Source organism: Meriones unguiculatus, chromosome X (genome assembly GCF_030254825.1).
Source record: "Meriones unguiculatus strain TT.TT164.6M chromosome X, Bangor_MerUng_6.1, whole genome shotgun sequence".
NCBI classification, from domain to species: Eukaryota; Metazoa; Chordata; class Mammalia; order Rodentia; family Muridae; genus Meriones; species Meriones unguiculatus.
This window is the reverse complement of record NC_083369.1, coordinates 9,414,515-9,702,872: the sequence shown is the minus strand read 5'-3', so window position 1 is coordinate 9,702,872 and position 288,358 is coordinate 9,414,515. Positions and strand designations below refer to the sequence as shown.

The 288,358-nt window shown below is 36.4% G+C and overlaps 1 protein-coding gene and 1 non-coding gene across 4 annotated transcripts; both read right to left on the bottom strand.

Moving 5' to 3' along the window:
• Window positions 1-74,571: 74,571 nt before the first annotated feature.
• Rps6ka6 (ribosomal protein S6 kinase A6) lies at window positions 74,572-247,687 on the bottom strand. 3 transcript variants are annotated; one of them, XM_060374329.1, is made up of 25 exons: window positions 247,615-247,687; window positions 196,427-196,578; window positions 153,131-153,382; window positions 140,996-141,055; window positions 137,552-137,611; window positions 128,586-128,690; window positions 121,558-121,639; window positions 120,564-120,644; window positions 118,824-118,903; window positions 112,006-112,112; window positions 111,623-111,660; window positions 109,752-109,894; window positions 108,760-108,830; window positions 108,460-108,548; window positions 107,629-107,687; window positions 102,711-102,813; window positions 101,993-102,123; window positions 101,455-101,577; window positions 100,769-100,858; window positions 99,584-99,742; window positions 97,267-97,428; window positions 92,626-92,702; window positions 89,849-89,966; window positions 77,067-77,198; window positions 74,572-76,344 (listed from the first exon to the last, which is right to left on the bottom strand). In XM_060374329.1, the coding sequence occupies exons 2-25, from the start codon at window positions 196,535-196,537 to the stop codon at window positions 76,219-76,221; spliced, it is 2,559 nt and encodes an 852-aa protein (XP_060230312.1). In that variant the 5' UTR covers window positions 196,538-196,578; window positions 247,615-247,687; the 3' UTR covers window positions 74,572-76,218. The 3 variants fall into 3 exon arrangements, with proteins under 3 accessions (XP_060230312.1, XP_060230313.1, XP_060230314.1); XM_060374330.1 differs by having other exon boundaries at window positions 92,626-92,687; XM_060374331.1 differs by lacking the exons at window positions 196,427-196,578; window positions 247,615-247,687 and adding an exon at window positions 153,585-153,737.
• On the bottom strand, window positions 245,970-246,076 carry LOC132650302 (U6 spliceosomal RNA). The gene has a single exon (XR_009588669.1). It is a non-coding gene; the product is annotated as a U6 spliceosomal RNA (small nuclear RNA).
• Window positions 247,688-288,358: the final 40,671 nt, after the last annotated feature.

Sequence of the window (288,358 nt, the reverse complement as noted above, 5' to 3'; positions counted from 1 at the left end):
ACCTGAAAGATCTCCTATTCTACAATTTTCCCCTGTGGACCCAAATCAGAGAGAAGAGAACAGGAAGAAACTCTGTGCTTTCCAATTAGGCCTTCGAGCAAGTGAGTGAGACTTAGAGCACCAGATCCAGTATCCCTCTACTCTAGCAGCCAGACATTGGATCCCTCCCACCCACACCCACACTGTGGGCCACATAGGGATCCTTCGGACAGCTTTATCAACATTGACATCCCTGTTCTGTGGGTCTGCCAGTGGAATCCAGGCAAACAATTCCTGGAGCCCAGAGAGATCTAAATAACAGGAGAAGAGTACGATAGGCCTGTAGGAACCTGAGGTATTCAGGACCCCTGCTCATGCAAAGAAATACAGGCAAATACAGCCATACAAACAGAGGCACAAGTAGAGACACATAGAGAGGAAACAAACAAAAAAAATGGAAGCTATCATGGAAAAACAGATGAAGGAAATGGTGCAAGAAATGAAAACAGAATTAGAATCTATAAAGAAAACACAAACAGAGAAAACTTAGAGAAAAGATCAGGAACCACAAAGGTAACCACCACCAACAGAATACAAGAGATGGAAGAAAGAATCCCAGGTGCTGAAGATACAATTGTAGAAATTGATATATATTTCAAAGAAAAAGTAAAATCAGAAAAGTTCCGAACACAAAGCATCCAAGAAATCAAAGAAGCCATGTAAAGACGAAAGAATAATAGGAATAGATGAAAAAGAAGATTCCAGGCTCCAAGATTCAGAAAATATTTTCAAAAAAATCATGGAAGAAAATTGTCCAACTTTAAAGAAAGAGATGTACATAAACACACAAGAGGCCTACAGAACATCAAATAGACTAGACCAGAAAAGAAACTCCTCATGTCACATAATAGTCAAAACACTAAATCTACAGAACAAAGAAAAAATATTTAAAGCAGCAAGGAAAAAGGGTCAAGTAACATATAAAGGTAGACCTATTAGGATCACACCAGACTTTTCAACAGAAACTATGAAAGCCAGAAGGGATTGGACAGATGTCATGCACACTCTAGGAAAACACAGATGCCAACCCAGACTACTATAGCCAGCAAAGTTTTCAATCAATGTAGATGGAGAAAACAAAATATTCCATGACAAAACCAAATTTAAACAATATCTACACAGCAACCCAGCCCTATACAAGATGTTAGAAGGAAAACTTCAATCCAACTAATCAACTACACCCAAGAAAACACAGTATATAGATAACTTCACAACAACAACAACAAAGAGAAAACAAGTATAGAAACACAGTAACGCCACAAACTTGACAATGAAAGGAACGAACAATCACTGGTCACTACTATCTATTAACATCAATGGAATCAGCTCTCCAATAAAAAGACACAGACTAACAGATCCTGTTTATGAAACAGGAGCCTATATTCTGCTGCATCCAAGAAACATACTTCTGCAACAAAGATAAATACTACCTCAGAGTAAAGAAAATGTTTCTCAAGCTAAAAGACCCCAAAAATAAGCAGGGGTAGCTATCTTAATATCTAATAAAACAGGCTTTCAAACAAAGAGAGGCACTTCATTCTCCTCAAAAGGAAAATCCACCAGGAGGACATCACAATCCTGAACATCTATGCCCAAAATACAAGATCACCTGCATTTGTAAATAAGACATTATTAAAGATTAAATCACACATAGATCCCAACACTTAATAGTGGGAGACGTCAACACTCCACTTTCACCAAGGGAAAGATCATCTAGATAGAAGGTAAACAGGGAATAATGGCACTTACAGAGGTCCTAAATCAAATAGACCTAGCAGATGTCTACAGAACCTATCACCCAAACTCAAACGAGTAAATCTTCTTCTCAGCACCTCCTTCTGGTGTTGGTCACCTTGGTTTGCCTGTGGTATATATGCAAGATTAGAGTCTCACAACAGCGTAATGCAGCCATGATCATTCAGGCCTTTACAGCCATTGAAGCAGGACAGTCTCCCCAAGCATGGTTGGCTACCATAAAAAACCAAAATGTTATGCTCAGGATGCGAGGCTAAGCACTGCACTCAAGGTCAGCTGCTTTGGACCCAGAGAAGAGCATGTCTGATTGCATGCGGGTTGATGCCCCAGGTCCCGCCTCTGAGAAAAAGGTATCGGACGGGTCTGATGCTCTTTGGGTGGATGACACCTAAATGAACATCAGTACAAAGTCCCAATTTATTTCTAATATCAGAGATCAGACCTCTACTCTTGCCTGATGCGTCTAAAACGAAAAGGGGGAACTGTAGAGAGCTGTGTAATGCCACTCCTGAAAGATGGAGCTGGTTTCCACCTTCCACCTTCCCGATGGTGAGTGCTCTCTGTCACGAACAACTTCACATTTGGCTAAGGCCGAGGATCTGGCTTGCTTCCATGTATGTGGACCTATCCGCATTGCCCACGTGCCATGCTGAGGTTGGCTACCCAGAGGCTATTTAAAGTGGGCTGGCTTTACCCAGGGTCAGATGATTGTTCAAGGTTCCTGAATAAACTGCACTGAAAAAAAAAATTGACAATAGAGTCTGGCACAAAGCAAGCCTCCACAGATAAAAGAAGATTGAAATATTCTGTCGGACAACCATGGCCTAAAACTACACCTCAACAACAACAAAAATTACAAAAAGCCTACATACACATGGAAAATAAACAACTCTCTACTCAATGACAGCTTGGACATGAAAAAAAAATTAGAAACTTCCAAAAATTTAATGAAAATGAAGGCACAATGTACCCAAACTTACGGGACACATTGAAAGCAATGCTAAGAGGAAAGTTCATTGCACTAAGTGCCTTCAAGAAAGAAGTTTGAAACATCTCATACAAGCAACTTAACAACACACCTAAAAGCCCTCGGGGAAAAATAAAAGAAGCAGACACACAAAAGAGGAGTAGACGATTGGAAACTGAAACTCAAAGCTGAAATCAATGGATTAGAAACAAAGAAAAAAATTCAAAGAATCAATGGGACCAAGAGCTGGTTCTTTGAGAAAATCAACAAGTTAGACAAACCCTTAGCCAAACTAAATAAAAGTTATAGAGAAACTCCAAATAAGCAAAATCAGAAATGAAAAGGGGGACATAACTACAGACACTGACAAGATCCAATCATTAGGTCTTACTTCAAAAGCCTATAAGTCACAAAATTTGAAAATCTAAAAGAAATGGAAAATTTTCTTGATAGATTCCATTTACCAAAATTAAATCAAGATCAGGTAAATAGACTGTAGGGCAGAGGCTTAAAAAAGATAAGATAATTTAAGAACCTTAAATGAGTTTCAAAAGTGGAGGAAAACATGGAGTTAGTCAATTTACATGGAGCACGTCTCGCCCCTGGGGGCAATGGTCTCCTGAACCTACTCAGACCTCGGACACCACCACTGCTAGTTCTAGAACTGATGCAGGATGTTCCAACGAGGGAGTTAAGGCTTCTCATAATATTTCCTATAAGTCCACACCTGTTTGTTTATAACCCCCATTTTTATTCATTGTTAGCCAGATAGGGCCAAGTAATTGTGGTAATGATACTTGCTTTTTTTGCCCAATGCCGGAATGCTAGTGAATTTAGGTATGCCCTGGTTACTCGCATGCCTCACTGGGTGCCTTTGCCCGTTGATGCCCCTCATGCTATGACTCTCTTCAGACAGAAAAGGGATCTTGGAATTACAGCCGCCATTGTTACTGCCATCTCATTGGCGGCTGTTGGAGCTACCACCGGGGCATTAGCCATGAGTCATACTATGCAGACTGCTCAGACCCTAAATAATCTTTTAGCCAATGTAGCTCATGCCTTAGATGTACAAAAAGGAATTAATGCTCAACTAAAAGGAGACTTGATGGTGTTCAATCAGAGGATTGACCTCATGCAGGAGCAAATTGATACCCTATGGCAAATCGCTCAACTTGGCTGTCAATGGAAGTATGCTGGACTTTGTGTCACTAGCATACAACATGAGAATTTTTCCCGTGCTGCAAATCTGTCTAAACAATTGTCTAGCTATATTTTAGGTAATTGGACTGAAGAATTCAATACTATGATAGAGCAGCTGAGAGTGGCCATTATCACAGTAAATTCTACCAGAGTGGACGCAGGACTAGCCACGGGATTATCACCATGGATTGCTGAAGCCATGAATCATCTGAAGGAATGGGCGGGCATGGGAGTGTTAGCAGGCCTTCTGGTGTTGGTCTCCTTGGTTTGCCTGTGGTGTATATGCAAGATTAGAGTCTCACAACAGCGTAATGCAGCCATGACCATTCAGGCCTTTACAGCCATTGAAGCAGGACATTCTCCCCAAGCATGGTTGGCTACCATAAAAAGCTAAACTGTTACGCTCAGGATGCGGGGCTAAGCACTGCACTCAGGGTCAGCTGCTTTCGACCCAGAGAAGAGCATGTCTGATTGCATGCGGGTTGATGCCCCAAGTCCCGCCTCTGAGAAAAAGGTATCGGACGGGTCTGATGCTCTTTGGGTGGATGACACCTAAATGAACATCGGTACAAAGTCCCAATTTATTTCTAATATCAGAGATCAGACCTCTACTCTTGCCTGATGTGTCTAAAACGAAAAGGGGGAACTGTAGAGAGCTGTGTAATGCCACTCCTGAAAGATGGAGCTGGTTTCCACCTTCCACCTTCCCGATGGTGAGTGCTCTCTGTCACGAACAACTTCACATTTGGCTAAGGCCGAGGATCTGGCTTGCTTCCATGTATGTGGACCTATCTGCATTGCCCACGTGCCATGCTGAGGTTGGCTACCCAGAGGCTATTTAAAGTGGGCTGGCTTTCCCCAGGGTCAGATGATTGTTCAAGGTTCCTGAATAAACTGCACTGAAAAAAAAAATTGACAATAGAGTCTGGCACAAAGCAAGCCTCCACAGATAAAAGAAGATTGAAATATTCTGTCGGACAACCATGGCCTAAAACTACACCTCAACAACAACAAAAATTACAAAAAGCCTACATACACATGGAAAATAAACAACTCTCTACTCAATGACAGCTTGGACATGAAAAAAAAATTAGAAACTTCCAAAAATTTAATGAAAATGAAGGCACAATGTACCCAAACTTACGGGACACATTGAAAGCAATGCTAAGAGGAAAGTTCATTGCACTAAGTGCCTTCAAGAAAGAAGTTTGAAACATCTCATACAAGCAACTTAACAACACACCTAAAAGCCCTCGGGGAAAAATAAAAGAAGCAGACACACAAAAGAGGAGTAGACGATTGGAAACTGAAACTCAAAGCTGAAATCAATGGATTAGAAACAAAGAAAAAAATTCAAAGAATCAATGGGACCAAGAGCTGGTTCTTTGAGAAAATCAACAAGTTAGACAAACCCTTAGCCAAACTAAATAAAAGTTATAGAGAAACTCCAAATAAGCAAAATCAGAAATGAAAAGGGGGACATAACTACAGACACTGACAAGATCCAATCATTAGGTCTTACTTCAAAAGCCTATAAGTCACAAAATTTGAAAATCTAAAAGAAATGGAAAATTTTCTTGATAGATTCCATTTACCAAAATTAAATCAAGATCAGGTAAATAGACTGTAGGGCAGAGGCTTAAAAAAGATAAGATAATTTAAGAACCTTAAATGAGTTTCAAAAGTGGAGGAAAACATGGAGTTAGTCAATTTACATGGAGCACGTCTCGCCCCTGGGGGCAATGGTCTCCTGAACCTACTCAGACCTCGGACACCACCACTGCTAGTTCTAGAACTGATGCAGGATGTTCCAACGAGGGAGTTAAGGCTTCTCATAATATTTCCTATAAGTCCACACCTGTTTGTTTATAACCCCCATTTTTATTCATTGTTAGCCAGATAGGGCCAAGTAATTGTGGTAATGATACTTGCTTTTTTTGCCCAATGCCGGAATGCTAGTGAATTTAGGTATGCCATGGTTACTCGCATGCCTCACTGGGTGCCTTTGCCCGTTGATGCCCCTCATGCTATGACTCTCTTCAGACAGAAAAGGGATCTTGGAATTACAGCCGCCATTGTTACTGCCATCTCATTGGCGGCTGTTGGAGCTACCACCGGGGCATTAGCCATGAGTCATACTATGCAGACTGCTCAGACCCTAAATAATCTTTTAGCCAATGTAGCTCATGCCTTAGATGTACAAAAAGGAATTAATGCTCAACTAAAAGGAGACTTGATGGTGTTCAATCAGAGGATTGACCTCATGCAGGAGCAAATTGATACCCTATGGCAAATCGCTCAACTTGGCTGTCAATGGAAGTATGCTGGACTTTGTGTCACTAGCATACAACATGAGAATTTTTCCCGTGCTGCAAATCTGTCTAAACAATTGTCTAGCTATATTTTAGGTAATTGGACTGAAGAATTCAATACTATGATAGAGCAGCTGAGAGTGGCCATTATCACAGTAAATTCTACCAGAGTGGACGCAGGACTAGCCACGGGATTATCACCATGGATTGCTGAAGCCATGAATCATCTGAAGGAATGGGCGGGCATGGGAGTGTTAGCAGGCCTTCTGGTGTTGGTCTCCTTGGTTTGCCTGTGGTGTATATGCAAGATTAGAGTCTCACAACAGCGTAATGCAGCCATGACCATTCAGGCCTTTACAGCCATTGAAGCAGGACATTCTCCCCAAGCATGGTTGGCTACCATAAAAAGCTAAACTGTTACGCTCAGGATGCGGGGCTAAGCACTGCACTCAGGGTCAGCTGCTTTCGACCCAGAGAAGAGCATGTCTGATTGCATGCGGGTTGATGCCCCAAGTCCCGCCTCTGAGAAAAAGGTATCGGACGGGTCTGATGCTCTTTGGGTGGATGACACCTAAATGAACATCGGTACAAAGTCCCAATTTATTTCTAATATCAGAGATCAGACCTCTACTCTTGCCTGATGTGTCTAAAACGAAAAGGGGGAACTGTAGAGAGCTGTGTAATGCCGCACCTTAAAGATGGAGATGGTTTCCGCCTTCCACCTTCCCGATGGTGAGTGCTCTCTGTCACAAACAACTCCACATTTGGCTAAGGCTGAGGATCTGGCTTGCTTCCGTGTATGTGGACCTATCTGCATTGCCCACGTGGCACGCTGGAGTTGGCTACCCAGAGGCTATTTAAGCTGTGGGCTGGCTTTCCACAGGGTCAGAAGATTGTTCAAGGTTCCTGAATAAACTGCATTGAGAAGAACAAAAAAAAAATCAGGTAAATAGATTTGAATAGTCCTATATCCCCCAAGGAAATAGAAGCAGTCGTCAAAAGTCTCCCTTCCAAAAAAATCCCAGGGAAAAATGGTTTCAGTGCAGAATTCTGCCAGACTTTCAAAGAAGAGATAACTCCAATTCTCTTCAAACTATTTTGAAATGCTTTCAAAATAGAAAGAGAAGGAACATTACCAGTCTCATTCTATGAAGCCACATTCACCTTGATACCTAAACCACACAAAGACCCAACACACACAAAAAAGAGCTTCAGACCCGTCTCTCTTATGAACATTGATGCAAAAATACTCAATAAAATACTGCCAAACCGAATCCAAGAACACATAAAAGATATCATCCACCATGTAGGCTTCATCCCAGGCATGCAGCAGTGGTTCAATATATGGAAATCCATCAATGTGATCCACCATAAAAATAAACTGAAGGAGAAAAACCACATGATCATCTCTTTAGATGCCAAAAAAGCACCTGTCAAAATCCAACACTAATTCATGTTTAAAGTCTCAGAGAGATCAGGGATTCAAGGCATATACCTAAACATAGTAAAGACAATATACAGCAAGCCGATAGCCAACATGAAACTAAATGGAGAGACACTCAAATCAATCCCACTGAAATCAGAGACAAGGCAAGGCTGACCACTCTCTCCATTTCTCTTCAACATAGTACTTGAAGTTCTAGCTAGAGAAATAAGACAACTAAAGGAGATCAAGAGGATACAAATCAGAGAGGAAGAGGTCAAAATATGACTATTTGCAGATGATATGATAGTATACATGACTGCCACCAAAGCTGATAAACACCTTCAGCAAAGTGTCTGGATACAAAATTACCTCACAAAATTCAGGAGCTCAAATATTTGGTTCTGTTGCTATCCTTGTGGAGCCCCTGTCCTCTCCAGGTCTTACTATCTCCCCCCTTCTTTCAAAAGATTCCCTGAACTCTGCCCAAAGTTTGGCTATGAGTCTCAGTATCTGCTTTGATAAAATAGTGGGGAGTCATTCAGAGGCCATCTGTGGTATGCTCCTGTGTCCTGTTCCCTGTTTTCTGATGTCCATCCATTTGCCTTTCTGAATGAGATTGATCATCTTACCCAGGTTCCTCCTTCTTGCTTAGCTTCTTTAGGTGTACAGATTTTAGTATGTTTATCTTATGATTATGTCTAATACGCACTTATAAGTGAGTATATGCCATGTGGGATACCTCACTCAGGATGATCTTTTTTGCCTGCAAATTTCATGATTTCCTTGTTTCTAATTGCTGAGTAGTATTCTATTGTGTAAATTGACCACAATTTCTGTATCCATTCCTCTGTTGAGGGACATCTGGGTTGTTTCCAGGTTCTGGTTATTACTAATGAAGCTACTATGAAAAAGTATCATTCATGAATATAACCTAGAACTCCTGCTCAGATGTAGCACATAGCAGTTCAGTATCCCAGTGGTTTCCCTAATAAAGGGAACAGGGACTGTCTCTGACATGAACTCAGTGGATAGCTCTTTGACCACCTCCCTCTGGATTGGTGGGGAGGCAACCTTGCCTGGCCACAGAGGAGGTCAATGCACCCAGGTCTGATGAGACCGGATAAGTGAGGGTGAGATGGAAGGGAGATAGGACCTTCCCTATCCATGGACTTGGAGAGGAGCATGGGAGGAGATGAGGGAGACAGGGTAGAATTGGGAGGGAAGGAGAGAGGGGGCTACAGCTGGGATACAAAGTGAATAAACTGTGATTAACATAAAAATGATAATTTAATTAAAAAATCAGTAGCCCTCCTGTATATGAAAGACAAAAGGACTGAGAAAGAAATTAGGGAAAATACACCCTTCACAATAGCCACTAATAACATAAAGTAACTTGGTGTGACTCTGCCTAAGCAAGTAAAAGATCTGTTTGAAAAATAATTCAAGTCTCTGAAGAAAAAAATTGAACAAGCTATCAGTAGTAGATGTAAAGATCTCCCATGCTCATGGATCAGTAGGATGAACAGTGAAAATGGCCATCCTGCCAAAAGCAATCTACAGATTCAATCCATTTCCCATCAAAATACCAACATAATTCTTTATAGACCTTGAAAGAAAATTCTCAACTTCGTGTAGAAAAACAAGAAACCCAGAATTGCTAAAACAATCTTGTACAATAACACATCAACTAGAAGTATCTACATTCCTGATCTCAAGCTGTACTACAGACCAATAATAATAAAAATTGCATTGTCCTGGCATAGGAACAGAATGCTGGATCAGTAGAATTGAATAAAAGTAACAGAAATAAAATCACACACCTATGATTTTTGACAAAAAATCTAAAACCATACAATGGAAAAAAGACAAATGATGCTGATCTAACTGGATGTCTACATGTAGAAAAGTGCAAATAGATCCACATTTATCACCCTGCACAGAACTAAAGTCCAAGTAGATCAAAGATCCCAACATAGAACCATACTTCATTAAACCTGTTAGAAGAAAAATTGGGTAAGATCCTTGAACTCATTGGCACAGAAGCCAACTTACTGAACAAAACACCAATAGCACAGTCTCTAAGATCAACAAACAAGAAATGGGACCTCATGAAACTGAAAACCTTCTATAAAGCAAAGGACACCATAGTTAGAAAAAAAAACGACAGCCTACAGACAGAAAAAGGATCTTCACCAACCCAATATCTGTCAGAAGGCTAATATCCACAATATATAAAGAATTCAAGAAGTTAAACAGCAACAAATTAAGTAATCCAATTAAAAATTGTGGTATAGGGCTAAAAAGAGAATTTTCAAAAGAAGAATATCTTAATGACAGAAAAACACGTGAAGAAATGTTCAACTACCTTAGTCATCACTGAAACACAAATCAAAACGACACTTACACACATCAGAATGGCTAAGATCAAAATGCAAGAGACAATACATGCTGGATGGGATGTGGATAAAGAGGAACCCTTTTGTGGGAATATAAACTTATACAACCACTTTGGAAATCAATCTGGTGCTCTCAGACCATTTGGAATAGTGCTTCCTCAAGATACAGCTATACCACTCCTAGTCATATATCCAAAAGATGCTCAAGTACACAGCAAGGACATTTGCTCAACCATGTTCCTAGCAGCTTTATTTGTAATATCAGAATCAGGAAACAACCCAGTTGTTCCTCAACTGAAGAATGGATACAGAAATTATGGTATATTTACACCATGGAATATTTTGCAGCAATTAAAACAAGGAAATCATGAAATTTGCAGTCAAATGTTGGGAAATAAAAAAGATCATCCTGAGTGAGGTATCCCGGAAGCAGAAAGATACACATGTTATACACTCAATTACAAATGGGTATTAGATATATAATATAGGATAAACATACTAAAATCTGTACTCCTAAAGAAGCTAAGCATTAAGGAGGACTCTGGGTAAGATACTCAACCCACATTCAGACAGGCAATCATAACAGACATCAGAAGAGGGAATAAATGGGGAGTAGGACACAAGCCTATCACAGAGAGCATCTGAAATAACCTACCCAGCAGGGTATCATAGCAAATGCTGAGACTCATAGCCAAACTTTGGGCAGACAACAAGGAATCTTATGAAAGAAGGGGGAGATAGACACGGAGGGGACAGGAGTTCCACAAGGAGGGCAACAGAACCAAAAATCTGGGCCCAGGTGTTTTTCCTGGACTGATACTCCAATGACTGTGCATGGAGATAACCTACACCACTGCACTGATGTGGCTCATGACAGTTCAGACTACAAGTAAGAAGCAAGTTCAGTCCCTAGTAAGAAGAACCGGGGTGGGGAGGGACAAGATGGCGGCGCCAGGAGAACACTGCTTCTGAGGAGCAGGACAATATTTTCCATACACTGACCAAGAGACTGAACTCTGAGCCCTAAAACAACAGCGATCCTGTTTCCCAGGTGAGAGGAAACCCCCACAGCATGAGAATCAGTCAGGTCCACGCTCAGGTCCCCCAGCCAGAATCCGGAAGAGATCCCGGGTTTTACAGGAACTAGGTCGCCAGACCAGAGCCACACGCCTGCGTGTCCTGATCACCTTCCCAGGCTGAACAAAAACACCAGAGACTGGGAGTCCCAGTCGCAAGAAAATCCCACAGGGATGGAAGGAAACGGGACTGGCCATGGGTCACCCAGTCTTTCCCTGGAAAGGTATCCTAGAATGGTGGGTGCGCACTGCCAACACTGAACTGGGCTCCAGTTGCGAGCACAGAGACTTGCTGCACACCCAGCTCTCCATCACAGACAGAGCTGTGCACCCTAGGGCAACAGAGACTGGGAGTCCCTGTGAGAGAAAACCCCACAGGGAAGGAAGCAAACAGGGACCCAATTAGGTCATCCAGTACATCCCTGCAAAAGGTCCCACAAACTGGCGGACACGCACGCTGCTAGCCCAGAGACCTGCTGTGCACCAACTATTCCTAACAGACAGAGCTGTGCACCCCAGGGCAATAGAGACTGGGAGTCTCTGTCGGGAGAAATCCTCACAGGGAACGAAACAAACGGGGATGGACTTAGGCCACCCAGTATATCCCTGGAAAAGGGCCCTCAGACCTGCCCAACCCAGGGACCTGCTGTGCACCAGCTAGCCTGCTGCTACCAGGACAGCAGTACTCACCTGCCACAGATTACCACGTGGGTACTGGAGCACAGAGCCCCAACCTCAGACTTACAGAAGCCTGGGATCCCTGAGATCAACCCCCAGATACTGCTCCAAGGAGCAACCAGTTATCCCTAACAAAACTGACCAAACCACGGGACACCCAGGTTACAGCAGCAGCTCACTAAATTTACAGCAAGAATCCCACAAGCAGGGCAGCTGTCTCCAGGACTTCTCTAGGTGAGAGGAGAGCCCTCTTGACTAACAAGGACCACAGTTACCAGTCAGGTCTCTATGCCTGATGTGAGCTGTGGCAACTCCTGAAAAACACTGGCCATACAGTGACCATACCCAAAAAACTGAGGAGACTTCCGTCAGGAAAAACCATTTTCCTGCCAAGAGGATTCTCTCCACCAGATGATTCCAGGAACCACCAGAAAGTAACACCCAAGACCTAAGATAGCCCAATGGGTAGAGGTCAGCGTAAAAGCTCAACCAACAAAAGATAGAGCAATATGGCATCTCCAGAACCCAGTTATCCAGGGGCAAGTATCCCTGGACACCACAGCATAACTGAAATGCAAAAAGATGACCTAATATCTATACTCATGAAGAGGATAACAGAGGAAACAAATAAAATGCTTAAAGACCTAGAGGAAGATAAACTCAAACAGATTATGGCCATCCATAAAGAAATAAAAGAAGATAAAGAAAAACATATATGGCTATCCGTAAAGAAATACAGGAAGTTGCAGCCAAACAGTTTGTGGACTTTAGAGAGGAAATACTTAAATCACTGAAAGAAATAAAAGAAACAGAAGATTGTTCAAACAAACAGCTGAAAGAATTGAAGGAAAATACAGTCAGACAGGTGAATGAAATTAGCAAAACAGCTCAAGACCTGAAGACAGAATTGGAAAAATTAAAGAAAACACAAATGGAGGAAATTGTGGAGAGAAAGAACTTATGGAAGAAAACAGGAACTACAGAGGTAAGGATAACCAATAGACTAAAAGAGATGGAAGAAATATTCTCAGGTGTAGAAGATACAATGGAAGAAATCGATGTATCTATCAAAGAAATTGTTAAACCTAAAAAATTCCTGACACAGATCATTCAAGAAATTCAAGACAACATAAAAAGACAAAACCTAAGAATAATAGGAATAGAGGGAAAAGAAGATTCCCTGCTCCTAAGCCCAGAAAATATTTTCAACAAAATCTTAGAAGAAAATTTCCCCAACTTATAGGAGAGGCCAATAAGAATACAAGAGGCCTACATAACACCCAATACATTAGACCAGAAAAGAAAATCCTCCTGCCACATAATAATCAAAACAGTAAGTATACAGAACAAAGAAAAAATACTAAAAGCTGCAAGGGAAAAAGGCCAAGTAACATATAATGGCAAACACAACAGACTCACACCTGACTTATCAACAGAGACTATGAAAGCCAGAAGGGCTTGGACAGATATCATGCAGGCCCTAAGAGAACACAGATGTCAGCCCAGGCTACTCTACCCAGCAAAACTCTCAGTCCTCATAGACAGAGAAAACAAGATATTCAATGACAAAAACACATTTCAGCAATACCTATACACAAATCCAGTGTTACAGAAGACACTAGAAGGAAAAATATGACCCATGAAAACTAGCTACTTTCAAGAAATCACAGGAAATAATTAACCTCACTACAGTAAAAAAAAAAAAAAAGAAAGAAAGAAAGGCAACCAAGCACACTAACTTATGACCACAGCCAACATCAAAATTCAAGGATCTAACAGCCACTGGTCGTTAATCTCTCTCAACATCAATGGACTCAATTCTCCAATCAATTCTCCAATAAAAAGACAAAGACTAACAGAATGGATGCATAAATAAGACCCAGCAATCTTTTGCATACAAGAAGCACACCAAAGTCACAAAGATAGACATTACCTGAAGGTAAAGGGTTGGAAGACGGTTTCCAAGCAAATAGACCCAAGAAGCAAGCAGGAGTAGCCATTGTAATATCTGATAAAATAGACTTTCCACCAAAATTAATCAAAAGAGATAGGGAAGGACACTTCATACTCATAAGGAAAAATTGTACCAGGAAGACATGACAATCCTGAACATCTATGCCCCAAATACAAGGGGACCCACATTTGTAAAAGAAATATTGCTAAAATTTAAACCACACATAGATCTCCACACATTAATAGTGGGAGACTTCAACACCCCACTCTCAACAAAGGACAGGTCAACAAAACAGAAATTAAACAAAGAAACAATGTCTCTAACAGAGGTCATGAATCAAATGGACCTAACAGACACTTACAGAACCTTATACCCAAACACAAAAGAATTTACCTTCTTCTCAAAACCTTATGGAACCTTCTCCAAAGTAGACCATATAGTTGGTCACAAAGCAAGCCTCAACAGATACAAGAAGATTGAAATAATCCCTTGTATCCTATCTGATCACCATGAAATAAAGCTGGACCTCAACAACAAAAGAAATAGCAAAAAGCCTACAAACACATGGAAACTGAACAACTTGTTACTAAATGACAGCTGGGTCTGGGAAGAAATAAAGAAAGAAATTAAAGTCTTCCTAGAATTCAATGAAAATGAAGGTACAACATACCAAAACTTGTTGGACAAAATGAAAGCAACGATAAGAGGAAAGTTCATAGCACTAAGTGCCTTCAAGAAGAAAATTGAGACAGTTTATTCAAGCAACTTAATGACTCACCTAAAAACCCTAGAAAAAGAAGAAACAGACACACCAAAAAGGAGTAGATGGCTGGAAATAATCGAAATCAGAGCTGAAATCAATCAATTAGAAACAAATAAAACAATTCAAAGAATCAATGAAACCAAGAGCTGGTTCTTTGAGAAAATCAACAAGAGAGACAAACCCTTAGCCAAACTAACTAAAAGGCAGAGAGTCACCATCCAAATCAACAAAATCAGAAATGAAAAGGGGGACATAATGACAGACACTGAAGAAATCCAAACAATCATTAGGACTTACTTCAAAAGTCTATATGCTACAAAATTTGAAAATCTAAATGAAATGGACAATTTTCTTGATTGATTCCAGTTACCAAAGCTGAATCAAGATCAGGTAAATCAATTAAATAGTCCTATATCCCATAAGGAAATAGAAGCACTCATTGAAAATCTCTCATCCAAAGACAGCCCAGTACCAGATGGTTTCAGCGCAGAATTCTATCACCCCTTCAAAGAAGAGCTAACTCCAATTCTCTTCAAACTATTCCACAAAATCGAAGCAGAAAGAACACTACCAAACTCATTCTATGAAGCCACAGTCACCTTGGTACCTAAACATCACAAAGACCCAACAAAGAAAGAGAATTTCAGGCCATTCTCCCATATGAACATTGATGCAAAAATACTCAGCAAAATACTTGCAAACCAAATATAAGAACACATCAAAGATATCATCCACTATGACCAAGCAGGCTTCATCCCAGGTATGCAGGGGTGGTTCAGTATATGGAAATCCATCAATGTGATCCACCATGTTAAAAAACTGAAAGAAAAAAAAAAAACACATGATAATCTCCTTAGATGCTGAAAAGCATTTGAAAAAAATCCAACATCCATTCATGTTTAAAATATTGGAGAGATCAGGGATGCAAGGCATATATCTAAACATAGTAAAGGCAATATACAACAAGACTATAGCCAACCTCAAACTAAACTGAGAGAAACTTAAAGCAATCCCACTGAAATCAGGGACAAGGCAAAGCTGCCCACTTTCTCCATATCTCTTCAACATAGTTCTGGAAGTCCTTGCTAGAGCAATAATACAGATGAGGGAGATCAAGAGGATACAAATTGGAAAGGAGGAAATAAAATTATCCCTCTTTGCAGATGATGTGATAATATACCTGAGTGACCCCAAAAATTCTACCAGGGAACCCTACAGCTGATAAACACCTTCAGCAAATTTTCTGGATATAATATTAACTAAAAAAAAAAAATCAGTAGCCCTCCTGTATACAAAAGACAAAAGGGCTGAGAAAAAATCGAGGAAACAACACCCTTCACAATAGCCACAAAAGACATAAAGTACCTTGGTGTAACCCTAACCAAGCAAGTCAAAGAATTCTTTTTTAAAAAAAATTTAAGTCTCTGAAGAAAGAATTAGAAGAAGATATCAGAGGATGGAAAGATCTACCACGCTAATGGCTTGTCAGGATTAACATAGTAAAAATGGCCATCTTACCAAAAGCAATCTACATGTTCAATGCAATTCCTATCAAATTACCAACACAGTTCTTTACAGACCTTGAAAGAAAAATTCTCAACTTCATATGGAATAACAAGAAACCCAGAATTGCTAAAACAATCCTCTACAATAAAAGATCTTCTGGAGGTATCTCTATCCCTGATCTCAAGCTGGACTACAGAGCAACAGTAATAAAAACTGCATGGTACTGGCATAGAAACAGACTGGTGGATCAATGGAATTGAATAGAAGTTCCAGAAATAAACCCACACACTTATGAACACCTGATCTTTTACAAAGATGCCAAAACCATACAATGGAAAATAGATACCATCTTCAACAAATGGTGCTGGTCTAACTGAATGTCTACATGTAGAAAAATACAAATAGATCCATACTTATCACCCTGCACAAAACTAAAGTCCAAGTGGATCAAAGACCTCAACATAAAACCAGACACATTAAATCGGTTAGAAGAAGAGGTGGGGAAGACCCTAGAACACATTGGTACAGGAGACAACTTCCTGAACAGAACACTAACAGCTCAGGCTTTAAGAGCAACAATCAATAAATGGGACCTCATGAAACTGAAAAGCTTCTGTAAAGCAAAGGACACCGTCATAAAAACAAAACGACTGCTTACAGTTTGGGAAAGAATCTTCACCAACCCTTTATCTGACAGAGGGCTATATCCAGTATATATAAAGAACTAAAGTTGAAAAGCAACAAATCAAGTAATCCACTTAAAAATGGGGAACAGAGCTAAACAGAGAATTCTCTGCAAAGAAACACTTAAAAAAATGCTCAAAGTATCAGCCATCAGGGAAATACAAATCAAAACGACCCTGAAATTTCACCTTACACCCATCAGAATGGCCAAGATCAAAACCTCAAGTGACAATACATGCTGGAGAGGTTGTGGAGAAAGGGGAACCCTCCTCCACTGCTGGTGGGAATGTAAACTTGTACAACCACTCTGGAAAGCAATCTGGTGCTTTCTCAGACAACAAGGAATAGCGCTTCCTCAAGATCCAGCTATACCACTCCTAGGCATATACCCCAAAGAGGCTCAAGTACACAGTAAGGACATTTGTTCAACCATGTTTGTAGCAGCTTTATTTGTAATAGCCAGAATCTGGAAACAACCCAGATGCCCCTCAACTGAAGAATGGACACAGACATTGTGGTACATCTACACAATGGAATACTACTCAGCAATTAAAAACAAGGAAATCATGAAATTTGCAGGTAAATGGTGGAATCTGGAAAGGATCATCCTGAGTGAGTTGTCCCAGAAGCAGAAACACATAGTATATACTCACTCATATAGACATATAATATAGGATAAACATACTAAAATCTGTACACCTAAAGAAACTAATCAAGAGGGAGTACTCTGGCTAAAATGCTCAATCCCTACTCTGAAAGGCAAAGAGCATGGACACCAGAAGAAGAAGAATACAGAAACAAGTTAAGAGCCTCCCACAGAGGGCCTCTGAAAGGCTCTGCCCTGCAGACTATCAAAGCAGATGTTGAGACTTATGGCCAAACTTTGGGCAGAATGCAGGGAGTCTTATGAAAGAAGTGGGAAATAATAGTAAGAGCTGGAGAGGACAGGAGGTCCACAAGGAGAACAACAGAACCAAAAAATTTGAGCACAGGGGTCTTTCCTGAGACTCATACTCCAACCAAGTACCATGCATGGAGATAACCTTGATCCTCTGCACAGATGTAGCCCATGGCAGTTCAGTGTCCAAGTGGGTTCCATAGTAATGGGAAGAGGGATTGTCTCTGACATGAACTGATTGGCCTGCTCTTTGATCACCTCCCCTGAGGGAGGAGCAGCCTTACCAGGCCACAGAGGAAGACAATGCAGCCACTTCTGATGAGACCTAACAGACTAGGATCAGAAGGAAGAAAAATAAGCCTCCCCTACTAGTGGAGTTGGGGAGGAGAGTGTGTGGACAAGGGGAAAGAAGGGAGGGGTTGGGAGGGGAGGAGGGAAGGAACTAGAGGGGGGATACAAAGTAAATAATGTATAATTTTAAAAAGAATAAAAGAATTGGAAAGAAAAAATATAAACTTTATATGTGAATTTTATCTCAGTCAAAAATTCAGAGGGCAATAACAAAATATGGCATGGTGAAATATTCACAAAGATGAATGTGGAAATATGTAATATATTGGTACTGAACTATTTCACAATATATTGTGAAATAAAAATATTAAGGTACAGATGACTCATGAAAAAGAAATTGCAATTGCAGAATATGTCTATAGATATGTGAATTATATTTGTGCATTCATATGCATAATGCTAGATTCCTGTGACAAAAGGACAACCTCCACAGAAGGATATTTTTGTTCCTTTGGAAACCTAAGCAATGTTAACAACTAATATTAAAATATGGATTTTACTATTTTTATAGAAGGTTCAAAGGCCTAATACACAGTGGAAAAACATTTTTAGAAAATCATATAAACCAGTGGTAATAACATTAAGAACCTTCTGAAAATATTTATAAAGCTTACAGGTAATTTCTAGAAGAAAATGCTAATAACATAAATATATTTTTAAAAAAAACCTCTTCTATATATTAATCACTTTTCCCCCAGTGTTCTGACAAAATGCTTCACAAAAACAACTTAAGGTTTGTTGTTTATAATTTCTTTTTATTTTTATTAATTACAATTTATTCATTTTGTATCCCAGCTATAGCCCCCTCCCTCCTCGCCTCTCAATCTCACCCTCCCTCTTTCTTTTCTTTACTTGTCCCTCCCCCAGTCTACTGATAGGGGAGGTCATCCTCCCCTTCCCTCTTACCCTAGCCTGTCAGGTCTCATCAGGATAGGCTGCATTATCTTCCTCTGTGGCCTAGCAAGCCTGCTTTCACCTCAGGGGGGAGGTGATAAAAGAGCCAGCCACTGAGTTCATGTCAGAGACAGTCCCTGTTCCCATTACTAGGGAATCCACTTGGAGACTGACCTGACATGGGCTACATCTGTGCAGGGGTTCATCTCCATCCATGGTCTTTGGTTCAAGTATCAGTCTCAGAAAATACCCCTGGGCCCAGATTTTTTGGTTCTGTGGCTCTCCTTGGGGAGCTCCTGCCCCTTCCAGGTCTTCCTATATCCCCCTTCTTTTATAAGTGTCAATGCACTCTGCCCAAAGTTCGGCTATGAGTCTCTTAACGTTTGTTTTGTCTCACAGTTTTATGACAGTATTTACTAATTTAAGTTGCCAACTTGACTAGATTTAGAATCACCTAGAAAATCAATTCTGGGCCTGTGTCTGTGAGTCTGTTTCCAGATAATTTTAAGAGGGACACTAATGATTTAAATAAATCTACTAGTAATTCAAATACATGCATAGATTTTTTTCTGTTTTTTATCAAAATAAAATTACATCATCTCCCCCTCCTTTTTCTCCTTTCAGTCTATCCCGTGTCTTCTCCTTTGGTCCCCATCAAATTCATGGCCTCTTTTTCTTTGTTATTGTTACACACATATATAAAACCTGTCCAGTCTACTTAGATTGACTTGTATGCATATGATTTCACAGGTAACCATTTGGGGGACTCTTCCCTGGGGAAGACAATTTCTCCTGTCTCAGCCTTTCTTTGACACCATTAGTTCTTCATCTAGGCCTGTGGCTCCATGAGATTTCTTCTTCCCGGGACAACATGTTTATTAGTGTTGTTATTGTTCAGGTTGTGTTTGGTGTTGGTTAGGTATCGGGGGTGAGGCTTTTTTATCATTTCTGGGAGACATAATCTCACACTGACTCTAGCTCTTACAGTCTTTCTACTCCCTCTTCTTTGATACTCTCTGAACCTTAGGTACAGAAGTTGTTCTGTAAATGTATTAATTACAGCTGAGAACCCCATGATCAACTGTTCTCTACACTATGATAATTTATGGTTTTACATGATGGTCTCCATCTGTTACAACAAGAAGTTTCTTTGAACAGGAATAATAACTATATTTATCTGAGGATAGAGGATAAGTATATAGAATACAGTTAGAAAGTAATGCATAGATTTTTTTAATGATATCAGTGCTCATGGATGAATAAGACATCTCATATACTCTTGGAGTATGAATCAGTAGAGTTTTCTATAAATGTATGCATACAAAAATTTTCAAAATATTGCTATATAGTCAGGCTTACTGGCTCATGCTTGTGAGTCCAGTGCTTCAAAAGCTGAGGCAAAAGGGTTTTCCATAAGGTTGAAGCCACCTGGGATACATAGTGTGTGTACATCCTAGGCTACAGAGTGAGATCCTTTCACCAAAAGCCAAAAATAGCTATGTTTTTGCAGCTCTTATGAGGGTCCAGACCACATTACTACAGCAATGAGGCTCAAAACAAGAGGTTAGGGGTGTGGAGAAAGATGACTTAGTGAGTACTAAGCAACAGTTTCACAGGAACAAGAAGTTCTGGTGTGTTGTTGCAGAGTAAACTGATTATAAATAATAATAAAAAATATACATTTCAGAAAAAAACTAGTATAAAAATATTACATGTTTTCACCAGAAAAAAAATAATGGATGTTTGAGGAAAGAAATATTCTTTGCAGAGACTGAAGCATCAACCAAAGAGCATTCATGGACTGGACATAGGCTCCTGACATAGAAGTAGCTGATGGGCAGCCTGGTATTCATTAGTGTCCTCTAACTATAGCAGCATGAGCTGCCTCTAATATGGACTCTGCTACCAGCTTTTGGATCACTTTCCCCTAGCTGGGCTGCCTTGCCTGGCCACAGTGAGAGAGGATGCACTTAGTCCTGATGCGACTTGGTATGCTAAGGTGGGTTAGTATGAGAGAGACAGAGCTTCCTTTTCTGAGAAAAGGAAGGGTGAAAGGGTTAAGAGAGCAGGAGGGAGGGCCTGGGAGAAGAGGAGGGAGGGGGCTGTGATCCTGATGTAAAGTGAAAACTAAAAATATTAATTAAAAGAAAAGAAATGTTCTTTTTTTTTTGTAGTGTCACTTCTTTTTTTTTTTAATTTTATTTTTTCTTATCAGTTACATTTTATTAACTCTGTATCCCAGCCATGTCCCGATCCCTCATTCCCTCTCAATCCCACACTCCCTCCCTGGTCTCCTCCCTGCCCCTTTCCAAGTCCACTGATGGGGGGGACCTCTTCCCCATTCATCTGATCCTGTCTTATCAGGTATCTTCAGGACTGGCTGCAAAACCCTCCTCTGTGGCCTAACAGGACTGCTCTATGACTGGCTCTTTGGCTTTTCCACCCCCCAAAAGAAATGTTCTTATTCTGAGTTGAATATTATACAAAATAAATGTAGAGTTAAGGGTAACTCACTAATGTATAATTTATATTTGTCAATTTAATGAATTATAAAATAGGCCTTAAATATCTATTTAAATGACTTTTATAATGACAGATCCTAAATTACTTAAAACTATGCTATTTCCAAAAATAGAAATTTTCTTTTGCTGAAAAAAAAAATTGATTTGTTCATGATCAAAAGCTATTTTCAATGCCAGTGGTGTTGGGCCAAGCACCACTGAGGGGATGTGCCTTTCAAACATTCCATTTCTTTAGAGAAAGTGAGAATCTGTGTTAGATGCATAATTCCACAGGATTTCAGAAAACCCTTTAATGTAACACACTGATTTCTAGAAATTAATTCCAATGAAATAAACTAATTAAATATCATAATAAGAAATAATGAAGTTTAATTTCTGAATTATAATTGTTCAACTTATGACTCTCTATAATAATGTAAGCTTTTTAATAATGTAAAAGCCATACACATTCAATGAAAACTATGCCTTAAATTCTGCATTTCAATATTTTTTGGCCACTGATTTGTGAACTACGGCTTTTGTGATATTAAGCAGAGGCAAACAGCCCCATTTACACAACCAAAAAAATAAATATTTTTGTTACACTGTATTTTGTTGCTAAAGAATGATTTTTAATAGGTGTTTTAAATGCATTTTTAATGTACAATATTTTAAACTCACACTGGGGTTATATTTTCACTTTATAATGAGGAATGTGATGCTACAATAAGTAAAAAAGCATTCATATCAACTTACAATCATAAACAAGGTAAATATCTCACAATATAGAAATCTATAAGGAACCTTACAGATCTAATAAAATATTGTTTATGAAGGAATATAGATAAGTTTTCATAGTAAATGTCTATGTGTAACCACTGATTTCTAAGAAAATATTCAAGCAGATATCATCAAAAATAATGTAATAATATGTAAATGTGGGCCTTTGTCACCATGTCAACCAAAATAAAAGGGTTTTGAATTTTACTAAAATTATTAGTAACTTTTTGTGGATAAGCAAGGCCTTAGTTAGTGAACCAGACTGAGATTCCAAGTCTGTCTCAGGTTGATGTGCAAATTTACCTGACCCAATCTAATGCTGCATTATTTATTTCAACCTTTCCCTATACTGAACAAATGTCATTGGTAGAGCTCTTTTGAAAAAAAGTGTTCCCCCATCTCTCTTAAGCAGGTCCTACAGCTGCTATCATTCCCTTTTATCAGTTAGTTGCCAAACCACTTATGGCCTCCTGTGGAAGCCTTGTTAGCTTGTGACATAGTTTTAGAGAGCATTAATTGATGTCCTCATTTTCCACATTTGCACGTTTTCAAATTGGTAGCCCAATACAGTACAGTGTCTCTGGCATTTCAGTTTCTCATGCTACCACTGGCACCCCTCCAAACAGGTGAGGTTTTATAATAATTCTAAGCATCCCAAACATTGTGTAGTGATCAAATTTAAAGCAAACAGCATCGTTATGCCAAGGGCCTAAACCAGCATTTTTCAAGAGAAATAGCTGTCAAGCAAGTCAAAAATCTGAATTGCAGAAATGCATAGTAGAAGTTCCATATGTGGCCACTAGATGACAACATTGCAAAGACATAGCAGACAAGTTGGATCCGGGTGGTTCGTGGAAAGACTGAGATGAGCAGAACTAAAACGCTATATATTGAAGACCACAGCATCGGCTCCTGAGACTGAGGCTAAGGTTAATATCAGAAAAAACAGTTTACATGAAACAAAGAGACAGGGCTTTCAGACAGGCAATACCCAAGAGATATGTGAATGACACATACAATATAGTCCCAAAAACAATCATAAAAATTACACACAGAGAGACAAAGAAATAAACTGGAACGAACAGGGACTGGGTTTTAAGGCTCTGGGATCAAAGTTCTTGGCTTTACCCTTACCATTTGTCAAAAGGATCCGTGGTAGGAATTGAAGAATGTTAGTACATAAAGAATTATTGTTTAATGGAATCAGAACTAACGTTTATGGTGATGAAAAAGATCTGAAATGAAATAGTGGTAATGGCTGCACATTGTGTATATACTTTATGCCACTGCATTGTATGTTCAAGAACTAAAAATAGAGTAAGTTTTAGCCAGGTGTAATGTCACAGGCTGTTAGCATAATTATTATGGAAGCAGAGGCAGAAGGGCATGAGCATTTTATATTACATATAGTTTATAATATACCTATTATTATGTATAGTTTCTTTGTTTATATATTAATTTGTTTGTTACAATTTATTTACTTTGTATCCTAGCTGTGGCTCCCTCTCTTATCTCCTCCCAATCTTGGCCACCCTCCCTCTTCACCCACTATGCCTCTCTACTAGTCCACTGATAGAGGAGAACCTCTCCCCCCTTCTATCTGACCCTGGCCTATCAGGTCTCATCAGGACTATCTGGATCCTCTTTCTCTGTGGCCTGGCAAGGCTGCACCCCCCCCCCCCCCCCAGAGGAAGGTGATCAAATAGATGCCCACTGAGTTCATGTCAGAAAAAGCCCCTGATCCCCTTATTAGGGAACCTACTTGGAAACTGAGCCACCTATGGGCTTCCTCTGAGCAGGGGGTCTAGGTCTTCTCCATGCACAGTCCTTGGTTGGAGTATCAGTCCCTGCAGGCCCTCTCCTCCCCCTAGGCCCAGGGTTTTGTTGTTGTTGTTGTTATTTTGGTTTTTGTTTTGTTTTGTTTTTGGCTCTGCTGGTCTCCTTGTGGAGTTCCTGTCCCCTCTAGGTCTTTCTATCTCCTTCTTATAGTTTTTTTTTTTTTATATGAGAAAAAATGGCCCAATACAAATCAGCTATTGAACACCTTGATACCTCTCCTGGCTTTTGCAGAATCCCAGCTTAGAGTGAATGCTTCTTAATTCTGTATGCCATCAGCATAAGGTTCCATCTCATTTTGTCTCCCTGTAAATTGATTAGCCAATAGTTTTGTTTAGTCTGTTGAATTACTACGTTAGATCAGTTAATAACTCATCAAAATATTTTGTCTTAATCTATATTTTCTCTTAATCTAACATTTTTATTTTATTATATAGATCTTCATTTTTACCTATATATTTTTCTGCTTCAATGGACTTGTCTTGGAGCTTCTTACAAACATACAATGACAAGTAATTCCCTCAACTTTTGTTTGTCTGAAAAAAAATTTTTCTTTTTTATTTCTGAATAATAGTTTCACTGGATCTCGAATTGTAGGTTGTCAGGGTTTTGTTTTGTTTTGTTTTTCAACACTTTAAACATTTCACTGCACTATTCTTAGATGGTTTCTGAAATGCAATATATTGTAACTCTCATCTTTGTTCCTTTGTAAATAAGGTAGCTTATTTTGAGATTTCTACTTTGCCTTGATTTCGATATGCATGCTATTGTTTTGGTATCTATTCTCCTTGATATTCTCAAAGCTTCCTCTGTTTGTAGACTGCCATTAATCTTGAAGTATATTTAGTCACTAGTGTTTCACATATTCTTTTCTGTATCTCTTTTTCTCTGTACAGTTTCCTTACTTGTAGTTTACATTGTTTATGTGATCTCATAATTGGACATATTGTAGGTATGTGCCTTTATCTTTACCTTTCTATTCAGTGAAAGTGAAACTTCAGAGAAGTTCCTATTGATGTGTCTTAATCATTCCACGTGAGTTCATCAAAGTTGTTTTTTATTTTGGATAAGGTGATTTTTGTGGTGGTGGTTGAAACAGAAGATATCTGTAGGCAAAAAGGTAGCCTCTAACACCTGGACTCCAAGATCATATTGTCTGGCTAGTTAGCAATATTTTTATTCCTGGAGTCTCCTCTTTGTGTGTGTTTTAGAACATTCTGGGCCACACAGGAAAAAAAAAAAAGATAATGAAGTACAGTTTCAGATTTGTTCTTCTCCCAAGTTTCATATCCTCCCCGACAAACAACTCTTTATCAGTCAGAATCTGCAGTGCACTCGAGAGCTCACTCTTGCTGTTATAGCTTTATACATTTTGACAAATATATAAATAACATAAAACAGCCATAGATTCACTGGCCTAAAATCTCCACATTTTAAGCCTTCATTTTTTCACTCTTTCTAATCCCTGAAAACCAATGATCTTTCTCTAGCTTTCTCTGGAATGTTACATAGTCAAATCTCATAATGCCTAATGTTTTCAGCTTGCCTCCTTAGTTATATACATATAATACAGATAAGAATATTCTTTATCTAGCATGCATGGAGATAACCCAGAACCCCTGCACAGATGTAGCCCAGGACATTTCAGTCTCCTAGTGGGTTCTATAGTAATGGGAACAGGGACTATTTCTGACATGAACTGATTGGCCTGCTCTTTGATCACCTCTCCCTGAGGGGGGAGCAGCCTTACCAGGACACAGAAGAAGACAATGCAGCCACTCCTGAAGAGACCTAATAGACTAGGATCAGAAGGAAGGAAAAGAAGACCTCCCCTACCAGTGGACTTGGGGAGGGGCATGCGTGGAGAAGGAAAAGAAAGGGAGGGATTGGGAGGGGAGGAGGGAGGAAATTTCAGGGGGGATACAAAGTAAATTAAGTGTAATTAATAAAAAAAATTAAAAAAGAATGTTCATTATTTTTTGAGAATTAATTTCTTTCAGTGCTGCTTTTTTAACTTTTGGGAAGTCTACAGTCTTCTCACCTACTGAAGAATATCCTACTAAATTACAAGTTTAGACAATTATGAGTAAATTGTTATAAATATATAATATAGGATTTTGTGTGGATATACGTTTTCAACTTTAGGTAGATACTAGAGAGAATAATCTCTAAACAATAATAGTGTGTTTTGTTTTCTTGGAAACTATCAAACTGACTCCCAGAATATCTGTACGATTTTGTGTTCTCCAGAGTAAAATATGCATATTCATACAAGTTTTTGATATTGTCAGTGTTTTGAATTTATTTCTCACTGATAGGCATGTAGTCAGTCTCTCAGTAGATGTTTTTTGTTTTTCTTGCATCTCTCTTGGTAAGGGTTTTGTATAAATATTTTGCCATTATAAAACTGTTAGGTACAGTTTCTTACTGTTCACTTTTAAAAATTATATTTATATATTTTGTCCTTTACCAGATAGTTTTTTGAAAATATTTTTAATTCTGACTTGTAAAAATCATCTTGCAAATCCTTCATCATGTCTTTGTCTCTCTGCATGATACCTATGTGCTATTGCATATTGTTCACTTTTTCTATTTAAGGTCTAAGTATAGTAATCATAGTTATTAGAAATTCCCAGTCTGATTACTTCAATATCTCTTTTGTCTCTGAATCTAATTAAGATGGGGGCTTATCCCTTCAAGTACTTTTTGCCCCTTCTCTAAGAGTGCAGTGGCTTTAGCCGAAGAAGTGAAGCTGAAAGTTCCTCTAGTGTTTTTGTTTGTGACTCCCCATTTGTCTGTGGATTTCCCTGGGGACCTCTTCTCTAATAGCATGTAACCCTTGTAGTTCTTGTGTTTGCCATGCCTTGGAAGCATAGTAGAAACCATACTCATGTGGTGGTAAGGAAAAAGAGGGAAAAAGTTACATATAATGTATGTTAAGTCTCTGTCTGTGAAACTACTTATTTCACAAATGTTTCTTGACTCCCTCTCTTGTGTACCACAGGAAGCCTCTGTAGTCTAGAGCTAGTGATTCCTCTTCACCCTAATTGACTGGGTTTGGGGAAAATATATTTTCCCAAGATTTTGAAATTAGGTTTTGAAAATATAATTTGTTAGTGCAGGGTCCTTTCAGAACAGAATGCTCTGAGCTTTTATCAAAATACCTGGAATTCCTCGGCCTGACAAGACTGCAGAGGGTTATTTTTTTTGCTTTTCATTCTGAACATCAGATAAGGTTTCTGGAGATAAACCTTCTGAAAGTCCCTGAAGAATGGTTCCCTGGGAATTTTTATCTTTGAAGATAATCAGTCCCCAGTTTCCTATCAATTCTCTGATAAAGAATGTGTGGCTTTCAGTCTTGTCAGATTTCTGAAGACAGGAATGGCAACTTCTAAACTCTGCATACCAGAACTTTTCTTTTTCCATTTTGTTTTATTTATCTACTTTAAAACTCACTGCTCTTCTTAAAATATTTGGGTAAGCATTTGGAGAGAAAAGATCCAAATGTACACCATATAATAAATATGAACTTTTCTGTGTGTTCTAAAAAGTTTTCAGAGATTTATTTTTAAGTACAAAACAAATGTGCTTATTGAAAAACTTGAAATGCTGTAGAACACACAGAAAGTTCAAGTCTCTTTCAGTAGTCTCTTATTTCTGACCTGATTGTTCTGAGTATGTTATCTTGCTATCCTTTAGTTGATAGGATAAACACAGACAAGCACATTTGCTGTATTTTTTTCAAAAATGGATCAGACTGCCTTTATTCTTTCTTTTTGTTATATCAGAGATTATATCACACTCAGTTTTATGTCCTGTGTTTTAACTTTTGGATGCTTCCCTTCATATTTCATAAACATTTACTTTTATTTTTCAGTTAGGCTTTTTTTATGTTGTGGGTGAACCCAAGCCATTGAACTTGCTGGATCCATGCTGTTACACAGATTTAAGTACTCAACACTTTCCTCTGTACTTAAATTCTAATAGTTATCTTCATTATATAAACATGGTGCAATATACTTAGTTAAGCCCACCTGTTAAGCATTGAGTGTTATGTTTTTCATTTATTCACTGAAAAATATTTGTAACTATTTTGTCAGAGCAAGTATAAAAATTGTCTCTCTACTTGTATACACACATGAGTATGTTCGAGCTTCACAATGCTAAAATTCATGCTGTTATACATAATGCTGAAGAATACATCAGTATGTGACTTATGTTTTATTCCTTTTCAATAGATTGCTGAAGGTAGAATTGCCAAGTTAGAGAATATAAATATTTTGAAATCCTTCATAAAAATTGCTAAATGCATCACTAGAGAGACTATCATTTTACTAGCTTGTAAAAATTGTGCAGGCCTGATATAATCTCAGATATAACAAACAAAAAGAAAGATAGGCTACAGATGGGATACAAAGTGAAGAAATTGTAATAAGTAAATAAACAAAAGACAAAATTGTACAAGCAATATTCATGCCTACCTTATTTACGGTATCACTATACTATCACCACATGAAACAGTGCTTAGCACATATCAGATGTTTGCTGCATGTTTAATAATTAATGCCTAAAATATGACCATGCTGCACTTTGATATAAGGTTGTTTTAATGGTTAATAATGGTAATCCATTAATAAATATATATGAGTGTATATATGCATCGTATATATTCTCCAGTTTTTATCTTGTACATAATCTTATATTTTCATTTTCTGTTGAAAAACTGTCTTAAGGCTTCTCTTCATGATTTATACAAAGTGGCTTTTTAAGTAAAAATAAGCAAACAAACTGTGAGCTGTGAAGTCAGACACATTTGACTTTGAATTTAGATTCTCCCATTACCTTTGTCATTTAAATAGACATTTTGTATCTCTAGTATGTCATGAAGGCTATCTAATACCTTTTTGTTAAGAGTAAACAACTTATTATCAAACTACAGTTTGAAAGTTAAAAATAGGTAATAATGGCTCCACTAGTGCTAGATTTATACCTCTCACCAAAACAATTGCAACTGGACTTTTGTTTGTAAATCTAGGATAAAGTCTGTTCCCCATGCTGGGCTCTGCTGTCTTGTGAGGGTAGTGGCCACTTTCCCACTTCCACATGTTTCTCTGATTTCTCTTTTTATTTCTTTCACTTCATTTCTCCCTACCAAAGTCATGCAATTTTGTTCAAATACTATTTGTTTCAAATAATGTTTCTTGAATCCCCAAATGAACTGGTATGGTATGGTAGTGCCTCCCCTGAAGCCACACTCTACCATTTTGCATACTTGTGCTATATTTAATGGGACAATTAGTCACTTAAAGAAGGGAGCTTGTTTCCGATACTCTCCAGTATGAAACACTAAATATATTATCTTAATCAAGTTGTTAAACTGAGGCCCCGGTGTTTGTAGGCTTATTTCTCAGAGTTCCCGTGTTGATTGGGTGAAGTAAGGAAGTAGGTGATGTCTAATAGGAAGAAAGGGGGAGATAAGTTACAGAGAGTATTTTTTAAATGGAATTTCTCCGGTTAAAGTATTGGTAGAAAACTCACTGCATGAGGTGCTTATATCATAGCACAGTGCTTGGTTCTAGATATTTAAAACATCTCACACCGATTTCTTTCTACTCACTTGACAGGCAAAAGGGGAAAGGAAAGAGAGCAAGTAAGCAGACTAGAATGGGTTAAGAAATTGCCACACACTTTACAAAGATGCGATAGAGTTAGAGAGAGTAAAACAAACAGAAAACAAAAACTTGATTGAGATACCCAAATACAGAGAAAACCACAAAATTCCCCCTTCTTCCCACCCTGGTAAACTTACCTGAATCACTCATTTATAATTCCTTCATTCACTTATTCTGTTCAACAAACCTTTACTGAGTCACTATTATAGAAGGAACTGTATTGGAGACAGAGAGCTCACAGTCTGGGTGGGAATGGAGGTGGCTATATAAATAACAATCACACAAGGAAGACAGCATAAAATATGTATCCTGGAATGTAAAGAGAAACCAGGGCCGAAGACTAGAGTTAAGTCACAGAGCCAAGCAAACAATAAGCTTCTTTCTGCTGCTTATAGCTAAGGTTAGTAGCTCAAAACTCATTAAGAAGAGGTCTCTGCTCAGATGTAGCCCTTGGTAGCTCAGTATCCAAGTGGGTACTCTAATAAGGGGAACAGGGACTGTTTCTGACATGAACTCAATGGCTGGCTCTTTGACCTCCTCCCCACCCTCCACCCCCCACCCCCAAGGGAGGAACAGCCCTGCTAGGCCACAGAGGAGGACTTTGCAGCCAGTCCTGAAGATACCTGATAAAACAGGGTCAGATGGAAGGGGAGGAGGTTCTCTGCAATCAGAGGGCTTGGAAAGGGGCAGGGAGGAGATGAGGGAGGGAGGGTGGGATTGGGAGGGAAAGAAGGAGTGGGATACAGCAGGGATACAAAGTTAACAAACTGTAACTAATATCAAAAATTATATATAAAAAAGAGAAGATGCCTACCTGGCACTTAGGTATTTTGCAAAGTTTTTGACCACTGGCTTTTTTATAACTTCACCCCTACAACGGTGGAGAAAGTCAGGGATAGTGTTTACTTCTTTACTTAAGTTTTTTTTCCCCCAGTCCTAGACACCAAACTGCGGGACTTGTACCTGCTAAGTAAACATTATACCACTAAGCATTATCTCCAGCTTCATCACTTTATATCATTTTGGCTATTTTCATTATTTTCTACTTTAAACTCGAATTGACCTTATTTGCTGTTCATGTTTTCCCTCCTCTGATTATGATTTCCCTAATATCAAAACAGAAATCTGTAAGAAAAATATAGATACATGCCTCTTTTCTTTTTGTCAGTGTTTGTGGTATCATCCACAGATTTTTTTTATTATGAAAACCAAATTGACCAGTTCTCTCATTCATCTGATCACCTAATTCATTGAAAAAAGCGGTATTAAAGTAATTTTTGTACAAATGTGTCTTTGCTAAAGTAATGGAGTGAGGATTGTGATAGGGATCTTATTATTTGTGATTCTGTCAATAGCATTTATGAGACAGCTGCAGGATGACTAAGGACATATCAGGCAATTTGAGGAAGTTCTGAATACTGTATGCTCTATGCCTCCCGGTGCAGAAATAGCACAAAACCCTAGCAATTATAACCAGCCACAGTCAACAAAAGATAAAGCTAGCTAGGCCAAGCTAATTGGGCTACAAGGCAGACCAATGTTTGTTGGGCACTGGTGTCTTCTCACAAAGGCAAATGATCACACAAATTATAGCAATCTGCTACCTTACAAATAAGTGGGACACAAGATCCTCTAAGCCCTCTGATGTAAGAAGCCAGCATAATTCAAAGATCTCTTTTTGCTTTGAATCAGGATAATTATGACTAGAATTCTGATTCTACCACTTATTAGATGTGTATCCTTGTGTCACTTATTTTCCTTCTCTCAAATGTCAAGGCAGTAATTGTGCCTATTTCATTGCATGGCTTTGAAAGTTCGGTTACATTATACATACAAAAACCACATGGGAGAGGAGTTCATAACAAACACAATTACGTTGTTTGAATTTGAAAGATATCATTCTTTTAGGACTTTTGTTGGGTCTTCCAGGCTCTTCAGGCCTCAGTTTTCTCATCTTATAAAATTTTTGGAAAAGTTCTGTAGCAAAATGAATGAGAAAAACATAATTCACAGTGAAAATATTGTTCCTGTGTGTATGTACCAGTGTGTGTGTGTGTGTTTGTGTGTGTGTGTGTGTGTGTGTGTGTGTGTGTACAAGTGCACCTGTATGTAGAGGGCTGAATTTCATGTTTCCCTGAAATACACTCCACTTTTATTTTGAAAATTTATTGTTGTACATTTGTGTATATGATACAGGTACATCAGTGTAGTCTCACAAATCCCACAGCACATGTGCCACAGCTCATGTGCAGAGGTCAGAGGAGAATTTGCTAGATTCTGTTTTCCCCTTCCACCATGAGGTCTGGGAATGGCCCGCAAAGCATCAGGCTAGGCAATCACTTTTATCTGCTGTCCTATCTGTCCTAGCTGGCTATTCCAGCTTATTTTTTTAAAGGAGGGTCTATCCTTAACCCTGGAGCCTATCAGTTTGGCTAGGTTGACCAACAAAGAGCTCCAGAGATCTGTCTATCTCTGTCCCAATTCCTTGGCACTGGGGTTACAAATATGCCAGCCCCCAGGCCTGATTTTCACATAGATTCTGGGATTCCAAACTCAGTTCCTTATGCCTGCATTGCAAGTACTTTACTAACATCTCCTCAGCTCTATTTGATATTCTTATTTGTATGTTTACCAGCACTTCAGGAGTGATGAAGAAGGTGTCTGTTCATTACCATAATGAAACAGAGTTCATTCTGCCTTTCCCTTCCTAAATTTATTTCTTAATAGAATGAATCAAACCTGCTGGGGCTACTGCTGCAGCTGCTGCTAATTAAAATGCTCTTATAGCTGAATGAACATACCAGCTACCTTGTGTGGAAAAAAAGTGCTAGAAGGTGTATGTTGGTGCCTGGAAGGTCAATCCACTGTTTTAAGTAGTTTATTTCTTGGAATAGTTTGCATTTCAGGCCATTTTTATTTCTTTTTTTAATTTATTTTTATTAATTACAGTTTATTCACTTTGTATCCCAGTTGTAACTCCCTCCCTCGTCCCTTCCCAATCCCACCCTCCCTCTTCCCACCTGTGCCCCTCCTCCAGTCTACTGATAAGGGAGGTCCTCCTTCCCTTCCTTCTGATCCTAGTCTATCAGGTCTCATCAGGAGTGGCTGCATTGTCATATTCTGTGGCCTGGTAAGGCTGCTCCCTCCTCAGGGGGAGATGGTCAAAGAATAGGCCAATCAGTTCCTGTCAGATATAGTCCCTGTCCTCATTACTATGGAACCCACTTGGACAGTGAACTGCCATGGGCTACCTTTGCGCAGGGGTTCCAGGACATCTCCATGAGTGGTCATTGGTTGGAGTATCAGTTTCAGAAAAGACCCCTGTGCCCAGATGTTTTGGATTTGTTGTTCTCCTTGTGGAGCTCATGTACACTCCAGGTCTTACGATCTCCCACTTCTTTCATAAGATTCTCTGCACTCTGCCCAAAGTTTGGCTATGATTCTCAGCATCTGTCTCCATACCCTGCAGGGTAGAGCCTTTCAGAGGTTCTCTGTGGTAAGCTCCTGTCCTGTCCCCTGTTTTCTCCCTCCTCCAATGTCCATTCTCTTTGTCTTTCTGAATGGGGATTGAGCATCTTAGCCAGAGTCCTTATTCTTGATTAGCTTCCTTAAGTGTACAGATTTTAGTATGTTTATCTTATATTATATGTCTAATATCCACTTATGAGTGAGTATATACCCTGTGTCTTTCTGCTTCTGGGATATCTCACTCAGGATGATCTTTTCCAGTTCCCACCATTTACCTGCAAATTTCCTGCTTTCCTTGTTTTTTTATTGCTGAGTACTATTCCATTCTGTAGATGTAACACAATTTCTGTATCCATTCCTCAACTGAGGGACATCTGGGTTGTTTCCAGCTTCTGGCTATTACAAATAAAGCTGCTACAAACATGGTTGAGCAAATGTCCTTGTATACTTGAGCATCATTTGAATATATGCCTAGGAGTGGTATAGCTGGAACTTCTTTTTTTTTAATTAATTACACTTTATTAATTTTGTATCCCCCCATAAGCCTCTCCCTCCTCCCCTCCCGATCCTACCCTCCCTCCCATTTCTGCATGCATGCCCCTCCCCAAGTTCACTGATAGGGGAGGTTCTCCTCTCCTTTCTGATCTTAGTCTATCAGTTCTCATCAAAAGTGGCTGCATTGTCCTCTTCTGTGGCCGGGTAGGGCCGCTCCCCCCTCAGGGGGAGGTGATCAAAGAGCAGGCCAATCAGATTATGTCAGAGGCAGTCCCTCTTCACATTACTAGGTAACCCACTTGGACACTGACCTGTCATGGGCTATATCTGTGCAGGGGTTCTAGGTTATCTCCATGAATAGTCCTTGGTTGGAGTATGAGTCTCTGGGAAGTTCCCTGTGTTCAAATTTTCTTGTTCTGTTGCTCTCCTTGTGGAGACCCTGTCCTCTCCAGCTCTTACTATTTTCCACTTCTTACATAAAATTCCATTCACGCTGCCCAACAGTTGCCCATCAGGCTCAGCATCTGCTTTGGTAGTCTGCAGGGCAGAGGCTTTCAGAGGCCCTCTGTGGTATGTTCCTAGTTTGTTTCCTGATTTCTTCTTCTGGCTTTCAGAGGCCCTCTGTAGCAGGTTTCTAGGCTGTTTCCTATTTTCTTCTTCTTCTGATGTCCATCCTCTTTGCCTTTCAGGTGGGGATTGAACATTTTAGTTAGGGTCCTCTCTCTTGCTTGGTTTCTTTAGATGCATAGATTTTTGTGGGTTTGTCCTACGTTGTATGTCTATATGAGTGAGTATATACCGTGTGTGTCTTTTTGCTTCTGGGACAACTCACTCAGGATGATCCTTTCCAGGTCCCACCATTTACCCACAAATTTCATGATTTCCTTGTTTTTCATTGCTGAGTAGTATTCCATTGTATAGATGTACCACAATTTCTGCATCCATTCTTCAGTTGAGGGGCATCTGGATTGTTTCCAGCTTCTGGCTATTACAAATAAAGCTGATACAAACATGGTTGAGCAAATGCCCTTTTTGTGTTCTTGAGCCTCTTTTGGATATATGCCTAGGAGTGGTATGGCTGGATCTTGGGGAAGCGCAATTCCTATTTGTCTGATAAAGCGCCAGATTGCTTTCCAGAGTGGTTGTACAAGTTTACATTCCCACCAGCAGTGGAGAAGGGTTCCCCTTTTTCCACAACCTCTCCAACATGTGTTTTCACTTGAGTTTTTGATCTTGGCCATTCTCATGGGTGTAAGGTGAAATCTCAGTGTTGTTTTGATTTCCATTTCCCTAATGGCTAATGAGGTTGAGCATTTCTTTAAGTGCTTCTCTGCCATTCGATATTGCTCTGTTGAGAATTCTAACTTCTTTTTAATTTTTATTTTCTTATATTAATTACAATTTATTTACTTTTTATCCAAGCTGTTGCCTCCTCCCTCTCAGATCTCCTCTCTGCCCCTCTTTAAGTCCATTGATAGGGGAGGTCCTCCTCATCTTCCATCAGACCCGAGTTGATCAGTTCTCATCAGGACTGGCCAAAATGTCCTCCTCTGTGACCTAGCAAAACTGATCCTCCCTCGGGGGGAGGGAGGAAGAGGCAAAGACCTGAAGAATGAGTTCATGTCAGAAACAGCTCCTGTTCCCCTTATTAGGGAAACCCCCTTGGATGCTAAGCTGCCATGGGCTACATCTGAGCAGGGGTTATAGGTTATATACATGCATGGTCCTTGGTTGGAGAATCCATCTCAGAAAAGTCCCCTGTGCCCAGATATATTTGGTCCTTTTGGCCCTCCTGTCCTCTCCATGTCTTACTAACTCCTTCTTCTTTCATACGGTTGCCTGCACTCTGCCCAAGGTTTGGTTATTAGTCTCAGTATCTGGTTTGATACATTGATAGGTAGTCTTTCAGAGGCCCTCTAAGGTAGGCTCCTGACCTGTTTCTTGTTTTCTCCTACTTGCTATGTCCATCCCATTTGTCTTTCAAAGTGAGGGTTGATCGTCTTACCCCAGGACCTCCTTCTTGTTTAGCTTCCTTAGTTACAGATTTTAATACAGATTTTAGTGAGCTTATCCTATCTTATAGGTCTAGTATGCACTTATAAGTGAGTATATACTGTATGTGTCTTTCTGCTTCTGGGATACCTCACTCAGGATGATCTTTGCTAGACCCCACCATTTGCCTGCAAATTTCATGATTTCCTTATTTTTAATTGCTGAGTCGTATTCCATTGTGTAAATGTACCACAGTTTCTGTGTCCATTCCTCAATCTGGGTTGTTTCTGGGTTCTGGCTATTAGGAATAAAGCTGCTACGAATATGGTTGAACAAATGTCCTGGTTGTGTACTTGAGCATCTTTTGAATATATGCCTAGGAGTGGTATAGCTGGATCTTGAGGAAGCACTATTCCTAATTCTCTGAGAGAGAACCAGATTGATTTCCAAAGTGGTTGTACAACTTTACACTCCCACCAGCAGTGAAGGAGGGTTACCCTTTCTCCACAACCTCTCCAGCATGTGTTGTCACTTGAGTTTTTTGTCTTAGCCATTCTGATGGGTGTAAAGTGAAATCTCAGGGTTGTTTTGATTTGCATTTCCCTAATGGCTAATGAGGTTGATCATCTCTTTAAGTGTTTCTCTGCCATTTGATATTCCTCTATAGAGAATTCTCTGTTTAGCTCCGCACACCATTTTTAATTGGATTACTTGATTTCTTTCTTTTTAACTTCTTTAGTTCTTTATATATTCTGGATATTAGCCGTCTTTCAGATATTGGGTTTCTAAAGATCCTTTCCCAATCTATAAGCTGTCGTTTTGTTCTGATGACAGTGTCCTTTGCTTTACAAAAGCTTTTTAGTTTCATGAAGTCCCATTTATTGATTGTTGCTCTTAGAGCCTGTGCTGTTGATGTTGTGTACAAGAAGTTGTCTCCTGTTTTAATGAGTTCTAGGCTCTTCCCCACTTTTCCTCCTAACCAATTTAGTGTATCTGGTTATGTTGAGGTCTTTCATCCATTCAGTCTTTAGTTTTGTGCAGGGTGATAAATATGGATCAATTTTCGTTTTTCTACATGTATACATCCAGTTAAGTCAGCACCATTTGTTGAAGATGCTGTCTTTTTTCCATTGAATGGTTTTGGCTTCTTGGTCAAAAATAAAGTATCCATAGGTGTGTGGTTTTATTTCTGGGTCTTCTATTCAATTCCATTGATCCTCCTTTCTGTTTCTATGCCAGTACCATGCAGTTTTTATTACTAATACTCTGTAGTGCAGCTTGAGATCAGGAATGGAGATACCTCCAGGTGATCTGTTTTTGTGCAGGATCAGTTTGGAAAATCTGAGTTTTTTTATGTTTTCTTGTATTCAGTTTGCATGTATTTTGTTGAGTATTTTTGCATCAATGTTCATAAGAGAGATAGGACTGAAGTTCTCTTTTTTTGTTTGGTCTTTGTGTGGTCTAGGTATTAAGGTGACTGTGGCTTCACAGAATGTGTTTGGTAATATTCCTTCTGTTTCTATTTTGTGTAATAGTTTGAAGAGAATTGGAATTAGCTCTTCTCTGAAGGTCTGGTAGAATTCTGCGCTGAAACCATCTGGTACTGTGCTTTTTTTGGACGGAAGATTTTGACTGCTTCTATTTCCTTAGGGGATATAGGACTATTTAATTGATCTACCTGTTCTTGATTCAGCATTGGCAAGTGGAATCAATCAAGAAAATTGTCCATTTCATTTAGATTTTCAAATTTTATGGAAAAATAGGCTTTTGAAGTAAGACAAGACCTAATGCTTGTTTGAATTTCTTCAGTGTTTATTGTTATGTTCCCCTTTTCATTTCTGATTTTGTTAATTTGGATAGTGTCTCTCTGTCTTTTAGTTAGTTTGGCAAAGGGTTTGTCTATATTGTTGATTTTCTCAAAGAACCAGCTCTTGGTTTCATTGATTCTTTGAACTGTTTTATTTGTTTCTAATTGATTAATTTCAACCCTGTGTTTGATATTTCCAGCCTTCTACTCTTCTTTGGCGTGTCTGCTTCTTTTTTCTCTAAGGCTTTTAGGTGAGCCATTAAGTTGCTTGAATGAGATGTTTCAAATTTCTTCTTGAAGGCACTTAGTGCTACAAACTTTCCTCTTAGCAATGCTTTCATCTTTTTGCATAAGTTTGGGTATGTTGTGCCTTCGTTTTCAGTGAATTCTAGGATGTCTTTGATTTCTTTATTTTTTTCTTGCCCCAGCTATCATTGAGTTGCAAGTTGTTCAGTTTCCATGAGTGTGTAGGCTTTTTCCTATTTCTGTCATTTTTGAGGTCCAGCTTTATTCCATGGTGATAGGATAGACTACAAGGGATTATTTCAATCTTCTTGTATCTGTTGAGGCTCGCTTTGTGACCAACTATATGGTCCATTTTGGAGAAGGTTCATTGAGGTGCTGAGAAGAAGATAAATTCTTTTTTGTTTTGGTGAAAGGTTCTGTAGATGCCAGGTCCATTTTATTAATGATTCTGTTAGAGTTAATGTTTCTTTGTTTAATTTCTGTTTTGTTGACTTTGTCCTTTGTTGAGAGGCTGGTATTGAAGTGTCCCACTCCAATTAGTGTGTGGTTTAAGTTTTGTTAATGTTTCTTTCACAAATGTGGGTGCCCTACTATTTGGGGCATAGTGGTTCAGGATTATGATGTCTTCCTGGTAGAATTTTCCCTTGATGAGTATGAAGTGTCCTTCCCCATTCCTTTTTATTAATTTTGGTAGAAAGTATATTTTATTAGATATTAGAATGGCTGCTCCTGCTTGCTTCCTGGGTCCATTTGCTTGGAAAACCATCTTCCAACCCTTTATTCTCAGGTAATGTCTATTTTTGTTGCTTAGGTGTGTTTCTTGTGTGCAACAGATTGCTGGGTCTTATTTATGTATCCATTCTGTTAGTCTGTGTCTTTTTATTGGAGAATTGAGTCCACTGATGTTGAGAGAGATTAATGACAAGTGGCTGTTAGATCCTTTGATATTAATGTTGGCTGTGGTACTGTGTTTGTGTGCTTGGTTGCTTTTTGTTTTGCTATAGTGAAGTTAATAATTTCCTGTGTTTTCTTGAAAGTAGTTAGTTTTCTTGGGTTGTATTTTTCCTCCTAGTATCTTCTGTAATGCTGGATTTGTGTGTAGGTACTGTTGAAATTTGTTTTTGTTGTTGAAAATCTTGTTTTCTCTGTCTATGAGGACTGGAAGTTTTGCTGTGTAGAGTAGCCTGGGCTGACATCTGTGTTCTCTTAGGGTCTGCATGATATCTGTCCAGGCCCTTCTGGCTTTCATAGTCTCTGTTGAGAAGTCAGGTGTGATTCTGATGGGTTTGCCATTATATGTTACTTAGCCTTTTCCCCATGCAGCTTTCAGTATTTTTTCTTTGTTCTGTATACTTACTGTTTTGATTATTATGTGGGGGGAGGATTTTCTTTTCTGGTCTAACGTATTGGGTGTTCTGTAGGCCTCTTGAATTCTTCTAGGCTTCTCCTTTAAATTGTGGAAATTTTCTTCAATGATTTTGTTGAAAATATTTTCTGGACATTGAAGGAGGGAATCTTCTTTTCCTCTATTCCTATTATTCATAAATTTTGTCTTTTCATGTCATCTTGAATTTCTTGGATGGTCTGTGTCAGGAATTTTTTTAATTTATTTTTTTCTTTGATAGATACATCAATTTCTTCCATTGTATCTTTCACACCTGAGATTCTTTCTTCCATCTCTCATAGTCTGTTGCTTATGCTTGCTCCTGTAGTTCCTGTTTTCTTCCCTAAGTTCTCCCTCTCCATGATTTCTTCCGTTTGTGTTTTCTCTAATTTTTCCATTTCTATCTTCAGATCTTGAACTGTTTTGTTGATTTCCTTCACCTGTCTGACTGTATTTTCCTTCAAGTCCTTCACCTGTTTGCTTGAACATTCCTCTGTTTCTTTTATTTCTTTTTTTTATTTTTTTTATAAATTTATTTTTTCTTATCAGTTATATTTTATTAACTCTGTATCCCAGCTGTATCCCGCTCCCTCATTCTCTCCCAATCCCACCCTCCCTCCCTCATCTCCACCCTGACCCTTTCCAAGTCCACTGATAGGGGGGGACCTCCTCCCCATTCATCGGATCCTGTTTTATCTGGTATCTTCAGTACTGGCTGCAAAGTCCTCCTCTGTGGTCTAACAGGACTGCTCCTCCTTTGCGGGGTGGGGAGGTCAAAGAGCCAGCCATTGAGTTCCTGTTAGAAATAGTCCTTGTTCCCCTTACTATGGGAAACCAATTGGTTACTAAGCTACCATTGGCTACATCGGAGCAGGGGTTCTAGGTTATATCCATACATGGTCCTTGGTTGAATGTCAGTCTCAGAAAAGACCCTGTGTCCAGATATATTTGGTCCTTTTGGAGCTCCTATCCTTTCCCGATCATACTAACTCCCCTTCTTTCATATGATTCCCTGTACTCTGCCAAAGGTTTGGTTATGAGTCTTTGTATCTGCTTTGAAAACGCTGCTAGTTAGAGTCTTTCAGATGCCTTCAGTAGACTCCTGTCATTCTTTTATTTCTTTCAGTGATTTAATCATTTCTTCTCAGAAAGCCTCAAACTATTTGGCTTCATCTTCTTGTATTTCTTTACGGATGGCTATAATTTGTTTGATTTTATCTTCCTCTAATCCTTTATGCATTTTATTTGTTTCCTCCATTAACCTCTTCAAAAGCATACATGTAAGGTCATCTTCTTGAATTTCATTTATGTTAGGGTGTCCAGGGCTACTTGCCCCTGGATACCTGTGTTCTGGGATGCCATCCTGCTTTGCCTTTTGTTGGTTGTATTTTTACGCTGGTCTCTACCCATCTGTCTGTCTCAGGTGTTGTATGTTATTTTCTGGTGCCTGCTGGAGTCCTGGGGTGGGAGAATGCCCTTGGCAAAATTCTGAAGGAGATCTCCTCAGCTTTTTGAGTATGGTCAACTGAATGGTGGTGTTTCTCAGGAATTTTCACAGTTCACTTCAGGCACATGGACCTGTATGGTTACTGTGGTATTCAGGAAGGCTCACTTCTTATCAGGAGAAGTCTGGAGATGGCTGCCCTGCTGCTTGGTTTCCTGCTCTGAATTTAGTGAGCTGCTGCTGCTACTGTTAAGCTGTATTTGTTGGGCTCAGCCCTCTTGAAGAACTACGGTGTCCCATGGTTTTTTCAGTTTAGCTAGAGATAACTGGTTGCACCTTGAAGCAGTATCTGAGGACTGCTCCAATGGCTCTCAGGCTTTTGCAGGTCTGTGGTTGGTGCGGTTTACCCCAGTACCCTAGGTGTAATCAGTAGCAAGTGAACACAGCACCCGTGTGTGCAGTAGAAGGCCAGAGCTTAGAGCCTGTGAGAACCCAGAAACATTTCTGGAGCTGGGTGTCCTGAAAGTTGAAACCAATGTTTTCCCTGAGTCTGTGGTGTTTTGAGGCTCTGCAGGTCCATCTGGGATGGCAAGTAGAGCAAGCCAGCATAGGCACATGGCTCTGCCTTGCTGGCAACTGGGTTACTGGGTGCCTGGGCGCTGTTAAGAACCTGAAGACTTTTCCCGAGAACATTTTTGGGGGTCAGGGGAGGTATCGGCTGAGTGCTCTGAGGTCAGACCTGCTCCTCCCCTCATTGTGGGCTGCCACTCGACAGAGAAACTCAGTCTCTGGTGCCCTAGGTTTCTCAGTTCTGTCTAGGATGATGAGTTGGGTGCTCAGGCAGTACTCTGTGCTGGATCCTGGGAGCCCACTGAGCCAGGTCTTTTCCCAGGGATTGTCTGGGTGAACTAAGGTCTGTCCCAATTGCTTCCTGCACTGTGGTGTTTTCTCTCAACTTGAAATCCAGGCTCTGGTGTTGTGGGGACTACAGTTCAGTCTGGGACAGTGATCAGAGCACTCTGGGGCGTGTGGCTCTGGGCTGGCAACTGAGCGCCTGGCAAGACCCCAAAACTGTTCCAACGTTTAGCTGGGTGACTCGAAGCTGATTGAATCCCAAACTATGGGGTTTCATATCACCTGGGAAACACAATCACTGGTGTTTTTGGGCCCAGAGTTCTGTCTGCTGGTCACTGTGTAGATCCTGCTCTGCAGCTGGTCAGAAAGAGTGTCCTCCTGGTGCCACCATCTTGGATCCCACCTCCATTTTTACTTTCTTTAAGGGTCAGGGAAAATTAATTAGATATTTGTTCCTCAGTGTACTGTGCACGCATATGTGTGTTTCTTTTTCTTAATAATGTATTCTTTTGCAGAAAGGATAGTTTGGCATTATGAAAATTAAATAAAAGAAAAATGATCCACTGTATTGATATACAAATTGCTAACTTTTTGGAACTCCCGAAGCTATACCTAGTACTTTTCCCCTTTGTGAAAGTAGAAAGAAAATTCAAAAAATATAAAAAGTACAGTTCAATAAAGATCAGATTTCCCTAAAAATGAGTTATTCAGAAGTGTCTTGTGATTTTTCTCCCTGCTCTTAGGGGAAAGCACTCTGTAAAACTGTGAGTACCAAGTTTGTTATTTGTTTTGTTTTGTTTTTTAGTGTACTCTAATATCCAATTGCATGAAAACAACCACAACCATGCACATTTATTTATTTTTGTTTTGTGACACACCAAGTTGAAGCAAAATTGTATGTGTGACCATGGATTTGGAAAAGTCCATTAACACTTGCTCGGCTAACCAGTGGCTATTCAACTGATGACAATGATGCCAGTTCTCTGAATTAATCAATAACCAATAATTCAGCACTGAGGAATAGTACTCTCTGAACCCCTAACCCATTACTTGCATGCCTAACTGCTAATAGATTCGTTCTTGTACAGTCCCAGCAGCAACAAACACAGCTGTTTTGAGTTCATGAATGTGTATTCATCACATCTTCTCTTACCCAGAGATGATATTTTCCAGCTGTCTATGTGTCTTCCATCTTTTACATTCTTTCAGTTCAGTTTTTTCACAAAGTTTCCTAAGCCATAGAGGGTATTGCATAAATGTCTTGTTTAGAGGTGAACACTCATTATTTGACATTTACTCTCAGAACCTCTAGCAGCCATGCGTATCTGTATTCACTGGAGGGGCTTCTCTGATTAAGTGTGACAATAGCATACATCTGAGTATAAATGTACATATTTAGAAGGTAATTTGATGATATTCCAATTTAGCTCAACAACCATATTAATTCCCACCCTCTGGGAAGCATAAAATTTCCACAGCCATGGGTTTTGATCTAATTTACAAGATACTGACTGTGAATTGATTCCCTCCTGTGGAGTGACCCTTGAATCCAATAATTGTTGTAAACACAAGTGAAGATGTGTATACATCTTACATGTCAGGTTGGTATTGCAGTTAGTAGAATTTCACAGTTGTGGTATATTGTTGATGCCTTTTGTCTCCCTAAAGTCTGAAGAGCACCTTCTGGCACTGTGAAAGACAGCCATCAGGGAAAAAGCTGCCGGTATTATTTGGGAGGCTTTGGTGGTAACCAACAGCTCTCTCACTGAACACAGGGCTTAGCCAGAAAGTAGGAAATCATGCTAGGCACTGAAAACCTAGCCAGCCACCAGGTAATAATGAATAATGGATCTTGGAAGAAGACCTACAATAAGCACATAAAGAGGTATCCCACAGCTGGCACTGGGATTTTTTTTTATAACCCACAGATTCCAAGGGCATCATTATCCACCTTTATAGGGTATCTCCCTATAAATATGTTAAGTTAAACATTTTATAATTAATTCAATTATAAAATAGTAGATTATAATTGTGTTCAACATCATTCAACATCCGAGTGACACAGGTAAAAACTACTTTGAGATTCCATCTTTCCCCAGTCAGTATAGCAATTATACATGAATCAAATTACAACAAATACTGGTGAGGATGTGGGGAAAGAGGAACCTGTGCTCATTGTTGGTATGAGTGTAAAAATGGTTCATTCAATTATTATTTTTTCAGGAGTTACTATTTGGTATTGAATAACCAGTTGGTCACCTTCCCAGAGGACTTCATTCAGTTAAGTGACCTGACAGTTGCAAAATGAAATAATCCTTTTTTTTTTTCCCTCAAGTGGCTTTTGGTCATGGTGTTTTATCACAGCAATAGAAATCCTGATTAAGACAATATCCATGATTTAATTTGAGTTAATAGTTTATTTTATATAATGTATTGCTGGTATAATGTTCTTTTAGAATGTATACACTTTACCCTTGTTCATTCAAATGCTGATTTCTCTCCCCCACTCTCTGGTTTCAATCCAGACATTGCATTGTGATACTTTTTCTGAGCATCACCTATCTCAACTTTGTGTAAACATGACAAAATAAAACAACCAGCCACAATGTTGAGCAACAGAGAGGAAAGAGTAGGCAGGAGAGGGGAGGATCCAGAGGACAGGAAAAGAGTGGGAGGAGAAGGGCAGGGGGAACTGGGAGAACTGAGGCTGGAGGAGAGATCTTGGAATGACGTGAAGAGATGGACTGGACCTAATATATCACTAAAAGCAAGTATAATGTGGGAAATCTAAATGTTAGGAAACAATGAGGGCTTGGAGGTTTAGGATGGAACAACTATTGCCCAGCATTGTGTTCTAGGTTAACTAAATAAATCACAGTGTCTGTGTGGTGATTTGGGTATACAGCTGTTTAGGATTAACAGTAGCATTAATAAAAGATAAACCAATAGTAAATATTAATAGTCATGTACAACAATGTATGAAGATGTTAAGAAGGCTTTCTCTATCTTCCTGCCTCTCTCTAACAACACACACAGCACACATACACACACCTTTTTCATTTTTCTTGAGTTTGGATCTTTGGCAAAAGTAAATGTGGCATATTTGTGTCTCAGCTTCTGGATTCTCTTTCTTCGTTTCCATTCCTCTGTGGTTGTGCAGCTTAACCAATACATTTCAGTCCTGACTACAAACAATCTAGTAAGTCTTGAATGGAATTTTTCCCTTTGCAATATTCCTATTCAAGTGTTTTAGCTCTTCCAGTTACTTTACTTAAAAATGCTGGTGAGGATGTTGAAAAAGAGAAAAACCTACTATGAAGACATCATTGGAAATTTGTAGTGGCATTATTAAATATTTAGATAAATTTGTAGAGAATAGATATTTTTACTGTGTTGATGCTACCAGTTTTCATTAATTAACACACTATTTCTGTCCAGTTATTTAAATATTTTTAATTTTTCATTCTATTTGTTTTCAACATAAATATGTAAACATATTGTAAGCTTTCACTGATGTCATTTCATTTTGTGAAACTAAATTGTATAGTTTTAATTTTACATAATTATCAGTGGATTTCTGTATTTTGATTGAATAAACTGACACAGTGCTAAGCTCACTTAGTTTTAGAAGACTTTTGGGTAATTGTGGGGATTTCAGTGCAGATAATCCTGTCACTTCAAATAGTGACCATCTTATTCCTTGTTCTACTGTCTAGACCTTATATCACTATGTTGAGTAACAGTGAGAGTGGGTATGTTGACATTTCAGTCTGAGAAGGAGAACAACGTCATATTTCAGCATGTGAAGCATGTTTAATTATGTTAAAGGACTTGTAGTGTATTTTCCCCAGGATGAGAAATCTCCCTTATATTCTTTTTTGCCTGAGTTTTAGAACCCTGCCAGATTTTCATATATCTTTTTGTTGAATATGTTGATGTGTTTTTCTTCTTCATTAGTTTTTTAGTATGTGGGCTTACATTTATTTTTTTATATTAAACCAGCCTTCTATTTCTTATTTTATTTTCTTTTACAAAATTTATATTAGTGTTTTTACATCCACAGAGTGCCTTCCCCCTCACTTTCCCTCCTTCCTCTTTTGTCTCTCTCTTCCCCATCAAAAAAAAGGGAGCCCCTTCTTCTGTATTAACTTTCCCCAGCACATCAAGTGACATCAGGACTGCTCTTCTCTTCATTCCCTGAGTCCAGGCAAGGCAGCCCTGACAGGGGGAAGTGTTCCAAAACCAGGAATAGAATCCATGTTAGAAACAGCACCTCTCTGCCCCCTCACTAGGAACTCCATATGAAGACCAAGCCAACCATAGGCTACATGTGTGTAGGGAGCCAAGGTCCAGATCATTCATGCTCTTTAGTTGATATGTCCCTCTCTTAAAGCCCTCATGGGACTGGGTTACTTGTCTCTGTTGGTCTTCTTGTGAGGTTCCTGTTTCCTCCAGGTCATTCCATCTTTCCTCCAATATTTCCCAAGTTCTGCCACATACTTGGCTTCAAGTCCCAGTATCTGTCTCCATCTGCTGTTGGCTGGAGCCTCCCAGACTACGGTAAAGTTAACTTCCTGTCTGAAAACATAGCAGAGTATCATTATTAGTGTCATGGGCCGGCTCTCTACTGTGGTGTGGGTCACAGGTTGGGCTAATTATTGTTTATACACAGGATATATACTCACTTATAAGTAGATACTATACCTATAAGATAGGATAAACACACTAAAACCTGTACACCTAAAGAAGATAAACAAGAAAGAGGACCATGGGTAAGATGATCAATCCTCATTCAGAAAGGCAAACGGGATAGACATCAGAAGAGGGAGAAAACAGGGAACAAGACAGAAACCTACCACAGAGGGCCTCTGAAAGACTCTGTCCAACAGGGTATCAAAGCAGATGTTGAGACTCATAGCTAAACTTTAGGCAGAGGGCATGGAATCTTATGAAAGAAGGGGCAGATAGAAAGACCTGGAGGTGGCAGGAACTCCAAGCAGAGCAACAGAACTAATATCAATAAAGTAGCAGAAGCCAGAGGCCTAGAAACAGACCAGTAGCTCATTGCAATGTATTCACTTATAAGGGACTATTAGACATAAAATATACAATAACCATGTTCTAATCCATAGACCCAAAGAAGCTAAGTAACAAGGAAGGCTCAAGGGAGGATGCTTGAATCTCACTCAGAAGGGGAAATTAAATAGACATCTGAAGTAGATGGAGGGAACTGGGTGGGAGAGAGGTTGGGGAAGGTATCGGGGAAGGTAAATCAGCAGTGGGCAAGAAGAAAAGCTGAGAGAAATGGAAATCAGTGCATGACATGTCTGGGACAGGAGAAGCTCCCAAGAGCCTATTGGGTGACCTTAGCTGATACTCCTAGAAGCAGGAGATATGGAGCGTGAGGTCACCACCTCTTATAGCTAGTTGGGATTTCCAGTGGAGAGAAGAGGACACCAACCCATCCATAAAACCTCTGCCCCAAAATTTGTCCTGCCTCCAAGAAGTGTAGGGATAAAGATTGAGCACAGATTGAGGAAATGACAAAACAATGAAAGGCCCAACTTGAGACCCATCCCATGGGAGAAAGCCAACCTCTAACACTGTTAATCAGACTCTGCTATTATTAAAGACAGGAGCTTAGCATAACTCTCCTCCGAGAGGCTTCATCCAGCAGCTGATGGAAATAGATGAAGAGGCCCACAGCCAAAACAATAGGCTGAGGTGGGGAGTTTTGTGGAAGAAAGGGTGGAAGGATTATGGGATTCAGAGGGGCCACGGACAACACAAGAAGACCTACACAGTAATCTAACCTGTGCCCATAGGGATTCACAGAAACTGAACCAGCAATCAAAGATCATGCATGGGCTCGACTTAGGCCCCCTACACATACGTAACAGATGTGCAGATTTGTCATCATGTGGGACCCCCTAACAGTTGGAGTAGGGGATGTCTCTGACTTTGTTGCTTGCCTTTGAGTCCCATTCTCCTAGCTGGCCTGTCTTGTCTGGCCTCAGTAGAAAAGGTTGTGTTTAGTCGTGCTGTGCCTTGCTATGCCATGTTGGGTTAGTACGCATGGTGGGGGTCTTCCATTCTCTGAGGAGAATGGGAGGGGGAAGGGAAAAGGAAAGGGAACAGAGAGACATGAAGGTGGGATTGGGAGGAGAGGAGGGGCCAGTGATCAGGCTGTAAAGGAATTAAATAAAAAATAATAATTAATTCAATGATTATTTCCAAGTAAAGATGTGTAGACAAAAGAGTGTACTCTGTGACACACTGACATACCAGACTCCAGGACAAGACTTAAAAAAAAATAACACTATCTCATTTTAGAAAGTTGCAAGGGTGGAGGGCAGATACAGAGGGACAGAAAATGAGTGGAACTGGAGTCATAATGTGAAATTCACAAAGAATCAATTAAGAAATAATTATCCCACATGTGCTGTTGTTTACAAGCGTTTCTCCAAACCGTCTTGTTATATTTTCCTTAATAATCTCTACCTTTGTTTTGGTTGACAGTTAACATATTTTCAATTGTTTTAATGGTTTTAAATGTTTTGAGATGTGTTTTATGGATGGGACAAATATCTAATTTGGACATGTGCTCTGGGGATGCTTGCTAAAAATGTGTATTCTTCAATTTGGGGATGGAGTTCTTGTTATAGAAATGTAGAGTAGATCTTGTTGACTGATGATATTGTTGAGTTTGTACCTTTGGCAATTTTATCTTTACTTGTCCTTTTAAATGCTGTGAGGTATGCTGAGATTTCCAAATACAATTGGAGGTTTTCTATAATTCCTTTGTTTCATTGTTTTTTATTTCCTATGGTTTTATTTTTATTATTTGATGTACACATATTGAAGATTTGTATTTCTCCATGCATAAATTGCCTTTTTAGTATACCATATTTAATGTCTAATATATATATTTTCCAATCTTTTATTCTCAACTTACATCAATATATACCATCATATCTGAAGTATAGACAATGTATATTGTTGAGTGATGTTTTGAAATGAATATGGATAATCTGGTATTTGCTACATTTAATTTAACTTTAAGGTTCTTAAATTGTTAAACACTATTAGAATTTAAGATTATTTTATTTTTTGTATTTGTCTTCTTCCTACATTCTTGTATTGTATTTATTTTTCATAATTCCACTTTATAGTGTTACTGAGTGCGATTCTTTGTATTTTAGTGTAGCTCTGTGTATTATATTTATATAATTTAATATTAAGCTGTCATTTTAGCAGACATCATAAAGTATAGAAAATTAATATTATTTTATACCAGTTTGTGCTCTTCATAATTTCCTTTTTTTTTTTTTTTTACATTTTATAATCACATCTAACAGCATCATATTGTGTTTCAACCATAAAATATATTTTGGAAAGTTTAAGCCAATTATACTCATGCCTGTCTTTTGTGCATGTGTGTTATTCTTTCTTCCTAAGAATATTTCAAGGTTTCTTTAATTGTGTTTATCACTGCTTTGTGTATCATTTTTATTCTAGTCATGGCTGTTTAGATCTGTCAGGTCACATAACATTGTTCTCTTGATGTTACCATCTACTAATGGTCTTTTCTCATGCACTTTGTGGTCATTTTATTTTTTTATTATGAGTAATTTTTATTGAAACCTGAATGTTTTTTTTTATTGTGCTGTGAGACTCCGGATTTGATTTAAATCATTTGTTTCAGCTGGATTTCTGACACTATTTCAACAGAAGGTTCAACCACTTCAGTGCCAGGTGAAGGCAAAAATCCTGGTTTCCCCTTAGCCTCTAATGAGATCCAAGAAAAGGCTAATTCTCAACAGTGCTTGTTAGGAGTGAGAATTATAGATCTTGAGCTGGTGAAATGTCCAAAAACAAAAAGGTACTTGCCACCAAACTTTACAACCTCAGTTCAATCCCTGGAATCCACATGGAGAGAGAACCCACTCCCACAAACATGATGTGGCATGTGTACACTCGTACATGTACACACACAAAGGCATATGGAGTAAAGTTTTAAATTAAAAAAAATTCACAGATCTTCTTCCAATGCTTTATACATATCTACCACAGTACTAGAGAAACAGTGGGTTATGAATAGTCCACCTGTAACATTCACTAACACCAAAAGGGGAGGTTGGATTGCCTCATTGCTGCTGTCAATGGTGGAAAAAGACCATTAGGTCTTCTCTAACATTTCCCATCCTCTGGGTGGGAAGTTGCCTCATTGATGCAAGATTTGAATGGTAATATAGAATTCCATCTCCTTTTGTAGTCTAAGTGGACAGTGAATTGTCATTATACATTAGCAGGAAATTAAAGTCTTCATTCCACCTCTAATGATCCTGATAGGGCTTTTGTAGTGTTGCACAGCACAGAAAAGGAGAAAATGTAGACTTTCTACATGACTCTTGATGGTAGGCAGGATGGATTGTCAGTTGTCTCTGACGATCAGCTGTAGTACAGATCTTACTGTTAAAGGTTTTCTTTCTTTTTTTTTAGTTATTCACCTTACATCTCAACTGTAGCCCCTTCCTCCTCTCTTCCCCGTCCCTCCCCTCTGTCCCTCCCTCATCCCCCTAGCCCCTCCCCTGTCCCTCAGAAAAGGGGAGACCCCAGGCTCCTCAAGCCTGTCCCATCATATTCAGTCTAACTATTACTTGTGTACTTCTTTCTTCACACTGTCCTCGGAAGGCAGCCACGGTAGGGTGAAGTGATCAAAAAGCATGCAACAAAGACCATGTCAGAAACAGGCCCCGTCCTCTTTCTGGGGGACCCACATGGAGGCTAAGCTGCCTATTGGGTATGTATGCATAGAGGGCCTAGGTATAGTTCATGCATGGTTCTTGGTTGGTGCTTCAGTCTCTGCAAACCCCTCTGGGACCAAGTTAGTTGAGACTGTTGGTCTTCTTGTAGAGCTCCTGTCTCCTTTGGATTGTTCTATCTTTTCCCTGACTCTTTAACACCCAATGTTTGGTTTTCTATTTTACTAACTTCCCTTTTCTTGATACTTTGGCAATACTGAGTAGGCTTTTGTTGAGACTTATAGAGTCTACCTACCTGACTTTATCTCCAATGTATTTAAAATGTCTTGACTTAGGATTTTCTTTGTTTTATTAGTATAAAAAGTCCCAATTTATTCCTAATATCAGAGATCAGACCTCTACTCTTGCCTGATGCGTCTAAAACAAAAAGGGGGAACTGTAGAGAGCTGCGTAATGCCGCGCCTTAAAGATGGAGCTGGTTTCTGCCTTCCACCTTCCCGATGGTGAGTGCTCTCTGTCACAAACAACTCCACATTTGGCTAAGGCTGAGGATCTGGCTTGCTTCCATGTATGTGGACCTATCTGCATTGCTCACGTGGCACGCTGGGGTTGGCTACCCAGAGGCTATTTAAGTTGTGGGCTGGCTTTCCCCAGGGTCCGATGATTGTTCAAGGTTCCTGAATAAACTGCATTGAAAAAAAAAAACAAAAAAAAAACCCAAAAAACTTCCACCAAACCACCTTGGAATAGTCTGTGTTCCCAGGCCATGCTAACTCATATTTGGCTCCCCAAAATTATCATTTAATATGAGACTTATTTTTTCATGGATACTTGACTGTCTTTTTTTCATATTAATTTTGACAGAAGACTCAGATGCTTTATTTAAATCAAGTATCACCATGCTCCCTTTACAAAGCTGAAGGAGAAGAAATACTCTTAGTTTTCTGATTTCTATTTTGTATTTTAAGAAAAACTACTTCTTCTCTGGTACCACTGACTATTTAATCCACAATCAACCCATTTTTAATGAAAAGTTAACTACCAGCTAAGAGTTTTTCATCTAAATACTATATTTGCTATATCTGTTAGGATATGTATTCTAATTTTTATGACTTTTTTCTCTTAGTTTACTTTGAAGAACTCAGCAAACAAATTGAACATCTTAGGGAGGGATTATTAGAGTATTGTCTTTTAGGCTTTCTTCCAGTTAAAGAGGTTAACATTGCAACATAAAGACTTCACACAATATCAACTGATGTTTTAGTTAGGGTTCCTATTGCTTTGATAAAACATGACCAAGAACATCTTGGAGAAAAGGGGGTTTATTTAATCTTGTAGCTAGTCATCCTTTATCCAGGGAACTCACAGAAGGAACTCAGGGCAGGAACCTGCATCCAGGAATTGGAGTAAGACTAGATCTCTCTTGCTAGTGTTTCTTTAGCAGTTATGAACATGAGAATAAGCAACTTGGGAGAAAAGGGGTTCATTTATACCTTCACATCACAGTCCATCATTGAAGGAAATCAGGGTAGGAACTGAAGGCAGGAACTGATAAAAAGTTCATGGAGGATCAGTGCTTATTGGCTTGATCCTTGCGGCTTTCTCAGCCTACTTTCTCATGCCACCTGGAACCACGTGTCCAGAGGTGGCAATGCCCACAGTATTCTGGGCCCTCCCACAACGTCAATCAAGAAAATGTATCACAGACTTGCCCACAGGTCAGCCTGGTGGGGGCATTATATTAACTGAGTTTTTTTGTTTTGTTTTGTTTTGTTTGTTTGTTTTTGTTTTTTTTTTTCTAAAAAGACTCTAACCAGTGTTAACATAAAACTAGCCAGCACAACTGGATTTACTGAAAGTTATGCAAATCTACAGCAACATAGATGAAACTATGTGTTATTGTATATTATAGATGGAATGAGATCATTACTTAATCAAGGGGGAAAAGGCAGTATCAGGTCAAGATCCCTTTAAACTAATCTTGGAACAATAATATGGAAAAACATGAAAAAATTAAAAGGTAAGATACTGCAAGTAAATTCTGTCATTTAAGGAAAATGCTGTTAGTTTTAGAACAATATTTAAAGATGTTTTAAAAATTACTTAATTTATATAAGTTAAAAATTTTAATGTACTTTTGTAACACTGAGATTTACATTTATGAAACAGAAGACCCTATATAGAACCAAAAGTTAATATCCTATTGAAATCCAATCTAATTAAATGTGATAGAAATACATTTGTGCTCAGCCTCAAATGGCTTTGAAATACTCTTAACCATCATTCTAAATCACTATTCTATATGATACTCTCTATAAAAGTAAAAACTGGTAATCAAGTTTCCTTTGAATATCAATAGTAACAGAAAACTCATGAGAGTTCCTTCTCTATGCCTTGGTAAGTGTACATACCTATATAATAGTGAAAAGCTGGTGCAATCGTGATTAAATACCTGGATGATAAAGCTAATTCCTAAAGAATGTTACAAAAATATACTACAGAATAGGGGACCTAAATAATTTGTGTTGGCTTCCTAAGATTACACAGAGATACAAAGGAGTAGTGTAATCTTGACAGAGAATGTCACCTCTTATGAAGATGTCAAATGTGAAGTCTCGTTTCATTAAAAACTGTACTCCTAAAAACTCATTATGTGCTCAGGTGAAAATTTCACCTTTCAGAAGACAAAAACACAGGAAATCTGACACTCTAAATTAAATTTTGATCACCAGGGGAAAACTAGTCAGTCATGTGAGAGTGGTGTGGACGTTGAAAAATAGGTTTTATATCATGTTGAAGTTTGTGATATTGAATGAAAGAAATACTGGGAGATAGGCATGCACATATCTGAGTCATCTTCGAAAAATTCACAGACAACTGTCAAAATATATAAAGTATGGAAGAAAAAAATCAATGAATCCTACAAAGGAGAATCATCTAAAATAATCCATTTAAAAATGATTGAGAGATTTTGATGAATTCATGTATGTAAACAAAATGTTATGCTCAAAAATTAAAGATAACATTTTTACCTATAGACCAGTGTTTGACTTTCATACTTACAACAAATTCATTTTTTTACTCCCCTATTTCTTTCTTTCATTTTTCTCACAATATTGCTGAAATGTGACATATAGATTTTGTTTAGCCAGGGTAAATTCTAAATAACTTTTAAATTTTAAAATGCTTTCAATCAAAGGAGCTAGAATATGAGGACTGCTGTGAAAGCTGGTCTCTGGACTTCATGTGGATGTTATGCACACGAACTCACAGCAGCTGTAGCTACTCACACAAGACCCCCACAACATCAAGAGTTAAATATTCCAACATGGAAGAGAAGGGGTCTCCTAAGCCCCACCCCCTTCTTAAAGAGTTACTCACAGTTGATGGCTTCTGAGGGAGAGTCATTTTTCTTTGGAAGATATGGCTACTGGACAGTTTCTCATGCCTCAATGGATGACCCCATATATATGTACGTGTGAGAAATACTAATTAGTCTTGTTGGGAAATTTTTTAAAAGTCCTGAAGTTTGGAGGGAGATAATACACTGGGGTGATGGTGGAGGGGAACTGGGGAAAATGATAAATATGACCAAGATAAAATGCATACATGTATTAAATTTTACAAAATTCTTACAACAAACTTGCTGCTATTGTGTGTGCATGTGTGTGTTTTAGCACTTTAAAAATTACGTAAGGACTACTAGACAAATTGCTTATGGAGAATCATACAATTTAAGAAATCATAGTGGGATTTCTTGGGTAACATCTTGCTTGTATTTTGTCTACAAAAATGACCAGCTTTATATTGGAAAGATGAAGGTAACAATAATTGACACATTAAAAATAAAATAAAATGTAACAAGAAATTCCCATGACTATATTTTATGATCAAGTATGGTTTAGTAAAATCATGAATTTGAAAATTGAGCATACACTGAACTCAGTTGAAGAATTACCCTATTAAATCACAGGTTGCTGGATCCCAGCCCCAGATTTACACTTCTAATAAATTCCCAGATGAAATTACTGCTGCTGACAATCACCAGTCTAAAAGCAGGTGCTTTTTGACATTTCTGAGAAGCATGCAAAATAACCTAATGTTAGTGGAAGATATTTGGCAATATCTTACAATTATTTGTGATGGTTAATCTCAATTGTCAATTTTATGAGATCTATCTGGGACACTCAAGCCTCCTAGAATGCCTTGGGATACTATGTTTAGTAGGTTAACTGAGGTTGGGAGATCCACTGTGGGTAGCACCATTTCCTGGACTGGAATTCTGTACTACAAAAAAAAGGAGACACTAAGCAGAGAGAAAACACGTTCATTGCTCTCTGCTTGATTGTGGATGCACATAACAAGCTCTCTCCTGTCTGTGTTGCCTTTGACTTTACCATGATGAGCCAACACATGTCCTTTCTCTCTTAAGTTGCTTTTATTATTATATTTTATCACAGTAACAGGAAAAGCAATCAAAGCAGAACTTATTAAATCAAGAAATCCTAGTTCTAGATTTTTATATTAGAATAAGCGATATATAAGCAGGGATGCATCAACAATATGTATGTATTCATAAAATTTAGTGTAGCATTACTTATGGTTGCAAAACATTGGGAACTATCTGTCAAAGCATGGGAATTTAAATAAAGTATAACACACACAATGAAGAAACATAAAACCGAAAATAAGAATATGAGGATACCTATAAGCTAATAATTTAAAAATACATTACGTGTAAAAGCAAAGTTCAGGAGAGTACATATGAGACCTTTGCTTATGAAGAAAGGAAACTGTGTGTTTATATAAAGAAGATGAATCAGAAAACAATGATGATAATTACCATTATGGTTTGAATCTGAAATGTTTCCCACAGGTTCATGTTTCCCATAGGCTCATGTTTCAGTGCTTTATTTCTAGCTTCTGGCCCTTCTTAAGGCCTTGGAGTCTTTGAGAGTCAGGGCCTGGCAGGGAGGTGTAGGAGAGGCTTCTGGATGGTCTATCAGGCCCTGGTTCCTAGTCCACCAGGATGTGAGGTGCTTTGACACATATTCTCCTTGGCACAGATTGAGCTACTAAGTAATACATTGAAATAACTCTGAATCTGTGAATCTTTCCTTCTTTCAGTTTTTCCTATGAGAGTTTTTAGTTGCAGTGATGTAAAAATACAGGGTGTGTGTAAGAATACAATATAGATGATACTCGCAGCAGTCATGTTTAGTATAGTTATCTTTGCAGTGGTAACCTTCAGAACTGTCATTTTACATATTCAAATAAACAATTAGAATGAATAAGAAAAGGAAGTTAGTGTAGAAACATCAGAAACAAGGGTTAACTACAAATTCAAAACTATAAACACATAAAAGACACAATCAGTAAAGTTAACTAAGGGAACTGCATACCACCTAGAGTTCTTGGTCCTGAAGTTATTATGGAAATAAATGACACTTTAGGTATTCTCTAGGGAAGACTGGAATACTATTTTCATTTTATGAAGGTATATACATATAAAATGGAAAGGCATATGTTTGTTATTTAATTTTTATATTGTTATAATGAAATAGCATGACTCAAAACAACTTATGGAAGATTATGACTTACAGTTCCAGAGGGATGAAACTGTCATGGTGGAGAAACAGGGAAGCAAGTAGCAGGACATAATTCCTTACAGCAAGGTTGTACCTGCCTAAAACCTCCTCAAACAGTGCTACCAACCTGGGGAACAAGTCTTCAAATGCCTGAGCTATGGAGAACCTTTCTCACCCAACCTTCTATGATACAGGTAAGATGCTGGGTAGCTGAAGGAAAAATAGCTGCTATCCACCCTGTCTGCCCTTATTTAGTGCAGCACATTTCATCAGATGAGCCCTATATCTTCCAAATTTCAGTTCAAGTATTACTTAGGCAGTAAACTCTACCCCAAGGAGCTAAGCATGGGAGGAAGTGAGGTTTAGACCAGTCATTTCAATCATAGAATCATGTAAAGTCAGAAAATGGGTTAATTTTGAAAGTATGTTTAAAAGATGAAGAAAAATGTTACATTCCCACTAGCAATGGAGAAGGGTTCCTCTTTCTCCACAACCTCTTCAGCATGCATCATCCCTTGAGTGTTTGATCTTAGCCATTTTGATGGGTGTGAGGTGAAATCTTGGGGTCACTTTGATTTGCATTTCCTGAATGACTAAAAATGCTGAGCATTTCTTTAAGTGTTTCTCTGCCATTCGATAATCTTCTATTGAGAATTTTCTGCTTAGCTTTGTACCCCATTTTTAATTGGATGTTTTGATTTGTTGGTGTCTAGTTTCTTGAGTTCTTTATATATTCTGGATATTAGCCCTCTATCAGATATAGGGTTGGTAAAGAACTTTTCCCAGTCTGTAGGCTGTCGTTTTATTCTGATGACAGTGTCCTTTGCTTTACAGAAGCTTTTCCGTTCCATGAGGTCCCATTTATTAATTGTTGATCTTAAAACCTGTGCTGTTGGTGTTCTGTTCAGGAAGTTTTCTCCTATGCCAATGAGGTCAAGGAAGAGGGAAATCGGAAGGGACAGATACTCTACAAGGAAAACAACAGAGCCAACAAACCTAGGCACAACCCAACCCACCACAAACCAAGGACCTTGCATTCTGGAAGAGACCTAGATCCCCTGCACAGATGTAGCCCATGGCAGCTCAGTGTCCAAGTGGGTTCCCTAGTAAGGGGTACAGGGCATGAGTCTGACATGAACTCAGTGGCCACCTCTTTGATCACCTCCCCTTGGGGAGGGGTTTGCCCTTGCCAGGCCACAAAGAGGATCCAGACGGTCCTGATGAGGCCTGACAGGCTAGGACAGAAAGAAAGGGCAAAGATTCTCCAGTATCAGAGGACTAGGGAAAGGGCATAAGGGGAGAAGAGGGAGGGTGGGTGAAACTGGGAGGAGACGAGGGAGGGGGCTGCAGTGGGGATACAAAGTGAATAAAGTGTAATAAGTAAATAAATACATAAAAATTTTTAAGCAAATTAAAAAATTACATTTCCAGACCTCTAAGATGGCAGCGACGAGTGTGCACCATTTCTGAAGGGCAGAAGATACGAAACTCCAAAACTGGTAGGTGCATGGGCAGCTGAAGCCAGAGCATTGACTTTGAGGCTTCCCGGTCTAGAGGGGACAACCATTAAAGCTGGGACAGATTGGATCCAGCCCCCACCCCCACCCCCGTGGAAATTTCTGGGGTATGAGTGACAAAAATATTGACCCCCTGTACTTTCAGCTTTACACTTCACCCTTCCAGACAGGCACACCTCCACACACACTCCTGTGCTTGTGCACCTGCAATCTTACTCCCTTAGTGGGTGCATCTGAAACATCAACATCCACTCTCAAACCAGTGGACATCTATCATCTTCCAGAAGAATCCGCCAGACTCCAGAGACAGACAACCCAGTCTGCAGTACAGACTCCAGGAACAAACAGCAGACTCCAGGAACTTCAGATGTCTAGATGCATGCTTAAGAACATATCCCAACTTGCTGAACAGAACACCAACAGCACAGGCTCTAAGAGCAACAATCAATAAATGGGACCTCATGAAACTGAAAAGCTTCTGTAAAGCAAAGGATACCGTCATCAAAACAAAACGACCGCCTACAGATTGGGAAAGAATCTTCACTAACCCTTTATCTGACATATCTGACAGAGGACTCATATCCAGTATATACAAAGAACTAAAGAAGCTGAAAAGCAGGAAACCAAGTAATCCAATTAAAAAATGGGGAACAGAGCTAAACAGAGAATTCTCTATAGAGGAATATCGAATGGCAGAAAAACACTTAAAGAAATGCTCATCCTCATTAGCCATCAGGGAAATGCAAATCAAAACGACCCTGAGATATCACCTTACACCCATCAGAATGGCCAAGATGAAAAACTCAAGCGATAACACATGCTGGAGAGGTTGTGGAGAAAGGGGAACCCTCCTCCATTGCTGGTGGGAATGTAAACTGGTACAACCACTCTGGAAAGCTATCTGGCGCTTTCTAAGACAAATAGGAATAGTGCTTCCTCCAGACCCAGCTATACCACTGCTAGGTATATACCCAAAGTTTGTTCAAGTACACAAAAAGGACACTTGCTCAACCACGTTTATAGCAGCTCTATTTGTAATAGCCAGAACCTGGAAACAACCCAGATGTCCATCAACGGTGGAATGGGTACAGAAATTGTGGTATTTTTATACAATGGAATACTACTCAGCAATCAAAATGGAGGAAATCATGAAATTTGCAGGCAAATGGTGGGATCTAGAAAAGATCATTCTGAGTGAAATATCCCAGAAGGAGAAAGACAAACATGGGATATACTCACTTATATAGACCTATAAGATATGATAAACATAATGAAATCTATACACCTAAAAAAGATAATCAATTGAGCGGACATGGGGTAAGATGATCAATCCTCATTTAGAAAAACAGATGGGATGTGCATTGAACGTATGACAGGAGTCTACTGAGCGCATCTGAAAGACTCTAACTAGCAGTGTTTTCAAAGCAAAGACTCATGACTAAACCTTTGGCAGAGTACAGGGAATCATAAGAAAGAAGGGGAGTTAGTCTGATGGGGAAAGGATAGGAGCTCCACAAGGACCAAATATATCTGGGCACAGGGTCTTCTCTGAGACTGACATTCAACCAAGGACCATGTATGGATATAACCTAGAACCTCCACTCAGATGTAGCCTGTGGTAGCTCAGTAACCAATTGGTTTCCCAAAGTGAGGGGAACAGGGACTATTTCTAACAGGAACTCAATGACTGGCTCTTTGGTCTCCCCACCCCCGAAGGGAGGAGCAGTCCTGTTAGGCCACAGAGGAGGGCTTTGCAGCCAGTCCTGAAGATACCTGATAAAACAGGATCAGATGAATGGGGAGGAGGTCCCCCCTATCAGTGGACTTGGAAAGGGGCACGGTGGAGATGAGGGAGGGAGGGAGGGACTGGGAGGGAATGAGGGATCGGGACACAGCTGGGGTACAGAGTTAATAAAATGTAACTGATAAAAAAAAAAAATAAAATAAAATAAGATAAAAAAAGAACATATCCAAGAAAAATCAGGACATCATGGCTTCACCAGCAATCCCCAAAAAATCAATGGATGTTTTAATTCATAGGAAAGAGAGGAAATTTTTTTATATTTATTTTTTATATAAATTACAGTTTATTCACTTTGTATCCCAGCAGTAGCACCCTCCCGCTTCCCTTCCCAATGCCACCGTCCCTCCCTCATCTCCTCCCATATCCCTCTTCAAGACCACTGATAGGGGAGGTCCTCTCCCCTTCCCTCTCACCCTAGCCTATCAGGTCTCATCAGGACTGGCTGCATTGTCTTTCTCTCTGGCCTGGTAGGGCTGTTGCCCCATCAGGGGGAGGTGATCAAAGAGCCAACTACTGACTTCATGTCACAGAATTCCATGTTCCCATTATTAGGAAACACACGTGGACACTGAGTTGCCATGGGCCACATCTGAGCAGGGTTATCTCCATGCATGGTCCTTGGTTGGAGTATCAGTCTCAGAAAAGACCCCTATGCCTAGATATTTTGGTTCTGTCACTCTCCTTGTGGAGCTTCTGTCCCCTCCAGGTCTTTCTATCACACGTCCTTTCATAAGATTCCCTGCACTCTGCCCAAAGTTTGGCTATGAGTCCCAGCTATGATACCCTTCAGGGTAGAGTTTTTCAGAGTCCCTCTGTGGTAGGTTCCTGTCCTGTTCCCTGTTTTCTCCCTCTTCTGAAGTCTGTCCTGTTTCCCTTTCTGAGTGAAGATTGATCATCTTATCCAGGGTCCTCCTTCTTTCTTAGCTTCATTGGGTGTACAGATTTTACTATGTTTATCCTATATTCTAAGTCTAGTATCCACTTATCAGTGAGTATATACCATGTGTGTCTTGCTGCTTCTGGGTTACCACACTCAGGATTTTTTCTAATTCCACCCATTTGCCTGCAAATTTCATGATTTCCTTGTTTTTAATTACTGAGTAGTATCAAAAGTCAAGTGACAACACATGCTGGAGAGGATGTGGAGAAAGGGGAACCCATCTCCATTGCTGGTGGGATATAAACTTGTACAGCTACTTTGGAAATCAATCTGGCGCTTTCTCAAATAATTAGGAATCATGCTACTTCAAGTTCCAGCTACACAACAAGGACATTTACACAACCGTTTTCATATCAGTTTTATTCATAATAGCCAGAATCTGGAAACCAGCCAGATGTCCCTTAACTGAGTAATGGATACAGAAATTGTGGTATACATACACAAATGAATACTACTTAGCCATTGAAGTATTTTGTTAATAATTTTTATTTAATTTTATTTTATGTGCATTAGTATGAAGGTGTCAGATCCCTTGGAACTGGAGTTAGACAGTTGTGAACCTGTATGGGAATGCTATGTGGCTGCTGGGAATTGAACCTGGGTCCTTTGGAAGCGCAGACAGTGATCTTAACCATTGAGCCATCTCTCCAGCCCTCGCCATTGAACTCTTGATCCTTTTTTCCAAATATTAGGATTATAAGTTTCCCAACTATTCCTGGTTCCTTCTGTATTTGCAACTGAACTTAAATGGATATTTTAATTCATCAGAAACACAGGAAAATGATTTTAAAGCGATGCTGATCGAGTTATTAAAGGCACACAAAGATGAATTGACCACAACTCTCAAAGAAATACAGGCAAATATAGCCACACAAATAGTGGCATATAAAGAGGAAATAAATAAAAAAAAATAGATTACATCATGGAAAGACAGGAATCCACATTCAAACATATGAAGGAAATGATGCCAGACATGGAAACAGAATTAGAATCAATAAAGACAAGGACCATGTATGGATATAACCTAGAACCTCCACTCAGATGTAGCCTGTGGTAGCTCAGTAACCAATTGGTTTCCCAAAGTGAGGGGAACAAGGACTATTTCTAACAGGAACTCAATGACTGGCTCTTTGGCCTCCCCACCCCCCAAGGGAGGAGCAGTCCTGTTAGGTCACAGAGCAGGGCTTTGCAGCCAGTCCTGAAGATACCTGATAAAACAGGATCCAATGAATGGGGAAGAGGTCCCCCCTATCAGTGGACTTGGAAAGGGGCACGGTGGAGATGAGGGAGGGAGGGAGGGACTGGGAGGGACTGAGGAATCGGGACACGGCTGGGATACAGAGTTAATAAAATGTAACTGATAAAAAAATTAAAAAAAAAAAAAGAAAGAAAACACGAAACCCCTGGAGCTGGAGAAATTAGAGAACAGATCATGAACCACATAGGTAAACATCACCAACAGAATACAAGAGATGGAAGACAGAATATCAGGTGTTGAAAATACAATTGCAGAAACTGATACAACTCTCAAAGGAAAAATAAAAATAAAATCAGAAAAGTAAAGCATCCAAGAAATCAAGGAAGCCATGGAAAGATGAAATCTAAGAATAATAGGAATAGACAAAAAAGAAGATTCCAGTCTCCCAGGTCCAGAAAATATTTTCAAGAAAATCACAGAAAAAAATTTCCCAACTTAAAGAAAGCAATGTCCTTAAACATACAAAAGGCTTACCAAATAGACTAGATAAGGAAAGAAACTCCTCACATTACATAATATTAAAAACACTAAATCTATAGAACAAAGAAAATATATTAAAAGCAGCAAGGGAAAAAGGTCAAGTAATATAAAAAAGAAGACCTATCACAATTACCCCAGACTACTCAACAGAAACCATGACAGCCAGAAGGGCCTGGGCAGATGTTAGATAAACTCTAAGAGAACACAGATGTCCATCCAGACTACTATACCCAACAAAACTTTCAATCAACATTGATGGAGAAAACAAATTATTCCATGACAAAACCAAACTTAAACAATATCCACACAGCAACCCAGCCATACAGAAGATACTACAAGGAAAACTCCAGTGTAATGAAATCAACTACACCCATAATTCACAGGACATAGATAACCTCACAACAAAAAATCAAAAGAAAACATGTACACAAACACACTATTATGACAACCTCTACAATAAAAGGAACTATCATTCATTGGTCACTATTATCTATCAACATTAAAGGATTCAACTCTCCAATAAAAAGACACAGACTAACAGAATGGTTGCGGAAACAGGATCCAACATTCTGCTGCATCCAATAAATGCACCTCTGCAACAAAGATAAACATTACCTCAGAGTAAAGTGTTGGAAAATGTTTTTCATGCAAGTGGACCCAGAAAAGAAGCTGGAGTAGCTATCCTAATGTCTAATAAAATGGACTTTTAAACAAAAGTGATCGAAAAGATAAAGGGGGGCACTTCATTCTCATAAAAGGAAAAATCCACTCTGAACACACAATCCTGAACATCTATGTCCCAAATACAAGAGTAACTGAATTTGTAAATGAAACATCATTAAAGCTCAAATAACACATAGATCTCCACACTTTAATAGTGGGAGACTTCAACACTCTACTCTCACCAAGAAACAGATCATCAAGACAGAAGCTAAATAGGGAAGTAATGACCCTTACAGAGGTCCTAAAATGGACCTAATTTATGTCTGCACAACCTTTAATTCAAACTCAAAAGAGTATACCTCCTTCTCAGTACTCCATGGAACCTCCTCGAAAATTGACCATATAGTCAGACACAAAGCAAGCATGAACAGACACAGAAGATAGAAATAATAGACCACCACGGCTTAAAACTAGACCTCAACAACAACAGAAATAACAAAAAACCTACACATGCATGGAAACTAAACTATTCTCTACTCAGTGACAGGTGAGTCAGGGAAGAAATAAAAATAAATAAATTAGAGACTTCTTATAATTCAAAGAAAATAAAGGCACAACTTACCCAAATTTATGGAACACAATGAAAGGACTGCTAAGAGAAAAGTTCATAGCACAAAGTGCCTTCAGGAAGAAGTTGGAGACATCTCATACAAACAACTTAATGCCTCACCTGAAAGCCCTAGAAAAAAAGGAACAGACACACCAAATAGTAGATATTCGGGAAAAAAAAAAATCAAACACAGGGCTGAAATCAATAAATTAGAAAGAAATAAAACAATTCAAAGAATCAATGAGACCAAGAGCTGGTTTTAAGAGAAAATCAACAAGATACACACACCCTTAGCCAAACTAACTAAAAGGCAGAGAGACACCACTCTAATCAGGAAAAATCAGAAATGAAAAGGGGGACATAATGACAGTCACTGAGGAAATTCAACGAATCATTAGGTCTTACTTTAAAAGCCTATACGCCACAAAATTTGAAAATCTAAATGAAATGGACAATTTTCTTGGTAGACTCCATTTACCAAAAGTAAAAAAAAGATCAGGCAAATAGATTAAACAGTCCAATATCACCCAAGGAAATAGAAGCAGTCATCAAAAGAATTACTGCCATAAAAAAAAAAAAAAAAAAAAAAACAGGGCCTGATGGTTTCAGTGCAGAATTCCACCATACTTTCAAAGAGCTGATTCCAATTCTCTTCAAACTATTCCACAAACTAGAAAGAGAAGGAAAATTACCAAACCCATTCTATGAGGCCACAGTAACCTTGATACCTAAACTACACAAAGATCCAACAAAAAAGGGGAATTTCAGCCTTATCTCTTTTATGAACATTGAAGTAAAAACAATCAACAAAATACGCACAAACCAAATCCAAGAACACATAAAAGATATCATCCACCATAACCAAGTAGCTTCATCCAAGGCATGCAGGGGTGGTTCAATATATGGAAACCCATCCATGTAATTCCCCACATAAACAAACAGAAGGAAAAAAAAAACAACACATGATCATCTCCTTAGACCCCCCCCCCCAAAAAAAAACAAACCCACAGAATCCAACATCCATTCATGGTTAAAGTTGTGGAGAGATCAGCAATACAAGGCACATACCTAAACACAGTAAAGGCAATATACAGCAAGCCTATAGCCAATATCAAACTAAACAGAGAGAAACTTAAATCAATCCCACTTAAATCAGGGACAAGACAAGGCTGCCGACTATCTCTGTATCTCTTCAACATAGTAACTGAAGTCCTAGACAGAGTAATAAGACAACTAAAGGAGAACAAGGGGATTCAAATTGAAAAGGAAGAAGTCAAAGTTTCCCTATTTGCAGATAATATGATAATATACATGAGTGACCGCAAAAATTCTACCAGAGAACTCCTTCAGCTGATAAACGTCTTCAGCAAAGTGTCTGGATACAAAATTAACTCATAAAAAACAAACAAACAAAAAATAGTTGCCCTCCTATATACAAAAGACAAAAGGACCGAGAAAGAAATTAGGGAAACACCACCTGTGCAATAGCCACTAATAACATAAAGTACTTTGGTGGGATTCTAACCAAGCAAGTGAAAGACCTGTTTGAAAAACAAAAACAAAAACTTTAAGTCTCTGAAGAAAGAAATTAAAGAAGATATCAGAAGATGGAAAGATCTCCCGTGCTCATGGATCAGTAGGATTAACAGAAAAATGGCCATCCTATCAAAAGCAATCTACAGATTCAATGCAATTCCCATCAAAATACCAACACAATTCTTTACAGACCTTGAAAGAACAATTCTCAACTTCATATGGAAAAAAAAAAAAACACCTCATAATTGCTAAAACAATCTTGTACAATAACAGATCTATTGGAGGTATCTCTACCCCTGATCTCAAGCTGTACTATAGAGGAACAATAATGAAACCTGCATGGTCCTGGCATAGAAACGGAAAGGTGGATCAATGGAACCGAATAAAAAACCCAGAAATAAACCCACATATCTATGGATACTTGATTTTTTACAAAGAAGCCAAAACAATTCAATGGAAAATAGCTTGCATATTCAACAAATGGTGCTGACTTAAGTGGATGTATACATGTAGAAAAATGAAAATAGATCCATATTTATTACCCTGCACAAAACTAAAGTTCAAGTGGATCAAAGACCTCAACATAAAACCAGGCATTGCAAGCCTGTTAGAAGAAAAAGTGGGAAAGAGCCTTGAACTCATTAGCTCAGGAGACAACTTCCTGAACAGGACACCAACAGCACAGGCTCTAAGATTAACAATCAATAAATGGGACCATATGAAACTGAAAAGCTTCTCTAAAGCAAAGGATACTGTCATCTGAACAAAACTTCAGCCTATAGACTGGGAAAAGATTTTCACCAACCCTACATCTGACAGTGGGCAAATATCCAGAATATATAAAGAACTCAATAAACTACACACCAACAAACCAAATAATCCAATAAAAAATGGAGTACAGAGCTAATTAGAGAATTATCAATAGAGGAATATGGAAAGGCAGCTAAACCCTTTAAGAAATGTTCAACGACCTTAGCCATCAGGAAGATGCAAATCAAAACAACCCTGCGATTTCATCTTACAACCATCATAATGGCTAAAATAAAAAAAAAAAAAAACTCAAAGGATAAAAACCTGGGGTGGATGTGGAGAAAAAGGGAACCCTCCTCCATTGTTGGTGGGAATGTAAACTTGTATAACTTCTTTGGAAATCAATCTGGAATTTTTTCAGAATATTAGAAATAGTGCTATCTCAAGATCCAGCTATAATACTCTTAGGCATATATCCAAAGTATGCTCAACTATACAATAAGGGTATTTCCTAAACCATGTTCGTAACAGCTCTATTCGTAATAGCCAAAAGCTGGAAACAACGTAGATGTTTCTCAATTGAGGAATGGATACAGAAATTTTGGTACATTTATACAATGGAATACTACTCAGCTATTAAAAAAAAAACAAATCTGCAGGCAAATGGTGGGAACTAGAAAAGATCATCTTCAGGGAGGTATCCCAGAAGCAGAAAAACACACATGGTATATGCTCACTCATAAGTGGATATAAGCCATGTAATATAGGATAAACATACTAAAATCTATACCCCGAAAGAAGCTAAACAACAAGGAAGACCCTCGGTAAGATGCTCAGTCTTCTTTTAGAAAGGCAAATGGGATAGACATTGGAAGCAGGACAAAATAGGGAGAAGGACAGGAGCCTACCACAGAAGGTCTGTGAAAGACTCTACTAATGGAGGTATTGAAGCAGAGACTGAGACTCAGTGAAACTTTAGGCAGAGGGCATGGAATTTTATGAAAGGAGGCGATAGAAAAACCTGCAGGGGACAGGAACTCCAAAAGGAGACTATCAGAGCCAAAAACACTGAGCCCTGGGGGCCCTGCAGAGATTAATATCCCAACCAAGGGCAATGTATGGAGAGGAACTAAAACCCAGATGTAAACCATAGATTCAGTATCCAAGTTGAGTCCCTATCAGAGGAGCAGGGCCTTTCTCTGACATGAACTCAGTGACAGGCTTTTTGTTCACCTCCCACTGTGTGGTTTGGTTCAGCCTTGCCAGGCCACAGAGGAAGACAATGCAACCAGTCTTGATGAGACCTGATAGACTAGAGTCAAGTAGAAGGGGAGGAAGACCAATTAGTGGATTAAGGGAGAGGCATAAGGGGAGAAGGAGGGAGGGTGGAATTGGTAAGAGATGAGGCAGTGGTCTACAGCTGGGATAAAAATTGAATAAAATGTAATAAATGATAATAAAAAATAAAAAGGTGTTCCAAGACAGTGATCAAGGCATGAACCCAAACAGTAAATTCTCATTGTATGTTCAACACACAAGGAGTTCAGTATAAGCATTTGTAACAAAAATGTTTTCATATACTTGCTGTAACATGATGGTTTAAGTCATTATTCTCTTCAGTGCTCTGTAAGTTCGCTACTACATTCCATTTTTATATTCAATTTTTATTTATTAATTTTAATTTTTACTATTTTTTCCACAATTTATTTATTATATATCCTGACTGAAACTCCCTCCCTCAAGTCTCCCCAGTCCCACCCTCCATCCCTCTTTCCCCCTATTCCCTTACCCTAGTACACTGAAAGGGAGAGTTCTCCACCATTGCTACCTGCCCATAGCTTGTTAAGTGTCATTAGGACTGCCTGGATCCTCTTCCTCTTTGATTTGTCAAGGCTGCATCACCAGGGGAGAGTGATCAAAGAGCAGGAAACTGAGTTCATAATAGAGGCAGCCTCTTCTCCCCTCACTTGGAGATCCACATGGAGACTGACCTGCCAATTGGCCACATCTGAGCAGGTGGTCTAGGTCTTCGCCATGCATGTTCCTCAGTTGGTGCATCAGTCTCTGCAGGATGCCCTGGGCTCAGCTCTTTTAGCTGTGTTGGTCTTCTTGTGAGATTCCTGTCCCCTCCACGTTCCTCTATCCCCACCCCTCTTGTCTTCCATAAGATTACCTGCACTCTGCCCAAAGTTTCACCCTGAGTCTCAGCATCTGCCTAGATCCCCTGTTGGTGGGCCCTCTAAAGTAGGCTCCCATCCTGTTTCCTCTCTTCCACCACTTCAGGTGTCTATCTTGGTTGCCATTCTGAAGGGGATTTATCATCATCCCTAGGGTCCTCCTTAGTGTTTAGCTTCTTTTGTTATGTAGTTGGCTATCCTATATTATACAGCTAATGTCTGCTTATAAGTGAGTGTATACCAAGCCCATCTTTATGTTTCTGGGCTACCTCACTGAGGATGACCTTTTCTAGTTTCATCCATTTGCCTGCAAATTTCATGATTTCCTTGTTTTTAATAGCTACGTAGTATTACATAGTGTAGATGTACCACAATTTCTGTATCCAATCCCCCCTTGAGGACAACAAGGTTGTTTCCAGATTTTGGCTATTACAAATAAAGCTGCTATGAACATAGTTGAACAAATGTCCTTAGTGAATGGTGGTGCATCTTTTGGGTATATGCCAGGAGTGGTATAGCTGGATCTAGAGGTAGTGTTATTCACAATTTTCCGAAAAAATAATACCAGAATGATTTACCAAGTGGTTGTACAAATTTGCACTCCCACCAGCAATGGAGAAGGGTTTCCCTCCCTCCACATCCTCTCTAGCATGTGTTGTCACTTGAGCCTTTTATCTTATCCTTTCTGATAGGTGTAAGATGGAATCTCAGCGTTGTTTTGATATGTATTTCCCTGATGACTAAGCATGTTGAGCATTTCATTGCCATTCGATATTCCTCTGTTGAGCATTCTGCTTTGTTCTGTACCCCACTTTTTAGATTGGATATTTGATTTGTTGGTGTCTAATTCTCCAGTTTATATATTCTAGATATTAGTCCTCTATTGGATGTAGAGTTGGCGAAGATCTTTTCTGCCTGTAGGCTGTTGTTTTGTTCTGTTTATGGTGCACTTTACTTTACAGAAGCTTTTCAGCTTCACAAGGTCCCACTTATTAATTGTAGATCTTAGATCTTTAGCTGATGGTGTTCTGTTCAGGAAATTGTCTGCTGTGCCAATGAGTTCAAGGCCCTTCTCCACTTTTTCTTCCAACAGATATAGTGTCTGGTTTTATGTTGGGACCTTTGATCCACTTGGACTTTAATTTTGTGCAGAGTGATAGATAAGGGTCTATTTGCATTTTCTACATGTGGACTTCCAGTTAGACCATCACCATTTGTTGAAGATGATCTCTTTTTCCGTTATATAGTTTGGGCATCTTTCTGTAAAATCAGAATTCAATAGGTGTGTGTGTTTATTTCTTGATCTTCAATTCGATTACTTCTCCATACATTAATAGTAGAAGACTTCAACTGCCCACTCTCAACAAAGGACAGGTCAACAAAATAGAAACTAAACAAAGAAACAATGACACTAATAGATTCCATGAATCAAATGGACCTAACAGACATCTACAGAACCTTTCACTCAAACACAAAAGAATTGACCTTTTTCTCAGTACCTCAATGAACCTTCTCCAAAATTGACCATATAGTTGGTCACAAAGGAAACCTCAACAGACACAAGATTGAAATAACACTTTCTATTCTATCAGACCACCATGGACTAAATTTAGCTGGATCTCAACAACAGCAATAGCAAAAAGCCTACACACACAAGGAAACTGAACAACTCTCTACTCAATGACAGCTGGGTCAGAAAAGAAATTACAAAAATAAATAAATTAAAGCTTCCTAGAATTCAATGAAAACGAAGGCTCAACACAACCAAACTTATGGGACACAATGAAAGCAGTGCTAACAGGAAAGTTCATAGGACTACGTGACATCATAAAGAAATTTGAAACATCTCATTCAAGCAACTTAATGGCCCACCTAAAAGCCCTAGAAAAGAAAGAAGCAGACACACCCTAGAGGAGTAGAGAGCTGGAAATGATCAAACTCTGGGCTGAAATCAATAAACTAGAAACAAAGGGAACAATTCAAAGAATCAATGAAACCAAGAGCTGATTCTTTGAGAAAATCAACAAGAGAGAGAAACCCTTAGCCAAATTAACTAAAAAGCAGAGATATACTATCCAAGTCAACTAAATTCTTTAAAAAAAGAAGCAACCAAAAATATTTCTTGAAATTAGTATGCTTGTTACATAATTAATCTTTTGTTCTTTTCTTTCCTTTCCTGTCAGAAGCTCAAAAATGTAATGCTCTAAATAAATATGACAGTTATAGATATTGTCATAGTTATTTTCATAGTTTTGTTTTAGAGTTTCAACTTTAACAGCCTAATTTGTCATAAAAAAACCTTTAATCTTTCTTTAAAATAAATCTGCAAGAGTATCTGGCACAAACAAACAGGTTGCATTTGTTGAGTAAAAGATGCATATATTAAAAAGAACTCATTTTGTTCAGAAACTGAATAGTCTTTGTGAAGCATTGTGGCTAGTACCTAATCTAATCTGTTCTAAGCAAGAAGATCTGGCAGCTAGATGAAGAAAGGAAAGCCTTCATAGTGGAAGGCTGCTTTGTGCTTGGGAATAGCAGGTTCTAGTAGCCACAAAAATCCTATGAAGAATATAAAGTGGACCTTGAAAAACAGGCCTGCAGCATTTTCAGTCATTCTCTTATTTGAGTAAGGACAATACTAAGTGAATCAAAGAAACAACAAACTATAGTCTGCTGCTTTTGTCCTTTTCACATAGATTAAAACACACTTAGACTTGCCAGGCCTAAAGTTTTCCCAGGACCTAACTGACTGAAAATGCACTCTCATATTTTATACAAGAGAAACAAAAGCAGAGGCCATTTTTTAAAGGTAGACAGTGGGAAAGCAACCTGTAGACTTCTCAAAATTGACCTAGTATGCCATGCTTACCTCTAAGAGGCTAAGAAAGTAAAAGGAACATGAAGATTCTGATTGCCATATATAAATTTATGTTTAATGTGTGTACTATACTATAACATGCCATGGATTTTTTTCAGTTAAATTTTTATGTTTATTCTAAGCATAAAAGAATTGGTCAGTTCTTGGAGACAAATATATTAATGTTCCTACTGCAGAAAATTCTGTCACTTTAACTCGTAAATAAACTCATCCTCCTGAAATGGGCCTAAAGTATTATTTATTTGCTTGCCCATTTTCTTGAATTATTTCATTTTATAAAGATGCTAGAAGAACAATCTTAAAGGAAAAATATTATAGTTCTGGAAATACCAAAGAATATGCATAACCAAGCAGTATTTTTAAGCACTTGCAATACTTGGCTCCCGAACCTTATGTATAAACACACATTCATATTCTGTCTCCCTCTCTATCTCCCTGTCCCCAGTCAATGAATTTTATTATGTAGCTAAGTATTTAATAAAAGCAGACAGTTTTACATCCATAAATGATCAAACAAGGCCAAGTATAAAATGTTAGACAGTTACAGCCTTTTTATTTAGTACCCAGAGAATGCCAGTAATTTAACATAATCTCTTGATAATTGTTGCTCACAGTTTTAACAACAAAAATAAATATAACTTTATGTCATCTTTGGCATGGTGTAAATTCAAAAGGTTAGCCATTTCTGTAGCAGCACGGTGAAGTAAAAGAACACTGTAGAATGCATTACTAAATCTGATCTAACAAGATGAAAAATGTAGTACAATGAATGATAATGTCATGTCAAAAGGAACAGCAGTTTAAAGAAAATATTTACAAAATAAATGATGGTATAAACTTTATAATAGTTAGGAAAAATTACAGTTTATAGCAACCTGGGGACCTTTTTTGTTCAATTTCAGCTTTTAGATTTTTAAGTACCTGTGAAGTAAATCTATATACAGTTACTATTTAACACCATGTAGTGACTATAAACAACTACATTGGAACAAGAGGTACAGGAATTCCTAAGTATTTAGAAAATGTCAAAAAGATGAATTTTGAAAGATATGGCAGTAGCAAACTAAGCTCTCTTTGAATAAGTCATGGCCAACACACAACTTCTGTCTTAAAACATATTTTTTTCTATTTATATTATGGAATATAATGTAAGACAAATTCCCATTCAAAAAACAAACTGGGACTTGGATATTTAATTAAAAGTTTATGTATAACTCAGTTTCTCCAGTTACTTTCCTGGTAGTAAAAATAATATTACTGTACTAAGAAAAGCTTACAGTTTTGCTATAGGTAGTATCAGTTTTAGAGACAAAAAATTTTAAATAAGAAATAAAATGTAATCTTAGCAATATTAGTTGATAAAAAGAAAAAGGCAATAAATTGTTCAAGTAATGTCAATTATTAATAAATGAAGTACATATTAATATAGTCTCTAGAACTGTTCCACATAAAACTGGATGTTTAAAACTATTTTTCAAGAATAACTAATAGTTATAACTAGATAAAGTAAAAGCAAAACATTTTCAGGAGGTGTTGTCCATGGTTTAGAAACAGGAATACAGAACAAAACTTTTCTTGGTATATGTACATAGACATATACTTCTAAACACTTAACTCATTTTTTGTAATCAATAACTGAAATGTATATATTTTCTAGTGTAATATAAACAATTGTGAATTTCTTTGTTCTACAGGTTCTTTTCTTTTGTAATTTTCTTCACATTTCAAAGAAACATATACTTGTAATCTAGGATTTACTGAGTATCCAAGTAGAGATCTTCTACATATTATCAATCAAATTGAATTTCAGATGATCAAGCAATATTATTTTGCACAAATTACAGAACAGACTCCATTAGATAGTAAGACTAAAAGCAGGAACAATGACTCTACGAACATAATAAATGTGAATAAACATTACTGATGGGATTACATTCCTGCAGATAACACAGTACTTAATCATTCAAATCATCTCAGTAATCACTGATCTCAAGAGAAACATTAAAAATTCCTTAATAAGCATCAAAAGGAAAAAAAATTAAATAAATTTAATCATAATTGGTCAATCTGGATTTACTCTGGCTTGCATTATTGTTGCAAAATAATATAATAAAGTGAAAATCTGGGACCTAAAATATAGACAGAGTCTAGAAATGGGATCCAGGTATAGTTTTCATTTGAATTTTTGTGCTTTTTTTTCCTCCATGAATACAAGAGTGAGTTGAATGAAAGTGCTTATGTAATTAACTGCATATTGTGAAAAATGAAAATACATTCAAATGTTTAACAACATGTAAAGAAATGAACACCAATACCTTTCTACCCCCATACAACTTAGTTATAAAGAAGTTCATTATATGAAAAGCTGTGATTTTTTTTTTAAAGACAAAATATAGAATGCATGGAAAGAAAGGAACTCCATAATTGGGAAACATTTTATTGAATGGCTTGACTCTGGGAACTTCTGAGTATGTTCCTTAACCCACAAACTTCAACAATTACTGAATTTAAAATCATTCTCATTTAATGATTAGATTGCTTCCAACTCCTGCAAAGAGAAACACATTTGCTTACTAACGTTCTTCATTGGGAAATGCTAATTCTCTACTAGCCACTAATAGGAAAACGTGCATTAATTTACTCCTATAGCTTTCTTGTCATTTTGTTAGCTGAACTCTGCTGTTCTGAAAATGAAAGTCTTTATTTGGAAAACAAAAAAACAAAAAGAAGGAGTGAGGTCCTTTGGGAGCACCTAATCCTTCTGAGGATTTGGTAAATTTTAAGGGTGAAGAACTGTTGTGAGATGATCAAGTAGGATAGCATAAGGGGTTTAAACAACCAGATGAAGAGTGACAAACTGCCTAATGTAGAGTTAGTATGCCTTACGGTGTTTGTTTGTTTTTTTCTTTTTTTTTCTTCTTCTTCTTCTTCTTCTTTTTAATATATGAAGGGTGTCTTCTAGTTAGGAAACTATTACTCAAGTGATATGAGTTTCTATAGGCAGTATTATTTTAACATGTTTCAGTGGGGAAACAATCATCTGTCGTTAACTTTGTGGGTTGCAAAACAAAAGCAATCCCTCCATACTACACAGAGATGCTATTTAAAAGGTCCTGCTGTGTTTAATCACCAATACCAAGAAGTCAGAAAACAAAAACGAATATTAATAAAAAATAATACTTAGGCATTCCTATCAAAATAAGTTAAAAGTATGATACCAGAAAATCAGCTACCAGCACTGCATTCTAATATTCTTGCAAATGGTTTCCTAAATATTCATTTATGTTAGCATACAATTTCAGAAAATGAATTTAGTCTACCTTAGCAAACCTTATGTTTTCTCTTTGAGAAAAATAAGATCTATATCTCTCCTTTCCAGAACAGTCAATCACCTCAAAGTTTTACTTCACAATGTGCTGCTGTTAAATACTACCAAAGAATACAAACTAACTGACCATGACTCCATTAGGAACTATAGTATGCTAAACTCTTACAGAAAGGTTGTTTTAACTGGTCATTCATCCAGGGAAGCCTAATTTTTTTTGAGAAGTTTTTGAACTTTAACTCCTTCCAATCAGATTTATTCTAGCCAAAAAGGACATGCTTACATATCTCATTTCTACAAAGCAAGGGCATAGTCATTACTTTCTTTTATGTAATACTGTTTATCCACTACTTTTGTTAGGCTAGCACATTTAACATTTTCAGCAGTAACTTTCTCACAATTAGGCAAATGTACTAGCATACCTGTGTGCTAGTCAATACTTACTGGGGGGATGTGATAGTGTTTATTAAGCATTCATTGCTTAACCTCAGTGTTCCTTTCATATCAGGCTGCACTACACGATCCTTTGAGCAAGCTAACTGAAAATTATGATAACCTATTAACCCATTGTTTATACAAAGGCTGAAAGGTATTTAATGATCATTTTTCATTTTCCAGGTTCGTTTTTTCTAATTTTATTAGCTGGAAAGCACATATGGAAACAGTTATGTGTCCTAAAAATTCATCAGCAAAACTACATCTTTGAGTTTGACAAATCAACAGATAAAAGTATATAACAACAAAAAGAAGATAATGACAGGAACACAGTAACTCAAAATATTTGGACACAAGATTTTTAAATGCAAGGACTTACTGCAATAAAGAAAAAGAAAAGGGAAAAAAATGAAGCAAACTGGAACACAAAAGTCACAAAACATGACACCAAGACTAAGCAATGCTATATTGTGGCATCAGATCAGGTGTTATTTAAAACAATTGTTCAATTGTTTTTAAAAAAAGACACCTCAAAGTAAGAATACATACTTTTATATATCACGTGTAGGAATCAGGTATTTGTGCATGGATAAAGACCACTTACATTTTAAAGAGAATACATATGGTTTGTTTTATTAGGTACCAATATTACATGTCTTCAACCCTAAATCATATACTCAGTAATCAGTTCTCTCTGAACTAAGCAAAGTAAAATGCACAGCAAACAGTACACCTAGCACACATAAGTAATACATTTCTATTCACTAAACACAACTGATATCCTCCAGTTTACATTCATGAATTATTTCTGTCAGTAGTAGTAGTTAATAGTATTTTCTTCAACAACATAAAATGTTTTTTTTTTTTTAATTTCAGCATTTAAAGAAAAAATACACATTACACACTAGTTCTAAATCATAAATTTAATAAAACCAATTTGGGCAGTTTATTGTAAATATACTTTTTATGAGCTCAAATTTCTGTGTCAACATTGCTTCTTATTTAAAATATGAGATTATCTTCTTGAAGGACAACTATTATGTAGAATTATGTAGAATTGTCTAATGCTTACTGAAATACATTATACAGTATCATATGTGCTTAGTGTACAAGTCCACTATAATAAAACTTCAACTAGATCACCATAGGGTTCAAAGTAGATTGATATGCTACACTGTAGCTCAAATCACACAGAAATCAGAAATAAGATAGTGTAGCTCCACTTATAAAGGGGAAAACTGATGATTAAATTCAATTGGTTAACTTCAAAGTCACCTTATGTAACACCAAGATCACATCAACACCATGTACTTCATATTCAAAGCCTTAACTATGACATAATTAGGAGATTACAATACCAATATGAATCCTTTGGATAAAAACATCTTCACTTTTACTACAATTCCACTAGCTGTAAAATATTAGAAGCCTTATGGAAACTTTCTCTAGACGAAGCCACTTATGGATAATATACAAATCTGTGTGCACATATTATTAGTGATTTAATTACTCAATCAAAACTTTGGCACCATTCATATCAGGAATTCATGTATTAGCACAAATGGATTTTGCTCTGGCACCAAACTATTCTCACTATATTTAGTATTTAAACAGACTCAAATGAGTGGAGTGGTTTGGCTACGCACAAGCTACTAGAATACTTATGTTTTTCTTTTAAGAACAAGTTATTCTTCAGGGAATTATGTTAAAAATACCGATATTGTTTATCATTATAGCATATGAAAATTATCTTGATTAATAATAGTGAATCCCTAAATGATTTTTGTGTAAAATAATAAAAAAATAATAGGTTAACTTTGTTCAAAAGGAATTTGAGAAGTTAATGTGCAAAGAAGTTGCTAAGACCTGGTGGACATCAATTATAGAGTTATACAGTCGGACACTACTGCAAAATGACATAGTATGAATTTTATGGACCTATGTATGTTCATTTAAAATTCCACCCTCCCAAAAAGAGAGGCTTAAACAGAATATTCAAGTAATGTGGCAGGAAAAAATACCTTTAATAGAAGATTAGGCAAACAAAACAAATCCAGCCCATAACACACATTTAATTGTATTTCACTCAGTTAGCTGAGGAATACTATGAACCTTACAAGCCAGTTGATGTTCGCTTTTTCATGCTACGCCTCTGAGCTAATCTTGAAGCAGCAACAGGCTCTAAGACCGGTTGGAAAGTCCTCTGAGTCAAGGCAGAATATGTTGCAACCACTGCTCCCTAAAATAATCAGAAAACATTATAAGTTCAGTAACAATCACTACAGCTATTAATTGTTTCATAATATACCATAAGACCTCCACCTATGAAATGTGCCCTTTTATAAAAGCTCTCATAGTAAGAACCCAAGTTATAGAAGCAGTTATGTTACCTAGATAGATAGACAGACAGACAAATAGAGATATGGTTATAGAAACAGTTTAGAATATTTACACAGTAGAATTCTTATTTTGTCATAAAAAAGGCAAAATTATGTCAGTCACAAGAAAATGGATAGAGCTGAAAATAATCATGTTAAACAAAATAACCTAGAATTAAAAAAAAATATTACATACTTTCTCTCATATATGGCATATCTATGTTTGAAAAAGACAAAGATATTATAAAAGACAAAGATATTATAAAAGACAAAGATACTATAACTAATGTAGAGCAAGATAAAGGAGATGGGAATAGGAGATATCAAAATACATAATATGCATGTAAGAAAATGTCACCATAAAAGCCATTATTTTGAGAAATTCATATAAGCTTAATGATAATTTTATCTTATCAGAAAAGACATAGTAAAAAAACATTATGAGTTTATGAATGTTAAAAAAAACATTTTTAAAACTGTCTTTAAGAAGTAAAGCTATTTTGTATATTTATTTATTCATCAACAGTGGGTAATATGAGAGATTCCCTATATATTAAGTGTGTGTGTGTTTTACTATAACAACCTGGGATGCATCATCTGTCTTTGGCTCATCACGTGGCAGTTGGTCTCTTTGGGCTATCCAAGGGTGTTTTAACACTTGTTCAGCAGTATAACGCTGATGTGGATCCATATGAAGCATATGAGACAGCAAATCCTAAACAGATACAGAAATTTATATGAACATATATAATTCACATTTCCTCAAAATATGAATGCATCAATAGTTTTATAACATTTTGCTTTACTAACACACACGAAAAACAGTATCTGTACTCTGTACAGTTAACTGTGTGTGTATTTTGTTTATATACATATAAACAAAATCTTTTTAAAGTCACATATTTGAGAGGCAGATGATAAAAGGAAAAAAGGGAAGAGCAAGAGTAGTATATATGCACTGCTCATGTATGAAATTTTCCAAAAAAATCTAAAAAATATAATTGTGAAACATATTTTTCATTATATACCAGACTTTTTATTTCTGTAAATGTATATGTACCAAATTTCTAGAACTAGGATTTGGTTACAAATGAAAGAGGGAAAAAACACTCAACATATCAGGGGTCTCCCCAGAGTGTTTTAAATGGGCAAGAAAAGAAAAGTGCTACAGAACTTTGCTCAAAGCTAGATCCCAAGAAAGAAGTAATGATTTTTACATACAGATAAAACACAAAGGGGCCTGGTAAGGCTATACCCCCTCAGGAGGAAGTGATCAAAGAGCCAGCCACTGAGTTCATGTCAGAGACAGCCCCTGTTCCCCTTACTAGGGTACCCACTTAAATACTGAGCTGCCATGGGCTACATCTGAGCAAGGGTTCTAGGTTTTCTCCACACATGGTCTTTTGTTGGAGTATCAGTCTCAGAAAATTCTGTGCCCAGATTTTTTGGTTCTGTTGTTCTTCTTGTGGAACTCCTGCCCCATCCAGGTCTTTCTATCTCCCCCTTCTTTCATAAGATTCCCTACCCTCTCCCCAAAGTTTGGCTATGAGCCTCAGCATCTGCTTTGATAAACTGTTTGGTAGAGTATTTCAGAGGTCCTAGGTGGTAGGCTCCTGTCCTTCCCTGTTTTCTCCTTCTTCCGATGTCCATCCTGTTTGGCTTTCTGAATGAGGATTGATCATCTTACCCAGAGTCCTTCTTCCTTAGCTTCTTTAGGTGTATAGATTCTAGTACCAGGCCACAGAAGAAGACAATATAGCCAGTCCTGATGAGACCTGATAGGCTAGGGTCAGATGGAAAGGGAGGAGAACCTCCTCTATTAGTGGACTTGGAGAGGGACATGGGAGATGAGGGGATTGAGTGTGGGTTTGGAAGGGAAGGAGGGAGGGAGGGGGCTACTGCTGGGATACAAAGTGAATAAACTGTAATTAATATAAAAAATAACAATACAAAATAAAAGCAAAAATAAACACAAAGGAGAGGTTGTTGTGTATTTAGTTGATGTACTCAGTAAGTAGGGGCTTTCTGATTTACATACTGAGGATAGCAAAATATAAATTCAATGTCAGCAACTTCTGCTATGTTAATGGTCCAGGCATTATTCTATTAACTATGAATAGTTGATATTATTATAATTAAAACTGTGAGAGAACAAAACTTCATAGTAACATATTTCAAATTTAAATATAGCAAATCCTGTAGGTGATATTTGAGTAAACTATCCTTACTACTTTTATTTGAACAAGTAAACTACTGTCAACAACAATTTCTAATATACAGTGAAATCATTTGTGCAATCTATCATTACTAAAAAAAAAACCTCTTAAGCTAAGGATGATAAGTAATAACAACAGATAAAAAAATAATGTCCATGTATTCTCACAACATAGTACCCTGAGCCAGAAGGAGGACTGCAACAGGTTAGAGGTCAGCCTTGGCTATATCATAAGTTTGAGACCAGCACTAAGTTTGGCCCTATTTTTAAAATTAAAAGAAAAAGAGAAAATATAATCTGTTAAAAATACTTGAGGGCTCCCATCCAAGCACATCTGTCAGCTTGGCTAAAATAAAAAACTCAAGTGACAACACATGCTGGTGAGAATGTAGAGAAAGTGGAACACTCTTCCATTGTTGGTGTGAGTCCAAACTTACACAACTACTATGGAAATCAATCTGGCACTTTCTTAGGAAACTGGAATTGGAATTAGTGCCACCTTAAGACCCAGTTAGATTCATGTTGAGGTCTTTGATCCAGTAGGACTTTAGTTTTGTACAGGGTGATAATTATGGATCTATTTGCATTTTTCTACATGTAGACATCTAGCTAGATTAGCACCATTTGTTGAACATGCTGTCTTTTTTTCCATTGTATGGTTTTGGCATCTTTATAAAAAACCAGGTGTCCATAAATGTGTGGGTTTATTTTAGGGTCTTCTATTCACTTTCAATGATCCATCAGTCGGTTTCTATGTCATTACCATGCAGTTTTTAGTATTGTTGCTCTATAATACAGTTTGAGATCAGGGATGGAGATACCTCCAGAAGATCTTTTATTGTAAAGGATTGTTTTAGCAATTCTGGGTTTCTTGTTATTCCATACAAAGTTGAAAAATTTTCTTTCAAGGTCTGTAAAGAATTGTGTTGGTAATTTGATGGGAATTGCATTGAATCTGTAGACTGCTTTTGGTAAGATGGCCATTTATACTATGTTAATCCTGCCAAGCCATAAGCATAGGAGATTTTTCCATCTTCTGATATCTTGAGTTTTGATTAAGATACAAAAGAGGAAAATTTTAAAGAAATAGTGTTGAACTAATTAGAGTACTGTAGGAAGAAAACACAACTTGGCATAAATTATGCAAAGTTTCCACTGTATGTTTCTGGTTTCTTTGTCAAAAATCAGGTGTCCATAAGTATGTGGGTATATTTCTGGATATTCGATTTGATTCCATTGATCCATTAATTTGTTTCTCTCCCAGTACAATGTGGTTTTTATTAATGTTGCTCTATAATACAGCAGGAAATGAGGGATGGAGTTACCTCCAGAAGATCTTACATTGTACAGGACTGTTTTAGATATTCGGGGTCTTTTGTTTTTTCCATATGAAACTGAGAATTGTTTTTTCCAGGTCTGTAAAGAATTGTGTTGCTATTTTGATGGGAATTGAATTGAATCTGCTGATGATTTTTGTTAGGATTGCCATTTTTACTATGTTAACCATACCAAACCATGAGCATCCAAACCATGTGAGATCTTTCTATCCTTTGATACCTTCTTCAATTTCTTTCTTCAGAGACCAGAAGGTTTTTTTCACATATGTCTTTCACTTGCTTGGTTAGTTACACCAAGAAACTTTACATTATTTGTGGCTATTGTGAAAGGTGTAATTTCCCTGATTTCTTTCTCAGCCTATTTGTCTTTTGTGTACAAGAGGGCTTCAGATTTTACTGAGTTACTTTTATATCCAGACACTTTGCTGAAGGTGTTTATCAGCTTGAAAGAGTTCTGTGGTGGACTATTGCCGATCATCTATGAATACTATCGTATATCTGCGAATAGTGATACTTTGATTTCTTCCTTTCTGACTTGTACCCCTTGAACTTCTTTACCTGTCTTAGATAGGACTTCAAGTATGATGTTGAATAGATTAGAGAGAGTGGGCAGAATTTTCTTGTCCCTGATAACAGTGGGATTGATTTAAGTTTCTCTCCATTTAGTTTCATGTTGGCTATCTAGGCTTGTGTACATTACTTTTACTATGTTTAGGTATGCCTATATCCCTGAGCTCTCCAAAAGTTCAAACATGTTGGACTTTGTTGAATGCTATTTGGGTATCTAAGTAGATGATCACGTGGTCTTTACCATTCAGTTTGTTTATATGGTGGGTTGCATTAATGGATTTCCTTATGCTTAACCACCACAGCAAGCCAGGGAGAAAGCCTCAATATAAATCAGACACACTAAATTTGTTAGAGTAAAAAGTGGGGAAAAGTATGCCACTCATTGGCACAGGAGGCAACATTTTGAAAATAATACCAACAGCACAGGCTCTAAGATCAACAATCAATAAATGGGACCTCATGAAACTGAGAAGTTTCTCTAAAGCAAAAGACATTGTCATCAGAACAAAACCTACAGACTAGGAAAAGATCTTTACCAACCTTACATCTGACAGAGGGCTAATATCCAGAATATGTAAAGAACTCAAGAAGTTAAACACCAACAAAACAAAACAAATAATCCAATTAAAAAATAAGGTACAGGGCTAAACAGAAAATTTTCAACAAATAGATATCGAATGGCAGAGAAACACTTAAAGAAATGTTCAACGTCCTTAGTCATCAGGGAAACGCAAATAAAAACAAAAACCTGAGATTCCACCTCACATCCATCACAATGTCTACAATCAAAAACTCAAGTGAGAACACGTGCTGGAGAGGTTGTGGAGAAAGGGGAACCCTCCTCCATTGCTGGTGGGAATGTAAACTTGTACAACTACTTTGGAAATCAATCTGGCACTTTTTCAGACAATTATGAATAGCATTACTTTAAGATCTAGCTATACTACTCAAAGGCATATATAGAAAATATGTTCAAGTATACAACAAGGATATTTGCTCAACCATGCTCATAGCAGTTTTATTCCTAATAACCAGAGTCTGGAAACAACCCAGAAGTCCCTCAAGGGAGGAATGAATATAGAAATTTTGTTATATTTACACAATGGAATACTACTCAGCATTTAAAAACAAGGAAATCATGAAATTCGCAGGCAAATGGTGGAAACTAGAAAAGATCATCATGAGTGAGCTATCCGAGAAGCAAAAAGACACATATGGTACATACTGAATTATAAGTGGATATTAGACATAAAATAAATATAGGATAATCATACTAAAATCTGTATACCAAAAGAAGCTAAGCAAGAAGGAGGACCCTGGATACGATGAACACTGCTCATTTAGAAAGGCAAATGAGGTGGACATTAGAAGTGGGAGAAAATAGGGAACAGGACAGGAGCCTAACACAGAGAACCTATGAACGACTCTACCCAGGAGGGTACTAAAGTAGATGTGAGACTCATACCCAAACTTTGGGCAGAGTTCAGGGAATCTTATTAAAGAAGGGGGAGATAGAAAGACTTGGAAGGGACAGGTGTTCCACCAGGAGAGCAACAGAACCCCAAAATATGGCCACATGTATACTTTCTGAGAAAAGAAACCATTGGACCTCTCTCATCTTCCTAAAGAATTCTCCAGACACCAGAGAAAGGCGATACCAGTCTTAACTGCAGAATCCAGGAACAAACAGTAAAGGTTACAGATAAGGAAATGCCAGAGGTCGGTGAAAGAACACATTCAACAAAAATCAGGAAATCATGGCTTCACCAGAAACCCCCCAAAACACAAGAACAAGACTTTAAAGATATGCTTAACCAGTTATTAGGAACACATAAAGAGGAAACAAACAAATCACTCAAAGAAATTGCCACACAGATGGAAGCAAATAAAGAGGAAAAGAACAAAGCTCTCAAAGAAACACAGGCAAATATAACCAAACAAATAGACACAAGTAGAGGCACAATTAGTGGCATATAGAGAAGAAACGAACAAAAAATTAAGAGGCCATCATGAAAAGACAGGAATTCACATTCAAACAGATGAAGGAAATGGTGAAAGGCATAAAAATAGAATTAGAATCAATAAAGAAAACACAAACAGAGAAAAGCCTGGAGTTGGAAAACTTAGAGAAAAGATCAGGAACCACAAAGGTAAGAATCACCAACAGAATATAAGATATGGAAGAGAGGAGGACATTGCAGCCAGTGTCCTGAAAATACCTGATAAACTAGGATCAGATGGAAGGGGAGGAGGACCTCCCCTAATACTGGACTTGGAAAGGTGCAAGGAGAAGATGAGGGAGGGAGGGTGGCATTGGGAAGTAATGAAGGAGGGGGCTACAGCTGGGATACAAAGTAAATAACCTGTGATTAATATAAAAAATAAAAAATATATAAAAAAGAAAATGTTAGAAATGAAGATGCAGAACTATCTCTGCTTCTCTGAATTTAACTGATGCTTAGACCAAAAGTCAATATATTTATAAATAATAGAAAAGTACCCAATACTACCAATGTAAAATCCACTAATTTTGCCATCTTCTCTAAAACTAGTAACCATAAAAGAAAAGTAGGAAAGTACAATGGATAATAAATTAAAACTGTCTCAGATCCAGAATATATAAACAATTCAAGAAATTAAATACCAGCAAATGAAATAATCCAGTTAAAAATGGGTTACAGAGCTAAACAGAGAATTCTCAACAGAGGACTATCCAATGGCATAGAAACACTTAAAGAAATGTTCAAAGTCCTTAAAAATCAAAAGGACTTTGACATTTCACCTCACAACCATCAGAATGTCTAAGATCAAAAACTCAAGGGACAACACATGCTAGAGAGGTTGTGGAGAAAGGGGAATCCTTCTCCTTTGCTGGTGGGAATGTAAACTTGTACAAGAACTTTGGAAATCAATCTGGCGTTTTCTTAGAAAACTGGAAGATGATTGCTAAAGACCCAGCTATACCACTCCTGGACATATATGTGAAAGATTTTCAACCAATACAACAAGGACATTTGCTCAACTATGTTCACAGCAGTTTTATTCGTAATAGCCAGTATCTGCAAACAACCTAGATGTTCCTCAGCTGAATAATAGATACAGAAATTGTGGTACATTTATACAATGGAATACTACCCAGCTATTAAAAACAAACAAATCATGAAATATGCAGGCAAATGGATATAACTAGGAAAGATCATCCTGAGTAAGGTATCCTAGAAGCAGAGAGACATGCATTGTTTTTTTTTTAATTGTTTGCATTATTATTATTATTACTATTGCTATTCTTTTTAATTTAGAAATTAAACTTTATTAATGATAGTTATAATACAGCATAATATACATATAGGATTCAGTGTTATCCAATATATCCAGTATTTCAAGCATCCACTTAGAGCCTGGAAATATATCACTTATAGATAAGGAAAGACTATTGTAGTCATAATTTTTATCAAATCTAAATACAAAGAAAACATTGCAGGATACTTTAAATTATATTATTACTACTATTATTATTATTTATTACAATTTATTCACGTTGTATTACCCTCTCTTATCTCCTCTGGGACCCACCCTCTTTCCCTCTTCCTCCCCTGTCCTTCTTCCCTAGTTCACTGATATGGGGTTTCCTCCTTCCCCCCGTACTATCTGATCCTAACCTATCAGCTTTCATCACTACTGACTGGAACCTCTTTCTTCGTGCCCTAGTTAGCCCACCTCACAAGGGAGAGGTGATCAAAGAGCAGGGCACTGAGTCCATGTCAGAGACAGCCCCTGCTCCTCTTACTAGAGAACCCACTTGGAGACTGAGCTTTTTTTTTTTTTAATCCCTAGAATCAGGCATGCCCAAACTGTATCCATGAACCACATGCATTTCAAAATAGCTATGAATTTGGCACAATTCATTTTCAGATCAAAATGAGACATTCATTGCAAATAGTCACTTATAAGTGGATATTTGCCATATAATATAGAATAAATATACTAAAATCTATAGACCTAATGAAGCTAAATAACAAGAAAGGACCCTAGGGAGGATGCTTAATTCTCATTCAGAAGGGAAAACAAGATAGGCACCTAAAGAGGTAGAATAGAGGGAACAGGACTGGAGCCTACCACAGATGTCCTCTAAAAGACTCCAACCAGCAGGGGATCTAAGCTGATGCAGAGTTTCACAGCCAAACTTTTGACAGAGCACAGGGAGTCTAATAGATGATGAGGGATATAAAAGGACCTGGAGGGTACAAGACCCATACAAGGAGATCAACAAAGCCAAAAAACAAACAAACAAACAAACAAAACAAAACAAAACAAAAAAACAGGGTCCAGGGAGGACTACAGAGACTGATACATCAAACAAAGACCATACATAGAGAGGAGCTAGACCTCCTGCCAGATGTCTCATAGATAGCTCAGTCTCCATGTGGGTCCCCTCATAAGGGGAAAAGAGACAGTCTCTGACATGAACTCGGTTGCCTGCTCCTTGATCACCTCTCCCTGGTAGGGCAACCTAGTCAGCCCACAGGGGAAGAGGACCCTGGCAGTTTTAAAGGGACCTGATAGGCTAGGTTCAGAAAGTAGGGGAGGAAGACTTCCCCTATCAGTGGACTGGGGAAGATGCATAGGGAAGTAAGAGGGAGTCAGAGTGTAACTTAAAGGAAATGAAACCTGATAGGCTAGGTTCAGAAAGTAGGGGAGGAGGACTTCCCCTATCAGTGGACTAGGGAAGATGCATAGGGAAGAAAGAGGGAGTGAGAGTGGGACTTGGAGGAAATGAAAGAGGGGGCTACAAGTGGGATACAAAATGAATAAATAGTAAATAATAATAACAATACTGTCTCAAAACTGACATGTTAAAATTTACAGAAAAAATTTTTTCAAAGATCTGTAACTGTGCTCCAAATATTCAAAAGTTGAGACATAAAGATACAAAAAAAAAAAAAACCTCATATCAAATGTCTAGAACTGAATACTGAAAAATGAGGTTAAAATGAATTGAATATAGCAGCTAAATAGCAGCAAAGGTGATTGATAAAGACAGTAATAGATATTAACTTAAACAATACAGATTCTTAAGGAAAAAACAAAACAAAACACAGGCTCTAAGAGCAACAATCAATAAACGGGACCTCATGAAACTGAAAAGCTTCTGTAAAGCAAAAGACACTGTCGTCAGAACAAAACGAATGCCTACAGACTGGGAAAGGATCTTCACCAACCATATATCTGACAGAGGACTGATATCCAGCATATATAAAGAACTAAAGAACTTAGAAAGCAATAAATCAAGCAATTTAATTAAAAATGGGGTACAGAGCTAAACAGAGAATTCTCTGTAGAGGAGTACAGAATGGCAGAGAAACACTTAAAGAGATGATCAACATCCTTAGCCATCAGGGAGATGCAAATCAAAATGACCCTAAGATTTCACCTTAAAGCCATCAGAATGGCCAAGATGAATTACTCAAGTGGGAACACATGCTGGAGAGGTTGTGGTGAAAGGAGAACCCTCCTCCATTGCTGGTGGGAATCTAAATTGGTACAACCACTTTGGAAGTCAATCTGGTGCTTTCTCAGGAAATTAGGAATAGTGCTTCCTCAAGATACAGCTATACCACTCCTAGGCATATACCCAAAATTTGCTCAAGTACACAGCAAGGACATTTGCCCAACCATGTTCCTAGCAGCTTTATTCATAATAGCCAGAACCTGGAAACAATCCAGATGTCCCTCAATGGAGGAATGGATACAGAAATTGTGGTGCATTTACACAATCGAATACTACTCAGCAATTAAAAACAAGCAAATCATGAAATTTGCAGGCAAATGGTGGGATCTAGAAAAGATCATTCTGAGCGTGGAATCCCAGAAGCAGAAAGACATACAGAGTATATACTCACTTGTAATTGGATACTTGACCTATAATACAGGATAAACATACTGAAATCTATATATGTAAAGAAGATAAACAAGATAGAGGACCTAGGGTGAGATGATAAATCTTAGAAAGACAAACGGGATGGGCATTGGATGTAGGAGAAAACAATAACATGACAGGAGCCTACTGCAGAGGGCCTCTGAAAGACTCTACCTAGTAGTATATCAAAGCAGATACTAAGGCTCATAACCAAACCTTCAGCAGAGTGCAGGGAATCATATGAAAGGAGGGGGAGTTAGTATGATATGGAGAGGATAGGAGCTCCACAAGGACCAAGTATATCTGAGTACTGGGGTCTTTTCTGAGACTGACACTCCACCAAGGACCATGTATGGATATAACCCAGAACCTCTGCTTGGATGAAGCCCGTAGTAGCTCAATAACCAATATGTTTCCCATAGTAAGAGGAACAGGGACTATTTCTGACAGGAAGTCAATGGCAGGCTCTTTGACCTCCCCACCCCACAAGGCAAAAGCAGTCCTGCTAGGCCACAGAGGCGGACTTTTCAGCCAGTCCTGAAGATACCTGATAAAACAAGGTCAGATGAAAGGGCTCCCCAATCAGTGGACTTGGAAAGGGGCAGGGAGGGGAGGAGGGAGGGAGGGTTTGGGAGGGAATGAGGGAGTGGGATACAGAGTTAATAAAATGTAACTAATAATAAAAAATAAAAATAAATCAAGCAAAAATAATCAAAACAAACAACAATAACAAAAAAACCCAGAGCACCAGAGAGCTACAGAACTATTCAAGTGCCCTAACATACATATTCAATTGGAATTCCAGAGGAGAAAGAAAAACTAAAGAAAAATGTTTCCTCAATTTCCAAATTTAATGAAAGACACAAACATGCTACATATAGTTAAATAAACAGTGAGAGAGAGATAAGAGTAATATCATTTTCATTTCAGAAAACATTTCAAATGAGAATAATGTAAAATAAGATGTTTAATATACTGAAAGGGGAAAAAATACTAACCTCATATTTTATATTCTATAGCTACATCCTTTAAAACCAAACAGGAAGATGGTAAAAGAAAGACACCTGGATTTTTCTGCATCTCCTCCAACGTACAACAGAACATTAATTGTAGTGGCTATAGGGAAAGGTTGATGACATGAAAAGGTAAGGGAGTATACTAGCAAACATTAGAAAGCTGGTAGAATCCAGGAATGTTGAACTTTAGATTTGCAAAAGAATCTAACACAAACACAGCAAGAGAGGGGGAACATCTTCAACAGAGCTTTAACCCAAAGTGGTAAAAGAAAGTCTTTGAGTTTCACAGTATGGAACTGTGAAATTAAGTAAGTAAGTAAAAAAAATAAGAGATCTGCAACCAGCAGCTTATCAAGCAGATATTGAAGTACAGGCCTAATCACTGATGCTGAGTAGAGCAATCATTTTGAGGTTTTAGAGGTCAAAACACTTTGAACAGAGAGAGCAGAAAACCATAGATTTTTATCTTCAAACCCCAAAGTTTCCCCTTCTCCAATAACTGGGCAAGTAAATATCCTAAAACCCAGTGTGGGCACAGGAAACTGGTGGTAATTTAGATGTTAATTCACAAACACATTTTTGCTTAGGTGGAAAATATGAGTATGACTACAGAAGAAAATCCAGGTTGACTAAATCTGGAGGTCTTCAACTGGACCACTGGGAAGAGAGCAGCTGTGGGAGAATATTAGCAGAGACCAGTATTTCTAGATCATGCAGGATCAGTGTTCCATGCCTGACACCCTAAGTACATATTGTGTTAGTCAGCAGATTAATATAATCTCAGAGCACTAAAAATACTTAGTGGAAACACAACCTGACTCAGGCATTTTTCATGCTCATATATAGACTGTCAGGGCATGCATGGTGTGAAGGGGGATTCAACTGTTAGGAGATTCTTGGGTTCATCTCATTGAGGGCAGGTCCTATACTCTTGTATTGCCTGGCCTGGATGAGGAAAACACTTCCCAAATTACAGCCAAGGTCAAAATATTTTATTGCCTCATGGGAAAGGCATGGTTGGTATCAATCTGCTACCAGTTTGTTTTGGCCAACCAGAGAGAAAACAATTAAATGCCCAAATTTCTGCTATACCAAGTAAATTGAAACAAAAGAATGAGATCTCCATATTATATATCTTCAGGAAGTGAGAAATATGAGCCTTTTATTGTTTCTTCTTGTATTTTGTTTTATATCACTATTATTTCTTACATGCTTCTTTCCTGTCTTTCTTCTTTGCTCTTCTACCCTTTGCTCATCCGCTTTCTTTTCACTACTTAATTAGTCACACTTTTTTTGGTCTTTTTTTCAAGACAGGGTTTCTGGGTGTAGCCTTGGCTGTCCTAGACTCACTTTGTAGACAAGGCAGCCTTGAACTCACAGAGATCCACCTGCCTTTGCCTCCTGAGTGCTTGGATTAGTGGTGTGCACCACTGCAGCCCGGTTATTCAAACTTTTAATATCAGTAAATTTTCAATTCCTATTTTTTTCTTTAAGAATTCTAGCTATCTTAGCTTTTTTCTTATCTATCTAACATATTATATTATAGTTGTTATTTGTAATTGCCTTTTCCTACATTTAAACATTTGGTTTGCTTTTGAATTGTCATCTGTCTTCTCTCCTCTGAGCGGTGATGGGAATTGAATTTTGCCTTTAATTCCAGCGCATAGAAGAGAAGCAGAAGGATCTCTATGAATATAAGGTCAGGTAGGGTTACATTAACAACTTATAAGCTTTCAGTTTTGATGAAATATTTCTACTTATGTTCATTTGGTATATGTGATGTATAACATAAGCTACACCCATAAAATCTCACCAACATGGATCTCTAAATATGTGCTGAATGAGAACACTACCAACAGACACTTCTATAACATAGGAAGGGGAAAAGCTCACAAGAACTTTACCCTTTGTACCTAGAATTACAGGTAACAAGAGAATAGTTAGAGCAAGAGAAATATTCTCCCCCACAGAAGAATACACCTATTCCCTATCCAATACCAGATGGCCAGCTCTGAAAATATATACATACAGGTAACACTATACACAAAGCTAACACTAAACAGACTAAGTGGGTTGACACAGGTGCAAACACACAAACACACACACACACACAAACCCCCCAACAACTAAAACCACCCATTAAATAAAGAGGCCATGAATTTGAAAGAGAGAAAAGTGGGTTACATGGGAGAGGTTGGACAAATGATAAGGGAAATAGAAGTAATTATACAACACACATTGGGATATAACTTCTGGATTTTAATAATTTAATATGAACAAAATAAAACCAAACATATTTATGATTTTTACCTTTGCTTCATCTGAAATATTGTCCCAGTTTCCACCACTCAAAGAGAACTTCCCATTGCCAATGCGCAGGAGTATTTCCTCAGGAGTATCATTGGGTCCATTGGAAAATGGAGTGTAGCTGTTAATAAAAAAAATTTTGGTAAACAAGAGAAGGAAAGTACACTTTATAAGTGATGACTGTAAGTCTAAATACAAATATAAAAAACAGCCAAGAACATTATCTAATATTCCCCTTTACTATTAATATGAAAGTACATATCCCATGGAATGAATTGAATCCCAATACATTAGTCAATGTAATAACGAACCCTACTAATTACTTCTTCACTTTTTTGGTCAGTTAATAAATGCAAACTTAGGGTTGATTTTTATATAAATATACAGTGTTGTAGTGAGAGCATGCTAAAACACATATATTCTATTTTGCTAGGCATAAGTTAGCAAGGAAATACATCTACTATGAAGTTTTAATTGCTATGTTATTTATAATATATTGGCTGTACTACAGCTTATTCACTAACATTTTATTTTTATGAATGTGACTACTGAAAACAAGTCACAATTTTCAGTTAATATCTATGAAAGACAAATATATTCAATATTTATTTTAATGCAATAAAAACTTCAGCTACCGAAATATGAACATATAATTATTCAGGTTTTGAAAATAAATTCAAAATTTAAAATGAATTTTAAAAATTAATGGACAAAAAGTGATCACTTTTGTTCCACTTCTTTAGATGTAACTGAAATTCCTTCATACGTGGGAATTGGTAGGCCAATTTATGGCTAAAAGTATGAGAAGATAGCTCTATGCAGTAATGTTAAATCCCTTCATCTAACAATTAGGTTTACATAACATCAAACATATACTTACATGTAAAAATTTCTTGTTTAGGCATAAAACAAATATTTGAAAGTAGAAAGTAAGAAATTACACCCCATGTTCTGAAACCTATTATACTGATTATATCTGCTAGGATTACCATTTTATAAGGGCTTGTAATATTTAAAATACTGACCTATACAATTAAATAGAATAAATTAACAGTTTAACATCACTTTATTCTATTAATATTTAATTTTTCATATAGCAGTTGTATTAAATACTTAAAATGCCATACCTAATTATCTAATAGCTACTAGTTAATTGTTCAACTTTTCTCCATTTCTTTTTTTATTTTTTATTTTTATTTATTTATTCATTTTATATCCTAGCTGTAGCCCCCTCTCTTTTCTCCTCCCAGTCCCACCCTCTCTCCTTCTCCTCCTATGCCCCTTCCCTAGTCCACTGATAGGGAAGGTCCTCCTCCCTTTCTATCTGACCCTAGCCTATCAGGTCTCATCAAGACTAGTGGGTCAGATGGAAGGGGGAGAAGACCTCCCCTATCAGTGGGATTGGAGAGGGGCATAGGAGGAGATGAGGGAGGATGGGGTTGGGAGGGAATGAGAGATAGGGCTACAGTGGAATACAAAGCATATAAAATATAACTAATGTAAAAATTAAAATTAAAAAAAAGAAGACTGGTTGCACTGTCTTCCTCTGTGGCCTGGGAAAGCTCCTACCCTCCCCCCCCCAGGGGGAGCTGGTCAAAGAGCCAGCCACTGAGTTCATGACAGAGACAGTCCCTCTTCCCCTTACTAGGGAATCCATTTGGAGATTGAGCTGCCATGGCTACAACTGAGCAGAGGTTCTAAGTTATCCTCATGCACGGTCTTGACTGGAGTATCAGTCTTAGAGAAGACCCTTATGCCCAGATTCTTTGGTTCTGTTTGTCTCCTTGTGGAACTCCTGTCCCCTCCAGGTCTTTCTACCTCCTTCTTCCATAAGATTCCCTGCAGTCTTCCTAAAGTTTGGCTATGAATCTCAACATCTGCTTCGATACCCTGCTGGGTAGTCTTTCAGAGGCCCTCTGTGGTAGGCTCCTTGAACAGCTAAAATAAAAACTCAAGCGACAACACATGCTGGAAAGGATATGGAGAAAGGGGAACTCTCCTCCATTTCTGGTGGGAATGGAAACTTGTACAACCACTTTGGAAATCAATCTGGCGCTTTGTCAGAAAATTAGGAATAGTGCTAGCTCAAGATCCAGATATACCACTGCTAGGCATGTATCCAAAAGATGCTCAAGTATACAACAAGGACATTTGCTCAGCCATGTTCATAGCAGCTTTATTCATATTAGCCAGAAACTTTTTCATTTTATTTTGATCGTAATAATTTATACAGTCATACATATTCACTTTAAAAAGTGTTACTCACTATTAAGAGCAAACTATCATTTTCATTAATCATAAATTACAAACATTAATATAGTCTAATTGTTATCACATCTGTTTGAGCTTATTCTCATCCTATTAACGGTGGACACATATATGCATGGTTCTCTACTTTAATATTGTTTAGTATTATGTTTATATTTGTTATCAATCATATTACTGCATCTCTTCCCAAGAACCAGAATTAAATTCTTTAAAAAAAATAACATTAACTTAATATTAACAGAATTCAGTGGACAAGTTCCTATTAAAATATACAACACTACTATAGTTTAGCGATGCCATTAAAAAGTAAAGCACTTAAGGTAAAACTATTTTTTTTTATTTTTAAATGCTTATTCTACATAAAAGCGTTTCTATTTTTTGTATTTTCTCATTTTACAAATACAAACTATGAGTTTTAAAACATTAATGGATTGTTTTAAACATTATTTTTCTTCTGTATTCCTTCTAGATGGACATAAAGTTCAAATATCAAGAGTTTGTAAATATCTTACCCAGCCAACATAGTGTAAAAAAGGACTCCTAGGCTCCAAATATCACAAGCGGCATCATATCCCTGTTGAGTGAGAACCTATGAAAAAAATACTCGTGGTATGAAATATTACTTACTTTATAACCTAAGATTTTTTTATATACCGGATCACTGATTTAATTTTAATAATTTCATTAAAAATATAATGTACACTGAAGGGCAAAGGTAAAATATCTTTCAATGTGCAAATACTGCATACACTGGGGTTACTTTAAACTGAGCAATGTTTTCTTCTATAGCCCAGCATGCCCAAGGACTCATTATAGTCAATGTTGGCCTTAAACTTGTTGAAATCATCTTCCTTCTACCTCTCGAGGACTGGGAATTCATCAGATCTGAGATAACTCTTTGCTAGTGTTGTGTGTGTATATGCATATTTTCTAAAAGGACTACATGTTATTTACAACTATTACTCCAGTTAGGATTTATTTCTATGTAATGTGGGCATAAATTTGTAATAAAAATGGTAAAACAAGATAACAGAAAAATTTGTTTGAGAAACAAGTCTGCTAGCTTTAAAAAGGCAATATATTTATACAATAATTGTGTAACTACTTTTGTTTGGGGGCTAATATTAAAAAAATCAAACAGTATTTTTACTATAAATTAATGTGAGATTTCTCTCATAAATTTCTCAACGGCATTTACTAGAAAAATAAAGGAATGAGGGTACAGTTAGATAGCTCAATAGGCCAAGGTGCTTGCTGCCAGGTCTTATGACCTGAGTTTGATCCTGAGTCCTCTGACCGCCACATGTATGCCTTGGCATGCACATTCCCCTCATGCACATAAACATATAAAATAAACAAATTAATGTAATTTTTTAAAATTAAAGAAAAGATAAAATTTAAAGTACACTGTTAAAACCTATAGGCATAGAAACAAAAATATTAATTCATTATCGCTGGAGACTGCATAAATATTAATGTGGACTTTTCATCTAAAAGGTTAAAAATATTAGTCCTGGCTTTCAAATTATCAGACATAAACAATAATTAACTTGCTTAAAATATATTTCTAATTCCTATAAAATATATTTATACTCAAATGTATTTATAGAAATACACATGTGTTTACGCATGGTGGTGCATATTTGTAATCCTGGCAATCAGGTACAGACAAAAAGATCAGAAGTACAAGGGCAGTCTTAGCTATGTAAATATCAAATCCAAAGCCAGCTTTGACTATATGAGACGTTGTCTTAGAACAACAAAGAACACATATGTAAAATTGATAGGCTATGTAAGACTGGACTACAAAACCCTAATAAGGTGCAACCTAAAGCTATATAGCACTGTTTTTATTCTTATTTGTCCTCATTTCTCATCACCTCTCACAGTTCTAGGCATCCCTTGTTTACCCAGTTTGTCCTGTTTATATTTGTACTCTCACAGCCTTACCAGAAGTGGTGGTTTGTCAGAGCATGGTCCAGGAATGAAGCTGCATGAGGAGAATTCTGAGAACTTGTGCAATAACTCCAAAGAACAAGGCAAAAGTCTTGTAACCTGTTTTTCTCTGTAACATGTGTTATTCTTGAAATGTGCTTTTGGGTTTATTTAAGATTATCAATCATCTTACCATACATTATTATACTGAATAATGTTTCCAAGCACAGGTTGTCCTTGTGGTTGTATAAAGCCTAAAATCATGTGACCTTCCCTCATTTGACCTAGCTTAACCCTCTGAATATAGATTGTCTGATGGTCTGAATGAAGTTGGCTATTGTTTGAGACTTTAGCCATCCTCATTTTTTAGGCTCTGCTCTCCAGTATCATGCCACCAACTAGAGTAGCAACAGTAGTTTGTATCTGTTGCCCTACATACTTGGGAAGCCACCCCCCCAAAAAAAAAAAGAAAAAGAAAGAAAAGAAAGGAAAAAGGAAAGGAAAGGAAAAAGGAAAGGAAAGAAAAGAAAGCAAAAAGGAAAGGAAAGGAAAAAGGAAAGAAGGAAAGGAAAAGGAAAAAGGAGGGAGGAGGGAGAAGGGAAAAGGGAAGGGGGAAGGAAGGGGAAGGGAGAAGAAGGGGAAAGGAAGGGGTGAGAGGGAAGAGGGAAGAAGAGGGAAGGGGTGAGAGGGAAGAGGGAAGAGAGGGAAGAGGGAAGAAAAGGAAGAGGGAAGAAGAAGAGAAGGAAGAAGAGAAGGAAGAAGAGGGAGGAAGAGAAAGGAAGAGAGAAGAGGGAAGAAGAGGGAAGAAGAGGGAAAAGGGAAGAGGGAAGAGGGAAGAAGGAAGAGGGAAGGGAAGGGAAAAGGAAAGGGAAGGGAATGGAAGAGAAAAAGGGAAAGGGAAAGGGAAAAAGAGAAAGGGAAAGAGAAAGAAGGGAAAGGAAAAGGAAAAGGAAAAAGGAAAGAAAAGGAAGGAAGAAATTAACAACAAATGCTTCATTATCTCCATAACTTCTCTAAGTTACAAGAACAGCATAGCTGTGCAGTAAATGTCATAATGTTATGGATGATCATATAACTTTTTTCTAATTTCTTATACATATAAACACATTCTGTGTGAGTAAAAGAGATGACAATAAAAGAATAATTTTTGTTCTATAATTGGAATTTAACGTCCTACAATAATTACAATATGAAACCAAAATTAAACAAGGCATGATGGAAGAATTAATGAATTAGGATCTATTCAGCCCCCATTTTATATCTCTTCATTTGGATCAAGATCATTTTAGAAAAATAAAAGTCACAATTAAAGTTAACTCGACAACCTTCTTTTTCAATTGGCTTTGCAAGTCTTCAAAAAGTAATAAACATATAGAATTTCTCATCCCCTTTACACTGAAGTGTAATTTAAATTTTTGACATAAAACATGATAGCACAGGGCCAGAGGAAAGCAAGGTAATTTCAAAATTACCTTATCAGAGGCTGTGAATATATCATTCTTCAGGTTTATTATAACTGCCATTAATTCAAGAACATTCTAAGGCTTCATTAGACATTTACTATCAATCAGTAATATAATATTCATGGTTTTATGTATATAGTAACTGAGGATATATTTTAATTTTTGTTAAATAAGTATAAAGAAATAAATATCTATAAAGTAAAACATGAGGTTGACTGAAGTGATTGATACCCAAAAGCTGAGTGAACATTCTTTATTGTTATGATAAAATTGTAATAACCAGCAATTTTTCTTAGAAAAACAGGGTTCTTTATGTACTGTGATGAAATAATGAAAGTACAGCGCTATAAATTCTATTATTTAACGCACTTGCACAGCTTCTTCAGTCTTTATGATTCCTTTTTAAAATAGAATATCTTGTATATAGTTCCATACTATATTTGGAGAGATCTGATTTTTTTAAAGAAAAATATATTTCATTTATAACAATTTAGAAATATTTACGAACTTTTGGCAGGGTTTTCGGCACTCGATAAACTATTTCAAAGCACTGAAAATACACAAGTGCAAGCCAAAGGTAGTTCAAGTGCCAGTTATGGAGAAACAGCCTCCACATACCCACCTGAAAATATTCACTCTGGCAATAAACACAATTTCTTACTGCAATGGGAGCGGGATTAAATAGCAGCAGTGTACTGTGTTGTAGTTGTAAAACACCCCTTTGGAGTGACTGCCTAACTATTAATCGTAAATGTTTACCTAACCATTAATCTAAACAGACACACACTGTGCTTATTCATTTTAACTGCTTCTTTTTTTTTTTTTTTTTAGTGTGATTTTGGGACACATTCATTTTCATTATAGGAAAATAATTTTGCAAACAGCTAATTTAAAATACAGATTTATAGATAGTACATATATATAATATCTGCTTAAATGATCAATTATTTGATAGAAAATATAAAATACATATGTGAGATAAGAATTTACTTCCATATGATTTTATTACACTTCTTTGGGTTTGGCAAATTCAATTTCTAAAAATGAGAGTTGTAGATATTTTGATTAATATGCAATAACTGCCATGGGTTATCAAAATCTATAACATGTTAAGAAAAAATCCTGACTTACAAACAAATATTTTAAAGAACTTTAGGTAGCCAATGCAATCCTGATTGATTTTTCACCAACATTGTCTTCCCTGCCTCAGGAGGTACTGGTAAGAGCTTCCCAAAATGTAATCTGTATTCCTAAACTTTTCTAGCCTCATCTTTTCTGACTATTCTTCCCCAAGGAACAGTGAATGATTATTCAGGAAAAAAGTTTCTAAGCAAAAACACCTTCTAAGGCAATCTAAAGCTATATCTCAGTCCTAAAATGTATGAGTCTCAGAAAAGCATGGTGACACATGTCTGTAACCGCAGCCATCAGGAGAGAAATAAAGACTTAGTGTGTATTCCAACTATAGTAACAGTCAGAGTTATACAGTGAAACCCTGTTTTGAAATCATATGATTTCTATATTAGTATGCAGTCTAATAGAACAGATTACTCTGATTATAAAATGTTTGTTTTAGGTGCTAGTAATGATCCGACTCTTTATAACACCAATTATTATAATTCAAAATTATAAAAGAGCTTTATAGTTGTGAAGGAAGACAACTCTGCTTTTACCTGTCTTCACTAATATAGTTGACATCATTTAGACTTAATTGAAGGAAAACAATGAAAGGTAAATTGGAAACTTAAAGAATACCTCAGGTGCTACAAAGTTTGCAGTGTAGCACGGAGTTAACAGAAGTCCATTTTCACCTCGAAGCTGCTTTGCAAACCCAAAATCACAGATCTTAATTGAATCTGCATTGGCTGACTCATCCATGTACAAGATATTACTGGGCTTAAGATCACGATGAACGACCTTGAACATAAAAGAAAACAGTATCATTTTCACAAAACTAAAAGACTGTTAAAAACTTCATAAATTTATAGGAAAATCTCATTTTTTTTCCTGGCTCTACGTTTAGAAATAATGGTCTTACCCAGAGCCCCACACCCATTCCAACAATTTACACAAAATAAAAAAGTTAAGAGAATGTATGTCCAAGAGAATTTAGAAAAGCAGACAGAAACTAATGAGGAACACACATTGGCTTGAAGGAAAAAACAAAGTTATGGGTAGATTCCCATCTACATCTGTGGTTTTTACCCAAGAATTAAGAGCAGTTTCTATTATGCACAAGGATAGTGGATTTTCATTTGAAAAAAAAGTCGTTTTTCTGTCTGAGAAGAGCAGAGATAGTGGAAAAGCACATAAACAAAGCATTGAATATTATAAAGCAAAGAACAAGACCTGGCACATAAAACAAAAGTGTTTGGAAACAGTTTGAACTTTATATGAAAATAGAGTATGAAGCCATCAGAGGTAGTACAACAGGGAATTTTCAGTTCAGGCCCACTTAAAAGAAAGTAATAACCACTGAAGAACAGCAACACAATATAATTTTCTTCATAACTCTTTATCATCAGAGGATACAATATTAAACTATCTGATTTACACAAACAAGACAAGTAAAATACAGCCAGAAGAAAAAAAAAAATCAAGTTTTGATTTGCAGATGAACCAAGTTAGAATTTCTACAGTTTTAAGTGGTTATAATAAATATTCTCAAAGAAATAAAACATGTTTATAATGCATGGACTCTCAAGAAAAAAAATGTAAACTCATTAGAAAAATAGAAAGAATGAAGAAGGACCAAATAAATGGATAAAATTGTTAAAATTCATGTGATTATTTTTCTGCTTCTACTGATTCAATCTAATTTTAGCATACATAGAGATTGTATCCTATGGTGATATAAAATTATGAATATATTTATATTCTCTTACTATTCTCCAGTGGTTATTATTTGATTACAGGGTAATACTGGCTGAATTTGAACTGAAGATTCCTAGTTTGCTGTACCAGCTCTGATGTCTCTATATTTTCTATTTATCAATGAACAACAATGTATGTTCTTTATGGATAAGGGCAAAACTCTTACTCAGTATTTGAATCTGTAATGCCTTTTACTTACAAAGCCTGTCATGTACAAATATTCAAAATGTCTGTTATTTAAGTTGCCTAAAAACAAGACTTATGAAGAAATAAATCGAACAATAGATGTTTATCATATTGTACTACAATAATTCTGGTTTATTATGTCTTACAAAAAAAATTCTGGTTATCTTTTCCAATGCTTTCAAAGAGTTTGACGAATTAAATTATAGTAGAATAACTGTATTCCTTTAGTATTATGCAATTTATTTCCAATCACTAAAGCCTTATGCTAAAGTTACATACACCATTATTACTTTATTACTTACAAGTGGGACTTAACATAATTTCTATTGATTAATTCTGAATTGTAATTTTCAGTATTTATATTTCATAGGTATTGTTCAATTGCAAATGATATACTCTAAAACTTTTAAGTTACTGCCTAATTTTTAAAATACACATATATAAATATGTACATAAAGTATACATATATATCTATAGGTTGATTTTTTATTTAATTTCATCTTCCTTATGTATGAACTGACAAACGTAAACAAGTGTTCTCCACAAAATTTAACATATTGACATTTCAAATGTTTAGAAAAAAATTTACTGTTGTATTTAGGAACAGTTGGTGAGAGCCAATATATAATCTTTTTGGTATTAGAATATAGTACTTACAATATTTGATATTTTTGTGAATATTTTCATTTGCTTTTTGAAAAAAAAAAATGGCTTGCCTGGTACTCACTATGTAGATTAGGCTGGCCTCAAATTTTAGTAAACTTTTTGCCTTGGTCATCCATGTGCTGAAATTTCATGTGCAAGCCACCATGCCCTGCTTCATTTTTTTTTTTTTTATGTTTTAGTTTAACATTTGATTAGGCTTGATAATTTCAAGAAAAAAGTTTAGGTAGATACATAGTTCAAACTGCTTCCTATAAACTTCACAAGGCCACTGAGTTTTATAAGGCTATCCTCTAAAGAAATACAAGCTAGGCCCCATAACTGAAGGAAGAATTCAACTGTATCTTACTCCTTGACAATGAAGATACTCAACGGTCTTCGTTATTACATACAGTACAGCACTAGCTTCCTGTTCTGAGAAACATTTTTGTTTGAGAATACGATCCAACAATTCTCCTCCTTTCATCAAATCCGTAACAAGGTACACATATTTCCCATCATCAAAGACCTAAAAAGGAATGTGTTTTATAATTTTATTACTTACAATCATTATCCTAACTTAAGTTATATTTGCTTTGTCAGAGAAACTCTAGACTCAAAGCACATTCATCATTTCTTTCTTGTTAATGTAGTACAGGCTGTAATGCAGGATGAAATGGATAATCTCCTATGAAGTTCTATAAGCTCACATCAAACACAGAGATTGATAATATGGAGTTTTAGAAGTTGGAGGTTAGAGTTCATCAGACCACATAAATAAAAGAGTAGAACTCTGTACCTTTCAAATAACATGTATAAATTATTTTCATTATATTACAAGTATTTCTTCAACAGTAACCATCTTTGTGATAGTATACATAGCATTTATCACTCATTATTAGTATGCTATCATAAACACATGTTAAATTCAAATAGTATATTAAAAGAAATAGATAAGAAAAACATTTGTACTAAGTATGTGATACATTTATATCTACATATATACATACGTAGCTATATATACATACACATGCACACACTGCTGTTTAAATATAACAAATCAAATATATATTATCTGAAACAAATTGATCACGATGGTTAATATTTTGCATATTCATAAAAATGAACTTATTTTTTAATAAAAATTCATTATTCAGTGATATACATCAATGTATGTGTTAACATGTTTCTTTTATACATCTGGAGACTAATACTATTTCATTCAAGGAATGAGCCATAATTCTATAGCCTATTCTCTGTAATCAAGAAAGTATATTTTCCAGAATCAATTTCATTTATATTTATAGGAGTGAAAAATATTTCTAGTTGCAACATCACTGAGTTAATTATCATGATATATTCAGATTGTTAGGATACTCTTTTATCAACAATCATCATTCTTTACTGAAATCTTTAACACAACATATATAGAATTACTGGAGAGTCAACAGAGCAAATTGAGATTCGGGGGCACAGCACTAAAAATACCACAGCTATAAAGAACTAGTCCATAACATAACTAACTTAATTAACACTTAGATTTTAGAATACTTACATCCTTTAAAGTAATAATGTTGGGATGTTGTCCATAACGCATCAGAATTTCAATTTCTTCTGAGGGGTCTCGCTTATTTTTATCAATGATCTAAGATATAAATGGAGAAAATTCTCAAAAACAGTCAAATGATTTTCCTTTTGTAAGTAGAAAGAAATAGCTTCCATGTATACCTATCTCTATATCAAGCATTTTGCTGTTACTGATTTAAAATGGATTGTGATGTGTGGCCCAAGGTGTGCTACAACTCATCATATAGCCCAGTCTGGCTTCAAACATATGACAATCCCTGTACTTTTAAGTGCTGGGATTACATGCATGTGTTACCATACCAACACTCAATAAGATTATATTATTAATAATTCAAGAATATCATTCCCCAATTGCTTTAACATTTAAAAATTTCTTACAATGGAAATTTAACAGAAAAGCTTTAACTGAGACTATACTAAATAATAATATGCAAATTTTATATTTGCTTAATCTTAATATACTATCTTAAAGATTAGTCAAAAAGAAAAAACCCAAAAAGTAACAAAATAATGCTATTTCTGCAAAATTACAAATGAAAACATTAAATCACAACCTTTTCTCTCACCATCTTATTTATTGTTCTAGTAAAACTGCATATAAGCTAATCTGTAATACAAATACATACATTAATTAATAAGGCTCAGAAACAATACCTTGACTGCAAATTCCATGTTGGAAACTGAGTGTATGCATCGCTTGCACACAGAATATGAACCAACACCAATATCCTCTTTCAAGTCATAGACTTCGCTAAATTGAGCAGCATTTCCATTTATCTGTTTATTAAAAAATTAAATACTAATGAAAATGAAGTAATTCTATATTTTCTTCATTATTTAGTACTAAATAACCATATACCTAAAAGGTTAAATTGTTTTAAATTCTAGAAGTTTTACCCATATTTAAAAATTGTGTAAATAAATTTTGAAACAACTCTCTGTATTGCAGGTTTTCTAAAACCCCAAAACAATGTGATAAGCTGACTAATTTATAAATCACTCCAAAAATTCCTTGCTAAAGCAGGAATTGTTAAAGCTAAAATAAATGAAATTAATTGACACCTGCACTCTCCCAAACCAAAAACACCTTTAACTTAATTGTACAGAGAAGTAAATGAAGTCATTAATAATTACCTTTTTCTAGCTATTAAACATTCACTATTAATAAACATTGTGATGATGAAGAATTTACCTGGACAATAGGTAGGACATTTGAACTTGTAACAGGAGTGATTTTATAGTCTTCTGCAATAGAAGCCGCAACAAAGCTGAATCCTTTGAAGAGTTGATGAGCATTTGCACTGGCCGGCAAACCAGGAGAATCTAATATGTGAAAGTGATATTTTACTAGAATTACACAGACGTTTCTAATTACAGTATCAGCATTTTTAAAATATGTTCAAAAACCATTATATGTCACAGTTTGACACACTATAAATGTAACTCATAATTAAGATTCTCTTCACTTTGTAGGCATGTGTTATGTGCTCAACAGTGCTCAATAGTTTTTGTTTAATAACTGCTGCATCCTCGTACTAAACACATAGTAGAAATTCAATATTTCTTGAAGGAATATATGAAACTGATGTAAAAAAAAAAAGTAAATTAGCTCAAATTCTAAACTGAGCCAGTGCATATCTCATACCTAACCTTGTACCACTATCCAGAAAATTATTAGACTGTCAAGGAATTTACAAAACAGAAAAAACTTCCATCTTTTACCCTTCTCCACACTACTGTGACCAGTATTTCCTAATTACAGATTGTAACAATACTAGTTATAGGATCTACATTTTTAAAAAGACCAAACTAATTTTGTACAAGCACATTTTAAAGTTTTTTTTACTGAAAAAGTTTAATTTATTTAGTAATTACTAGAAAAGCTTTAATTAGAAACAAATATGTATTACCTTTAGGTGTTTTGGCAGTAAATTCAGGATCAAAACAAAATGTATCATCCGGTTTTCCAGAAGCAGGTCTAAAAGGAGGCTGAACTTCTCTTTTATATAATTTCTAAAGGCAATGAGTAATGAAAAATCATTTGACATTTTAAAATATTATTAATATATGTTAGGAAGTCCTAGTACAACATCTAAAATTCAAATGCTCTAACATCTAAAATATTTTGAATGTTAACATGACAACCTAAGTGGACAAGCTGAAGCCAAAACACAGGCACATTAAAAATAATTTATAAAATTATCTTCAAGGTATATGAATAAGGTATATATTAAACACAAAAGAATTTCATATTACTTGAGATCTATCTTCAAATTCATTCACTTCCCCCCATGTATATGCATGTATACACATGCATACATGCACACAAAAAAACAACAGCTAGAAAAATCTTAAATTTTTGAGATATGCAACTTGTACTTGGTAAGAGATATTGTCAGATGATACTGACAATCTATCAGAACATTAGAAATATTTAAACAGGCTTCAGATAACCAGTAGCCAAATTCTATAATTGAGACAACATAATACCCAAAATCTAATGGAGTCTGAGAACATATATAAAATTACAGTGATGTCACAGCTTGTACTGTAAAGAAATAAAGATGTTCACTTCTGGATATCAAAATAAATTCTCCCTAGAGCTATGACCATACAGAGCATATCACAATGTAACCATTTTGAAATAACTAACATAATCAACAATCAGACTGTTTTTACAAATATTTCATATAAAATGATCTATTTCCATATAAGATACTTTAAATATAATCTTTGTATTTAATAATCTAAGTTCCTACACTGTGTATGGGTAAGCAAGACTGTCGCAAAATAAGATATTCTGACAATTTCTCTCAATAAACACTCCAAGTGGAAAAACCATTCACATACCAAACTAGTTTCAACAATGATAAAATAAAAATCAATCTAGTGATTTTAGAGCCTGTTGGCCTAATTGAATATCTACAAGTAGAAAAATGCAAATAAATCCATATTTATCGCCCTGCACAAAACTAAAGTCCAAGTGGATCAAAGACCTCAACATAAAATCATACACACTAAACCTGTTAGAAGAAAAATTGGGGGAGAGCCTCGAACTCATTGGCACAGGAGACAATTTCCTGAACAGAACACCAACAGCACAGGCTCTAAGATCAACAATCAATAAATGGGAACACATGAAACTGAAAAGTTCTGCAAAGCAAGGAACACTGTAAACAGAAAAAAATGATAGCCTACTGACTGAGAAAGGATCTTCACCAAGTGCCGTACATCTGACAGGAGGGCTAATATCCATAATATATAAAGAACTCAAGAAGTTAAACAGCAACAAGCCATGTAATCCAATTAAAAATGGGGTACAGAGCTAAACAGAGAATTCTCTGCAGAGGAGTACAGAATGGCAGAGAAACAAAGAAATGCTCAGTGTCCTTAAGTCATCAAGGAAATGCAAATATAAACCCTGAGATTTCACCTTACACACATCAGAATGGCTAAGATCAAAAATTCAGTGACAACACATGCTGGAGAGGATGTGGAAAAAGGGGAACCTTCGTCCATTGCTGGTGGGAATGTAAACTGGTACAACCACTTTGGAAATCAATCTGGTGCTTTCTCAGAAAATAAGGAATAGTGCTACCTCAAGACCCATCTATGCCATTCCTGGGCATATATCTGAAAAAATGTTCAACCATACAACAAGGACATTTGTTCAACTATGTTCATAGCACCATTATTCATAATAGCTGGAATCTGCAAACAACCTAATATTACAAAACAAAGACTCATTCAGGGAAAAAGGCAGGAAGACAAACTCCATGCTGTTTACAACAGATCCATTTCACTGTTAACAACATGTATACAGTGAAAGTGAAGCCACTGAGTTAAATAACTCATACCAATTCTTAATTTAAAACAAAGTGTGAGTGACCATGCAGCAGATAAAATAAAGTTGAAGTCATAAGCATTGATAAGTTAGGGTCAGATGGAAGGGGAGGAGGTCCTCTCCTATCAGTGGACTTGGAGAGGGCATGGGAGGAGATGAGGGAGGGAGGGTGGGATTGGAAGGGGATGAGAGAGGGGGCTACAGCTGGGATACAAAGTAAATAAACTTTAATAATAATAATAATAACAATAATAAAACTTTTAATAAAAGAAAAAGAAGACTTTCAATGCAGATGCTGAGCCTGATGGGCAACTGTTGGGCAGAGTGAAGGGAATTTTATGTAAGAACTGGGAAATAGTAAGAGCTGGAGAGGTCAGGGTCTCCACAAGGAGAGTAACAGAACCAGAAAATTTGAACACAGGGAACTTCCCAGAGACTCATTCTCCAACCAAGGACTATTCATAGAGATAACCCAAAACCCCTGCACAGATGTAGCCCAGGGCAGTTCAGAGTCCAATTGGGTTACATAGTAATGTGAAGAGGGACTGCCTCTGACATAATCTGATTGGCCTGCTCTTTGATCACCTCCCCCTGGGGGGGAGCAGCCTTACCAGGCCATAGTAGAGGACAATGCAGCCACTTTTGATGTGAACTGATAGACTAAGATCAGAAAGGAGAGGAGAACCTCCCCTATCAGTGGACTTGGGGAGTGGCATGCATGCAGAGGGAGGAGGAATCTCAGCGGGATTGGGAGGGGAGGAGGGAGGGGCTTATGGGAGGATGGAGAATGAATAAAGTGTAATTGATGAAAAATAAAAAATAAAAAAAAAGAAAAAGTAGAATCTGTTACAAAACAATTCTCAATGGATTTGGAAGCACTTAAAATTAAAATCACATCAAGTATCCTTTTCCTTATGGTACAATAAAACTGGAAACCAGTAACAAGATGAATTTTGGAAACTACACATATAAGATAATCAAATATTTTACATTTGAACAACTAATGGATTGAAGAGAGAAAAATATCAAACAAGAATTTGGAAAATTTGAAACTAATAGTAGAAACAACTAACAAAAATAATACCAATAACGCCTCTATTTAAAAATTATAGAAATGCTCAACCTCATTAACCATTAGGAAAATGCAAATCAAAACGACCCTGAGATTTCACCTTACACCCATCAGAATGGCCAAGATGAAAAACTCAAGTGATAACACATGCGGGAGAGGTTTTGGAGAAAGGGGAACCCTCCTCCATTGCTGGTGGGAATGTAAACTGGTACAACCACTTTGGAAGTCAATCTGGCGCTTTCTCAGACAACTAGGAGTAGTGCTACCTCAAGACCCAGCTATACCACTCCTAGGTATATACCCAAAATTTGTTCAAGTACACAACAAGGACATTTGTTCAACCATGTTTGTAGCAGCTTTATTTGTAATAGCCAGAACTTGGAAACAACCCAGATGTCCATCAACGGAGGAATGGATACAGAAAATGTGGTAGTTTTACACAATGGAATACTACTCAGCAACCAAAAAGGAGGAAATCATGAAATTTGCAGGCAAGTGGTGGGATCTAGAAAAGATCATTCTGAGTGAAGTATCCCAGAAGGAGAAAGACAAACATGGTATATACTCGCTTATATAGACCTACAAGATATGATAAACATAATGAAATCTACACACCTAAAGAAGATAATCAAGAAAGTGGACACAGGCGAAGATGATCAATCCTCATTTAGAAAGACAAATGGGATGTGCATTGAACGTATGACAGGAGTCAACCACAAAAGTCATCTGAAAGACTACCTAGCAGTGTTTCAAAGCAGACACTAAGACTCATAACCAAACCCTCGGCAGAGTGCAGGGAATCATATGAAAGAAGGGGAGTTAATATGATATGGAAAGGATAGGGAATCATATGAAAGAAGGGGAGTTAATATGATATGGAAAGGATAGGAGCTCTACAAGGACCAAATATATCCGGGCACAGGGTCTTTTCTGAGACTGACACTCAACCAAGGACCATGTATGGATATGACCCAGAACTTCTGCTCGGATGTGGTCCGTGGTAGCTCAGTAACCAAGTAGTTTTCCAAAGTAAGGGGAACAAGGACTATTTCTAACAGGATCTCAAGGGCAGGCTCTTTGACCCCCCCCCCAGGGGAGGAGCAGTCCTGTTAGGCCACAGTGAAGGACTTTGTAGCCAGCCCTGAAGATACCTGATAAAACAGGGTCAAATGAAAGGGGAGGAGGTCCTCCCCTATCAGTGGACTTGGAAAGGGGCAGGGAGGAGACCAGGGAGGGAGTGTGGGGTTGGGGAGGGAATGAGGGAGCGGGATACAGCTGGGACACAGAGTTAACAAAATGTAACTAAAAAGAAAAATAAAATTAAAAAAAATTATAGAATTTTCAAATTAATAATATTACTATATTTTAAGGAACTAGAAAAGTGAGTTCAAAGATGAGCTTATCAATCTGGGGTATATAAATTAAAATCTTTATGAATAATTTGGCCTGATTTCTCAATGTTTTTATTTTTTTATCATCTCCAAATTTAAAGAAGTATCCGTAGTAAGATATTTTATCTTAAATTGAATTTTTCCTAAAATGTAACAATGAACAATCTGAAATTAAATAATACCTGGGTTTACTACTGTTATTACTACCTGTAAGAATCTGTTACAGCCTTACCCATATTCCCTTTCTCATCCTCTCCTCATCTAGAATGGAAGTATAACATTAATCATATTTAACAGTTACAACAAATGACAAACAAAAATTACTAAGTATTTCCACACATCTTTTACCTAAAGGAACTGCCATGTATGTAATACTTATAAGCATAAATAACAGACTTAATAAAAATTGATTATGCTAATCAGCAAAGCCTCTAAATACCATTGATTCTAATGAATTTTGCAAGTTATATTTTCTGGAAATAAATTTAACTTATTTACTGACAAAGTTATATTCAACTTACATTCCAGTCAACAGATTCAAAAAAAGCATGTCTTTTCACTTCTTCAACTCCTGCTGATCCTATAATATAGAAATGATTTTAATGGCATAAACTTTTTTCTTGCTATTTAGCTTTATGCTATTAGATACAAATATGACTGCAGATTTCCCTTAGTTCCTTGTTGTAAGCAAGGAACTAAGGGAAAAAACTATGGTTTTTTTTTTTTTGGTCTGGTGTCATATTAACTTGTTTTCCTTTATCTATAATTAAAAAAAAAAAACTGATATATATATATACTGAACTGTATAAGGCCACATAAGACACTAAAAACTAAAATGCTTCACAAATACAATTTCTATTTAGTATAATATTAAGTAATTTTTTTCACAATTCTACTCATACCTCATATTCATATACTAGGTTACAATGGGAAAAATAGCTTTTAAACTTAACCCAGACATAGATAAAAGGATCATATCGGGATCTAGAAAAAGGCTTCTGAAAATTGGTCTGAAAACATAACTTTGAAGTATATTAGGATAGACAAAATAATCATTCTCAGACACCTAAAAGGATTATCAATAAAAGATAAACTGCATTTTTCAAAAGAAAACCCTATATTGTACATAATACTACACGTTGAACAAAATTTTCACTAAGTATTCTGTTTTAATCAAAAGAAAAAAAATTATATAGAATACTAAAAATTCACTATTCAAAGAATACATACATAGCAACCTTAAATAAACTTAAACTAGAAGATATAAACTTAAAATAGAAGATATAAGGACATAGTTACTTAGCTAGTTTATGTAGTACATTATTATAAAGGTTAAAGAAGATGAGAAATACCCAATCTATTGACTGGATTCCTTTTGAATAACATCCTTAAAAGACTCTGTGCTTCAGCACTAAGAAATTGTGGCATTCCAAGTTTTGCTCTGAAAAACATTGTAGAAAATTACACTTAAATCTAGACACAATAAGTCAATAAATCACAAACTTAATTTAAAAGTTTTAGTAAGTCCCCTATATATTAGAAGAGAAAAAGATAGTAAAAATGGTTTAAGTCTTTATTGACAGCCATATAAAGATTTTAATACTAGAGGCAAGAATTTTTTTCCCTAAATAAAACAATAGTTTTCTACTTACTTCAGTATCATATTCATGGTCTCATTTCTGTCTTTACCTTGAAATGGTAAAGTGCCAGTAAGCATTTCAAACTAGAAAAAAAAATAAATAAGCACAATTTATTACAACCTAGATTATATAATTAGTTTTTTTTTAAAAAAAAGAGATTTATGGTTATTAAATCAAGCAGGATTCAGTTGACAGTAGCTCAAAAGACAATCAGAAATTGGTCACTTAAAGAATATCATTGCTATGTCTATCTCAATGTAGAGTTTGACAGAGTTGAACTGCAGCAGATGAAACCAACTAGTTTTATTTTATTTCTAATATGTCTAATGTCTCAATCTAAATGCTCCCCAATAATCTGGCGCGGTGGTGCACCCTTTAATCCCAGCACTTGGGGAGGCAGAGACAGGCAGATTCTTGTGAGTTGTAGGACAGCCTGGTCTAAAGAGTGAGTTCCAGGACAGCCAAGGCTAACAGAGAAACACTGTCTCGAAAAAAACAAAACAAAACAAACAATAAATGCTCCCTGAAAATAAGCGGTTTTATAAATATGGTTGTTTAAAGTAAACAATAATTGGAAAGCATCTGGGATTTATTCATGCCAAGACAACCTTTAAAGTTACCATTCTAAATACCTTCTAACCCCAATACCAAAATTAAGAAAAGAATTAAGAAATAGAAATAAAAAATTAGAGATAAGCCCAGGGGTCCTGGTGCATTCCTGTCTAGGTCTAAGTGTGAGAATTTTGAGCACTTGTCTAGTTTGAACAAGATCCTAAATTAAATCCTTAGTGCAGAAACAAAACCAATAAAGGAAGAAAGGAAGAAAAGGGAAAAAAAGGGATGGAGTAGAAAAGAAAAGAAAGTGGGAGAGAGGAGGAAAGGAAATAAAGGAAGAAGGAAGAGTGGTAGGGAGGAAGGGAGGGAGAGAGGGAGAGAGAAAAAGAAGTAGCTAGGGAAGAAGGAAGTTCTAAACTAAAGATCTTACTTGCTCATTTACAACTTACCATGAGTACACCATATGACCACCAATCAGCACTCTGAGAATGGCCTCGTCTATTTACTACTTCAGGAGCCATATATTCCACAGTACCACAAAATGAGTAGGCCTTCTTTTCTTGATCCACTGACTCTTTGCTAAGCCCAAAATCTGTAAATGGTACCAAAAAAAGTAGCTAAAAATCTCCAGAAATAGGAATACCAAAAAAATAAAAAATAAAAAAAATAAAATAAAATAAATGTTGACATCTAATAACCAGTTTTACATTCATAGCAGTTTTATTATCCTGGAAATCCTGTTCTCCAGCTATTCATCCTTATGTATTCCCCCCTCCCTCATTTTCTGGAAAACACAGCTCCTTTCTACTTCCCCAAAAGCTCTGCTTCCACAGTGTGCCATCTTGGAATCATGGTGTATGACCTTTTTACAGTGGCTTCTCTCAATTTAGCAACAAATGTTTAAGGTTACTCTACGCATTGTAATCACTTCATATTGAATTTATTTTCAAAATTTCATTTCATTTATAATTGACATATACTATTTATTGACAGGTATAGTATTAAATGAATGTATATTAAGCAATGATTAAGTTACAGTAATTAGCATTTTCATTTTTTAAACATTTTTATGTGTTAGGAATCTTCAAATTCTTTTGTAGCTATTTTGAAATATATACTTAATTGAATGTTATATGACATTAAAATTACTTCCTTCACTCTATAAAAGTGGAAAATAGAATCAGCCTGTCACCATCAGGATAAAAATAATAAGTTTTACAGTATGTAAATTATTCCTGTCTTCTTTTTTAAGTAATTTTTATTATTAGTTACATTTTTTATTTTTTATATTAATCACAGGTTATTTACTTTGTATCCCAGCCGTAGCCCCGTCCCTCATGCCCTCCCATCCTGTTTTTTAAAAATTAAAAAAAATATAAACCCAAAATTATGCTGTTCGATTAATTAATCCAGGCTCTTTCAAGTTTGTGTTGTGTCTTTAGGAATAATTTCAATCTTCATATACTATATCCATTCTCTTAAAACATTTAAAATATATTAAAAATAAATTATAATAAGACATAGTCTTGAAAATTAGGTCAGTTGAATGAATGGTATACAGAAGAAGAAAAAGAAATAAAACACAGGCATGCCTATAATTACAGCACTTGGAAGGCAAAGGCAGAAATACTATAAGTTCTTTTCTCAACCTATCTATAAAAGAGATAGAATAAGATATGTTTGAAGTATTTGAAGGTATGTACTCTCGTCCTGATACAATTACTTCAGTTTACACTTATCAGCTTGATCCTTTATTTTTACAAGGATATATCAATACTCCTTAATTTAGGGTGACTTTTCTTTAAACTATACCAGTTCAAACTTCTCAGTACAAAACACCTCTTCATTAGCTTGGTTATAGCATTCCAAAACTTAAAAATAGAATTTACTCTGTACTGAAAATATTTGGAACTTTTTGAGTTAATATAACCCACTCAATATTATGTCCTTGTCAGCTACTTAAATTATTGAGAAATCAATGGTTCTATCCTTTGATTGCTCAGTATCCCAGCACATGGAAATTACATATAGCTTGTTAATACTCATTAACCTTTTAAAGACATCAAGGTTACTTCCAGTCTATACTAAAACTAAAATCTACTATTTTTAACTAAAATATTTTTTAATTAGTATAGTGCCTCTATTGTAGAATTTTTAAATGTACTCAGAATACACTGAAACTATGTAACCATTAAATAACTTTTGGTCCACAAAATACACAAAATGCAACTCAATGAAGACCAAAAAAGACTTAGAAAAATATGAACTAGAACAATAAAAAATAAATGGGCTTATTAGTATAATAAGAAAATTTACATACCTGTTAACTTGATATGTCCTATTTCATCAAGCAAGATGCTGCAAATCAAAATTCATATTAAATATTGTGGAATTAACTATATAAAAGTCATAAATATAAAATTAGTCACTATTTGACACACTAGAAATTTTTTAATTATTAATTTAAAACAAGGGTATTATAAAGATTATTTTGTACAAATAAATTTCATGTAACTGTATCATTCATTCAGGATTTCAAATACTTGAAAAAAGCTTAATGATATATGCTTAAATATAGTTAAGTTAAATAAATTATAAATATATGTATATATCACACATACAAACACACACAGTAAGTCAATATAATAAAATCTTCAAAATCAATATAGATAGCTTAGAAAAATATGGAGGATATAACTTTACTTCTCTGGCTTCAGGTCTCGATACACAATTCCTAAACGATGAAGATGATCCAAAGCCAAGGCCAATTCTGCAAGGTAGAATTTCACATCTTCTTCTGTAAAAAGAACCTAAAATAAAATAATTCATCATTTGATCTTTATTCTGTATTACATACTTTCAAATTTCTTTCTTAAAAAAAAAAAACAGTAGACAGACAAGTATGGGAAAATAATAACAAAATAGACATAGTTAAATCTTAATTGCTTGACACAAATATTAGCATATCAGAAAACTTTTCTAGATAAATGATATTAGTGTCTTAGGACAGGAGCTCCACAAGGAGAGTAATCGAACCAAAATACCTGAGCACAGGAGTCTTTTCTGAGACTGATACTCCAACCTAGAACCCCTGCTCAGATGTAAACCATGGCATCTCAGTATCCAAATGGGTTCCTTATTAAGGGGTACAGGGACTGTCTCTGACATGAACACAGTGGCTAGCTTTTTGACCACCTGCCCTGAGGGAAGAGCAGTCTTGCCAGGCCACAAAGGAAGACATCGCAGCCAGTCCTGATGAGAACTGATAAGCTAAGGTCAGATGGAAGGAGAGGAGGACCTCCCCTATCAGTGGACTTGGAGAGGGTCATGGGAGGAGATGAGGGAGGGAAGGTAGGATTGGGAGAAAATGAGGGAGGGGGCTACAGCTGAGATATAAAGCAAATAAAATGTAATAAATGTAAAAAATAAAAATTTATTTAAAAATATTTTTTGCTTGATTTATTATTTTTTATTATTAGTTACATTTCATTAACTCTGTATCTCGTTCCCTCATTCCCTCCCATTTCCTCCCTCCCTCATCTCCTCCCTGCCCCTTTCCAAATACTTCTTAAAAATATTAGAAATTTAAATATAATTCTTCCTGAAATGTAGGCTGTTTGTATATCATCACACATTAACTGCACTTCACAGAACTTGGATTTTTAATGACTTTCATAATATCAATAGTAATTCTGGTACACAGCATCTGGGAAATTGAAATATTAGGGATATTTAGTTTTAACACCCATACTTTCATTATTTCTATTATTCTTTGTTTTACCACCTCCTATCACTTCTCAGTAATTTCATTTTTTAGTTCCCCTAATACAAAGCTTCTAAGCTACCACAAGTTATTAAATTAATAACCCTTACATCAGAATTTTAAGCTCACATCTGACCTAAAAGGGACCGGCCTTTTCTCACCTGTAAGTAAAGTTTATGAATATAATAGTACTGGATTTCTCAATCATTGTGTGTTGGAGAATAAAGATGTTAAGACAAAGTGAAAAGCAAATGAAAATTAAAATCAGAATTCGAGGTTCAACATCAGACATGTCATTTAATCCTCTGTATGTGAGTTTTTGACCCTTTAAAATAAGACTAATTACCTGTTATATTTACCTAAGAACACTGTTCTAAGAGTCGCAGTCATTTCAATGGACATAAGTGTGCAACTATACGGAGGTATTAGCACAGGCTTCTATCTATTCATTGACAGCTGAGTGTGTACTCTATGTGCACATTTGCAGCTACTCAACCACTGCACATAAATCTTAGAGTTATCAGGGGTTTTCAGATTGAACAAAAAACCATTTCTAGAAATCTTATGTTTTCATTAAAGAAATTTGGCTTAGTCCTGCTGAGACCTGATAAGCTAGGGTCAGACAGAAAGGGAGGAGGACCTCCCCTAGCAGTGGACTTCCCATGCCCCTTGCACAGTCTACTGATGTGAGAGGACCTCCTCTCCTTACATTTGTGCCTAGCCAATCAGGTCTCATCAGGACTGTCTTATACATAGTCTTCCTCTGTGGCCTGCTAAGGCTGCTCCCGCCTCAGAGGGAGGTGATCAAAGAGCCAGTATTGAGTTCATGTCAGAGACAGCCTCTGTTTCCCTTACTAGGGAGCCCAATTGGAGACTGAGCTGCCATGGGCTATCTCTGTGTAGGGGACTGAAATGAATTTTACAAGTCTATTTCTAAGAAACAAGTAACAGTTCGGTATGGATTACTGAAATTTTTATTAACAAGTGAAGGATAACCAACAAGTCAACTAGTTACAATAAGCTGCCTATAGAATTAATCACTGAATCAGTCTTTTAATGTCTATTCAGTGAATAAACTGATTATCTTTTGTGAAATGCACTTAAAATGCTTAGTCTTACCTAATATTTCAGACCTAGAAATCAAAACTTACAGCATCTTTGTGCGAGTATTACTTTAGATAACCTCACATCGAGAATGGAGGTCTAAAGAGTTTAAAAGAAAATTAGAAATAACTGCAATCAGGAATTTTTCAAAAACATTTGTGTCACTCTATAATCTAACATAAGAAATACTGAATGCTGGAGACTTGATATACCATTGTTCATCTACAAGTTTCTTTAAAGATTTTTCTTGGATGAGGATAAACACAGACCCTATCACATACTAAATTCTATTCTATAGTACAAAATATATGTTCATGCATGCCAAGTTCTACACTGGAGGGAGACAGATATAAGCCAGAGACCTGACAATCATCCTGTAAACAAGTTGTTACCTTATAACAAGTTCCAGAGCTATCAACGGTAGCTATCCTACACTAAACATCATAAACTCTGGAAGTAAGATGTTGAACTACAACCATTCAATTAAAACTCTGCTACCAGATGACCATTTCAAGATAAAATATAAAAAGGACAAGGACAGAAGCTATTTTGCTGAGGGGAAATATCCAAAGGACAGGAAAAAAATACATGAAATGATATTTCTCAAGATATTGAACATCTAGTAACAAAAGATAGCAAAATACTGAGATATGAGTAACATATGTAATATATCCTTTGACTGTCCTAGCTTACTACCTGGAAAGTTTCCAAGTGGTACTTAGTGCAGAGAGGTCTAATGCAAGTGAAGCTCAGAGATTTTTTGAAGGGATGACTTAGGAGACAAGAGTCTAAGAGAAGAAGAGAATTAACAGAGTACTAAAGCAAAGGAAATTTCAGAACAACCTCTCCAGATATGTAAGACGTTCCAAGGATACAGCGAGGGTGCATAGTACATATTAATGAGGACACAATGCTGAGTCAGGAAAAGAACCAAGGGTTAAAGAAGACAATCCATGAAACTCACACTGGGAAAGGAATAGTTCCTGTTGTCTTCAGCTAGAATAGAAACATAACACACATAGAATCAAAATAACCAAAAGGACTTTGCTTTAGTAGTAGATCAAAAGTAATCCTGATTAAATGATGTTAAAGTCCACTCTAGCAAATTTTAAAGGAAGACATCAGGTGAAAGAGTTCTCTACTTGAATTTTTGGAGTCGTTAATGTATACTACATATCATCTGCAAATAATAGTGCTTTGACTTCTTCCTTTCTGACTTTTATCCCCTTGATCTCCTTTAGTTGTCTTATTACTCTAGTTAGGACTACAAGTACTTTGTTGAAGAGATAGAGAGACAGTGGGCAGCGTTGCCTTGTCCCTGAGTTCACTGAGATTGATTGCAATGAAATAGAAGACTGAGAAATAAATCCACATACCTACAGATAATGGATTTTTGACAAAGAAGACAAGACCATACAATGGAAAAAAGACAGCATCTTCAACAAATGGTGCTGGTCTCACTGGATGACTACATGTATAAAAATGAAAATAAATCCATATTTACCACCCTGCACAAAACTAAAGTCCAACTGGATCAAAGATGTCAACACAAAACCAGAAACACTAAACCTCTTAGAAGAAAACCTGGGTAAGAGCCGAGAACTCAGTGGCACAGAAGACAACTTCCTGATTAGAACACCAACAACACAGGCTCTAAGATCAACATTCAATAAATGGTCCCAATAGCTTCTGTAAAGCAAAGGACACTGTTGTCAAAACAAATGACAGCCTACAGATTGGGAATGGCTATTCACCAACCCAGTATCTGGAAGAAAGCTATTATCCAGAAGATATGAAGAACTCAAGGAATTAAAGGGAAAAAAAAAAGTAATCCAATTAAAAATGGGGTAGGGAGCTAAACAGAGAATTTGAGAATTCTCAATAGGGAAATATCGAATGGCAAAGAAACACTTAAAGAAATGCTCAATATACTTAGTAGAGAAATGCAAATCAAAACGACCCTGAGATTTCAACTTACACCCATCAGAATGGCTAAGATAAAAAACTCAACTGACAATACATGCTGGAGAGGATGTGGAGAAAGGGGAACCCTCCTCCATTGCTGGTGGGAATGCAAACTTGTACAACCACTTTGAAAATCAACCAAGTGCTTTCTCAAACAATTCATAATAGCGCTTCCTAAGGATCCAGCTTTAGCACTCTTAGGCATATAATGAAAACATGCTGAACTATACAAAGGCATCTGCTCAACCAGGTTTATTTGTAGTAGCCAGAAGGTGGAAACAATCCAGATGTCCCTCAACTGAGTAATGGATACAGAAATTGTGGTACATTTACACAATGGAATACTACTCAGCAATTAAAAACAAGGAAATCATGAAATTTGCAAGCATATGGTGGGATCTAGAAAAGATTATCCTGAGTGAGGTATCCCAGAAGCAGAAAGACACACACAATATATAATCACTTATAAGTGGATATTAGACATGTAATGGATAAACACACTAAAATATGTATATCTAAAGAAGCTAAGCAAGGAGGAAGGCCACATACAAATACAATGCAGCCAGTCTTGATGAGACCTAATAGACGAGGATCAGAAGGAAGGGAAAGAGGACCTCCCCTAACGGTGGACTGGGGGAGGGGCATGGGTAGAGAAGGGAGAGGGAGGGTGAAACTGGGAGGGGATGAGAGAGGGGGCTACAACTGAGATACAAAGTGAATAAAGTATAATTAAAAAGAACATTTCTACCTATATTATTAACAAAGAAAGTACTAAAAGATAACTCTGACAAAAGTTGTGTAAGACCTATATGCTGAAATAATCATTGCTAAAATTAGGCAATTCCTAATGGAGTGGAAAGAAAAACCATGTGTATAGAAAAGTCACTAGTTTTCAAATGTCCATTTGTGAAAAGTGACATCCTAGCTGAATGAAATTCCAAACAAAATCTAAGTAGGCATTTTTATAATATTAAAAGTTTACTTTAAAATTAGTGAACAAATGCAAATGACCTATAAGACCCTAAACAATTTTCACAAGAAAAGCAAAGCTCATGGATTTTAATTACTGACTTGAAGATATAAAGAAAGAGAAATTAAGGCAGAGACAAATGTATCAGTGAACGGAACAGAGTGCCCAGTGATAGGCCTTCACCTATATGATAATCTGATTTTCAGTGAAATTACAAGGTAATTCATTGAAGAAAAGATAATCTTTCTCAACTATGATGCCAGAAATGAATTTTAAAAATCTATGAATTTTAAAAAGATTTCAGTACATGCCTATAAAACCACATATTAATGTAACCCCAAATGAATTAAGAATATAAATATAAACTATAAACTCTAGAATACATATGAAATTCTTTGCTTAGGATTAGGTAAACATTTCTTAAATGAAATATTAAAACCAATTAATTTAATGGGAAAATAATAAACCGGACTGCAGCAAATTAAGATATTCTTTCAAAAGATTAGATGACAAGGCAAACTACAAACCAAAAGAAAATAATTGGATACAACACATATGATTAAAGGCGTACATCTAAACTACATGAGGAACTCTGAAACCTCAATGAAAAAACAATCATTTCAAATTGGCAAGTGTTTATACATTTTTCTAAAGCATATAGATAGTAAATAAGTACAGAAAAAGATGCCCAACATCATTAATCTTCAATATGATGAAATTCAGAGCCACGATTAAATAATACTATCTATTTATCAGGTGTTCAATACTTTAAAAAAAGACTGGTCATACCAAGTGTTGACAAGCATGTAAAGCAATTGAAATTCTTACATGATGCTGTTCGGAGTGTAAAATCTATATGTAATCACTTTGTAAAATAGTTCAGCAGTGTCTTTAAAGTTAAAACATACCATGTGATGCAGCCATTATATTTCTAGATATTTATTTATGAGAAATGAATACATATGCAGTACAACCATTTGTACATGAATGTTTCTAACAGCTTAATTGGTAATATCCAAAAACTGTAGTAACTCAAACATTCATCAACAAGTAATTAATCAGAACATGGTGCATCCATACAAGGGTACTACTCACCAATAAAAGTGAATGAATTGATATACAAACAACATGGATAAATCAAAATAACTATAATTATTTAAATCAGACATAAAGAATATATATATTTAAAACAGACCATATATATATCTATATATATACATATTGATTTTGTTTCTATAATCTCTTAGAAAATACAATCCAAACTGTAACAGATAGCAAAACCAGTGGGATTAGGATGGGAAGAACACATTACAAACTTTTAGCAATAATATATTTTATCTTAACAATGATTTCAGTTATATTAATAGGAAAATGTATCAAATTATGTAATTTATTATATCATTTATTGTATGTCAATTATACCATAATATATCCACTTTAAATGAATAAATTAAACACTACACCAAGAGGCATTTACTAGCCAAAATTCTAGGCTTATTCCTATGTGCTTCACTCAGTTATTCATACTGTTCTTTCATCTCAGAGAAAAGTAAACACTGAGATGATACAAAAGACACACATAGAAAGCTTCATCTGACATATAAAGTACTCTATACAATGATAAAAAGCTTAAGTGTTCAAAATTCTACAGGAAAATAATATGACTGGTTAAGTTAGTTTGAATAAAACATACTAACAAATTTATAAGGAAATTCTCACCTCTTTGGATAACCTTGTGAAGACATCTCCTCCCCTGAGGAAATCCAATATTAAATACAGCTTTCCTTCAGTCTGAAAGGCTAATTAAAAATCATAATGTTGTAGCAGAGTAACACTTACCTACTTTTATATTAACATGTTTACAATTTTATTATCAAACATTATAAAACAATTACATATTAACATAGTCAATTATAAGGTAATATATCAGAAATTAAATTGACTATGGAATTCAATATTTAAATAGCTACCTATTCCTTTCCAGAACATAGTCAATGTTGCATGTGGCTTTACAAAATATTCTACCACTAATATTTTCCTGATAATGAAGTATCTTGTTGTAGTGCAGCTGCTTAAAAACTGTCTGTCAGTCATATGTATTGTACAAAGCTCAAAAATGTCACCTCCCCTATTGAGCCTCTCAACTTTTCCCACTTCACTACAGCATCTTTAATCTCCACTCCATCAAAATTTACTACTACTTTTCAGGTTTAATAATACTTCATGCTTCTTTTGTGACATTTATTTCACTTTCATTTGCACATCCATTTAAACAATTTCATTTTCTGTATATTACTAGAAATCAGTTTGTTTCACTTCTACAACCCACTTCATTTAATACAGAATTTTGCCACAATAGGGATTTAATATTAATCTCATGACATGTGACTCAAAGAGGTTCTAAAGTATGTTATTTTTATTCTATTACATTAAGAAAAAATTTAAATAAAATAAGGGGCCAGAATTCTTATAGAATTTAAATAAATTGGATAATTTTTGTAAAAATTACACTAAAAATAAAATCAATATGTGCTGCTTCTTAAATGCAGAGAATGAAACAGTGTAGTAAACTGCATTAAGGCTTTATTTTGATAAATAAATAAATATATTTATTTCCCAGTAAAATCGTATCTACAATCTCTTTCATATATTAACAACGGAGACATGATTCAAATTCACAAATGCCTGACTCCAAGAATCCTTCCCCATTATTTCTGCTGCTTCTTACTGATATCTTCTCTTCTATAAGTCTTATAGAACAGTTCTACCTTACTACTATACCACATAACCCTCTTGATTAGAACCAGAAAATAGAAAATATTGTCCTTGTAAATGAACATCTGAATGTTTTACACAACATATATTATAGAAGCCTACGATCACTGGAGGTGTTGCTTCATCTCATCTAGAAACACTACTGGTCAAACGAGTTGAAGACATTTTCATTTTTTGTTTGTGAACTTCATATATGCATATAATGTGTTTTGAACAAATTTACCCCATTTCCTTCCCTTCAATTTCTCCCACAGCCTCTCATCACTACTGCCTCCAAAGTTCATATACTCATTTTTTGAATTGCAAATCCACATAGAGTTACCAGTATATGCATGAGTGTAGGGCCCCATCTACTGAAGCATGGGTAGCTTCTTAGAGGCATTGCTGAAGAAAACTGACTCAACCAATGCCCATTAGTTACCAATAGTTCATAAGCTAAGGGCAAGACTTCATGACCCCTCCCTGAGACTTGATGGGATTTTGGAAGACATTATCATGTTACCTTAACTAAGTTAAGAAACTTAAGATAATGAAATTCAACTAACAGCTAGATGTTGATACACATTTCAGGTATATTTTATATTGTTGAATATATTAAATAACTTTTAAGTATTTATTTCTTGTTATAGTACTATCTGAAAAAAGTTGCAGTTCTCTAATTCCATAAATAAAAGGGTTGCATACCATAATGTAGTTTGACGATAAATGGATGATTTACTTCCACCAGAATATCCCTCTCCATCTTGGTGCGAACACGGTCTCGAACTAAAATTCACATAGACTCAAAGGTTATACTCATTCATAATTTCAGTAAAGACCTGTCATTTACCAATCAAAATATAAATATATAAATAATTTTGAAGGTATCTAATAAAATTAAGTCTGTATATTCCTAGCTAATAATAACCACTTTCAGAAAACAACAAATTTAGTCTAGATCTAGCAATAAGCTAATATGGCAAATTTGGCTTATAAGTACTTCTTTAAGTTTTCATGTGAAGTAAAACTGAACTTAACAGTATCCCTTGTGATATCTGTCCTCTTCTTTCTCCACCTAACCACCTTTTCTTCTCTCTATCTCTATTACTCACTGGGTTTTATGAAGTCCATGCTAGTCTTTACTATGGTATACAAGGCAGGACAATCTTGAACTCCACCTCTCTCTCTCTCTTTTATTCCTATTGGCTTTTATTAAAAGATTTTTTAAAATTTATTACAGTTTATTCACTTTGCATGTCAGCTGTAGCTCCCTCCCTCATCCACTCCCAATGCTGCCCTCTGCAGGGTTATAGTATGTAATGACTTAACAGAGTCAGTATTAATTGCATAAATCTAAAGGACTGTGCATATAAATGTATGGAATAGTTGTGCTTTCTAAATGTTCAACACCCAGACAAACAGGAAAAAAAATGTTGAAAGGCCGAAGATTTTTTGAAAACTGCTTAACTTCAGATTGAACTGAATGATATATGCCATATTTCTTAATATTAAACTTTTATTCAGGTACACATTCAGGAAATTAAGCTATATAACAATAGAGGACCCAGAAGTAGTAACTGGTAACTAGAAATACATAACTGTTAAGTATAATTAACAATGCTAAAAAGCAACTCTAACTATTCCCCTTATCAGCAATACACAGCATAATTCTATTCTAATAAACTCTCTACTTTCATACCTTTCAAAGAAGCTTTTTTTAACACCTTCATTGCATAGAGCTGTCCAGCATCAGGACCAGTCTTCTTCCTAACAAGAAAAACCTAACAGAGGAAATATTTTTAAGTGAATTTCACAGTTCAAGCCACTTCATCACTTTAAATATATTTTCTTATTTATGCCTGTAAATTTCATACAATATATTCTGATTATATCCTCAATTTGTCCTACACCCATCATATCCCTCCTAATGTCAAATTCTCTTTAATCCAATTAGTGTTTCTGGTATGTGTTTGAATTTAGGACCAACTATAACAGCATGAGCAAATTATTAAGGAAAACTGACCCTCTCAACTCCATCCCTGTGGAATTTTGACTGGCTTGATCCCGTAACCATAGTTTTGTAACTCATTTTTTTTTGTAATAATAGTGATCCACAATGCGACAGTTGTACATATGAACTCACAGAAATTATGACAGAATGCAAAAGACCTATATAAGCTCAAGCCATTTAAAATCCTAGCATGAAAAATGAGAAGTTAACATGAAGTTTTACCACTAATTAAGGAGCCTTTCAGCCTTTGATTACTAGGAGCTAGATAATCACTTTTCTTTAATTGTGTGATTCTCTAGTAGACAGACTACATTCTAGGGCAGGCCGCGGTCTCAAGACTAATTGAACCCAGAAGCAGAAAGACATGCATGGTACATACTAACTTAAAAGTGGCTATTAGCCATATAATATAGGATAAACTAAAATCTACAGACCTAAACTGGCTAAACAACAAGAAGGACCCTAGAGAGCATGCTTAATTTTTATTCAGAAGGGAAAACAGGATAGAAACAGGAAGAAGTAGAAGAGAGGGAACAGGACAGGAGCCACTGGAGGGGGGGGGAGGTTCTGAAAGACTGTCCAGCAAGGTATCAAAGCAGAGACTCATAGCCAAACTTTGGACAGAGTGCAGGGAGTCTTATCGAAGAAAGAAGAGATAGAAGGACTAGGAGGGGACAGGAGCTCCACAAGGAGAACAAAAAGCCAAACAAGCAGCACTCAGGGTTACAGCAGAGACTGAGGCATCAACCAAAGACCCCCTGCACAGATGTAGCCCATGCGCAGCTCAGTCTCCATGTGGGCTCCCTAGTAAGGGGAGCAGGGTCACTCTGACATGGACCCTGTTGCTCATTCTTTGATCACTTCCTCCTGGTGGGGTAGCCTTACCAGGCCACAGAAGAAGAGGATCCAGACTGTCTGGATGAGACCTGATAGGCTAGGGTCAGATAGTAGGGACTTCCCCTATCAGTGGACTAGGGGACAGGGATAGCAGGGGAAGAAGGAGGGAAGGTGGGACTGGGAGGAAATGAAGGAGGGGGCTACAGCCAGGATACAAAGTGAATAATTTGTAAACAACAACAACAACAATAATAACGAGTAACTACACAACACAAATTGAATTCCATGAGTTAAGAAAAAAAAAGGCAAGAAAAACTCAGATGTTCAGTAGGTAGAAAATTGAGAGTGGAGGAGTTGGGAGAGGGAAGTGATTATGAACTAAATGAATTGTATAAAATTCTTAAAGAATATAGATAATACAAAATAGTGATCCAAGAAAAATGACTAGTTGACATCATAATTAAAAATTTTACACTGTACTCTGCTTTGAAAAGCCTTGCTTTTTGAGCTTCAACTAAAATATTTTATTGCACTTTTTTAATGGTTGAAATGTAATAAAAATATCTGATTGTATTTCATCAAGGACATTTTTCAACTAAGTGTGAGGCAGTAAAGAACCCAATGACAAATGTGCTGTTTAGAGTTTCTACCTTTATTGTGCCAGAATTCAGCAGTTCTAAAATTATTGGGATCATTATGAAACACCTTTGACCTAAGGACTCCTTGAAATGGTTTGGTAATGCTGAGAGAAAAACAGTCCACTCCTCTGAGAACTACCATTATAGAACACAGTCATCAATGATATTAGAAAAAAAGAAAGTATAAAGGAAGAGGCAATTAAGGAAAGATAAAAGAACCCATGCTGCAAGATAGAAAATGTTGTACAAAGTAGTCATTTTTCACAGTTTTTCAAGTATTCTCTATTATTTCTAAATGTCACCTAATAGATAGCATCATTCATAATCTGAAAAACTGACTGCTAATTACATGATACGGTGTTTTTAGCAAGAAAAAAAATCTCACAATCAACTACAAATAATGGGATAGATTCAAGCTACTGTACATATCATGATGTTTTTAATTACATTAAACTATGGGAAACAGTCCAGAGAGGAAATGAGTGAGTTACCTCAAAGTATTTTTCTCTCAATCACATGGACTTTTTATATTGTCCATGAAGATGTACTCAATAAACTTAATAAATGAATTAGAAGTCCATATATCCTTAAATATTAATTGCAAAGAAAAAAAAACAACTGTATTTGTTGATATTTCAGAACACAACCATGTATTTTTAAATCTATCATTTGATAATAGATAAATTATATAACAATAAAAAGTTAAATGTCTTCAAAATTTATTTTAAGTCCTATTTTTAAAGGCTTGCCACATAAGGAAGATATTATTTAATAATCCATGAATATCCACTTTATAAGTGATTTGTCTTATGTTACACAATCTAGTCTGACAATGCCAGATCTTTATGTTTTATTTTTGTTTTAAAATAATGTAATATTGAGGTATATATTTCACTCCATTCATTAGTGGTCATTAATATTATTATATTTTGTATGATCACTATATAATTTTCCATACATTTTTCAGGGGAATACTGCTCTTTCTATAATTTTAGTCAAAATATAAGCATGTTTCATTATAACATAGTCATATACACATAGCATGATGTCTTATTCATGTCCATTCCGAATTTTCCCAGTCCTATTGCCTGTTGCTACACTTGAGTCTACACACAAGCAGTTCTCCTAAATTGTTTCATGTCACATATCTTTTATTCCTAACTCTTTTTCAATATTCCCCACTCTCTTTAGACTTCTTCCTTCCCCTTTACCCTCTTATTCCACTCTGTATATATGCACATGAACACACATATTCTGCATATGAGAGAAAACATAAGGACATTTGGTATTGGACTATTTTTTAGTTAAGTTGGCAATTACTATTTCTAGCTCATTCTTGATTTATGTGTATGTGTATTTGTGTTGTTTGTGTCATCTTGGTTTAATTCTGGTAAGTCATATGTAAATCAATTTATCTATTTCTCCTGGACTTTTTAATTTCTGAGAGTACAAATTTTTAAAGGACTACCTAATGACATTGTGAATTTCTAGTAGTTAGTTATCCCCCTTTCATTTCTACTTTTATCAATTTGGACCTCCTCTATCTTTCTGTCAGTTAATCTGGCTAAGGATTTTCCATTTTGATTATCTTTTCAATAAATCAATTTTGCTTTATATGAGTTTTTATTTGAATTGTTCTTTTAATCTTCATTTCATTAAACCTTATTTTATTAATGTGAAGTTTTATATAACTTTGGCATTAGTAGGATTTTGTTCCCATTAAATAGACTAAAACATTTAATGTCATAAAACTTTGCATGATCTAAAACTACTATTGCTTAACAGGGGAACCTTTGCTGAAAAACTTAAGTGAGACTTAGAGCTCAAAGTTTCTTGGAATTGGGCCTTCACTTACCTGATTCACAGCCTTGGCTAAATTCCTGAATATGTTCAGCATATAACAAGTCACACCCACATAATACCTACATAAATGATGCAATACTGACAAGCAAGTATGTTCACATCCTAAGAAGCAAAACAAAAGCTACCTTCTTTTTTTTCCATGTTGATTTATTTTATTTTATTAATTACACTTTATTCACTTTGTATCCCCCCATAAGCTCCTCCCTCCTCCCCTCCCGGTCCCACCCTCCCTCCCCCTGCTTCACACATGCCCCTCCCCAAGTCCACTGATGGGGAAGGACCCCTCTCCTTCCTTTTGATCTTAGTCTATATCAGATCTCATCAGGAGTGGCTGCAATGTCATCTTCTGTGGCTTCATAAGGCTGCTCTCCCCTTAGGGGGAGGTGATCAAAGAGCAGGCAGCTACCTTTTTATTATCTTTGGTTGATGAGCTACAGAAACCTCACTATTCTGTATCTTAGTACTATGAATTTAAAGGGGCTTCAATAATGTATTTCTTAAACCAAAATTCCTATACATAGTGTTCCCTGAATTTAAGGACTAAACTGACATGTTAGAATCTTGTTATATTTAACACGAAGATGTAATAGAAAAAAATCATTTTGTTATACATTATTTTTGTTATGAAGATCAATGATAAAAGTTTATCTGGTCCGTTTAATAGGTTTCTATCTTAAAGATATTTAATACTAATGTATTTGAATACGTCATTTTCTGGTTGCCAATCTCATTTCTAGCCTACTTATAAAAGACTTTCAGGCCCTATGTTATACATTTGTAAATAACAATGTGTATTCCAAACTTTTGCAACCCTCCCTGATCTAGTATTTCTGTTTCCATCTACATTGCCACCTGCTTCTATTTTTTTATCCCCCCCTTTGATTTTTAGATTTATTTAAGAATAAGTTTTATTGTGTACCCAAGTATTGCTAAAACCACTCTGTAGCCCCCAGGATGGCCTCAACCTCAGAAGCATTCTTCTTCAGCAGCCTGAGTGCTAGGGTTATAGGCAAATAACCCCATGTCCAACAATACTTTTTGATTTTAATTTTTACTATTACTTTTCTGGAATTCTTAACTATATATAAGACAAAGCAAGAAATAAAGGCACAGATGAAGATATATGTACAACAAAACTCTTAATAACTTGAAATGTTTCTGTGGTATTATTTTGGTCGACTATTTAAGTATTAATTTGAGATATAAAAACTTCATCTCTGTTCTTCTAAATTAATATATTCTCTTAGAAATATTAAAAAGAAAACTGTATAGAATATATATCTAATTTACAAGTTACTTTGATAATACCTCATCTACAAATGCCAGCAACCTATTAATAGACACTGTTAATTTTTGTTTCCACTGTACTTATGTCTTATCCCTGTCTGACTTTGTTCTCTGCTGCTATGACAGACACCATGACAAAACAAACAACTTGAGGGTTAAAGGATTTATTTGGGCTTACACATTACAGTCCATCATGAAGAGAAGCCAGGGCAGAAGCTCATGGCAAGAACTAAAGCACAGACCACATAGGAATGCTGCTCACTGGCATGCTTCCTCTGGCTTGCTCAGCCACCTTCTTTATACAGACCAGACTCACCTAACGAGGTACAGTACCACCCACAGTGTGTTGCTCCTTCCTATACCAACCATCAATTAAGATAACACCTAACATCTGCTTTGATATCCTGCTGAGTTGAGTCAGTCAAGGGCCTCTGTGGTAGGCTCCTGTACTGTTCCATGTCTTCTGCTACTTCAGATGTCTATCCTGTTTGCCCTTCTGAATGAGGATTAAGGATCTTCTCTTACTGCTTAGACTCTACCCAGCAGAGTATCAAAGCAGATGCTGAGACTCAGCCAAACTTTGGGCAGAATGCAAGGAATCTTATGGAAGAAGGAGAGTTAAAAAGACCTGGGGGAGACAGGAGCTCCAAAAGAAGACCAACAGAGAAAAAATATTTGGGACCTGCAGAGACCAGTACTCCAACCAAGGACCATGCATGGAGAGGACCTAGACCCCCTGCTCAGAGCAAGCCCACAGGCAGCTCAGTCTCCAAGTGGGTTCCCTAGTAAGCAGAGCAGAGACTATCTCTGACATGAATTTTATGGCTGGGTCTTTGATCAGCTCCCCCTGAGGGGGTTTGCAGCCTTGCCAGGCCACAGAGGAAAAATGCAGGCAGTCCTGATGAGACTTGATAAGCTAGGGTCAGATAGAAGGGGAGGAGGATCTCCCCTATCAGTGGACTAGGGGAGGGGCATAGGGGGAGAAGAGGGAGGGTAGGTGGGACTGGGAGAAGATGAAGGGGCTTCAGCCAAGATACAAACTGAACAAATTGTAATAAATTTTTAAAAATAAAATAAAAATGAAAAAAGATAATACCTAACAAACATGGCCATGGACCAAACTGATGGATGCAGTCCTTCAACTGAAGTTCACTCTTTCCAGGTGTGTCAAGTTGACACCTTATGTCATTCATTTACAAACCATAAGCCATTTCAGTTTGACTTTTGTGTCCTCAAAATATTTATGATATATGCTATACCATATAGGTAGCAGACTACATTCAAATAATTAATGTCTAGTTTATATTCACCAATATATTTAATTAAACTATTGTTCACCCACTGAGTACTCAGTAAATATCTTTTAATCGTAATCACTGCCCAATTGCCCCATGTTTCCTCTTTGTAACTAAATCTAAGCTACTGTGCTATTTTGTCTCTCCCATCTTTCTCTCCCACAAATAGTGATTACTGCTGTCTTCCTAAGAGCTATTACTTACTGTATGCTTTCAATAATTTTCATGTCTTAGATGGTAGGTATACAAGCTTCAGAAATCCATATTCATATACTCCCTTTCCAAAAAAAACATTATCAAATACTTCAAATAAATTAATAAGTATATGAATTAATTTTTCTCAAAGATGCTTCAAAGCAAGACTCTCACATCATTTCCAAATCACTTCTGCTAGTTCTACTTTGCTGTAAGAGATGATGGGTTAGCTCATGAATCCATACATGAACTATGGCATAAATTCTAAAATTCTCATACAGAGCTAAGAAACAGAGACAAAAATCACCAGGAAAAATCACAAAAAGGACATAAAATATCTTTACAAATATCAAGTATGTGATTTAGACAAAAACAAAGAACATGCCATGTATTTTATGTAGAGTAATATAAGCTCTGGGTATTAGAAAACCTTCATTTCTACAGAGGATTATAAAGAAATCTGAGTAAAACCAGACATGAAACATATAAAACTAAAAAGTCACCTTTTGTTTATCCTGAGAACCACATAAATGATGTCTACACACGTACACACATTACTGTTAAATATCAAGAAGAAAAACAAATGTAGAAAAAGTATTACCTTTCCAAAGGATCCCTGACCAAGAACCTTAAGCAAGTCAAACTGTGCAGGATCTGCTTTCTCATATCCTTCTTTAACATGATTTGTAATAGGGATTTCTTTAACCTGTTTAAAGAAATAGTGTTTACAAACAATACTGTTTTTTAAGAAAGTCTAAATAATATATGTGCAATTTCAACATCTTGTGATTAGTTCCATTTCAAAACAACAAAACAAAATTAAAAAAAAATCACATCATGAGCCATGTAATAATAAACCCTATCAATCCAGCATTTTGCTTTATGGACTATAGATATTCCTATCTCCTGATATAACACTGAGATACAATTTTATTTCTTATGGCATTTTTTTTATTCCTTTGAGTCAGAGTCTTGCTATGTATACCTAGTTAGATTGGAACTGGCTACGTAGATCAGATAGGCCTCCAATTTTTGCCAGTTCTCTTCTGTACACCGAGACTATATTCATGTGTCATAAACCCCAGCTGTTCCTACATAATTTCAGTTTATGAAACCGTGTATAATAAATTCATACAACAGCTATATAGCTAAGTGATAATGATACAATACCATTAAGAATAAGACTGATTTTTTAATTTTTATCTGTGTTTTGGATAAGAGGACTGTATTTATACAATTCCCTCATCCTCTCTTCAACTCCAGCTATGCACCCCCTTCCCTTCTCCCTTTTAGATTCAGCTTCTGTTTAGTTATATTACACATATATACACATCAATATATGAAGAAACCTGCTGAGTACAGCTAGTGTTGCTCATATGCATGTGTTTTTAGGGATGGCGACTTAACACTGGATAATCAATTAGGGAACTCATGTGAGAGGGAGACTCATTCTCCTTTCTCAGCAGTCATTAACTGCCTATATCCCTTCATCCAGGGGTTGGGCCTTGTGAGATCTCTCTCATCCGAAATGGTATATCAACTAGTGTTACCATTGTTTAGGTTTTGTTTAGGCGGCAACCTTATTGTTGAGATTTCATGGGTGTAGCTTCCCAGCCCTATATAGAAAACACTATCTTGCACCAAACATCCAGGTCCCCTGTCTCTTAAAGATCTTATAAACCACTTTTCAATGATGTTTCCTGAGCCTTGAGTGTAGTGGTTGTATTGTAAATGTACCAATTGGGGTTGGACACATCACAGTCAGTTGAAGAGCTAAGATGCTTAAGCTCCTCACTGAAGTGTAGTTTAAGAGACAAAGATAGAGAAACTAATGATAAAGCTTTGCCAATTGAGACAGCAAAACAAAACTCTCAAGCCACTTCAAATAGTATTTTATTATACTCTTGAGTATTTTAATATCCAAGTAGTCAGATCAGTGAAAAGCAAACTCACAAAAATATAACTTAAGAACTCAAAATGTTCCTAGGCCACGAACCATTATTAATTTGAATATAAATGATATGCAAGTTTCCTACCAACTATGTTAGAAAGAAAGAAACCCTCTGAGAGGGTAATTCTGAGAGTCCTCAGGTGTTAAGAGTTGTACTCAAGTGAGCTGTAATTCTAGTCCTACCGAAAGCCCAGTAACTGAATTTTTATTTTTTTTAAATCCACATGAAGTCCTTATCACAAAATAGCAAAGTTGAGAGGACAGTCTCTGATCCAACATTTTCAACTATCTAGAAAACAAAATCGATACACTCATAGCTTCAGTTTTATAGTGTCTAATGTCAAATGTTCTTTATCTAAAGTGCCTTTTAATTCTCTGATTAATCAATGGTGGCTGTATTAAAGTGGACCAGAGAATGGTCCCAACAAGCAAGGCTTCTTGACAGCAAAAGTAACATCAATGACAGAAAGTCAGACATTATTTTCACGAGAAGTATATCAGTAAGGAAATTCTACTTTTAGGTATTTTTGAGATTTCTCTACAAATCAATTAGAAATGATTAATAATTCTGAAAGTATATCAATGGATGTCTCATACATTAAAATGAACAGATCCTTTTATGTAGTAAATGACTTAAAGCATGCTTTAAAAAACAAAATTAACTTATGAAAGTTTCTCAATTTTTTTAAATAAAATCAGGAATACTGAAATGCAAATATGCTTATTTTATGACTGAGATACATATAAATAACTAGTGATATATATAAGTAAAAATGGGGCTTGAACCTAAGGTGTCATGCATACGAGACAAGCCCTCTACTAACTGAGATACAGCCACAGCCCTCAAACTGATGTATTTTAATTCTACCAAAGGATAATATGTGCATATATCTGTTATACATGTATTCAGAAAAGATACATTTTATACTGATTTGTGCCATTATTAATGGAATGTAGTACCAAATCATCAAATTCTTAGCAGTTTTTTCCAGTAGAAAGAGAGGGTCAGAGGGTTTTCTTTTAGCTCTGCCATGCAATGATCTAAGCCGAACTGGTTAATCCACTCTATTTGAATTCTCTGAGGCCCCCTCTACATTAGAATCTATACTGAACATAGTATATTATTTTTATGTATAGGAAGTTACTTCTTATACATAACATGCTTACAATTAACACTGTAAGTAAGCATGTATTACAATAACTTCAATTTTGGGTTTGTTTGATTTGTTTTATTCTTAAGGTGGGGTTTCATGTATCCCAGGATATCTTCAAACTTGCTGTGTAGCTCAAGCTGTCCTTAAATTCCTGACTCTCCTGCTTCTGTCTCCAAGTTCTAGGATTACAAGTATTCACTATCATGCCCAGTATATTCAGTGTTGGAGAATCTAACTCTAGGAACTTGAGCATATGAGACAAGTATTCTACCAACTGAGCTACATCCTCATCACGACTTTAGGTTTTGTGAGTGTTCATAAACCTAAGCAAATATTCCATTTGAGAATGGTGGACAAATGTTATATCCCCCTTTTATTAAAATCCCCAACAGTGATATTTTTAAAAGCCCATGCAATCAAACGCACGCACGCGCGCACACACACACACACACACACACACACACACATGCACGCACACACACACGCGCACACACACACACAGAGTGAGGGCAGGCAATGTGAAACCATCTACAAATTCAGGAGAAAGGCTTTAGAAAAATCAGTCTTGCCAACACCTTGATGTCAGATTTAATAGAGTCCAAAACTGTGAGAAAAATCAATTTTTACTGCTTAGGATACTAAGTTTGTGGTCCTTTGTTAGTGCATTCCTAGAAAACATATGAGTTCATCAGTGAAAATGAAATTGTTATTGTAAAGTAAAAAAATAATAACTTCCAAACAGAGGTCACTACACTTTTCACATTAAATGACAAATCTATGACATAAGTAACTACAGTGTTAGGTGTTTTTTCTAAATCTCTAAAGTATATTTAATGATAAGAAAAAAATTTAAAGGCTAAACCATGCATCCATACATTCTATATTCTGATAAATTTTGTTTTAAATATAGCAAACCAAGATTGCTCTGACACCTAAAAAAAAAAAAAAAAGCATTGATAAGCATGAAACAATTAGTTAAGTACACTACTGCTTCATTCATTTGACAACAAATCATTTATGGGGAAGAAATCAGCTGTTAGGATAAAAAAGAGATAGTGACAATCTAGTAGTAATCTGCTACATGTCAAATACAGCAGTTTCACAAGATTCTAGGACTAGTCTATGTAACAAAAGGCTAAACAACAAAAAAAGGATATTTAAAGCCTAAGTATATTGAGGTTTATGTAATAATGCAACATTGTTCAAGCATTTGTTTTATTTCAAGGCAGAAAGGTTATTTTGGTTAAAAAAATTAAAATTTAAAGAAACCATTTTGCTGAAATATATGTGGAAAATATGTAGAGAAAACTATATGGTACTGTAAGCCATGCCGAATGTCAACATTTTTTTAGCAAAGGCTAACAGTAATAATAATGCAAATAACAAAGTTCCACTAGCTTGAATTAAACACATCAAAATAATGAATACAATGGAAAATACTGTAAAATACTACTATTGCAAAATTTTCTACTGATGACTGGAAACTAAAGGATAGCAGTAAACTAACTCTTACTTAGGCTGGTTTATGCTAATTATATCTATAATTAATAGATTATAGATTCTTATCTTGGTTCCCTTATCTATAAAATAGAAATAAAACCTCTATCCATTTCAGATCTAAGTCACACAGGGATCTGTAAAAAAAGATAAAATGTCTAAAAAATGAACTTACTGGACTTAAATGTATCATCTTTGAATACTTTATTATGAAGCATAAACTCCATTTAATAGCAATTGTCCAAGAGTATTGAGTAGTGACTGTTCATTAAAGAGTTTTGCACATTTTTAGTACATAGCTTTGAATATTTCTAAAGAGGGAAGTTGAATAAGAAGAAAACTGAATACCAGTACTGCAAGAGAACAATATACTGAAGTTGAAGCACAGCAAGGCTTAATATCCATCAAAATAGGCCTGTAATCTCATCTACACAGTAGGCTAAACCAAGATGACCACAAAGCCAGTCTGAGCTATAAAGTATAAGGCCAACCCTAGTAATTTAGTGAGCTCCTATCTGATAATAAAAAGTACAAGTTGAGCTGGGTCTACAGTTATATGGTAGAACACTAACACATACCCAGAAGGAATGAGGCCCTAGATTCAATCTTCTATGTCCGGCAAAAGGAATAGATATAAAAACAGGCAAGCAAAATCTACTACAAATGAAGCACACATTACAAGCTTGAAATATGAAATACGCTGTATCAAATGTTTTATGTACATTTAAGTAAAACATGCTTTAAAAAGACTTTTTGAAGGATTTTGTATGATATTTCAAGCATAGTTTGGAAATTTTGAAATTTAGAGCTAAAATACAGAGAAATTAATTGGTTGTTTTGAGTATATCTTTGGTTAAATATGACACATTTCTGATTAATAAAAAATAAACTTGGAAACTAAATATGTGACCTTGCAGGAGTCAAATTAACAATGTAACTAACTCTTAAGTAAACCACGGCAGAGTGCAAGGAATCTTATTGAAGAAGGGTGGATAGAAGGATCCACTGTTCAGATGTAACCAATGGGCAGCTCAGTCTCCAAGTGTGTAAGAGGAGCAGGGGCAGCCTCTGGCATGAATTCAGTTGCCTCCTCTTTGATGACCTCCCCCTGGTAAGGTGGCCTAACTAGACTACAGAGAAAGAATCCAGACAGTCCTGAGATGAGACTTGATAGGCTAGGGTCAGATAGTAGGGGAGAAGGACCTACCCTATCAGTGGACTAGGGAGGAGAGATAGGAGAGAAAGAGGGAGAGAAGGAGGGATCTGGAGGAGACAAGAAAGGGGATACAACTGGGATACAAAGTGAATAAATTGTAATCATCATGCCTAGGGCATTGTTAGCATTAAGAAATATTTTATGAAGCTTTAAAAAGTAAACATAAGCTACATAAATCAGACTGGGGAGATGGCTCATTAACAGTACTTGTTTTAGCAGAGGACCTGGGTTCAACTTCTAGCTTCTACATGGTGGCAAACAGCCATCTGTAACTCTAGCTCCAAGGAGCTGACACGCTCTTCTGGCTTCCATGGACACATATATATTTCACACACATACAAGCAGGCAAAACAATCATGCCATAAAATAAATATAAAATATCATATTTTTAAAAAAATAAACACAAATGAATCACAAACTACAAAATACATGTAGCTATGCTTAATTTCACAGCATGTATGAAGTTTATTCATGTCAGTCATTTACAAATGGAGAAAAATGCTGATCTGTTTTTACCAACTTTGATGTCAGAAGCAGAAGATGGGGTGGTAAAATTATGTACCAGATATCCTTTATATACATACACTAGAAACTTAGAGTCTCAGGAGCATTTTATTACATTTTTCTTGTTTAAACTGAACAAAAGACATAAAGTGAATTATAAAAGTCTAAGGTAATAATGAAGTAGAGTAAATTAGATATCTAAATGACTCAAACACAAAACAGGTTTAGGTCACATAAGCAATAACAGCTATTTCAATATTGTGAGTTTCTGCATACCTGCATTCATGCATGCATGTGAGTGTGTGTGATGCTGGGAATGAAACACAATGATAGTATATATTTTACCAATGAGTTATATTTTCAGCCCCTTGGGTTCATATTTAAAGAACAACCTTTAAGGACCTAAAAGATGTCTACTGAACTTTTCACCGAAACACAAAAGAGTGTAACATCTCAGCACTTCATGGAACCTTCTCCAATATTGATCATACAGTCAAACACAAAGCAACCTCAACAGATACAAAAAGATTGAAATAATCCCTTGTATCATATCAGACAATCATGGTCTAAACCTAGACCTCAACAATAGAAATAACAAAAAGCTTACACACACGGAAACTCAACAACTCTCTACTCAATGATAGCTGTGTCAGAGAGGAAATAAAGAAAGAAATTAAAGACTTCCTAAAGCTCAATGAAAATGAAGGTACAACTTACCCAAATTTATGGGACACACTGAAAGCAGTGCTAAGAGAAAAGTTTATAGCACTAAGTGCCTTCACAAACAAAACCAAGACATATCATACAAGCAACTTAATGGCACACCTAAAAGAACTTCTCAGGTCTGAAATCAATAAATTAGAAACAAAGAGAACAATTCAAAGAATCAATGAAACCAAGAGCTGGTTCTTTGAAAAAGTCAACAAGATAGATAAACCCTTAGCCAGAGGGACAATATTTAAATCAACAAAATCAGAAATGAAAAGGGGGACATAACAGACACTGAGGAAATCCAAAGAATCAAAAGCCTATATCGAACAAAATTTGAAAATGTAGCCCATTGACTCAGTCTCCAAGTGAGTTCCCTAGTAAGGAGAGTAGGGGTTGTCTCTGACATGAACTCAGTGGCAGGCTCTCTGATCACCTCCCCCTTAGGGTTGCAGCCTTGCCAGGCCACATAGAAAGACAATACAGCCACTCCTGATGATACCTGATAGGTTAAGGTCAGATAGAAGAGGAGGACCTCCCCTATCAGAAGACTAGGAGAAAGGTATAGGGGGAGAAAACGGAGGAGGGTGGGATTGGGAGGAGATGAGGGAAGAGTCCACAGCTGGAATACAAAGTGAAAAAATTATAATAAATAAGAAGAAGAAGAAAAAAAGTAAAAAAATAAAAGTACAATCTTTAAATAATAAAAAAAATTGATCAGCAGCCTCTACAACCTCACAGTATTTTTAAAAAGTTGACAAAAAGTCAACAACAAAAAATAAGCTGAAATATGCAATCATGGCTCTACATTAAAAACAATCTAAACAGTGATAAAATTTATATGGTATCCTTATTATCTATGTAGTGTTATTGATACAAGCTGAGTGCTTTATCAATCAAACACTGAAGAACAGGGCCTTCAGTTTGGTCCACAAAGTAAAGCAAATCTCTATACTCAACAATCTCTACTGGGAATGACAATATGCAAATGACTTTTGCATCTAGCATTATATATGTGAAATGTCTTCCCACTTAAAAGTATATTTTTATATTGAAATTAGAAAGCCAAATATCAACAGGACAGTGTTGGTACACTCCTTTGATCCTAGCACTCAGGAGCCAGAGTCTAGTGAATCTTTGAGTTTTCAGGTCAACCTGGTTTACAGAGTGAGTTTCAGGAATGACAGGGCTACACAGAGAAACACTGTCTTGAAAAACAAACAAAAAACCAAAAACAACAACAAAAATACAAATATCTGATACCCTATCGGTTTATGTCAAACAAACAAAAAACCAAAACAATAACAAAAAAGGCAAATATCTGATACCCTATCGGCTTATGTCCTCAATTTATGTTAAATACTTATATACATGCACCTATGTACATATAAACATATACCATTCTTCTCCAATGCCTTTTGTAGCTACTTACAAGCCTTATCCTTATGAAAATAGCAAAATAAATACCACTATGCCCTTTAAGGTTCATATTATCTTTAAATTTTGAGATGTTCTTGATAGAAGTTTAAATTGTATTATCCTAAAAATTAAAATGTTACTGAAATGTTACTGATATTAACTATAATGCAAATGCCAAAGTGACATCATAGCTCTTACCTTGCCAATACCAACTCAAAAGGATGCTTCAAAATCACTGTCTACTGACTTAGTAACAAAGAACATTTCAAAGAAGAGTTTTAAACTCAATGGATTTCCTGAATTTATCTACAACAATGCAGTCACCAAACAGGAGACAGATTTTACTATTTGCTGGGTCTTACCCACTTGCTAAAAGCCACAAGCTCTCTAAACCTCAATAAACAAATTTATGTAATAAAGAAAAAATAACAATATATTTGAAGTTCCTTCTAAATGAAAAATAAGGCTATGAACAGACCTATAAAGCTGGTTACTATGAAATAACAATAAGGGAAATGCTTACCTTAGTCTGACCTTCAACAAAATCTTCAGATTTTTCACAAAACTAGATTGTGTAAATTAAGTCTTTTACATAGGCCTTAAATACAATGACCTTAAATAGTTAAACAATCTTAAAATTAGTCATAGACTTCTGAAATACCTTAAATTCAATTCTTTCTGATAGCTAGAAAATAGAAAATAGGCTTTATGATTAAGGCCTGTAGTCCTAGTACTTGAGAGGCTGAAACAGAACTGTTACATGTTTAAGGTGAGCCTAGACTACAGAGTGAGATTCTGTCTCATAAATTAAAAAAAAAAAATCACAACTAGGAATGGAGCTCTGTGATAGAGTAATTAAAACTTAAGATATGAAGTGTGATGCCTGTAATCTCAGAAATCAGAAAGTAGAGGTTAAATAGGGTATCAGAAATTCAAGGACTCCCAGCTACACTGAATTTGAGGTCAGCTGGGACCACATGAAACCATCTCAAAAAAAATATTTATCACCAATTTACTTAAATACATTTCTATAACTGATAAAAGCTATTCTCCTTTGCAATTATTCTCTTTCTTTACATGCTACAAACGAAGTTTACTAAATGAACATGAGTGCTTACCAGGCAAGAATCTTGTTCTCCCTCTTCCATTGGCTCATCAACCATTTTAAGATCATTTACCTGAAAAAAATTGTTCAAAATGTAAGTTCAACAGTATTAAAACAAGAATAATGACTAGAAAAATACAATCCTAGGCATTTTCCTTCACAACCTAAGAAGTTATTGAAAAACAAAAGGTCAAAGGATACAAAGAAAGTTAGGAAAGAAAAAATTTAATATAGTTTATTATTGTCCTCAAAGCCTTAGTTTTTCAGAGCTTTATGTTTCATTACATATTTATTAAGGTTGTGTCATAATTGATGACCTTACACATACTAATAAATCTCACAGATACCCACCTTAGATATATTTAAAGAACGTTAGAACAGAAACAATTTCATATGACTGTACAATGGTAAATCTCATATGGTTCAATTTTAAATTCATAAGATATCATACAGAACGAAGCTTAAACTACAGGAGATTTAAGCAGCTATAGAAATGTTTTTACATGCAAAGCTTAGTGAATAATTATATGTATTCAAGCTCTAATTCAAAAACAATAAATATAGAGGAACTTTGACCACAAACTATGACCCATGGGACAAATCAGGTTAGCTGCTTGTTCCTGAATAAATGTTACTGAAACACAGTCACACTCATTTGTTACCATATTGTCTATGATGGCTTTCACGTTACAACTGCAAAGTTAAGTAGTTGTGACAGAGACACTAGGACTACACGGTATTGAATATTTATTGCTTGGCCTTTTTACAGAGAAACTCTGTCATTCAGTGTTCTGAGGAATCTGCAGATTAAATAATAGCCAGCTGATCTAAGGTAAAAAGGAATTTTACCAATGCTCATTTATAAGAGACCACAGAAAAGAAAACCTAGATGGATAGACAGAGGGAAGGATGGATTAAATAAAGCTACTAGTGATACCCAAAATAGAATAAGCTCACTAAGCCTACCTTCCCCCTGATTATCAACTAAAAATCCTATTTAGAATACTAAAGAAACCATCCTGGGGCTCTTGCAAGTAACAATAACAATAAGAAGAGATATCAAAATTTGAGACAACTCAGAAGAGCTCTCAGTTTATTTTCTCCCTGTGTCTCTTGACTTTCGCCAACGGGGAGGCTGAGTGGAAAGTCAGAATCATGAAACCCCTCCACTGTAGGCCTAAACAAAACTTCCCAAGAAAGATACACTTCTAAGGTCATTAACATAATAAGGAGAACACTAATTTTCTAAAATTATCACCACTTTTCCTTTTTGAATATTCAACCATGCTATGGCATGAACCAATTAAGAGAACAATTTCTCTCTCATCAGAGGAAGCAGGAAAATAGTTTCCTATGCTAAGAAAGGTATAGGGGCAATCCCTTTTTATTTACAGTCTTCTTCACAAAAGAGTAATTTTAACAGTACAAAGCTCTAGGAACTAAGGCTTTGAAAGAAAATCTTATTTCTGATCAGAGAAACCGTGCTAAAGCCCCTGAAAAATGGCTAATTTGTAAGAAATTACACAGGTCAGGGTAAGAAGGTAACTCTTGATTCTATGTTTGAGCTAATCCAAGTACTAGTTTAAAACACCAATCTGTATGTGTAGGGACTACAACTTCAAAATACAATTAACATCTTTGAAAAGTAAATTACAATATTAACCACAGCCAAAACTCAAACCAACCATGAACAAGAATTTAGATTCCAGTAACCAGTTGAAGACATTGAGACTTACTTGTGTTAGCAATCATATACAGCAGCTTTATTAGAAACTGTCATGAATTAGAAAAAAATCTGTGTGTCCTTCAACCAGTCTTGGATAAGCAATAAAAGATTAAATATCAACAAGAACTACTGATATTTCTGACAGCTCAGATAACTCTTAAGACACATTTTGCCAACTCATAGAAGCAAATTCATAAGTGTTAATTATTGGATGGCTGGCTCTCAAAATGTAATGCTGAAAAAAGGCAAACTACAGGGAAACAATTAAAAAATAACCAATATAAAATTAATTAGGGAGCCACTCTACATCAGTTCTTCACCCAGGGCTCGCAAGTTCTGTATGACACCACTGCTTTTTACCTTACCTCAACACTTTAGGCAATGTGGGATTTAAAAAAATAAGCTATAGATATATTATTAACAATTAGCTTTCAACAAATAATTCAAATCCAGGAAGATTGTATCCTGATGTTAATTTTCTTATAATAAAGTAACTCTCAGGTTTCTCTATACATAAAGAGTTTACGTATATAAAAAGGATTATCTATATGAAAAGAAAATATGACTTTCCTGTTACCTAGCTGCTGGATACATCCTAGTCATACCATCTTATGACTAATGTATCATGAAGCTGTTAGTCTGGAGGAACTAGAAATAAAATGAACTGGAACGAGTCAAAAAACTTCACTGCAACCTGGAAATTATCCCAGCCACAAGCAGAACACCTAATTTTTCTTACTTCATCGACTTTCAAAGAGCAGATTGTCAATATAAGAATATTGATTCTAAGAAGCAGCACAGAAATCTCTGGTGCTTACTAAAACCCAAATCATTTTCACTCATGTGAAAAGAAATTTTTAAAAAATGATTTAAGAAAATAAAACATTATTAAAAATATAATTTCTAATTCAAGAAGATAATCAGATACATTTCTAACCAATTAACTGTGAAATGGAAGCCTAGCCTGGTACTTTTAATCCAAGCACTTGACAGACTGACAGGAGGACTGTGAGATCAAGGCCACTCTGGGTAACATAACAAGATACTATTTCAAGACAACAAAAGAATTAAATGGTGAAAAACACAAGTGAGCCAAGCACTCATCAGTTTAATAAAGACTACTTTTAAATTATTTTAATTTTGTCAGAAAAAAATTTTCTGATAGCCTGTAAACATCAAAATGAAGACATACAAATAAGAAAGAAATTAAGAATATAAGAAATAACAATGATGTAAAATTAATAATTTCATTAACCAAACATAGATAAGAAATCAGTTTTCACAGCAAATATGATAGCATTATTAACTTACTAGCAGTCTCTACGATACCCCAAAATATACCTAGTAAGCAAAATGACTTAATGCATATTGTATTCAATATTAAAAATACACTTAAGAAATATAAAGAAACATAATAAAGAAATTTTGATCTCAAATAACCTTCAAGACTAAATGTTGAGTATTGACTTCTGGTAAAAATAATAATAATAAAAATAAAAAATAAATAATCATTATAATAATTATTATCATTCCTCCTGCTCTACCTACTTTTCCTTCTTCACTTCAAACTAGAACTGGATCTACTTTTGAATGTACTTTTGAGGTACATTCACAATACTTAGACTAATGTTCTATGTACACATACTGAGTCAAACCCTTGACTAAACTGAGAAAGCTGCAAGTCAATTCAGTATAGCAGACAAACTTGGAGATAACCCCCATGATCCTCACCTCTTTGTGTTCATGCTCTTGTACAACGTCCGTTGTCTTCACAGTAAACACAACCTGTGGCTGGATTCCAAAAAGAATAATGGCAAAGATGATAAGAATTCATTTATATGATTACTTTATGGAAAAAAAAAACAACTCTAGAGACTCTCCTTATTGGCTTGATAAGTGGTCATGTTGAAACCCACTTGACAAGGGAATGTAACCATGCTGTAGCAGCTACTAAGAAACTTCTAAAACTTAAGGGAAGCCTACATCCAGCCAGTACTCAGCAAAATAACCAGGCTTTTCACAATGGCATAGAAAAGAACTGTGCCAAAATCCTTTGAGAGTTTAAAAGTAGACCTTCCCCAGTGAAGCCTCCAGATAAGAATGCAGAAGAGCCGAAATCTTGATTACAGGTTTGGATGACTAAGTAGAAGACCTAGTTGAGTCATACCCAGATTCCCAGCCCATACAGTATTATGTAGCAACAGGTATTTATTACAATCAGTATTACTGGTCAAAGGTAATACTTTACCTTTTTTTGTACAATACTTTAGAAATATCTTTGTAAAACTATATCTTTGTTCTCATATTATAAACAAGAAATTGTAAATGACATCTTACTAAGTAAACCTAGGAAAAAAGTAAGAGGTAAAATTTCAAAACATTTGCCTCATAATTAAGGCTAAGAAACTATATTACTACCTTTTAATGGTTTTTGAACAATAAAGATTACTAACTCAATAAGCACAATATAGAACACATAATTTCATATTCCTTCATATTCCGAGATGCTTGAGAAGCTGAGGTAGGAAGACTGCTAACAGTTTGAGGATAGCCTGTGCTATACATCAAGTTCCAGGCTAGACTGGTCTACAAAGTGAGATCATCATCATCGCATATTGCTACTTCTAATTTATTATCACAAAAATGCATGTTCAATTTACAGCAGAACTCAGACCATATCCTACAATTTGCTTTTTAAAAACAATTCCACCATACATACAGATGGGAATAAACTGGTATCTTTGTGTAATGCTGATAACTATGTAAAACAGCATAGCTACCATAAAAATATGACTATTCCTCAAAAAAATTAGTTACCTTGTTTTTTTTTTGGTCTTTTTGTTATTTTGTCTTTTTTTTTTTTTTTTTCCAGAGCTGAGGACCGAACCCAGGGCCTTGCGCTTGCTAGGCAAGCGCTCTACCACTGAGCTAAATCCCCAACCTCCTCAAAAAAATTAAAGTAGAATAAGCATATTTTATGTAATTGTACCTCTGGGTCTGAAACCAAAATAACTGAAAGGAGACTCTCAAAGAAAGCTTTGTGTACCACATGATCACAGCAGCCGTGTTCACAATGGGAAGAAGATGGAAGCAATCTAAGCATATATATATATATATATATATATATATATATATAATATGCTATATATATATATATGTATGTATTTACATAAATAACAGTGTACTATATGTACACAATGGAATACTATTCAGCCTTAAAAATAAAAACAAGTCTGACACATACCACAAAATGGATGAACTATAGCAAGATTACATTAAGTGAAATAAGAGATTCACAGAAAGATAAAATACTTTATAATTCTACTTATATGAAGTGTCAAAACAGGCCAAATTCATATAGACAGAAGACAAAATAGCAGCAGAGTACTTTTTTATTAGATCAAAGCTAACCTGATCTACTTATAAAGTCCCAAGCCAGGCAGGGATACATAGTGAGCCCTTGTTACTGAATGGTAGTTATTTCAAATTTTTATAACTTAAAAAATTTGTTTCTTAACTGTAAATTTTATTAGCAAAATTAAAATAAATATTAGTATAAATGTTATAAATTAAGCCTTTTAGTTAAGCAATGGCCCATGTGTCAAATTTTGCTCACTTCATATGACCTACAAGATGAGCCTTGTATTACATTCATAACAGCTTTTCCTAAAGGCTACTGTGGACTTAACAATTTTCCTGAACTATAGAACCTATTAATTGGAACAAAGTTATCTCTTTCTTGTGTTCAAAGGCCATGTCTATAGAGAACTGCTTACAGATATCTCTCAAAGCCTTGGGTTCAATACCTAGGGCTTCTAAACAAACAAACAAGTAAATAAATGGACAAGATGTCACACAACATTCTTTCAGCTACTTAGAAGGATCACTTGAGGCAAGGATAATGAGATCTCTCTGGCAACATAGTTACTTCTCCCCTTTAAGTCATTGTTCATAATGTTAGCATAATTTTAAACAACTTTATTTTAACAACTTCCTTATAAATTTATGAAAATCAGCATAAATTTTAAAATCTACTGCTATTCCTACAACAGCTATTTATATCTGTTTCCAAAATCTCAGCATATACTTCTCAAATTAGATATGGTATACATAAAATCAAACATGACTAAATTAAGAGCTAGCATTAGTTCTAGAATAGCTTGCTAACTTAGAAATATAACCTCTAGAACTCTTGCTGTCTTAATATCCAACTAGCAAGTCTAATGTACCTACGAGAGCTATGATAATCAATCTCCATTGTTAACCTACCTACACTCAGAATCCTGTGGGAGATTGGTGAGGTATACCTGTAGGTGTATCTGTGAGGATGTTTCGAGAGAGGATTAACTGGGAAGTGGGTGGCACCATACAGGTGGATAAAAAGAGGAATAGAAGAAAACCAGGTTTATTACATTTACCATCCTCTGCTTCCTGGCCCATGTGACTTGAACTTATATTTCTCTCTCACCATAATGGACAGAGCCTTTGAAACCTTAAAGCAAAAAGCTTTCTCTTTCTACTCCTTACATTATTTCTGTCGTTTTATTTTGTCACAGTGTCACAATATAAGATCCAAATTCACAGTAATTTATTTAAAGAGTTTAAACTAATTCATTAGTAAAAATAAGTTTTCTTTCCTATATGGCAGAAATAATTTTAGAATACTGAAAAACAAATCAAGATGGGCATGCTTCTAAATCCTCTCATGAATAATAGAAATAATGTAAGGTAATAAGGCACAAATTGAATTGAGAGATGCACACTGAAAATGCATTTTATGCTTTTAACGCTCCACTTCCTTGACAGCTTATTTAAGTAGGAAGAAAAGAACTACTAATACTTTTTAAAGCAAAAGTGTAAAATGTATCACTTAGTCTATGAGAAACTAAGACATTAACACCACAAAAATATTTTTAAGGCTTTCTTTAGGCATAAATTTGTTGGTATTTATAGCATAATATACTGTCTATTTAGATAGTTCCTTGTGATTATAAATGAACACACACACACACATTACTAGTCTTCAGTTATAAGAGCAGGAGTCTGGAATACTACCCAGTAGAGCCTATCAAGCAACAACCATACCTTAGGCATCATACACAGATGCTACTCATTTGATAAATGAGTGAAAATCAAACATTTCGAACTGATTAAAACCAATCTAAGAATCATTATACATCATTTATATAAGTAAAATATTATTACTTACAGCAGTACTAGGTTGTTTCTATATACTAAGCATATTCACACAATATACATCCAAATGTATCTGTAGATCTTTTGAAGTTTTAAAATCCATTTAATGACAGAAAAAAAAATCTGTTTTCTATACAGGCAGGAATTTGTTTACTGTGCTGAGTCACATCAGAGATAATGACTTGAATATGTTCGAATGGGGTAAATGTATGCTAAACGCCAAGGCATGTGATGCCTTGCCAGTCTCATAAGCGCTATGGCATATACATTTGCAACGCTTACTTGCAAATAACGTACTATATGTGGCATAAATGAGTATACATCAACATAAAACCTTTCCACGTACATGGTATTCTTTGTAGAAATTCTTCTCATTGTAATAACCTCTTAGAGATTTAATGTACATATAATTATAGTATAATGCCTTGAGAATATGAAATGAATATAACTGTCTACTCAGTTATTTCTCAAGATTAAAGAACTTGGTCAAAAAAAAAAGAACTCGGTCTATGTCGTATTTCTATTTTGTTAAAAAAAAAAACTGTATTGTTCTTATCAAACATAAAGTACAACTGCTCTATTTCCAACTCAAAATAGCATAAATACACTAATTTCTGCCTTACACATGAAAGAGATCAAATTAACTAACATCTAAGAACACACAGCAAACAAGTTACCAGCTAAAACAAATCCTGCCCCAAAGTCACAGTTCGTAAACACACTATACCATATTCTGTTTACTTCATGAAAATAATGGAGAAAAAATTGATTAAAAAAATGTTTTTTAAAGAGTTTCTTTAGGGAGAAAGCTACCACAAACTATTAGCTTAAGATGAAATCTTGCCTAAAGTGTTCATTCATTAGTAAAATCTGGTGTCAAAATGTTAAATTGAGGAAATCATGACTCAATAATCTACAGAAAATAAAATCTGAGTTAACACAGAAATCAGGTGTCCTACAAAAGCAGGACCATCATCTTGTAGGAGTAAGAAGAATCGTTACTCTTGGGGAATGAAAGGTTTCAAAATTCAAGCCGTACAGAAAGTCAAATATGAAAAAATACTTTAATATTTGTAAATAAAATGCCTTTAAGTAAAAGTTATAATCACTTCATAGCTACACTGGATGCTTAAAAATCATCTTGCACAAAAATCACCCAATAGTTTTTTTTTTTTAATTTGAAAATCTATTAATCTTCAATAACCTGGAATGGAAATGGGAAACATTTAACATAATCATTTTTACTGAATAGTCACAATTAGAAAAGGTACTACTCTGAGTAGCTATGTCTTGTTTGTATCATACATATAAAGCAACTAAGTTAAGCAATTTGTCAAAGATCACATGCAAAAATAACTGAAGGAGATGGAATCCACACTCAGGCACTCTAGCTCAGAAAACTTACTACAATCTTATTATTTCAATCTTATTGTTTCTGATTTTCTAGAGAGTTTGATATGGTTAATACTTTATTTCTTTAAAAATGACATGTATATAACCGAATTCATTCTGAACAGTGTATTCAGTGGAGAACAGGTAGTCTTTTAATAATGGTGTAAAAATACTGTTTATCAGTATGGTAAAAAAAAATAAAAAAGTACCATCAGTAATAAAAATTAATAAAAACTGGATCAAAATTCCAAAAATGGCATACACTTCAAATAACATCAACAAAATAGAAAAATTTTGTGACCTTAAATTCAGGCAAATTTTCCCTATTTAAAAAATTCATAAATTATTTTATTGAAATTAAAAACCTCTACTCTTAACTAAGAGAATAAAATAAAAATACAGGCCACAGAATAAAAGAAAAATCATAAGTCAATAATTGATAAAGGACCTGTTTCCAGAACTCTCAAAATTATTCAGAAACCAAACAAATCAATTTAAAAATAACAAAAATTTTTAAAAATACAATTCGCTAGAGAAAAAAGTTACATAACAAGTGTTTCAAAAAAATCATCTCCAACAGTACTTGTAATAAAGGAAATGCAAGCTCAAAAAACAATGTGATACCACTATCACCTACATACCTAAAATCTTAGGTATCACCTACATACTTAAAATCTTTATTTATTCTGATAGGTATATCACCTACATACCTAATACACCTATCAGAATAAATAAAGATTTTAAGTTTAACTGGCAATATCAAGTACTAACAAAAATTCAGAGAAGCTAGGACTTTCACATGGCAATTTCATTCATAAATATTTGCCCCAAAAAAATGAAATTCTGTTCAAATCCTGAGAGTGTGAGTTAAAAACAAGTGATTCACTAGTTGGGAGGAGAAAGTAGATTAGCAGGAGTGAGAAGTGAAGTGGGGACTGAAAGGTAGTGAGCATGATCAAAATACATTATATGTATATATGAAAAATCTTCATTATGTGTACCTAATAAATGCTCATAAAAAAAGTGATTCCTCTACCTGTTTAACCAGCTGGTACAAATGAGATATCTGTTAATCAAACAAGACCACCCGTCCCTTACTTAACTAAGATTGCCGTGTTACGGATCTCAAATGGCTCCCAAAATCCATATGCTAAAGACTTAGGTGCCAGGTGATAGTGTTATTTAAAGATGGTGGAAGCTTCAGGAGGTGAAAACTAGTGAGGGGAAGGGCTGTAGGTGTCTGAAATTGCACCTGAAAGTAAACCTTGCCTTTAACCATTTCACATTCCTTTTCCTTTCCGCCTCCCCTCTCTTACTTTGTTTCCTGGAAGCTACACAGAAAGTAGTCTTGATCCACCATTGCCTCCCCATTAAGATGTTTTATCTGGACAAAGGCCCACAACAATAAGATTAAATGATTATGAACTGAACTGTGAAGCAAAGTATCTTTCCTCTTTTTGAGTTATTTTCCCATGTATTTTATTAAGTGACAGAATAATGACTAATATAGCTTTCTAATTGTATGACTACACTGTATCTAAATAAGCTAGAACACTACAATTTTGTTTTTAGTGTAATGGAAAAGTAAATCACTTAAAACTAAACAACACTAGCATATAAAACAGCTCCAACATCTCCTTTGGTCCCAGTCACATCTTCAAAACAACAGAACAATACACTCAGTACCAAATCATAATTCACAGAAAATTTATTTTTCTATTTGCTATCTTAGGGATTAACTTTTTTGTTTTATTGGCTAATGAGAACTACAAGACTTTTTTTTAACTTTGGCTTAGAGTAGTTTTCTGTAAAATGTTAAAATATCTGGATAAAATAATCATCTAGAAAATGATGTTCAGGTCCTTTCCAAAGCAGTTAAATATCAAAGAGTACAACAATGGCATCAGCAACTTCTTTAAAACAATCCCTGTGTTAGCCTTATAAACTTGCAGAATTAAGAACAACAAACCAAAAAATAAAATCTGAGGGTCAATTTTATAAGTTCATTATATTAAAATGCATAGGACCCTAAAGTTTGCTCCACTGTTTTATTTCACCCTCTACTTCCATCCTCCTTCTACCCTTTCCACATATTTGCTACTTTCCATTTCAGTAGCAAGAGTTTATTAATCATATTTCCTACAACCCATCTCAAATACTCTGTAAAATAAACATAGAGCAGCAAACTTGCTTTCTGTCTCCCACACAATGGGTGTGTGGAGGAGGAGGGCTCACTTTAAATGTGCAGGTTAAAACATAGCAGTAAAATCAGTCACACAGATACCTGTATGAAAATTCAGAACAAATCTCTAGGATCCGCAAAACTTAGATTAAATAGTTTGTCTCTTAGGTCTCTTTTCTGTACAATTCCTTTTCCATCCAAGAAAAATTATAAGAATATACACATACAATAACTATCAACAAGAACAGTAATTCTTGGAAATAATATAAGTAAGCATATGTCAAATTCTGACAAAGTACTGAATTTCAGGTGCTTACTAAGTCTTTAGAACTGTCTTTTGACAGTCTCACATCTTTAGAACTGTCACTACTACAATGATAGCACCAAACAAGAAAACAATCACAAGAAGAAAAAATATCTGGATTTCCTTCTCAAGATTACAAATGAGAGAGACTATGAGTGGGGTAGTTTTAAATAATGTGGTCCAAGAAAGCAGCTGCAACTGTTGGTAAGCCCTATTATGGAAACATCTAGGTAATGATTGCTTCTCTTGATGAATTAATCAAGGTAGGGAAATGTAGAGGCCCAGCCCTAGAATCAACTGACCTGAATATTTCCAGACCAGACTGGCTTAAAGGTAAACTTGAAAGAACCAGGAAGGAATCTATATGGGAGAGGCGTGTAATCAATATAAACCTGGCAAAAACATACAAGAAATTCAGATGTTCTTGACTTTTCCCCTGATTCTGGGAAAGCATTCTGCATACAAGGCTATTCACATCTTTAAAGATAATTTTAAAGCATGAATAATTTTAGCTAATAGTAAGTGCATCGGTACTACTATGCTTTACCTATTTTTCTGCAAGATGTCTCCAATCAGTTTTCTTACTACCCTGTAAGTTCTCCAGAAAAAAAAAACAAAAACAAAAACCAACTCATTCTCTTTCTATGAGTACAACAGCCCCCTGATATTCACCTCCTTTAGTACTTCCCCTATTCTAATCTATCCCTCACACGGCCACTGGTTCATTTTTCAAAGCACAAATGTGTCATCACTTAATGTCCTGAAAATTAGTTCACACTTACAAAATAAAATTATACCTATAAGCTTGCTTTAAAAGACCCATACAATCTGGACTCATGCAATTTCATAAAATTGTCTCATTCCTACAACACAGACTTATATCCCAGTGATACTACACCTCTCCTTCCCAAAGTGAGTACAGTTTTACTTATACTGTCTCCATCCATTTTTATTTTTTCCTTTACCACTATGAAAATATTATCACTATGTAATACCCTGATCATATCCAATCTCCTTCTCACAGTCTTATCAGATCTATACTAAGCCATCATTGCCATCACCATACCCCTTCTTTAAGTCTTGTTCCATTTACAATAACAATTTCTCAAATTTCTGTCTTGCTCACCTAAATTGAATTAATGAGAAAAAAAATATGATTCAGGAATGCATCTTCAGGCATTTCATATTATTATACTATGCATTGTGTTGTCTGTATTCCATACACACTATAAGAATTCCAAACACAGCAACAAAAAACTAACAAAACAGAATGTAAGTGAAATGCCTCATTATCCACTTGCCAGAAAAAAAATTTGTATCTTTTTATCCCTCCAATTATCCCTAAATAGGACCTCCTATTTGTTTGTGTATCATACTATCTGTGATTTTAAAAGATGCAAAATTAAAACCTCAATACCTTTCAATACAGATTTAAGCAAGTAAAAAACTCATTGTATCATTGTAGAAAGCCTTGGGGCAATGGTTATAAGTATCTAAATTCCAAAATTCATATATATATATATATATATATATATATGAAAATAATTATGAACTTAATGAGAAAATAACGACTGCTATTCATTAGACACATATTATATGAAAGTCAACTTGCTAAGTATATTAAACTCAGCACTGAATTTCTTTCAAATAACAACTTTTGAAAATATTTTTCTTTCCATTCATAGACAAAGAAGTTGAGATCTAAGGAACTAAGGTAACATGTATTATCACATACATACTAGGGGGAAAGGTGCTGGAATACAAATTCATCTGTTCATGTTCTTTTATTACTACAGAGTATCATAAAAATGATTAAAAAATACAAGTTTTCTCATTTTTTCCTTGTTAAAATTTTAATTACTATAGCTTTAACCTCAAACTGCTTTCCTCAATTAAATTACTTCCTAAACTGACTTCCTTAAACAAAAACATTGATAATATAAAAAAAATCAAAATTCTAGTACACTATTTATTGTATGACATGCAATTTCAAAACACTGTAATTATTTCTTCCAAAAGGAACCAAATATTTCCCTCACAGAAAAAGAAAACTACTATACAAACTATAATTTTTATAGAACTAATTCATAAAGAATTTGTTGTACTCAAACAGGCTGTTCTTTAAGACCCTATCCCAGGAACAACCAATACCATCTCAAATAACACCTCTTTCCTGATCCTGATAGAATCCAGGCAAGAGATAAAATTGCAGCTGCCTGAGAGTGATGCCCTTTGAAGTTATTATTCCCAGCAGACTTCATTGAGACAGTCCCTGCAAGGGCTCTCACAACCATAGCTTCTTGCTTACCTTGCGTCCCTGTTTCCATGAATTTTCCCCCCAGGACCCGTTGGAGCCCACAGTCCCTTTTTGCTGGTCCATTTTCTACCATTCACTGAGCTCAAACTAGTTTTTGACTGAAACCTTGACAAATTTTCCCATAGGAAAATTTTTCAGACAGTAATTAGGCTTATCATCTGTATGGCTTGCTATTGTCCATTGATCTAAAACTGTTGCTGCTCATGGTTTTCTTGGGGGAAAACATGTTAAAAATCTCAAACAACCAATTTACACACTGCTGAAAGATAATTCTAAGGTTGTCAAGCTGCTAATATAAGCAAGAAAGGTAAAATATACTAAAAAACACTCTAAAATACATGAGTGACTGTAATTTAATAATGTACATTTAATCTTACTAGTATGTAACACACAGAAATTATTTCTTTTAACCTCAGAATTAACAAATATGCACCTACATTTTCTTTAAGCATTCCAAAACATTTTTATATATTTAATTATATATAATAATATACAATATATTCATATATAAAATAATGGAAATACCTTTGTTCTAAAAACTCTTCCAGTTGAGAGCTTTAAGTTCAAACTTAAAAGCTAGAATTTCTAAAGTTAATATTAAAGACTGTGATGAAAATAAATATAAATTATGTAAAGTAAAACTTTTTTATAAAGATAATATCATATCATTATAAGAAACAACAAAATGTGTCTGCCAACATTTAGCACTAAAATTTCATCCAGAATACTTTGTATAAAGTTACACTGCAGTGTTAAATATAACCAAGCATAATGGTTTTAAACAAAGAAAACAGAAATACTATCTTCACATTACCTTCACCTTTTGTTTTACTTTATAGGTTTAACAATTTCAACTGGAATATTTCTCCAAATTACAGAGATAGAGAGAGAGAGACCTATTATTAAATCTCTATAATACCTAAAACACACTACAAATTAAAAAAATCATGTGTGTTAATTACAATCTAGAAGCTATTACATTCAAAGTTAACCAAGACAAAAAATATAGCAGATATTCAAATGGTCCCTACTTCCTATATAAATTAAATGTTTGTAATTAATGAATAAAAAGGTCTCCCCCCATAGTATCACTAGACATTTTATACATGCAGTTAACGAATGTCCACATTTTAAGAAGAAATTAACATTTCATTCATCTCACTTTTAACCAATTCTTAAGAGATGTAAACTATGAAAATATTTTGGAATCATTCAGTTTAAGAATAAAATATTTTTTATCTGTATAAAGGCTTCTACTTCACAGTACTAATCAATTTATTTCCACAAAATCTCTTGTTGCCAGTTAATGCTAACATGCAATCTAACACCAGTTTAAATTAAAATAATGTAAAGGAGAAAATGACAAGTAATCATACAATAATCCAAGGTATATTTTTTTAAAGATGGAACAGTGTTTGAAGACAAAGGCTCACCCTTGAGATTTCGAGGATTCTGAGTCTTAGCTCAAAACATTCTGCTGTGAATCAAACTGGTATTCAACTATTTTAGGAGGTGTATGGGGGCCTCTACTGGAATACTACACTCATGATTAAGTGGCTAGGAAAGGATCCAACTTTCTATCACAGTAGCTGGGTTTTTGTGTTGAAATGTTGTCCACTTTTTGTAACAAAACAATATAATACCTGTGCACATCTAAGTTCTCACAGCCCAAGTGCAAAGCATAGCCAGCACAGTTTTAGAAGTAAGAACGGCGGGAAAGGGGAGAAAGGAAGTCTTTTCAGCTCGACATGGCTAGGCTTTACAAAAATCGGTCTTATAAAGTCTGGGAATCAATTTGCCTCTCATACCCACCAACAGGTCAGGTATGAAGACTGGAAAAGGGTGAAGGGTCGAAGTAAAACTGCAGTGGAGTAAGGGGAACTGAGAGCAGGCAGCAGCAATTCACCTGCACATAGATAAAAGGCTGCCAATTCTTCTCCATTCCAGGTGGGAAGAAAAAAGAAAGAAATTAGAAGGCTGCAAAGAAATGAGAATGCTATTACCAAGGGACACTTGTCTCCTGGGCAAAAGTCCCCAGAGTTAGTCACCTTGGTTGTTGTTTTCCCTCCTAAATTCATAAAAACACTGGAGTTCAACAGCAAGCCGTGGTCCTCAGCTCCACATCTCAGAGAGCAGAGGCAGCGTGGTGCAAGAGGAACGCACCGAGTCAGGCAAGGCAAACCCGCTTGTCCCCGAGTCCCGCTTCAGATTGGAAGTAAAGAAACTTTGAACAAACTCCAACACGGCCGCACCTCCGGAGCTCCGGAGGCCAAGCGGCAGCTGGGAGTCACTGGCTCGGCATGCTGGAGCTCGTTGTCCTGTCCCCTTTCCCGCCCTCATTCGGCTAGAGCCAGGTCTGGGCCCCGGGAAGGTGGTGGGGGTGGGGGCTTGCCAGGCACCATGCTCTCCCTCCCAGCCAGGATCTCCCGGGACACAGGGCTGCAGACTTCAGCCGGTCCCGCCCACCGCACTAACCTCGCTACTGCTCGCACAGCCGCTGCCGAACACCTCCATTTCTTGGTCCCAGGGATCCTCCAGAGGAACGAATGGTAGCATCGCCGCTTCAGGAGCAAACGAAACGAGGCTGCCTGACCCGAACACCACCACGCATCCCGTCCGACGACCTGACTCGTCGTCCTCTTCCGAAGACCAAGACCAGCGTGTAGGAACCGCTGACCTCGCCAGCGGCGGGTACCTCAGAAGGTGGCAAAGAGGGGTATCTGCCCGCTGTTGGTGTGCAAAGAGAGAACACAACTCTGTGCTGCCTCCCCGCCAGCAGCCGCACGGCTCGCGCCTGCCACCCCGCCAAGCTCCGCGGGGCCGACCCCCTCCCCCGCTGCCGCCCGCGCCGCTCACCCCCCCTCTCCCCCCCTCCCTGGCCCCCTCCCGCCTCCCTGCGCCGCCAATATGGCGGCAGCCGCCGCGTTACCTGTGCGGCGCCTGGAAACCCCCGCTGCGGCGGCGCGGCGGCGTCACCCGCACGTCAATGGAGGTTCCCCAGCCCCAAGTGGAGGGGGGGAGGGTTGCGGAGGAGGGCCGGGGTGGTTGCGGGGAAGCGCGTGCTGGGGGCGGGAAGAAGGGGAGGGGGCGTGCTGGGCGGGGGAGGCGGGAGAACAGTAGTAAAGCCCACAGCTCGCGCCTGCTAAACCTGCCCACTCCACAGAGCATGCGCGATGTTCCCTACACATGCTCAGCAGGCCCTCCTAAGACTACTGAACTGCCTGGCTAGCGGGAGGATTCGCAAATAGAATGCAGGAACTTAGGGTCTCTGCAGAGAGCTTCAGGAGCCCTGACTGCCCAAGGGCCAGCTTGCTGGGACCAACCGAACACTGGTGTCTTCTACACCGAACCACGCCCATTTCAGTACCTACTAACAAATACTACTAGGGCGGGGATTTTAAGACAGCCACCGTGAGAAGCTAGAAGCTGCAGCAGATAATGCATTTAAAAGGCATCAGTACACCTGTGCTCTCCACCCTCGCACTGCATCTGATTTGTGTCACTTAAGATGCTCCTGAGGGTCACCTTTCAATACTAATGAACTCACAATGGTTCAATCTCTTGTATGCCTCCAGTCAAGTGCACACAATGAATACACACACACACACAGAGTACTAAGAGGACTCCACACATAGCAACAAAGGTAGGATGTCTAATGCTACCCACACCCCTAGAATATGCGATCTGTGGTGACAATAATATTTCGATCTTCTTCACTTTGTGATTTACTCGTTTGCTACTCTATGTGCTGTCCTTGGCTTTAGTAATGTAACAGAGTTCAGATTAAGTTCTATCTAACACACGGAGAGGATGATCAAAACCCTCAGCAAAACACTTTAATATTAAAGTAAAAAAAAAAAAAAGTATTCCACCTTTTGACGCTTGAAAGAAATTGCCACAGCAGCTAACCTAGCTCAGTACCTTCAAGGGGTTTCTAACATGCTGCATATAACACAAAACTTCCTCTCCCCTTCTACTTCTAGAGCTGTTATGCTGTGCTATTAAAGAACACTGAACTGCTCCTTCCATTTATTTCACCATCTGCTGTGGAGTGTTAAGAAACCAAAGAGCCCACAAAAGTTGGCAGTAAATTCAAATAAGAATTACTAGTAATGCCCTCTAACTCTGCTTAAAATCCAAAGGAAAAGTCTCCAAGTGGCCTCCATAGTAAAGGGAACAGGGACTGTCTCTGACATGAACTTATTGGCCTGCTCTTTAATTACCTCCCCCTGAGGGGGAAGCAGCCTTACCAAGCCACAGAGGAAGACAATGCAGCCACTCCTGAAGAGACCTGATAGGCTAGGGTGAGTGGGAACATGAAAAGGACCTCCTCTGTCAGTGCACTTGGGGAGGGACATGGGGGGAGATGAGGGAGAGAGGGTGGGAATAAGAGAGGATGAGGGAGAGTGCTACAGCTGGGATACAAAGTGAATAAATTGTAATTAATAAAAATAAATTAATTTTAAAACTCCAAAGGAAAAGGAGCCCTAAAAATATGGTTCTGCAACAGCAACAGCGATACCCTTGAATGAGAACATGAGGCTTTAAATCTTGAATGTGTGTGTGTGTGTGTGTGTGTAATTTAAGTAAAAATATTTTTTTAATTAAGTAAAAACTGAAATCTTAATTAAGTCCAATTCCATTGATTTTGTTCTTAGAAATCTTCTTTCTTCCACATCACCTATTTCTCTCATACTAGATTCTTCCCATCAGCAAAACATAGTTTCTAATTTCTACTTAGTATCATTTGATGCATTTTATACTTCCCTATTGCTTTAATTATTTCCTTCATTTGACCTCCAAAATAAAGCTGTACATTTTCCTCCTACATCACTGTTTTTATTTTTTTTTTGTTTTTGGTTTTTTGTTTGTTTGTTTGTTTGTTTTGTCTGATTTGGGGTATTGTGCTTCATCTTTATAATCACCAACCACTGGAACTTCAGTACTCAGCCCCTGACTTCTGTCTTTCCAAATTTTCTAATTCTTTCCTTATCCCAACCAGATTCATGGTTTAAGTCCCATCTGTATTCTGGGGATGTCCAAAATTATCTCTGATCATAGACTTTCTTAAAATCAAGTTTCCTGCTCATACCTCACTTTACTACATTCAGCTTCCACCACCAAATAAATAAATAAATAAAATTTAAGCTCCCTATGTGTTTCATCATCCAACATTCTCTTTTGCAAATACACAATCAAACATTTCTCATCAGACACACACACATATATAATTATTTATATATATATATATATTTATGTGTGTGTGTGTATAAAACTGCTCTTTAACTCTGCTTTTACTAGACTCCACTTCTCATAAGTTTTAATGTTGTGATAAGTATTTAGCCTATCTTCAATATTGTTAATGTTGCTCTGACCCCTTGGAATTGTTTCAGATCAATTCATAATGTTTTCTTGAATTAACCATATATCTCCTTAACTAATCTTCCTGGGTGTACGTTTAAGCTCACTCTTGCATGCCAATCTAGTGATCAAAAATCTTGAAAGATTCTCCATCATTGCCAGTAAAATGTCCAAATCTTATAGCTCTGAATGTAACTGTTTTGCCTTCTGTTTGCTGCCTTAATCTTAAACTGTACCAGTCATGGTGACATACTCTAGTAAAATCTATGCATATTTTATTGCCTCATTTCCTTCTCAGACATCTTTATATGATTTAGTATGTTTCTTTTCTTAATTTTATTTTTCTTTTATATTATTATCTTTCGAAAAAATTCTCAGGATCACTCTCTAGCGTAGGCTAGCTTAAACTCGGTATGTAGCACAGGATGGCTTCCCATTCACAATGATCCAACTGTCTCAGCTTCCAGCTACTGGGATACTGAACTATATCTTCCTGCAATTTAGTCTTAAAAACAAACAATACTAACAACAACGATTTTCTAAAGTTACTATTCTATGAGTATATTGTTTTTTTTCAAATTCTTTTAGCAGTCATAAGAATTTCTTAAAAATATATTTTGTAGTACTCAGGAGGCTGAGGGAAGAGGATTGCTTCAGTTCAAGGCCAGCAAATGCTATGGCAGCAGAGCTACATAACAAAACCTGTTCTTAAACACACAGATTTATTTTTTTAATTTTTTTTCAGATTTATAATTTCTGTATTTTCAACAAAGAACCAGGAGAGGTTCAGTATTTTTTCACTATGATATTACAGCTTTTAAATGTTAATCTAAAGTTAAAATAGGTCTTACTGAAGCCTAGCCTATCCCACCAAATATGATGCTTTCTGAATCCTCTCTGCTATTAACGTTTTCTGTCCATAAAATCCTGTACTTGTCTCCTGCAGAAAAATTAGCTGCCCTTTTCCTGTACCTTCCATATCTTTAATTACACCTTAAACTTCCTTTTGATCTTTTGATACAGTGAATTAAAAAATTAAGATTTATGTTCATGACAGGCAAATGGTGGGATCTAGAAAAGGTCATCCTGAGTTGAGGTATCCCAGAAGCAGAAAGACACATGCAGTATATCTATCTATCTATCTATCTATCTATCTATCTATCTATCTATCTATCTAATCTATAAGTGGATATTAGACATACAATATAGTATAAACATACTAAAATCTGTACACCCAAAGAAGGAGGACCCAGGTTAGGATGATCACTCAGAAAGGCAAATGGGGTGGACATCTGGAGTGGGAGAAAACAGGAAACAGGACAGGAGCCTACCACAGAGGGTCTCTGAAAGACTCTACCCAACAGTGTATCAAAGAAGATTCTGAGGCTCATAATCAAACTTTGGGCAGAGTACAGGGAACCTAAGGAAAGACCGGAGAGATATGAAGACCTAGAGGGAACAGGAGCTCCACAAGGAGAGTGCAACAGAACCGAGAAAATCTGGGCACAGGGGTCTTTTCTGAGACTGATACACCAACCAAGGACCATGCATGGAGATAACCTAGGACCTCTGCACAGATGTAGCCCATGGCAGCTCAGTGTCCAAGTGGGTTCTGTAGTAAGGGGAACAGGAACTGTGTCTGATATTAATTTAGTGGCTGGCTTTTTGATCACCTACCTATGAGGGGGGAGGAGCCTTAACCAGGCCACAGAAGAAGACAATGCAGCCAGTCCTGATGAGACCTGATAGACTAGGGTCAGCTGGAAGGGGAGGAGGATCTCCCCTATAAGTGGACTTGGAGAGAGGCATGGGAGGAGATGAGGGAGGGAGGGGGTATTGGAAGGGAACGAGAGAGGCAGCTACAGCTAAGATACAAAGTAAATAAACTGTAATTAATATAAAAAATAAAATTAAAAAGTGGTATCCAATGAATATGATGGATGGATGAAAAACACTTCTGTACGCTTAACAGTACACTGTGTTGAAACTGTGGACTTATATAAAACTCAGTTAGACTTAACTCTATAAAGCTTAATGGTTTTAGTTATATCCTTTTTATTTCAAAGATTTATCTATTTCATTATGTATACATTGCTTTGCCTGCATGTACGCAGAAGAGGGCACCAGATTTCATTATAGATGGTTGTGAGCCATCATATGGTTGCTGGGAATTGAACTCAGGACCTCTGAAAAAGCAGCCAGTGCTCTTAACCCCTGAGCCATCTCATGGTATATACTCACTTATAAGTGGACACTACACCTATAAGATAGGATAAACATACTAAAATCTGTACACCTAAAGAAGATAAACAAGAAGGAGGACCGGGGGTAAGATGATCAATCCTCACTTAAAAAGACAAATGGGATGGGCATTGGAAGTAAGAGAAAACAAGTAACAGGACAGGAGCCTACCACCGAGGGACTCTGAAAGACTCTACCTAGCAGTGTATCAAAGCAGATGCTGAGACTCAACCATACCTTGGGCAGAGTACAGGGAATCATATGAAATAAGCAGGAGTTAGTAAGACCTGGAGAGGACAGGAGCTCCACAAGGACCAAATATATCTGGTCACAGGGGTCTTTTCTGAGACTGATTCTCCAACCAAGGACCATTAAGGGATATAATCTAGAACCCCTGCTCAAAAGTAGCCCAGGGTAGCTCAGTATCCAAGTGAGTTCCTAGTAAGGGGAACAGGTACTGTCTCTGACATGAACTCAGTGGCTGGCTCTTTGACCGCCTCCCCTCCCCCACCCCCGGAGGGAGGAGCAGCCTTGCTAGGCCACAAATGAGGACATTGCAGCCAGTCCTGATGAGACCTGATAAGCTAGGGTCAGATGGAAGAGGAGGAGGACCTACCCTAGCAGTGGATTTAGAGAGGGGCAGGGAGGAGATGAGGAAGGGAGGGTGGGATTGGGAGGGAATGAGGGAGGCGGCTACAGCTGGGATGCAAAGTAAATAAACTGTAATTAATATAAAAATAAAAAAAATAATAGAAAAAAGAAAATAAAGCTTTCCTTTTAACTTTCAAAAAACAAAAGCTAATAGTTATTTGATCTGCGCTGACTATCACAAAGATATGTTGTGTGGTTTTAATTACTAGTAAACAAACCTAATGAAAGCTCAATTCTACTAACAGAAAAAGTATTTGAAATATTGATAAGAATATAATGGTGTTTTATTTAATCATTTAAAAAAGCTAGTATCAGAGAAAATGTGAGATTTTCAGTCTTCTGCAAAGTATAGGGAAGGAAGGTTTTTGCTTTCTCTTCAGTATTCAGAAAATTTTTGTTTTGCAATTCTCTACTTGTCCATGTGTTCTGCATTTTTAATTACTATAGCTTAGCATTAGAATTTTTTAATTGATTGACAATATTCTAGTGATTCTGAGGTTGTAATACACTACATCTAGTTCTTCATTAATGAATTTTCGTCTCAAAATTTGATAGTACAGGCTCTACCACCATTATAGCCTATTTTCTGAGTATTTTCAGAACTAGGGAAAGAGTACACTTAAACCGCCACACTGACTCTTCTATTCTGTGACAAATGACACACATTGGATGACCTGGGTCAGAGGTGAAAGCAGGTGATCACATAATTTAAGTGAAAAACAAAAGGTTTACTTATCCATCTTGGCCCCCACTCATGGGAGGAGGTGTGAAATATGAAGCAATGGTCATTGATCACCAGATCAGAGAACACCTACAGTTTACTGTTCTGATTTCTAAACTTTGACATATGGAAGGTAATATTTGGTGAATTATTATAGAAAGAACCACATAATCTCGTCATATTCTCTGCTTATTTCTACAAGGATTGTAACCTAAGAAAAAAATCATACACACACACAGATCACTAGAATACTGCTAGAAAATATTCAAATATTTTAGAAATATCCTAGTATAATCATATAAAAATTGTGTTTAGAAAAATGGAAATTTTTAAGTGTTTAAGCATAAATAAGGGCTCAGTTATCTTTAAAACATACTTTAGCAGTTTCAGAGAACTTTTCATCTAACTATGCTAATAGTGGGCCTCTACAAATTAAAATCCAAACACAAAAGGAATTCACACTTACTAGTAAAGTGCAAGCTTAATATTGTCTATATTATAAAATAAATGAATAATACAGGGGACTCCAAGATGGCCGCATCCACTGTGCACCTTTTCTGCAGAGCAGAGGATCCTAAACTCCAAAGCTGGGGAGTGGAATGGCGGCTGATGCCAGAGCATTTACTTTGATGCTTCCCCAGCTGACAGTACAACCCCTGAGCTGGGATAGATTGAATCTAACCCCCTCCTCCATGGACATCTCCAGGGTATAAGAGTGTCAAACTATTGACCCCCCTGCACTTTTTTGGCTTGTTTGTCAAATCAAGTATCCATAGGTGTGTGGGTTTATTTCTGGTTCTTCTATTTGATTCCATTGATCCACCATTCTATTTCTATGCCAGTACAATGCAGTTTTTCTTACTGTTGCTCTATAGTACAGCTTGAGATCAGGGAAGGAGATATCTCAAGAAGATCTGTTTTTGTACAGGAGTGTTTTATCAATTTTTGCTTATTTTGTTTTTCCATATGAAACTGAGAATTGTTCTTTCAAGTTCTGCAAAGAATCGTGATGGAATGTTGATGGGAATTGCATTGAATCTGTAGAATGCTTTTGGCAGGATGGCCATTTTCTCTATGTTAATCCTACCAATCCATGAGCATGGGAGATCTTTCCATCTTCTGATATTTTTTTCAGTTTCTTTCTTCAGAGTCTTGAAGTTTTTTTTTCATAAAGGTCTTACACTTGCTTGCTTAGAATCACACCAAGGTACTTTATGTTATTTGTGGCTATTATAAAGGGTATAGTTTCCCTAAGTTCTTTCTAAGCCCTTTTGTCTTTTGTATACAGGAGGATGACTGATTTTTTTTTTTTTTGAGTTAAATTTATATCCAGCCACTTTGCAGAAGGCGTTTATCAGCAGAAAGAGTTCTCTGGTAGAATTTTTGAGGTCACTCATTTATACTATCATACCATCTGTGAACAGTGATTCTTTGACTTCCTCTTTTCCAATTTGTATCCCCTTGATCTCCTTTAGTTTTCTTATTGCTTTAGGTAGGACTTCAAGTACTATGTTGAAGAGAGACAGAGAGAGTGTCCTTGCCTTGTCCCTGATTTCAGTGAGATTGTTTTACATTTCTCTCCTTTTTGTTTGATATTGGCTGTAGGCTTGCTATATATTGTCTTTACTATGTGTAAGTATGTGCCTTGTATCCCTGATCTCTCCAAAATGTTAAACATAACTGGGTGTTAGATTTTGTCAATTTTGTTTTTGGCATCTAAGGAGATGATCATGTGCTTTTTTTTTTTCCTTCTGTTTGTTTATGTGGTGTATTACATTGATGGATTTCCATATACTGAACCACCTCTGCATACCTGGGATGAAACCTACTTGATCATGATGAATATTTTTATGTGTTCTTTGACTCAGTTTGTGAGTATTTTATTGAGAATTTTTGCATCAATATTCATAAGAGAAATAGGTCTAAAATTTTCCTTTTTTTTGTTGGGTCTTTGTGTGGTTTAGGTATCTAGGTGACTGTGGCCTCATAGAATGAGTTTGGTAGAGTACTTGCATTTGTAAATTAAACATTAAACCTCAAATCACACATCTTCCCAAAACATTAATAGTGGGAGACTTGAACAGTCCATTCTCACCAAAGGATAGATCATCTAAACAGAAGCTAAATACTTAGAGTTCCTAAATGAAATGGACCTAATAGATGTCTGCAGAACTTTTCACCCAAATTCAAAAGAGTATACCTTCTTTTCAGAACCTCATGGAAGCTTCTCCAAAATAGACAATATAGTCGGACATAGGGCAAGCCTCAACAGATACAAGATGATTAAATTAATCCATGTTTCTTATCAGACCACCATAGCCTAATACTAGACCACAACATCAACAGAAATAACAAAACACCCATACACGCATGGAAACTAAACTACTCTCTACTCAAAGACAACTGGATCAGGAAAGAAATAATAATAATAAAAAAAAAGAAATTAGAGACTTCCTAAAATTCAATGAAAATGAAGGCACAATTTACACAAACTTATGGGACACAATGAAAGCAGTGCTAAGAGGATTCATATCAATAAGTGCCTTCAGAAAGAAGTTTGAGACATCTCATAAAAAGCAACTTAACAGCACACCTGAAACCCCTAGAAAAAAAGAAGCAGAAACACCCAAGTTGATTACACGGCTGGAAATAATCAAACTCAGGGCTGAAATCAATAAATTAGAAACAAATGAAACACTTCAAAGAATCAATGAAACCAAGAACAGATTTTTTTAGAAAATCAACAAGATAGACAAACCCTTAGCCCAACGAACTAAAAGGCAGAGAGAAACTATCCACATAGCAAAATCAGAAATGAAAAGGGGGACATAATGACACGCCCTGAGGAAATTCATACAATCATTATGTCCTACTTCAAAAGCCTATATGCCACAAATTTTGAAAATCTAAATGAAATGGATAATTTTCTTTTTTTATTATTTTTATAGTAATCACAGGTTATTTACTTTGTATCCGAGCCGTGCCGTAGCCCCCTCCCTGATTCCCTCCCAATCCCACCCTTCTTTCCTCATCTTCTCTCTGCCCCTTTCAAAGGCCACTGATAGGGGAGGACCTCCTCCCCTTCCATCTGAACCTAGCTTATCAGGTCTCTTCAGGACTAGCTGCAATGTCCTCTTCTGTGGCCTAGCAAAGCTTCTCCTCCCTCGGGGCTGCGGGGGGCGGGGGGAGGGTCGAAGAGCTCGCCATAGAGTTCATGTCAGAAATTGTCCCTGTTCTCCTTACTAGAGAACTCACTTGGATAATGAGCTACCATGGGCTATATCCGGGCAGGGGTTCTGGTTATATCCATACATGGTCTTTGGTTGGAGAAACAGTTCTCATGAAAGACGCATAGAGTCCATTTACCAAAGTTAATCCAAGATCACAAGATCATGTAAATAGTTTAAACAGTCCTATATCCCCCAAAGAAATAGAAGCAGTCATCAAAATCTCCCATGCAAAAAAGCCCAGGGCCATATGGTTTTAGCCCAGAATTCTACCAGACATTCAAAGAAGATCTAACTCCAATTCTCTTCAAACTATTCCAAAAAATAGAAACATAAGGAACCTTACCAAACCCATTCTATGAGGCCACAGTAATCTTGATAGCTTAAACACACAAAGACCTAATAATAAAAGAGAACTTCAGACCTATCTCTCTTATGAACATTGATGCAAAAATTCTCAATAAAATATTCACCTACCAAATGCAAGAACACAAAAAAGATATCATCCACCATGACCAAGTAGGCTTCATCCAAGGCATGCAGTGGTGGTTCAATATATGGAAACCCATCAATGTAATTCCCCACATAAACAAACAGAAGGGAAAAAATCTCCATAGATGCCGAAAAAGAATTTGACATAATCCAACACCAACAAATCAAGTAATCCAATTAAAACATAGGGTACAGAACTAATCAAATATTTCTCAATAGAGGAATATGGAATGACAGAGAAACAAAGAAATGTACAACGTCCATAGTCATCAGGGAGATACAATTCAAAACATCCCTGAGATTTCACCTTACACCCATCAGAATGGCTAAGAACAAAACTCAAGAGACAACATATGCTGGAGAGGATGTGGAGAAAGAGGAATCCTCCTCCATTGCTGGTGGGAATGTAAACTTGTACAGCCACTTTGGAAATCAGTCTGGCACTTTCTCAGAAAATTAGCAATAGTGCTACCTCAAGATCCCGCTTTACCACTCCTAAGCATGTGTCCAAAATATGCTCATCTATACAACAAGGATATTTTTTCAACCATATGTGTAGCAGCTCTATTCATAATAGCCAGAACCTGGAAACAACCCAGATGTTCCTCACCAGAGGAATGGATACAGAAATTGTGGTACATTTATACAATGGAATACTTCTCCACTATTAAAAACAAGAAAATCATGAAATTTGCAGGCAGATGGATGGGAACTAGAAAGGATCATCTTGAGTGAGGTAACCCAGAAGCAGAAAGACACATATCATTTATACTCACTCATAAGTGGTTGTAAGCCGTGTAATAAAGGAGAAACATACTAAAATCTATAGTCCTAAAGAAGCTAAACAAAAAGGGAGACCCTAGCGAAGATGCCCAGTCCACATTCAGAAGGGCAAACATGATAGACATCGGAAGCAGGAGAAGACAGGGAACAGGACAAGAGCCTATCACAAATGGCCTCTGAAAGACTCTTCTATTCAAGGTATTGAAGCAGCGGCAGAGTCTCATAGCCAAATTTTGGGCAGAGTGCATGGAATTTTATGAAAAAAAAAAAGGGGGGGGGGCAGATAGAAAGACCTTGAAGGTACAGTAGCTCCAAAAGGAGACCAACAGAGCCAAAAATAAATAAATAAATAAATAAATAAATAAATAAATAAATAAATAGAAAAGAAACAAACAAACCCAGGGCCTTGAAGAGAATGATGCCCCAATCAAAGACTGTGCATGAAGAAGACCTAAAACTCCTACTCACATGTAGCCCATAGACTCAGTCTCCAAGTGGGTTCCCCATTAAGGATACCAGGGGCTGTCTCTGACATGAACTCAGTGTCAGGCTCTCTGAATACCTCTCCCTGGTATGTGCAGCTTTTTCAGGCCACAGAGAAAGACAATCCAACCAGTCTTGATGAGACCTGATAGGCTGGAGTCAGATAGAAGGGAAGGAGGACCTCCTCTATTAGTTGACTATGAGACAGAGAGGGGTGGCATTTGGAGGAGACTAGGGATGGGGCCCCAGCCAGGATACAAAGTGAGTAAATTGTAGTAAATAATAAATAAAAACTAAATTAAATTGATCATTCTAAACATCCAGTAAGTTAAAAATAATAATTTAATAAGTGTTTATCTTTAGACAGTTACTAACGTATATATTATATAGACTGAAATTATTTTATATTATTAGAGATGGGGAGAAAATATAGAATGGTAACCCTCATTACTCTTCTAAGATTTTTAAGATATCTTTTTAGTGTTTAAAGATTTAGGCAAAAATTCAGTCTCACTTCATTCTAATTGTCGTATCTGTTACAAAAAATCTTTTATAATGTATACAAACAAAATGCCAAAAACAAATCTTGTTTTTGTCTTTATTTCTAAATCTCTTTAAGACAGAACAAAAATATGCTTATATTGTTATTTTCAGGATGAGAAAATTATAGGTTTTTTTTCCCCCTAAGACTAATGGTACAAAGTTGTTCAAATGTTAGAATGATTGATCTACTGAACAGGAAATGAATTTCCAGAATGATATACTTAAAGATTATAGAAAACCATATTTAAAAAAATAGATGCATTTCTATAAGCCAAAGCAATAACTTTAAATATAAAGCTAATCTTGATGCAATATCTTTTACAGCATTGTTCACTGAGGTTGAGTGAGGCAACTTGACTGGATCAATCAGTCAGTGTCTTTCCAGACTCATAGTTTCAATTTAAGTCCCTTCCAAATATTGACCTTTATTGCGGAAAATCTGAAGTGCTAACAATTCCTTGATTAAGATTATGGGAGTAACTATGTAACCTTTTGCAAACTTCAAGCATATTCTGAATCTGTAATAATAAAATGAAAATTATAAACTTGAACATCTACCAACTTACCCATTTCTGATTGTTTTTTACATAAAATTTACAAAATTATTATCATTTAAATGAAAATATATGGTTAGAATTCTCACTACTCGCTTTTTTGTGCAGGGCTTTAATCCTAGTACTTAGCAGGCAGAAGAAGGCAGCTCTATATAGATTTGAGGTCAACCTGGCCTACATAGAGTGTTTCAGGCCAGCCAGGACTAAAATGTGAGAAGGTGTCTCAAAAACAATAAAACATCATTACTAAGGCACAATGTTGAAATGGGTACCTAAACTCTTAGTACTCAACAAAGGCAGAAGGACTGTGAGCTACAGGCCACACTGGATTATACCATCTGTCTCTTCTCTCGTCTCCTCTCCTCTCTTGTCCTGACCCTTCACATCTCATCCTTTTATCTCCTCTTCTTTCTTTTCTTCTCTCCTCTCTTATCTCTATCTGACTCGCTCTGTCCCTCTGTCTCTCTCTGACACACACATGCATGTACATGTGCGCAGATGCACACATAAACACACAAAACCACACACAAATCAGCATTTTAATTGAAAAGATTCTAACCACTAGTCACTAAGTTTATAAATAAAACTTAAATTACACAGAACCATATAATTTAAGAGTTATTAAGATGTCACTTTAAGTGTTTGGTAAATATGTGTCAGGATCATTTGCAAAGCTCATCAAAACACAGATTGCTGAGCACATTGCCAGTGTTTCTGGTTCATAAAGTCTAGGATGAAGACTGAGATTTTGTAATTCTACCAACATATAGAGAGATATTGGTGCAGGAAAGAGAATAGAATCTATGGGTTCTTGTTCTAAGTCACAATTAGTCAAAGGAAGAAAGATACTCTAGAAAATACTTTGGTTCCAAAAGCATAGATAATTCATCCAAATTTCAGATTTTTAGAACTCACAGCAAATCTAATAGGAACTTGTAAATTAAGTACAAATTTAAACAATGAAGGGCTTACAAACAAAATATTTTATAACAGCAAACACTATAGATTCATTTTAAGACTTCATTGTATAAAATATTGGCACTTTATATTGCTATGTGTGGCTGAACACAATAAAATTGTCTTTTTCTTTATGGCCTGGTTAGCAATTCAACTGGGAAATTGGGCCAAAAAAATCTATATATCTACAGAATAAGATGAATACAAACACACACACACACACAGGTATGTATGTATGTATTCAGACCAGGAACAGATTGGGTATGTGGTGGATGATTATTTATGGCCAATGTGTCAGAGATAGCAGGTTGAAAATTTGCTCATTGTTAACACAACATTAAGAAGATGCATTTTAGCACCCTGGATAGCTCCATGAAAGTCACTCAGATTTGAGTCCAAGACTCAACTAAGCACCTCTCCCAATTTTAGTTTCCTTATCAGAATGTTTAATATTAAAGGGTGCCATGCATTTGTGTAATGTAAAGTTCCTTTGAAATAAAAAGTAGAAGTTATGTTAATTTCCAGGTATTATAGAAAGGTTCTCAACCTTCCTAATGCTGCAACCCTTTAATACCATTCCTTGTGTTGTGTTAACTCCAACCATAAAATTATTTTTGTTGTTATGTGATAACTATAATTTTGCTAACTCAGAGGGGTCACAATCCTAAGATCACTGGAAGTATTTTCTGATGGCCATGACTCACAGGTTGAGAACCACTGATCTAAAATATCAAATGAAGAGAAAACATGTTAGCATAACTTGTGTAACACAGGGATATCTATAATTTCAAAGAGGCCTAGGAGAGTCTTTAGACAAAACAAGACTTTTCAAACCAGATACTGAACACACCATAAACATATAATTCCTTCACTTGGAAACAAAAGAAGCGTGGCAAGTTCAAAACCAGTCAGGGCTATAGTAAGACCTTGTCTTAAAAGGATGGATGTGAGGTACAGACAAGCATAACAGTGCCCACATTTAATCCCAGCATTTAGTAAACTGAAATGAGAGGATTCCGTTGGTCTAGGCTATGTAGCAAGATTTTGTGATAAATAAATTATAGACAGACAGACAGATTGAAAAGGTGAGAATTAAAATGAAATAGTCTCTTTATAAAACCAAACTGTTTTCTCTCAGTATCTATGATGGTTTCAGTTCAGGACCTTCCATAAATAAATACTTAATTTCCTTATATAAAATTGTATGGGATTTGTACAAAATGTGTATATATGCTTTATGCAATTTACATCATGCTAAAGTATTATTAGTACCTCATGCAATGTAAATGCTACATAAATACATAAGCTGTGTTTCTTAGTGAGTAAAGACAAAGTGGAAAGCCCTTTATATCCAATACAAGCAAAGTTTTATCAAGATTTTATCTTGAATTGGTATACAGAAGCTATGAATGCAGAGGTACATGAATAGTTCAACATTAATTTGATACTGTGTGTGTTTGTGTGTGTGTGTGTGTGTGCTGCATATCTACCCCACACACTTTCAGAAACTGTGAGCATGCTCTACAACTAAGCTACCTTCCTAGCATCTATATAATTTTTTGAATTGACTTAAATTCCAATTTTGAGATGTCTTCAAAGTCAATATTACAGGAGATAGTCTCAATATATTCCTCAAAATCCATCCTATTTTAAAAGCACGCAAATGCAGTAAATCTTCTTTCTAATTTATGGGCTATATACACCTCTCACTAGTCTATTGTATGTGAATGAGAATTAAATAAACATGAAAATCTACAACAGTAGTATTTTTTTGGATCATAAGTTTTAACCCAGTTGGTGACAATAATTTAAATTAAAGTCTTCTTACAATAGTTACTAAAATTGAGTTTAATATCTATCATAGAACCTCTCATTGTTTATCAACGTATAATTAGATGAAGAACTATATGAAAAACAAAACTAATAGACAAGACCTCCTCCCCTTCTATTTGATCCTAGTCTATCAGGTCTCATCAGGACTGGCTGCATCATCTTCCTCTGTGGCCTGGCAAGGCTGCATCCCCCAGGGGGGGAGATGATCAGAGAACCTTCCCTTGAGTTTATGCTAGAGACAGTCTCTAGGGAGAGGCATAGGGGGAGAAGAGGGATGGAGGGTGAGATTGGGAGGAAATGAGGGAAGAGGCCACAGCCAGGACACAAAGTAAATAAATTGTAATAAATAATAATAATTAATAAAAATGCTAAAAAAGCTTGCCTCTTTTCTACCTAAATAAAATGTTCTGGTTCACAAAACAAACAAGGGAACCATATGAATGAAGGGGGAGTTAGTAAGACCTGGAGAGGACAGTGGCTCCACAAGGACCAAATATATTTGGGCACAGGGGTCCTTTCTGAAACTGATACTCCAACCAAGGACCATTAATGAATATAACCTAGAACTCCTGCTCAGACTTAGCCCATGGCAGCTCAGTATCCAAGTGGGTTTCCTGATAGGGGAGGACCTCCCCTATCAGTGGACTTAGAAGGGGAGGGAGGAGATGAGTAAGGGAGGGTGGTATTGGGAGGGAATAAGGGAGGGGGCTATAGCTGGGATACAAAGTAAATAAACTGTAATTAATATAAAAAATTTAAACAAACAAAAAACTAAATTCACATGTTAAGTAGTTTTTTTAAAAAAATATATTTCTTACAGCTAGTATAGATAATAAGCCTTATATGAAAGAATACCTTCAAGGCATCATAATAAACTCTTTGTTTACTTTCTCAGCTTTCTTTCCTCAAATTCACTTCTAAAAGATATCAATTAAAATCCTACTTTATTTTAATGTACTGAAAAGCGGAAAAAAATCATTTCTTCCTAACAACAATCACAGTTACAAAAATAGAAATAAGCAACAAATCAAAGCATTCTCTCTTTTTCTGATGGCCATGGAACTCAAACTAAAAGACTCATGGATTCTAGGTAACTATTCTACTACTTAACTACATTCCAAATCCAAATAGCCTTCAGCTTTCCTCTTTAGGGGTGGCAGAGCAAGATCCAAAATCATTAAGAATATAAAATATCTAATCACATCTCTCAGTAAATTTGAACTGACTGATATTAATGAAATAATTCAACCAATAGCAGAATTTATGTGCTGTTCAAGAGTTCATATATTCACAAATATAGATTCAATCCTAGGTCACAAAATCAAATTTTAGCCATTCAATGTTTTAACTAATATAAAGTGTGCTATCAGTAGTGCAATTAAATTTGAAACCAGTGCTTGAAAAATATGTGGAAATTTTCAAATAGTGAAAGTTAAATAAAATCCTTCACTTGGGAGGCAGCGGCAGGTGAATCTCTGTGAGTTCAATGCCAGCCTGGTCTATAGAGTGAGTTCCAGGACAGCCAGGGCTACACGTATAAACCTTGTCCTGAAAAACAAAAACAAAATCTAAACAAAAGGAAGGTCACAAAGGTATTTTAAAAATAGTTTAATTGAATAAAAATGAAACTAGGATTAAGGATGTAAGTCAATGGTAAACTGCTTGCATAGAATATTCAAAATTCAATTCAGTCCTCACTACCTCAAAGGATGCCTTTGGAAAAAAAATGAGAATGCTTTGATTAGAGAAGTAATACCTCAAGTCACTAATTGAAAAATATACCTTATGAAAGTAGAAACAAAAGTAGTTCAAAATGAAGCAAGAAGAAGGAAGGAAAAATTAAAAACAGCTATCAATTTAATTCAAATGGAAAAAAGGAATACTAATAAAACTAACTTTGACACCTCCTTGAAAAGATGAATCAAATAGTTAAACATTAAAATCTTTGCCAAAAACACAAATGTACAAATTCCCAGTATAAAAAAATATGAAGTAGAGAATATCATTAAAATTTCTTTAGAATTGAAAAGAATGATAAAAGAATATTAAAGACAACTTCAATCCTGTAAAGCCAGTAGCTTACAACAAGTAATAAAATATTTCTAAAGACTTTATTTTCATTGAGTGTGCTATTATATAACCATAAATTGGTTATACACGATGGAGGAAAATTGAAAATATTATATTAAGTGACATAATATACTTTTCTCTTTATATAAAATTTCCTAAACCCAGCATTGTATCACATGACTTTAATCCCAGCACTTGGAAGGCAGAGGCAGATGGCTTTCTGAGTTTGAGGCCATCCTGGTTTACAGAGCAAGTTTCAAGGTAGCCAGGTCTACACAGAGAAACTCTATTTCAAAAAAGGAAAAAAAAAAACTATAATAGTCAAATAATGAAAATAGTATAGTAGTGGCACAAAACAGGCACACTGTCAAATGTAATAGAATGGAGAATAGAGAAATAAAACTATACAGCTACAGCCACATGATTTTTGACAATCCTCAAAACATTCACTGGGTGGGAGGAGAATGCCTCTTCAACAAATGGTTCTGGAAAAGAAATATACACATTTCTCTCCCTGTAAAAAAAAATCAATTCAAGTTGGATCAAAAAGCTCTTAATGTAAAACCATAGACTTTGAAACTACTTGAAGATAATATTTCAAGCTACAAGTGTAGGCAGGGAATTTCTGAATGGGACTACAGATGCTTGGGGAATTGTACCAAGAACTGACAAATAGAATTACATGGAATTAAAAGCTTCTGGATAGCAAAAGAACTAATTAAATTAAAGCCTGCAGAATTGTAGGAGATCCTTATCAGCTATTCATCTTCCAGGGTGTTTAAATCAAAAATGAAGAACTCAAAAAATTAAACAATAAAGGAACATTTAATACAATCAATAGTGGAAAATTTGAAATAAGAGTTCTTAAAAAAACTCATAGCCAATAAATACATTAAAAATGTACAACATCTTATACTCATCAGTGAACTGCCAACAAAAACTATATTGAGATTTCATGTCAGCCTATTCAGAATGGTTACAGTAAAAGAATCAAAGAAACACGTCCTTTCAAGAATGGTCCCCTATACTACTTGTAAGAGTACAAATTAGTATAAGCACTATATAAATCATACAGGTTCATCAAAATAGAGTCACTGTGTGAACCCCGTCTACCACTCCAGGTTATAGCTTTGAAGAATCAAAGTCAAGATACAATAGAGATACCCGCAAACCCATGTTTGTTGTGAGCTATTCATTATAGCCAAGTTATGCACTAAGTCTTAGCATCAACTCTAAGAAAATGGATGAAAACTAGAGGACATCATAATAAAGGAAGCTAACAAATCAAATATATATATATATATATATATTACATATACTACATATTTTCTCAGAAAAAGACATTAAGCTAGAAAGAGGATTATTTGGGAAGAGGAACAGGATTGGTGTAAATGGGAAGAGTGAGCATGGAGGAAGTGGGACATAAGAGCATATGTAGAATAAAAATGATATAGATAAATGAAGATGTACTTCAATCTATTAGTTTGTATAAGAAATATATATTAATACAGATGTTTAAAAAAGACATTGAAAGATTTGTACTGTGAAATTTCAAGATTTTGAAAATAAGTAGTAGTCAACAGATTTGCACTATTTAAGTCAAAGAACTATCAAAGATAATGAAAGAGAATATATTCACAGTCAGTTGATATTAAATGACGCTAATATGGCAATTCAATGAAGAAAGGATAGGCATTTTGACAGATTATGCTATAAAAGTGGATATCTATATGGAAGACAATGAACTTTGATCTACTTTTTGAAAATATACAAAAATAATTAAAAAATTGAAAACATGTGTATAATTTAATACCTATAAATTTTCTAGAAGGCACTGCAAAGAAGAAAATGATGTGCTCTTTGGTTAAGCAAATATTTTAGATTTGGCAATTAATTCATGAATAACTTGACTGTATAAAAGTTTATAATACTTGATCTTATAAGGTTATATTAATATAAAGAGAAGACAGACCTGAGGAGAAAATAGTTTGAAATTATATGCCACTTTTATGTTTAAACAACTTGGAAATCCCTCTACCAAAAATGATATACTAATGATATAAAAACAAATAATGATTGTTGCTTTTAGAGCCTGTGCTGTTGGTGTTCTGTTCAGGAAGTTGTCTCCTGTACCAATGAGTTCTAGGGTACCCCCAATTTGTCTTCTAACCGATTTAATGTGTCTAGTTTTATGTTGAGGTCTTTGATCCACTTGGACTTTAGTTTTGTGTAGGGTCATAAGTATGGATTTATTTGCATTTTTCTACATGTAGACATCCAGTTAGACCAACACCATTTGTTGAAGATGCTATCTTTTTTCCATTGTATGGTTTTGGCGTCTTTGTCAAAGATCAGGTGTCCATAAGTGTGTGGGTTTATTTCTGGGTCTTCTATTCAGTTCCATTGATCCTCCTTTCTGTTTCTATGCCAGTACCATGAAGTTGAACCCTCCTCCACTGCTGGTGGGAATGCAAACTTGTACAATCACTCTGGAAAGCAATCTGGCACTTCCTCAAGATCCAGCCATACCACTCCTAGGCATATATCCAAAAGAGGCTCAAGTACACAATAAGGAATTTGCTCAACCATGTTTGTAGCAGCTTTATTTGTAATAGCCAGAAGCTGAAAACAGCCCAGATGCCCCTCAACTGAAGAATGGATGCAGAAATTGTGGTACATCTATACAATGAAGTATTACTCTGCAATGAAAAATAATGAAATCATGAATTTTGCAAGTAAATGATGGGACCTGGAAAGGATTATACTGAGTGAGCTGTCCCAGAAGCAGAAAGACACACATGGTATATACTCACTCATATAGACATATAACATAGGATAAACCTACTAAAATTTGTACATTTAAAGAAACTAATCAAGAGAGAGGACCCTGACTAAAATGCTCAATCCCCATCCCGAAAGGCAAAGATGGACATCAGAAGAAGAAGAAAACAGGAAACAACTTAGAAACCTGCCACAAAGGGCCTCTGAAAGGCTCTGCCCTGCAGACTATCAAAGCAGATACTGAGACTTATGGCCAACTGTTGGGCAGAGTGCATGGAATCTTATGTAAGAAGTGGGAAATAGTAAGAGCTGGAGAGGACAGGAACCCCACAAGAAAAGCAACAAAACCAGAAAATTTGAACACAGGGGTCTTCCTAGAGATTTATACTCCAACCAAGTACCAGGCATGGAGATAACCTAGAACCTCTGCTCAGATGTAACCCATGGCAGTTTAGTGTCCAAGTGGATTCCATAGTAATGGGAAGAGGGACTGCCTCTGACATAATCTGATTGGCCTGCTTTTTGATCACCTCCCCCTGAGGAGGGATAAGCCTTACCAGGCCACAGAAAATGACAGTGCAGCCACTCTTGATGAGATCTGATAGACTAAGATCAGAAGGAAGGAGAGGGGGACCTCCCCTACCAGTGGACTTAGTGAGAGGCATGCATGAAGAAAGGGGAGGGAAGGTGGGATTAGGAAGGGAGGAGGGAGGAGCTTATGGGGGGGGATAAAAAGTGAATAAAGTGTAATTAATAAAATAAAATAAAATAAAAACAAATAATGAAATATTAAACTTTTTTTCATTAACACCACAATAAGATGCCTCTACACACTTACAGTAGTAACTATAAACCAAACTACAATCTCAAGCAATAAAAGGTTCTGAAGAGTATAAGCATAAACAGAACTCTTTTCCATTGTTCCTGGAAGTGCAAATAGCACAGGCAATTTGGAAATAAGCAGATGCCTATTTCCTAAAGTGTTAAGTATACACTTCTATGACTTAGCATCCCACTCCTACACATTTACTAAGGGAAATTAAAATGTATGTTCCCACAGAAAGCAGTATGTGAGTGTTTAGAGGCATTTACTTGTTTTGTTTTGCTTTGTTTTTTGGCACTGGAGATTGAACTCTGTGTTCCATGCATGCTAGATCAGTGCTTTATCACTGAGCTGCATCAGCACCCCATTCAATTTTTTAAATTTATTTATTTTTTATTAACCACAGTTTATTCACTTTGGATCCCAGCTGTAGCCCAATCTCACCCACCTTCCCTCTTCTCCTCACATGCCCCTCCCCAGTCCACTGATAAGGGAGGTCCTCCTCCCCTTCCCTCTCACCCTAACTTATCAGGTCTCATCAGGACTGGCAGCATTGTCTTTCTCTGTGGCCTGGTAAGGCTGCTTTCCCCTCAGGGGAAGGTGATCAAAGAGCCAGCCATTGAATTCATAACAGAGACATGTTTAGAGTCTCCCTGTTTCCCTTACTAGGAACCAGTTGGGGACTGAACTGCCATGAGCTTCATCTGTGCAGGAGTCCTAGGTTATCTCCATGCATGATCCTTGGTTGATTCATCAGCCCAGGCAGGACCCCTTGAGTCCAGATTCTTTGCTTCTGTTGGTCTCCTAGTGGAACTCCTGTCCTCTCCAGGTCTTTCTATCTTCCTCTTCTTACATAAGATTCCCTGCACTCTGCCCAAAGTTTGGTTGTGAGTCTCAGCATCTGCTTTGATACCCTGCTGGGTGGAGTCTTTCAGAGGTCCTCTGTGATAGGCTTCTGTCCTGTTTCCTGTTTTCTCGCTCTGCTGGGTGGAGTCTTTCAGAGGTCCTCTGTGATAGGCTTCTGTCCTGTTTCCTGTTTTCTCGCTCTCCCGATGTCTGTCTCATTTGTCTTTCTGAATGAGGACTGATCATCTTACCCAGGGTCTTCCTTCTTGCTTAGCTTCTTTAGGTGAACATATTTTAGTATGTTGTCTCACTAAATTACCCAGGCTGGCTTTGAGTATCCTGTGTAGTCCACACTGGCCTTGAATTTAGGATCCTCCTACCTCTAGAGTAACTTGGGTTACACATTTAAACTATGACCTTTGGGTGTACATGAAAGTTTTTAGCAGCTTTATCAATAATCCATCAAACCTGAAGTTCCCAAACAGCTTAAACTGAAAATAGATAAACAAGATGTAGAACAAATAAAAATGAATGCTAGTCAGCAATCAAAAGAATGGAACTAAATGGTAACCAAAAAAATGGCAAACTGCAAATTCACTCTTTTCATGTGAAAAAAAAATCATACATGAAAAGCTTCACTGTGTCATTTAAGTATGACATCTTGGAAAACTACAAATTCAGAAAAAAAGAATGCTGCTAAGTGTTGGCTAGAGGCTAAAAGAAATGGATCTCATTCAAAAGCTTGAAGATTTGTGAAGTGATAAAAATGTTCTCTGGTTCTAGTTACGTTACTGTTTGTTTTTAGTATATGAAAGGTATTCTTAAATAAGCCTGTCTTAAAAAATGTGCATCATACAAACAAAAGAAAGGGATACACACACCAGATACACTAAGTATGAAAAAGTCAGATGCAGTGGCACAAACCTGTTATTCTAGTAATTGGGATGCTGAGGCAGGATTGTGAATTCAAGGCTAGCCTAGACTACAGAGTAAGCTCTGTCTCAAAAACATAGACTACGTAGTAGGCTTTTTCTCAAAAAAAAAATACTGAAAAATTATATTAAGGGTATTGTTGGTGTAGTAGGAGTAAAAAGAAAACAGTTTGCAACGAGATATTCTGAAGTACGAGCAGAAGGTTTCAATGGGTAGAGGTGTTTACAACCAAACTAGCTCTTACAACCTTAGCTATGGGTGGAGGTATTTATGGCTGATTATACAAGCATACTTACACTCCTTTTAGCAATAGCCGATTTTGTCACCTGATTTTTCTCTCTGACTAACATAACTAAGTCTCTGACTAACATACTAATACACTGTCCTTCCAGAGTTTCTGTGCAGCACAAGCAACATGCTCCCTGCAATTGTGCAGGGGACCTGAAAATTGAAGGCTGGGATGTTTTCCCTGGTATGTTATTTCCTAGAAATATCCACTCCACCTGAAAGATTTTGATAAATCCAATAAAAATATATCCAAAGTTACATAAGTATTCATTAGGTTGTGGACACATATTCCTTCAATTGCCCTTTTAGGTGATAGAGAAATTATTATTATTAAACATATTTCACTGGTTTTCCTTTAATATATTATACAAGAGACAAAAAAAATAGTTCTTTCAGTTCTCTTAGACTTTTATGGAATGAAAGAGAAGAAGTTAAATGTACGTATAGGAAAATAATTTCATTGAAACACAATATCAATATATGGTATTTGTGTAAATAGAACTAACACTAATGCTGGTAATATGTCCTGTAAAGTACAAAATAATCAGTGTTTCTTCTGCACTGGCTTTTATAGTTTCTTATGACCATTTGGGTCTGTGGTAGACTTTTTACTTGTCACATAATTATACTAAAACATTAACAAATAATTTGAGATGGCAGTAATGTCCGTAAGTAAGTAGTATATATATGTGTGTGTGTGTGTGTGTGTGTGTGTGTGTGTACTTATGCTGCATGTGCCCCAAAACAATTTAAGAAGCCACATTGTTTATCTTCATTTTAGCAAAGAAATGAGAATTAAATAAATGACTCAATTTAATAGAAATTAAATTATCCACAGATATCATACATCCTCTTTACATAGAATATGTCAGATTGTAATAACCAGCTGAATACCTTTAAAGAACCCCACCTCCCTCAACTTCTCTTTCTCCTTTCCCAAGCCCCTCTCACTTCTGCATCTCACCCCATCTTGATGCAGGTTCCTTCAACCCTTATTCTTTCCTGACACACTTACTTCCTCTCAACCTCCACTTTTCATTGCTTACATTCCCTCCTTACTACCTTACTGTATTCTTACCAGGCCCATTCCCCACCGATTTGTATCCTTCTGCTGCCCTTTATACCTTACTTTCCTGGTTCCCGGTTCCTCCTCTGATTTAAGGTCCACTTATCAATAATTACCAATTAACTGGCACTATAACCTATATTCATTTCAACCTCCTTTTCAGAGTATCTTTTTAAATTTCTGTAGTTAAAATTATTCCAAAGTAGACACTTTAGTTTACTGGACTTGTGAAACTCAAGCATCTCACCTCTCAGGGTCTTTGGCCCATCAGGAATACCTATTCTGACTATTTAAAAATAATAAACATATTCTTTGCTATTTCTCTTATGATATATTACTATGAAATGGGTGTGCTAGAACAATAAGTGTGGCTAATAAAACAAGACTTTTATTCAGAACATATTATATGATTAATAATGTTCATAAAATTTACAGAAAAATATTTCTTTGTTGATTGGCAGTTTAAATATAAAAATATCTTGATTACAACAAACTAATACCTAGTTACATACCATAATTTTCCTATACTACTCATGTCCCACAATTAGAATTTATATACTTATATACTGTGGATATAATAATAGTTTAAATTTATATTCCAATATTTGTTGAAGAATGAGCAGTAGCTAAGCTACAGGAAGAATAGCAATGATCACTATTTAGAGCTAGTAAGACCTGGAGAGGACAGGAGCTCCACAAGCACCAAATCTATCTGGGCACAGGGGTCTTTTTTGAGACTGATTATCCAACTAAGGACCATGCATGGATATAACCTAGAACCCCTGCTCAGACGTAACCCATGGCAGCTCAGTATCCAAGTGGGTAACCTAGCAAGGGAAACAGGGACTATTTCTGACATGAACTCAGTTGCTGGCTCTTTGACCTAACCATCCCCCGGGGGGTGGGGGGAGGAGCAGCCTTGTCAGGCCACAGAGGAGGACATTGCAGCCAGTCCTGATGAGACCTGTTAAGCTAAGGTCAGATGGAAGGGGAGGAGGACCTCCCCTATCAGTAAACTTGGAAAGGGGCAGGGAGATGAGGGAGGGAGGTTGGGATTGGGAAGGAATGAGGGAGGGAGTTATAGCTGGGATACAAAGTTAATAAACTGTAACTAATATTTAAAAAATAAAATAAAAAAGAAATGGCTAACACTTACTCATTGCTGGTAGGATTGCAAACTGGTACAGCCACTATGAAAATCAGTGTGCCAGTTACAAAGAACCTGGAAATTGATCTATCCCAATATTCAGCTACATACTGCTGTGGTGGTTTGAATAAGAATGGCCCTCAAAGGCTCATGAATTTGAATGCTTAGGTATCAGGGAGTGGGCAGGATAAGGGGGTGTGGCCTTGTTGGAAGGAGTGTGTTACTGGGGGTGGGTTTTAAGGTTTCAAATGCTCAAGAAAGGTCCAGTCTCTCTCCTGCTACATACACATCCAGATTTAAAACCCTGCTACTTCTCCAGTACCATGTCTGCCTGTGTGTCATCATGCCTCCATGCCCCCCACCACCATGGAAGTTATAAACTAAATCTCTGAAACTGTAAGCTAGCCCCAATTAATTTTTTTCCTTTGTAAATGTTTCCACAGTCATGATGTCTCTTCACAGCAATACAACATTAACTAACACAGCCATTATTGAGCATATAACCAAAGGTCTCTACATCTTACTACAGAGATACTTTCTCATTTATGTTCATTGCTGTTCTAGTTATAATATGCCCAAGTTAGAAAACATGTAGGTGTTTATCAGCTGATTAATAGATGATAAAAATGTGGTACATTTATGTAATGTGATACTATGTAATGGGATATTATTCAGCTTTTAAGAAAGATGAAATTATGAAGTCTGGAGGTGAATGGCTGGAACTAGAAATAATTATCTTGGGTGAGGTAGCCCATATAGAAAAATAAATAAATATCATATTTTCCTTATATGTGGTTATTCTTTGTTAAGCTTTAGATATGTGTGTTTCAATTAGAACAGGAACTTCACAAGAACAACAGAGCCAAAAAACCTGGGTCCAAGGACCTCTGCAGGGACTGAAACTTTAGCCAAGGACCATCCATGGAGAGGACCTAGACCCCCTGTTCAAAGGAAGCCCATAAGAAGCTCAGTGTCCAAGTGGATTCCCTAGTAAGAGATATAGGGGCTGTCTCTGACATGAACTCAGTGGCTGGCTCTTTGATCACCTCCCTCTGAGGGGTACAGTCTTGCCAGGCCACAGAGGGAGATGAGGCAGCCAGTCCTGGTGATACCTGATAAGCTAGAGTCAGATAAAAGGGGAGGAGGACCTCCCCTATCAGTGGACTAGGGAAAGGGCCTAAGGGAGAGAAGAGGGAGGATGGGTGTGAATGGGAGGAGACGAAGAAGGGGCTGCAGAGGGAATACAATGTGAATAAATTGTAATAAATAAATAATAGAATTTAAAATAAATAAATAAATGAAAACTTTTTAAAAATAAATAAAATATATACATATAATAAAGGAATTTAAATAGGAACACTGTATAATGGGAGGAGACAATACCCCAAGTAAGACAGCTTATGTCAACAAATAAAACATCCAGTTCCAGGAATGGATTGCATTTTATTGAGTCATTGGCCAAAGGAGTCTCATATACTACCTGAACACCACAGGCTATTGCAAAGTTTATATTGCCCTCTAAAACCTGTAAGGCCCTTTTGATGAAGACACTACTTTCTTATGTCATTGAACATGTAAAATTAATCAAGTGCCCAACTAAAAGTTTCACCTCTACTGACTAGCATTCATGGTGGTTGAAGGTACTTTTCATGTTACAGGAGCAGAAATGTAATCATCAAAATGTTTCAGCTACAAATCCAAAGACCTACAACAGTGACCTACCTGCTTGAAAGATATTCTGGTGCCATACTGGCACAACTATTATTAGGATAAATGTATACTTAGTTTTTTTTTAATTGTTTTACTGGCTTTAATGTCAACTTAACTGAAGCTAGCGTCATCATCACACAGGAAGGAACCTCCATTGAGAAGATCCTCCATAAGAGTCATTTTCTTCATTACTGATCAATAGGGGAGGGCTCAGCCCATTGTGGGTGATATTATCCTTAAGCTGGTGGTCCTGGATTCTATAAGAAAGCAGGCTGAGCAATCCACAGGGAGCAAGCCAGTAAACAGTACTCTTCCATGGCCTCTGCATTATCTCCTGCCTTGCCCTTATCTCCTTCTTGCCCTGCTTTAGTTCGTGTCTTGACTTCCTTTGGTGATGAACAGCAATGACAAAGACTAAGTGTAAGCCAAATTAACAATTAACAATTAGAATTTATATACTCATATACTGTGGATACAATAATAGTTTAAATCTATTTTGCTATATTTGTTGAAGAATGAGCAATAGCTAAGCTACAGGAAGAATAGCAATGATCACTATTTAGAGTTAGTAAGACCTGGAGAGAACAGGAGCTCCACAAGTACCAAATATATCTGGGCCCAGGGGTCTTTTCTGAGACTGATTCTCAAACCAAGGACCATGCATGGATATAACCTAGAACCCCTGGGCACCACTGACTACCACCTTTTATAGGCAATTGGTAAGATCATCCTTTTACTTTAGCCATAGCTTTTCTTTCTAGAATACTGAATATTTCCCATTTGTTTTCAAACAGATTTGAGCCACTGCTGTTTTATAAACCATACACGAATGACTGGATAGGTGAGTGGAGCCTTCAAAATTTATCTATTCAGTGTTTGCATTCATGTCAGCATCTCAAATAATGATACTTATCAGTCCAAATTGCCTTTCTCTAATATATCTATTTACTCAGACTTGAATTACTGTCATACATTTATTTAGTGTGCAGTATAGAAAGGGAACAATGAACTATTGATCTCAATTTGATTAGAACCAACATTTGAACATTTACTAGAGGCATGGGGTTCTGTTTAGATTAGATGATCTCCATCTAGCACAAAAGCTAATATGCCTCCAATTTTAAAAGCAGATTACTTTTGCTTTTCTGCTTGAACTTCTAAAAATAATCTGCGTTTTTACTTCCGTCTATAATAGGTAAAATATAATTAGGTCTATTATATATGGTTTATCTTCTTTACTCGAATAAGTATCTACTTTAGAAATTTTCAGACATTATGATAAAAAATCCTGTCTTATTTTCTGAGATATAAAGTTCCAGAAAATATTTAATTAATCTGACTTTATAACCATTATAGAAATGAACTGTGTATCATCACTAATACAAGCTCTGGCAAGTTTTATTTTCAATATTGATAAGAAGAATTATTTCTTTTTTTTTTTTTTTTAAAGGGTGTATTTAAGTAAGATTTTTTTTTTTTTAAGATTTATTTATTTATTTATTTAATGTAGGCGAGTGCAAGTATATCTGTATACCAGAAGAGGGCATCAGATGCCTGTATAGATGGTTGTGAGCCACCATGTGGTTGCTGGGAATTGAACTCAGGACCTTTGGAAGAGCAGCTGGTGCTCCTAACCTCTGAGCCATCTCTCCAGCCCCCAAGAAGAATTATTTCTGAATAAACTATTTATGATTGCTTCTTGCTTTAGTCTGCCCAAGAAATAAACAAAATGAGCAAGTTTAGTATACATAAAGAATATAAACTTATTCTACATTTCTGGTACTTCCTCCACTGAGCCTGAGTTATCAATATAGTGCCCAAATATAATGCTGCAAAGAGCTTGGCATGATGTAGAATGATCATGTCAACATTGACAACTCCCAGTCTTGTAATTCTCTTCCCTGCTATTTCAGAAGCTTCAGACTGCTTTTATTTCCTATGCCATACTTATGAGGAGTGGATGTGAAGAAACTATTGTTCTCAGGGGCAATCAAAGTACGTTAAAGAACGTATTTGAATACCCTCCTGACATAAATATTTAGCTTCAAATGAATGATGTCATGATCATTTGTCTATACAAGAATATTGTTGATGGCAACCATTGATCCAGAATCATCTAATCTTCCCATAGAAAACATCAACAAAAGAAAAAATAGGCTTGTAGTGAGGTATACTTAGAAATTAGCATGTTCAGAGCCTCAAGAGTGGGAAAGAGATAAACAGAGCAAGAATAAATAAGGTGGAGGAGGACTAAGAGGAAGAGAAAGAAGGAAGAAATTCAGGGACTGTGAAAAAGCTTTGCAAAGAATATTTAAGGATGCATTCTGCCATTTAATTTTTAAATTTTCTGTTTCAGTGGATCATTGTTCCACTTGACAATCATAGTCATTTTGAACACCTAATTTTATAATAGGATATTTAATCATAAATGTTAAAATGTGAACATACTTGAGCAAATGTCCTTGTTGTCTGGTTGAGTATCTTTCAGATATATGCCCAGGAGTGCTATAGTTGGATCTTGAGGTAGCACTATTACTAATTTTCTAAAAAGTGAATGTTTGAGTTCCAAAGTGGTTGTACAAGTTTACATTCCCACCAGCAATGGAGGAGGGTTCCCCTTTCTCCACAACTTTATGGCATGTGTTGTTCCTTGAGTTTTTTTTATTATTTTCATTTTTTATATTAATCACAGGTTATTTACTTTGTATCCCAGCCATAGCACCCTCTCTCATTCCCTCCCAATTCTACCCTCCCTCCCTCATCTCCTCCCCTGCCCTTTTCATAGTCAACTGAAAGGGGAGGAAGTGAATAAACTGTAATAAATAATAAAGGAAAAATTTTTAAATAAATATTAAGATATGAAATATAAAATTTCTACATAGTTAAGTCAAAAGTCTGTTCTCTGATTATATCAAGAGAGATAAAAGCTGTCTTTTACAACTCTTCCCTAAATCGCTGTATTTGTTAAAATTTTGAATATTATCATTTAACAGAATATGCATTCATTCTTCCATAAATCACTATATTTGATGACATTTCTTCATATTAGCATTTAACAATATTAGCATTCATTCATCTATCCATCCAAACAGTAGTTCTTGAGCATCTGCAGAGATGGTCCTCATCCCCAATCTTGATTCAGGCTGCTTCAGCCCCTTTTCACTCCTTGTTACTTATTCCATTTTGGCAGGCACTGATGCCAGCAAATAAAAAATAATATAGGACATAGAAGGTGATATCCTCGGTGAGAACTTGGATAAATAGCAGCAATTTTTTAAATACCATAAAAACTAAGAGCTGAAGAAAACACTACTTGTAGTTATTAATTATTCATTGATATCATTTATCATAAATGTACCATATTAATATCAAATTACACTAAAATATGGAACCAAACTATGTACCTGATAATAGATGAATGGATAAAAATTTTAGTATACATTCAAAATGGAGTTTTTTTTTCCAGCCATACCATACTTGGTTGTTTCCCACATGTCCTACCTTAAGGCATGCTCCTACCAACAACCAGTGGAGCCCAAGTTTTTAGCAGTGGGAACAAGGAGCAGGCAGAATCACCATGGCACACAGCTGTTTGGTCACTGGCCTACTGAGGTTATCACAAGCAAACAAAAACACAAAAAGACAACACGAGACAATAATGTACCTGTACAGCATGCACTAATAATAATAATAATAATAATAATAATAATAATAGTAATAACTCGGAATGGTGGCCTAACCCTCGATAGGCGCTATGTCCTGTTTCACTAGGGATGGCCTGCCCCGAAATTGGGCTCCACACAACTAAACCAGAGTTTGGAACTGTGGCCTGACCCTTGATGGGCTCTTTGTCCTGTTCCAACAAACCAAAGGCCAGAGCAGTGGCATATCCCACCTGGGTTCCCTCAAACTCCGCCAGACACAGGGCAAGTCGAGATGTGTCTGGGCACACCTGGCAGGGGTCTCTACCAGCCCCTCCACCTAGAACACTTGGGCTTACCAGAGTTGGCTTAAGTCCTTTAAGGATTCAGATAGAACGCAACACAGAGAACACAGAGACAACATAGATACACAGACAAACAAGAACAGACACGGACAGAGCACTCACTCACTTACTGGCCAGTATTCAAGGAGACAAAATGGAGTTACAGTGAAACTGTCATTTGATAGATGATGTATGAATGAAGCCGGAGAATCTTTCGACAAAAATAATAGAATCAGAAAGATAAGTAACATGTTGTCTTTTATATGTAAACACACATGCTCACAATGAATGTAGGTAGATAAAGAGCTTTCTTAGAGGAGTCTAACAGGAGTGAAAAGGGAGAAATAAGAGAAGTAACAGATGGAGGAAAGATAACTATTTTGTATTTTCTCACATAGGTATATTCTCAATTTTTATATATGCATATAGGTATATATACAATCATAAAACATTTAATGACTGCAGAAAGGAAATTATTCATGGGAAAAAGGAAATCAGTGAGAAGAAAGAATGGGGAAATACAAAGGATAACTAAGAACAAATTTAAGCAAGAACAAATGTACATATATATGAGAGAGAATGCCATAACAAAACTCATTAATTACATATAAAAATCATAAAAATAGAAAAAGAATATTCTGTATTAAATATATATTCTTTGTTTTATTTTAACCATATTCAATAATCTTAACCATGTTTAAATATAAAAATACTTATAAGAAAAAGAAACAAATCAGTGGGAGAGAAATATAGGATATACGAGCATATTTCTTCCTGAGTACTGGGATTAAAGGCTGTGTCACCACTGCCCAGCCAAGCATATTTCTTAAATAAAGTTTATAATTAAATATGTACGTTGAGTTGCAAATACAGAAGGAGCCAGGAATAGTTGGGAAACTCATTATCCTAATATTTGGGAGGTAGAGACAAAAGGATCAAGAGTTTAATGGCTGAGTAGCATTCCACTGTGTAAATGTACCACAGTTTCTGTATCCATTCCTCAGTTGAGGGACATCTAGGTTGTTTCCAGATTCTGGCTATTATGAATAAAGCTGCTACAAAAATGGTTGAGCAACTGTCTTTGCTGTATACTTGAGCATATTTTGGATATATGCCTAAGAGTGGTATAGCTGAAACTTGATGTAGCACTATACTTGACTTTTTAAAATTAATTTTTCCTAAAATGTCAAATTGATTTCCAAAGTGGTTGTATAAGTTTACATTCCCACCAGCAACGGAGAAGGGTTCTCCTTTCTCCACATCTTCTCCAGCATGTGTTGTCACTTGAGTTTTTGATACTACTCAGCCATTAAAAACAAGGAAATGATGAAATTTGCAGGCAAATGGAAGGAACTAGAAAAGATATCTTGAGTTAGGTAACCCGGAAGCAGAAAGACACACATGATATATACTCACGTATAAGTGGATAATATAGGATAAACATACTTAAATCTGTACACCTAAAGAAGCTAAGCAAGAAGGAAGACCCTGGGGAAAATAATCAATCCTCATGCAGAAAGTCAAACTGGATAGATATCAGAAGAGGAAGAAAACAGGAAGCAGGACAGGAACCTACTTTGAGTCTAGCCAGCAGAGCACCAAAGTAGATGCTGAGACTCAGCCAAATTTTAGGCAGAATTCAGATGATCTTATGAAAGAAGGTGGAGAACGAAAGACCTGGAAGGGACAGGAGCTCCAAAAGGAGAGCAACAGAACCAAAAAATCTGGGCCGAGGGGTCTTTTGTGAGACTGATACTCAACCAAGGACCATGCATGGAGAAAACCTAGAACCCCTGCACAGCTGTAGTCTATGGTAGCTCAGTGTCCAAGTGGGTACCCTTGTAAGGGGACTGGGGACTGGCTCTGACATGAACTCCATGGCTGGCTCTTTGATCACTTCCCCTGAAGGGGGAGGGCAGGCTTACCAGGCCACAGAGGAAGACAATGCAGCAGTCCTGATGAGAACTGATAGGCTAGGGTCAGATGGAAGGGGAGGGGGACCTCCCCTATCAATGGACTTGGGGAGGGGCATGGAAGGAGAAGAGGGAAGAAGGGTGAGATTGGAAGGGTACTAGGGAGGGGGCTACAGCTGGGATACAAAGTAAATAAATTATAATAAATAAAAATAAATAAATTAAAAAATTTTCATAAATAATATGGAAGCTAAAATGAAGGAATGAAATACACATAATTCAAAAGAAGCAGAAAGAGGGACAAGGAAACAATAAAAGAAGAAAAAAGATAAAAATAATAGAAGGAAAGGATCTATGCAAAGATATTCAGTCATTATAAAGTCTACCAATTTAAAGACGATAACAGTATTAATTTTCTTTGGAGAAAGGTGTGAGAGTATATGTACCCTTGCATGTGTAACAAATGTTTCTGAGAACTATAGACTTACATGCCTTTAATTATGCGTATGTCCAGCAATTTAACAACTTTATTTTGGTTGATCATCTTTTCTTTGTTATTTCTGTGTTTTTCATAGTGCATATAATTATCTAAGTAGTTAAATTATTAAAAATATCAAATATTAAGGCTGGGAATGATGTTGTATGCCTTTAATCCAGCTATTTGTAGGCAGAGTCAGCCAGATCTTTGTGAGTTCAAGGTTAGCCTATTCTTCATAGAGAGATATAGGACACACAGGAATACATAAAGATTCCCTGTCTTGAAAAAACAAAAACAAAAACCCAATACTTGATTCTCAAAAGAGATATTTTATTTGATCCAGACTAAATAATCAAGTAATTTTCCAAAAAAAGTGAATGAAGCATGAGTTAAGAGATGAACTGACTTTAGAAAGATTTCAGATAACTGGTGATTACATATTTAATTGGGAAAAATAACGACAAATATGTTTGTCAAAGGTACAGTGGTAACCTCATGACCTGGGCTAATTATCCAAGGATAAAATTGAGACCTCAGACAATTAGGAATAGTGTTTCCTCAAGATCCAGTTATACTACTCCTAGGCATATATCCAAAAGATGCTCAAGTACACAACAAGGACATTTGCTCAACCATTTTTGTAGCAGCTTTATTTGTAATAGCCAGAAGCTGGAAACAACCCAGATGCCCATCAGTTGAATGGATACAGAAATTGTGGTACATCTACACAATGGAATATTATTCAGCAATAAAAAAACAAAAACAAACAAACAAACAAAAAAAAACCAAGGAAACCATGAAATTTTCAGACAAATGGTGGGAACTGGAAAAGATTCTGAGTGAGGTATCTCAGAAGCAGAAAGACACAGAGAGTATATACTTACTCAAGTGGATATTAGATATATAATATAGGATAAACATACTAAAATCTGTACACCTAAAGAAACTAATCAAGAAAGATGACTCTGGCTAAGATGCTCAATTCCCATTCAGAAAGGCAAAGAGGATGGACATCAAAAGAGGAAGAAAAGAGGGAACAGGACAGTAGCCTACCACAGAGGACCTCTGAAAGGCTCTACCCTGCAGGATATCGAAGTAGATACTGAGACTTATAGCCAAACTTTGGGCAGAGTGCAGGGAATCTTATGAAAGAAGGGGGAAATAGCAAGACAGGGAGAGGGCAGGAGCTCTATAAGGAGAGCAACAGAACCAAAACATCTGGGTACAGGGGCCTTTTTTGAGACTGATACTCCAACCAAGCACCATTCAGGGAGATAACATAGAACCCCTGCACAAATGTAGCCCATGGCAGTTCAGTGTCCAAGTGGGTTCCATAGTAATGGGAACAGGGGCTGTCTCTGACATGAACTGATTGTCCTGCGTTTTTGATCACCTTCCCCTGAGGGGGGAGCAGCCTTACCAGGCCACAGAAGAAGACAATGCAGCCACTTCTGATGAGACTTGATAGACTAGGATAAGAAGGAAAGAAAGGAGGTCCTCCCCTATCAGTGGACTTGGGAAGGAGCATGGGTGAAGAAAGGTGAGGAAAGGTGGGATTGGGAGGGGAGGAGGGAGTGAGCAATAGGGGGGATACAAAGTGAATAAACTGTAATTAATAAAATAGAAAAGTTGGAAAGTACAATGTTTATAAGTTATACAAAAGTAATAGGTACACTGAAATATATATGTATAATTTTCATAAATAAATAATAAAGTGTTAAAAATTGAGACCTTAATATGTAGATTGGTGTTAGAACATTTAGATAGCATGCATAAGGGCCTGGGTTCAGTCCTGAGTAAATACTAAGTAAATAATCAGAGCTTCTTAGAAAGCTGAGTCTGGAAGATCATTTAAATCTATGAGTTTGATGCTAGTCTGTGTATAAAGTAAGAACTCATTTCAAAATATAAGATAAATTAAAATAATAATAATCCACTTCAATCTGTACTAAAAGATGGAGTGTTTACATTTTACATTTATTTTCTTAATTTCTATCTTTGTAAATCCTTCTTACTTCCTCCCAACTTTCTGAACTATTCTGTCTTTATTGATTATTCTTTCTCTAGGCATCTCCCTTTCATTCACACACACACACACACACACACACACACACACACACACACAGTCACACACGTGAGAGACTTTATTTTGTGTTTGTTAAACTCTGTAATCTACTCCTACAATCTCAACTGTCCCATTTTCTACCAAAGAACTTTGTCAGTACTCAGTCAGAATGTCTGCTAAATATCTAATAAACTTATCATCCACCTTAATTCAATGTGTCACAAACTAAACCAATTTTTCGATTATAAAAATTCTATTATTGGCCTTTTGTGCTTTACTTCTGCTATGGTCATTAGTGTATAGTCAACTGCTCTAGAAACATTGTCTTTAATTCCTCCATCTTTCTCAACTTTCATATATATATATGAATATGTATATATGTATATATGTCAAATTATCATTTCTGTTGCAAATGAAGCCAACTTAAGTGTAGTTTGTTTTAATTACCCGGTCTTCAATGTTTCTAAAACAAAATCCAAATTTTTTAAATGGTCTATGAGGCTTTGTATATAACTCTGTCCTCGGTTTGCAGTATTTTATACTTAATGCTTTAATCCATGCCAATCATTTTTCTATGTTCTCAGAATTTGCTAAGTTAATTCTGTCTCATATATGGATGCTCAGTATACCATCTTCTTCTTTTCCAAACTTTTTCCACTCAGCTGGATTATTTAAGCATTTGGAAGGTACTTTGTGGTTTTTTTTTTATTTTATTTTTATTAGTTACATTTTGTTAACTCTGTATCCCAGCTGTATCCCGCTCCCTCATTCCCTCCCCAATCCCACCCTCCCTCCCTCATCTCCTCCCTGCCCCCAAATCAGAAATGAAAAGGATGACATAACTACAGACACTGAGGAAATCCAAACAATCATTAGGTCATACTACGAAAGCCTATATGCCACAAAATTTGAAAATCTAAATGAAATAGACAATTTTCTTGATAGATTCCATCTACCAATATTAAGTCAAGACCAGGTGGAAAGACTGAATAGCCCTATATCCCCCAAGGAAATTGAAGCAGTGACTAACAGTCTCCCCTCCAAAAAAAAAAAAAACCCTGGGCCAGATGGTTTCAAAGCAGAATTCTACCAGACCATCAAAGAGGTACCTTGTGTTTTATGTGTATCACTTATCAATGATGATTAACACAAATAACAAGTATTAGTACCTGACTTCAAACTGCAGCAGTTACATAATCAGTGTTTAGCACCAACAAGTAACAATCATTCTCAGCTTCTTTGAGCAAGAAACAATATCAGAGCATATTGTTTAACATTCTATTATTTGTGTTTCTAAGTCAGTTCCCTAGTGAGGGGAGCAAGGGCTGTCTCTGACATGAACTCAGTGTCTGGCTCTTTGGTCACCTCCACATGGGGGGTGCAGCCTTGTCAGGCCACAGAGGAAGATTATGCAACTAGCTCTAATGAGACCTGATAGGCTAGAGTCAGATAAAAGAGGAGGAGGTCCTTCCTTATTAGGGGACTAAGGAAGGGACATAGGGGAAGAAGAAGGAGGATGGGTGGGAATAGGAGGAGATGATGGAGGGGGCTACAGCAGGGATACAAAATGAATAAATTGTAATAAATAAATTAATTAAAAATAAACAATATCTATACTGTTGGATTGCCTTCCATCAAAATTTATGTTGGCTTCTGGCATATAGACAATATTAATGGATGTAGGCAAAAGATAAATTCCCATATTAGTGAATTAGTGAATTCCTTCACTGTTTTTTCTCTATTCTATTAACTGCTTCCAGCTTAGTCACTCATCATTTCTCACCTAGACATTTTGAGAGCTTTCAAGTAGACTCCTTGACTTTTTTCTCAATCTAAACTCTGATTCTAGCTTACAAATTCACGAACATTTTTCTCTTTTAATCTCTCTGCTTTCTCACAGCTGCCTTACTTCTGTAGACATGTTACAAAGGAGACTGAGATGTTTCCTGACTTGAAAAAGTTCACTCTTTCATGTAGGTAGTAGTCTCATGTATCAGTAATACAGAAAGAAAAGAAGCTCAGATTACATGCTGTCAGCATGTAGAATAAAGTATTCTTGGCAGAATACAGGAATATCAAAAATGGGCTTTTAGAAGTTAAGATTTTTGAAATAAGGGTAAGTTGACTTTCCTAATACTTACATTTTGTTGGTATAGATGGTTATGTTACCTACTAGGTTTAAAAATTTCAAATATAAATTATCACATTCAAGATCACATCTAAACTCAGAAGCGTACAAGTTCTTTGTAGGAACTGGTGGCTGCATCCCATTCTAGTCTCATGTTCTAGTTATATTCTCTGTATACTGCATTACTCCAGCAATACCATTATCACTGTATCTTACTCTTCCATTCTGTATTTACACCTAATGATGCCTATACCACCTCTCTTAAGGCTTCATGCTTGACAATTTAATAAGTATTTATTTGCCTTTTGTTCCTTTAGTATTGCATATATTTTCTTTATAACAGTTCTAGTCTGTGTGGATCTCTGTGAATTCAAAGCCAGCCTGGTCTACAGAGCTAGTTCCAGGACAGTCAGGACTACACAGAGATACTCTGTCTTGAAAAACAATAAAATAATAAATAAGACATTGATGCAATTACAGCCATAGAAAGAAGGAAGCTACAAGGACAATATTTGAGAATTTATATGTTTTCTGTAACCATACAAAGTTGAGCCCAAAATCTTTAAAGATTTTCCCAATGAGCCAGATCAGGTTCCATAGTAAACTTTTGTAAAACAATATATTTATTTTGAAAGTGTAGAATCTAATAATTAATAATTATGTTGATTAAACTCTTCAGTATCCCTTTTCTCATAAACAAGCAGCAGGGTGATGTAGCCTCTGAGAGACTTGTATGCAAATCATCATTTCTATCATATGCTGAGTGACTTTGGTCACTTTTTTGTAATCTTAGTTTTCACTTTTTCAATTGCTAAACTTATTTAATTATATATATATAAGTAGAGTAATTTTGATGACTATAGAAAATAATGACTACTTTGTGGGGAAGGGAACTGATGATGAAGGGTATTTTATAAATGCTTAACAATTCCAATGTAGATCCATTTTGTCATTGGTTTGTCTGATCACATGTGGACAAAATTCAAATAGTCACATGGTCTGTTTCTTGTGGTCAAAATACACCTCGATTCTAAAATGTATAATTCACTGAATCTGCAACTTGTGTCATAGTCACATTGTCAGAGTAAATTTGCTTTCCTGTATTCTTGATTTCCTAAGTAATAATAAAAAAATTAATTATGTTGTACTTTCTGTTGCTTTAAAGCACTTTCTTCAATAAAAGACTTGTATTCCATTGTGTAAATGTACCACACTTTCTGTATCCATTCATCCTTTGATCTGGGTTGTTTCCAGATTCTAGCTATTATGAATAAAGCTGCTATGAACATATTTGAGCAAATGTCTTTGTTGTATGGTTGAGCATCTTTTGGATATATGCCCAGGAGTACTATAGCTGGATCTTGAGGTAGCACTATTTCTAATTTTCTTAGAAAGCACCAGATTGATTTCCAAAGAGGTTTGTGCAGAGTGTAGGGAATCTTATGGAAGAAAGTGGAGATATAAAGACCTGGAGTGAAGAGGAACTCCACAAGGAGACCAACAGAGCCAAAATAAATGTGTGCTAAGGGGGTCCTGCAGAGATTGATGAATCAACCAAGAACTATACATGGAGAGGACCTAGACCCTCTACTCAGATGAAGCCCTTTATTATATGTGTAATAGCCTCTTATAAATGAGTATATATCCTATGTGCCTCTCTGCTTCTGGGATACCTCACTCAGGATGATCTTTTCTAGATCCCACCACTTGCCAGGAAATTTCATGATTCCTTGTTTTAATTGCTGAGTAGTAATCCATTGTGTAAAAGTACCACAATTTCTGTATCTATTTCTCCTTTGAGGGACATCTAGGTTTGTTCCAGATTCTGGCTATTGCAAATAAAGCTGGTATGAACATAGCTGAGTAAATGTCCTTATTGAATGGTGGGGCATCTTTTGGGTATATGCCCAGTAGTGGTATAGCTGGATCTTGGAGGGAGCATTGATTTTCTTAGAAAATATTTCTAAGAAAGCACCAGATCGATTTCCAAAGTGGTTATACAAAGTTAGACTAGGGTCAGATTGAAGGAGAGGAGGTCCTCGCCTATAAAGGGACTAGGGAAAGGGCATAGGGGAGAATAGGGAGGGTGGGTGGGACTAGGAAGAGATAAGGGAGGGGGCTACAGCAAAGATACAAAGTGAATAAACTGTAATAAATAAATAAAAAGATAAATAAATAAATAAATAAATAAATAAATGACTATTGTTTTTGTTCATCATTTAAATTTACTAATGTTGTGATAAAAATGCAAGTTTAGCTCTTATAATCCTTCTTCTCTTTCTGTCAGATTCCCCAAGCTTCACTTAATGTTTGGCTGTGGCTCTCTGCATTTGCTCCTATCAATTGCTGGATGAAGCTTCTCTGGTAGCTTCATCAGAAGGATACCAAAAGAAGACAGCCCACAGAATCAATAAAGCAGGGCTTATAGGGTTCACAGAGACTGAACTGACACTCAGGCAACCTGTATGAATCTTACCCAAGTCCTCTGCATATATGTTTTGACTGAGTAGCTTAATTTTCTTGTGAGACTCCAAACTGTGGGAGTGAGTGTGTCTCTGACTCCTTTGCCTGCTTTTGGCACCCTTTTTCTTTGATTGGGTTGCCTTGTTCAGCCTTGATAAGAGTATTTGTTTCTCTTCTTGATATAGCTTGGTATGCATGTTTGGTTGATATCCCTGGGAGGCCTGTTCTTTTCTGAAGACAAATGGAGAAGGAGTGGATCTAGGGAAGAGGGAAGGTGGGTAGGAGGAACTGGGAGGGGGAAACTGAAGATGTAATATATAAGAGAAAATAAATATTTTAAATTTTTTAATTATTTATATTTATTAATTACAGTTTATTCACTTTGTATCCTAGCTGCAGCCCTTTCCTTTGTCCCTTCCCAATCCTACCCTCCCTCCCCTTTCTCCACCCATGCCCTTCCCCCAATTCATTGATAGGGAAAGTCCTCCTCCTCTTCCCTCTGACCCTAGTCTATCAGGGCTCATCAGGACTGGCTGCTCTGTGGCCTGGTAAGGCTGCACTCACCTCAGGGGGAGGTGATCAAAGAGCCCACCACTGAGTACAGAGAGACAGCCCCTGTTCCCCTTATTAAGGAGCCCCTTTGGAGACTGAGCTGTCATGGGTTAGATCTGTGCAGGGGTTCTAGGTTATCTCCATGAATGGTCCTTGGTTGGAGTGTCAGTCTCTGCAAAGACCCCTGAGCCCAGATCTTTTGTTTGTTTGTTTGTTTGTTTGTTTGTTTGTTTTGCTCTCCTTGTGGAGCTCCTGTCCCCTCCATGTCTTTCTATATTCCACTTCTTTCATAAGATTACCTGCACTCTGCCTAAATTTGGCCATGAGTCTAAGCCTCTGCTTTGATATCTTACTGCATAGAGTATTTCAGAGGTTCTCTAGGTAAGCTCCTGTCCTGTTTCCTGTTTTCTCCCTCTTCCTTTGTCTATCCCATTTGCCTTTCTAAATGGGGATTGATCATCTTACCCAAGGTCCTCCTTCTTGCTTAGCTTCTTTAGGTGTACAGATTTTAATATGTTTATCTTACATTAAGTATATTTTTATTATTTAAAAAAATGCATGTTTGCAATATGGAAGTCACCATGGAATTATTCAACTATCCCTGTTTGTAGCTGCCTATTATGATGTTCCATATTACTTGTCTTGCTTACGCTTCAAATGCTAATTTAAGTCTCATTTTCATTATTGAACACCTTTAGAACAATGTTTAACAGTAAAGAGAAGAAACATCTTGAATCTGCCATGTTTCCCTCTTAATAAGCTTGTTCTTTTAGCAAAAATTATAAATTCATACTTATTTTCAAAGTGTATTTCTTCTGAAAATTCAGTGAATCACACATTTCATTATTTAATGTTTAGGCCATATAAACAAAAGTAGAAGTTGAAGATTTAAGCAGTTTTCCAAAAAAAGTTATATTCGTAAATATTTAACAGTAACATTTTTTCCAGTTTTCAAGCAAAACAGTTTGTTTAAAAGTCAGGTACTATAATAGAGGTCAAAGAGGTCATTTTTTGGTTTGAATCATGTAGATAATTGCTTCAATTCTCCACTTCACTTTGTGTGAAGTCAGTAATTGAATGAAATTTCAACTGAACATTTTACTGAAAAAAAAAAGTAAAAAATGAGGGTTGATTATCTTTAAGCCCAAACAAGTAGCTAATTGCCTCAAATTACCAGTTGCTTGGTCATGCAACCTTGGTACATTTAGACATATCTATGATGAAATTGGAGAAAGAAAAATAAACATCACTTCAGCATGCCTACCACAGCTTTCAAACATATGCACTGGAGTTAATAGCACACTAAAAATGGTCACTTTTCTCCAATTTCTGGTTTTACCTCTTAAATGCTTAAAGAACTTATGCCTATATAGAATAAAAAGTGAGAGCAGCTTATCAGCCTAATTTACTTCAACCAATTGTCATAAACATTTGGTTTGCGTATAGAGAAAAATTATCTAGTAAGAACTACAGTAACATGATAAAACAGAAATGTGATGATTAACTAGAAATAATTTCACATATATCATTTTTATTTTGCTAGAACACAGCCTTGGAAGTTAGGATAAACAAATGAAAAATGTGTAGGCACATTGGAAACCGGGGGTGTGGGGAAGGTTGGTGTTAAATATTTACAAATGTAAAAGAGGTCTGGAAAATCTTAAAGTCTATGAAGCTGTTTAAAAACACCCAAGGGCAAATGCTATCAAAATTATAATGAGAAACAAAATGGATGTTTAGGAATCCAACTTTCCCCTTTGAACTGGTGAATGAACCTTATTTCATAGACTTACATTACTTAAAATGTTTTCCAAAAATCTACTGATTATTCATAATGGTAGTTTTTTGTTTTATTCTAACAAAGCTCAAAGGGGAAATTTTCATATATATTTCAATTAATGCTAAGTATTTTGAAGTGAGAGCTATGCTGTGCTAAAACAAACTTGACTCACTGCACTTTATCAGCCATCTCATTAAGTATGATTCGAGTGCAAATGTTTAGGGGCTGCCTGACCCATTGCTTCTACCCTCATATAATGCCTCTTCAACTATGTGGAGACTTAAAATTCAGCTAACACTTCAGGTCTTTTCATTTTTGTCATTATTGTTGTTTCAAGACAATTTTCTAAGAATTTGAAAGGAATCACTTTGGCCATAGATGCTGAAACTGAGCACGTGTACAGCCTGTGAATGGCATGATAAAACCTTAAGTACAAAATAATATTTAAAGGTTACATCTCAGTCCCTCTATGCTATCAATATAGCTATGTATTAAACCATGTTCACTGTTTGTGACCATAGGACATTCAATTATTGATATGTGTGACTGAAAGTTCTCATAGGCCCTACACAATTATTTGCTATATTTATACATATCCAATTGAAGACCATCTTGTACTCATTTCTGTTTTAGTATTTCTCAGGATTTGACTTTGTCGTGTTTATTTTTACCCACATCAACTTGACAAGTTGTTTGAAATCCCAATCTTGACCCATTTCCCCAACCCCCAATGGTGAAAAGACAGAATGGAGTGAACATGTATATATTCTTTAGTAGCAAACATTATATTGCTCTTTGCACACAGTCATAACACTCAACCATCCTACATTCCTCAACTCTTCTGCTACTTAGTTACAGCCTAACAAAATTCAATACTATATTTCGAGATATGCTTACCCGATTCTTGGATCGTCGACGACATCCAAAAAATGGGAGGCAACAACACAAACTTGACATAAATTTGGCCCTAAAGCCAGATGTTCTGCGCTGTGTCCTTCTAGAATTCATTGTACCTCAAAGTGGATCTGTCTACAAATGTGTAGTACACCCTGTAAAAAAAAATATTACTTGGGGTAAAACAATGAAAGCTTTGGGAAACATAGCAAGCAATTTAATATATGAGGAAGGAAAAGGCACACGGTAGGAAGAAGTTCTCAAATTTTGAAATCTCACCTTAACCTCTGCTTCATGGGGAATTCTTCAGTATATTCTCTAAAAAAACACAACAACTTGTAAGCTACCTCTCTCCTTGGAAAAGGACAGAATGAGGAAGAAATGGTAAGGGTCTAACCCCTATAAAACCTAGGCTTCACATGTCCCTCAGACTCAGAAAAGAAAATAGGCCACATTATTCCCTCTTCCTCTATTTTCTCCTGGGACATTCATTTACTCTTTCTTATTTAAATTCCTGGCATTCCCATCTCAGAACTGTCTCTATCCCTGAGCAGCTCCTATCATAAATATACCCTTCCACATCAGCTCAGGCCTTCTTGGCCACCAGCCAATTGGCCAGTTTCCTTCTACCAATAACTAGATTTCCCCTAATTATATAGCACTTAGATGTTACAAATATCAATATGAATAATCAGTTTGAACTATGTAATCAAATGACATCAAGTATATCATTAGCATTCAGTGTATATTGTAATAATAAGCCAGTCTATTATTTTATCAGCTTACAAAAGTATTAAGGGCATGGATAGATTGATATTAAATATCAATATTAAATATTACCCAATTTAAAACATACTTGGAACATGGCATCATGGTGCATGCCTGTAATTCTAGCACTCAGAAAATTGAGACAGGAGGATCGTAAGTTGGAGTCCAATCTAGCTACACTGTAAAACTGTTGTCTCAAAATATACTACAAGATTTGTGGATTATAGGACTAAAAACAATGAAAAGGAACACAGTTTTATAAGCAAGCGTGCTTAGATTCAAAGAAGAAAACTCCAAAAAAAAGTGTTATATATTTATATACATATCATCCCATTAAATTCTCAAAATTTTACAAAGCAAGCAAGATTAGTCCTACTTTTCAAATAAAAACCTAAAACAAAAAAAAAAGTTAAGTGTCTACAAATAATTTAGTTGCATAGCTTAAAGTAAAACTGAAATTTGTCCACATCCAATGGCTACATCTTTCCCACTTCTCCCACGGTGGCAAAGGAGAAATGGAATGAAGATAGGTCCACAAAACCGGAAACCATTTTTCAAGAGAGTAACTACTCATAACTTTTTCCTCAAATATTTTTACTTTGCTCCAAGAAGAAAACAAAATAAGTTTCTCTTCTGTTACAAAATATATTTACAGTCATGAACTGCACATAAATAACCTTTGTCAATAAATTTGAAAATGAATTATTTTGCATTTTTCCATTCAGAAATAACTTAAACACCAACACACCAAGTAATCCAATTAAAAAATGGGGCACAGAGCTAAATAGAGAATTTCAAAAGAGGAATATCAAGCGACAGAGAAACACTTAAATAAATGCTCAACATCCTTAGTCATCAGGAAAATGCAAAGTAAAAAGACCCTACACCCAGAATGGGTAAGATCAAAAGCTTAAGGACAATACATGCTGGAGAGGATGTGAAGAAAAGGGAATCCTCCTCCATTGCTGGTGGGAATGTAAACTTGTACAACCACTTTGGAAATCAATCTGGTGCTTTCTCAGACAATTAGGAATAGTGCTACCTCAAGATCCAGCTATACCAGTCCTAGGCATATATCCAAAAGAGGCTCAAGTACACAATAAGGACATTTGCTCAGCTATGTTCACAGCAGCTTTATTGGTAATAATCAGAATCTGGAAACAACCCAGATGTCCCTCAACCGAAGAATGGATATAGAAATTGTGGTACAGTTACACAATGGAATACTACTCAGCAATTAAAAACAAGGAAATCATGAAATTTGTAGGCAAATGGTGGGAACTAGAAAAAAACCATCCTGAGTGAGGTAACCCAGAAGCAGAAAGACACACATGGTATACACTCACTTATGAGTGGATATTAACCATACAATGTAGGATAAATATACTAAAATCTATAGAAGAAGCTAAACAACAAGGCGGACCTTGGGGAAGATGCTTAATCCTTATTCAGAAGGGCAAACTAGACAGACATCAAAAGTAGGGGAAAACAGGGAAAAGGACAGGAGCCTTCCACAGGGGGCCTATAAAAGACTCTACCTAGCAGGGTATCAAAGCAGATCCTGAGACTCATAGCCAAGGAGTCATGGGAAGAGTGCATGGAATCTTATGGAAGAAGGTGGAATGAGAAAGGCCTGGAGGGGACAGGAGCTACACAGGAGAACAACAGAGGTGAAAACTCTGGGGGCAGGGGGTCCTGCAGAGACTGATGAATCAACAAAGGACCATGCATAGAGAGGACCTAGACCCCTGCTCAGATGTAGTCCATGGGCAGCTCAGTTTCCATGTGGCACCCTAGTAAGGGGAGCAGGGACTGTCTCTGACATGGACTCAGCAGCCAGCTCTTTGATTACCACCACCTGGGGAGGAGGTCTAACTAGACCACAGAGAAAGAGGTTCCAGCCAGTCCTGATGAGAGACCTGATAGGTTAGGATCAGATAGTAGGGTAGGAGATCCTCCCCTATCAGTGGACTAGTAGTGGGACATAGGAGGAAAAGAAGAAGGGAGCGTGGGACCTGGAGGAAATGAGGGAGGATGTTACTGCAGATATATAAAGTGAATAAATTTTAATAAATAATAATGATAAGGAAAAAATTATAAAAAAAGAAATAAGGGCCAGAGAAAAAAGAATTTCCAAGAATGAAGGCTCAAACATTTGGTTTTCTACCTTCCTAATGTTGCAACTCTTTGTCACAGTTACTCATGTTCTGATAACTCCTAACCATAAAATTATTTTGTTGCTACTTCATAACTTAAATCTACTACTGTTATGAATCATAATATAAATATTGTATATGCAAGAGGATATCTGATATGTGATCTCAATGGGGTCACAACACATAGATTGAGAACCACTGGCTTAAAAACATGTTTTGAAATATTAAGTATCAACAAAGTCCCTAGATATACTTTGTTTGTATATAATCGATTTATTTATACTGTTATATAAACTCTTGAACATCTATTCAAAAAATGAAATTAAAGAAAAGCATTGTAAGGGCAAATTATAAATGATTAAACATGAGCTGTCATGGTTGAGCAGTAATCTTCTAACACCAATACAATCAACTAAAGGTCTTTATTGGCTGTGTTCATTGGCTGACATCTTGATGGATTTGGTGATTAACTAGAATATTTTGCATCCAGAGCATGCATGTAATAATTATCAAATCTTTCAACCTTAAAAACTTTCAAGAGGGGTAAGTCTGCAGAGACTTGAAAATAGCTATACTCTAAAACTACTCCCTTTAGCTGGAACTTATTTTTTTTTCTTCCATAGTCAAAATTTTTAGACAGATTCCTTAAATATATTTTGATATTTTAAAATTTTCTTCATTATTATTATTTTAATACAATTTATTAACTTTGTATCTCAGCTGTATTCCCATCCTTCATATCCTTCCTGTCCCAATCTCCCTCCCTCTTCACCTCTTGTCCCTGCACCAGGCCACTGATAGAGGAGATCCTTTTCCTCCCCTACTATCTGACTCTAGCTTATCAGGTCTCCTCAGGACGGACTGGAACCTCTTTCTCTATGGTCTACTTAGGCCTCCTCCCCAGGTGGAGGTGATCAAAGAGCCAGCCACTGAATCCATATCAGAGACAGTCCCTGCTCCCCTTACTAGGGTGCCACATGGAGACTGAGCTGCCCATGGACTACATCTAAGCAGGGCGTCTAGGTCCTCTCCATGCATGGTCCTTTGTTGATTCATCAGTCTCTGCAGGACCCCCTGCACCCAGTCCCCTCCAGGCCTTTCTCATTCCACCTTCTTCCATAAGATTCCATGCACTCTGCCCATGACTCCTTGGCTATGAGTCTCAAGATCTGCTTTGATACCCTGCTGGGTAGAGTCTTTTATAGGCCCCCTGTGGAAGGCTCCTGTCATGTTCCCTGTCTTCCTATATTTTTCTGATGTCTATCCTGTTTGCCCTTCTTGAATGAGGATTAAGCCTCTTCCCCAGCATCTTCCGTGTTATTTAACTTCTTTAGGAATATAGATTTTAGTATGTTCATCTTATAGTATACGTTTAATATCCACTTGTAACAGAAGACCAACAGCACAGGCTCTAAGATCAACAATCAGTAAATGGGACCTCATGAAACTGAAAAGCTTCTGTAATGCTAAGGATACTATCATCAGAACAAAATGACAGCCTACTGACTGGCAAAAGATCTTCACCATCCCTACATCTGACATAGGGCTAATATCCAGAATACATAAAGAACCCAAGAAGTTAAAGGGCAAAAAACCAAACTATCCAGTTAAAAAATGGTGTACACAGCTAAGCAGAGAATTCTCAACAGAGGATTATCGAATGGCAGAGAAAAATTTAAAGAAATGCTCAACAGTTCCATTGTTGAGCAGAGTGTATGGAATCTTATGAAAGAAGTGGGAAATAGTAAGATCTGGAGAGAACAGGAACTCCACAAGGAGAGCAACAGAACCAGAAAATTTGAACACAGAGGTCTTTCCAGAGACTGATACTCCAGCCAAGGACCATTCATGGAGATGGCCTGGAAAGCTTGCACAAAGGTAGCCCATGGCAGTTCAGTGTCCAAGTGGTTTCCATAGTAATGGGAAGAGGGACTGCCTCTGACAGGAACTGACTGGCCTGCTCTTTAATCATCTCCCCCTGAGGGGATGTAGCCTTACCAGGCCACAAAAGATGACAATGCAGCCACTCCTGATGAGATCAGAAGGAAGGAGAGGGGGGCTTTCCCTATCAGTGGACTTGGGGAGGGGCATTCGTGAAGAAGGGGGAGGGAAGATGGGATTAGGAGGGGAGGTGGGAGAGGCTTATGGGGGGATACAAAGTGAATAAAGTGTAATTAATAAAAGATGAAAAAATAAAAAGAACTGCTCAACATCCTTAGTCATCTGGGAAATGCAAATCAAAATGACCCTGAGAATCTACTCTATACCCATCAGAACAGCTAAGATCAAAACTCAAAGGACAACATATGCTGAAGAAGTTACATTGCTGGTGGGAGTGTAAACTTTACAAATAATTTGGAAATCAATCTGGTGCTTTCTCAGAAATTTAGGAATAGTGTTATCTCAAGATCCAACTGCATCACTCCTGGGCAATATTAAAAAGATGTATTTTTAAATTTTTATTGTTTTTAATTGATTGCAGAATTGAGAATTGATCCTAGCAATCTCACTCATACTAAGCAAGTGCCTTACCTCTGAGCTACATTACCACTGAAGCATACTCTGTGCAACCCCTTTCTACATACACATCTTCACTATTAATTTAGTTACCCTTTCTAGACCAACTTCACTTTCAGAGTTTAACAATGATCTCCTTGTTAATGTGTCTACATTATCTTTTTACAGTATGTTTCTTTTTATATTATATTTAATTTGAAACTCTTCCTTAGGTTTCTATACTTGATCTTAGTTAAAAGGCCAAGAAATGGTGCTTCGTTGGCTTATGATTGTCTTGATTATTTTTCTCCTACTATATTCAATTTTTATTTGCATTTCCTTCTATACCTTTCTGTGCATTAGCCTATTCAACTTTTACTTTTTAAAGTTTGGTTTGTTTACAAGACTTTTGTAACAACCATGTTGATGGCAGCAAAAGACAAAACTTCAGGACTACTTTTGGTCCTACACAATCTGGGAACCTAATATTTAGAGATTCCTCTGAAAGGCTCCAGCCAACAGGGGATCTAAAAAGGTGATGAGACCTATGGCCAAACTTTGGGCAGAGCACAAGGAGACTTATGGAAGAGGGGTGTGGGAATAGAGGGACATGGAGGGGACAGGAACCCCACAAGGAGACCAACAAAACTAAAAGATCTGAGTCCAGGTAGTCCTGCCGAGACTGATGTACCAACCAAGGACCCTGCACAGAGAGGACCTAGACCCCCTGTTCAGATGTGGCCGATTGACAGCTCAGTCTCCATGTGGATCTTCAAGTGAATGGAGAAGGGGATGCCTCTGTCATGAACTAGGTTTCCTGCTCTTTGATCACTTGCCCCTGGTGATGCAGCCTTGCCAGGCAAGGGATGAAAAGGATCCAGGTAGTCCTGATGAGACGTAACAAGCTATAGGCAGATGGCAATGGTTGAGAACTCCCCCTTTCAGTGGACTAGTGGAAGGAGATGGGGGAGGAAGGAGGGAGAGTGGGACTGGGGGAGCTGAAAGAGGAGTCTTCAATAGGAATATATAATGTATAAATTGTGAATAAAAAGAAATTGGAAAGATGGAGAGATGTCTCAGTGGTTAAGACTGTTCTTCCAGAGAGCTTGAATTCAATTCCTGGTTCACAACTGTCTGTAACTCCAAGATCTATACGCTTACACAGACATACATGCAGGCAAAGCACCAAAGCACATAAAAAAATAAATAAATTTAAAAAATGCTCACATAACTATTAATCACAACTAGAAACCCCTCAAATACAAACAGAACCCATCATGTTTTTTTCTGATAAACATTCTTCTCTAAATTTGACCTTCCCGATTTGTAACATCACCCCAACTATGATTCATTATTTTTCTTTATTTCTCCTATCAAGTCAGTTGCCATGTCCTTTTAGAATTTCCTTTCTTCATGTTCTTATTCCTTTATCTATTGGACAAGCTAGTTTAATTAAAAAAAAAAATGAAACAACAAATGAAGCTACTATCTGCATTTGAATTGGGCCTCCAGTATTTCACTAAATATAAATTCACATTTTTGTTCTACTACTTTTCTAATATCACAAACACTTATATCATAACTTTTCTCTGTCAAGTCCTTTCTGTTAAAATCATAATTTCAAGGATTTTGCACTTTAGCTATAACATTTGTTCCATTCTTATATGTGATTTTGTTTTTCAGATAAGACTATATAACATAACCAGTTAGTTCTACAGGGCAATGAAAATGCCCTAATGTTTACTAATGTTTACAAAATTCATACTTGAAATGAAACGCCCTTTAAAGCTCAGTCAAGGGAAAGGGGGAATAGAGACTATCCTGTCTCAACTTTTCAATCAACCTAGATGCCATTAGCTGTTGTTTAAATTATTCCTTTTTAAAATTTCCTTGTTTTGTTATTAATTGTTCATAGCATGCATATGATGAAATGCAAGCCATCTATTGATCTAAATATCTACTTCTCTGGCTGTACAATGTTGAGATACTAAATGATGTTAGAGAAAATAGCAAATTGGTTTGATGCAAATTCTTGGTCTCTAATCTTGAGTTGCTTTCAAGGTTACCTAGTAACATGCTTTCCTTCCTCTCCTTTTAAAAGCTATTTTAAGCCTCTTCTACTCTCTTGTTATCACAACCCATCTGTTTCTTCATTTAACTTATTCGCCTCATACTGTGTGGTTCTCATAAGAGAACCCCTCAAAATTTCTGGCATGTCACTTACAGTCAGTCAAACTTGCTCATCACTCTCCTCTTTTCCACTTTCCAGAATGCAGTGGAAGAAATGGCCCACCTCTGGTCTAAAGAGGTGTTAACACGAATATTTTCTTCATGTTAACATCTCAGAGTTTCAACATGAGGTTTGCCCCTTAAGATGTTTCTAGCTCACCTCAAGTGTTCTCTCTTGATCATTGTACCACTCTGTTTATCTTGTCTGTCTTGAAGCTTTAACTTTGCCCTCTTTACTACTTTCTATAGTAATGGAAAAGTCTCTTTTCATGTTAAAAGACAAAATAAAACAAAATCATGGTTTTGATATGCACTTCTGCAAACAGCCAAACTTATTTAAAGAGGGTTTTTTCATCCTCATTTTTTCAGTGTCCATCACTCTTATTCACTCTTAAATTTACTATAACTTTATTTCCACCTCACTGTTCCTTGGAATTACTGAAGTCAATGATGGCTGTATGGCTAATATATAATCTCTGCTACTTTCTGAAATAACCCTTCTCATTCTTTCAGTTCCTATGACATGGTCATGTGGTTTTCTCCTATCTATATATCTTGGCTCTTCTGTCTTTGTTTGTTTGTTTGTTTGGTAGGTTGGTAGGTTTTGGTGGAAGGGGCTTGATTTCATTAAAAGTTAATTATATTTTGCTAGTTTATACTATTTTTTCCTCAGCCCTCAAGAGCTCTTATTTTACACTCAGTTCTGCATATATTCTTATTCATATATGCTAATGCATCACACATTTCATCTTCAATCCAGATCATCTTTCTAAACAAATAAATCTCTCACTTTAACACCCCCTAAGCTATTTCATTCAATATGTTCCATGGGATTCAGTCAACAAATCTGCATTTCCAAACTTACATTGCTAGAACCAACTGTTTCTCTCTTTTGTTTCTAATTACAGTAAATGATATCGCTATGTACCTTAATGTTTTAACCCAGAATAGTACTTCCTATGCTTCAAATGTACTTTTGTTTTTCTATTTACCCAGGATACTTCCTGTTAATCTCACCAAGGTTATTATTATAAGTTTTATATCAATAATCCCTCAGATATTCACCTTCTGAGCTCTGATCACAACCTAGTCATAGCTCCCTTTCATTCAGATCTTTATAAGTACCAAAAGACTATAAGTACAAATGATCTACAACTTACCATGGGTAATGGCTAGATAAAGTCCTTGTGAGTTTAAAATATCATAAATTAGAAATATATTTAACACATCTTCACCATAATTTATCATAGTTCACATGGCTGACTCATATCTTAGCATTGCAAGATAATATCAGACCACAGAGTGGTAATTAAAGAAAAGATCAAAGTTCAAATTTTGAAGTATAGTTTCTCTTTAATATATATTGCTTTTGTATCATACTACAGTTGGAAAACCATTAGGCTAAAGTGTTGTAAAGCATGGATTATCTGTAATGCGAAGGATGTTTTTTTCTCTTTTGTCCTCACACTTATTTTTATTAACATTGACACCTAGAAGTAGTTATTGAATATTTTTAAAGACTTTCATAATTTTAAAATATAAGGCAAAAATAAAATCTAGCTGATGTCTCTCAGCTGAGGAATGGATACAGAAATTGTGGTACATTTACACGATGGGATACTACTCAGTAATTAAAAACAAGCAAATCATGAAATCTGCAGGCAAATGGTGGGAACTAGAAAAGATCATCCTGAGTGAGGTATCCCAGAAGCAGAGAGACACACATGGTATATACTTACTTATAAGTGGATATTAGCCATATAATATAGGATAAACATGCTAAAATCTCTACACCTAAAGAAGCTAAGCAAGGAGGAGGACCCTTGGTAAGATGATCAATCTTCATGCAGAAAGGTGAAGGGGATGGATATCGTAAGAAGAAGAAAACAGGCAACAGGACAGGAACCTACCACAGAAGGCTGTTGAATAACTTTACCCAGCAAGGTATTGAAGTCGATGCTGAGAATCATAGCCAAACTTTTGGCAGAGTGCAGGGAATCTTATGAAAGAAGGGGGAGGTAAGTAGACCTGAAGGGGACAGGAGCTCCATAAGTAGAGCAACAAATCAAAAAATTCTGGGCACAGGGATCTTTTCTGAGATTGTTATTTCAACCCAGGAACTTGCATGGAGATAACCTAGAGCCCCTAGATACCCTGCACAGATGTAGCTCATGGCAGCTCAGTCTCCAAGTGGGTTTCCTAGTAAGGGGAACAGGAACCATCTCTGACATGAACTCAGTGGCTGGATCTCTGATCACCTCCCCCTAATGGGGGAACAGCCTTACCAGGCCACAGAGGAAGACAATGCAGCCAGTCCTGAGGAGATCTGATAGACTATGATCAGAAGGAAGGAGAGGGGGACCTCTCCTATCAGTGGATTTGGGGAGGGGCATGTGAGGAGAGGAGGGAGGAATGGGATTGGGAGGGGATGAGGGAAGATACAGTGGGGATACAAAGTGAATGAACTGTAATTTATAAAAATAATATAAATATTTTTTAAAGTGAAAAAAGTTTTAAACTTAAAAAATCTAGAAGAAATAATCAAAACATTCTTAATAAAAAAGAAAAATATAGAACTGTTCAATATATAGATACTAGAGGTTTTTCTTTCCATACTCAGTATTAACTGTTTTAATCACTTTTTATGTCATTTTAAAACATAAGCTATTGACTACAAGATTATTAGAAAACACAAATCTATTTTAAAAGAAAATATCAATTCAAAATGATATCATTATTCTTTCTGTTTTCAAATGTTTTTATAATAAAAAGTTAGGACAACTATTATATCAAAGTGCTCACATATTAATGGTTATCTTTCCTCAAAACTTTTAAGAGACTCCATCTTTCTTAAAGCGTTCATCCCACAAGTTTATTATGTTTTCAAAATAATGCCTTGAATGTTTTGGCTAATAAGATAAAGATATTAGTGAATTATCTTAAATTGAGTATGTCTGTGCATGTGTGTGTGTAGGAAATCTAAAATATGATGTTTGGGGAAGTCCATGATTTATCGTGTTTTAAAATTAGTTTGTGGATTTTTTCTCCTCTCCAAAAACAGTCATGATCATATAAGACAAGTGACCTATATCTCCCTTTTCTCTGCATAAACTTCATTCATTTTCTTGCAGACAGCAATTATGTTATCCCTTATCATTTTCTTCTTCAGACAGAATAAGCTTAATTGTGTTATGGCCTTGTCTCCATCTTATTTATTATTTGGGTCTGGTTTTTGCACAGTCCTTCCTGTTATTCCAAGTCTTTAACCAAATAGAATGGTATTTGATATTTCCACAAAAGAGAGAACTCAGTTATGTGATAGTAATAAAAAGACATCTAACATAAACATACTAAAGTCTGTACACGTAAAGAAGCTAAGCAAGAAGAAGGACCCTGGCTAAGATGCTCAATCCCCATTCAGAAAGACAAACAGTATAGACATTGGAAGAGGGAGAAAACAGGCAACAGGACAGGAGCCTACTACAGAGGGCCTCTGAAAGAAAGACTCTACCCAGCAGAGTATTAAAGCAGATCCTGAGACTCAGCCTAATTTTGGGCAGAGTGCAGGGAAACTTAGAAAAGAAGGGGGGGTTAGTAAGACCTGGAGAAAACTGGAACTCTACAAGGAGAGCCACAGAACCAAATAATTGGGGCACAAAGGTCTTTTCTGAGACTAATACTCCAACCAAGGACCATACATGGAGATAACCTAGAACCCCTGCACAGATGTAGCCCATGGCAGCTCAGTCTTTAAGTGAATATCCTAGTAAGGGGAACAGGGGCTGTCTCTGACATGAACTCAGTGGCTGGTTCTTTGATCACCTCCCCTGGAGAGGGTAGCATCCTTGCCAGGCCACAGAGGAAGACAATGCAGCCAGTTCTGATGAGGCCTGATAGGCTAGGGTCAGATGGAAGGGGAGGAAGACTTCCCTATGGGTGGACTGGGGAAGGGTCATGGGAGGAGTAAAGGGAGAGAGGGTGGAATTGGGAGGGGACGAGGAAAGGGGCTATAGCTGGGATACAAACTGGATAAAATGTAATAAATAAAAAAATAAATTTAAAAATACTTCCAAGGGACGAGATGAGAACATACATTTTAACAACCAAGTATGAATGTTTTTGTGGTTTTGAATCCTCTAACATAAACCACACTGAGGCAATTTCCCTTTTCCTTTTTTTAAGCTATGCCAGAAAATGAGTGTTTGAGGGTTAAAAACAGTAATGAATTACTCATAGTATACAATTTGCAGCCCTTTATCACTGTTACTTTTCTTGTTCATAGTCATAGTCCATGCAAAGGCATTTAAGGATTACTAATAAAGTATTTTTGCAAGCTGATTGATTTCTCATTGATTCACTCTACTGGGTTGAGGTTTATACTTTTTCTTCATCTTCCACTCCCACCTACATCAGAGACTAAAGATTTTCCCATCATTTTTACACCTTACACTTGGCTTATCACAGAATGAGTTAATCCTTCACCTCAAACTGATGTGGTTGTTTCCAATAAATTGACATTGTGTTTCAGTTTTTCTTAAAAACATTTCTTTTCAATCTTATAGTCAGTGCCCTCAGGGAAACACAATACTCTGGCCTTCTGTGAACCAGACTCATTTCTCTTTTTATTTTCTTGTCTATGACACAGAAAAGAAAGGATCCAGAAATGCAGAAGATCTGGCCAGTTATTGTTGCAGAAGATCTGGCCAGTTATTGTTGCAGAAGATCTGGCCAGTTATTGTTGCAGAAGATCTGGCCAGTTATTGTTAAATCTATCAAAATCCATACCCTGTCAGACAGTGACAGAAAAAGACTTATATAGTTTATGAAATATTGCCTGGGAATGTCTCTCTTGTTTCCCTTCACTAATAATGTGATTTCCATGTTAAGCAAATGCTTAAGTGTCTGGACAAAGAGGCTCATGTTATTAATTATGTATAAATACTCAAGAGCTTTTGCAATAGGCTCCTTTCCCTATAAGAACAAGTAAACCAGTAAAAGGATCACATTGGTTAGCACTTAGGGGCAAATGGACATTTTGGGTTCTGTGCCCCTTTCAATACCACCCTCCCAGCAATACCCAATTAGTTTGCACTGCAAGGAAAGGCCAAATGCAGCTATGCCTCTTCTGGCCTCTGCATAGCCCTTGTAGAGATCCACTCACCACCACACTAATCAAATTGTTAAGCTGCACTCTGCAAGTTACATCCACGTTAAGGATGGCAATTTAAAATGTTAATGCCATAGATAGATCTAAATCCATTTGAAAACTGCTCGGATGCACAATTGAAAGCACTAAAGTTGAAAGCATGTTTAATTATTTCCCCTAAACATAATTTTGAAAACTTTCTTTGTTTAGTTAAAAACGAAGAAAAGCTTTTTTTTTTTCTCTGTCTGCTGCTATTAACTAAAATAATTGATGGGGAAATTATTGTAAATTGATATTTTATTACTTCACCTTTGATTTTTTTTCTAGCTCAAGATGTGGTTTATTTAGCACCAATCACAGAGATTTGAAAATGTAAAAGTCATACAAATCATCCAAACATGGTTTTTGAAAGAAAAATATTTGATAGCATTACACACAACAATTTCTCTTCAGTGACGAGTTAAATGAGCTTATTTTATAGACTGTCACGTATTACTTCAAAATTACTTCTATTTTTGTACTTGCCATGAATCACTATTAGCTCTTCATCTCCCTTTTTGTCTCTAGGTCTCTTTTCTCCCTCAGGCTTACACCTACACATTCATTCACAGTCCACAATGTTGGAAACTAAATGATCATTCTTTGCTGTTGCTGTAGCCAGTGCTCCTGATTCATCTGAGTCATAAGGAAGCAGCTAGAGGTGCTACCACACTTTCTGCCTGTCTGTGTAATTATTGACCAAGCACTACACCAGAAAATGCAATAAACAAACACACAAAGGAAGCAGAAATTGTCAATTCTCTTCTGAGAAAGCAAGCAAGTATGCAGGGATTATGGAGCATGTTATAGATTTTAGATTTTAACTGATATTTATAATTAATTTGTAATCAGTTTTTTAAAAAATACCCAGTCAATGGTTTGTACCTGAGATCTGCAGTGCACTTTGCAGCAGCATTTTCTAGTACCCAGAAAAAAATGGAATGATATATTGCTGCAGTAAAAATGAAAATGCTAATGCACATATGAGTAATGTTTCTTTTTCCCTCTGAACAGTATACGCTAACTCAGGCTCTGTAGAATCATTTACTGATGCATACACTGACTTAACTCAAAATATCTTTTTAAAATTAACAACCTATTTAACATTCCTGCAAAGATTATGGTCAGGAAAGAAAATGTTATTGTCTCCCTTAAAGAAATATTCACTTAATTGGTCCAATATTTTAGATTTGTAATCAGAGTTAGAAATATAATATAAGCCCTTATTTGACAATAATTGACAAAACACAGAAACCCTGTGGCTCAATTTTTTATCCCAGTAAGCTCAGAATGTACATATTTACATAAACACACATCTCCTGAGCTTCACTATTTGTTTAATGGATGAGATGCAAGCTTTTGGTTTAGTGGGGGTTTTGTGTTTTCAGCCTAGCATAAATTGCTATGGTTTTAGAAAGAACATTTTTTTTTTTTTTTTTTTTTTTGCGGGCAGACATAATCTTTAATTGCTTTCTAGATTTTTACTTATTGTTTCCATAACTGTAATTCCTGGGATGATTAAAAAGTTGACTCTGAAGTGAGACATGAAGAGACCCCAGAGGAGAACAGTGGACTGAAAATAATGGATTGAAAACTGTGACACCACATTCTCTTATGAACCTTTTATCTTTCTTCTACTTGCTGAATAAGAGAAATCACTTAGCTGTACTGTGATTACTAATACACACCCTATAATGCTTGCCAAAGAAAAAGTGGACCACATCTTAATTGAATAGTTTTAAAAAATCTAATCTGCATTATGTGATCAATAAATAGTTGTTGACAAGAGTCTCAGTTTTCAAAAGAAAACACAAGCTCTAAATGGAATTCTCATACTGCCTTTTGCTCTTCTGGCTTTGTCTTATCAAATAACAAATAGAGTCTACTCCCTAGAGATGAAAAAAAAAAAAATCAAATAGTTCATATTTGTCGAAGCAGTAAACACAAAGGGACCTAAGGATAAAGCAATTCACAAACCAGAATTCTTTGTTTCTAATGTAAGGAAAAGCTCAGTTTACTGTAACCAGATATGAAAGTACTAAAAAGGTAGACAAAGCACTTCATTATTCATCACTTAAGGCTGTCACAAAAAGGACACATTTTCATTATAAGTGGGTTGAATTATCAGAAAGCCTGTGCTACTCAATCCATATTCAGTGCTTGCTCTGTTCTGCTCTCAGTGAATACTGTGGAGGTGGGTAGATTGCTGTTAAATAAGATTCCAATTGAAAGCTTATTTTTCTGAATCCAAACCAAGAACTCAAAACTTCAAAACTTCATGGCAGTTGATTTTGATAATCCTTTTGGCAATATTAATTAAGTTTTGAGTTTAGCCCAGAGTTTACAAATGTCTTTAAAATGTACCTTTTAATAATTTTGAACCAGTAAATCATTCCCTTATATTTTTCCAGAATGTTCGCCCTCTAGTATGGTATTTGTGATAGTTAATATTGATTATCAGCTTGATAGGATGTAAGCTCATTTAGGAAGTGATTCTTTGGGTGTACTCATGAGGGATCTTTGTAGATTGTATTTATTGATACAGAAAGATCCACATTAAATGTGAATGGCACCATTCCAGTTCCTTAACTGAATAAAATGGAAGACAGTGAAGAGCACGAAACAAAACAAAACATCTGTCTTGATCTGATTCTTGACTATGGACCAAATGTGTCTAGCTGTCCATTAACTTCTTAACGTGTTTTATCTGCCATGAAAGAGGATACATTAAATTGTGAGGCGATAGCTTTCAATGTGTAAAAAGAGTGCTATGCAAACTGCAAACTGATAGTGGGAAAGGCATTGATGGTTTCATTTAGTTGTAAAACCTATGAACAACAATACTCACCGCAAGAAATATGTACTCACACGTACAATGGTGGCATGACATAATGTGGTTATACAGCCACTCTGTTATTTGGATTTGCTGCTTGTTCCTCAGGAGGGAACCCATGCATTTTTGCTATACAATTGTTCCAAATCCTATACCTTGGGAGATCTCCTGGGGTGGGAAACTTTGTATGTTGATTAGCTAAATTGGTATAGCACCAAACTGGCTTCTCCATATTTATATTTATAACAATAGAAAATGGTACTCTCAGGCCTAATCAGAGAATCCTCTTTGCTGTGAACTGCAGTTAAAGAAAAAAGCAAGGGCTACCAAAGATGCTCAGAATAAGTGACGGTTGAGTGTTCACCCCTAAACAAGACATTTATAGCATTCCCTGAGAGTGCTTGTGGTGGATGCTGATCCCTCTGCTGCTGGTCCCTGCTGCTGCTGTTGTTGTTGTTGCTCCTGCTGCCCCTCCTATTGTTTTTGCTGGATTGCTGTTTGCAGGTATGTTAACCACAAAGATTGGACTCACCCCATGGAATTCAACAGCTCTAATCAGCAGGAAGTAATCTAAAGAGGTCTATGCCCCCTTTCACCACTTTCTTTCTCACCTGCCTAGTGTTGGGAAGTTGGAAGAGATTGTGGTAGAGAAAGGTGGTAGAATGGAGCCCAAATGAAGTAACCAAAAGACCTGGCTACAGGTTATATACTTTATTACCTAAATATGTGTATTTATATATTTATTAATTACATAATATTATGATAAACATATTTAACCCTCTCCCATCCACGGCTGACTGTGTTTTCAGGGCCAGTCCCAAGAAAGTCAGGTGTCACTAAACTCAGTTGCTCATGGTTATAGTAGCTGTGTCATGTCTATGGGGTGGTCTTTTACATCCTTTCTCCATGTTCTTCTGGCCTCACATTATTTCTGCAATGTTCTTTGAGCCTTAGAGGGAATGCTATAAATGTCTTGTTTAGGGGTGAATAGTCAACCATCACTTATTCTGAGCATCTTTGGTAGCCCTTGATCTTTTTTTAACTGCAGTTTATCTTTTTTTAACAACAGCGAAGAGAGGTTTCTCTGATTTATTCCTATACATACAAATATATTTATATGGCACAGTAATACCATGTATCTTAACTCATAATCCCTTATAGAGAACAGCAGTTGAGATAAAATAGAATATGTATATACACTTTGTTCTATTCCCTTTTGCTTTTTCCTAATGTTTTCTTTCTTGGTGTGATGCTCAGTCTTAGTGCTGGGAACTGAACCTGGGTCTTCTGAAAGAGTAACAAGTGCTCTAAACTTCTGAGTCATCTTTTCAGGTTTTTTTTATAGATATCTTAAGCCAAAGCTTTCTAAGTTTACAGTTTTAGCACTTTCTTCATTTCCAAATGAAAATATAATTTATTCTTAGGAGGCCCAATGACTAATCTTTCTGTAATCATCAATTATTTATCATGTAGTAATGTATTAGCTGTATTTGTAAATCTGCTCTTAGTTAAGAGAGCTACAATCTATATTGCAAAGGACCCCTATAACAAAACTGACAAATAAGAAGATATTAAAATAAATAAGAAGGGGAGAAAACATTCCATACTTCATGTATCATTAAATAACCTTGCCTATAGACATAATATATAGCACAGAATTCTTGTAAAATCAGAATAAAAGTGGAAGTAAGAATACAAAGGTAATAAATGAAGAACTCTTATATTGCAGGTAGAAGAGACTGCAGATATAATACAAAGTGACAAGATAGAGATATGACATGGTAAGATTGGGATCCTTTATTTACCAGTTTCAGTGTAAGGACTTTTAAGAGGGAAAGTGAGGATGCTCAGGTTAAAGTTTGTTTAAGAATACTAGAGAATTTGGAAATTTGCAAAGATTTTAAATTTTATTCAGTTGAATATTCAGATATAAGAAAGGAAGAAAATATACAGAATCATTTGATTGCTAATGACAAAATAGATTATAGCGTTCCAAACAACGTTTTTTTTACGTGAAGACAGAGAGGTCATTCAGACTAAGAATTAAAGTTGCTTCCAAACTGTCACACTTGAAGCAAACCTTTTAGAGCAAGTATGATTATAATCATGTAATAGTGTTGGGAAAATAACTACCTCTATACCTCCAAAATGGAGAGTAGGAAATGGCCTGTGGTTTCCTTGATTATACTGTAACAACCTAATGGCAGCCTTGAAAGTTGAGTTTCACTGTTCTGAGATACACTGGTTTAGCAAAGGTTTTAAACATAATGTTATAGTGCATTCTCTTAAGGCTGTAAAGAGTTTGCTAAGAGGCACTGAAGAACTTGACGGTAATTTAGGATAGTGATAGTCATTAAATTGGTCTTTAATAACACCATTAAGAGTGAACTTCTGAGTAAGATATGGCCTGGGAGCTGCCTCCATGTGACCCAGTTAAGAGTCAGTATAAGAAAAAAATAGGCCCTATTCCAGAGAGAGAAAAAGATAGAAAACTGAAATTCACAAAGGCAGGCATAGAACAACTAAAAAGGGTCCAGAAAATAAGGGCAAACAGGATAGACATTGGAAGTAGGAGAAGACAAGGAACAGGACAGGAACCCTCCACAGAGGACCTCTGAAAGACTCTACCCACTAGGGTATTGAAGGAGATACTGAGACTCATAGCCAAACTTTGGGCATAGAGCTGGAATACTTAGGGAAAAATAGGGAGATAGAAATACCTGGAGGGACAGGAGCTCCAAAGGAGAACAAAAGATCCAAAATACCTGGGCCTATGGGGGACTTCAGAGATACTCCAACCAAGGACCATGCAAGGAGAAGACTGAGAACCCCTTTTCTTTTTTTTCCATAATTTTATTTTTCTCATTAGTTACATTTTGTTAATTCTGTATCCCAGCTGTATCCCTCATTCCCTCCCCAATCCCACCCTCCCTCCCTCATCTCCTCCCTGTCCCTTTCCAAGTCCACTAATAGGGGAGGACCTCCTCCCCTTTCATATGACTTGCTTTTGTCAGGAAAGGATAGGAGCTCCACAAGGACCAAACGTATCTGGGCACAGGGTCTTTTCTGAGATGGACACTCAACCAAAGTCCATGAGAGGATAAAACCTAGAACCTCTGCTCGGATGTGACCTGTGATAGCTCAGTAATCAATTGGTTTCCCATAGTAAGAGGAACAAGGACTATTTCTAACATGAACTCAATGACTGGCTCTTTGACCTCCACACCTCCCAAGGGAGGAGCAGTACTGTTAGGCCACAGAGGAGGACTTTGCAGCCAGTCCGGAGAACCCCTTTTCAAAGGAATCCCATTGGCTGTTCAGTTTGCAAGTGGGTCCCCTAGTAAAGGCACAGGGACTGTCTCTGACATGAACTCAGTGGCTGGCTCTTTGATTACCTCCCCTGGGGGCTGCACCCTTCCCAGGCCACAGAGGAAGATGATGCAGCCAGCCTTGATGAGACCTAATAAGCTAGGATCAGGTAGAAAGGGAGGAGATCTTCCCCTATCAGGGGACTAGGGAAAGGCCAAAAACAATTCTTCCTACCTACCCTCTTATGTCTCTGCAACCCATCCCAGTCCTTCTTCCCTAAAAGTTTCTTCATATTCATGCCCCCCTTTTTTTTGTCTGTTTGTTTTGTGACCAAGTTTGGTCAGAACCTTTTGTGTAATCCTGGGTTTAAAAGTCTGTTGGAGTCAGGTCAGCTCACCTGTAGGTACACAACAGAAGAAAATTGCTCCCCTCTTCCAGAATTCATCACTGTCTAATAATCATCATGAAGTGAAAGGGGTCCATTGAACCCCTCTACCATCCATTGTTGACTGTGTTTTCAGGGCCAGTCCCATGAAGGTCAAGGTGCCAGTAACTTCAGTTGCTCTGAATTCGTGATTACAATGATTGTCGTGTCTAGGGTTTGATATTTCATAGCCTTTCTCTCTTTTTTCTTGCCCTCACATTATTTCTGCAATGTTCTCTGAGCCTTAGAGGGAATACTATAAATGTCTTATTTAGGGGTAAACACTCAACTGTCATTTATTCTGAGCATCTTTGGTAGCCCTTGCTTTTTTCTTTAACTGCAGTTCACAGCAAAGTGGATTCTCTGATTAGGCCTGAGAGTACCATTGTCTATTGTTATAAATATAAATATGGAGAAGCTAGTTTGGTGCTATGCTAATTTAGCTAATCAACATACAGAGTTTCCCACCCCAGGAGATCTCCCAAGGTATAGGAATTGGACCAGTTGTATAGTAAAAATGTATGGGTTCCCTCCTGAGGAACAAGCAGCAAATTCAATCGTAGAGTGTTTGGTTAATGCCAATTACATCATGCCACTAATGCGCTAGTGAGCGCATCTTCTTTGCAGGTGGATAGAGTAGTTCATAGTGCTCACACACGGATAAGACCACTGATGCCTTTTTTTCTCTGAGTAATTTGCTTATTCCTCTTGCCACTGTGTACAGTCACTAGAAGGGTCTGAGGATCTCTTTTGTTCAAATTCATTCAAGTATTTCTTATTGTTTATGATGGCCTTTCTTTTTGGAGTAAAATCAAATCTTAAAATAGTTTTAATCTACATTTCCTAATGGCTAAGTACATTAAATTATAATATTTACTAGTTAATGTTAGTTATTATTTTGAGAATTCTTTGGTTACTAGATATTTCTTCCTATAATTATGATAAAATAGGTGCTCCACAAAAAGCAATTTCAAGGGATAAAGGATATATAAGGCTTACATTTCATAGGTAAAAGGCTGTCATGTTAGAAAGTCAAGACAGGAACTTGAAGTAGCTAGTCCTATCCAAGTCAGGACTAGAGTAAGAATGAATGAATAATTACTCCCAGCTTACTTTCTCTTATTTTATATAGGCCAGAACCCCAATGCAAGGAATAATGTCATGCAAATTTAGGCTAAATCTTCCTACACCAATTAATTATATCAACAGAATTCCTTATAGACATGCTCAAAGGTCAATTTAATGTAGATAATACATTAATACAATCTTATTCCTATCTGATTTTAAGTTGTGTCAAACTGATAATTAACACTAACCATGGAGTTCCATAGAGTATATAATAATTGGATCGCTTGTTTTCTTCAAAGTTTAGCGTCTTGAGTTCTTCCTATATTCTGGACACTAGTCTTCAGTCAGATGTACTGATTGCAATAATTTTCTTCCATTATGTGGGCTACCTCTTTACTAGATTTAGGTTTTCTGCTGTTCAGAAGGTTTTTAGTTTCATTAGATCTCCTTTGTTAATTGTTTTTTTCTGTGCAGCCAGAATCCTATTCTAAAATGTCCTTACTTAGTTTTATGATTTGAATTGTTCTTCCACTTTTTCTCTAGTGGTTTCAAATTACGAGATAGTATGTTGAAGTCTTTGAACTATTTGGAGTTGAGTTTTGTACTAGGTGAAATATAAGGATGTAGTTTCATTCTTCTCCCTTGTTGATATGGAGTTTGGTCACTACGATTTGCTGAAGATGATGCCTTTCCTCCAAGATATAACTTTTGTGTCTTTGTCAAAAATTGGGTAGTTGCCTGTACTTAATAAGGCTCCTTTATTCTATTAAATTGACCAGTATGTCTGTTTTAATGCCATTCTCATATTTTTTTAACAACTCTGTAATATAACTTGAAATCAAGTATAGTTATACCTTCTGCAATATTCTCTTTGTTTTGGATTACTTTGGCAATCCTTCGTCTTTTGTGCTTTCATATACAATTGATTTGTGTGTGTGTGTGTGTGTGTGTGTGTGTGTGTGTGTGTGTATGTATGTGTGAAGAATAGCCATGGAATTTTTTTTAATAATTTTCATTTTTATATTATTTTTTTATTATTTACTTTGTATCCCAGCTGTAGCCCCCTCCCTCATTCTCTCCCAATCCCATTTTTCCTCCCTCACTCCTCCCTGCCCCTTTCTAAGTCCACTGATAGGGGAGGTTCTCCTCCCCTTCCATCTGACCCTAGCTTATTGGGTATCTTCAGGACTGGCTGCAATGTTCTCCTTTGTAGCCTCACAAGGTTGCTCCTCCTTTGGAGGTTGAGGAGAGAGGTCAAAGAGCCAGCCATTGAGTTCCTGTCAGAAATCGTCCCTGTTTTCCTTACTAGGGCACCCACTTGGATAATGAGCTACCATGGGCTACATCCGAGCAGGGGTTCTAGGTTATATATTCCTTGGTTAGAGAACCAGTCTCATAAAAGACCCCTGTGCTCTGATATATTTGGTCCTTGTGGAGCTCCTGTTCTCTCCAGGTCTTATTAACTCCCCTTTCTTTCATATGATTCCCTGTACTCTGCCCAAGGTTTGGTTATGAGTCTCAGCATGTGCTTTGATACCCTGCTGGGTAAAATCGTTTAGAAGCCCTCTGCCGTAGGCTCCTGTCCTGTTACTTGTTTTCTCCTACTTCCAATATCCATCCAATTTGTCTTTCTAAGTGAGGATTGATCATCCTACCCAGGGTCCTCTTTCTTGTTTATCTTCTTTAGGTGTACAGATTTTAGTATGTTTATCCTATCTAATAGGTCTAGCACACACTTATAAGTGAGAATATACCATGTGTGGCTTTCTGCTCCTGGGATACATCACTCATGATCATCTTTTCTAGATCCCACCAGTTGCCTGCAAATTTCATGATTTCCTTGTTTTTAATTGCTGAGTAGTATTCCATTGTGTATTTTTAATGGAATAGCATTGAGTCTGTATATTGTTTTTGGTATAATGATCATTTTCACAGTATGGATTCATTAGATCTATGAGTAAGGGAGGTCTTCAAATGTTTCTAGTCTTTGCTTTAATTTGTTTTTTGTTTGTTTGTTTGTTTGTTTTGGCTTGGTTTGATATGGTATGGTTTTTCAAGACACTGTTTCTCTGTGTTGCCTTGGCTATCCTGGACTTGTTTTGTAGACCAGGCTGGCCTTGAACTCACAGTGATCTGACTGCCTCAATGTCTTTCTTTGTCACCTTTAAGTTTATCTTGTAGAAGTCTTTTGTTTCCTTGGTTAGGTGTATTTCTATGTATTTTATTCTTCAGGTAGCTATTTGAATGAATGTGTCTCCTCAATGTCTTTTACAATATATTTTTATTGATATATAGGAATACTGTTAATTTTTGTTTGTTAATTTTAGAAGCCTAGAATCTGTCTTTAACATTCCTTAATATACTAGATAGACTGAAAGTAAACATATGACAGGTACTTTCACATCCATGTTTACTGTTGTATTATCACAATTGATAAGAAATTAAACTAGCTAGATGTTCATCAACAGATAAATATGTTAAAAATATGGTGCACATACACAATATAATTTTGTCAGCAGCTTAAGGAAAAATGAAATAAAGCTATTTTCATTAAAATGGATGGAAGGAGTGATGATTGTTTTACTGAAGTTAACTAGGCTCAGTATGAAAATTATTGCATTCTCTGATTATATGTGGATCCTAGATTTAAGAATGTGTGTGTGTATGGCGGGAGGTGGGCAACAATAGGCCATGAAAGTAGAAAGAGAACTATGATATGGGAAGTGGGAAGAAGAGACCATAATGGAGGTGTATAGATGGAAACATAAAGAAATGTAATCATGTGAAACAAAATACAAAGAGAGGTTTATTTGGGGAAGAAAGGTTACAAGCAAGAAGGGCACACAGTGGGGCTCAGTTGAAGGAGGATGAATGAGAACAAAGTATTGGTAAATGTATGAAAATGCTATCTTAAAGGCCATCGTTTTTCATGATAACTTGAAGAGTTAAATAAAAAAGAAAATAGACTAAACTATTATTATTTTAAACTGATAAAATAGTATATGCCCTTTAGAAAAAGTAAAAGGCATTTTGTTTTCAAAATGTAGAATAATTGAGGCATATATTTAACTTAAAATAAATGTGGTAATTCTTAAAATGTATTGGGCTGAAATAAAATAGTACTCCCATGATTTAAACAACCAATTAAGAGAAATTGGCATATGACACCCAAAGGATCAATTTAAAATAAAAAGCAATATATCACCACCTCTGTTTCCTCAGAAATTAGCTTCAAATAGAGCTGAAAATTCTATGAATATAATAGGAACTGAGATACAACTGTAACAACAAATCAATAAAGTCTGGCCAAGTGACAAAGAATTTGTTCATTAAATAAAACTTCCATAAAGTAATATATTCAGATGTGGTTAGTAAATGCAATATTTCAATTTCAAATAACACTTTCATAAACTACTGAGTGTGTTTAAAATAAAAAAAAATCATCTCTGTGAGTCATCATAACTACCCATGTAAAATGTTTTTCCATAGACTAAGAAGTATGTCTAAGGTCACAGGGACAGAGTCAATACATGAAACCTGAACCTAACCATCCATTTTCAAGTCTCTTTCACTTTTTTGTTCTACAGTCATTTTATAATAAAGATATTTTCAAAACTTCCCCATAAAACAAGTGAAAGTATATACCTTTGGCATGAATAGAAAGAAAATTATTAAGCGTCAATTTGAAAATGATAAAGTGTTTAGAGTTCTGGATATAGGTCATGTCTAAGTAATAATAGGCGGTATTTAAAGATACAATTTCAGGTTACCAAGAGTTTTTTTCTACAGAAACAAATCACTGTAATAATATTGAACACGTGATTTTATTATTTAAAACAATATAGTATATTAATATAGAGGCTTTGGGTTTTATGTTGTAATATCTCTAACAATAGTACAAACTAAAAATCGATAAATTTGTCATTATGGTTAAAAATAACAATGCACCTTTTAGGAGACAATTTTTTCTTTGGTATTTATATTTGTGTCCCAATAGAAGTCTTTCATGCATACAAATACAAATTTTTAAAAATATCTATACTTCACTAAAACTTTAAATTAATGTGACTTTAAATTAATACTTCATCTCTGTAAGCTTTTCTTCTGCTTGCTGTCAAACAGGAATAATATTGGTAATTGACAGCTATAGGTTAACTGAAAATATATTGCATGTAATATATTAATTTTCTGAGTATATATTATTTATTAAGGGTAAAAATTTCATACCTATATATAATCTAGTTTGATAATACTCATCCCATTACTATTTCTTATCTCCTTGCTCATATTATCGCTTTTTCCATCCCTAACAGTTATCTGTTTAGTTTGTGTGTGTGTGTGTGTGTGTGTGTGTGTGTGTGTGTGTATAAATTTGGATAAATCAAGAAATCTATACATTTCTTTTAGATTTTACAACTTAATAATAAAATATCCCCTTATATATCTTTGGTGTCTGTTGCAATGTTTCTCTTCTTGTTTTTGATTGTATGAGTTTGGGTCATGTCTTTCTTTCTTTCACTTAGTTGGGCCAGGGGTATGTTGATATTATTTATTTTCTCAAAGAACCAGAATGTAAAAGTCATTGATTTGTTTTGTATTTTTTTTGTTTACAACTATTTCATCAGTTTCTGGTTTGGCTTTTATTATTTCTTACATTCACTATTTTTGTTTTGTATATACTTTTCCAAATTCTTGGGTTGCGTCATTAAGTCATTTATTTGTGATTTTTTTTTTTAATGTAGATACTTTAGAACTGCTTTTAATGTGTCCCAGAGGTTTTGTCGTATTGTGTTATCATGTTCATTTAGTTACAGGAATATTTGTATTTCTTCTTGGATTCATTCATTATTCAGTGATTAGCTGTTCAATCTCTGTGAGTTTATACTCTTCTTTTTTTTCAATGCAGTTTATTCAGGAACCTTGAACAATCATCTGACCCTGGGGAAAGCCAGCCCACAGCTTAAATAGCCTCTGGGTAGCCAACCCCAGCGTGCTACGTGGGCAATGCAGATAGGTCCACATACATGGAAGCAAGCCAGATCCTCAGCCTTAGCCAAATGTGGAGTTGTTTGTGACAGAGAGCATTCACCATCGGGAAGGTGGAAGGCAGAAACCAGCTCCATCTTTAAGGCGCGGCATTCCGCAGCTCTCTACAGTTCCCCCTTTTTGTTTTAGACGCATCAGGCAAGAGTAGAGGTCTGATCTCTGATATTAGAAATAAATTGGGACTTTGTACCGATGTTCATTTAGGTGTCATCCACCCAAAGAGCATCAGACCCGTCCGATACCTTTTTCTCAGAGGCTGAGTTTATACTCTTACTAGAGATTTGTTTACTGTTTTGATCTTAAATTTTATTGGCTAACATTCAGATAGGATATATGGGATTATTACAATTTTTATTTGTGAAATACTTTGTGTTCCAGCATGAAGTCAGTTTTAGGGAGTTTTTATATTTTGCTTAGTAGAATGTAAATTCTGTGGTGGTTAGGTGGAGTGATTTTATATATATATATATATATATATATATATATATATATATATATATATATCCATCCACTAGGCCCATTTGAGGGAAAATATTATTCTGAGAATTCTGAGAGTTCCCCATTTTTTTTTTTTGTCCAGATGACAATGACATTAAAGAAAGTGGGATGTTGAAATCACCAACTATTACTGGGTTTGTGTTAATCTATAAATTTAATTTCATTATGCTTTTAATTTCATGATGCATTTGTGAAGCTGGGTGTACTAGAGTTTGGTGCCAATATGTTAAGTTTATGACATTTTTTTTATTAATTGATCCCTTGTTAATAATGACAGGTTCTTTGTCACTGATTAGTTTTAATTTGAAGTCTTTTTTCTCAAATATTTGGATGTAAATTACTATTTGATTCTTGATCCAATTTACTTGCAATACTTTTTTCCCATCCTTTCATTGTAAAGCAATGTCTATCTTTAAAGCTGAGTTTCTCAAAAAGCTGTTCATCTTCCATAGCATTTAGGAAATATAAACCAAAATATAAAATATACAATATAAAATATACAATAACTATAAAATATGATCCAGCTCTACTTCTCCTCAGGCTATCCCCAAAAGACTCAGCATCTTATTCCACAGCAATATTCATTGCCACTTTTTTCACAAAAGCCAGGAAATGCAAACAATCTAATTGTCTTTTAATAGATGCATGAATAGTAATTATTATTATATACACACAATATAATACTATTTATCTGTAAGAAAAATGAAAAGAGGTCGGCACTGAGGGGTAAGGAGGGGCAAGGAATAAAAAACATTAAGGATGATAAAGCCTCAAAGAAATATAGTATTTTATATTTACCTAAAATATCACAGAGTGTAAAAACTATAGTGTATGCATATATATGCACACACATGTCTTAAAGGAAGTTATGTCACTTTATCTAACAATGCTTCTAACAAAATACATAGATTAACAAAAACCCCATTACCAGGCACCAGAAACCTTTCAAATGATTGAGAAGTGTTTTGCAGATGACTCCCCAGACAATGTAAACTAAAGATATTTGCCTTTCAAGGACTGGGGGTGAGCCTCTATTGCTTAAGATATCATACACTTAGGACACAGGAGTCAGATAATTTGAGCTGGATTTGTCCTGGAACCCTCTTTGTGGTGGTCTAGCTTCCATGGTTCCAGAAAATTGCTGCAGGCTGTCAGAGGAGGGAAACAATTAAACAATACAACCTAGCTGTAACACCCCTATGATCCACAACAATGACCAGCATGGCAAAATATTCATAAAGTTACAATGAGTGGTACTCACATGTGCACATGCACACACACATGTATCTATGTATACATGTATGTAACAATAATCATAGAAAAGAGGCATTCAACTTGAGAGTTGAGGGGAAATAGGGGATTGGAGGAATTACATCAAGGAGGGGCTGGAAGGAAGAAATTGAGGAGAGAAAACTAACATAATTCTATTTCAATTAAAAAGATATTTAAAAAAGAAACCAGTTGATCTTAAAACAACACTAGTTTTAGAGTACATTGGACACTGCTATTAACAGCTCATTCAGAAACTGTGCGAAAGCTTGTAGGTATGATTAACAAATAGGACCAATTTTAGAATGTCTGTCATTGATTTCTTCTACTTAATGTTTTCTAAAATCAGCCAAAGAAAGATAAATCTGTTTTTCTAGTACTTAGGGATTCAAATTCTGAAATAAGCTACCATAAATCTCTCACTTTTTGAAGTTTGTTTAGCATTCTATGTATATCTCTAATTTTCTCTATATACACATAATAGAAAATCCCTAACAACAATTCATTATTATTTCTGTGATGAAAAAAAAATCCATGAAATCTCAGCACTGAAACGAATGATCCTCTCCTTAAAACTTTGAAGTTATTGCTATTCTCCAAGTCTTTAACATATAGCTTGACAAACATAATAGTTAAAGAAATTTGTTCAGATGTCTTTGTGTAAAGTAAACAAACAAACAAACAGAGAAAATAAGACACTAATTTTGTGGTAAAGTTCATTGAACAGTTAAGGATTGGGCATCCTGTTATAATAATAAGCTTCAGTAGAATTAGGAATGGAGATAACTGTAAAGACCTTAACACCGCTAGAGAATAAAACCTTACTCAATAGGACTACTAAAAGCAGGAGATCGAATGTCAAACTTAATTTCCACAAATTAGAAGCTGGTCAAGGAAATGCCTCTGGGATCTTCTCAAGTTAAAATAAACAAGAGAACCTGCCCTCTTCAGTAGTGATGTGCTGCCTAGAAATTTGCTATAGTAACTGTTGTGATATGACGCATAACAAGTAACCTATATGAAGTAGCCTGTATGGTCTGATATAATTTCCTGTAATTTATCAAGGATAAATGTGCATACAAAGAGAGATTACATCATTCAATCACTTGGGTGGAAACACGCATGCATTATACACAGGCTCACTAATGAATTTTTAAAAATATCTGATTGATGTGGCAGCTTAGAAACCAATTGTATCCTTGTAGCTTCAAGTTGCAAAAATCAATTTTGCACTGATTTAACAGATTGCTTTGGCGTGGGAGAAACAGAGCAATCAATGGTGATGTCAGCAGCCTCTTTGTCATGTAGGCCTAAAGGAGCTGGCTATAATCAGTCTGAAAAAAGGAGCAGCCACTGCTGCCAATATTAGCAATTTTAGTCAGTTTCTCTGGTGCTGAAACAATATCATATTAAAAAATAAAGAAACTTGGAGTTTAAAACAAAGCTAAAAATAAAGTATATAAGCTGAAAACAGGAGAGGTTTACAGCAAGAGCATGACTTATGTTTATATATTTCAAATATCATAGAAAAAGGAGTTTGAATTGTTATGGAGTCCTCAAAGGGAAATGTCAGATCTAGAGTTGGCAGAGTGCAAGAGGGATAACTTGCAAAGAAGAAAATGTCAATAATTAGTATTTGGAAGGATTGTATGTTTAAGGGTGGGTGTCTTCATATATAATGATGGCATCTAGGAAGGAAAGGGGGATGAAGGAGAAAACTAATTTTACATCAAGTCTCCGGCAAAATATACACACTGTATTTGTAACACATTAATAAATAATAGAAGATTTATCCATTCAGACACTTGTCTATATTGTTTATATGACTTGGTATCTACTACTTCTGAATGTTTTGTAAAAACAAAGAATGTAAGTCTTTAATTGGTCAGAAGTGAGAAAACTGGCAAGATCTTACTTTTCTTCTCAAAGCGCAACTTCATTACACTGCACTGAATTTATAGAGTTTTTCTTCTGAGACTTCTAAGTTATGTCAGATTTAGGTCACATTTCTTCACTTTCTATAAGGTATCTACAGGAAAGTTGTAAAATGTGGAAGAAAGGTAAGAACTGATTATTTTCATAAACCTAGCTAGCTTATATCATCCATGAAGGTAACCATAAGAAGCTAATTAAAGATAGCTTGGAATTCAATTCATGTGCATATGTGACAATTCACTGAAAATACACATATTTTTCATATCTTTTTCTCAGATAATGTGACTTTCTGCAGTACATCTAATCAGAATAAGTATATATCCGAAAAAGAACATAGAAATTTTGCTTTTCGTTGATGGTCAGTATCACTTTAATCTTATTTGACTATATGAACTGGGAAGGGTATATGAATTTCAAACCCCACTAATTTTAAGTTCTGAACAGAAATTTAAAGCCTGATCTGTTTTTATCTGTTTAGAAACAATTGAATGCCTATCACATGTAAGGCACTATAATGAATATATTAAAAATGTCAGCCATGGCTGCCTGTTTGAAGCAGCCCTTACGCTAATAGTAGGGGTGAGACATGCAGGCACACAAATAACAATAAAGAGATTGGAAACTATTGGAGGCTATTAAAATACTGTGGCAAAACTTTTATTTTTAAAAATCTAACTGAAACTTGAACTAACATAGTTAGCCATAGAATTAGAAAGAATAAGCAAATATGAAAGCAGTTTCAGAAATAGATCTGGCTACTAATTTTCAACATGGATAAGAAAATAAAGCTAAAGTTATCTCTCAAGTTCCTTGTTTGGGTTAGTTAGAAAATGATATTAATAAAAATAAATAATTCAATAGCAGTAGTAGACTCATTAAAAGTATGGGGAATTTGATTGAAGTATAATGAGTATATATCAGAAACTATGTATATAAATGTCCAAAGCACTGATATCTAAATTTTGTGAATTGTCCAATAATTTTGGTGTGGGTTCTCTAAATTTGTAGGCTAATTGTATTAATGTATTAAACTAATTACATATCCAAAAATTTAAAGAATGAGTTAAAAGTAGCTAGAAGTGCTGTATTAGTTCAATTTCCACACTTCAATGGATTATTTTGCATAGCCCCTGTTGGAGACCACCTGTATTTACAATCTCTTTCCAATTTTATATATAAGAAATATTGAAAATAATTTATATTAAGAAATTCATGTCACAGGAAATAGAATAGTTATTATATGATAAAATGTATGTATCTGTGTATATTTGTATTAAAATTTCCAGTATTACCTTATTAATAATGTCTTGACTGTAGTTTGAAAGATAATGAGAATCTGATAAACTTGATTGGGTTCACATGTACATCTTTTATTTAGGAAATGTTAAAAATTAAGATTCCCTTGAAAAGGCTAAAAAAAAAAAGTATAGTAGGAAGTGAACTTCTTTCGCAATTTTGCTTCATTTTTACACCTTTTATATGAAAGTTTCAGGAGTTTAACCATTACAACACAATTCACTAGATACTGTGTTTGTTTATAAAATGCAAACTTTAACATGTAGGTCCCTGAATAATAAGTGAATGTACCAAGGTCAATTAGTTAGTGTGTGTTAGAACTAAGATTTGGATCCAAATTTTGATGTCAATTTATTTTTTTATTCCACCACTATTGCCCTAAGTCTTTTCTTTGCTTTGTTTTTCAAAGCTTGATTTTTTTTATATTTCTAAAAATTTAAGATTGATCCATAATAATTACATGACATATTTAGTTACTATGTCTTCTATTAGTAATCATTTCAACTCAAGAAATTTTTCCATTTTTTTCTTTTTAAAAATTTTTTATTTATTATAATTTATTCACCTTGTATCCCAGCTGTAGCCCCCTTCCTGGTCCCCTCCCAATCCCTCCCTCCCTCTCTCTTCTCCTCCCATGCCTCTTTCCCAGTCCACTGATAGGGGAGGTCCTCCTCTCCTTCCATCTCACTCTAGTCTGTTAGGTCTTATCAGGACTGGCTGCATTGTCTTCCTCTGCGGCCTGGTATGCCCCCAGCTCAGGAGGAGGTGATCAAAGAGCAGGCCACTGAGTTCATGTCAGAGACAGTTCCTGTTCCCCTTACTAGGGAAACCCACTTGGAGACTGAGCTGCCCTGGGCTACATCTGTGCAGGAGTGAATCAATATTATGAATATATGCCTTTTAAATTTTCACCTGGTTTCTATCACAAACTCCCAGGAAAGAAGATCACTCTTGAAAAGAATGAGGAAAGTGAGACACTACTATTTCCTTTTCTGTCCACCATCTCTCCTAACAGACCATTATATTTGCTGAACACTTCTGTATGCTGGACTGAAATGTGGGTAAGTTTTGTATTTAAAATGTCTGACTCTGAAATAGGAGTTTCATCAGTTTGAATTAGAATTCTGTGTCTGAGGATGATTAGTGCAATAAGTGTTCTGAAGACTGAAGATGGGACCAGGGGTTGACTTAACTTTGTTAACTCTAGATCACTTAAACTGGCAAGATAAGGACAATTTAATAAGGTAGCATGGGTTCAGAGGCACAGTCAGGCCAAACTAACCTCAATTTCTTTTTGGAAGTATAAATAATTTTAGAAGATTATATGAATGCCTATACCTAGAATATCTGAATTGAAGAATATACAATGCTACTATTGTTAAAAGAGACAAAATGTGGTTTGAATAAATAGGCTTTATAAATAGGAGAAAAACCATTCTCAACTAATTGTTAAAAATAGTGGAAATTTGTAAGGTGCTCTTTCTTTATTCACATTGTGATCAGGGTCACAACTGCAAACAGAAAGGGGATCCTTTTGAAATTGATAGATGACAAAACTGGAAAGGAAAGAAATCTGGTTTGATGCCACTTTGGAAGTAAGGAAAAATCTCACCATATAATTTTTTTAAGGAAAAAGACAAAATATACTAATGTGGTTTTAAAAAAAATCAACTATACAAGGGAAGTAGGCTTAACAGCATTATACAACTATATCTACAAAACATCATTAAAATATTCTTGCTTATTATAAACATTGCTTGACAAAACTGAAAAACCAAAACCAAAAATGAGAGCATCATGCTGGAGGCACTGACCAGTTGAGTCTGTTTACATAGAATGGACAAATTCTTATCTTTGATACCCAGTTCTACATAAAGCAGATGTGGTATTGCTTGCTTATAACACCAGAACTTGGGAAGTGGAAACATGGGAATCAAGAGTTTAAGAACAGCCTGGCTACAACAATTTTGTGGCCAGCCAAAGCTACTTTTGATACTGTCTCAAAATAGGAAGAATGGAGTAAATAAGTTAATTGATTAATAATATAAAATAAACCACAATGACCAAGAAAAACACAAAGTCAAGACAATTTAAAACAAAGCTAATTTCATTTCAAACACAACAGTGTTTAGATCCAGCTGTAGCACACTTTTCTGTATTACTATAATAGATGGAACAGGGTACTTGTTATTGTGCACACTTACAGAAGAATACTGGCAAATTTGCAAATATAGGAAATATAAAAAGCTTCTTTGAGGAAGAGATTGTAGGCCAGAGGAAGGAAGATGATAGTTTGGACAGAATAAATTTTAAAAATCTGCTTCTGAAATATGAGTTTTCACAGATTTTAAAGTCTGCAACATAGTGACCATATTTTTGTTTTGATAAAGTAAATATTAACTTATCTATTAATGATACTACTGTTTTCATTAACTGAATCATGAGACTTAAATGAGATAATGTAAAGAAATTTCTACATGTATGTTATTTGCTGATTGCACATGATATACTTTGGGCACTTTCAGGTACTCTACTCTTATGTTGTCATTTAGTTTTCAACAATAGTGACATAACTCAGGGACTAGAGCAAGTCAAAGATAAGGAAGCTTCCATATTGCTTTTACTTTTGAGGTTAGGTCTTGTTATGTAGACCAGGTTGGTATTGAACTCTTGGCAATTTTTGTGCCTCAGTCTCTTGAGTGTACATGTTACAAGTATTGCCATCATGTCTGGCTCAAAGGCAATTTATGATTTACTTGTCTCCAAACAAGCAACACTACTAGTGTATTTGTGTGTGGATTAAAGGCCCCTCTCACAGCAGGAGGATTCTGATTGGGTAGCATCTGCCCTCAGACACCTATGCTCAATAACTCAAATGATCACAAAGCCATACCTAAGAGCCTGATGAATTAAGGAAAATCTTCCTATCTCTGTACTTTATCACAATTTGTGTTTGGGGAGTAATAAGACATATCTGAGAGTGAAAGTAGTTACTTATAGGTCAGCTTGATAGTGTACCCATGAAAGAGAGGAAGAACAAAATTCTTCTTGGATGTTTTGCCTTAAAATGGTACAGAAGGCAAATGGGATGGTATGTGCCTGCACATGTATGTCTTAGCTATTTAGAATTGGTTAAACAAGAGAATTAATTGGTGAAATGCTTTCTTCACTCTCTATGTATCAACAAAGTGCCTAAAGGTTCAGATCTAGAGAGATCAATCATATTTGTTTTATTTTAGCTAACTGACATGGGGAGAGAAAATGCCCATTTTCCGGCTCACCTTAACAATCAGAGTAAGAACTTTAAAAAAAGTGATTATTCACTCAATCTGAGTCACTGAGTTTTTGAGGTCCAGTCCTGATCGTGTCTAGAAACATTAGCCAGAGCATGAATGGTTGGCTGTGAGCTTTGTGGCCTCACTAGGTATGAAACTCACTGTTTACTGCCAAAGCTTTGCAGCAGAAATACCTATGAGTTTAGTGAGGTTACCAGCAAAACAACAGAAATAGACATAGTCTTATTTGAGAAACCAACAATTTAAGCAAGAGTAGTTCAATGGTAGAGCAGTTGCCTGGCATGTGGCAGCCATGGATTTTATCCCCAGCACTGATTTAAAACACAAAGTACTCCTAGAGCCCACCACTGAATCCATGTCAGAGACAGCCCCTGCTCCCCTTACTAAGGTGCCACATGGAGACTGAGTTGCTGTTCGCTACATCTGAGCAGGGTGTCTAGGTCCTCTCCATGCATGGTCCTTGGTTGATTCATCAGTCTCTGCAGGACCCCCTGCCCCCAGAGTTTTGGGCTCTGTTGGTCTCCTTGTGGAGCTCCTGCCCCCCCCCCCAGGTCTTCCTTTCTCTCCCTTCCATAACATTCCTTGCAATCTGCCTAAACTTTGGCTTTGAGTATCAGCATCTGTTTTGATCACCTTCCCTTAGAGTGGTTGCCTAACTAGGCTACAGAGAAAGAATATCTAGACAGTCCTGATGGCATCTGATAGGCTAGGGTCAGATATTAGGGAAGGAGGATATCACTTATCAGTGGAGTAGAGGAAGGGACTAGGGAGGGTGGGACCAGGAGGAGGTGAGGGAGAGGGATACAGCTGGGATACAAATTGAATAAATTGTAATTAATAATAATAATAACACAATGTACTAATTCTGTGAAAAAGAAGAAGAAGCTGGCTACTAAAGAAAGCAGATTTAAATTCTGAAAAGTTGTTCAGTTATACTGAGCCACATTAGTCCCCAGGAACAATCATTGACAAGGTAGTTTTTCACTTTGAAGTTTTCATGCCTGTTGTGAGAACACTTGAAAAGCTACTCACCACAGAGAAGCTGGCCCTTCACATTCGTCCAGAGGCTGCCAGCCTGCTGCAGTTTGAGGGCACAAGACCAAGAAGCAGGAGTACTGGTTTTGCAGTTCCACCTCTGCCACCTACTTGCTATTGTGACCTTGCAAGTTCCTTTACCTCTAACACCAGATTTAACCACCTAGTGGAGGTACTGGAAGAACATAGTGAAATCACAGACCTAGCAGCACTTTGCAAAGCATACAGCACTGCAGAAGTGTGAGGGATGATTATCCAAACAGCTATCATGCCAAGCCTTTTGGTATCATCCTGATGGCCTCCTTAGCTTTGGCACAGATTTCTCAAATTCCCTGGTTGCTCCCTCCAAGCCATATCTGGCTTGGGAGCAAAAACCCTAACCCTTCCATCTCTTGCCAGCTTCCTCTTTAATGGATGTAGCTGAATATAGTTAGTCTTCATCAGCTCTGGGCTATCCTGGAGTGGCCCAGTTTTTCTCAGGAAAAGACACTACCTTTTAACAAATACCAACAACTCTTCAGAAATAACCTAATCAGTGATAGGTGTGAGACAGAGAATAAAAAAAATTGGAACAATCTCCAGCTTTGTGGAAGAAATAATTGATTTGAGAAAGACTTGCTCAAGGAACTCTGAGTGCTCATAACCAGAAGGCATGAATGTACGCACACACAGAGAGAGACTCGTGCTCACATGCACATGCACACACACAGGCATCCACATGTGCATACACATATAAATCCTTAATGATTTCACAGTCCACATATACTAGTAACTGGAAATCTTACCTGAATGCTGCTTTCTGCTTCTAAGTCTGTGCTGGCTACTCTGGCTGCCTTCTCTCTACCACCTGTGAAGATTCTAATTCAGTGTTGCCCATTTATACTCTTCTGGGAGTGGCAGGACTCCAGGAATCTCTGTCCTCACCAATCACAAGTGAGAACTCTTCACTCTTTGGCCATGTCTAATTTAACCCTGTTTATGTAGACATTATATCAGTGTTGTCAGCTTCCTAACTGGGAGGCCAACTTGGCCTCAAAATTAAGGAGTTACTGTCTTCTGCCTGCTGGGGAGAAATTATTCCTGGTTTCTTTAGTTCTCACAGAAAATTTGGTGTGCCAGTGAGGCATAAAGCATATTCTGGTGAGCAAGTCTTACTCATAAGCAGTGTGTGGATAATAGGAAAGAAGAAATCGACTGCTGTGGCGTAAAGGGCTCAAGACACAAAGGGTAAAACAAAGGTCAGAGACTGCTTCACTTGTAAAAATGGAGGAAACAGGATACAGACAGAGTTAAAATAGGCAGTGGGCTTAATGCTTCCTGATCCTGGCTTGGCACAAAAGTACATACCAAAGCAGGGTCCTAACATGCATGCAGAAGTTGGTAACTTGACATTCTAACTGGCACGGGCAATAGCGGATTTCTGAAGATAACACATGAACAAAACTGAATGCAAAAATTGATCCAAGGAGGATGCCCACAGCTCCAACACATCCCCAAAGTATCGGCAGAAGAGAAGAAATTGTATGTCTGAAATTCTTAGGCTGGAAAGTATGATTTGCAGCAATGTGACTGATATGAAAATGAAAAATTAAAGAATGAAATAAAAAGACATCATATTGAAGCTGCAGAATGCAGCAGAGGATGACAACATCAAGTCTAAATCCTTCAGTCAGTCCAGGAGATAGGATTTGTGAACAAATTATTTCCCCCTTTTCTCCTTTTATGTTTTCTACAGCTGTTTTATCTCTTAAAATTTATTCCGAATCCAGGCTTATTTGTTACAGAACTTACCCCAAGACCTGGATTTGCACGTCAAAAAGAAGTCTAGTTTGCTTTTTATTTCCTACAGCACGCAAATAGTGATACAATGTTAGAACAGAGAAAAAAATATTATTAAAGCTCTGCTTGTATACAGTGCCCAAACTGATTCATACCAGCAATATTTGGTAATTAGATAAACTCTAAATCAGTGGTTCTCACCTTTTGGGTCTCAACCCCTTTGAGGTAAGGCCAAATGAAGGACCTTTTCACCCAAGACCATCAGAAAACCCAGATATTTACATTATGCTTCATATAAGCAGCATAATTACAGTTATGAAGTAGCAACAAAAATAATTTTATGGTTGGGGGTCACCACAACACCAGGACTGCATTAAAGGACTCCAACATTAGGAAGGTTGAGAGCCACTAATCTTACCTAAGATATAAACACATTCTCATTCATAAACACAACTAGAAGCATCACTATCCACCATGAAAATGAAATAGCTAAATGGCACTGGCATAATAGGGCCCAGGTGGTAGCTGAAGGTGTGAAATGGTGACAAGATGTAAAAAGAGACTGTGTAGAAAATCACAAGAAAAGAACTAAACGTGTTCTCAAATATCTCCATTTAAAATAATATTCACATGAAGTTTTCCTTGTAAGATGGCATGGTGCCTACTTAGCACACATGCTGGCACATAGTAAGCACTCAGTAAATTATTGCTAATTTAATGAATCATAAATTATACACTAAAACAGACTGGCAAAACTTTCCAAGCACTTTAATCACAGTTGGTGAAACATACAAAGTTGTAGTAAAATTCTTCATACAGTAAATCAATTACTTTAAGAAGTAATTTCACATTTCTGAAGTTTTATTGTCTTCTTTCATGGTTGAAAGGACTCAGCTCTCGACAAGTATTTTTGTAGGTGTAATTGGTAAAACTATCTAAGACACATGCAGAATAATGGGCAGTAGGGAAGGTAGAAATGAATAAAACTTCTGGAATTGGAAGAAAGCTATTCTTAACCTTGTTAATGTAATAACACAATTTTTTTTGTTTTTTTTTTTTTTTAATAAGAATAAAAAGGAAGGCTTGGAATCTCAGTGGTACAGTGCTTCTCTAACTTGAGAGAGACCCGAGTGAAATTCCCAGAAACACGATGAGTTTATACATGAATGAATGAATGCAATAGATATTCTAATTTCTACTGTCATTAATTGCTATTATTTTGTTAAATTTAAGTTCTATTTCAATAATTTACTATGCCTCATGAAAATAAGACAGCAGTGTGTGTGTGTGTGTGTGTGTGTGTGTGTGTGTGTGTAGCCCTAATTTAAAATGCATATTAGTTTTTGAGGTAAGCAAGGGCAAAGAAGTAGAAGTCTGCAAGTTGGCCAAAAAAACAAACAAACAGAGATAAACCAGCTGAATTATTGTTAATCTGAGGGTAGCAACTACTGTTTCTGATTGATTTTAATCTATTTTTAGGGTATAGCTGTACTGATAAAAATCACAGGTGGAAGAAAATAAGAAACAGTTAGGTGGGGGGCAGAAAGATGTCTGAGTGGATAAGAGAGCTTGTCATCAAGCCAAATGACCCTAGTTCAGTCTTTGAGATACATGTGTTGTAAGAAAAGAATTGACTCTTGCAAATTATTCTCTGACCTGTATACACAAAATCAATAAATAAACATAAATGCAGAATTTTAAGAGAATCCAGTAAGTGAACATGGCCATTATTGTAGAGCAAGGGAGAAAATGATAGACTCAGTACTATCTTTGTTCACTTGCTTCTTTCTCTGCAAAGAAAAAAGTCATCACTTACTAGTCTTTCCCTGAATCTTAGTGATAAATTTTGAGTTCTCTTTTTGTTTACTTCTCCAAGTTTGGAGTCTTTTCCATTCTGAAGTTTCTCCACTGGACAGTTTTACTATGTTTCTACTCTTTTGTCCAACTCCCTAACCATCTTTCCTTGTTCTTACCTTGGTTCTCTGGAATATGTTAACAACATGGAGCTATTGAAAATAATTTTCTTTAAAGTCATTTTAATCCTGAATATATCAGGATGTCCTTATATCATTGTTCATTTCCCACAAGTACCAAGTTGACCGGAAAAATTGGATAGAAATTTAAACATCTTCCAAATGTTGAGAAAAATATCCACACATTTGTATAGTATTTTTTTTCTAATTTTAAACTTATTTTACCTTATTCTAATTACTAAATTTGGACAATTAGTGATTTTTAATTTTTTTCATTTTATGAAGAAATATTTATTCTCAGATTGTACTACATATCAGTGAAACATTATGCTTGTGTTGAAGAAGACTTGAAGTTCTCTTAAAGAGAGGAAATATCACTAAACCAGTAATAGTTTTAGCAGAAATTCTAATCTTTTTTTTTTTAGTTTTTTATTTTTTTTATCAGTTACATTTTATTAACTCTGTATCCCAGCCGTGTCCCGATCCCTCATTCCCTCCCAGTCCCTCTCTCCCTCCCTCATCTCCACCGTGCCCCTTTCCAAGTCCACTGATAGGGGGGACCTCCTCCCCATTCATCTGATCCTGTTTTATCAGGTATCTTCAGGACTGGCTGCAAAGCCCTCCTCTGTGGCCTAACAGGACTGCTCCTCCCTTCGGGGGTGGGGAGACCAAAGAGCCAGTCATTGAGTTCCTGTTAGAAATAGTCCCTGTTCCCCTCACTTTGGGAAACCAATTGGTTACTGAGCTACCACAGGCTACATCTGAATGGAGGTTCTAGGTTATATCCATACATGGTCCTTGGTTGAATGTCAGTCTCAGAAAAGACCCTGTGCCCAGATATAGTTGGTCCTTGTGGAGCTCCTATCCTTTCCCCATCAGACTAACTCCCCTTCTTTCTTATGATTCCCTGTACTCTGCCAAAGGTTTGGTCATGAGTCTTTGCTTTGAAAACACTGCTAGTTAGAGTCTTTCAGATGCGCTCAGTAGACTCCTGTCATACTTTCAATGCACATCCCATCTGTCTTTCTAAATGAGGATTGATCATCTTACCCCATGTCCGCTCAATTGATTATCTTTTTTAGGTGTATAGAAGAAATTCTAATCTCTATGTCATATTATTCTGGTATAGTAAGTAGTTCTTCCTTAGCATAAGTACAATAATTATTATAGTAAATATATGTTATTTGCTATATGATATGTAGGGAGTACTTTAGGTAGTATAACATACTTAATATTTATAACATTACAAAATAAATGCTGTTATAATCATCATATCATAGATATAAAGTTTAAAGATATTGAAAAATTGCTCAGTGTTAAAATCTAAAGTCCAAGAAACTAATCAGTGTTGGGTCTGAGATTCAAGTCTGCCTGACTCTACAGATCACAATTAACCACTATAAAATAATATTGGTTTATAGCATTTTATTGAATCTTATTTTCCTAAACTATAAAAAGTTTGTTAGGTGGATGCTGAGGGTCTCTTTTATCTCTAATAGACTAAGGATCTAATACCAAGTAATACTGTAACCTTGGCTATTGGCTGAGAGAGCAATAAGAGCAAACTGCAAAATGCTAGGAACAAATTACTTCCTTTATATCACATGAAAACTGCCTTGTCAAATCATGTTTTTCCTAATGATTTGAGAATAAGGAAAAATGTATAGCATCCACAAGGCTTGAGTTACATGGTCAAGGGTGGGGAGAACACCCGACATTTCACCTCGGCAAGGAAAGATCTGAGAGAAACATTCAGGTTCTCAGCTCATGAATCTATGTTTGGCAGGAAGAAAAAGACATTCTCTTTTAAAAATGGAAGAAAAATATACTTGGCCCTATAGGTAACCAGTAACAATGAATCAAAAGGTCTCCAAGCTTGTTGAGCAGAATTAAGACAGGATTGGCTTCTCAAGGAGGAAAGCCTTCGTATATTAATTGCAGTGTCATAAATAAAAATTACTAGCAGGGAGTAATACTCCAGAAGAGAAGTACATGACTGTGGTTGACATACCAAAAAGGCATGGAGCACTAGTGAGGCCAAGAGTTATTCTGGGAGTTATTCTCTCTCCACATTTTCTTCCTTTAAGACCTCCCCCGTTGTAGTTTCAACTATCACATCTATGAGGATGACTCCTAAATCTATATCTGAAATCCCATCTTATTACATTAGTTCCAAATCTGTATCTCAACTGCCCTGTGAACAATTCTACAGTGACATTTTGATGCCACTTCAAAACTGATTCATTTATTTTTTGCTCAAAGCCAATTCTTGTTAAAGTAAAGAAAGCTCTTCATAAACCACAAAGGAAAGTTTAAATATGAAATACTACTATTTCTGTTTGTCTGCTATGATTTCTGGAAATAGTTTGTGTGTGTGTGTGTGTGTGTGTGTGTGTGTAACCCAGGCTGCCCTGCAACTTTCACTCTCCTGTGGCAGCTGCCTGAATGATAGAAGGAGTTCTTACTACAATTCATGGATTATATTATCAATATGTGTAATTGTAAATGACAATATTGTTGTACTAGGAATCTAAGCATTAAACTTCAGAGTACTTGTCCAAGTCTAGGCACTTAGCTAAATCTAGTAAGAGTCTTCCTTTGTGTGATCTTTGTATTCTTAATATCATCACCTCCAAATTGATGAATCTTCAATCTTTATTTTTCACTTTACTTCAAAGAACATATATTTATAGATCATACTTGGTACATGGTAATCAAAAACTTTTAGATGAAGCAAAACAAGATGGCATATATCTGTGGTCTAAGTACTGGGAGGTGAAGGAAGTGGGATCAGGAAGTCAAGGCCACCCTGAACTGCCGTGAGACCCAGTCTTAAAAATATTAGATGTATTTTCAAATACCAGATATATCCCCTTGGTTGTTTTTCTGGAGCCTCGTTCTCCAAATATCCTGAATTAAATGAATTTCCTTTGCTAAATCAGCTTTTCCTGACTTCTCAATATTAATTATTAAACACTATAGTCTATTCAGTCGCTTAAAAAAATCTAAGTGTAAGTGTGGAAATAGAGATCAATGGTAGCGTGTACATGCACAATAACTTGGGTTTACCTTTAGCTACAAAATTAATCATAATGATTATGGAGATAGTAATAATCATCATATTCATCATCAACCCTAGAACCAAGTTGTTGCTGAAAATTTTTTATCTTTCTTCGTACCTACATCTGCTTTCTTCTGAGCCACCAACCCAAAAAAAAGCAGCTTTTAACTCACACAAACCTAGGCCTAAGTTGGCTTGACAACTTAGTGCCTGATGTTGGCCAATTTTTTAAACCGTTTTGAACCATTATTTTTTCCTTTGTAAAATGATGATGACGTACTTATTTAATGAGGTTGTTAGCTGCCATAAATGTAATTATGTAATTATTGTCTGTACAGTCCTGCTAACAAAGTAACTATCAAAAATATATACCATCTCTTCACCTCACAATTTGATTACAAGGAGCTTCTTTTTTTTCATTCATCTCTGCCATGGTCTATATTTCTTTACCCCAATGGCTTTGTGTTTAGTATGGTATACTTTAAGTTCCTTAAGGTGTAAAGTTAGGCTGCGGATTTGAGATCCTTCTTCACATTTTTTGAACAAGACCTCACTGTGCTACACATGCTGAAGTCAAACTGAACTTTGTGATCCTCCCAAGTACCTGATTGATCAGATATTAGGCACTGCACTGGCTCCCTTTTTTGATTTTGTGTATTTTTTATATAAAGACAAAAGTGGGGGATTTTTATAGTAATGTATAGATGAGAATTTGCCTCTGAGTACTGTTGTCACCACATTTTACACATTTGGAATAATGTGTTGCATTTTTAGTATTCTTAAAGAATTTTTTTAATTACTCTAGTGATTTGTTCTTTCACTCATGAGCTGTTCTTAAAATGTTTGCTTTGTAATTGTGAATTGTTTCATATCCATGCATTTGTGAATTTTTAAATTTTACTTTTCTCTTTAGTTTTAAGTTTTCTTTGACTTATATTAGTAAAACTAGTTGCTTTTTTTCAGTTTCTTTTTCTTCGTTTTTGTTCCATATCTTTATTATTATCATTTATTACAATTTATTCAATTTGTATCCCAGCTGTTTCCTTCTCCCTCATCTCCTCCCAATCCCAACCTCCTACCTTCTTCTCCCCCCATGCCCCTCCTCTAGTCCACTGATAAGGGAGGTCCTCCTCCCCTTCTATTTGACTCTAGCCTATCAGGTCTCAGTATGATTCATTGCACTTCCTTCCTCTGTGGCCTGGCAAGGCTGGAACCCCCGGGAGGAGATGATCAGAGAGCCTGTCACTGAGTTCATGCTAGAGAAATCCACTGTTCCCCTTACTAGGAAACCCACTTGGAGACTGAGTCTATGTGTTATATCTGAGCTGGGATTTTAGGTCCTCTCCATTCATTTTCCTTGGTTGGGGTATCATGAAATTTGCAGGCAAATGATAGGAACTAGAAAAGATCATCCTGAGTGAGATAACCCAGAAGCAGGAAGACACACATGGTATATGCTAACTGATAAGCAGATATTAGCTATATAATATAGAATAAACATACTAAAATCAACAACAAGGAAGACTTAGGGAAGATGCTCACTCCTCATTCAGAAGAATAAATGCGATAGACATGGGAAGCAGGAGAATACAGGGAACAGGACAGCAGCCTATCACAGAGGGCCTCTGAAAGACTGTACTGATTGAGATATGGAGGCAGAGGCTGAGACTCATAGCCAACTTTGGGCAGAGTGTAGATAATCATTATTTTTTATTGTTATTATTTACTACAATTTTTTTCACTTTGTATCCTGGCTGTAGCCCCCTCCCTCATCTCCTCCTAGTCCTATACACCCTCCCTCTTCTCCCCCTATGCTCCTACCTCTAGCCCACTGATAAGGACTCCTCCCCTACTATTTGACGCTCGCCTATCAGATCTCTACAGGACTGTTTGGATCTTCTTTCTGAGTGGCCTAGTAAGGGAGGGGGATTGATCAGAGACGAGGCAACCAAGTTCAGGCCTATCGTCACCAGTTGTTTTCATTGCTATTTCCACGAAATATCTTTATATCTATTCACTTTCAAGTTACTTGTGTCTTTGGGTCTACAGTACTATTTTAACTAGGTGTAAGAGTGCACAAATATAATCTCAATATTCAGAAAGAAGAGACAGAATAATTGACATAAATTTTTAGACTATCCTTGTATACATAGTGAGTTTCAGTCAAGCCTGGGCTATAGAGTGAAGCCTATTGTAGGCAGCATATAGATGGATCGCATATTTTTGTCTTTATATATCTTTATCTCTCAGTTGTTTAAGCCATTTACAGATAAATGTTCACCAATATTTATGAACTTCTGCTATTTTCCTATTTTAAAATGTATTTTTATCTATTCTTTAAGAATTTCATACATGCATGCAATGTATTTTGATTGTATTTACCCCCAATCTCTTTTCAAATTTCTCCTAAATGCCTCCATGAATCATGACTCTCTCCCAAGTCCATGTCTTTTTTTGTAAGCCTCCATGCCCAGTTATTGCTTTCCACATGTGTACATGTTTAGGGCAATCCTAGAACACTGACAAACTATGGGGTAGCACGTTTCTGAAAACCAGATCTCCATTCTCCTTTATTTATGCCAGTTTGCATGTGTCTCTGTGTGTGTTTCTTTGTTCCTCTACTATTATATTTTTGCCTTTGATTAATATTTTCTAGTGCACCTTTTGTCTTCCTCTTCATTTTCTTTATTGTATATGTTATAGTTAATTTAGTAGTTACCATGTAGGTTATAGTTAACATAAAATTTATAATAAACTAGGTTGAATTGATACCAAATGAAATTTGAACATTAGCCATGCCCTACTCCAGCTCCAGCTTCTGTCCAACTAGAGCGCCGCCCTTTTCCCTCACATGAATTTAATTTTTCTATGTATTTAATATTTGTATGTATACTCTTTAACATTGATTGTGATTTCTTCTTGTGTTTGTCTTTTAAACTGTGTATGAAATAAATATAGGACTTACAAATAAAATACAGTAATTCTAAAAATATACTAAATCTAAGTGTAGAGTTAAATTTATTAGAGATCTTTTTTTGTACAACTTTAAGGTGTATGTTTTTTCTTTTCTTTTTAGTCCAAAGCATTCCTTTTGCCACTTTCTTTGGGGATTATGTATGTAGTTATGATTCACTACATTCCTTTATCTTTCATATATCTTGGGATGTCTCAATATCTATTTTGCTTTTGAACAACAGTTTCACAAGCATAATATTTTCAGTTAACATGTGAGCCAGCAACCCTGTTTCTGGGTATATAACTGAAGGAATTGCAAGCAAAGTTTTCAACAGAAATCTGCAAAATGTTAATAAAAGGAATTAAGGAAAAATAATATTTGAATATTAATAAGCTAGAAAGATCAAGAATTTCAGTAAAAAATTTATAACTAAATTAATTAAATAGAAGAAAATTATATGATAATCATGGTGAGTTCAAAGGCAAAGAAATATCATTAAAAAGAAAATGACACAGGAGAATAACAAAATGAGCTAGTAAATATACTATAAAAGAGAATAATATCTATAAATGGAATAAAACATTAGAAAAATTAACAAGCAAAATTCCTAAACTAATGCAAGGATTTGATTTGCAAATCTAAAGGCTACACTCTGTATTTTAAGTAAATTTAATATATTAATTGAAAAGTTGTATACTATTATATCTTTAAATTTTAAGAAAACAGTCAAAACCAGAAAGCAAATCATGTGCACACACACACACACACACACAAAACCCTGCCTGATTATCAGATATGTTGCACCCCTTCAGATACAGCTAATATCAGAAATCAATAGGAAAGTATCTATAACATTCTGATGCACAGAATGAATCAAAAGTACTAGCTAAGTTGTTTGATGATGTAAATTTCTGCATTAGTAGTAGTTGTCATGAGGTGTGCATGTGATTGTCTATGGTGTATATGCGTTGATGTGTGCAGCCGTGTGCACATATGGAGGTGAAAGGACAACTTGTGGAATTAATTTTTCCCTTCCACTTTGATCTGGGTTCCAAGTATGTAACTTCAGTTGGCAGGTTTGTGCAGCAACTGCCTATTGAACCATCTGACAAATTTCTTCTTTCCTTCCTTTTAGCCTTCCTTATTTCTTTTTTCCTTTGTTTTGTTTGTTTTTGAGACAGTCTTGCTATGTGACCCAGGCAAGCCTCAAAATCACTGTCCTCCTTCCTCAGTTTAGTAACTACTGGGCTTATAAGTGTAAGTCCCTATGTTTGACTTAATAGGGATTTTAAGCCTGAAATAACTAAGAAGGCATAACAACCATGAATCTTTCTTGAGGGAGAAAAATAATTACTGAATGATGAAATATGTCATTGAAATGATGAATGACTAACCAACAAAAAAGATTGTGTCAACTATAAAGAAAAGATTGGTATTAAATATTCAGTTTACTTAAGCATAGCCTCAAGAATAAACTATAGGGTTTATGGTTACACAGCAGGCTACCAATGTAATATAATGATAAAATTATAAATGATATGTATTGTAATTATTTGTACATATATTATATGTCACACAAGTAAGGGTAAAAAAATCACACAATCATAAAATGGTGGAAGAAAGTACAAGAAATATAAAAATATTACTTCCCCAAACTTTTATATCAGGGCATCAAGATATATTATGTAAAACTGAAGCACAAAATTAGTAATTCTGATTATGAAATTTATTTTTAATTCTACATTTTACATTGGTTATTAATAAGACCAATTAATGTATGATTATTATGAAGGTCACCAACCCTCATTTATGAACAAAGGAAGAAAGTATATTAGAAGACTAGAGAAAAGGCTTGGATGGCTCAATTGATAAGGCTCATGACTGAATCTTGGAAGACTAGCGGTAAGAGCTGTATAATTCCAATTAAAGATCATCCAGAACTACCAAATATATTACTACACAGTAATCCCTAAAATGCCATAGCCTCACCAGGACCTAAAAAGCAAAGGTAGATGTTACGAATCTGACTCCCTCTTGTGGAAGAGTGGAGGAAAGGACTGAGGGAGCCAGAGGGCTCAAAGATACCACAAGAAGACTTATTAAGCTGGGCCCCAGTGGGGGCTCACAGAGACTGAACCGCCAACTAAAGAGCATGCACTGTACCAGGAGTGGTGCTACATGCCTATAATCTCAGCACTCTGGGAATCAGAGGCAGGCGAATTTCTATGAGTTCGAAGCCATCTTGGTCTACAAATTGAGTCCAGGACAGCCAGGGCTACACAGGGAAACCCTGGAGAGAGAGAGAGAGAGAGAGAGAGAGAGAGAGAGAGAGAGAGAGAGAGAGAGAGAGAGAGAGAGAGAGAGAGAGAGAACGAGAGAGAGAACAGAACATGCTTGGTTGGGCTGGGCCTACACTCTTTACACGTTTGTAGCAGGTGTGAAGCTTGGTCTTCATGTAGGTCAGCTAACAACTGGAGTGGGGAGTCCTCTCTGACTCGGCTGCCCTTTGGATCTCTTTCCCCTAGCTGGGCTGCCTTGTCTGGCTTCAGTCAGAGAGGATGCACTTAGTCCTGCAGCAACTTGATGTGACTCGGTGGGTTGGTACCCATGTGGGGGCTCCCTTTGTCTGAGGAGAAGGGGAGAGGCGAGTGAGAGGAAGGGGGTGTGAGGGTGGGATTGAGAGGAGAAGAGGGAGGGGGGCTGCTATCAGGATGTCGAGTGAATAAATAAATAAATGAAAAGAAAAGAAAAGAAAAAAAGAATCTGACTCCCTAGAGACTTAGGTGTGTTAACCAGATAAATAAGTCACTTTTAAGTAGCACTGAAGTACACTAAGAAGGTGAATTCAGGATTCCTTACTGCGTCCAAGAGGGGAAAGAATGTCATTTTATGAGAATTGCTAAGAGTACAATGATTAAGGAATAGTTAAAGATAAACACTAGGGCAAGGGTAAAAACTGGATGAGGGCAGATGACCAAAGGTAAACAGACAAGGTATATCTTCACATCTTCACAGGACAAAGTTCCTTTTGGAAGTTTCCAGAGCAGTGAACTATGAGGTAAGTCCTGGGTCCACTGCAACTTTACTATCTAAGTGACTTTGGACACATCGTTTAAACTCTAAACTCCAGAGACCTCTACTTTCTGAGCACTATGGATATTCTTGATAGTTTGTATTTTGTTGAGGCTACCCAGGATCCCTCTCTTCCAGGGCAGGCTGCATGCAGAACAAAGACTCATAACCAGGATTACTAGACAGACATTTAAAAATTATTATTTAAATTTATTTTTTAATTTATTCACTTTACATCCCAAATGTACCCCCTCTCTCATTTCATACCGACCCCCCTTCCTCCCTCTTCACCCCTATTCTCTTCCCCTTGTCCTCAGAAAGGGGGAGCCCTCCTCCCCTACAAGCTGACCCCATCATATCAAGTCTCATCAAGACTGCCTGCATCCTGTTCCTCTGTGGCCTGGCAAGGCTGCCCAGCCAGGGGGAAGTGATCAAAGATCAGGCAACCAAGTCCAAGTCAGAGACTGCCCCTACTCCCCTTACTAAGGAACCCACACAGAGAAGAAGCTGCCCATGGGATATATCTGAGCAGGGGCCTATGTCTTCTCCATGCATGGTCCTTGGTTGGAGCATCAGTCTCTGCAAGTGCCCTTGGGCCCAGATGTATTTGCTCTGTTGGTCTTCTTGTGGAGCTCCTTTTATTCACATTTTATTCATAGCTTTTGGCAAAGCTCTGAAACTGACAAGGCTTATGATTAAAATCCTCCCATCTCCCTGATTTCAGGTGAAACTATGCCACTTTCTTAGGTGGGTGGACACTCATCATCCTACTGCTTGCTTCAATTCTTGCCCTAATCTTTCACCAGGTAATCTAAAGTCCTTCAAAGATTGGCTGATAGTAGCTCAAATGCTAAAGGTGGAGCAGAGATTAGGGAAGCATTTATGGGGAGGAGAGATTTTTAACCTAGTGGGATTATGTAGGCAAAGGGAATAGTCCAGTTTGCTGGACACACAGGGTAGATTTCTGAGAGAAAAGCTTAGCAAGGTTAGATTAGGAGCAAATTGTGGGGACTTTGTTCTACTGGGTAAATGCTTTTAAAATTAACTTGTTTGACAATGAGGAGGTTTTGAAAGTTTTGTCTAAGGAGTGATAGGAGCAGGATGAAGTGCTGTTCTCTGAAAAGCTCCAGTTAAAAAGTAAATCGTGTTCACAGAGAGGACAATGCTTTAGTTCATTAACACTTATTAACAGCAACACCTTAGAAAGATTCACTATAAAGGAGCAAGGTGCCTTAAGGGACTGGGTCACAGGCATGGGGTAAGGTAATATTGATTTTGAAGGAAAAAGGGAACAGCTTTGTGCCTAGGGTGTACCTAGGATGGGGGATAAGAACTTCTCCTATGGTGTCAAACCTCTACTTTGCCATCAACCTCCTATTTGAGAAACAAATAAATAATGCATTATAGTTCTTTAGCCTCATCTTTCTCATAACCTCCTTTGAAAAATCTAAAACGGGAATAATGCCTGTTTTGTCTAGCAAATATTTTTGATGAAAGACAACAAAGGTCAAATGAGGTGGCAGGTGTTATAGCATTTTGCAAGTGACAAAATGTTGGAATAGTATAAATGATATAGCTTGTTTTTCTACATCATAGTATCTAACAGATATTAACATGTATTTAAATTTAAATTTGTTATAGTACTTAATGTATTTTAAAAGGTTTATATGCAGCTGAAAATCTCTTAAACAACAAAGACCAAAATAAGAAAAAAACAGTCAGTGGTCAATTTAACTTAGATTTCAGAAGATATAAGGATGCTTAAGAGAGAGAACAATTATTTAGCTTTACTTTTATAATAGCTTCTGAAAGATATATGCGCGCGCGCGCGTTTGTGTGTGTGAGTGTGTGTGTGTGTGTGTGTGTGTGTGTATTGCTTCACGAATTTGCGTGTCATCCTTGCGCAGGGGCCATGCTAATCTTCTCTGTATCGTTCCAATTTTAGTATATGTGCTGCCGAAGTGAGCACGTGTGTGTACTGCTAATATGCAATTTTTACTTTATCCTATTGTTAATGAGTAAGTAAATACAGGCTTAGAGTACTGCTCTGTGCTATTTAACTGAAAATAAGTGATGCAGTGTGATTTGCTTATTAAAATAATTTATTGCCTTTAGTTTTTAAAATAGTAAGTGGTAAATTATTTTGCTCAAAATATTTTATATCAGGAGTTATCAGTTTCATTATGCCTGGTTTTATTTTTGCTGAAGCTAGGTGATCATTTTGGATTAACTAAATTTAATGAGGATAAAATCTAGTTTTTCCTTTAAAAAAATCTAGTTTTATTTTCAAGCCTACCATTGAGCATTGTAAAGCTCCGTGACAGTGACTTGTGCTGCCCTGTATTTGCAATGACTTGTTCTTTGTCTTCCTCCTACTTGTCTGATTCCTCAACTATAGCTCATCTTGTTTGAGCACCTCTAACTTCATAAAATGCTCTAAAATTGATATAAATCAATGAAATACAGAGGAGCAAAAGAAGAAATGAGATTGACCTATGGAACGCTCAGTTCTCAGAAAAGCAGAGATACATTTTGAGTTCACAGACCTCAGTTCTAGTCCTACTTGGATACTTACTGCTTTTACTAAGTCACTTTCCTCTTCTGAGCCAGTTTTTCTATATGCAAAATAAGTGACCTTAGTGGATTATATTGAAGACATATTCTTTCTCCATCAGCTGAACTTCCATATGTGAGACTATACTGAAAAAAAAAAAAAATCCTGCCTATTGCCCATAGTGAGTGATAGCAAAAAGCATGCAAATACGTGCTGGACCCCATAATTTCATTATTTTATATAGAAATCGTGGAAAAATAATATGGAAAAAGGCCACTGGACTAAGTATTCAGTTTGTGAGGTAAGAACATTTTGATAGTGTACTAAACCTTTCCAAACACTTAGTATTTAAGTTTATCACAACCTACAGAGCAAGCCATATATGATGGCACATGCTTATAATCCAAACACCAAGAAAGCTAAGGCTGGAAGATCTTGAATTATGTGCCAACCTGAGCTAAATGATGACACACAGTGTCAAAAGAAAGTGTAACTCTTGTAGGAGTTGATGGATATCTTATTATAGTGCATTTTCCAGAACTCCGTTCTAGACCTCCTGAATAAAAAACTCTTGCAAAGGTGGAAACTGAGATTCCATTCACTAAATAGCTCCTTAGCTCAACTTTAACACTTTGATTACAACACAGTACTTGCTGTAGGAGTGCAAGTGATGAGTTTTTATTAGGGAACTCAGCATTTGAAAACAAAAGCCCTGCTTGCAGAGCAACATGAAAAAAAATGTGTAAGTAACAGCTGTACATAGTAATATATACCTATACTCCTAGTGCTTGTGAGACAGTGGTAGGAAGTGAAAGTTCAACACAATCTAGGACTACACATCGAGATTCTATTTTGAAATTGAAAAACAGAATAAAAATTTAAAATACACAGTATAAAAATTAAAATTAAAAAATTAGCAAACACGGTAAGCTTGAAACAAACTATAAGATTACCTGAGAATTGGCCTGAGTGTATCTCAGTTGGTAGTGTGTTTTCTTAGAAGGGTGTGTCCTAAGTCTGACACCAGCCCTGAAGAAAAAGAAAGATTGTACAGAGAAGAAAAGTGACATTTAACATTTTAGATATACAAAAAAAAAAAAAAAACAAAACGAAGCAAAACAACAACAACAACCTTGTAACAACATTTTCAAGACTATCCCTATTTGCTCAGAAACCAAACTACATGAACACTGAAATCTCCTTTATAAAAGTACTGTATTTGCAAATAACCTACATGTATTATCCCAGATATTTTAAAAGCTCTCTAGGCCACTTATACCTAATACAATGTCAAGTCTCTATAAATGGTTATTATACTGTATTATTCAGAAAACAATGGCAATACATGTTCAGTACAGATGGGATTAAAAGTACATTTTCAGTGAGACATCAGTTTAATTCACTGATGTAAAACCCATAGACAGAGGAAGTATAACGGTATCCATTGCATTTTTTTAGAAGACAGGACCATGACTCTGCTTACAGAAGGTGTCGGAATTTTTCCTTTGAAAAGTAAGATTTCCTGATAGTCTTTTAAAGCCAACTCATGACCAGCGGTTTCTCTGTGCTTGAGGCGCCTGGTAGGAGAAAGAGTGGGGAAAAAAAAAAAAAAAAAAAAAAAAAACGAAGAAAATGAAAGAGAAATCGAGAGAAAGAAAGAGGGGAGGAAGGCAAAACTAAGTCATGTAAAATACAAATTAATTAAATAAACCCGGAAAGAATTGAAAACCGATAGGCAAAGGGCTTTTTAGTTAAAGTAATTTCTCATATAAAAGAAAAAAATTAGTTTGACTTGGTGTCTAACCTGCAACAGGATCCACTGGAGGTCTTGGTGTTCATACAAATGACTCTCTTCATGTAGTGCAGAGCTCATTTCAGGGGTGCTTTCGCTTTAGAATGCTTTCAAAGAGGTGGTACTTAAAAGAAAGCATCCAAAGCTTTTTGCTATAGCTATATACTAATTTACCAGACAGACAAATCCCTCTAGGTGACAATGTTAACCCGAGGTACAATGAAGAGCTCTATCTTGTGACTTTAGGACAAAGGGGCATCCCACCCAGAATTATACTCCCTACTAGGCTATCTAAAATTCCCAGTCTCTGTTAAAATGCAAATATCATTCCTGGAAGCAGTAACACATTAACCAGTTCACACTATTAACATTAAATAGTTTCCCAGATGAGTTTTAGCAGGTTTTCTTGCAACAAGGTTCTAAGAGCATGGAATAAATCCCAGGAAATTTAGATTCTTTTTTTTGGGGGGGGTGGGGGAGGAAGGAGACAAGGAAAAGAGGAAGGTAATGAGAAAAATACTAGGCAGTCCTTTCAGAAGGAAGGCCTTTAGCCAGCCATCTGGGTTTGTGGAAAGTTTGGAAAAGGGAACAAATAACAGAAAATGCTGCGGGCCAAGAAGATGAGGTGGACAGAGAAAAAGCTATGAAAACCAATTTTATTAATGACTAGGTGTGAGTTCTCTAGAGTTCAGTACTTTCATTGATAAAATAAGGGAGATTGATTAGATAATATCAGCACTCCTTTGGGGAGTTACTTTCTAGGATTATTTGCCTGGAATTGTTTTGCTCCCAATGAAAGACCTTTAGCTACTAAGCTGGATTCCTAGGACCTTAGCAGGTAACAAGCATTGTGATTTGGAATGTGAGACAAAGAAAAGATTTAGTATAATAACTTGCTGCCTGTTTTCTTTGCAGATAAAATTCCAATAAATCACCAATTGGTTTGGAATTAGTAAAGAAACTGTACTCACACAGAGTCTAGATGCCTATATAAAGGATGAATATCTAGAAAGAATGTATAAAGTTTTACAGTTCCAACTTTTTTGTGACAAATGAGACCGATGAACAGTAATAGTTCTCGCTGAGCCGGCAGTCAAAGAAAGGTAAAGCTCACAGATCATTATCCTGATGAGATCACAAAATTCACAAAGAAATGTTTTGGTCATTGTATAAGAGTTATCTCACAACAGTTAATGTCACTGTAGAGTATATGTGTGTGTGTGTGAGGAAGAGAGAGAAAGAGGCAGTGACGGAGACACACACACAGAATATAAGCACTCCTTCAGGGGCTTACATTTTAGGATATTTTTTTCTTCACAATTTTTTGATACCCAACAAAAGACGTTTAGCTACTGTGAAAGTTGAATTCCTAGACCTTGTCAGGTAACAAGTACTGTGATTAGAAATATGAGATTAAGAAAACTTCAGTAATAATAATAATAATAATAATGAATATATTTAGTAGTGTGTAATACACCCTTTCAACTTTGCAGCTATTTATCTGAAAAAAGAATTTATTATCTGTATCTTTGCTAAATTTACAAAAAATAAATAGAGTATAGAAGTTTAATAACTTTTAATTCTCTAATTCAAAATGGAGGGCAAAGAAAAATCTATTTTCAATAAAAGAAAACAATGAATTAGTTCCTAGAGAGTTGAGCTGCTTAGTCCTACAAATAGAATAGTTCTATAAACAATTTAGCCCAACCATTTAATTAAACATGATAAAGTGAACCAGATGCAAAGCAGGTGTCCTGGGTTCCTTCAGGGCCATCATGCCATCATGTAGAGAATGTGTTTCCTAGAGCTGCAGGTATAGGTTTGAACATATAAGCTATTATGTCCTAGGCAGATTATCTAAAATTCACTATTAAGCATTCTTAGGCTGTGGTTTTGTTTTCCTCATCTGTATAGAAGTTCTGATATTACAGGGTAAAAGAATCTCTAATTCATGTATTGAGAAACAGTATAACAACAAAGTGTTTAAGGGAAAAACAAAGGGTTTAAGATGTCTCCATAGGTAAGGATGAGATTAGCAAAACAGAGCAAGTGAATTAAGAAGAGCAAAAAGTGTAGAAAGCATATCTATTTTTAAGCAAAATTATGACTATAGTTTTTCTTGAATATTGTTAGCATTCTCTCCTCTAGCCTTTTTTTTATTACAATACCAGATATTTCACTTGTGGGGCTTGTACATGTTAGGAAAGCACTCTAAACTGTGGGCTATGTCTCCAGCCCTTAGTGGTAGTAATTCTACCTCCCTTCTTTGCCTTTAGTAGAGTAAAGCATAGAGTAAAATGAAAGCACAAATAAGAGAAACTGAAAGCTACATAAGCCATACCTGGGTGCAGTTCCCTCTGGGGTTCTTGTATTCTATAAGACAGTCATACTTATCTTCTTTACAATAAATATCTGACTCCTAGGTAGGTTCTCAAAATTAGTTGTTCTTTTTACATTAAAAAAAAATCACATTGTAACCAAGTGCGGTGGTACACGCCTGTAATCTCTGCATGCAGGGAGGCAGAGGGATGCAAATCACTGTGAGTTTGAGACCAGCCTGGCCTACAAAGCACCTCCAAAACAGCCAAGGCTACACAGAGCAACCTTGTCTCAAAAAAACACACTGTGGGTTAGAGTGGCTTAGAAATCACTGCACCCCAGGCTGGCCTTGAACTCATGGCAGTCTTCCTGCCTGTGATTTTGAGTGCTGGGATTGCAAGTATAAGCTACCGATTTCAGCTTAATTTATAAAGTTCTTAGTGATTAAAACAAAGGACCTTCCTAATCCTTTCAAATGATACAATTCAGGCAAATTTTACTCTTGAAGTAGGTTCAATGGTATACAGAAGCTTCGCCATATATTTAAACTGAAGACTTCAAAAAGTGAACATTCATAAGAATCCTTGCACTCTGCCCGAAGTTTGGCTATGACACTCACCATCTGCCTTGATACCCTGCTGGGTAGAGCCTTTCAGAGGCCCTCTGTGGGAGGATCCTGTCCTGATGCCTGTTTTCTCCCTCTTCTGATATCTGTCCCATTTGCCTTTCTGAACGACAATTGAACATCTTACCCAGGGTCCTCGCTTTTAATTAGTTTCTTTAGATGTACAGATTTTAGTATGTTTATCCTCATATGTCTAGTATCTACTTATAAGTGAGTATATACCATGTCTGTCTTTCTGTTTCTGGAATACCTCACTCAGGATGATCTTTTCTAGTTACCACTCATTTACCTGCAAAGTTCATGATTTCCTTGTTTTTAGTTGCTGAGTTGTATTCCATTGTGTAAATGTACCACAACTTCTGTATCCATTCCTCACTTCAGGGACATCCAGGTTCCTTATTCTGGCTACTATGAGTAAAGCTGCTACAAGCATGGTTGAACAAATACCCTTGTTGTATACTTGAGCATATTTTGGATATATGCCTAGGAGTGGTGTAGCTGGATCTTGAGGTAACACAATTCTGACTTTTCTGAGAAAGCACACGATTGATTTCCAAAGTGGTTGTACAAGTTTACATTCCCACCAGCAATGGAGGAGGGTTCCTATGAAAGAAAGGGGAGATAGAAAGACCTAGAGGAGACAGGAGTTCCACAAGGAGAACAACATAACCAAAAAATCTGGGCCCAGGGGTCTTTTCTGAGACTGATACTCCAACCAAGAACCATGTATGGAGATAACCTAAAACCCTTACATAGATGTAGCCTGTGGCAGCTCAGTCTCCAAGTGGCTTTCCTAATAGGGGGAACAGGGGCTGTCTGTGACATGAACCCAGTGACTGGCTCTTTGATTACCTCCCCCCTGAGAGGAAAGCAGCTTTAACAGGCCAGAGAGGAAGACATTGCAGCCAGTCCTGATGAGAACTGATAGGCTAGGGTCAGATGGAAGGGGAGGAGGACCTCTCCTATCAGTTGACTGGGAAGGGGGCAAGGGAGGAGAAGAAGGATGAAGGGAGTGATTTGGAGGAGACAAGGGAAGGGGCTACAGCTAGGATACAAAGTGAATAAATTGTAATAAATAAAAAATTATCTATCTTGGTAACTTTAATGTAATTAATGAATTATTTATACCCTTGGGTTATTATTCTTAAATATATACTTTAATTTGACTCAGTATTATACTTACTCAGTACATTAAAAAAAGATTTTGATTTTAAAAAAAGTGAACATTCTCACTTCTAATTCCTCTAAAAAACACAGTGGGCATTTTTAATAGTGTTTATACATTAAGAGTCAAAGAGGCTTACACTCAGTCAATTTCATTTGTTTAGAAAATGCTTCCATTGAAATGGATCTCTGAACATAAAAAAATATATCAGTGATTTTCATTTTCCCCAACCCTTGCTATGATGTGTGAGTCACTGTGTTCAAATTGCTATTTTGCTAGGCAACCCAAGCCTGTCTGCTTCTTATTGTGTTAGTCATTCCAGTAAGGTGTGACTTCTCCAGAGACTTGGGAATTGCAGTTCCTGTTATAACTGACATAGTTGTCAGATGGATTTGTATAGCCAAGCTTTTCACTGTCCTGATTCATGCCACGGTGACAATAAACCAGGCCGGTGGAATGTATATGTCAACAAATAAGCTTTGAGACCATGAAGGAGTATCAATATCTGTGAACATGTCGCCACTCTCCAAAATGAGTTTAGATTTTTCCACCTGAAACAAGAACTGAGAAAAGCAATAAACCCTGTCCTACAAATTTATCTCTGCTCTGATCGGTGATGTGAAAGGAAGCTAACAATTGTGACTTCAAAACAAAATTAAAGGACTTAAAAAAATCTACTTAGGTTTCTTCTGCTTTTTAGAACTGTACAAAAACAGGAGAGGGAGGATCCTATATCATATGAATTTTAGGGCACAGTGAAAACGCACTCTTTCTCTGAAAATACCTTCATCTAATAAATCACTAATGCCCCAGAATTTATCATTTAATAAGCAATATAAGCAGGGCAGGGTGGTGCACATCTGTGATCCAAGCACTCAGTGAGGCAGAGGCAGGCAGATCTCTGTGTGTTTGAGGCCAGCCTGGCCTACAAAGAGATTCCAGGACAGCCAAGACTACACAGAAAAACCCTGTCTGGAAAAACAAAACAAAATAAGCAATTGTCTCTGTGTGTAGACACTAGCAGTTGAAGATGACATCAAAGATAATAGTGTAGAGGAGGCAGTGAAAAACAGACACCACCAAAGAAAAGTTTAGAAAGGAGAGATAGGCCACGCAATAGAAAACACATACCCTGGTATGTGACTTTCAGAGATAACAGATTTGCTTCCTAGCGGCTGAGTATGTAGCCCAGTTGTAGAGTGCTTGCTTACCATTTGTGTAGTTCAAAATTCAATGCACAGCACTGCAAAAAGAATTTTGCATTTTAAATCATCTTTACTTTCTACTTAATAGTGAAGGGATTCCTTCAGTTTAAACGCAAGCAATTTGTTGTCTTTCTGAGCTATTACCACAAAATAAATATAAAGCCCTTTAAAGATCCATAAAAGAGGATTTCTATAGCTATTGCAGGCAGCTCATCTCACTAAGTTAAGTTTTATTACTTTATTTTCCATCAACAGTTCTTCAAAATAATTTTCTTTTACTTAATCTATTTTGGAAAATGTTTATATCATGGGAGAAATCAATTAGTGATTTTTTTTTTTTTTTTGCACAGTTAGATCTCAAACACAGGGCCTTACACATGTTGGCAAAGAGTTATACTGCTGAGTTACATCCACTAGTTACTGAATTTTGGATGGAAATGATATATAGGAAACTCAGAAAGTGGTTTTGGCTTCTTTTCAATAGGTCGTATATGTTTAAAAAAATAAGGAATTAATGTTCACATATTCCCTCCACACAGCCCTGGATGGTCTGAAACTGTGTAGACCATACTGGCCTTGAATTTCTGGCAGTCCTTGTCCTTCTGCCTCTCTCTCTCATGTTCTAGGATTACAGGCATGTACCACCACCCTCGCGTAAAATTTTGTTGGTGGTGCTGCAGGGTTTGATTTTTTTTTTTTTTTTTTGCTTTGTTTTTTGTTGAGACAGGTTTTAGTGTGTAGCCCAGGATGAATCTAAACTATTGCCAGTCTTTTCTCTTGCTTCAGAATCTAAGTCCTAAGAGTAGAAACTAAGCAGTTAACAGTTAGGCATGTTAGCACATGCCTGTAATTCCAGCACTTGTGGCTTGGAGGCAGAAGGATCAATTCTAGGCCAGCCTCTGCTACATGATATCTCTATGTCAAAATCAGTAATTAAATAGTCATTGGCATTTTATTTCACTTTTACCCATTTTCTGGGTTCACAGGAGACAATGTAAGGGGTCTCTTTGCCCTCCCATTTCACCTATATTATAATCAACCTAGCAGCAACACAGAGAGTAAATAATTACAACAATAGCAACAAGAAACAACAAGGTAACATAATACTACCTGTGCAAAGCACTAAGCTAAATGCTCTGCCTGATCTGTCACATTTAATCTTCACAGCAACTTCCCAGTGATGAAAAATTGCAAATGTTTCTTTCCATTTTGAAGACAAGGAAAGTGGAGCAAAGGGGTAAATTATACGGAACTGGAACACAGGTCAGTTTGGCTCCAGGGTTAACACTTAACCACTGGGTTAAGCTGCCTTAACAATGTAGCACAATGGTAAGATTTTTTGAAAGTGTACAGAATGCGGCAAACTCTCCCAGGGCCCATCCTAGTATTGTCAATCACCTAAGTTAGTAGCTTTCAAATTATTGCCTAAAGCTGACTTACAGAAAAATCATCCAAGATGTTTGTTTAAAATGTGTGCCCCACAGAGTGCAGGGAATCTTATGAAAGAAGGGGGAGATAGAGACCTGGAGGGGACAGAAGCTCACAAGGAGAGCAAAAGAACCAAAAATTCTAAGCCCAGGGGTGTTTTCTGAGACTGATACTACAACCAAGGACCATGCATGGAGATAACCTAGAACCCCTGCACAGATGTAGCCCACGACAGCTCAGTATCCAAGTGGGTTCCCTAGTAAAAGGGAACAGAGACCGTCTCTGACCTGAACTCAGTGGCTGGCTCTTTGATCACCTCCCCCAGGATGGGGAGCAGCCTTGCTAGGCCACAGAGGAAGACAATGCAACAAGTAATGATGAGATCTGATAGAGTCAGATTGGAGAAAGGCATGGGAAGAGATGAGGGAGGGAGAGTGGGATTAGAAGGGAATGAAGGAAGGGGCTACAGCTGGGATACAAAGTGAATAAACTGTAATTAAAACAAAAAAAATAAAAATTTAAAAAAAATGTGTGCCCCAGTGGGGCATGGTGTCAAACACCTTTAATCCCAGTACTCAGGAAGGCAGATGCAGGCTGATCGCAATGTATTTCAGGTCAGCCAAAGCAAGTCCTGGACAGCTGAGACTACACAGAGAACCCCTGTCTCAAAACAGCAATAACAATAATAATAAAAAATAAAAATTAAAAACTGTATGCCCCAAAGGAGGTCTCCCACATCAGAATCTCACCAGTGAGCCTTCATAGTTGGATTTTTTTAATACAACTATTCTAAGTGTTTTCTCCATTTGAGAATCTTTGCTATAAACTATGTGCTCAGTTGTGCTGCGAGTGTTTGTAGGCACAGTCTGGCTACCTATCTCCTGCCAGACTTCTCAGGGAGGAACTGTTCTTTTAATTTATTTGTATCTTAGTTCTATCATCCTGTATCCTCCAAGCAGACATAATCTGCTTCTATAAGAAAGACCTGGTTTTTTGTTTGTTATTTTTTTAAACTAACCTACTGAAATTGTCATAATTTCTCCCCATCCCCACCCAGAGTTCTTTACAGCTTTCAGATTAAATGAAATGATTTTATTCCCTGTTATTTTGTATTTCCTTCAAGTAAATGATAAATACTAACAATCTGTTAAAAAAAAGAATAGAGTTTGTGCTCTAGAGATTAGAATTATTCCTGAAAACCATAACAGGTTTGTAAAAGCAGCTATTTCACAGGAACATAAAATATCAATTTTACGAAGGCAGAAAAAAAGTTTACAAATGTTGATGGTAAAGATTTGTACAGAATGTCACATTGCTAACAGTTCACTCTTAAACAGAATACATCTATGCCTTTAGCTCATCTACATTTTTTCCTTCCACTTCTCTTTTGCTGTGCGCCTTTTGCTTTATAGTTTCTATGGGATAGTTAGGCATTAGAAAAGTCATCCAGTGACTTTACTATTTCAACTAAACAGACAGCTTCATCTGTAGTTCTGTATCTCCAGGTCTGATCCTAACTAGAGCAATTAAGGGGACGTAGACTTGTAGGGCAGGAGAGAAATTACAGGATTTCCCAGTGCAGTTTGTTCTTAGAGTCCATGTGATGGATCTGACCGGAGTTTCTGTGAAACTTCAGGGGGTCCGGACTTGCACTGGTGACTTTCCAGGTCTCTGAGAGGAACCCCAGCAAGTTGTTTATATGGTCATTTTTAAAATAAAACTTGCTAAAGCAAAATGATTTTTCACTACTGTTTGCAAATACAACATATCATACTTTAAGTTTCAACACCCAGAAAATCTTGATCTACCATATCAAAAGCATTTCTTATTTTCTAAGTAATTGGGAACCTGTGAAATGCATTCCAAATAGACATACTTTTTAAAAAATAAAAGAAGAAGAAGAAGAAGAAGAAGAAGAAGAAGAAGAAGAAGAAGAAGAAGAAGAAGAAGAAGAACATATCCTGCTAAGACTGCATAACCTTACTTACCTGAAGTGAGACTTGAAGCTGCAGCAGCTCCGAGGTCAGACCAGAGAAGTGCAGGAAAGAAGCACGCGGGAGTCTTCCTTTTTATTCACCTGAGGAATGACTTCTTCACTTTATTGGTCTGAAGGCTACTGTGGGTTGTCCTCTGCCCTCTGGAATCAGAGAGGCAAGTGGCTCATGCAAATAGCCCTCTCTTTCACCATTCTCCCAATTTCTAAGCTCCCTCCCTCCAAACAGGGAGGGTCATGACCCAGTCCCAAGCTCTGTTTTCTCTTATGTGCTACTTATCAGTTTTTCATCAGGATCTGTGTTCAGATGAACCTGTTTGGTATCCTCCATGCAAGGCAGAAATGCACAGTAACAAACACCAGTGATCGTGTCTCATCTGGAAGCAAAGCCAGCATTACTTACTGCCTTGTTCTGTGAGCAGGGCTTCTAGACAAGTTTCAAATGCAAAGAACTTGATTCTGTACTGAATACGTACAATAGCAAAGGAAATAATGACTGCACATATGTCCCAAAGGAAAATTACTTGTAATAAACCAAAGTTTGGTCTTTTATTCTGTCAAGGCTTCAGAGCTACCTGCATCAGTAACAAAAAACATTTTTTTGTATACTCACTGGGCACATGGTATTATGCTAGATGTGCTCATGATTTGATGCTGGTTAGGGAAAATTGGCTTCCTGCTTTTTGAGTAGGGAAACTCCAATTAGGAGTAAAAGCTTCACAAGGCTGTTCTTAGGTCAGTAAACACAGAACTGAATAAAATCAGAAGAGAAAATTTCTCTTTAAAACTAGGTTCAAACAAAATAAAGAACCATCGTGCTGGAATATAGTTCATTGTATATATGAAGTAAAAATCCATGTACAACAGCTTCTCTATTTGATATTATCATATGTAACATAGTAATTTTCATTATTCACAGTTTGAAAATATTATATGTCAACTCAAAAAAAATTATTTTAGTTTAAAATATAGCCAATAGTCTCATTGACATATTTTATAAAACCATACTGAAAATAAACGTATTACTAATTTGTGCAAGTATCAAACTATAGGCTCATTTAGTATAAATAAATTAATGAATAAGTAAGTAAATGAAAGTGTATATTAATAGAAGTTCAGATAGTAGGTATAAAAAAGAATGTAAATAAAAAGATGTTAGTTTGAAACTACCACAGTAATAGTCATTTTATCCATATAATGCATAAATTAGTGGGCAGGATCATTATAAAAATAGAATACTTGCATATCTTAAAGCATCTCCCTATAAGATAATGATCAAGAGAAAAAAAAAGACTTTAGAACAGAGAAACCAAATGATCCAAGTTAACATTACTTGCAACAGGACATACAGACATCATTCATTTCCTGAAATGATATACAGAGGACACAATAAAACTTCTGTGTTATATTCTAACCCACAATTCAAATTCTGACCTCAAACCTAAATTAAAGAAAATTCTACAAAATAAATGCTACTTAATCCTCTTTAAGGGGATCCAGGTCCTGAAAGAAAATGGAAGATCTTAATGCCACTATACTTTAAAGGAAACAAAGGCAATATATCAGTAAAGGTAATATATGCTCTTAAACTTACATATTAGATAAGAAAAATTTCTTTGTCAAAACTGGTGGCACTGACCTTTAATCCCAGCAAACAGGAAACAGAGACAGGCTTATCTCTGTGGGTTCAAGGACAGCCAGGGTTACATAGTGACACCCTGTCTCAAAAAAAAAAAAGTTCACTGGTGTGGTCATTGGTAGATTTTTAAAAGGGCTCTAATGGGCTTGTAATAAACACTTTAGATCAGATGGTACCATGCTATAGTTAATTTGACAAAAACATTTAAAAGTTGAATTGTTAAAAAAGTTGAATTGTTGATGAATACAAAACTTGTCTTTGTACTTTTTAAATTAAATTTTAATTTTTTTACATTAATTACATTTAATCACTTTGTATCCCAGCTGTAGCCCCCTTCCTCATTCCCTCCCATGCCCCTCTCCAAGTCCAGTGACAGTGGAGGTCATCTTCTCCTTCCATCTGACACCCTAGCTTATCAGGTCTCATCAGGACTGGCTGCAATGTCCTCCTCTGTGGCCTGGCAAGACTGGTCTCCCCTCGGGGTGGGGGGGGGGCGATCAAAGAGCCAGCCATTGAGTTAATTTCACCTTACACCCATCAGAATGGCTAAGATAAAAAACTCAAGTGATAATACATGCTGGAGAGGATGTGGAGAAAGAAGAACCCTCTTCCATTGCTGGTGGGAATGTAAACTTGTACAACCACAATCTGGTGCTTCCTCAGACAATTAAGAATAGTGCTTCCTCAAGATCCAGCTATACCACTCCTAGACATATATCCAATGTATGCTCAAGTACACAACAAAGACATTTTGTAGCATGTTCAACCATGCTTGTAGCAGCTTTATTTGTAATAGCCAGAACCTGGAAACAACACAGATGTCCCTCAATGGAAGAATGATACAGAAATTGTGGTACATTAACACTTGTCTTTGTTTCCTTATTAACTTGCCACCATTTCATATGGGATGATGCTTTGAAATATTGGCTTGGGAAGATTCAATATGTGTTATGTTGAACATATCTCATCTGCTGGCTACACCAAGTCATGGAAATCATTGTAACAGAGAATCAAGATCCCTCAGTGGATTAACAGCACATATTTGCACTTTTCTAAGACAAAAATTACTATAATTTCTACCCTGTTTATCTTTCTTAATGAGGTTTCACCCTATTCCCTAGGGTCCTCCTGTGGTTTAGCTTCTTAGGACTATAGATTTTAGTGTGATTATCTTATATTGTCTGGCTATGTGTGTCTTTCTGCTTCTGTGTTACCTCACTAAGGATAATATTTTCTAGTTCTTTCCATTTGTCTGCAAATTTCATGATTTCCATGATTGCTGAGTAGCATTCCATTGTGTAAATGTACTATGAAAGAGGATAAACATCAACAATGGGAGAAGATTGGGAATAAGACAGGAGCCTACCACAGAGGGCCTCTGAAAGTCTCTTACCCAGCAGGGTATCAAACCAGAAGCTGAGTCTTATAGCCAAAGTTTAGGCAGAGTGCAGGGAATGTTCTATAAGAAGGGGGAGACAGAAAGACCTGGAGGAGCTCCACAAGGAGACCAATAGAGCCAAAAAAAAAAAAAAAAAAAAAAAAAAAACAAATCTTGGCTGAGGGGTTCCTGCAGATACCAATACTCCAACCAAGGATCATGCATGGAGAGGACCTAGAACCCCTGCTCAGATATAGCCCATAGACTGCTCAGTTTCTAAGTGAGTTCCTTAATAAGGGGAACTGGGGCTGTCTCTGACATGAACTCAGTGGCTAGCTCTTTCATCACCTCTGCCTAGGGGGTGCAGCTTTGCCAGGCCACAGAGGAAGACAATGCAGCCAGTCCTGATGAGACCTGATAGGCTAGGGTCAGATAGAAGGGGAGAAGGACCTCTCCTATCAGTGGGGAGGACCTCTCCTATCAGTGGACTGGGGGAGCGGTATATGGGGAGAAGAAAGAAGGGGGTGGGACTAGGAGGGAATGGGGGGGGCTCCAGCCAGGATACAAAGTGAATAAATCTTAATAAATAATACATACATACAAATTTTAAAACACTATAATTTGGTTATTATGCTTTTCAGTTATCAATGAAGTTTTAGGCTTATACATGAAAAATGCTCAGTTTTGGGAGATTTCTTAGGAATTTATCTAATGACTTCACTATGTTGCTAAACTAATTGTGGGAGTTCTTCTAAGACCTCACAAAATGAGTGGCACCAGTAAAGCTAAGACTCAGATCTTGTCTTCCTGTTTATTTTCCCATCTCCTCTAACATTGTGAAGCTTTCAGTAAGCATTATTTGTGATCAGTTGAATGTATTAATTTTCATACTGGATTCTCCAGGCTCTTATTATCCCATAATTTAGTCATGCTGCAATTCTTCTCCCTTTCTTTGTGCTGCTCCTAATGATAAGGTTTTGCACTGTATATAAGCATAAAGGAATAGCTTCAATGTACTCTGTAATAGCCAGCAAATAGCCAGGTACTAGCTAACTTTGACGTTCTATTCTCAAGTAAGCCCACTCATGTGTTCATTTATTCTGGTTGTAATTGGCTGATAGATCCTTCTTTAGTCTGAAACAAAATAATCAACAGAACAAACAAATTATCCTGTCAATTGTATCTTTTCAGGTGAAGTCTTCTCAAGTACCCTACACACCCATCCCTCAGAATCACAAGCTTACTTTTCTTTTTGAAAAGATGAGTTACAATTTCTAAAAATGAACTTGCTGAAATAATAATGTCTCCGGAAGACATGAAGACAGGCCAGGGCACAAGAGAGGGAGTTAGGTCAAAGGCTAGAGTGAAACATTTCTACTCCTTACCCACCCACTGTCTGTGTGTTTGCTGAAGGCTTATCGCCAAAAATTTGCTCCTTGCTCTGAAAACATCCCTATCATCCCTCAACATATCATGCTCATCTACTTGCACGTAGGTAAGATTTATGTGCCTAGCATAGATAATTGCTTGGAAGAGGGAGTGAGAATTTAGAGATCTTCTCACCTTACTGTTCACTAGGCCTAACAGGTAAAAGGGACACTTAGAGATCCTTCTGGAATTGAAGTAGTTTGCCAGTAAATCTTGAGATTCAGATTTCTGGAGAAATAGTCCCTGTCATGCCCAGAGACAAAGTGAAATCCATTTAAATTTGAACCCACGCATCCAAATTAGCCTTGAATAACAATGAGAAAAGCAGAAAGCACAAAGAAGTGATATGGATGAAAGCAAGACATCATGGCCAGTTCAGCAAAATGAACACTGATGTTTCCTTTGTTAATGAGTAATTAAAGGAGGAAGAAAGCAGCTAGTTCTCCAACTCTTCTGTTTAGAAGCAGCTGCTGTTATGATCAGGATCACAGAATATGTGAAGGTCCTGAGTTTTAGTCTGAGACACACCTATCTACCAAATTAATCAAGATCACACTGTGTTTACTTTCTTTCATTTGACAAGTATCACCAAGATTCCTGTTTCACAGGATAGTTCTTTCTCATTGGATAAAAAGTCTGAAGAGTGATAAGCTTGCCTTAAATTTTCTTTTTCTATTTTGTACTGCTGTCTATTTATTCCTCTCCCACAATCAAAATGTGTCTGTTCATTGTCATATTTGTCAGGACATTGTTCAAAGAACTTACTTATATGGTTGGGACTGATGACTGTGTACTACATTCCCCAGCACAGAAACATTTATATTTTAATAAGACCCATTGATCCTTTATAAAAGGAGATGTAATCTCCAGAAGGAGGAGGATAAGATGCCACATTTTGGGTGGTGGTTCTTTTGAAACAGTGTCTCACTGTAAAACCAAGTCTAGCCTTAAATGGGCAATCCTTCTGTCTCTTAATTGCAAATTATGGTGTGTTCGACCATACTCAGTCAAAATACAGAAGAAGAAGAAGAGGAGGAGGAGGGGGAGGAGGAGGAGGAGGCCGAGGAAGAGAAAGACAGGTACTTATATAGTTCAGGCTGGCTTCAAGTTCAATATTTAGCCAAGATTGACATTGAAACCCAGATCCTACAACCTCCACCTTCCAAATGTTAGCATTACAGGTATATACCATGACATTTGTCTTTAAGATCCTTTTTATAGTTCTTCACATCATCGATTGAGGCAGATCCTGGCTACCTATTTTACCCTATATGTAAGCTCTGTGGATAGTGCTATAATAGCAAACAGTATATTTATTTTATAGTCCATGGAAATAATCTACATGAGTTAATAATGCAGAGTACAAACAAATTGGTTATCTAATATGGGATCCACAGAGAAGATGAACAGTTACTAATTTAACATTTTCTTGAACAACCTGTCTTCTCCATACACATAATCCTCCTGTTACTCCCCTTAGGATTGCTAAAATAACCTCCAACATAACCTCTAATATAAATTATCCATCCTGATCAAACTCACAACACTCTGGATGCTACTAATTAGCTCTCTTTATGGATGGTCAGCATCTGTGAATTATATAATGAGAACAACTACGAGGTATGTGACTTTTAATCCTTAACTCAAATAGCTGTTTTAGAGACATTTTTAGCCATTCTGGGGCAGAGAACATCTTCATAATTTATATGCTATCAGAAGAATAGGATTTTCTGTTTCATATCTTGGCTAAAAAAACAGTTTCTGAGATGGCAAATCAAAAATTGGAAGCCACTTCAAACAAATTAAACATCATCATAGTCAATATGTTTTTCCTTTCCTTTTACTATTTCTATAATAGGTTCAAAGTCACTGAGTTGGGCTTCTCAGCCCTGGGGAAGCAAATTATCTCCAGGGACAGCATGACATTTTCCAAAAGGAAATTATCTTTAATTCTAAGTTGAAGAAAATAAATGTTACCCAGACAAGCATTTTTAGGAAGCAGGTGGGGTCATGTGTGTATTAAAAATCAAGCAGATGACAAGGTTGTCTTGACTTTCCCCTATATCAGAAATAAACAGCGAGAAATAGGTAGATAGGGGAAAAGCTAAAGATGAAGCACTCTCAACTAATTCTGTCAATGTAAGAGACTCGGGCATGAGCAGAATTAAAAATATATATCTCACACAGTCATCTGAAGGTCAGTGCCCCAAGCAGAGTCTTTTCTGCAGTGAAGAGTTCCAAAAGCAAAAGAGCTATTTTGGCTTAAGGCAGAGCAGAACATTCTCAGGACCTGAGTGACAGGTATACATTTTGGGTGACAACATGGATAGAAATACCTATAAAGAAGTTGTGTGTGTGAAAATAGGCCTAAAGAATGAAAGATATATGATTCACCTTTGAAACGGGAGTCCAAGGGATTCCATCCTGCCATTTTCTGTGATGGTATGGATTAAAATTAACTCTTTTTTAAGAGGCAGGAACAAGCACTATAGAGTAATATGTTAGGGAAATTCAAATAACAAAACATACTTATGAATGAAGCTGTAAAGTTAATTTGTGCGTTAGTTTAAGGTAGCAGGGAAAATGGCTAGTGTAAGTAAAAATTAGAGCTGAGGTCTAGTTCGTGCTCTTGTTAACTATGCTAGGCAATTCTTTTCCTTTTCTAAAAGTTTCAGTTCTTTTAACTTTTAATAAAATTGATTTGACACAATAAAAGGTAAGTTTCAAATACATGTTTGCCTAATTTCTTTCTTACCAATAAAGATATGTTTTAAACAGCGTGTAGCTCAGTTGGGAAAGTCCTTGCCTTGCAAGCATGAAGATCTATATCAGGTTCCTAGAGCCCATGGAAAAAACAAAAGGCTGGTTTGGCGACATAATTACCAGAATACCAGCTCAAGAAAGTGGAGACAGGAGGTTCCTGGGGCTTACTGGTCAGCCAGCCTGGCTGACTTAGCGAATTCCAGGCCAGTGAGAAAACCTGTTTCACAACACAAGATGAATGAGAACTGAAGGACAATATCTGAGGTTGTCCTCTGGCCTCTATACACATGCACACACACACACACACACACACACACACACACACACACACACGAGAGACAGACACAGAGACACAGACAAACAACAACAAAAACAAAAAAACAAAGGAAGAAAAAAATGCTCCATTATCCACTGTTGCCATCATTTCTCACCTATTAACTCTCGATGAAAATTTATTTCACTGAGTTATTGTGAAAATTAAATGAACTAATACACATAGAGGTTTAGAAGACTATCATAATGAGTATTTAATTTGTGCTGTTTTATAATCATCATTAACTAATTTTATGTAATATAATTTAATGCAAAACTAAAAAGACAATATGATTGTAGAAAAAGTTGTTTTGTTCTGTGAATTGAGCTTTGTGAACTAGGTGTGGTGACACACACCTGTATTCCTATTAGAGGTGAAGAAAGGACAATTAAGCGTTTAATGTGTGCCTCAGATAGATAATGAGTTCAATACTAGTTATGGCTATGTGAGATCTTGTCTCAAAACAATAAAATAACTTTATAAACAATTTAGTTTGACCTTACAGTTCTTAAATAAAACTATTATAGGTCAGGACAAATTTAGTGTTTGGCAATCATTCTACTAAATGGTGTTTGATTGTTTGATATTTGTTTGTTTCTTTGTTTTTGAAATGGGATATCATGTAGCTCACTCTATCCTTGAACTGCTGATATTCTTGCCTCAAACTCCTGGAATTATAGGCATGAGCCACCATACTCACTGGATGAGATAATCTGAAACATTACTTCCAGGAGGGTAGTTAGTATCATAAGAGCTTGATTCACAAAGTTAGTGCAAGGAACAGATGTTCAAGGTTAATCTTGTGAATGAAGTTAGTAGCTAAGGGAAAGCAAAAAAGTCCTTTGAAATTTAAATGCTACAATATAAATGTAGTTTCATTTTCTAATTTAGACCCTATCTTATTTTTGCCAAATATTCTTCTCAGACAGTTAATATTAATATTTCCATCTTTCCTCCAATTTCTTTCTCACACAAGACTTTCACTCAGAAAATATTGAGTCCTTAATTTGTGTTAAATGGAATTACACAATCTCTGAAAATTTTCTTAATATTTTTTTTACATCGCCATACAAAGTAATGTGTTTTTTTTCTCTCATTGTGGTATAATACATTTTATTCTCATTTACTCCCCAGACAGTCTTCTCAAATCTTGTCTTAAACATCATCTTTCATATAAGATATCTCCCAATTCTTTTGAGTATTTATGTTACTTCTCTTATCATGTTTAATATAATTGTTGCTGTCTTTGTCTTTATCCTCCCAACAAGTTAAGCATATTCTGAAGACAGATAGTTCTGTTTTTGTGGTTATCCCTCATAGCACCAGGCTTCATAATTTACAGAAATGTTTTATATGTTGTTTGTTGAGTTGATTCCAAGAAAGATGTGGGCTGGTTGTGGTAAGTATGGGGTCACAAAGGTAATATGACATTTTACAAATAAGTACCCTTCCCCAAATTATTGGATGTTATTAATAAGTTAGATTGTCTGAGCTTGGTGTGGTAGTGTACCTCTATAATCCTAATACTTTAGAAGCAGAGGCAGTAAACTTGCCATGAGTTTGAATGCAGCCTGGACTGTATAGTAAATTTGAAGCCAGCCTGAACCAGAGTGAAATTTTGTAGCTAAACAACAAATAACTGAACACACACAAGCACACACCAAAACAAAGTCAAGCAAACTATGAGATTGTCTGGAATGCTAGCACACTTGGATTTTCTTCCTTCCTTCCTTCCTTCCTTCCTTCCTTCCTTCCTTCCTTCCTTCCTTCCTTCCTTCCTTCCTTCCTTTCTTTCTTTCTTTCTTTCTTTCTTTCTTTCTTTCTTTCTTTCCACAGCATCTGACTGTGTATCCAGCTCTGGTAGTTCTAGGATTCACTATGTATGCTGGCTTTGAATTCACAGAGATCTGTCTACTTCTGCCTCCTTTCAAATGCTGAAGACAAAGGTGAGTGACATCATGCCAGCTTAATTTAAATTTCTTAACATGTCACTAGAAAGGTAAACTTAGGGTAAAGTTTTAGGTCCATATATCGGTGAGCCCAACCTTTGCCTAATAGGAGTAATGCTGACTTTCTCAAGCAATATATTGACAGGTTGGTTTTAAGAGGACTTTCTCATTTTTGATAAACTCGGTATGGTAGGCAGTACTTAGTTCAGTTTTCCATGTCAAGGTACATATAGAACACAATATTCTGTATAACTTACTGGAGCTGAGGAGGGAGAATCCACATGGTCAGAGGGAACCAAGAGTCAGGGTAATATAGGCACTCAAGTGATTAGGACAAAAATATCAATAACTTAACACACCTGCAACCTAGTCCTAGTTACCTGTTGCCTGGTTTGGTAGCTGCGAATTTCTAGCATGCATCACAGAATGGTTGTATGGTGGTGGAAACCAGCTTAGATTTGATAAATCAAGTAATGCACCTGTTAGAGATGCTGCATCTCAGAGCTACTATATATTGATGTTGGTGGGTAGAAGAGGCAGCTTGGGAAATGATTTGCTGACAAGTACAAGTTTTAGTGAGTCCCTAAACTTCTAGGAATTATAATTATAAATTGTTACCACTCACAAAGGAACATAAGTCCAGGCCATTGTAAATATTTAGACTGATAGTGAAATAAACAGGATGAGAGAGAAAGAGAGAGAGGGGGAGGATACAGGAGGTAAGGGAAGAAGCAACTCATTTCCAGGATAACCAAGGGTGAAATATAGCCAATTGAATGCCTCAGGCAGTCCACAGAACCGTATTATTATACTTAGAAACCACACAATCTTAATAAGAGTACACAGATTAAAACAGAGCAAACATTTCTTTTTAAAAGGAGAGTAGTTATCAAGACAAACTTTGGGTCGCATAGGTGGTTGTTTGATATTTTTCCTTAATAGTAGATTATTAAAAATTAATATTCCTATAAGTCTAAACATAAAGAATCACATCTTTCTGGGTGCTCTGGAGCTTTTCCACCTCACCTATATCTGGAGTTTATTTTCAAAGAAAGTGTTATTTTTGAAGCTCTTTTCAAATCAAACTAACTTTGTACATAAAGATTAGACCGAATGCCATTGTAAAAATTGTACCTGACATTTTTCCACTTTGCTCAAGTAGAAATTTTACACAGCTATGAAGTGAAGGTTTTCCTGATTTTTTTTCTTAGCTTTCAAAACAAGATTGCTATGTTTTACATGTGCATGTCTTAACAGCTCCTGTGTTTGGACACTTGTTCCCCAGATGATGCTCCTGTTTTGAAAAAATAGTTGAATCTTAGGTTCTCAAGGTCTAGATGGCATATGTTGGTTACAAGAGATAGCACTGAAGGAGATATCCAACTTTAGTTTTGTCATGAACATTTCTGTGAACACGTAGGACTATAAGATTCTGCCACTGTGAATATAGTTGTCAAAGCCAGCATGTCTTTCCCAGCATAAAGGATAAATACATATCCTCTGAAACTGTGAGTCAAAATAATTATTTTCTCCATTAAAACATTTATGCCAGCTATTCTATCACAGTGAAATAATGCTAGATAATACAAATATGAATTCACCTGTATTGTTGTATTGTCCTTTGTAGAGAGTGCAGACAAAATCACCAGTTAACAAGAGCCATATCATCCTTTTCATTTCACAGGTCAGTCTTTGCACAATCACTGAGATGAATGCAACATAAAACTTCAGGTTTCCTTTAAGTGTTTCTCTGCCATTCAATATTCCTCTGTTTAGAATTCTCTGTTTAGCCCTGTACCCCATTTTTTAATTGGATTACTTTTTTTGGTGTTTAACTTCTTGAATTATTTATATATTCTAGATATTGGCCCTCTGTCAGGTGTAGCATTGTTGAAGGTCTATAGGTTGTCATTTTGTTCTGGTGATAGTGTCCTTTGCTTTACAGAAGCTTTTCAGTTTCATGAGGTCCCATTTATTGATTGTTGATCTTACAACCTGTGCTGTTGGTGTTCTGTTCAGGAAGTTGTCTCCTGTGCCAATGAGTTCCAGGGTATTCCCCACTTTTTCTTCTAACTGAGTTAGTGTGTCTGATTTTAGGTTGAGGTCTTTGAGAAACACTTAAAGAAATACTCAACATCCTAGTCATCTGGAAAATGTAAATCAAAACAACCCTGAGATATCTCTTCACACCATCAGGATGGCTAAGATAAAAAACTCAGGGGATGCAGCATGCTAAAAAGGTTGTGGGGAAATGGGAATCCTTCTCCATTGCTGGTGGGAATGTAACCTTGTATATCCACTTTGAAAATAAATCTGGAGCTTTCTCAGAAAATTAGGAATAGTGCTACCTCAAGATCCAGCTATGCTACTTCTAGGCATACACTCAAAAGATGTTCCACCATTCAATAAGGACATTTGTTCAACTATGCTAATATCAGCTTTATTTGTAATAGCCAGAATCTGGAAACAACCTAGATGTCCCTTAACTGGAGAATGGATACAGAAATTGTGTTACATTTAAACAATGGCATACTACTCAGCAATTATAAACAAGGAAATCACAAAATTTTCAGGCAAATGAGTGGGAACTAGAAAAGATCACACTAAGTGAGGTATCCTAGAAGCAGGAAGACACATATGGTATATACTCACTTATAAGTGGATATTAGCCATAAAATATAGGATAAACGTACTAAAATCCATAGTCCTAAAGTAGCTAAACAAGGAGGACCTTAGGGAAGAGGCTGAAACTTCCCTCAGAAGGGCAAACAGGATAGATATTGGAAGTAGGAAAAGACAACCAATAGGACAAGAGCCTTCCACAGGGGGCCTCTGAAAGACTCTTTCCCACAGGGTATTTCCTTCATCCCTGCTTAGATGAAGCCTATAGGCTGCTCAGTTTCCAAGTAGGTTATCTAATAAGGGGATCAGGGCCTGCCTCTGGCAAGAAGTGGCCAGCTCTTTGATCACCTCCCTCTGGGGAGTGCAGCCTTGCCAGGCCTCAGACGACTATGATGTAGCCAGCCATAATGAAACCTGATAGACTAGGGTCAGATGGAAGGGAAGGGGACCTTCCCTATCAGTGGACTGGGGGAGGGGCATGGGGGAAAAGAGAGACTGAGGGTGGAACTGGGAGGAGACAACGGAAGGGGATGCAGCTGGGAGACAAGTGAATAAATTGTAATAAATAAAAAAATTAATTTTAAAAAGCAACTTCAGGTTTCTGAAGACAGAACAATGATCAATTACTGTAATCGTGTTGGCCTTTCTAAATGTTGTATGTAGATGGGGATGTCAGACTGGCTCTTCTGTCTAGGTTGATAGATCAGTTGAATCACAGAGCCAACAAATTTCAAATACTCTTTTCACCTCACTAACAGAATTGATTGATTATTTTGGCGTCAGTAGACTCAGTTTCAGTATTTTCAGGGATTCTTTCTTGTGTAGAGAAGATGTTTTATTATATTCCAAAGAAGTATGTTTAGATAATGTATGGCATTATTTTATGCATGTACAAAAATACACAGACATACATACACATGCACATATGCACACACACACATTTTATTTTGCTTTGTTTTTCTTTTCCTCTTTGAAACAGAACCACAAAGCTAGCCTGCATGCAGCATGCAGCCCAAATCAACATGCAGCCCAAAGAGACCTTAAATTTATGGCATTTTTTTCTGCCTGCGCTCTCAGAGTTTGATCTAGTATACCTTATTTGTATTATCATTTTTATATTCTTGATTATGGCAGTTCTAACTTTGCAAATTAACAGTAAAATAAAGAGCATAACACATGTAACAATATATTTTCTTACTCCGTATTTACATCATTTACCTATTGTTAGGAACTAAAGCTATACCTTTTGAAATGATGTACTTGTCCATGGGGATTCAATGCAATCCAATTATTCAGTACAATTTATATAAAAATAAAGAGGAAAAATAAATTAAAATCAGTACAACCACTTTGGAAATCAATCTGGCGCTTTCTCAGACAATCAGGAATACTGCTTCCTCAAGATCCAGCTATATCCTAGGCATATATCCAAAATATGCTCAAGTACACAACAAGGACCTTTGCTCAACCATGTTTGTAGCAGCTTTATTTGTAATAGCCAGAAGCTGGAAACAACCGAGATAGCCCTCAATGGAGGAATGTATACTGAAATTGTGGTACTTTTATACAATGGAATACTACTCAGCAATTAAAAACAAAGAAATCATGAATTTTGCAGGCAAATGGTGGGATCTAGAAAAGATCATCCTGAGTGAGGTATCCCAAGAGCAGAAAGACACACAGAGTATATACTCACTTATAAATTGGTACTAGACCTATAAGATAGGATGAACATACTAAAATCTGTACACCTAAAGGAGCTAAACAAGAAGGAGGACCAGGGATAAGATGATCAGTCCTTACCTAGAAAGACAAAGGGGATCGACATTGGAAGTAGGAGAAAACAAGTAACAGGACAGGAGCCTACAACAGAGGGCCTCTCAAAGACTCTTTCTAGCAGTGTATCAAAGCAGATGCTGAGACTCTTAACCATACCTTGGAAGGAGTGCAGGAAATCATATGAAGTAAGCAGGAGTTAGTAAGACCTGGAGGGGACAGGAGCTCCACAAGGACCAAATATATCAGGACACAGGGGTCTTCTATGAGACTGTTTCTCCAACAAAGGACGATGCATGGATATAACCTAAAACCCCTGCTCAGATATAGCCCATGTTAGCTCAGTATCCAAGTAGGTTCCCTAGTATGAGGGACAGGGATTATTTCTGACATAAACTCAGTGACTGGCTCATTGATCTCCCCCTTCCCCCAAAAGGAGGAGCAGTCCTGCTCTGCCACAGATAAGGACATTGCAGCCAGTCTTGAAGATACCTGATAGGCTAGGGTAAGATGAAAGGGGAGGAGGACCTCCACTATCAGTGGACTTGAAAGAGGGCAGGGAGGAGATGAGGGAAGGAAGGTGGGATTGGGAAGGAAAGAGTGAGGGGGTTAAGGCTGGGATACAAGTGAATGACCTGTGATTAAAATAATATAAAATAAAAATCAGTATGGAATCTCAGGAAACACTGAATTGCCAAAATTCCTGAAAGGAATGGAGCTGGAGGATTCACATATACTGATTCGAATATACATACATAAAGCAGTGTTTATCCTATCCTTGTATGAAAACTGTAGCCAGAATCACAGAAACAGAACTTAGAATCAGGGTTGCTAAGAGCAGAGAGAAGGGGCAAATAAGTTGCTGTGAGTATGGAGTTCCTGTTTCAACAGATGAAAGTGTCTAGAGATTTGTAATACATCAGCAGTGACTATAGTCAATAGTACTGGATTGTATACCTAGAAATGACTGAGGGCCACCCAGCTAGTTCCGTGAGTAAAGATGCTTGCCTTGCAACTGTAATTGATCCCTAACATCTATGTAAAGGTAGAAGGAGAGAAACAACTTTACATAGCTGTTGTCTGATTACCATACATAAACTGTGGCACATACAAACATATATATTTTCTCTGTGTCTCACAAACATATACACACATTAAAATAGTAGTTAAGAAGGTACATTGATACATTTTGTATTATATATTTTTAACGTGTGTGTGTGCTTGCACATGTGACAAAGTGTAAGAGCAGAGATCAGAAAACAACTCTCAAGAGTAAGTTCTCTCGTGCTACCATGTTCTTCCCAGGGATTGAACTTAGGCTTTCAGACTTGGTAGCAAGTGTATTTACCTGCTTATCCATCTTGCTGGCCCCTGTATTAAATTTTTATCACAATTAAAAAATATTCTGGAGTGATTAGCTTCTTTGAAACTATTCTATTAATGATTAAATAAAGAATTTCCATGAGATATCATGCTGCCTGATCCCAAAGTAATTTTAATTAGGTATTTTAAAGATTCACACCATGGCATACGTTTTCAGATATTATAGTTTAATATTTAAAATACGACTTAATTGTGACATTTTGTTCAGCCACACAATCTGTGTAATTTTTTCCCCCTATAGTTCCAAATAATGCACATTAAGGGATACAGTGTCTCTCTCTCAACATTCTTCATCTTATATTCACACTCCATTTTTTGGCTCTATGCATCTTGGGACTCAGGAGCATTTTTCTTCAGAAAGTCATCAAATGATTCTCAAGAACCTCAAAGATTCTGTTATCACAAGTCAATCTCCAGGCTCCTCCACCTTTTTCTTTAAGGAGATAACATGCAGATGATTACATTCCAGGCCATTTGTAGACCAACTCAGCTGCTGGTAGATGTCCCACATCCAGGTTAAGTAAACTTAATTGGTTTTTTGTTGTTGTTGTTGTTGTTTTGTTTTGTTTTGTTTTAAGAAAAACAGTGCTGGTATTAAGTACTGGGACTGTGCAGAGTGGTGTTCTCTTTCAAGTAATGATTTAGGCAAGTTACAGATTTTTCACTAATAATGATGACTTTGCTCTAAACAGTGAAAGAACATTTCGAGGAGCAGCCAGAAGAACCAGTTTATAAACCTCAGGAGGAAATCAGCCCCACAGCTTTACAGTCTACTGTACAAGACAAAATGGCACAGTCATTTCTCTCAGTGAGAACTCATCTGGCATTATCTCTACACAGCCATTATAAATGAGGAGAAGTTTTGCCCTGGCTAAAATTTCAAACTTCTTCCTTAAAGTTTATCTGATTGTCCTCAGTCAGAAATTCTCTCAACATAAGAGTATCACAGTAACACCATTTTTAAATCACTGAGGTCATATTGCTGGGCAAAAGTTTCTACTTCTTTCCTGATTTTAATCCTAAACTCTTTAAAAACATGTCTCACGGAACTTTATAGTCTTTTTGCACAGTAGGTTAATAAGTATACCTTGGTTATGTATATAAGTGGAAGGTACTTTTTAAATTGAATAAAGAAACTTGTAGGTATTTGTCTAATTTGTGAAATATAACAGTAACAAATACATCAGATCCATGAATATGTTGTGAGGACCAAACCAGAAGGGACTAAATTGAGCATTTCCATAAGGAAAGCAAGCTACTATTAAATAACTAGTATTTTAGTTAATGGACACTATGATAAAGTAAACATGAACCTGATATGTTCTGTGCACTCAATTTCTAACATTCACTTTATTAGTTTCTTTAATTGTATATGTTTTGTCTCTTCTGATGCAATAAAAGCTTCAAAAACATCAAAAAGATGTTGCTTGTCATAGACAGTGCTGTATCACCAGTAAATATTTGTTCAATGAATAAAAGAATGATTGGCAGTATACAGTAGAAAAAAATAGACAGTATTCAATAAATCTTTACTGATCTGTTGCTATGAGCAAGACACTAGAAGATACAGAAGTGAATAGGAAGACAGAATATACAGAAAGGTGAGAGAAATTCCGTGAGAATCTGTAAGGCTTCATGGAGTGAGTGTTTGTTTTGGTGCTTGAATTACAGGAAGAATTTGAACTATTAGAAATGACAAGAAAATATGTAATCAAAAATAGCAGCATGAGTAAAGGCACAAACTCTAGGAGGTTAGATGCACTTGGCAAATTCAGACAGTCCTATAAACTGGAGCATATGATACAGAGGAAGTAAAATGATTGATATCCTACTGTTCAGGGATTTGAATGTCAGGATAATTGAGCCAAAGCATAATTTGTCTGAATAAAGAAGAGTTTTGCATGATTTCGCAGGGAGTCCTGTGTTAGATTTGACGACTTAAAAATTCACCCTCAACCCATTATTTCCTGACCTTTAATGCTGTTACCAGTTTTGTTACTTTATTTTAAAATCCAATTATAAAAATGGTAGGGTCCTAGAGGTGAGTTTTAATCAAAGATATTTTCTGACCCTGTAGAAAATAGTCTTGGCATTTTGGTAGAAACTGTGCTTTTACTGGCAAGAGAAAATCTGAAGTAAAATAGCAGATATATTCTTCTGTTGAATGCCCTTCATTCACTCAACCAGGTATTTGCTTATATTTTCTTTTGTTTTACTTTCCCTTGATCAGTACAAATGAGGCAATACCAAAAAAGGGCATAGAAAATGCAAATGAGATTTTGAGTAAATGTCTTCTAAAAGATTAATGATAAGAAGGGAGATGTAAAGAGGAAGTCACCAGGGTCGATTTCACCTGGCTGCCCAATTTGAACAGCAGGAGAAATAGAGTACACTCTTACAGGGATGATCATATATGAACACAATAACTTTTTTTTTTTAATTTGGCAAATTTGAACAATAATTATTGTATGTCTTTATGCTAGCTCCACTTTGTTTTTGCACATATCAGCCTGCAAAATGTGTCAAAGTACAACTGTAGCTCTTCTTCACAACTACTGAAAATCAACATATGAAAACAACAAAACAAATTGCTTTAAATGTTCTCTTCCCCGTACATGAGCTCACAAGGCACTAAGTGCATGATATGGACCACCATCATCCATTTATTAAATCATCTCATCTATCTATTTTATCAATATATATAGTCAATAAACAAACTTCACCTAGTATAAACTCATTTCCATCTACTCTGTTAGGTACTAAGGCTATTGTGTTTTCTGTTATTAAGGTGATGTATATGGATTTCCAGCATATTTACAGGCAGTTTAGAATGGGTTTAGAAAACAAACCTATTTGCCTATATTGATAGCTACCTAAAATTTTGTACACCTATTATTTGCTCTTAATTGACTGGTAATTCCAGAGGCTTAATTCATTACATTAAAATAAATGTTCCAAGTCAGTTTTCTTGACTAGCTCTAATAATAATTAGATAAAATATTTCTTTTTATAGGAAGTATGTTGTAGATGACTATTAATATTTACTATTAATATATCTTTTGGTAATGCTGATGTTATTCCTAAACCAGCTGTATAACCAAATCACCACACAGACACTGGGATTTATTTAATTAACCTAGAACACAATGCTGGGCAATAGTTGTTCCATCCTAAACCTCCAAGCCCTCATAGTTTCCTAACATTTAGATTTCCCACATTATACTTGCTTTCAGTGATATATTAGGTACAGTCCATCTCTCCATGCTGTTCCAAGATCTCTTCTCCAGCCCAGCTCTCCCAGCACTGCCCTGGCCCTTTTTCTTCCCACTCTTTTCTGTCCTCTGGCTCCTCCTTCTCTTTCTTTTCCTTTACCTTGCTTAACATTGTGCTAGTTGCTTTATTTTGGCATGTTTACACAAAGTTGAGACAGGTGCTTGAAATAAATATCACAATGCAATGTCCGGATTGAAACCAGAGAGTGGGGGAGAGAAAACAGCATTTGAATAAACAAGGGTAAGGTGTATACATTACAAAAGAACATTATACCAACAGAAGTATAAGATTTTTAGTAACAAAAAGCCTTGTAAACTTATAATTAAAAAAACTCATTCATCTACCATTATTCAAAATGTTTGTATTTTTTTATTTATTTGTGGTGTGTGTGTGTGTGTGTGTGTGTTCTGGTAGTACATGCATAGGGAAGACTAATACAAGAAGATTGCCATGATTTTGAGGCCAGAATTGGTCAGATAGGACGTTCTAAGCCAGTCTGTCAAAAATAAATAAATAAATAAATAAATAAATACATACGTAAATAAATGTCACTTAGAAAAACCACAAAACCTTCTCATTTACAGTAATCCATTAAGCAAGCTCCAAATCAAATATAGTTTTAAATCTTTGTTTCACCTTTAAAGACTGTTAAAAATATACTATAATTCTTACCTTATCAGTCTAAAATAAATCCCTGTGATCCATATAGCACAATTATGCAGAACACAATTTTACAGATAAGGAAATAGGCAAATTATGGAGGCAAAGAAAGTATACAAGTATGGAAGGAGCCTCACTGGAAAGCCAGGAGGAAGACTCATGGTCTGGTATATGAAGAGACTATCAAATTAACTAGATTTCAATGTGGGTGGTGTTTTATTCTATTTGTTGTTTGCTCTTTTGAATGGATGTGTAGTGGTGGTGGAGCTCATGCATGCCATAGCACATGGGTAGAGAGGTCAGAAAAAATCTTGTTAGACTTGGTCTCTGCCTTCAAACATGTGTCCTAGGGACTGAATTCAGATCATCAGGTGCCCAGTGTCTTGATCCACTGAGTCATCTTGCTTGGTGAGGAATATCTTTTAAAATATCTGATCTCTAATCTATTGGTTTCCCACTAGAGTGCAAACATTCATAAATAGCAGAGCTCTCTCTAAGAAATATAAATAAACTTTGGGGTTTCCATGTCTGTGACATCAGGTGGTAGCTCACCCTAGAAACTAGAAAATGCCTTAGTGGCTGACAGTAATGGAGAAGGTGATGGCTACTCTACATGGCACTTAAAGTTATTCATTACAATAAATAGACTTCCATATCAAGTACAAGTGTAGAATATGTCTTGCTCATAAGTATGTAGGTGCCTAGCATATTCCAGATGCCTTATAATAATTATTCGTTGACCTTAAGAGTTCTTTTTTCATTTTTTTATTTTCATTTTTATTAATTACACTTTATTCACTTTGGATCCCCTGTGGCTCCCCTCTAGTCCCCTCCCAATCCCACCCTCCCTCTCTCAACTCCTCCCATGCCCCTCTCCAAGTCCACTGATAGGAGAGGTCTTCCTTTCCTTCCTTCTGATTCTAGTCTATCAGATCTCATCAGGAGTGGCTGCATTGTCCTCCTCTGTGGTCTGGTAAGGCTGCTCCCCCCTTAGGGGGAGGTGATCAAAGAGCAGGCCAATCCGTTCATGTTAGAGACAGTCTCTGTTCCCATTACTATGGAACTGACTTGGTTACTGAACTACCATGGGCTACATCTGTGTAGGGGTTCTAGGTTATCTCCATGAATAGTCCTTGGTTGAAATATCAGTCTCAGAAAAAAACCCTGTGTTCAGATTTTTTGGTTCTGTTGCTCTCCTTGTGGAGCTCCTGTTCTCTCAAGGTCTTATTATTTCCTGCTTCTTTTATGAAATTCCCTGCACTCTGCCCAAAGTTTGGCCATAAATCTCAGTATCTGCTTTGATACCCTGCAGGAAGAGTTCTTTTTAAACTGGATGCAGTGGCACACGCCTTTAAATTCCAGCTCTCATAGAGGCAGGGACAGGCAGATCCCTCTGAGTTTGAGCCCAGCCTGGTCTGCAAAGAGTCCAGGCCAGCCAAGATTGCACAGAGAAAAACTGTCTCAAGAAAAAAAAAAAAAAAAAAAAAAAAAGACCGTTTCTACCACTAAATAAATTTCTCACAAGGCCTTCTAAATATATAAATTATTTATACTTTCTTTCCTGCTTATAGATTGATTTAATCTAAAGGCAGGGTTAAAGGGTAAGACTGAATGACATTGAATTACAAAAAAGGTTCCTCTTTTGGGTTGCCTTACCCAAATTGATACAAGTCTTGGCAAAGTGGGGAGATTGGATCACAGCATATACTTAATTCTTTGCCTATGCTCTTAAGTGTTTCACTGAAACCTAACTAAAGTTTTTACAGTCACAACATCCAACATTGTTGTTATTCCTTAGAGACAACCCATACTCTGTGTGAGAGACTGAAGAAACTAGAAATCACTACCTGGAATTTACTAATCTCATTTTATTAAAAAAATTTCTGATATTCTCCTTTGTACTAGGTAACTAAAGTATTGAAAATTCAATTCCTTTTTGATGGAAATAACCAGTTCTCATAAACCTCCCATTTATTATAAAGATAATATTTTCCTATAAAATAGCCAATTTTTTTAATTATCATATTTTTGTTCAGGAAGTTCTATTATAGTTGAAATCAATAACAAGCTGTTTTGTGATATAGAGATGGTGAATACAGAAGTTATATTTGTGCTTTTTGTTTTTGTTTTGTTGTCTTTTTTATTTTTTTGCTGTTTTTATGTTTTGTTGTGACAGGGTCTTTTATAACCCAGGTAAGTTTCAATCTCCCTGTGTTGCTAAGGTTATCCTTCAGCACTGGATCTTCTTTCCCTGATCTCTCAATTGCTGGGATCTCTCATTTGCAGGCTTGTCCTGTTTTTTATTTTATTTATATAGTTATTTATTACAATTTATTCACTTTGTATCCCCTCAGCAGCCCCCTCCTTTGTCTCCTCCCAGTCCTATCCATCCTCTTTCTCCCCATATGCCCCTTCCCTAGTACCTTGATAGGGGAGGTCCTCCTCCCCTTCTATCTGACCCTAGTCAATCAGGTCTCATCAGGACTGGCTGCATCGTCTTCCTTTGTGACTTGGCAAGGCTGCTGTTTTTTGTTTTTAAGATTTGCTCTTGCTATCTCTGTTTTTTTTTTCTTCCTGACCAGCTAGATAAAGTTAATCTTTTGATGCAAGTGTTTTTGTAGACCAGGCTGATTTTCTGTCTGATTGTGAAATCAGAGGTAGAATTGTTGGGAAAGACCAGGCCTGAACAAAAGTGCTCATTAGGGAAGAAAAACTCTGGGTAGAGAGGACATGGCTATTACCTTCAACTATCAGAAGAGATTCCACAAACACAAGGGAGACTTGTTCTGTCACTGAGGTAATAAAATGTGAATTAATAGGTAAAAGTTAAATGAAGTCACTTTTTAAAAAGAATATTTAGAGGATTTCCCAGTAGGACTGAGTTCCTGCTGACAGAGTGAAATTCCTATCACTTGATGTGCTCAGGTAGAAGTTTAAGGATTACGTGCCCCTGGTATCTGCAGAGATTTCTTTGTTGTTGTGAACATTGACCTGAAAATGTTTAAAGTGGCTTCTGCCCTGGAGACTTTAAGACTCTATTCCAAATCTTCCCCCAGTGGATTTTGTACCATAGGATGAGAAGTTACAGAGTAACACACCACTCTGACACACTTTTTTTTGAGCACCTATTATATACAGGGTTCTTTATTCACTCTTTAAATATATGAATATTGCAGTATGCTATTAGGAATGATAATTAGATTATATACTTCCAACTCTTTAGCTATAATGTATGATTATCTTGTGGTTCTACTGTTTCAAAGAAATGTTAGAAAGCTCAAGAGATACTAACACTTTTTAGCATTGTTTGGTTCAATGTGTGCCATGTGAACCTAAAGTTCTTGAATTTTATCCTCACTACTGAGTTCCCATCTGACTCTGAAACAAGCCATTTGTGTTGTGATAAAATAACAGCAATATTCCTTTCTAAAGTACTTCTGTGTTACTGTTAATGTTCAAGTATTATGCAGATTCAACTATCCAAACTGCACCATAGCAGACATTATCTCCACCACTTTGAAGACATGAATGTGAAAGTTAAGGACAATTATTTTTATTAACCAAACTTATAAAACTCCTTCGTTGGAAAACAGGTTTAAGATAGAGGTTTGCCAAAGGGATCACAGCCTACAGGTTGAGAACCACCCACCTTGGCCATGAGGCTATGGCTCAGGTCTGATTTTGGATTCCTAGCACCTATATAAAAACAAACAAACAAAAATGATAAACTAGATGCATCATGTGTCTGTGATCTCAGCTCCAAAGAGGCAGATAGTTGGGTCTCTGGAGCTCACTGACCAGTCAGCTTAGTGAAATTGATAAACTCCATGTTCAATGGAAGATCATATCTCAAAAAAAAAAAAAAGGAGATAGTGGTTAACCTGAAATTGCCATCTAGTCTCCATATGTATACACACACATACACACACACACACACACACACACACAAATGCATATAACCTGCTTACACATGTGCATATGCCCACACAAACACATAAATCCATGGCATAGGCATGCATACATACAAAAGAAAAAAAAATAAAAGTAGAGAATCTCCACACACTAATGTTTACTAACAGTCTCTGTATTTGCTTACTTTGGAGGAGTTGCTTGTTGAAACAGTCACACTTTATATTCCACACTGGGCTCTGGCTTCCAGCAATCCTCCTGCCTCTGGCACCCAAGTGCTGAGATACACACTTTGAGCAACTATGTCTGACTTATCAGTGACATTTTCATGCATAATTTTCTCATCAAGTAGTAACAGGTAACCCAATTATTGTCATGGATAAATTATTTCATGACACTTTCCTGTAGATTGTTGTTATGGGTACTTTGTGAGTCCTATTTATGCAATCTTTTTCTTTCTGGGATGTTGAATAAAATCCAGAAGGTACAGAAGTTTCTCTATACATAATATTTTTAATTTATAACTTGAAATTTCCCTACATTTTTACAATATATTCTTATTATACCTATCCACTACTATCTCCTTTCAACTCTCCATAGCACCTTCTCCAACCCCCTCCTCAATTAATATTTCCTGAGTACTTTGTATCCATATTAGTTTCTTTTGCCTTTTCCTTCATTTTTCTTTTACAATGCTTGGGGGTGAACTAAGAGCTTTGTTCATGCTATGCAAATGCTCTACCACTGAGCTACACCTCTAGCCTGAAGTGTTGCATTGAATAGAATTATAATGGTTCTTTCCATGGAGCCTGCATTTATTGTTATCAAGACATTGGTATTGATTCAGTGACCACCAGGTGCTCCACTATAATTCAGGGTTATTTCTGATGTTTTGAATACACCAATCAGATATTCATCTATGAGTAACAATTCATTCTGGGGTCATTACCATGGAGGTTGTGAGGTAGTCACTTTTGCTAGAGGAACTAGAAACCTCAAGGGTATAGATGACTTCAGTATTAAAAAAAGGAACTTAAAATTTAGGCTCTTCCTACAAAGGCAAAGGCTGATAGACATAAATGAAGTTATTAATATCTTGTTGAATATTAAGTACAGTAGTAACCTAAAATCACAGAAAAATATAGTCACTACTTTATACTTCAATACAAAGTTTCTCTGCATATGATATAATGAGAATTTATATTAAAGTCACATGGATAAAGAGCCATAGACAATCTAAAAATGTTGGCGCCAGACAGGAGAAACCTCCTTTGAAGTTGTTAATTAAAGAAGTCCAACATACTCCCCAAATAACATAGGCTGTTGTTCCCCTTGGTGGTTGTTTCCCAGAACTTGAAGGTAAGCCCCTATTGCTGAAAGTACCATGCACTTTGTGCATAGGCCATAAAGGAATCCAGCTAGACAAGACCTGGAAGCTCTTTCCTGAGGACTAGCTTTCAGAGTTCCAGTTGTGATACCTATGGACCACAAAAACAATCAGCACAGATACATTGACTATTCAACAAGTGCTGTATCAGTAAGTTACAACTCTAGTCAGTAAGTGTTGCATTTAATATAACTTTATAGTGGCACTTATATCTTGACGGTAACAGCTGTCTTAATACAGTTAAGATGTGTAACATAGCACAGCCATTAATTGTGTCAGGGGTTAGCACTCTCCCTTGGGGTGGGTCTCAGGTTGGGCCAGGAATTAGTTGGACATTCCCTCACTCTCTGCTCTATCTATCTCTGATCATCCTGTAGACAGGGTAATATCAATAGGCAGCTTGATCTTCATGTGGGTTCCCTAGTAAGTTGAGCAAGTGCTGTCTATAGTATGATACTCTGCTTTTTGATTACTTCCTGCTAATGGGGCTGTCTTGCCTGGCCTCAGTGGATGAGGATGAGCTCATTCCTGGTATGACTTGATGTGCTGGGGTGGATTGATCATGGGAGGGTTCCTCTTGTCTGAGGAGTAGGGGAGGTAGGGATAGGGGGAAGCAGGTATGACTGGGAGGAGAGGAGGAAAGGGCCTATCATCACAATGTAAAGTCAATGTGTAAACTAAAAATAAATTATATATATACATATACACACACATATATACGTATATGTGTATATATATATATATATATATATATATATATATATTTAAGGCCCACTTAATAGGAGGAAATTCATGGCATACACTGTACCATTAGTTTGTGCAGCCTTAGAACCTAGAGTTAAATCTTCTACTGCTACTTTCCTAAACCAATATAGTTTCTAAGTTCCTTACAAGTACTTACCTTATAATCATAGATAATTGTAGCTCTCCACCTTGACCAAAAGATTCCTTTTGCAACAGACAAAGGCCAAACAGAAACCCACAACTGGTATAAATGCCCAGAATAACTAACCATGGGGTGTCCATATCCAATGGATACATCACCAAGATTATCTTATTCCCAAGGCTCAGGGAACATTTCAAAAGAGGTGCAGAAATATTATAAGAGCCAAAGAACCAATAGATATGCTTGAAGTTAGTGTGTTTGCATAACAGAGAAACTACACCCATGACAGCTTAATATGGCTGTCTAAACAAGACCTGCATAATCATACCACCAGCTGACATGCCAGTGGGAGAAATCTCCTAAGGCCTACCCATTCATGAAAAGCTATAGAAAATGAATGACTGTATACTGCAGGAACCAGTCTTCTGCATGGATGAGATCCCTAATTGATTGTATAGTAACAGTGGTCATCCATGAAACCTGAATAATGGTGAATTGACTCAGCAGGTTGTATTTACATATTAATCAGTATAAATCAATTATTTAATATATAATTAATACATCGTATTATTAAGTATTATATAATAATATAATACATAATATAATAAAATATATATTGTATATTATATATTGGTATTATAGTAACATTAATATTAATATTTTCCTTTTTGTGCAAACATTGAAGTTTTTAAAAAAAATTAATTACACTTTATTCACTTTGTATCCCCTGATGAACACCTCCCTCCTCCCCTCCCAGTCCCACCCTCCATCCCCTTCTCTATGCATGCTCTAATATTAATATTAATTTTATTTTATATTAATATTAATATAACAGCATATAACATGTAATAAAATTATTAATATTAATATATTATATAATATTCTATATTATAATTTATAATGTAATGTTATATTATAATATAATGCATTATTATAATAGTATATAATTATATTATATAATATATAATACTATAATAATGTACTATATGTTTGTATAATTGTACTATATAATACTATAATAATATATATGATTATAATATTATATAATTATATTATATAATATATAATACTATAATAATATTACATAATTATATAAATATATTATTATAACATTATATAATTACATAATATATTGTTGTATTATTATATATAGTTATATACTATTATAATATGTAATTATACATAATATATAATAATATATTAATCCATTTATGTTTTATATATATATTTTTACATAAAGAAGATATAAATTTGAAAGATTAGAGGAGAAGTTGAAGGGAGGAAGGAGGGGTGGAAGAGAAATGATGTAAATACAGTACATATATAAAATTATAAATAATATATCCCTGCACTGAAACAAATCATTTGGGTAAATTTTATCACTGGATTAAAAACACAAGAAATTCCAACAAAGGGTAGTCAAAATCTCTCTGTATGAGGTCCAAAAACTGATATTTCAAACAAACAGCTCTCTTCCATGATTTATTTAAATAGCTAGCTAGCTAGTTAGCTAGATAGATTATGATATAATTATGTTTTTCTTTCTTCCATGTCCTTTCTCCAACCCCCCCCCCCCCCACGTCTTGTTCTTTTTCAAATTCATGGTCTTTTTTTTTATCCCATTAGTAGCTGTTACATTTAACTTTGAGAATCATTGCTTTAAGGAGTAAAATAAAGTACTATGTTTTGATCTAGTGTAGGAAACACAGAGACTTGCTAGGAAAAGCCTAGGGTCTAGTTCTAGTTTCCCTAACTATCATCTGGGAGAGCTTTGGAGAATGCTGTTGTCACCTCTTTGAGCACCAGTTCCTTTCTTGGTATAATTCTGACAGATTTGATCCAGAGAAACACTAAGATATTTGTCAGCATCATAACTACAGGAATGTACACACACACAAAAAAAACAGTAATCAAACATTCCTAATAATCGTAGGACCTAGCACCCAGTTCTGCAGCTAGTATGCAATAAAATTCAATATGTACTAATTATAAACTATGAACAAGTAGGAATTAAATAGTAGTCAAGTGATGAATATGTAATGGACATTATGGTCTTAAAGAAAGTTAATATACTTGGAAACTACTTTTAAATCATAAACTTTAATTTAATTTAAAAATTTAATTCATATCCCATCTGTATGGACATCAAGAATTTAATTGTCTGAGTAGCTGTAGTTAAAACCTCTTATTGAGGTCCCATCCCACTAACCTCCTACCAGTCCTTTAGCCATAAATCTATGTTATACTTTGTTCAATTGTATGCTATTTTCATGTTTCATTTTATGTTTTTAAGCCTAAATTTCTAGGTTATGACAAACTCCAGGGGGGTGGAGAATATGTTCTTTTATGTGTGCTCTCAAAACCCATATAGTTTTTAATACATAGGCAGTCTATTGGCAGTTTTAGTCTTTTACATTTTAAGGTACTTTTTAAGTTAGTAAGTACTTTTACAAGCAGTTTCTTTTATCCCCATAATCAGAGTGATAGGCTTTCAGAAGAGGTATATTTCTTACCATTTTATAGATTGAGAAACTGAAGCTTAAATAATTTTATAGTTTGAAAAAGCAACTGGAGCTTCCAGTTACTTCCTAAACACCCCAACCTCAAGTTATATGCAGTTTTTCCCCAGATGCACATGGTGTCATGTTTGTAGGAAGGGATAGAATATACAAAATGTGGTGAGTTAACTGAAGTTGGAACTCCATCTATGCAACTATGGAGAAGTCACCCATGCTGGGATAAGGGTTTTCAGGAATGCTGCTGTTTTGCCATCACTTATGCTCCTGAAAGTATACCCTTTCACATGTGCTGGTTATTACTTTTTGTCAACTTGACACAAACTAGGTTCACTTGAGGAGAGAGAGCCTAAGTTAAGAGTTTGCCTCCATCTGATTGGCCTGTAGACATGTCTGTGGGATATTTTCTTGATTGATAGTTGATAGTAGGAATTCCCAGCCCAATGAGGGTAGTCTTATGCCTACACAGGTAGTCTTGGACAATATAGGAAAGCAGGCTGAGCAAGAGATGGAGAATAAATCAGTAATCCTTGTTCCTTCATGGCCCCTGTTTCAGTTCCTGCATCGAGATACTTGCTTTGAGCTCCTATTCTGACTTGGTTTCATAATGGGCTCTAAGCTGTAGCAGGAAATACTGCCCCACCAATCTCATTTTGTTCACAGTATTGAGCTCATTAACAGAAAGCAAACTAGGACAACCAGATTTCTATAAGTAAACACAGTAAATGCAGTGGTTCATTAAAGTACACATGGTTAGAACTGTTAGTTTAGTCTGCTGTTAGTGCCTTATCTGGGGCCATAGACATTTGTTTACATCTCCCCAGGAGTTCATGTAACAGTACAAATGCCAACACTCCTCTTGCATCCATCCCACTCCCTTCTTCATTTCTTTGGTTATCCATTCTTTTTCCATTTCTTATTCTCCCCCCCCCACAAACACTCCTTTTTTTTTTTTTTTATTTTTGAGGCAAAAACCCTGTAGCCAGGCTGGCCTAAAACTCACTATGGACATATGGACAGGCCGGCCTCAAACTTGGAACAATCTTCCTGGCCTTAGCCTCAAATGCTGAGATTACAGGCATGAACCACCATGTTTAGTATTCCAATACTGTTCATTATAGTACTGCATTATATGGATTCTTACTGAAAAAATGATAAGTTTAGGGATAGTTTTTATGATCTAGGAATTTTCCATAATCAAAAATTTTATGCCCTTCTAGTAAAAATGTTTACATCATTAAAAGAAAAGGGAAAAACAAGAATAAAGACAAGATTATGTAGCATTACTTCTTGGATACTAATTTTATTGAATTTCAAATGACATTGTCTTGGTTATAAGGTATTTTAAATGTATGCACCTGAATTCTTCTCTTTTTTTTTCAGATTTTAGTGGTCATTTGTATTCAACTAGATCAATGTTTATTTAGAATGAACTTGGGGTTTCTTAACCTTTTGTTACTACTTTTCCAAATAATATATCTGATAATTATCTGAAAATAAAAGACTCAAAATTTATGAGGTTAGATAAGAATGAATCCTCTAAAGTATCTTATTGGTCCAGAGTGTCTTATGAGAAGAAAAATAGCTTTGTGTGCACTAAACAGGCTGTGCAAATGTTAAATGACCCTTTCCTCCAACTCAACTAGATCACTGAACATAATAGGTCATACAATTCTTCACATAGGGGTGAACTACATATTTGAACTCATATGCAATATGAAAGAAACGCTTTAGAAAGCAATATATGTGTTCATGAATAAACTAGGAGGAGAGAATGCAACCAAACATTGCATTGTTAGGGAAACAATGATGCAGATCCCCATGAGAAATAAAACGTGCTTGAACAAAGTATGTTAGTCTGTTTTAGAAAGAATAATAACTGGATAACATTTTCTCAATAAGAAAGAAACATAACTAATTAGAACAAAACAAATGCACTCAAATTTATGTAAGTCATTTAAAAACTCCATTTCAGAAATTTACCATTATTTCCACATGCATTAAATTAGAAAGCAACATTTGATAAAGAGAAAGGAAGTTTTAAAGAAACAGCTTTTCTACAGTGAGTCTAGTCTATGCAAGTTTATCAAACATGTATAGCTACCTATATAACAGAACAGTAAAAATAGATAAAATATGTTACATGGCATTAATACTTCATTCAGTGCAAAGTAAGGAGTCCACTTACCCCTTTCCTCTAGCTGCTAGAGGAACTGCTAGAGTCTAACAGTTCTTTAGAAAGAACATCAAAGGCTCCATCTACATGTACTTTTGAATTGCTTTGGATCCATCTCTACCCAGGGCCAAAATATTTCTTTAAAGATTTATTTATTTATTATGTATACAATGCTTGTCCACTTGTCAGAAGAGGGGGACTAAATGTCATTGTATATGGTTATGAACCACCATGTGTTTGATGGGAATTGAACTAAAGACTTCTGGAAGAACAGCCAGTGCTCTTAACCTCTGAGCCATCTCTCCAGCCCCCAGGACCAAATTCATTCTTTTATTTTTTAAACTTTTATAATTCATTCACTTTGTATCTAAGTTGTATCACCTCCCTCATTTCCTCCCTGCCCCACCCTCCCTCCATCCTCCTCTCCTATCCCTCTTCCATAGTCCACTAATAGGGGAAGTCCTCCTTCTATACTGTCTGACCCTAGAGTATCAGGTCCCATTAGAACTGTCTGGATTCTCTTCCTCTGTGGGTTGGCTACATCACTCCACAAGGAAGAAGTAATCAAGGAGCAAGTAACTGAGTTCATGTCAGAGACTGTCTCTTCTCCCCTTACTAGAGAACCCACATGGAGACTGAGCTGTCTATGGACTACTTCTGAGCAGGGGGTATAGGGTCTTTCTATGTATTGTTTCTGATTAATGCATCAGTCTCTGCAGTACCATGGGGGTCCAGCTTTTTTGGCTCTGTTGGTTTCCTTATGGAGCTCCTGTCACCTCCTGGTCTTTCTATATCCCCCTTCTTCCATAAGACTCCCTGCACTCTGTTCAAATTTGATTGTGAATCTCTGTGTCTGCTTTGATACCCTGCTGGGTGGAGTCCATTAGAGGATATCTGTGGTAGGCTCCTTTCCTGTTCCCTTTCTTCTACTGCTTCAGGTGTCTATCCTGTTTCCCTTCCGAATGAGAATTAAGCATCTTCTCTAGGGAGGGTCCCCCTTGTTTTTGGCTTCTTTATGTCTACAGATTTTAATGTTTATCTTATATTATATGACTAATATCCACTTGTAAATGAGTATATACCATGCCTGTTTATCTGTTTCTGGGTTTCTT

What these genes read in the sequence shown, in the direction of transcription:
- Rps6ka6 (XM_060374329.1), bottom strand. Translation starts at nt 196,537, where the DNA reads ATGAATTCTAGAAGGACACAGCGCAGAACATCTGGCTTTAGGGCCAAA. An exon ending in AAAAAAAGCTTCTTTGAAAG is followed by an intron (nt 120,645 to 121,557) that starts GTATGAAAGTAG and finishes TGTGAATTTTAG; the next exon opens with TTCGAGACCGTGTTCGCACC. An exon ending in ACATTATTACTTTAAAGGAT is followed by an intron (nt 99,743 to 100,768) that starts GTAAGTATTCTA and finishes ATTCCTTTTTAG; the next exon opens with GTCTTTGATGATGGGAAATA.